General features: G+C 41.1%; 8 protein-coding genes across 20 annotated transcripts in view; 6 read left to right on the top strand and 2 right to left on the bottom strand.

Moving 5' to 3' along the window:
* The window catches only part of slc71a2a (solute carrier family 71 member 2a), a 16,107-nt gene extending 9,919 nt beyond the window's left edge, over positions 1-6,188 (top strand). For both annotated transcript variants that reach the window (XM_026174523.2, XM_026174522.2), the window contains exons 5-12: positions 120-234; positions 423-641; positions 2,481-2,594; positions 3,827-3,898; positions 4,197-4,309; positions 4,447-4,544; positions 4,695-4,858; positions 5,777-6,188. In XM_026174523.2, coding sequence (XP_026030308.1) covers positions 120-234; positions 423-641; positions 2,481-2,594; positions 3,827-3,898; positions 4,197-4,309; positions 4,447-4,544; positions 4,695-4,858; positions 5,777-6,049 — 1,168 coding nt within the window. In that variant the 3' untranslated portion in view covers positions 6,050-6,188. The remainder of the gene's footprint in view (positions 1-119; positions 235-422; positions 642-2,480; positions 2,595-3,826; positions 3,899-4,196; positions 4,310-4,446; positions 4,545-4,694; positions 4,859-5,776) is intronic.
* A 5,158-nt stretch (positions 6,189-11,346) lies between these two features.
* LOC113026088 (uncharacterized) lies at positions 11,347-17,563 on the top strand. 3 transcript variants are annotated; one of them, XM_026174518.2, is made up of 7 exons: positions 11,347-11,487; positions 12,415-12,534; positions 13,618-13,992; positions 14,132-14,245; positions 15,762-16,337; positions 16,608-16,724; positions 16,810-17,563. In XM_026174518.2, exons 1-7 carry the CDS (start codon positions 11,406-11,408, stop codon positions 17,409-17,411), a joined length of 1,986 nt encoding a protein of 661 aa, XP_026030303.1. In that variant the 5' UTR covers positions 11,347-11,405; the 3' UTR covers positions 17,412-17,563. The 3 variants fall into 3 exon arrangements, with proteins under 3 accessions (XP_026030303.1, XP_080159754.1, XP_080159753.1); XM_080303628.1 differs by having other exon boundaries at positions 11,383-11,487; positions 13,665-13,992; XM_080303627.1 differs by lacking the exon at positions 11,347-11,487 and adding an exon at positions 12,652-12,760.
* A 5,584-nt stretch (positions 17,564-23,147) lies between these two features.
* shroom3 (shroom family member 3) lies at positions 23,148-103,278 on the top strand. Of its 6 annotated transcripts, XM_026174513.2 has the most exons (26): positions 23,148-23,706; positions 30,542-30,696; positions 63,907-64,095; positions 77,208-77,333; positions 81,250-81,462; positions 82,869-83,194; positions 83,291-83,519; positions 84,715-84,764; positions 84,904-85,306; positions 85,870-86,103; positions 86,217-86,610; positions 86,712-86,851; positions 86,936-87,085; positions 87,173-87,648; positions 87,774-88,001; positions 88,131-88,329; positions 88,444-88,747; positions 91,517-91,593; positions 94,255-94,340; positions 94,472-95,189; positions 95,298-95,526; positions 96,383-96,528; positions 99,161-99,260; positions 99,447-99,612; positions 99,901-100,022; positions 102,387-103,278. In XM_026174513.2, exons 1-26 carry the CDS (start codon positions 23,548-23,550, stop codon positions 102,771-102,773), a joined length of 6,006 nt encoding a protein of 2,001 aa, XP_026030298.1. In that variant the 5' UTR covers positions 23,148-23,547; the 3' UTR covers positions 102,774-103,278. The 6 variants fall into 6 exon arrangements, with proteins under 6 accessions (XP_026030298.1, XP_080159750.1, XP_026030300.1 ...); XM_080303624.1 differs by lacking the exon at positions 63,907-64,095; XM_026174515.2 differs by lacking the exons at positions 23,148-23,706; positions 30,542-30,696 and adding an exon at positions 34,829-34,934.
* Positions 103,279-106,879: 3,601 nt separating this feature from the next.
* On the top strand, positions 106,880-113,207 carry sowahb (sosondowah ankyrin repeat domain family member B). The gene is made up of 5 exons (XM_026174517.2): positions 106,880-108,980; positions 111,093-111,329; positions 111,568-111,947; positions 112,132-112,319; positions 112,532-113,207. Exons 1-5 carry the CDS (start codon positions 106,940-106,942, stop codon positions 112,986-112,988), a joined length of 3,303 nt encoding a protein of 1,100 aa, XP_026030302.2. The 5' UTR covers positions 106,880-106,939; the 3' UTR covers positions 112,989-113,207.
* Positions 113,208-118,659: 5,452 nt separating this feature from the next.
* Positions 118,660-137,036, bottom strand: ccni (cyclin I). Its single transcript, XM_026174512.2, has 10 exons — positions 136,806-137,036; positions 134,967-135,126; positions 127,949-128,083; positions 125,387-125,461; positions 125,170-125,310; positions 124,784-124,912; positions 124,009-124,110; positions 120,946-121,078; positions 120,486-120,712; positions 118,660-120,066 (listed from the first exon to the last, which is right to left on the bottom strand). Exons 2-10 carry the CDS (start codon positions 135,078-135,080, stop codon positions 119,872-119,874), a joined length of 1,251 nt encoding a protein of 416 aa, XP_026030297.2. The 5' UTR covers positions 135,081-135,126; positions 136,806-137,036; the 3' UTR covers positions 118,660-119,871.
* A 2,037-nt stretch (positions 137,037-139,073) lies between these two features.
* Positions 139,074-147,098, top strand: ccng2 (cyclin G2). Its single transcript, XM_026174511.2, has 8 exons — positions 139,074-139,779; positions 141,967-142,127; positions 142,210-142,347; positions 142,438-142,688; positions 143,289-143,367; positions 143,469-143,567; positions 144,235-144,434; positions 145,934-147,098. Exons 2-8 carry the CDS (start codon positions 142,023-142,025, stop codon positions 146,064-146,066), a joined length of 1,005 nt encoding a protein of 334 aa, XP_026030296.1. The 5' UTR covers positions 139,074-139,779; positions 141,967-142,022; the 3' UTR covers positions 146,067-147,098.
* A 722-nt stretch (positions 147,099-147,820) lies between these two features.
* Positions 147,821-159,582, bottom strand: taf1c (TATA-box binding protein associated factor, RNA polymerase I subunit C). 2 transcript variants are annotated; one of them, XM_026174510.2, is made up of 15 exons: positions 158,797-159,579; positions 158,267-158,378; positions 156,951-157,000; positions 156,595-156,693; positions 155,463-155,530; positions 155,126-155,376; positions 154,782-154,910; positions 154,573-154,690; positions 154,402-154,473; positions 154,184-154,319; positions 153,909-154,037; positions 153,618-153,813; positions 151,765-151,902; positions 149,414-150,795; positions 147,821-148,847 (listed from the first exon to the last, which is right to left on the bottom strand). In XM_026174510.2, exons 1-15 carry the CDS (start codon positions 158,911-158,913, stop codon positions 148,602-148,604), a joined length of 3,243 nt encoding a protein of 1,080 aa, XP_026030295.2. In that variant the 5' UTR covers positions 158,914-159,579; the 3' UTR covers positions 147,821-148,601. The 2 variants fall into 2 exon arrangements, with proteins under 2 accessions (XP_026030295.2, XP_080159748.1); XM_080303622.1 differs by lacking the exon at positions 151,765-151,902 and having other exon boundaries at positions 158,797-159,582.
* A 469-nt stretch (positions 159,583-160,051) lies between these two features.
* On the top strand, positions 160,052-260,963 carry wdr7 (WD repeat domain 7). Of its 4 annotated transcripts, none has more exons than XM_080303620.1 (32): positions 160,052-160,237; positions 162,578-162,749; positions 162,838-162,944; positions 165,480-165,558; positions 166,348-166,522; positions 166,648-166,709; positions 167,268-167,387; positions 168,890-169,035; positions 169,127-169,229; positions 170,205-170,330; positions 173,679-173,826; positions 174,236-174,351; positions 174,591-174,723; positions 174,879-175,099; positions 175,888-176,083; positions 179,281-179,495; positions 185,985-186,218; positions 186,314-186,607; positions 186,757-186,953; positions 192,752-192,849; positions 198,348-198,491; positions 202,452-202,570; positions 206,500-206,623; positions 211,389-211,502; positions 230,626-230,853; positions 236,669-236,855; positions 245,564-245,681; positions 245,787-245,936; positions 246,317-246,399; positions 246,708-246,807; positions 255,434-255,538; positions 257,727-260,963. In XM_080303620.1, the coding sequence occupies exons 2-32, from the start codon at positions 162,591-162,593 to the stop codon at positions 257,928-257,930; spliced, it is 4,605 nt and encodes a 1,534-aa protein (XP_080159746.1). In that variant the 5' UTR covers positions 160,052-160,237; positions 162,578-162,590; the 3' UTR covers positions 257,931-260,963. The 4 variants fall into 4 exon arrangements, with proteins under 4 accessions (XP_080159746.1, XP_080159745.1, XP_026030292.1 ...); XM_080303619.1 differs by having other exon boundaries at positions 166,648-166,724; XM_026174507.2 differs by lacking the exon at positions 170,205-170,330 and having other exon boundaries at positions 160,053-160,237; positions 166,648-166,724.
* The last annotated feature ends 27,395 nt before the right edge of the window (positions 260,964-288,358 follow it).

Below are 288,358 nucleotides of genomic sequence, written 5' to 3'. Positions count from 1 at the left end.
TTTCAGTGTGCCTGTCAAAAATCAATTCACTGCTGGATTTCAGTCAATTAGAGAGTCAGAGAAGTTTAAATTCTCGTATCAGTCTTCTTGAAACTGAATCTATTTTTCACTTCCTCCAGGTGGTACTTCGCCATGATCTCCATGTCTGGAGCTTTCTCCGTGACTTTCTCAGTCATCTTCGCCTACGTTGCCGATGTTACGGATGAGAGAGAGAGGAGTACAGCCTATGGTCTGGTAAGGAGTCCTAATGTACACCCCTAAAATCAAACAGTGCATCAGGCAGACAGACTGTTGATGGTATTGAATTCCTGAAACTGAATCTTACACGAAAAGAAACTGACAGATCAGCTTAATCTGTGTGCAGACATGACTCAGGACAGAAAAATACCTGAGCTGTGCTCTGTTGAAATTCATCCCTTCAGGTGTCGGCCACCTTTGCAGCCAGCCTGGTGACGAGCCCGGCCATCGGAGCGTACCTTTCTGCCTGGTACGGGGACAATCTGGTGGTTCTGGTGGCCACGCTGATCGCTCTGGCTGACATCTGCTTCATCCTGCTGGCCGTGCCCGAGTCTTTGCCTGACAAGATGAGGCTCAGCAGCTGGGGGACGCCCATTTCCTGGGAGCAGGCCGACCCATTTGCTGTCAGTAACTAATCGTTTACAGAACCATATTTGATTAGCTGGTTAAATAATGAGCTCAAATCAGATTACTCTGGTTAGGGGTGGGCGATAAAAACTATATACGATAGAAATGATATAAATTTGGCCAACGATCGAGATTTTGACTATACCGCTCTACCGTGATAGCGCATGTTGATGATGTCATCAAGCTGCGCCTGTTTTGGTCGAAAGCATCGCAGCGGCTACAACCATTATCCTCTGCAAATTATGGCGAGCGACAGTCATAGCAAAGAGATGAAGCACTTTTGAAATATGGGGAAAGCCAAAAACTGCGCTTCCTCCACTTCTGTAACATTGATTCATTAATGTTGAATTCTCTCGCAGCTGCTCTATTCCCATGTTGTTGCAGTATATTAATGACAAACCTCGTATTGTGGATGAATAATCTCAGTTATTCTCCTGACTGAAGTTTGGCCCGTGTATAGCATCCTGCTATGCGATTGCATTTGTCCCTGACCACCAGAATCCCTCACGTTAACTTTTATGGAGTGGAAAAAAAAGTTGGCGTTCATCCTCCAGCTTCACTGTGCTAATGTTATGCTAACATAGCTGTGTCGCTAGCAATCACGTAGCACAACATTATATACCAGGTAGTCCAACTTCAGTAACCCTGCAAACGCCACTGCTGTTTCGTTTTCTGTCTTCACTTATGTTGGAAGTGGTAGCAGAGCTGTACGTTTTAATTCGTTTCAAAAATCTCTCAGTCAGAACATGGTCTGTTATGTTTAAGTGGTACTAATAATAATAATAATAATAATGGATACTTTATTGATCCCCATGGGGAAATTACTTGTTTTTCTCTGCATTTGACCCATTCACTCAGTGAAGCAGTGGGCAGCCCACTAAGCAGGCGCCCGGGGAGCAGTGTGTAGGGACGGTACCTTGCTCAGGGGTACCTCAGGGTAGCCGTTAAGTGGATTCGAACCGCCGACCTTCCGATACTAGCGAGCTAACTTCCTGTTAACTTAACCTGCTAACTCCATTAAATTTAATAAATCTGTTTTCATGGATGCCTGGATGTTAAACTCAATTGTTACACCTGGAAAAGCAGCAACGTTGATGATTTTATTAAAGATGAAAGAATTTAGACCGTTTTTAACTCTGTTCGTTTGACTTTGGGATCTGAACAGGACGTAGTTTTTGACCCAGATTACTCCGAAGCTCTTCACTATGGCAGCCGTAATGCTCTGACAATCCATCAAGCAGTGCAGCTTACCAAAGTTGTACTAAAACATTTTTTAACAGATTTCTGCACGCCCAAATCGGTTCGAGGTCAGTAACCACAACCAGAATTCATACATAAGGCACACTCTCGATTTTTGAGAAAATTAAAGGATTTTAAGTGTGCCTTATAGTGTGGAAAATACGTTATACAGAAGAAAAGAATATATCGCGATATATATCGTTACTGCACGTGCTTCAAATTATACCGTGATATGGATTTTAGGCCATATCGCCCAGCCCTAAGTCATAGTGTATTTTGTAGTTGCATGAAGCCTTTCCTCAGTGATTTGACTCTCTTCTCTGTTTTCGGACACAGTATGTAAATGTTCCTCAACGCAGTAACTTTATTTTAATAATTTAATGATGCTATAACATTATATAATGCATGACAGCTCATTTCTGTTAGGGGGGGGGGAATAAAGAGAAATGAGATGCAAGTCATTTGCACGTCAGAACCTGTAACATTGACCCTTTGAATCCCAGACACTAACTGAAGACTAACTGATCATCTGACAGCCTCGGTGTTGTATTTCCTGTCTCTCTCTCCCTCTCTCTTTCTTTATCTCTCTCCTTCAGTCTCTGAGGAAGGTGGGCCAGGACTCCACAGTCTTACTGATCTGTATCACCGTGTTCCTGTCTTACCTACCTGAGGCCGGACAGTACTCCAGTTTTTTCCTTTACCTGAGACAGGTGAGCCACCTGACGCACTCATTTTCCAAGAATATTAGCGTCAATGCTGGTATTGATGTTGTTAAGAATACTATTACCACGAATCTACCAACAGTCACACAGCAGACAGGGTCATTAGCTGTAGCGTGAAACACTTAAGCCACGGATCACATTGCTGCATCGACGGTCAGCCATTCTTTTGTGTCTGTCTTTACATTAAGTCTTCCTCATTCTGAAATATGTGTGTAAAAATGTTCTTACCTGCACAAAAAATAAGTATATGTGCAAAGTAACTGACAGATTCATAAACCTTTCACAGGCCATTTTTGTTTATTCTACCGTGCATATATTAGTGAATTATTTGAAATCAGTGAACTCGTGGAAACTCGATGTGCAATCTGCACACTTACATGTCTCTTCACATTGAGACATGTTTACCTTGAGGTGAAATTGAGAAAGAGGTGGCGATATAAGACAGAAGACCACACGCTGAGCTAAAAAACCAGGAGAAAATCTGACTGAATAAACTGGAACAATAGTGTCCGAGGAGGATGCCAGAATAGGCGCAACTGATCTGTTAGAAATTCACTGAAATCTGACTATAAGTGATGACATCCAGCAAGGATGGAAGTTTTTAATGAATGAAGAAGATAGGATTGGATAACGCCTGTAAGAATAGGTTTTCTTTATGTATATTTTATGTCTTATTTTATGCATTTAATTCTAATTCTGAGACTTTATGGCTTATGGTGTTTTGGAAAATTGTAAATGACCAAACTGCAAAAATAATCATAATCATTATAAGCAGTAGTTAGTTGAATGTTGTGTGAATTAATTTTCTAAGTCAGCTAGACCTTCATGTTCTGAGGGAGTCATAAATGAATTCATAGAGTACAAACAAATTTAGGTAAGACAAAATTAACGAATCATAGATTTGTGGGCCTAGATCAGGGCCTTTGCAATTTCCTCTGTACATAAATATTTACTTTTCAACTGAACATTGCAATGTTAGTTTTTATGCAGATGATATCATCTTATTTATTAAGTGGAGCTCTTGGCAGGGCATGAAGCTGCAACTCTTTTGATGTGTGAATATCTGCTTACTTTGATCTTAACTATATGTTTAGAATTAATTCACTACCCACTTGACCCATGTTGAGCTGCAATTCTCTTGTTTTATCAATTAAAAATGTGGAACAAAATTATGTTGTCTTATATAGTATCAATAAAAATTATTTCTTGTCTCTTTCCAGGTCATAAACTTCTCCTCAACGACCCTCGCTGTTTTTATAGGAGTTGTGGGCATTCTGTCCATTGTAGCTCAGGTAACCAACACGTTAGAGGCTATTTATTACTCCTTTTAAATATAAGCCTATTTTACACACACATTAGGATATAATTGAAAAAAATCGCTGTTTTATTTTAGTTTCCATAAACAAGAAGAACAACTCACCCTCATAAGCAGTGCATCAGTAAATATTTAGGCTGATAGTTAACATACACACTTGGGTGACTTGTTCTCTGTCAACTTTATACTTACACTGCTTATTACGATAAGAGATGTTAATAAATTCTAGTGAACTGTTAAATAATTGTAAATTCTCGTCTCCTCTTTGCCCACAGACTCTCTTCCTCACTCTGCTGATGAGAACTCTGGGTACTAAAAACACTGTTCTGTTAGGTTTGGGCTTCCAGATCCTTCAGCTGGCCTGGTACGGCTTTGGATCAGAGCCATGGTGAGAGTTGCTGAGTGTGTGCTTGTGTAGCAGGCAATTATTTACACTACATTTTGGTATTTGCTTTAAGTTCCAACTCACAAAAAGACCAGATATGCACATCTTTAACCAAGTATAAATATGTATATTTGCAACAGGATGATGTGGGCTGCTGGTGCTGTAGCAGCGATGTCCTCCATCACCTTCCCAGCAGTTTCTGCTTTGGTGTCACAGTCTGCTGATCCCGATAAACAAGGTGACAAATAAAATCTGTCCTCTCTCACTTCAGTAGGTCACTGTTGTGTAATAGATGTTTCAGATTGTGGTTTTTGTTACTTAACCAGGAAGTAAAATAACTCTTGCATTGCTGCGCCTTCATGACCTTTCTTCTTCCGCCCTGTTGCAGGCGTGGTGCAGGGGATGATCACAGGCATCAGAGGTCTGTGTAACGGCCTCGGCCCAGCTCTGTATGGATTCATCTTCTTTCTCTTCAACGTCGAGTTTAATTCCATGGACCCCATCCAGGGAGACTACAACATCGACCCCCTGCCACTGGACAGTCCCACTGAGGTACAGCATGCACTCCAATCCTGACAGTAATGCCTCTTTTTCGCTAGTACCTACTTACTTCTAGTGACTAGTGACTTCTGGAAAAAAAATTCAAAACCAGCATTTTTGAAAAAAACAGCATTGTGGTCCCTGAGTCTGACAAAAAGCCATAGACAGAGCAACAGGTACACCATCTCCTCGACATTCTCTATTGTTGTCACCAAAACTGGGAACAGTCAAGTCAAGTAGGTACTACTGGAGAAGCCTGTCGCTTCTATGGCTTCCAGGTCTGTGCTGTAGTGCCTTAAATCAGCATTATCTTTAGTAGCCAGCAGGGTGAGCCTTATATGGTCCCAATAAGAAGTCTGACTGCAAAGAAGCCAATGAGAAAATGACCTTACTCATCTTCTAAAGTTGGGGCTTTAAAACTGGGATGTGGTCACCTTCAACATTCACAGGAAAAGTGCGGGATGAAGGAACTTAATTCCATACAGCCATTTGAAATAAATAAAGACATTTTCTTCCTATTGAACCTTTATTTAGGTTCCGGTGATGTCGTGGAGTCATTGATTGTTTTTAGATGTGTTTTCCACAACAATTTAAAAGTAACACAAGCCAAGGAGAAGTCTTAAGGGCTGTAAACTGAATATGCCAGAAACTGCAGTTCCTCTAATGGCCACTTGAGGCGGCTTGCAAAATGCAACTTTACAGCAAAAGTAAACAAGTTTACAGTCTGCTACAGAGAAGTGGTTTTGGTCTGTAAGGATAGTGTCTCACTTCATACCAATTTTACAGTGATTTTTATTTTTTTTGTAATTCACACGATTGGCTATTTTAGGCTTAAAATTAGCAGGTGACTCCATCCTCATGTCAGTAATTAACTGCACTTAAATGTGCTTTGTTGTTGAAATTAGCTTTATTTTTCTCCCTTTCTCCTAGCGAGCGCTAATCCCAGGCCCGCCCTTCCTGTTAGGGGCATGCACCGTGGTCATCGCTTTCCTTGTCGCTCTCTTCATCCCTGAGAAAACCTCTTGCTCCTCCTCTTCCTCCCAGCTGTCCCTCAATGACAAGCCCCACCCTGACAGTAAAGAGTCCATGTCCTCGCTGGCCGGTGTCCACATCAACACGCCGCTGCCAGGCAGCGATGAGGAGAGCCCGCCCGCAGCCTGCGACGCGGACTTTGAGCCGCTGCTGCACGACAGCATCGTTTGATGGACAGGTGGAGGGCGGGGCTAAAGGCGTGGTTTGATCGAGTGACGCTTTGTAACAAAGAACACATTTTTTTGCCGTCCGGCAGAACTAAGTGTACTTTTACTGATTGGCTGGAGGGAGCTATTTGCTGGAAGGTGGGACTAACATTTTTATTCACAGATCTGTGACATCATGTGACCAGTGAGGTAATGATTCGTCAAAGAGCTGCGGACAAGATGTCATCATGCGATCGGAGAGAGGAATCAAAGACGATTAGTTGCCTGACAGGAAACAAGAGGAGGGACCAAGTTTTGTGTAGTTTTTTGGTTTTTTTGGGGTTTTTTAATGGAGAAGGAGGCGTGGCTGGTTTAGGATCTGCCCACTTTAACAGAAAGTATATTTGAAGTTTTCACTGAAGGGTTTTTGTTTATCTTTAATCTTTAAGAAAAGGTGTTTTTACCTTTTAGCTGTATCATTCTGACGCTGTGTTTTTCTCTGGTTCTCGTACAAAAGAAACACGTCTGCATCGTATTTAAGGCAGCCAAAACATCTGTGTTGATTTATACTCTCTCTTTTTATTGTTGTTGTTGTTAAGGTTTCTTTTTTAGTTACAGGTAATGCTATTTTTTAAATTTTTTTTAATTGTACAGTATCTTACTTGCTATGAACTAAGAGTGCTAACTGAGGTGTGAATGTGACAAGCTGAGAGACAAGTCAACCACCTGAAATATCAATTTAATCTTTTTGTTTCTTTCCTTCTTTAAATGTAAACCAGAGCAAAACTAAAGCTCAGGCGATCCAAAAGATGCAGATAATTTTTTAAAAACTTTTTATTCTCAACAGAGCCTCTTCACCACATAGATTTTACCTTTATTTTTCCCACTTTAGTGTACCAGTTTGTGACTCTACCTCACAATCAACCTTGTTTTTCTTATCTTCCATCACTTGTGTTTTATTTTTTTATCTTTCAAAGTCACTTTAAAAAAGTGCTGCTGGCTGCTGGCAGTGGGAACATCCTCACACGGCTGTACCTGTGGCCACCCAGTGTCTTTGCCTGTCTTCTTCTCTTCAACTGGGTGCTTTGCCTCCCTGTATTTTCATGCAAGTTTTACTTTTAACTTGCAAAAATACTGCCGACACGAGGTGTATGTGTTTCCCCTGGCAGCAGTGATAATTCCTGTGAATGAACTTATACTTGAAGCACCGGAGAGAGATTCTACAAGAGCTTTAGAGAAGATTTCCAACGTATGCTGAGGAGTTTAAAAGTGTATAAATGGCACAGAGTGTACATAGTGACTGGCTTTATGACCTTAAAATGTAAATGTACATGTGAAAGATATTATGGTTTGTATATATTGTCACTGAGCTGTGGGATTGGCTTGCTTGTTGTGGTTGTGTGGTAGCTCAGTGGGATGAGGGTGGGGTGGTTCGACTACGCAGCTTAACTGTTACACAAGACCAACAGTCATTTTTAAATTCATTCAGGTCACACGGACAACCAGTCCATTTTCTCGTTCTTACACCTGAGTATATTTACCTGCACACTAGTATCCCAATGATCAGTATTTATGTGAAACTCAAAGTTTCACCCACCAAACAGGTTTTGACTTTCTGCAAAAAAAACAACCCAAAAACACATCAGCTTTTAATTTACTCAAACTTAAAATTAACAGGAAGTACTTCCTGTTAAGAAAAGTAAAACTGACTTTTTGCCTTAACCACTGCAGACCAGTCATTCTTATGCGTAAACCCCCCCTACACACACACACACACACACACACACACGAAGGCACAAATATTCACCCAAACAGCAGAAGTTAGGAAGAGGAGTACGACCAGTACCTGGAGTGGAGTTAAAATGGCACATTTTCTGAATCTACCAGGAAGTCCTTGCTCCTATTTTTTTTTTTTGTTCTGTCTCTGCTAACAATAAGCTTGTCTTCCATTTCTGGCTAATGTCCTCACCCTACAGGAGAAAGTCAGCTTATTGGGATCAAACATATTTTTTCTTAAAGCTGAAATATTTTTACATTGCAAGGATAAGTATTTTCTTCCTCTCATGGCATCGAGTGTGAAACAGATAAAACTCGCACTTTCCCGTTAAGCATATATTTGGTCATTTTTAGACCATGAAGCATCTATTTTACCTGAGCCTGTTCTACTCATTTCCAGCTCTGTATGTATTACTCTTCAACTTCAGTTTTGCATGATTCATGGGTCAAAATAGTCCCTGTTTATCTTATACGAGGCCTTTGTGCAGCTAAGTTGATCTTTTACTTTAAATCTTAGCCAAACTTATGGCTAAATCGTATTGGGAAGTCCAATCATTTTTCTTATTTTTACCAAGGTCTTTGAGCGAGCCAGCCTTTTTCTGATTGGCTTCCCCTCACTAACAAAAACTTGACCAGCACGTGGGTGGGGCTTCTATGCTGATAACCATATAAGGACCCTCTCTTTGACATCATACAGAGCGAAGAGCAGAAAAAAACATATGTACCAAACACTTAGAGCCGTTTAAAATTGCTTGTACATACAATGTTTGTACCTCAATGTTTGAGAATTTGGCTTTATTTATTCTAAACATTTGTCACTTGGAAGAACAGAAAAGCAGAATAGGTCCACCTTAATGAAATCAAATGGTGCTGGATAAAAGCTACCTTATCTGCTATTTTTTTTAGCCTTCTTCATTAAATGAACTCTAAAATTCATTTCAGGGTGACTGAGTTTCAAGTACAAACAGAGCCCAGATCCTAGCCAGGATATTAGTGTGTATGTGAACACTGAGGTTTAATTGATCCTCCACTGCATACACTCAGTTCCTTCACCAGCAGTCCAGCTGACTCTACAGTGTAAATATTGTACATGGACAGGACACGTGTACATGGGTCGTACACTGTAAATACACATTGTCTATCGTCTTGTCTGGAAGTGTACAAGCCAGTCGTTGGTTATTGGAAATAAAAGCAGTTCAACAACACTTTGTTTCTTAGTCCTTTCTCCATACTCACACCAGCTGTCATTTGTTTTCCCAAGAGCCATATAACTGCTTCTCTTTACCCCAATCAGCTGCAGCTCATCATTTTAAAATTTCTTTTTAAATGACTGGATATTTCACCCAGACCAGTGATTTAATAGATTTATTATTGTAGTCAGCTGTTATCAGAATCAGAATCAGAATACTTTATTGATCCCTGGGGGAAATTATTTTTTGTTACAGTGCTCCATTTTAAACCAACATTAAGACAAGACAGACAATACGCTAACTAAGAATAGTACAATATATACATATATATACATACATACATACATAAGTCACTTATAAATAGATATTTGGAAAAGAAACATGTGTAGCTGTAGCAGCAAACAGTGTGTTAAGTGGATGCGTTGTACAGGGAGATGGCCACAGGCAGGAATGATTTCCTGTGTCGTTCAGTGGTGCTTTTCGGTAATCTCAGTCTCTCACTGAACGTGCTCCTGTGACTGACCAGCATGTCATGGAGTGGGTGGGAGGTGTTATCCAACATTGTCTTTATCTTGGACAGCATCCGCCTCTCCGACACCACCTTGAGGGAGTCCAGCTCCATCCCCACAACATTGCTGGCCTTACGGATCAGTTTATTAAGTCTGTTGGCATCTGCGACCCTCAGCCTGCTCCCCCAGCATGCAACAGCATAGAGGATCGCACTGGCCACCACAGACTCATAGAAAATCCTCAGCATTTTCTGGCAGATGTTGAAGGACCTCAGTCGCCTCAAAAAATAGAGACGACTCTGGCCCTTCCTGTAAAGTGCTGTGGTGTTTTTAGCCCAGTCCAGTTTATTGTCAATGTGTACTCCAAGGTATTTATAGTCCTCCACAATGTCAACACTGACCCCCTGGATTGAAACAGGGGTCAAGTGTTTCCTGGTCTTCCTGAAGTCCACGATCAGTTCCTTGGTCTTTGCCACGTTGAGCTGCAGATGATTCTGCTCACACCACGTGACAAAGGAGTCGACCACAGCCCGGTACTCTGTCTCATCATCCCTGCTGATGCATCCAACCACCGCAGAGTCATCAGAAAACTTCTGAAGATGGCAGGTCTCTGTGCAGTGGCTGAAGTCTGTGGTGTAGAGGGTGAAGAGGAAGGGGGAGAGGACAGTCCCCTGTGGTGCCCCTGTGTTGCTAATCACCTTGTCAGACACACACTGTGGGAGATGTACATATTGTGGTCTTCCTGTCAGGTAATCAACAATCCAGGACACCAGAGAAGCATCCACCTGCATCGCTGCTAACTTATCACCCAGGAGGGTTGGCCTGATGGTGTTGAAAGCACTGGAAAAGTCAAAAAACATGACCCTCACAGTGCTCGCCGGCTGGTCCAGATGGGTGTAGACACGATTGAGCAGGTAGATGATGGCGTCCTCTGTTCCGAGACGAGGCTGATAAGCGAACTGAAGGGGATCCAGATGTGGTCTTACTATGGGTCGCAGCTGGTCCAGGATGAGCCTTTCCAGGGTCTTCATGATGTGGGAGGTCAGTGCCACGGGCCTGTAATCCTGGGGGCCACTGGGACGAGGCGTCTTTGGTACAGGGACGAGGCATGATGTCTTCCACATCACCGGGACCCTCTGCAGACTCAGACTCAGCATAAACAGTTTATGAAAGACTCCACACAGCTGGGGGGCACAGGTCTTGAGGACAAGGGGACTCACTCCGTCTGGTCCAGCAGACTTGCCTGAGTGAAGTCTCCTCATTTGCATCTCAATGTTAAGAGTATAACAGCAGTTTGGAATTAATTTTACTTATTATTTTACTTACTGAGCTCATTGTTATATTTTATTTAATTTAATTCTATTTAATTGAGCATTTTTTTTATTATCATATGCAGCTTTTTTGTCCACATCCTTTTTTCCCATTTTTCTCCAATGTGATTTGAGCGTCTATGTAATAATTTTTCAGTTTGATTTCTTTTTTAGGCTATATTTTTCAGGTTTCCACCATATTGAAGCTCTATGGCTATTGGCAGTTTTTAGTGTTTGGCTGCCTTTGCTATAAGGTGAGAATTAATTAATATTTTAACTTAACTTTACCTTTTAATGTTACTTTTAAAGAGTTATAATGAATTACTATAAATGTATTTAAATTATTTTTTAAAAGTCAGTCGTCTTGATTTTAATAACTAAGCTCAGCAATTTTTAATTAAACTTGAAAAATGAATAAAATACATAAAATAGTGTTTTTGTTTGTTGAAGAAAAACAACACTAACCGACAGCGACCTCTACCGGGCAATATGGCTATTTATTCAGGAATCTCTAGAAATCGTCCAATCGGCAATCGGATTCTGTATCACGTGACCGTGCAGCCGCGTAGAAGAAGGAGCAAACGGCAACATCAAACATGGAGGTGTCCCCGTTCAGCTTCACTCCGGAGAGGTACTGGACGGAGGAGAAAGAGAGGGCGCTTATAGCGTTTTTCTCCAGTAAGTGCCACTCTCCTTGGCGGACTCTTTTCACACCGCGTGTAAAGACGTTTTTAAAAGTTGCCCTTTTCGTTGATGTGTCGGAAGCTGCAACATTTGTGGGCAACGGTTGCTGGACGAGACCAACGGCTGTTAGCAATGAGCGACAGCAGAAAGAGACGAGCAATGGCGACCAGCAACTGAAGTCAAGTTAGCTGTTTTTCAACTGAAATCGGCTGAAAAAAAATCAGTTCTCTGCATGTTTTTATGAGCTATTTTCTGCACAATTCAATAAAAAAAACTAAATAAAAACATACTTTTAGCCAATTGATTTAATTTAAATGAGAAGAGCAGACTTTTATATTTAATCTGTATCTAACATTACTCCAGTGGGGGTTTTTTTTTTGTTTGTTTTTTTTTTTTTAGATCTGTAGCGTTTATCATAGTGAATAACAGCTTTAAACATATTTTAAAAATGGCTGTTATTAATAAGTGTGTAGCTGTTAATAATTACAGGTTGTTAGAATAATTAAATTGGTGAATGAAATATCCTTCTTGAAGTAATGAATAATGTCACCAGATGTTCCCACAGTTTTCCACATAGGAATATCTTTAAAATACTGTTATCGTGTATATAACATGGCCAAAGAAAAACAACTAACTTTAATAGAGACTAGATAGCACCACAAGAGCTAAACAACAACCACAGTGATGAAATTGAACGCAACATTGATGTGTATGTTACTGGGATAGGTGCCAAATTAAAGGAAAAATTAAAATTTTTGGACCTTGCAAATGTTGTTTTACATTTTTCCTGCCTGGTTTGGTCCCTTAGACAGAGGCACACTAAGAGTACAAGTTCGTTTTGATTTTATTCTAATTTATCACACTCTAGACCCTGTGAAGCTGCAGGTATTTTAGCTATATCTTCTTTGTTTCATTTCTCAGAGCATAGCTGCCTGTGGAACCACAAGTCTGAGGGTTATAAGAACCGGCAGCTGCGATGGAAAACCCTGGAAACACTGAGGATCCTGCTGTCAACTCTCCCACCTCCAGTCCCATTCACAGGTAAATCAGCAGGAAAATAAACCAAATCTGTCAAACTCATAGACTATGTGTGTAATAAAAGTAAAACCATAAACCTGCATTCTCATTAATGGCTAGCAGGGGAATTTCTGTGCCCAGTACTAGGAACCAAGCTCTGCAATTCCCAGGATATATTTTGGTTATCTGGCTTCATTTATCCTAACAACGGCAATCAGGCAGAGCAGTAACACAGGTGGTTATCAAGTCGGTAAGTTAACACCGGCTTTATTGAGCTAAGAGGACGTTCTCATGAAAGGGTGGTGATGGCAGCATCTGAAAAGAATAAAAAAGGCTAGATGATTTTTGACAAAACTATATATAATTTTTGATATATGACAGCTTTGACAGCTGTTTGTACATTCCGGGTTTATTTCCACTTAGTCTCAGCCTAAGTTTAAATTCTGTTTTTATATTTATTGTTTACCCTGGCTGTTGAACTGCAGCTGAAAGAATGAAACCATTTAAACATGGTGTCAGATAGCTGCTCTTTTCCAGTCTTACTGATCAAAGCACTTTAAGTACAGACCATTAATACGATATTACTGTATCGTGCTTTTCCTCTCTCGCACACACTGCTGTTTCTTTCAGTCTGTATTGTGTGGTTAACCTCTTCATATCGTCTCATAGTACAAGTTTCATCTTACTTTGAAAAATCAGCTGCTCTGTTACCAGTACACTTATCAGTAATTGTGGTCAGGCACTGCCAGCACCCCTTTCATGTGTACACACAGGGGAAGCCCTGGGTAAACTTAACAAGTTGTTAACCAGCTTTGTGTAACCGCTTATGCTGCTTGTCAGTGGGTATGTTGAGTTCGCTTTGTAGCACTGGGCTGAGGATAAGCCCATTCAAGCTTCTGTGTGAGTCTCTGTGGCCTCAGTAACCACTTTCCTGATGGCTCAGTCATTAGTCGAATATTTTTAGTAAAATATTAAGTCCATTATTTCAAATTATTGCTATTCTAAAAGTGAGAAAACATGATCCGGGGTGTGCTCATTAGCTGACGAGTGTGAGGTTTGACAGTCAGATGTACCCTTTAACTAATTTATATGGGTTTTTTTCCCAAGTGGAAGACATCAAAAACAAGTTCAAGAATCTCCGTACGACTTTTCAGCGTCAGTACAAAATGGTTAAAGCAAGTAAGGCGTGCAACCCGGACGACGAGTTTGTGCCGCAGTGGAAGCACTACCATCAGCTCATGTTCCTGCAGGGCTGCTGGGACCAGGACGACCCCGCCGCCGGTGAGCCGCCGCTGTCACCACTGAACCCTCTGCAGGAAGAGGGCCAGCCTGTCCTCACCTCCCCAGGACTCATCATCTCCTTCCTCCCCACCCCGTCCACCTCGTCTGCCTCCTCCTCGTCCACCTGTGTTCCCTCCAGTGTCATGATTAAATGTTACTGGACTGAAGAGAGGGAGCGAGCTCTGATTTCTTTCTATTGTGGTAAACAAAAGATCTTTTTCATCTTCAAAATCATGTGTTTTTACTGAAGAGCAGTACATACGTAGACAAAAACCTCAGATTAAGTAACATTTTGAGTAGTTTCATAGCTGACGGGATTCCTGTGTGTTTTTTTCCACAGAGCACAACTGTCTCTGGAACAAGAAGTCTGAAAACCACAACAACCGTCAGCTCAGACTGAGGCTGTTGGAGGCGCTGAGGAGCCAGCTGTCTGACCACACAGTGTCGTTCTCAGGTAAGCATCACCGTTTTTCACTTTTTTTTCTGTTGTTTTCTTACAGAAGTAGCAAACTCAGGATTCTTCACCTAATTGCATACCTCAGACTGTTTGAGGGCTTGTTGTCCCCCAGTTGAACAGTCCCTGCTTTAAAGCTACTTTTTTATTTAGTGTATGTGAATTTAGGCTAAAACTTCCACCACTAGGGGGCGGTTTACTGGTGGCTGTATTGTTTTCTGATGTGTGGTAGTTCTTTTCAGCCTTGCCCTTTCCTCTTTAAGAAATTTGACAGGTTAAATAAAGGTTACATTGACTGGCTGCCCCATCTTGTGGTACAAACTGGTATTACATGAAAGCAGAGCCCAATCCCAGTTCAGCTTCAGCTAATGTCTCCTCAACATCACTTTTTTTGAATGGCAGTTTCTTCTTCACATTCTCTTGATAAGTTTAGTTATTTTGGAAGCTTTTAAAGGAATAATTCAATATTTTGGTAAGATTTCTTTATAAACCTTGAATGGCTCTCCTGGATTGGGCTTTCAGTCAGTCGAGGAGAGTTATTCCACATCCTGTTAAACCCATTGTACAGAAATGGCTGCAGTTCGTAAAGAGTGAATGAGGCTCTATGGAAATTTCCACCATGTTATTGATAGACATGATGACATGAACAATAGAGTTCAGTTTGGGGAATTTTAGAGGATTTGATTGTAGTAAAAATTCTTTCTGTGTGCATTAGTGACGCTACAGCACCTTATAAACCTTTATGGCAGAAAGTCAGACACCTTCAACTACCAGCAGCTTCCTATAAACCATGCAGGTCTCTGCTGTGATTTAACTATCCTTCTAACCACTAGTTAATGTTTGGAAAGTGGCACCGTCAGGACAGAACGTCCCATTGTAAATCCTTAACTGACCAGTCAGTGCTGATTATAAGAAATGTGCTGTTTACTTTTCTTATAGCTTCACCATAGGAAAAACTGAAGGATATAAATGTTGTTTTATTTCCGTTTGGACAAATGTTGGTCTTTTTGTTTAATAGTGTTATTTTTACCCTATTCTCTGCCGTTATTGAGAGAAAATGCCATTCCCCTGCTCACAGGATGTACTCTTGCTCTACTGAAATGGACCACCATTCCCAGCAGTTATAGCCCTGTGAGCTGTGCTTATCATACCTCTCCATAGTTTGTGTGTCTCAAAGTACTCTGTAATTAAAAGATTTGCACTGGAGCAATTTAACAGTATGAGTACCACTCATCCAAAGCACAGACTGTAAATCTTTGGGAAATACTAATTATCACTCTCCACAGCTCAATTGTGAAACTGTTCCTTTATATATGTTTACGTTATTTTAACATAAGCTGAAATATACACACACAGTGATTTCATACAGTTAGATGTCTGCATAGAAAATGAAAGAAAAACACATTTTTTTCAAAATAATAAAGTCATGTTTGTGTTCTTCAATCTCCAGAAGCTCTGAGCTGCTAAATGTTTCAGTTTTCCAGCATAAAGTGATGCTGTGTTGCTGTTTTTGCAGTTGAAGATATAAAGTGCAAGTTCAAGAACCTACGAACTGTTTTTAACCGCGAGTTCAAGGCGGTCCAGGCAAGCAGGGCGTCTGACAAACCCTACGTGTCCAAATGGAAACATTACCAGCAGCTGCTTTTTCTCTGCGAGTCCTGCGACGAAGACGACGGCTCTGAAGATCTGCAGATCCTGACGCCGCAAGAAGACAAGGATCGGGAGCACGGAAACCAGACCCCGTCCTCCACCCTGAGCAGTTTCTCCTCCAGCTCCAACCAAACCAGCAGCATCAAACTCAGCACCGCCTCTACCCCCTCCAGCTCCACTCAGAGCGACGCCAAAACAAGCGCAGGGTACCAAATGTTCCTCCCTGCAGCTCCGGATAACCTCAGACTAGGCAGCCAATCAGCCACTTCCACGCTGCCAACTTCTCCATCCAGTTCACTGCCAGACACCAGATCCTGTACCAACCCCTCCCCTTTAAATTTCTCTACAGCCAGTTCGGCTCAGCCAGACAACAGACTGAGTGCTGACACCCGCTGCCTCTGGAGCGAGGCCAAAGTTCAGCAGCTCATCTCATTTTACTCCAGTAGGTGGCACCACTCATCATGAATGCTTGTTACCCTTTAGACTTACCCCCTGGATATTACATCTATCACTGCAACAGAGAGATGTTAGATTTTTGTTCCTCTGTTGTGTTTGTAGTGATGTGCTGGGAGCTGCGTGTTTGGTTATGGTGGTCATCAGCTGTTAGAGGCAGCTGAGAGAGTCGCTGTACATCTCAGCCACTGCCATGCATGGTTAAAAAAGTTGCACGAGCAGGTTTGATGTGAGAATTGATGGTTTTCTTCTGTTCCAGAGCACAGCTGTTTGTGGAACCACAAATCTGAGAGTTACAGGAACCGTCTGCTGAGACAGAGCCTGCTGGAGACACTGAGCAGCATCCTGTCAAACAACGAGCCGGTCTCATTCACAGGTAACACTCCTGCCGCCTTAATGTTGTCACCACACGGAGCCTTTAATCTGAACTCACAGCATCTCTGTCATTTCTCATCCTTTAGTGGAAGACATAAAGACGAAGTTCAGGAACCTGCGAACCATCTTCCAGCGTGAACACAAGGCGGTGAGCTCCAACAAAACGTGCGGCTCGGAGGACTTCTACCTCCCAAAGTGGAAGCACTACCGTGACCTCATGTTCCTCTGCGACTCCTGCGACGAGGATGAGCAGCCCGAGGACGTCCACTTCTGCCAGCTGCAGGACACCGGTCTCCTCCATATGGTCAGCCAAGCCCCACCTCCCCCCTTACACTACCGTGCCACCAACCAAACTGTCTCCAAGCTGAACACGCGGGGTCTCAAAGCCCCCCCCTCACCTACACCCCCAGACTCCCAGCACTCCTCCCCTTCCTCGTCCCCCTCCCCTTCCACATCTTCCTCCCACACAGACAGCAGAGTATCTGGACGCAAGCGCGCGAGCCACCGGGCAACCACCACCGAGGTGCTGGACCTCATGAGGACACTATGTCAGACTCAAGCAGCGTCCCCACACGCAGGGTTCCTGAGGTATGTGGAGGAGTGTCTGAATGAGACGCCGCCTGACAAAGCGAGGAAGCTGAAGAAGAAGATAATAGAGACGATTCACAGCATGTCGGAGGATGTTTAGTGTGCTTATTCATTCATTTCATTTCAGCCCAAGTCTAGATCTCATGATCATCTCTTCTAATAGCTGTGACTCTTTAATCTCAAAACTTCGGTACAATGATCATAATAACCACGATTTCAGTTTTCAGGGGCTCTTCCAACGTGGAGCTGTTCCACTTCCTGTTCATCCACATCATGCAGAATAGAAATGAACTGAGCTAAACAGCTTAAATAGTGAGAAACCCACATTTCATGCTTATCAAAACACAGCATTGATAATGTAGATTAAATAAAACACTTGTGGCATTCGGCTTTAGATTCAATGTAGACGTAGATGCTGTGACATAAAGTGACCTAAAAGTCACAGAAAACTGTTTCACCGCAATTCAGAACTGTCTTGAACGCTGTCATCACAAACATGATGAATATGTCAGCAAGAAAACTTGTAAAGTCGTCCCCCCCCCCCCCCCCCCCCAAAGAAAACTAACAATAAACACATGACCCCACATTTCTGGGGGGAAAACTTAACTATGTAAGTAATACTGTAACATACACTGAAAGCAGCAATATAGCTGATAAGCATTAATGTGACAGGAACACTTTTAAGCATTTTATGCAAAGGACAAAGTCCTGAAAATTTCTAAACAAAAACACAGATTTGTGAACAGATACTATATAAACACTAATTAAATGTATATAATTCACTTCCTGGCTCCCTAATTCTGCACTTTATTGAAATTTTGCAAGCCCTTCTTGCAGATTATGCACGGATGTCATAGATAACAGCAAACTGAGTTTTATTTACAAATAGTTTGAGAACACTACAGCAAGCTGAGGCGTCTTTCTCGTGTACAGATTTATCCCAAAGTAATGAGGTTCATCCCAAACTGGTACATCCACCACTTAAAATCAGCATCACCAGGCCCATATTCAGTGTTTACAGAGATACAGTGAAACTACGCTCAGTGCTGTGTAATTTCAGACTTGGTTGTGACATTCACGTATAAAGACTTTATTGATCAAGAGTCCTTTTGAAAGTGCCAAAGGAAAAGATGGGTTCAGCACTTTGTCAACAAACCGACATCTTAAAGAGCTGCGCTGTTGGCAGTGACTGACCACAGATCCTGTAGAAATGTAATCAAACTTTTCATGTGTGTCCTCTTTATTTAACTTGTTCTAATCCTATTGTGTCATAATATTTAAATAATTTGCTGCTTCTTTTTTTTTACAAAGCCAGAATTGTTACTTTTGTTAAAATTGTATAAACTTATCTTAAAATGAAAAAATGTCAACATGTAAAGAGTTAAAAAAAAACACTTTTTTTTCCCTTTTGGAAAGTATAAATGGTTTTGATGCAATACTGAACAATTGCAGCACATGCTATAACTAACAGTTTAGTTATCATTATTATTATTATTTTTATTATTATTATGTAATTACTTTTCTTTTTGGCTGGCGTTTGTTTAAATTCGATTCAGTGCCTTATCAGAATCACAGTAACTGAACGTTCTTGTTCAAATAAACCTACATTTACAAACCTTTATTCATTTTGTTCTTTGACACATCAAACCTGGTTTAACTTGAGCTCTGATTTGAACAACACGATATTACAAGTTACAGTCGACCTTTCAACTTGGCAGCGATTCCCATCCAAGGGATGTGTTTAAGACCTACTTTAATTTGAAATATATTGCTGTTAAGTAGCTTTTTATAAAAGTACATTTAAGCCAAGCAGTCCATATTCATTTTAAAATGAGCTCAAGCAGTTTATAAGAAGAGGTTTTGGAGTTATAACAGTCAGGAAGCACTGGGCTCAAAGCAACACAAAAACATTTTTAAAGATGCAGCTGGAAAAAAAAATGTAATTAGTAAATATTTATTGGAACACGATTGAAGCAAAAACATCATGCCATCGTCAATACAAGGCCCAGGGGCCACAATCAGCCTGAATGAGATTTCGGACTTTTAGCTGTATTTTCATAAGTTTCACAGAATTTCCTACTGATTAAGATCTCCAAATGACATTCATACTACACCAAAGTAATTAAATAAGAGATAAATAAAAAACAGAAAAGTTCCAGTTTTCACTATCTACTATCAGCTACCAGATCTTTTTTATACAGGGAGTGCAGAATTATTAGGCAAGTTGTATTTTTGAGGGATAATTTTATTATTGAACAACAACCATGTTCTCAATGAACCCAAAAAACTCATTAATATCAAAGCTGAGTGTTTTTGGAAGTAGTTTTTAGTTTGTTTTTAGTTTTAGCTATTTTAGGGGGATATCTGTGTGCAGGTGACTATTACTGTGCATAATTATTAGGCAACTTAACAAAAAACAAATATATACCCATTTCAATTATTTATTTTTACCAGTGAAACCAATATAACATCTCCACATTCACAAATATACATTTCTGACATTCAAAAACAAAACAAAAACAAATCAGCGACCAATATAGCCACCTTTCTTTGCAAGGACACTCAAAAGCCTGCCATCCATGGATTCTGTCAGTGTTTTGATCTGTTCACCATCAACATTGCGTGCAGCAGCAACCACAGCCTCCCAGACACTGTTCAGAGAGGTGTACTGTTTTCCCTCCTTGTAAATCTCACATTTGATGATGGACCACAGGTTCTCAATGGGGTCCAGATCAGGTGAACAAGGAGGCCATGTCATTAGTTTTTCTTCTTTTATACCCTTTCTTGCCAGCCACGCTGTGGAGTACTTGGACGCGTGTGATGGAGCATTGTCCTGCATGGAAATCATGTTTTTCTTGAAGGATGCAGGCTTCTTCCTGTACCACTGCTTGAAGAAGGTGTCTTCCAGAAACTGGCAGTAGGACTGGGAGTTGAGCTTGACTCCATCCTCAACCCGAAAAGGCCCCACAAGCTCATCTTTGATGATACCAGCCCAAACCAGTACTCCACCTCCACCTTGCTGGCGTCTGAGTCGGACTGGAGCTCTCTGCCCTTTACCAATCCAGCCACGGGCCCATCCATCTGGCCCATCAAGACTCACTCTCATTTCATCAGTCCATAAAACCTTAGAAAAATCAGTCTTGAGATATTTCTTGGCCCAGTCTTGACGTTTCAGCTTGTGTGTCTTGTTCAGTGGTGGTCGTCTTTCAGCCTTTCTTACTTTGGCCATGTCTCTGAGTATTGCACACCTTGTGCTTTTGGGCACTCCAGTGATGTTGCAGCTCTGAAATATGGCCAAACTGGTGGCAAGTGGCATCTTGGCAGCTGCACGCTTGACTTTTCTCAGTTCATGGGCAGTTATTTTGCCCGATCCATACAGACTGGCGACCTGTCCAGGGTGTACCCCGTCTCTCGCCTTATGACAGCTGGGATAGGCTCTAGCACCCCCTGCGACCCTGAAAAGGATAAGCGGAAGCGAATGGATGGATGGATGCCCAATCCATACTATCAAGATTGATAAGGGAAAAAAAGGTCAAATGACGCTGGTATTTTACAGCCTTTTGGTTGTAAATCTCTTGCCATCCACTAGATGGCAATCTCTTAACATACTGCAGCCTCCTCAGCACCGGCCTCAGTTTCCATATATCTGTCATGCCTCAGAAACTACAACTGTTTGGATGATAGTCTCTTCCTGTGGAGTTTGTCCTGAATGTATTACACAGTATTTGTACAATGCAAACACTAAATAGTATCCAATACCCTCGAATTTAAAAGATTTACCTGCGAATGAAGCAGGACAGAGTCATACTGACACCTGTGTCTGACTCACCTGCCACCTGTTTGACCTGCAGGCTGAGCTTCAGGTGAAAAACGTCACTGTGTCACCTGAAGCCTTTTCATTCTCTACTCTCGATAGTAACCCTGTAACCTCTAACCCTTTGTTAGATGATACACTTGATGATATTCACTGAAACCGCATTCCTAAGTGCTAACACACCCAGCTCAAGCCAAAGCTCTCCACCCACCAACTCACAAACATATGGACATAAAGGACCATTTGGCGTCACATTTAAACACGTTGGATACATCGTTTTTCAACATGTGGTGTTAATGATGTGAGAGGTGACTGAAATTTGTAATTTTTTAGTGATTAAAATGTAATCAACAAATAAAAGTGAGAGAAAACAAAATGTGGAACACAAAAGTGTCTTTGTGAAATCCCTTTCATGGACTGACAGGATACATTTATGGCATCATAACAACTTTGCTAATGACGTTCAAACGTTTCAAATGTGTTATTTTTAGTATCACAAGCCACTGAATTAGCTCATTAGAAAAAAAATGCTCAAAAAGAGCAGTAAACCAAATAATAAGGGCTTGATTTACTTTGTGCAGATTCTTTTTAGCTAACATTCATCATACTATGATGAATGAAAGCAATTTGGAGTTAGCTACCTTGGATACGTTGGCATGCAGACTAGAACAGCCAAGCAACCTTCCGATTAGTGAACAACCTCCTCTATGTCCCAAACCCAGGCACCCTTTAGAAGAAGCGACTTCTGCGACTTCAATCCACAGCTCGTGGTCACAGATGAGGGTAGGAATATATGCTGACGAGTAAATCAACAGCTGTCTACTCACTGCAACAAAGCTGCAAAGAACGCATTTCACTGCAGACACCCCAAGAAGAAGAAGGACAGACACAAAGACGCTCCTCCACTTGGGACAGCAACTTCTGCCCCACTCAGAGTGGGAACACCACCCTTTGCTGGCTCAGAACCATGACCTCAGACTTGGAGGATACCACTCAATGAAGCCAAAAAAAACACCACATCATCCACAAAACACAAAACCGTGATCGTGATACCAATGAAGTATATATGACTTTGCAAGTTTGTGAAGTTTCTGTTAAAGTCCCCCCCTTCCTTATTGTATTTATTTTAGGGGTGTTTGTAGCTCAGGAGGTAGAGTAGGTCATCAGAGGGTTTGTGGTTTGATCCCTGGCTGTTCCAGTCTGCATGCCAAAGTATCCTTTGGCGAGATATTGAACCCAAAGCATCCATGGGAGTGTGAATGCTAGATAGAGAGCACTTAAGCAAAAGTGCTGGTGTGAATGTGTGAATGTGAGATTTGAGCATTTAAGTATAAAAGCACTATATAAGAAGTCCATTCAGTCCATGTTGGTTTTATACCTCGCTGGGACATTTGTTCTGTCTTACGCTTACACTGTTGTGTTTAATTTTTTTAACTGCTGTAACAAAGAAGTTTACAGACTTGGGGAGAAAATATAGATTATCTTAATTTTTGTTTGTATTTTAAGCCGTATGGTATGTTTTTAATGTGTTTTAAGAAAGGAATCCCCCAACTTTTGGGGGATAAATAAACTAAGCTTATATTCTGGCTTTTTGTCAGTTTACTGTTCAGCGTGTAAACGATTTGATCCACCAGGAAGTTTAATCCAGTTTAAATCCAGTAATCTGGCTCCAGTGTGAATAGAAAGGATTCAGATTCAGTTGCGAAGGATTGGCTTGTTGCTCATCAACACACACACACACACACACACACACACACACACACACACACACACACACACACACACACACACACACACACACACACACACAGGAAACACTCAGCTTTTTATCCCAGTGTCCTTTTTTAATTCACACCTTTTTTAAAACTCTCTCCTTTCTCTCAGAGTTTCTGTTTCCTCTTCTACCTCTCCTGTCCCTCCCTCTCTCCCCCCTCCCCCTGTCTCTTTCCTTTCTCCTCGCTCAGTGAGTCGCAGTAAATCCTATTGTGATGCTAAACTGATTTTTGGACGAGACACAGAAAGAGAGAGAGAGAGGGAGAGAGAGAGGGAGAGTAGGTTTGGATTTGTGTTTGAGCAGATCTGATTCGGGCTGCCTCTCGTTCATGTGGAAATTTGATGGCCTTCTCCTCTCCGTAAACTTTTAGGACTCCTTTCAGACTCCTACGGGGTGTTTTTTAGGAGTTTCTCCGGCGGAGGAACCGCCGCTCTGCGCGCTCCAGGAATGCACTTTGCAGGAAACGCGACTCTGTGCACGGACACCTCCTGCTCTCTTCGCTCTTAACGAGGAGTTATAAATGAATGACGGCAATGCACTCGTGAAGGACAGCTCGTTTTCTTCACACCGGTCCCCCCTCCACCTCCACTTTATCCTCCTCAGGCTGAGGACATAGGAGCCGGGAGTGTGCGCTCCCCCTGGCCAGGCATGGAGAGCGGTGGCCGGGCGGGGCTCCAGCAGGCGGCGGGCGGTGGAGGAGAAGGAGGCGGCTGGGTGTTGGTGGAGGCCCGGCTGCATGGAGGAGCGCCGTGGGGCTTCACCCTGCAGGGTGGCCTGGAGCACGGAGAGCCGCTCATCATCTCCAAGGTAGGAGACAGGACGTGTGAGGCCTGCTGTGTTTGTGACCTGTTCTGCGCATGACGGAAAGCCGGAAACAGGGAAAGAGTGAATAATTATTCCAATCATATCGATTGATTTTGCATGAATCAGTGAATACTATTATTTCTAAACTGTAAATCAAATCAAATCAATTTATTTATATAGCACATTTCACAGGATAAAAACCACAAAGTGCTTCACAGTAATATAAAACAGAAATACATAAAATACATTCGTTGCCCTGTACCTGTGCATGTGCAATGACAATAAAGTTGAATTCTATTCTATTCTAATAAAACACACAGCACAAATCTAATCTGTAACTACAGCATATCAGTGGCAGAAGTTTAAATGTATTTTAAATATATGCAGAAAAGTTATTAAAGTTGTTGTTGTTGCGAACACCTGATCAACACAGATTGCAGTTCAAAGGGGCAGTCAGGCCTTTTAGTAGCACTTGCCTCTAATTTAATGTGCTGCATGAAACAGAAGGACAATGTCTATGGAGGTGAGGCCGAGATCTTCTGATTTTTACATCCTAGCACGGGGCAGGCTTTAAAAGACACCACAGAGGTTTGGAAGATGAAGCCAATGTGGAAGAGCTTTAATTCTGCATTTTCTTTTTCTAATGACCAACAGGGGGCGACAACTCTGGTTTGAAGTCGGTTTGTATAGAAGTCTGTGGGTAATTGAGCCTAATTCTCGAATGATTTATGATCTGAATACACACTTTACTGATGATTTTATGGTTTCATTTGCTCGTTTTAAGTTTTATTAAATAGATTATGATGTTCATTTGATAAATTATGGTCCCATTAAAGGCAGAAAGGAGGATGAGGCAGGACAAAATAAACACATACATCTGTAACAGGCTCATAAAATGGTGTGATCCACATCTCACTCATTGTGTCTGGTTTCAAAACATCAAGAAGGCCATGTGGGCAGTTTTTCTCATGGACTGAGAATGATTATGTTTGTACAGACACGCGTATGTGCGTTTTGCTTTTATAAAATAAACAAACAGATAAAACGATATATTCAGGAGCAATAATCAGCTGCCTCTTCAGTAGCTTCCTCATCTCTTGGATGGGCTTTTAACTCTGCTGCAGAACAATAACCGCTGCCTGCTCCCAGCTGCAGTCTGTGAAGTGGAGTTAAAGTCTGTCCGACCCCCAGAACCGAGACTAGAAACTGCAAAGTGACATCATCGGCTGCTAGAGCAGAAACCTGACCAGCGAGAGTATATGAAACATGAGATGAGAAGGATTGCAAAATAAACTTGTGCAACCTGTGTTGGGGAAAACCTGAGCAAAAAACAGAAAAGGAAAGAAAACACTTGGCTTGAGGCTTCAAAATCAAGACTTTACTGGTGACTATATCCATTCACATGTAGTCTTTGCTTTCAAGCTTCACTGTCTTTGAGGCTTTTTGCCTTAAACAAATTCAAAATAAATAAATCACTCGATGCGCCAATAATCAGTAACCCCTATAACTATGTCAGTAATGAAAGTGTTACTCTTTACCAGCCGCTTCATTGCCCAGAATCATCCCAGACGGCAGAGAAATATGGGCCCAAGTTTGGCTACTTTTGGCAGTCATGGCTTAGTTATGGCACTGGTTAGTATTGTGTGAGCCAGACATCACAACATACTTGACCTCTAGCTCATATAAGATGGACCTCTGGGTAAGTTGAGTCAGCCTGAGTCAACACCATCAAATATGGCCCAATGAAAGCTGTAGGTTTGAGCCACACTTTGGCCAAAGAGTCAGTGAAATCTGTGATGGATTTTTAATTCTTCTTCTTTTTAAAGCCAAGAAAAAAGCCCAAAACCTTTGATATCATCATTAGTAGATGACCACTTCCATCCTTACAGCCACCATCCTGGCCTCATTTTATTAAAATGCAAATCGCCAGGCTGGTACGTGCGTGCGTGTGTGTGTGTGTGTGTCTTTCTGTGAAGGTTATTCTGGGATGGAGGCCAAACACTGTAAAATAGGACAAGAATGTGAATAATGTGTTTTCCTGGTTGCTTTTGAATACAATCATGCTTTTATTTTGTGCTGTACTTTGGCTGGCGTTAGCACAGTTCTCCATGTTTGACCCCAACACCAGCATGATGTCGCGCTTCAGTTTTTTTGCGTCTCTCTTTATGTCCTGTCTCCTTTTCTGTTTGTGTGTCTCACTCATTCTCTTCTTTTTGCCGCCAACCAACCGTAAAAGAGACCTGGCACACTTTGCTTGTTTTGTATCAACGCTGTGCTGAACTGGGGTCAGAGGTCACAGCGATGGCTCTAGGAAAGTTAAACCTTCAGATTAAAACTCATTAAGTTTTAATCTGAAGGTCTCATGACCTGTGTGTGTGCCAGAGTTACACCATCAGTGTAAAGGTGAACAAAGTCTTTGCTGGGACTGAAATGTTTACTCAACCTGAAAAAGATCCAGGGCTTTATTTAGTTTTGCGTTGTGCATCTTTTAAAATGCTATTTATTGAAAATTTATTATTATGATTTAATTTAAAACTTTGTTTTTTATAAAAGACTCAAACATTTTAAGTGCACTTTTAGGATCAAAGCTAGCTTTGTTTGAGCTAAAGGTAGCTAACAAGCTACCTAGCTTACACAAAATACTGTTTTGAAAGAATAAGTCGGGCAATTCAACCAAACTTGCCATTAAGGTCACAAACCTGCCTGGATAATTTGATAAACTGGCTAACTGCACTTTGGTTGCTAACCTTAAGCAAAATCTGAGGCCTGTACTCCAAAAGGATATTACATTTTTGGCAATCTGTGTCAAGGTAATAGTCAGAGTTTTCTGTGTCATGAAAGTTGCTCTTTTTTTTTTACCTGGCTAATTCACCATGGTAACAGGCTGAACACATAACTTGGTCAAATGCAGGTTATGTTCAGCGTTTTGGTTTGAGATCATTTGAAAGTGCCATGTTTTCACTGATTCTTTTATTTACAGCCTGTTTTGATGATTGCTGGTCGGATGTGTTTCATATGTCCCAGTTTTTAAGCCATATAACTTTTAAAAACCACCCAGTGAATCACAGGAATATGCATGTATTAATCTGGTGATGCAAAGATGTGTTTTTACCGTCAATTCTAATCTGCTGATAAGCCTCCTTTACACTCACAGTGTTTTCACCAGTCTCGCAGCTGTTGAACAAAACAACCTAGATGACATGATATTGAGATTTTCCAGAAAAGCAAAGACCAGTGGACTCATTTAGACCCAGCTCAGGGCTGAAGATTTATATATTATAATCTATAATCTAAAGGGTTATGCTGGTTGTGGCCAAGCAAAATACACACCAGTTAATGGTGTGTATTAAGTGTCACACTAGTCCACTGGTTCTTTTAAACAGGTTCAGTATCGGTTTTGAAGCATGAGAACATAACCTCGAATATGTCATAATGATGGCTATTCGATTTATTTCAGAACCACAGTGTTAAAAGCTGGAAATGTGAATAAAGAGGTGAGAAGTCCTTGATGAATAGATGTTGTAGTATCCCACTGTGGTAAATGTAGGATCCAGTGTTTTAGAGTTAAAGCATCAGGATATCCTCATAATTCTTTTTAAATATGTCTCTTGGGAGTACACCAGCTTCATGCAATTACAGTGAACTGGCTTACCCGTTTATATATTTTTTTTTTCTTTTTTTTTTTTTCTATTTTTTTTTCTTTGATTGCCTTGCTTCATCTTCCAGCTAAAGTCTCATTATTAATCACACTTTGGGTGTAAATCATGCTGCATGGTGGCACTGACTGAATGACACATTCTGGTCAAACAAGCTGATGTGAATTAGAAACCACTTGAACGAATCAATACAGACCAGCTTCTCAAAAGATGGTCTGTATACGAACAGTTGGGGCGAGAGTTCAGATTCTCCTCTGTTGCATTTATTTAAGCCACAAACGTTTTTTTAGTAGGTGACAAGATTACATTTCTTTTTCATTATGGATCTATCATCTTTCAATATATTCACAATGACATTTCGCCATAACGCTTAAATTACTCCATTGCAGATGACACCACCATCATAGGACTGATTGAGTACAACAATGATTCAGCGTGCAGTTTATATATTACACTCCTGTATCCTTTAATCCTGGAACTAAAAGTCAGCATATTATATCTTCAGGATGTTTTATTTGTGTTCTTTTTTTTTTTAAACACTGGCTATAATCACCTCTAAATATCCCTCAGATTAATAAATAAAGAGCACATGCCTAATCTTTAACCTCTAATGAGAGGTCAAAAGTATGGAAACTTCAGGTTTTCACAAGCTAGAGAGGCAGTGAACCTGAGTCCAGCTCTAGTTTAGAGAGAGAGTGCTTTTCCTTGGCCGAGGCCCCCCATCGCTCTCAGAGGATATTTTCCCAAATCACACAGTCTTTATTGATTAGAGGAGGTATGTTGTTTCAGTCACGGTATGAGCGGGCTGAGCCACTCTGTTTAGATATCTCGGTCTGCAGGATAATGAATTTCAGCTGGAATACCACAGTCACTGACACACACACACACTCGTGGAGTTACTGAGTGATTCTGTGGGCCTTATTTGGGTATATTTATTCCTGAAAAAGGCAAACAGTGCAGGCATGTGCATCGTTCTGCAGAGCTCGGGAATGCTTTAACACAGTTTTCCTTCACAGCTCTGAGAGGATGTTTCTTTTCCCTCACATCAGTAACGCTCATTAGATACTACTCCTTTGTGTTAATCAGCACTAGTTTAGATAAACACCTGCAACCGCGCACTAATGTTTATCTCCTCAGAGTCGGTGATTCAAGTCGCCTAGCGCAGATGGTACATGTTCATCAAAACTTTGTATTTTCCCGATGCTGCAGTTGCAGCATGTGGGTGAAGACGCATCATGTTTTTGTTGAGAAGTAACACGTGTTGTAATTCAGAAGAGCTTCAGACACTCCCTGCAAGACATTTTTGGCAGTGGTTTTAAAACTTAAAGAGTCCCAGGTGGGTGGGGTTTATTGTTTCAGAACAGAGCAAGACACTTTTGTCGATCACAGGAAAATATGTGCAAAACAAACAGAGTCATTCTCGTGTGTTTTTTACCCATCGTGGTTAATCTGACCTTTCCAAGTGCAAAGCTTAGCAGCCTCAACAGGACCAAACTGATGAGATATGTTTTCCAAAACAACTCTGCTGAGTTTAGGCTCTAAAAAATGTCTACTGCTGCTCACTTCATGCCTGATATCCAAATGTTATAGTAAATGTTGCTGTGACATCTCTAATGCTTACTTATTACGATCTAAAACAGGAATCAACAGGACAATAAGGCATCTTATCTTATCAATAATGCATCTTTCCCATCTGGGAACTCACTAGTTACACTGCTGGTTTTAGCCTCGGGAGCAAGTGGACCGGTGCCTGTTTCCTGTTCCGTGTATCACCTAAAGTTTAGAAATGCAGCTAATAAAAATCAAAATGGTCTTCAGATGACAAGCAGGGGTTTTAAGATTACATTTAGGCAAACCCAGTTCTCTTCCTGATCACCACATGCACCGTTTACCTATAGGATAACAAAGGGAAACTTTCAGAAGCTTTCAGTACCAGAACGCTCGTCCTCTGTAACTGTGCACTACTTCTAATCAATCAGTGCACTTTGACCAGATGACGCTTGTCCAGAAATATGTTGATGAGCAGCTCAGGATTTGATTGAGTTTATCTTGTGCTGAACAAGATGATGTGACTTTAAGAGGAAACACACACACACACTGATAAACAGGCAGTCGTGTGCTGTGATACTGATGCACACAGTGACAGGCTGCTAAGGGTCATCACTGTCAGCAATGATAAAGTAGCAGGGTCACACTGATATTTACAGTGTGTGTGTATGTGTGTGTGTGTTAGAGAAGGAGCGTGTGGGAGTGATCAGAGACATTCGAGTCACATTTGGGTTTGCTCTGATTTTGATTTGTGCTGTAATTAAAGTGAAGGTTTACTTCAGTGTGCTATGACATGAAAAATGTATTGTATGCAGCTGGTAAAATGCCAAGTTCTTCCCCTGCTTACTGCTACCCCTGTCAGGCTTTCCAAACACGTATGCAGTTTCCAGTATGCAGCACTCAGACTGAGAGGATTAAAACACTGATGCTTCATTCAGAGACTCAACCAAACTTCACTTACAAAAAGAACCTCAACAACAGCATTTCCTGTTAACACTCATCTAATCTGTTTTTGTGTCATTAGTGCTGATTCCCTTCTAAATATAAGTACTTTATTATTTTAGACTAGTTTAGGATCATTTTAGAATATTTCCGTCTTAAGGAAATAAAAGCAAAACAAATGAAATAGGAATAAAAACTGATTAGAAATGACAAAACTATGAGAACTCTGACGTCTAGAGGAAGGAAACCTATGAAGAATTGAGAAACATACAGGATGTAAGGATCACAAACACCCAAGACCTCCTGCTCTTCCCTGCAGTGACCCTGTCCATAACACACACACACACACACACACACACACACACACACACACACACACACGGGAGCGAGTCCTGCCAGAACAATAGACGGCCTGATAGCAGCTGCCAGAGGAAGTGTAGCCCAACATGTTTCATCATTTTGTATGTTCAGCCTAACTCAGCACAGACACCAGTCGAAGTTCAAGGTCTTGGATCTTACAAACCTCTTAAACCTTGGCCCCTTTCAGCTCTCAGACCTTTCATTTGGAGGTCAGTACCAGGAGCAGCCTTGCGTAACGAGCTGCTGCCCCACAAACTCGGGTGCTAGGAACTCACACTTTGCAGCCGCATGTTTGGACTGCATTAGCTGATGTTGTGTGTTTGTTTGTACAGGTCGAGGAGGGCGGCAAGGCGGACAGTTTGGAGCAGCCTCTGCGGGTGGGCGATGAGATTGTCATCATCAACGACATTGAGCTGACCGGGTACCGTCAGGAGGCCGTCGCTCTGATAAAAGGATCGTACAAGACTCTGCATCTCACCGTCCGCAGGTACACACGCCAGTTGTTAAAGCTCAAACCAACAAAACTGAGGCAAACGGACCACAAACGTCTGTTTCTGAGACCGACTCAGAGCTTTCTGCAAGCACGCAGGGTGGATATTTCTCTTTCTAGCAACAGCCTGAAACCTGATAATCCCAGCAGGCGGTGGGTGAGTGTGTTTGGAGTGTAGCTTTACTTGCTGTAAATGTTGGTTTTATTCCAGCACTTGGTTTCAGCTGTGAGTTTTCAGTGCAGTAGTTTATCAAATTAAAGAAAATCTGGAATGAGTGACCAACAGTGTAGTACAAGGTTGGAGTGAGTGCAATCTGTTGCCCACGTCTAGACTTTTACCCTAAATAATTAATTATTATCTATGATAATAACAGTTCAGACAAGCACAGACTGGCTGGGGATTTGACTCAGTTGACTGTGTGTTATTAAAGGCTGTCACCATGTCAGCGATTAATAGAATTCACTTTAATGATATTACTGGATGTCCGGTATAGATGTTTTGGGAGTAACAGCTGAGTCCAGCGTGCCCAGCACACAGTTTGATTTGGGGATAGGATTTTAGCCCAAAGTGCAGCCTGTGTTCTAGGAGCCGTCATTCATGTCGTGCTGATTATTTATTATGTTGTATTATGTTGTATTACACTTACAGTGAGGTTCATAAGTTATTGGCCAAGGACACATTTTGTCATTTTGCTTCCATACACCTCCAGAGTGCAAACTTCAGGAAGCTTAATTACAACATTCTTATACTCAAACCAAAATGAGGATGAAAGACTCACCTAACTACCAAACCAAGGGCCAAACAAAAGGGCAAAATAGCACGTGAGCGCACACCTTAAATAGCTCTCATAGGTGTGGTTATTTTTATGGGCAATGTATAAAAGTTGCCCCATTTTCTCAACACGAGGGTCTGCAAGCTCATTCAAATATCAAGCACAAAAATAAGACATGCTTGTTTTCTTTGACGTTAAATATTGACATATTTAGCAGTAAACTGCATGTTATAATTATGTTGACCGCTAAGGTTTATTCTGTTTATTCTATTTGTTCTTATTTGGGAAACAAATGTCATCGTTTCATGTTTTTGACATGCCAAATGAAGATAAATCGATTCAACCACATTTAAATATGGTTGGGGTATTTTGCACCTCCAGAAATATGCAACAGAGTCAGTTGCAAAAGGTTCCCTTCTCTCACAGGCAATCCTGTCACTGGGTTCTCTTTTTAAATACCTGACAGTACTTTTTTTTTATGCCTGAATCCAGTTTGGGCTGGTGCAACACATCTGGCTCCAAATCTGAGCTGAACCTGAGGCTCAGCGTACTCCCGTTGTTGTGATACCTGTATGACCGTAAAGTAGGGAAAATATATAGAAATTTGTTTTTGGATTAATTCTAGAGCTCTAGATTTTTAGATCATAAAGATATGACATAAACATTTAATGAAAAGGAGAAGCAGTGTACTGAGCAGATGTGGGAAAACAGAAGTCTTGTTGAAATTGCAGTTTGTTTTCTTAAGGAGTCTTGTTTCAAATATGTATCAGAGTGACGCATTTGAAGCTATGACAGTACTGGAGTGGTTAAACTAGCCTGTTCCTGGGTCCTGTAGGTGAAGCTTCTACAATCTCCTGAAGGCATCAAACACTTCTTCACATCCGGTTAAAGGTTCATCAGACCAGGATCACATGCTGATTAGACCCATTTATGACCTCTGACATGCCCGGGTGCCAACTTCAGCACTCATTGTGTGATTAGCGCTGATGTTCAGACTTTGTCCAGCGTTTTAAAGCTAAGTCGGTTTTGAGGTTAGGCTGTATTAAAACATAAGACTGCTAAGAAGCAAACAACAATCACCCATTTAATCGTAAAATAAGGAGCAGGAGACCTCAGCAGAGGGCGTGTCGTGCCACCCAGCATCAGTGTTGAGGTTGATGCACTGCCAGGTATGTGTTTGGGTTTGGGGTGTGACTGTGAGCGAGGCCACTGTCGCTACTGCAACTTCTGTTTACTGGAAGACGCGTGAGACGCCAAACACAATGCAGGACTTTAGACTTTAGACACACACACACACACTCTGTGGGACAGGTGTAAAGACACACACACAGGACTGTGGAAGGCGTGGTGACAAGGGAAGGCTGTGTGTGTGTTTTGGTCTGATTTTCTTCCTGTTTGGATCTGAAACTGTAAAAGTTGGACACTGCACAGGTTCAACATTTCATTTCTAGTCCTTATTCGATTCTGTTCTGCTCTACTCTATTGTGATGGGGCTGTACGGAGGCAAACTAGAAGGTTTGAACATTGGACCCTGGTTTGCATGTTGATGTGCAGTCAGCGTTTTGTTTTTTTTTAGATGCTTTTTAGTGTCATGGATCAGCCCAGCAATCCATTTGATACCACAGACACAATTTGTCACGTTTTTTTCACGAGCACAGCTCTGAAAGTGCTCTGCTTTGGCTCGAAGCATATTCATGTTTGCAGCTTGTATTTTGTCCACAGAAAGCAAGAAAGTGTAAAACAAGTTTTGACTGTTCTACTTTTACCCAGACTATGATCTGTTCCAAACCAAACCAAAGTCATTCTTACGAATCAATGGACTTCAGTGACTTTAAACAACTATAGGCAACCCTTCCCACACTGGGAATGCTAAATCAGCAGGCCCAAAAAGGTTTTTCTTAACTTTAATGCAACAGGAGCTACCGATGAGACTGGTGATTGACACATGACAGGGTACTAAATACATTAGAGGGTTATCTAGGCAGCCGCAGCAACCAAACAGAGCCAAACTTGGGTCTCTGATATGACCCCTCCACCATCACTCCCTTCAACCTTTATATGTGGACACAAATCAGTACATCTGAGCTCAAACAGAAGAAAAATGTCATCCAGAGATGCAAAAAAGTCATGCCCAGAAACACAAATCAAAAATAGATAAAAGGCTGGGACTGTGCGTTTACGTCAGATGGACCCACCTGAGTCTTGGCTGTTCTGGCTATAGGCCTGAGAAGTGTTAAAGTTCGCTGGTTCTGCAGGTGTCAGGAGTTTTAGTCTAATAATGTAATAAAGTCTGAAGGAGCTGTATCATTTTAGAACTTTTCTGTCTTATGGGAGTCTCTGTTTTGAAGCCTCAACATTATCACCACAAAATGGTGGTTATCATCTAACTACTGGGAAGTTTAGTTAGCAAGCTGGCAAAACAGACACATAGCTGCTAACGGTGTTATATGACACAAAGCTATAATATTTTTCATATAATTGCATTAAAACACAGTCCAGAAATCCAGTCCAGTTACTTGGATTACTGTGATGCCAACCAGTTTTGAAGCCTCAACACCGGCCTTCTGGCTGCTGCCAGGTTTCTGGAACCATTAGTGACCATATTTAGAGACAAGGGATTGAATGATAATCCCATAAAAAATGGTCTAGCACCTTAAACTTTACTGAAAAACCTACTAAAGTGATTTTCATCAGAGCAGGTGAAGCCTACCTTGAGTCAGCCTCAAGTGGACATTAGAGGAACTGCAGATTTTGGACACGTTTTTCGGGGGAGGGGGGGGGGTTGGTACTTTTCACCTTTACCTTTTGCCATGACTTGTGTAGGTTTCTTTCTTTGTGTTACTTCCCGTAATGTTGATCCAAGGAAAGAAAAGTCTGAATGTGTATTCTTTCTCAGCCTAACACTAGGATTAGGGTTTGTCTTGTTTTGGGAGAAGCATTCATCACCTCCTCCTGCAGCTCCTCCATCGTCTCCAGCTGCAAAGCAACAGCCTCTCGGTGGGGTAATAAAGATTTATTGAGCTGAACTGATGGTTATTACCGCAGAAGACCAAAGTCTCTGTTTGTGTGTATGCGTGTCCTTTATCCGGAAGGCATTATAAAACTATGTGTGTGACTTTAGCGGGTATTAGCTGCTTTTATTGTTGGTATTGTGTGTGTGTGTCTTCCATCCTTGGTGTCAGTCAGACAAAAGGCGCATGATGTCGACACCAAATGCACCTGTCAGACCACGCCTTCTTTGTCTCTCCTTACGACTTTCTCTCCTCCATACCTGACTGTGCTCGATCTGATTGGTGCCTTCAGGTGAGCCCTGATTGGCTTGGAGACACAAAAGCAAAGAGAGACACACACGCAAACACACACTCAGAAGCACAGACATTCAGAGGGAATCATGCCATTAGTGTACTCACAACAAGCTGAAAACAAAGCAGAAGAATTTCAGAGGAGCTGCCCGTCAGAGCTGTAAGTGTATGTAAGTGTGTTTTCTATAAGTAGTGAGAACAAATGAAGCAGACTTTAAGTTAAATTTGTATTTAAGTAAAGATGGCTGATGTCATTTCAAACTTTAGAGTTTCAATGTGACTATTGTGATATAAAGCCAGCATATGAGGGTTTAATTTAAATCCATGTAGTTTAACTCCTTAGTTATAGTGTCATGTTCTCCAAGCTTTGGGGAACATGATTAGACAACACTTAATTGTTTTTCAGTCTGACAGGCTTCAGTAGGTAACGCCCATTCCAGATTATTGTACTTGGAAACTTGAAAAGCCTTTAAATGCCTGGAGGGTGTTTGTTTTCAGTGGAATGTTTTTTGGCTCTGGGAGATTTCTCAGATTAAAGGTACTTTCTTGTACATTGTTGTGTTTAAAAATAGTTTAAAACCTGCTGATACTAACTAAAGCAATCGAAAGCTACCTATGCAAAATATGTTTGTTGTATCGAAGAGATAACCCCTGAAGTCAAAGCAGGGCTGTACTGCACATTAGTGCAATACCAATTTGAACCACAAGATGGTGCAGCGAGTCAAATGGGTGGGGCTAAAAAGAGATAATGAATGTTAAACAGCAGCAAACATCCATAGACATCTTGCTAGTAAAATGTTGCCCCTAGTGGTGAAAGTTGTAGTTAAATTATTAGAGAGTACCTGGAATCCAGATGTGGGTAATACGGGCAAGTAAAGAATCGTGAGTAGAGATCTTTGAGAAAAATCTTTTTGTCATGATGTGAAGTGTCTGTTCGGTTATTTCCTGTTTTATTTTCTATTCATTGGTTCTTCACTTGGTAGTTTTCTTGGGACAGCCTCACCTGTGTTGTATTTGTCAGTTCCTGTTTTATGTTCTTTTTTTGTTCACACGTAGGCCTTCGTGAGGCCTAGAGACTCGTTGGCAACCACTGATCAATAGGGAAAACTATTTAGCAACAGTTAGCAAGTGGTTGCCAGAGGTAATTGCTATGAAATCAGTTGCTGAGGCCTCATTTATGCAGGCTTTGAGACCAGTTGGTGACCTCTGGAAGAATTTCCTGACTGCTTGGTGACAATTGCTTTGGTTGCTAGCAAGTTGCCATGGTTGACACTAGTAGCACTTGGGACTTGTCTCCAAATATTCTTTTTGCTTTATTGTTTTGTTTTGTTTTTTGTCTTGGTTCATGCAGATAGTGACATTCGATTATGTGAACATTACCAACAACCAACTGGAGTGTTTGTCTCTCTGGTCTCTCAGTCAGTGCGATGTATTCTCTGTTTCTTCCTGAGCTGTGTGAACTGTTGCATACATGCAACAGTTTATTCAACAGCTTTTCTTCTTGTAAATTTCCACAAACAGTAGATGAGAGATAATGTTAGAAGGAATCTAGTGGTAGTTTTGCAGAAGATCCACAGTCTTTCCAAAAGCTTAACTTCTATGTCTAAAAACTTACGGATTATTGTTAAGGTCATTGGTTGCTGACTCAGAACTCTGGATTCTCTTAAATTACGCATATAGAAGTATAACCTGCAGGGATATAAGTCAAAGTCATCGATTTTTAAGCATTTTTCTGTCACATTTTACTGGTGATTACAGATTTGGGGGAGTTGACTCTCTCCTTATTCATCAAAATATTCATTTTGGTGTCAGAATCACTGTCTAGAGTGGCAGGAATTGCTTCTAAATGGGATCACTTGCATATATGCTGATGTTATTAACTGAATCTTTGACCATGCCTAATATGAACAGCCATCAATGCAACAGTATAGATATACATGAAAGAAAAAAGGGCTAATCTTAACAGGTTTGTTTGAATATACCAGTGAAATGGTGCATTGTGGTGACTGGGCTGTTTTTGTTAAGATTTGTTTTCTACAGTTTCGTTTACACGTGAGGGTCCTCCTCTATGTTGGGCCCCTGGATGCAAACTGATGTAGATCAGACTGAATGCGAGCTGGGTCCAGGCCGTACGAAACTGCCACATGTAGCGCTTCTCAGAGGGAGGTACTTCAAGTATTTCTCAGCAAACAACAGATGGGTCTAGTGACATCACAGAGTCTTGTCATCACCACTGGGTTGCTGGGAAACGAACTGCACCAATGTGCTGAGCGGGTGAATATGTTGGTGTTTGTCGAGACATAGTGCCAGCGTGTACCTCTAGTAGACTCTATTTAAAAAATGGACGTTTGGCTGAATACGTGACAATTTGTCTGTTAATTAAGTTGATTTTCTTAACGTCCCCCTAATTCCAGTCTTTATGCTGAGCTCGCTTGACTCCTATTGTGTATTTGACACATAGACACTGTAAAAATTCTTAGCCTTGTGTCATTTTTGTCATTTTCCTTTATAGTTTTGTGTAGAAAAGGAGCTAGTTTAGCTTCCCAGGAAGTTTAATGTCTCCACACATTAAACCCAGAGGAGCTTGTTCTGCTCTTGGATTGAGTTTGGATTGGACAAGCAACTTTGGGTTGTGGGTTGTGAAGGTTGTGACACTGGCCACTCAAAGGTTTTTTCTTAATGAACTTCCTTATTGTGCGTGTGCGTGCGTGTGCATCCACAGTGGAGCATGTGTGTAGCGAGTGTGTAGATCTTTTTTGTTCTTCTTTTAATTGATACCTGACACTTGCTTTCCTCATGAGTAAGGTAATATTATCGGGGCTTACCCCTGCTGTGTGTGTTTATGTGTGTGTGTTACCTGTATTACCTTTACTACTACTCCCCTTACGTCTTGCAGCTGCTGTACCTGCGTTTTGTCTTCTAATCTCCAGTAAGCAGCGGCGTGCACGTAAGCAGTGTTACATTACACATGAGGAAAAGCTTTTATTTCCCCTTAGGCAAAAAACCAAAAAAAACACAGAGTGCATATAGGAGGCGCTTGCTGGGTGAAGTGCATCGATCATGTTCAGGGCTTTTTCAGAAAGGGGGAAAAAAACTCTAGTCACTGTTTAGTTGCATTCCTGCTGGATGCTACAATGTCAAGGCCACTGCAGGTGTGTCTTTTTCTATGGCTGCTTTTCCTAAAATAATCTTTACTCTGTGGAAAATTCAGGAAAATGCCAAATCTGTGCTTCTCCAACAGGATTAATAATCTACAGCCTAGTAGCAGCTCTGTGATGATTTTTTTTTCTTGGCATAAAGTTGAGCATATTTTCCATCATTGTCTGCCAGAAAACATCAGAGAAACACAGACTTAATAGATTGGAGTACTTTTAAAGGAACTGATTACATAGCTGATATTTTAAATTACAGTTAAAGCTAAATATAACAAACTGCAATGTCCTTAAAGTCTCTTTTATAAGATAACTAACATAGATAGATAGATAGATAGATAGATAGATAGATAGATAGATAGATAGATAGATAGATAGATAGATAGATAGATATGAATGAAGTTGTTCTCTGCATTGGCCAGAGGAAGAATCATGATCACTCATGATTTTTCCTTTTGCTGCAGTGTTAATGATGAAGCCGTCCTTAGCATTAACATGCATGGTTACTCTTGTTAGACAGTTGGGTACTCTTGGACAACGACCCAGCAGTGCTGTGTCTGTCCTGAGCCGCCTTTACTGTCCGTCCTGTTGCTTTAATGTCTGCAACGTCTTTGTGACTCCAGGTACTTTGTGGTCGTCTCCTTTGTTATTTCTCCTTGTGGGTTCCAGGTCAGAGCCTGTATTGTAATGTTGGTTGTTGGCTTTCTCATGGTATAACTGAGCTGCCCCCATCTCCTTCTCAAGATCTGCTGCCACAACTTAATGCTGCTTATTATTAAGGCCAGATTTGTAAGGCCAGACCTTACAAATACTGCCTGGGCCTTGCTGATTCGGCATCTGTCCCACCTGCTTGTCTCACGCTGCCAGTCTACATGAAGGGCTTTAGTTTAGTGTATTTTAACCCAACCACAGTTTTTTGGTTCATAGCCTTAGACCGTCAGGCCTGTCTTTCTGAGGTTTAGACTTCACGGCTGATTTACCTCTGCGGTAAGTCTTTGTAGAGCCTGCGATGTGACCCTTGTAAGTGGTCAACACTGTTGCCAGCATTCATGCTAGTTGATGGTGTTAATTACCTTGTGGTTGTGTCGTAGTGTTTTGTACACATTGGCAGCCACGACAGAAACAATAAAAACCTGGAACTTTTCCCCCCGCTGGGTCCCCGCTTTTTGTTGTGGCCTTTTGCTTTATTCTTTTCTTCTTTTGTCTATTAAGCTTTTCCACTTTTTGTACATGTCTTCACATCCAATAGTTTCTGCAGTTTCCTGTGGACTCAAATTGTGGTCATAAATATTCTGTACTCGTAAATCAAATGCGTAGTTGTGAACTGAGTTTTGTAACCTTGTAAACCAGAAATCTGAAAATTTTATGTTTGTGCATCTATCGATGAAAGTTTGTGTGTTTGTAAAAAATATTTACACAAGTTACAATTTATTTATTTTTTGTTAAGTTCTGGTTACAGATACAAAGCGAAAAACTCTTTGTAAAACTATGCGCTCAAGTTCCCTCGCTTGTGTGTGAGTTTCAACTTGCAAGAACGAATTTGACCAGATTTTTCTTCCTTTCAGCTGATTGGTCAATGTCATGTCAATCACAAGTGTAACAATCCAATCTGAGAACAGATGCGTTTGGCTGTCGGAGGGGCGTTTTACTGAGCTTCAGGACCTGGAAGGGTAAATGCCCTTTCACGTGCCAGCGTTTTCCTTCATCACCACACAGGAAAACAGTCTGTGCGTGTCTGAGTTCGGTGATTTTCTTTGTCACAGGCTTACGTGCTTATACAGGGACCTCCAGAGCCTTTTCAACAGATCTGTGGACATCAGGGGGACAGCAGTGTTGTGGAAATGAAACACTCTTCACTAGTCGGGATAGTTATAAAGCTTTCTTCGTTCTGAATGAGTGATACGTGATATGTTTTTATTGAACATTTGAACAAAATTCAACACAAACTCTTGTAGAGGATATAAAGCCAGAGATGTACATCTTTTGAAACGACAAGAAGCAGGCGCATCTAGTACACACAGAGGTGCCGCAAAATAATGACAGAGCTCTGCGGCCAGCGCAACTAATTTTGCATCCTTCGCTCTGAGTTAGCGGTGAGCGCAGCGCATGCCGCGTCCGTTGTGAAAGGGCCTTTATGCTGCACAGCAGAATCCATTCGGGGGGATAACATGGTGCTCGATTCTCAGTCCTGATACTATCAGAGCTGATTCAGTGTTATCAGTGACAGCACCGGTGTGGATGAGTGTGTATTTTCTGTATGCGTTTGTTCTGGCAGTGTCTTCCTTGGTGCATACGCTGCAGTTGGTCGGTGCTTTGTTGAGCAGGTTTGGCCACAGTCTCTTCCTGTTGTTCTCTGTAATATTTGCATGTGCTTTGTTTCGTGCTGATTGAGTCTCTTAGACTGAATTCAAAACCGATGGAGAAAAACAAAATCCTGCTCTTCTGGGAGGGACATAAACCAGAACACGAGATAATAAAATCTGCAACAGCCTTTTGCTTGTTGTGTTTTTAATAGAGATGGCACAATACCACTTTTTTATGTCCGATACCGATACCGATATCATAAATTTGGATATCTGCCGATACCGATATGAATCCGATATAGTGTATTTTTTAATCAATAAAACAGTTTTTTTAATATCTTGCTGCTTTTTGTATAAGTTTATACTCAAGTAAAAAACAACAACACTAAACCTATTCTGTTATACCTACATGCAAAAAATACACTGCACCCAAAATATTTCATAGTTCAGCAATACTGATCAATCTAATAAACTTAAACCTACTTCATCCTTCCTATTCTGGTATTTTAAAGAGAACTTAGCAGAAATATTAAGCAACCTAACTAATAGGGTTCTAAAGCTCCCAGCAAAAAAATAATAATTAGGGAACCACCCTCCCTCCTCCTCATGATGCTTAATTGACGTAATCAACTATAATTTGATGCAGTGTGGGGGAAAAAATACACAGAAATCAATTATTTTTCAAGAATAATTAAATGGATTCAACATCGTTCTTCAGCAAAATTGCAGATTGAAATGGTATCTTTCCAAAGGAAAAAGTACTATAGCTTACTAGGGTATATTGGACTTAATAGTTACTATATACAGTAATAGACTTCTATACATTTTACATCAGATTAAAACTTTGGGTGTAAGATTCAGATAATTGTTTATTAAAAGCTAGACATTTAAAATGACAATAAGAAAGAAAAGTATGTCTTTGTGCCCCCTTTTCCCTGTTCATGCCCTATCGGCCCCCCTGGCTAAACTTTGCTAGATCCGCCCCTGCACAGTTACCAGCCGTCAGCTACCTAGAAAAGGATCCTGGTGTAGAAAGTAATAATAAATAAATTCTAACAACAGCTTATCAAGGTTAAACGTGCTGCTGTCGTTCAGCCGCTGGTTTCTTCTTTCTGGCGCGAAGTGGGCGATAAACAAACAAGAGAGACAGACTCGCGACAGAAAAGCCGATTAGCTGATCATTGATCAGTTTCATGATTGAAGTAACAGCAGGAGAGGGAGGGAGAGAGAAGAGGCAGTCGCTCCATATATCGGTTGTTAAGCTTAACGCTGGAATGCTTTACAAACATTCAGAGATGAACTTACACACTTGCTTTACTTCTCTCTGGGATAACTTCCTCGGAGATGAAATGCCGGGTTGCTAGCGAGGCTACAAATACACACAGCCGCTCTATCACGTGACCCGTACTGCTGCGATCTGCTATGGTTATGAGCAGAGTTACGCCATGTCGCAAGTTTTGTGAGGTGCTTTTTTGATATTTAATGGATTGGATTACATTTTTTTTTTCTCCGATATCCGATCCAGTAATTTACGTCCAGTAATTTACGTCAGTACCTCTAGTTTTTAATAGCGTTTATTTGTCCTGCATGTCTTTATTGTCACTTCACACGGAGGGATGAAAGGGCTGGTTTTATGAGAGCAGAGAAAGTGTATGTAGGGAGGAGATCGGGGTGGAGTGATGGTTCCTAACTTACTTTTTTTTTTCTTACATTGACAACAGAGCTTCCCTGAATTTAACAAACACTGATGATTGTCTAAATCAAAACTTTTGTTTGATTTTAAATAATTTTGTCCGTAGTAGTTCTAGCATATATGATATTATTTTTCACTGAAATGATAGCAGCAGAGGCGTGTTTAAAGGGGGGTTTAGGGTGTTCCTGCATCCAGGTTTTTATAACGTGAAATATTGTAATAATATTCTACATTTTTAACACATTTGTAAATTTAAGTTAAAAAAAATCTGCCTCATATGCCTCCCATTGGTTTCGTCCATTGCCTGCCTCCCCGCAACTCCTCAACACCTCATTTAAAAAGCTGCGCCCATGCTCCCGCTCATAGATCATACCATTCTTTCTGTGGTACAATGATTAATGTTTATTTCACACTTTTAAGGTTTGAGGTTCAGACCTGCTGGAGTTTGCATGTCCTCCCTTTTCTTTTCCTGCATGTGTTTTTCCGACTTCCTCCCACAGTCCAGACACATCAGTTAGCTCTTGATTCTATAATGTCCAGCTCAAAAGGTTAAACTGTATAAAATAATAGATAAATGAGACAGGGGTTAAAATCTGAGAGCAATAGATAAATTCCAGTCCATTTTCATTATTCCAATTCATTTTGAGCAAATTTTGAGTACATTTTCAGAACACTGCCCAGTTAAAACCGGGATGCCTATCCAGTCTTTAAGTCTGATGTCATTAGCTGTTTCCAGGTCCAAACACCGCTTCAGGTCCCAAAGTCAAATGAACACTGCAGCATCAGTGAGAGTTACAAACTGTCTAAATTCTTTCATCTTTAATAAAATGATCAGTGTGGCTGCTCTACCAGGTGTAACAATTAAGTTTAACATCCAGGCATGAAAACAGAATGTATTAAATTTAGCGGAGTTAGAAGTTAGCTCACTAGTTTTCGCCTAAACATGATATAGCATGACTGAGAGATTTCTGAAAGATTCAAACGTACAGCTCTGCTATCACTTCCAACATAAATTAAGACAGAAAACTAAACAGAAATGACGTTTGTAGGGTTACTGAAGTTGGGCTAGCTGATATATAATGATGTGCTACGCAATCGCTAGCTACACAGCTATGTTAGCATAACATAAACAGTGAAGCTGGAGGATGAACGCTAACTTTTTTCCACTCGATAAAAGTTAGCGTGAAGGTTCCTGATGGTTAGGGACAAATGTAATCGCATGGCAGGATGCTGTAAAAGGACCAAACTTCAGTCAGGAGAACAACTGAGATAATCCATCCGCAATGTGAGGTTAGTCATTAATTTACTGCTGCATGGGCTGGGCTGTAGTTACATCGTAAGGTTTTAAAAACTGAGCTGATCACTGCCTTTTTTAGGGACTTGTTCAAATTAAATAGAACAAAATACAAAGCATTAAACATGTTAAAAATACAACACCCTTAATAAAGGCAGAGTAGTTTGGACCCGGAAGCAGAGTTCATATGTCATCGCTTAAAGACCGGATTATTGCAATCATGTTTATTTCTGCTGTGAAGCTGGACATTTAAACGTGGGAGTCTATGGGATTGGCTCATATTTAGAGGCAGCCTCAAGTGGCTATTAGAGGAACTGCAGTCCTTTAATATAATGTGTACATTCACCCAGAAAATTGGCACATTAACCAGTAGCCCCACTGCTGAGTCATCATCCAGCTCAGTCACTCTCAGTGTAAGACCAAAGCTCTGATATTAAAGATTAAAACATGTAAATATTCAGATTTAGGTTTTTAGGTGCTCTGACCTCTGGGTAAATGATGATAAACTGTTTTTCTTTCAGGTTTCTTGATCACTGCAGTTACAAAGTAAATAAAATCAGATGGACTGAATTTGAAACTTGATGACAAAAGGAGGCCAAGAGGAATTTGAAAACATTCGATCATAGTTGCGTAGCTGTCTGTAGGTGTCCCCTCCGCCTCTTTTCTCCCAGTCCCTCTCTCTCTTTGTCTTCATCCATTCATCTCTGCTGACTCTCTGTCTTTGTGCTCTTTTGTTGTCAGTTGACGTAATCGAGCTGAATGAATGTTTGAGTTTCTCTGCTCAAAAAAAGACGAGGAGGAAGTCATTACAGGGATGAACCGCCTCAATAGAGTTTCCCAGGCAACCCGTGCGTGTGTGTGCGTGCGTGCGTGCGTGTGTGTGTGTGTGTGTGTGTGTGTGTGTGTGTGTGTGTGTGTGTGTGTGTGTGCACAGTGACTTTGTGGGGACCCATATGGACACTTTTAACAACACAAAAAAATCACTCTGAGTTCACACAAAACCCAGTTTGGTTCCGTTACAATATTTTTTTTAAAAGGTCTCCAAAGACATTTGTTAACTCTTTGAAGGAAATCCCAACTATTTTGAGTTACAGCCCTTATTATGATGTAAATGCACAATATTTTCACTTTTTTATAAAATCTGAATCTTTTCACACATATTTTGATCTAGAAAGAGTGTAATTAGCTCAATAGCATAAATTCCAGGGCTATTATTATTATTTCTATTGGCCTGGAGTTTGCAAAGAATAAATAAGATAGCACAATGAGCCTTGTTTTGTTAAACAGGAAACAAGTAACATGATTCTATTTGATTTAAAGTACTGATGTTCATTTTAACTTAGCTATAAATGTCAAAACATTAAAATGTCAAATTAAAATTTACCCAGCAAGTAAAATTTCTGTTTCAAATGCATAAAAACCCCTCCACTGAGTATTTTTACTCAATAAATCAGTAACTTTAGTTCATGTAATGGAGTGAATGTAACCTCTCACATCTCACCCTTCTCTACACGTGCATGCAACCATATCATGTGACAAAATTCCACACGCAGGTCACATGACACTAAACTGTCTCCATGGCAGCTTGGTAAAACATTTCTGCTAAGGAAGGTTTCAAAATAAAAGCTTCAGAAACAGATAAGTTGGACATAAGGCAAGTTTAACTTAGTGATGATTTACTTACTTAACATTTTCTTGTGTATCTCTGTGTGCTTTAACACCACTGTTTGTAACCCAGAAACAGAAGAGATCCTTACCTGATCTTCACCTGCTGGATGAGTCATTTTTACCTCTAATGATTGAAGTGTGACATAAAACCAGTTTGTGGACTGATTGTTTCCTCTCCTGTGAATGATTTCAAAATATATTTCCTCCACTTCAGTCATATTCAGACAGATTTGGTACTTTTTTGAGAAATGTTATCAGACCATCTCCAATTTCAAATAAAACTACTGTTTATGGTGTTTTTTATTGATTTTTTCATCTTTATTTGTGACTCACACTGCTATTGAACTTGATGAACTCAGGTGAGGTCAGGGCCAAAACGCTGTTTGTGTGTGTGTGTGTGTGTGTGTGTGTGTGTGTGTGTGTGTGTGTGTGTGTGTGTGTGTGTGTGTGTGTGTGTGTGTGTGTGTGTGATGAGATGGAAAGTGGAATGTGACAACGCAGTCCCTCCTGTTCTGGTGATTTCTGGGTGTTTGTGGCTGCCTTGCATTCCTCTGACCAGCCCAACAGGTTTTATTTTAATGGGCCTTTATCTATGCACCTGTGTGTGTGTGTGTGTGTGTGTGTGTGTGTGTGTGTGTGTGTGTGTGTGTGTGTGTGTGTGTGTGTGTGTGTGTGTGTTTCTGATAATGCAGTGGTGGAATGTCCGCAGTTCATAGTGTAACCCTGGGTGTGTTGTGTTTTGTGCTCTCTCTCTGTTTTTAAAGGGGTTGTAGATATAAATGGCTCTGCTGGGTGGAGGAACGATGGAGAACTGCCTTTGATTTGATTTTCAATCAGAATACACTGCTCAGAATAAGGTTTTTTCACTAGCTTTCCATTTAGCAAGGGTGGTGTCACTACTGGTAGCGTGACCCTGGACCCCTACAGAGGTTACACAGGTAGTCCAACTCCCACAGGATGGTACCTCAACGTGTGCTATTGCTAGAAGGTTTGCCATGTCTCCCAGCACAGTTTTAATCAAATCATTTGCCCCCATCTCAACTTTGAATTGAATTGAATCTTAATTTTGAACATGTTAAAAAATACAACCACATAGAAATAAAAGAGACAAACAAATGAAGCAAAACAAATGGAAAACAAAGCAACCACAAATACAGTGGGGCAAAAAAGTATTTAGTCAGCCACCGATTGTGCAAGTTCCCCCACTTAAAATGATGACAGAGGTCAGTAATTTGCACCAGAGGTACACTTCAACTGTGAGAGACAGAATGTGAAAAAAAAAATCCATGAATCCACATGGTAGGATTTGTAAAGAATTTATTCGTAAATCAGGGTGGAAAATAAGTATTTGGTCACCTCAAACAAGGAAAATCTCTGGCTCTCACAGACCTGTAACGTCTTCTGTAAGAAGCTTTTCTGTCCCCCACTCATTACCTGTATGAATGGCACCTGTTTGAACTCATCATCTGTATAAAAGACACCTGTCCACAGCCTCAAACAGTCAGACTCCAAACTCCGCCATGGCCAAGACCAAAGAGCTTTCGAAGGACACCAGGAAAAGTATTGTAGACCTGCACCAGACTGGGAAGAGTGAATCTACAATAGGCAAGCAGCTTGGTGTGAAAAAATCAACTGTGGGAGCAATCATCAGAAAATGGAAGACATACAAGACCACTGATAATCTCCCTCGATCTGGGGCTCCACGCAAGATCTCATCCCGTGGGGTCAAAATGATCATGAGAACGGTGAGCAAAGATCCCAGAACCACACGGGGGGACCTGGTGAATGAGCTGCAGAGAGCTGGGACCAAAGTAACAAAGGTCACCATCAGTAACACACTACAACGGCAGGGAATCAAATCCCGCAGTGCCAGACGTGTTCCGCTGCTGAAGCCAGTGCATGTCCAGGCCCGTCTGAAGTTTGCCAGAGAGCACATGGATGATACAGCAGAGGATTGGGAGAATGTCATGTGGTCAGATGAAACCAAAGTAGAACTTTTTGGTATAAACTCAACTCGTTGTGTTTGGAGGAAGAAGAATACTGAGTTGCATCCCAAGAACACCATACCTACTGTGGAGCATGGGGGTGGAAACATCATGCTATGGGGCTGTTTTTCTGCCAAGGGGACAGGACGACTGATCCGTGTTAAGGACAGAATGAATGGGGCCATGTATCGTGAGATTTTGAGCCAAAACCTCCTTCCATCAGTGAGAACTTTGAAGATGAAACGAGGCTGGGTCTTCCAACATGACAATGATCCAAAACACACCGCCCGGGCAACAAAGGAGTGGCTCCGTAAGAAGCATTTGAAAGTCCTGGAGTGGCCTAGCCAGTCTCCAGACCTCAACCCCATAGAAAATCTGTGGCGGGAGTTGAAAGTCCGTGTTGCTCGGCGACAGCCCCAAAACATCACTGCTCTCGAGAAGATCTGCATGGAGGAATGGGCCAAAATACCAGCTACTGTGTGTGCAAACCTGGTAAAGACCTATAGTAAACGTTTGACCTCTGTTATTGCCAACAAAGGTTATGTTACAAAGTATTGAGTTGTATTTTTGTTATTGACCAAATACTTATTTTCCACCCTGATTTACGAATAAATTCTTTACAAATCCTATCATGTGGATTCATGGATTTTTTTTTCACATTCTGTCTCTCACAGTTGAAGTGTACCTCTGGTGCAAATTACTGACCTCTGTCATCATTTTAGGTGGGGGAACTTGCACAATCGGTGGCTGACCAAATACTTTTTTGCCCCACTGTACAAAACAAACAAACAAAAAACTTTCATGTTCAAAGAGGAGCAGGAACTTATTTAATCCCACACCCTTTCCACTATTTAGTTATCAATACACTACAGAAATCAGAAATACCTCATTACAATTACATCATAAGTTACATGTCTTATTATTATTACTATTATTATTATTATTATTATTATAAATGTATTTATTAATATTATATATATATAAACACACATCAGCATTGTGAAAATATTGGACAAGAACACATTATCAGAGCTCTACCTCCTCCCTGTACCCAGCAAAAAACAATCCCTTGAACCTTGACTTTGACCCTAGCTTCCTCATCTGTCACACCAGCCCTCTGCATGTTCTCCTTCACTACATCCATGAATCTTCTCTCTGGTCTTTCTCTTTTCCTCCTGCCTGGCAGCTCCATATTCAACACACACTACTTACTTATTTATCCTTACTAAACGATAAATAATGTTCAGATGGGTTTTATGGTGAGGTTTCATATCTTGTGGGACAACAATAAATTAATCAAAATCTAGTTAGCATGAACTGCACACAGGCACAGATACCTCAGAGTTAATGCTGTCTAATATATACAATATTAAATGGGGATAGTTAACTAGACCTTAACAGGCTGTAAGCATCTGTATTTTTGCTGTAAATTTAGATATTTTAACATGAAAGTCTGATGATTAAAATTAAGATTTTAACCCTCTGATGCATAGTGGTCACTGGAGTGGACAGCTACTAAAACGTACATATCTCTTTAATGCATTGGTTTCTATGGTGGAACTGCATATTAGCCTCTAGAGTGTCTAGAGTGCTCTCTGCTGCCATGCTCCATTGAGGTCAGTTCAGTGTTCAGTTAGTGCAACTGCAAGTAAATTTCCTCTGAGTCAAAGATGGCAGACAAACTGTCACCCCTGCCAACCACTGCTTGCATATCCTGCTAAAAGAGCCCAGCAGGTAAAAAAAAAAAAAGATGATATGCAGTAACATCTAGGGAAGGATATTATCTGTTTGGAATAAGAAATTGTTATGTCTAATATGTAGAAAACTACGATTAACCATGTGTCCAATGAAGTGGACATCATGCATTACCCACTATATTTTTTTTAACATAAGTCATAAATTGTCTCACTGTTTTTTGGGACTGTTTTGGTTATAAGTAAGCGTATAATTGTTACATTTATAAGCTACTCATATATATATATATATATATATATATATATATATATATATATATTTAAAATATATATTTTTGTGCAGATCAGCTGTAGTTTGAGTTACTATAATAATTATTTTATCATATTTTGTAGACTTCAAATGCAGCAAAGAATAAAGCAGCGTAAAGAATAGTCCAGGAAATTCCATCCAGCTCCAGTGATGATGATTTCATTGATGAGTGCAGTGATGATGAGTGGCTGCCAGAGCAGAACAGAGACATAGGCGCTACGGATGATGAAGACACAGACAGTCAGGATGCAGAAAGTGAGAACGGGGCAGGATGAAGAGGAAGTTCAGCGTTATCAGGGAGCTGTGGGAGATGGGTACATGGCAGATCTAATTGATAATATAACATACAACACCAACTTGTATGCTCTACAAAAAGGGAAAGAACTGTCAGTAACAGGAGAAGAGATGCAGGTTTTTTTAGGGATCAAACTGATTATGGGGTACATTCGGTATCCTAGGGCACGAATGTACTGGTCTAGTGAGGACGGTCTTCGTCTTGGAATAATTGCAAATGCCATGTCTGTAAGCAGATATGAGCGAATCCTGAGATACCTGCACTTTGTGGATAACTTGACTTACCAGCCACCAAACACAGACAGGCTCTTCAAAATAAGACCAATCATACGTGCTCTTCAGGAGACATTCAAGGCAGCAGCAGACCCTGAGGAATTTCAGTCAGTTGATGAGCAGATAATTCCTTTCAAAGGCCTACTGTCCATCAAGCAATTCATACCAAAAAAGCCCAAACCCTGGAGAGTGAAGGTATGGGTGAGAGCAGGAACCTTAGGCTTTATGACAGGCTATATGGTTCGACAGTTCTGTCATCCACATGATCTCGTCCTGTGCTGGCCAATCCCCTGAAGATGTTGCCAACAGATGGGTCAAGAAGGAAAAAAAGATGACGATGATCCAAAAGCCCTTCTCCGTGGCCCTTTTTAATCAACACATGGGTGGGGTTGATCTTGTTGACCAATGTCTGGCAATGTACCCCCACAGACGTCGAAACAAGAGGTGGTATATACCTGTGTGCCATTGTGCCCTGGATGCTTTGCAAACTTTCGCACAGCCTCGGTGTGATGAACATAGAAGTGTTCGGAGATGCAGAGACTAAGATGTCAGTTTGTGTTTTCTTCCAGCATGCTACTAAGGGCTTGGTAATACTGTCCTGCATCGTTATAGAACTGTGTAGACTCAAAAAATTTTCTTGTTGGAGATAGTTTGCCATATTCAGGTGTAGGAGTCACAGCTAGGACTGTTGATTGGTTTTATTATTTACATCTAAACATTGGGGTTATATGAGTTGAAAGTTCCAAAAAATTGCTGAGGTGTTTTTCAAAGGATACAAGCAAACAAGGGTTTGTATATTTACAATAGAACACAAGATAATTCATTTTTATAGTAAATTCACAGCATTTCATGCTAAGTGCTGGGGCGCATGTAGTCCACTGGAGTGGACAAGTTTATAACTTTTATATATTTTTGGGAAAAAAAGAGTTGAACATTTTTTTTCATGTCCTGAGAAGAATAAAAGCACTTAAAAAAAAAAGCTTGACCAAGGCTTTCATAATTCATGCATCAGAGGGTTAAAATGATTCCCTGTGGAATTGAGTTGAGTTGTTTTTTTCTAAATCAGAGAGAATCATTGCTGCAGTCAGGAGTATATCAGTACAAGACAGATACTCCAGATAGCAGACACATCTAATGTGTGCTGCTTTTAACACTTACTGTATGGAGAAGTGTTGCATCACACTCACCCCGAGTCAGATGAACCTAAGAAAACTACAAAGGGTCCAGATTTAGGCCAAACATTCAGAACCATGCAAACATCATGAGCCATATGCCATTACTTTATATTTTGCTAGGAAAATGGGAAAATAGGTACATAATTTTATTGAAACATATGCAAGCGTACATGGAAATACACTATATAAGGTAAAAAGCAAGTTTTTACAGTTCTAATGAGCTTGAAAATCAATATTTGGAACAGACCATGAGGCAGACCCAGGATACACAGCAGAGATTCTGATTCTATGCTGGGGAAAGAGTTGGATGGATGGATAGATGAATGCGGCCTCATTTAAGCTAAACACTCATAGTTATTTTGGGTAAAATACAAAATAAACCCAGAGTTGAAAACGAAGTGGTTCCAAATTTTTAGTTTATCAGTCTAGTTATGTCTTTGGCTAAGAGGGAAGCTTGTCACAAAATCACAGTCTTATTTTTGCATTTTTATTTCTGCATCACACATCTACAGCAAACGTTAGAGAGGAAGAGAGGTCAGGTGAGTGATTTTCTCTTCTGATAAAGACTTTTATTCTTTGTTTTTGTCTCTTTATTGAACTCTTATTGAAATGATAGCAGACGTTAAATACTGGACTTTGTTTAAGTACAGATGTACAAATAAACAGTCGTGATGGTTCATCTGTGGCTCCCATTTGTGTGTCTGTGTGTGAGAGCAGATGGATGATTCACTGGCCCACAGAGTAAAAACAGAAACTCATTTTCTGTGTTCTCTTTGTTCAGATAACAAAAGGACTCACAGGAGTATTTCATCTTCCAAGATCATGTGACCTCCGACCTCCCCACTGTTGTTAACGCCACAGCTGACCCTTTAAACTGCAGCTCATTGAGCGCGCTCTCTTATTGTTGTCCGACCCCTTGTGGCGTTTGATGAATGTCTGAATTGTGAATGTGATCAGAACAGAGAAGAGGCATGCAAACCGTCCTGTCTGAACCTGTTGGACCTGAACACAGCGGGGTTTGGTTTATTTTAGCCGTCAAGTTTTGATTCATTGCAGATTAGCCAGATCTGCTCTGGGGGAGAAAGTCAGCACAGCATAACTCGGTTCAGGTCAAAAATAACAAGGTCAGAAAACTAAAAAAAAAAAACTTTAAATGCATTTTTGACACTTTCACTTCTCCTTTGCTAACTCAAAAAGATACAACTCTTCCCATTTCCCTTTCATGGGAGGTTTTTATTGTGAAATATAAAGGTTACTAAAGGTAACCCAACAGAGATCAATAAGTGACTGAAAAAGGCAGTGAATGGATCGTGTGTGGCAGTTGTGGCATTAAAAATAGTACCTTAGAACAGCAGAGCAGTGATTATGACATGACTCATAGTGTCTCTTCATTGTTTATTACCCAGCTTTATCAGGGATTGGTCTTTGTTTGATGGTTTAAGTAGCTGTGCCGCAACAGATCACTCAAATATTCATCTTTTGTTTTCTAACAATGCTATTGGTTCAGAGCCTGTTAGGGCACCGAATATGCCAGGTTATTTTTTTTATATGTACAACTGGCTCCTTGGTGTAAGTGCAAGCCAGATCTCTTGGATTCAACCCAGGAAGATGCAAAAATCCCTTCTTGAGAAAGAAGGGTATAAAAAAACCTGCCAAATCAGACAATCAGTTACAGTTTATGAATGAGGAAGCAGCTAAAATAGATTTATTAGTGTGAATGCTTGAAAAGCATTCACAGTATTGTCCTTCTAATCTTTATTAGTGTGAATGCTTTTTGGCATCTAACTCCATCAAAACCATTCAACTTAGAAAAACCGTTCAAACACCGTTAGATTCCTCTTCTTTTGGACATGACTGCTTCTACTTTTCTCATTTTTAACATTTATATTTTTAAAATTATTCAAGTTTTTTCAACAAATATTTCCCATGTATTTCAATGGAGAGACCCTTCAAATTCTCATTCAACTTCCTCCTCTTTAAACTGTATATACTTCCACATACATTGACATAGAGCCACCATTCAAACTTTAAAACGAAGACAAGACTTTCAACTATTCAACTTGTATTTATCTTTTCAATATCTATTATACTTTTTCTTCAGTTCTAGTTTAAGTTTCATACTTTTTTTCCACCCATTTCAGAGTTTATAATGGGTGTGTATGGGACGGAATGTTGCCGCTAGAGTGAGACAGCTCAACTGCTAGAGTGAGAGGAGGGGGGGGAATTTATCTTAAAATCTTTTTTTAAAACTGCTGCTGTGTCCGCAGCGTTTGCTCTACAGCCATCATTTTACCCTCAAAACATAGCCATCGCTGTCCTCTTTCATCCAATGTGTTTACTATTGTAATATGTGTTATGGTTCTTTCATAAATGTCACCAATGCACAGCCTCCACCCTCCAACTCTTCCATAGACTCTAATGTTAAAATGGCTCAGAAGGTTTGTTTGAAAACCAGAAGTACAGGCTGTCTTTACACTGTCACCACGTCCATATAATAAACTCCACAGGCATGAAAACTGAGAATTTGGTAGACTGGACATTGCTGGCATTCACGGTGAAAGAATTTTGTCAATACAAGTTGTCGTTTTCTTTTGGGAACGATTTGTTTTGGGCTGACTGTTCATTTTAAGGAGCAAAAGTGAGGTGCATGTCTGTGTGCGTGTGTATGGAGCCATTGGGTGCAGTCTCTATAGCAGGTGTTAATTTGGGTTGAACCCAGGACTGTATAGGCGTTGGCTGAATAGCAGTGGTGTTCACCTTGGGGTGTCGGTCAGAACACACAGGACGCACAGATAAAGGTTATACCGTCTTTACTGTGATTCCTCAGCTTAACAGCACAGTACAGCAACACAGTAATGCAACCGCAGGCTTACAGAGTGGTGAGGGGTGTGGGTGCGTGTGTGTGGTAGTTCTTTAGCGACGCACACAACTCCCACCGTGTGTAGACATCCCCTGCAGAGTCAGTCTGCCAGCCGGCTCTTGCTATGTGTTAGCTCCAACTCTGATCACTGGAACATGTGCTCAATAGTGCAACTGTGCTCTCTCGCCACAAGGGCCCCCCCCCCCCCCCCCACACACACAGCTGACAGCCTTTCCAACATAGCCGCCCCCCAATTTGCGGTGCAAATTGGCCCCATGGAAAGGCTGTTTATACAGACGAGGGCTCCCCCACCTGGTCATCCTCATCCTTGATCGCCGGAAGCACAATCAGACGTACTATAGGCCGGGTGTATGTTTTGTCACGTATCTTCACCTCTGCTGTTCGGGTGTGGCCATCAGAACCAGTAAGAATCTTCGTCACTCTCCCAATCTGCCATGATGCTCTGGGTAGCTGTGGATCCACCAGCAGAACAACTGCTCCCTCTGTTATGTCCTCCATGGGTCTCTGCCACTTCATGCGAGTTTGGAGATTAGGCAAATAGTGTCTGATGAAAGATGACCAGAATCTGTCCACCAGGATCTGCGAATGTCTCCATCTTCGCCTCCCTAGCGCTTCGTCTGCGGGATACGCTACCTGAGGTAGGGAGCTGTCAGGCCGCCCCATGAGCAAGTAGTTAGGGGTCACTGGATCGATGTCAGCCACATCCGCAGAAACATAACCTAGGGGTTTGGCATTCAGGATACCCTCGATTTCCGTAAGAACGGTCCTGAGTACTTCCTCACTCACTGTTTGAGAGCCAACAGAGGTGTATAAGGCGTTTTTGATAGAGCGGATTTCTCTTTCCCAAGTGCCTCCGAAGTGGGGTGCTGCAGGTGGGTTGAAGCGGAAACGAACCTGCTGCTTAGCCAGTTTCTGCTGGAGGTCTGGACTCATGATGGAGAACGCCTGCTGGAGCTCCTTTTCCCCTCCTTTGAAGTTTGTCCCCTGATCCGAGTAAACTTCTGCCGGTTTCCCTCTTCTCGCAATGAACCTTCGGAAGGCCATCAAAAAGGAGTCAGTGTCGATGGATGTCAGGAGGTCTATATGGACGGCCCGAGTAGTGAGGCACTTAAACAAAATGCCCCATCGCTTCTCCCTACGTCTGCCGATCTTGATCCAGAAAGGACCAAAGCAGTCCATACCAGTCGAATAGAAGGCAGGTTTGAACAGCCTGAGGCGGGCAGGCGGCAGGTCAGCCATTTGCTGGGAAGCTGGGTTTGCCCTCCACCTACGGCAATCCATGCAACTATGTTGGTGCCGCTTAACGGCCTCTCTACCTTGCAGGATCCATACAGTCCGCCGAAGCTCAGCGAATACTCTCTCTGGGCCAGGATGACCGAGACGTGCATCCACATCTTGAATAAGTAGTCTGGTATACACATGGGTGGGACCCAGGACCACAGGGTGTACAACAGACAGATCAAGGCTCTCTGCTCGCCGCAGCCTGCCACCGACCCGGATCAGTCTATGATTGGCATCATACTGCGGTGCTAGGCATAGCAGCCGACTGTTAGCCGGTATAGATTTGCCTGCCTGTAGTAGGTGGTAGTCCTCTGGGAAACAGTCCATCTGAATCTGTCTCAAGATCCGTTGCTCTGCCTCGGTGTAGGCCCCTGCAGTAGGTGAGTTGCTCCCAGCTGGGTCACCCTGCATCGCTGCATTTTGAATCTCCTTAGCTGTGGCTTCTACTAATTCTGTCCATGTGTTGAATCGCTGGGCCTCTGGGGTTTGATTACCCGGGGTCGTGTTAGCCATATGACATATGGCAGAGCGTTTTAGCTCGGTGCCATCCTCTGGGTCTGATGTACCCAACGATGGGCAGGAGGGCCACCGGTCAGGAGGTAGGAGGAGGAAATCTGGTCCTTGAGTCCACCTATTTGGGCTGGCCAGTTCAGTGAGACTTTTGCCCCTTGTGATGTCATCAGCTGGGTTTCTTGTAGAATCCACATATCGCCAGTCATTGGGGTTAGTAAGCTCTTGAATTTCTGTAATCCTGGTGCCAACAAACACCTTGAAATGGCAGGATGTCGAATGCAACCAGTTGAGGACAGTGGTTGAATCAGACCACAGCGTACATGTGGTCACCTTGAACGTTAGCTCAGTCTGAAGTAGCTTTGTGAGCTGGGCTCCAGTGAGTGCAGCGCAGAGTTCGAGTCTGGGAATAGATATCTGCTTCCTTGGAGCAACCCGTGATCTGGCCATGAGGAATGACAGCTGCGCATTACCATAATGATCTTCTGATCTCAGGTAAGCCACAGAGCCATAGGCTCGCTCTGATGAATCGCAAAAGATATGTACCTCTCTTGCAACGTCAGACAGATCCATGTGCGGCAGTGTGTAACATCGTGGCAATGTTAACTCTGATAAATGCACCAACTCCCCCTTCCATGTCTTCCACTGGTGCAGCAAATCATGAGGTAACTGGGGGTCATCCCAATCTCGATGCTTGTCCCAGAGTTGCTGTACAATAATCTTGGCCCTGGTGGTGAAGGGAATGATGAACCCACGTGGGTCGTACTGACTAGCCAGGGTTTGATATATGTTCCTCATAGTGGGCTCTTCATAGTCAATGGGTCGGTGCTTGAGGCTGAGGGTGTCCGTCTCACAGTTCCAGTTCAGTCCCAGGGTTGATTCATGCGCTTCTTGTCGGTCCTGTGACAGCCAGAGTTCCAGTTTGTCTGACCGTGCCTCGGATGGCAGATGACTAATCACTTCTGGCCTATTACTAGCCCACTGCCGAATTTCAAAGCCCCCGGAAGCCAGAAGCTGCCGTAGTTTCTTGACCAACTGCTGGGCTTCTTCAATCGATGGAACACTCTGTAAACAGTTGTCCACATAGAAGCACCGTTCGATGGAGAACCTCACCTCCTCTCCTGGTTCACTATGCAGGAGGACATGCCGCTGTAGCGCAAAGGAGGCACAGCAGGGACTACATGTTGTCCCAAAGGGAAGGACTTGCCATTCATAGCTGTGAGGGGGCTCATCCCGATTCATATTGCGCCAAAGAAACCTCAGGAGCGGTTTGTCTTCCGGGAGTAGGCACACCTGGTGAAACATCCCTTTTATGTCACCACTGATGGCAATGCTGTGTTCTCTGAAGCGCAGGAGCACTCCAACCAGAGAAGGGCTCAGGACAGGGCCAGGCAATAGGGACTCGTTCAGGTTAAGTCCCTTGTGTCAAAAAGAGCAATTAAAGACCACTCTATTCTTGCCATTGTGCTGGACCATGTGATGAGGTATGTACCAACTCTCTTGGCTCTGAGAGGCAACTTCCGGTTGCAGTTTGGCTACAAACCCAGAGGTCACCAACCTTTCAATCTCGTCCATATATGCAGCAGCCCTAACCGGGTCTTTGCTCAGACGTCTCTCCATACTCCTCAGGCTGGGCAGTGTCGCTTCTTGGGTGGCCTGAAAAAGTGGTGCATCCTTCCTCCTCAATAAGGGTGTGGCATACCGGAGCACTCCCTTAACCTCCACGTGCCTTGTTCTGGCCTCCAATATCTGAAGGGCTTCATGATCCTCCCTCGACCTTGTCACCTCCTTTTCACTCTTATATGGTAGAACATCCACTTGCCACAGCTTCTCCACATTCCTCTGGAGTTCAACAGATAGGGGGCTGCAGGAGGTATACAGACACTGTTGAGACTGTAACTGTGACTCAAGCGACTTTGCAGGCCCTTGCAGAGTCCATCCTAGTCGGGTTCGCATCGCAGCTGGCCCTCCTGGTGATCCAAAGCGCACAGGCTCTATAGGGTTTATGAGATGTGGGTGATCAGCCCCAATTAGCAACAGGGGCGAAACTCTGCTGAAGGTTTGTAGGGGCAAGTCCTTCAGATGCCTGTACCTTCTCTTGAGCATAGTAACTGGATATGAATGCTCAGCTAAGCCAAGCCGCTGAGCAGTGAAAGCATTAGCTATGTGGAAGGATTTCTGGGGCTGCATGATAGGGGACAGTGTGAATGAAACGCAGGCCCCATGTAACGTTTGGATATCCTGACGGATAGTTCTCAAGGCGAGGTCTTCAGGTGTGCCTGTTAGGCCCAGTTGCTGAGCTGCAGAGGAGAGCAGCATGGTGCGGTCAGAGCCATCATCCAGGATGGCATAAGTGTCCAGAGTTTTGTCACCATTTCTCAGGAGAACTCTAATCACTTTAAGCAGAACACGGGTAGGATCTGAAGGTTTATCTAGATGGAGTATTTCAGTTGCAGAGCTCACCAGGCAAGTACCTTCCTTCACACTCTTGACGTTGACCTCATGCAGGATCTGAAGGTGTTTGCCTTGACATAGGCTTCAAGTTTTCTTTAGATTGCACTGTGCTGCTTGATGTGATCTGCCACATCGCCAAAAACGCTGGTTTGTCTTAATCCAGTCTATGATTTGAGCCTTATCAAAAGACTGGAATACAGGGCACTGACTCAGATAATGGTCCTCCGTATCACAGTAGGGGCAGTAAGCTTTCAGCGGGCCTTTCTTCTTGCTATGGACAGCTGGTTTGCTGCTCACCGACTCGACAGGCTGCTTCGTCGGCAGATTCTCTGAGCCATGCAGGATAGTGGCCATGCGCTTTACTGACTTCGCCTCTCTCAGGCGCTCTGGTTTCTGGATGGCCCTCTCCTTCTGCCCTGTAGCCCCAAGCTGGGTACTGCTATCTTGGCACCATGTTTCCAGCTGTAACCAGTCTGAAAAGTCTGTTAGGTTGTATACTACCCCTGGATGGCGACACATGTGTCTCCGGAACTCAGACCTCATTTCAGCTGGCAGCTTACTGAGGAGCCGTGCCACGTGAGAGCCACATTTCAGTTCCACTTCGCCATCCGGACCAAGGGTCTTCAGCATACCAACGAGAGCCCGAATCTGCAGTGCGAATCTTTCAAAAGCCTCCACATCTCCGCGACGAATGTCCGGTGCATCCATAACACCGGCAATCTTCCTGAGGGCTAACTGGTGGGGCTGACCAAACTTCTCCGATAGGGCTGCCATAGTGTCAGTATAGGGGGATGGAGAATTGAGATATGCATCAGCTATGAGACGGGCTTCATCTAGTTTCAAATGATCCATCAGTATCTGAAACTTGAAAAGCTCTGTCCCATCCGGTGGCAGCAGATTGTCAAGTGCCATCTTTAACCGGGCAAACTCGCTTGGGTCCTTCTTAATGAGATCAGGAATACTCGGAGTTGGACCCCTGTATGTTTTCTCTTGTGCCATTACATGTGGTGGCTGGTAGGCTGGGGATGGATGAGGTTTATATTGCGATGATGTTGTGATAGGTCTTGGTACCTCGGTGACGGGCTGCTGGCTCCAGATGTTGGTGGGGGCTTGACTCTGGAAACTGGGATAAGCCCTAGCAGAAAACTGCTCCTGCCAAGGAGGCTTCAAATGTTGCTGAATGATAGGTGGATGTTCAAACTGAAAGGAAGGTGCACTGTTGGGGAATGGCGGAGTTGGCCGACTAGCTGTCAGTGTCTGCTCCTTTAACAGCTGTAGTTCACCCATCATCCTATCCAATGTATCAATCATTGTAGTATCCTTGGGTGGAATACTCTGAGCTGTTGGTGGGTGAAAGTATGGCCTTTGGTATTCTTGTTGAGCATGGATGTCCTGCCTATTGTCATACTGCGGCCATGGACTCGTTCGTGCATCTATTCTATGTGTATGGGAACTAATTGTGGGGACACTGATGGGCTGCATACGTTGGGAGGAAGACAGAGGGGGTACATGTGTTGGGGGTGATCTCTGGTCCTGTTGCTCCGACAGGTAACCACCTCTGTCTGGTTCACGTGTTTGGGCGTAAGGCTGAGGTCTGCCATTCATACCATACTGCGAACCCGAAACTGCAGACATTTCCCATGGTCGATGGAAAGGAGAAGGAGGCTGATGGTTCAGGCCATCCCTACCGGGCACATGCTGCCGCATATCCTGCAGATCATTCGGAGAAGCGGTCCATTCATCCACGGTGTGTTCCCATCCAGGCTGACTTGTTGGGCTAGACGAGCGGGAGGTCTGTACAGACACTGCCGATGGAGCGTACTGCTTTCGCTCTTCTAGCCCGGGTGCATACTGTGCTGTGTACGAGTGACGGTAGGGTGTCATGTCTCGTTGGTGGCCCACCAAGCTCACCTCATAGTCTGCAAGGTAGGGGGGAGGTTGTACTTGGCGCCTTGGGCGAGTTGATTCTGAGACATCTTCACTGGAGAAGAAACTAGGCTGCATCTCTAGGATCCAAGGAAAGCACCATCCGGCTCGAAGGACCAATGTTAATTTGGGTTGAACCCAGGACTGTATAGGCGTTGGCTGAATAGCAGTGGTGTTCACCTTGGGGTGTCGGTCAGAACACACAGGACGCACAGATAAAGGTTATACCGTCTTTACTGTGATTCCTCAGCTTAACAGCACAGTACAGCAACACAGTAATGCAACCGCAGGCTTACAGAGTGGTGAGGGGTGTGGGTGCGTGTGTGTGGTAGTTCTTTAGCGACGCACACAACTCCCACCGTGTGTAGACATCCCCTGCAGAGTCAGTCTGCCAGCCGGCTCTTGCTATGTGTTAGCTCCAACTCTGATCACTGGAACGTGCTCAATAGTGCAACTGTGCTCTCTCGCCATTATTATTTTTCACCATAATTATAAAGAATGCAAGTAGGAAACAAGGTAGGAAACATAAATATCAATATGCAACGCTTTATTTCTATATATCTCTGCAAGTATTTACATTTTGAAGTGATCATTTCTACAACATTTTCACTTACCACTAACAAATTTTAACAAATCATGCACTGTTACATACATTATTTTTGTATGTATGTAACATACAAAAAATCAACTTTCAAATTTTACAGAACTTTTCACCAAATTGGCAGCATTTTAAAGCAAATTGTCACATGTTACACTTAACAAACATATTTGTTTTTCAATAATTAAATTCAACTTTGACATGACACTGTAATATTGCCACTGAGAACATCTAATATGGCTTTCTTTGTCTGTTAGTGGGAAACCTGGCATTGCATGCTGTTCACCAGTGTGTTGTAATCTGGGGTATAACTTGACACTGCAACTCTGAGTGAGTCTTGCAGATGTGCATCGGAGAGGCGTGTTCTGTGTTTGTTCTTGATGAAGTTCATGTCAGAAAAGGCTGATTCACAAAGATAGGTTGAACCAAACAGGCTGGCAACCTTCATAGCTGCTGTGCACACACCACTGTACTTTTCTGTGTCAACAAGGCACCAAAAGTTTGGTGCACCCAGATAGGCTTTGAGGTGGACGTCATTTTGCAATGTTACAATTTCGATTTCCACCTGTCCAGCATCCAAGCTGAACATTGAACTTAGTTGCTCAGCAATGCATGTTGTGTCCACATTCATGAAAGGATTGGAAACAAATGAGACACATGGCTCAAGCTGATCAAGGTCACAAAACCTGTTCTCAAACTCTTGACCAAGTCGGTTTATGACTTGAGTGTACTTTTCTGCAACTTTGTCAAAAGTCTCAGATGCAGAAGCATTGTCTTTCAGCACCATCTGCACAGAGGGAAAGTGCAGCACCTTTTTTCTCTGTAAATGCACAGAGAAGATGCTCATCTGGGCTTTAAATCCATTTAAAGCACTTATCATGTCAGCAACAGTCTTACCTTTGCCTTGCAGCTCACAGTTCAAATGGTTCAGTTTCCCAGTAATGTCTGTTAAAAACGCAAGGTCAAGTGTCCACTCAGTGTCCTCCAGCAGAGATGTATCTTCCCCTTTGGATTGCATGAACTCCTTGATTTCACCCAAAAGTGACAAAAAACGAAGCAAAATCTGTCCCCTGCTGAGCCATTGGATTTCCGTATGTAGTAGCAGGTCACCATATTCAGCTGACAGCTCCTCCAATAGCACCTTGAATGTTCTGTGCTGTTTAGCTCTGGAGCGGATGCTGTTTATGATCTTCACGACGGGAGTCATGACGTGCTCGAAGCCGATCACCTTTGCGCATAACGCCTGCTGGTGAATGATGCAGTGGTAATGCATGAAGTTTGGGAACTCTGTGTCACCTTTACAGTGAGCGATGAATCCCGTATGTCGGCCGATCATAGCAGGAGCCCCGTCGGTAGTCACTGATACCAGCTTTTCCAACGGTACCTTTTTCTTCGCGAAAAACTCCTTCACCGCGTTATAGATGTCAACTCCCTTCGTAGTTGTCTTTAGCGGCAGGAGTGTCAGAAGTTCTTCTTTTGTGGAGAAACCATCAAATACCATCCGGATAAAGACCACCAGCTGTGCTGTACTGCTGCTGTCGACGGACTCGTCACACTGGATGCTAAACCAACTGCACTTTGCCAGATCCTGATCCAACTGATCGGCCAAGTTCCTGGACATAGCCGACACTCTTCTAACAATTGTAGTTGCCCCCAGCTGGACATCAGAGAGAGTGGAGATTACATCGTTTCCATATTTCTCGTCTTTAAGCACAGTTTTTGCAATTATCATCATTGCTTCTTTGAAATACTCCCCGTCTAAAAATGCCTTCTTTTTCTAAATCATGAAATGTGTAGCTCTAAATGAGGCTTCGGTTGCTTTTTGAGAGTTTTTCACCGGTCTCGTGAAAAAAGACTGCTGTTTGCTCAAACCTGCCTTTAATTCGCGGGCCTTTTCCGCTCGCAGTGTGCTGCCCTTTGGGTATTTAGCATGGTAGCTTGTGTGACACGTTCGGAAATGTCTCTCCACGTTGTGCCGCTTTGCCGTTGCCACAGTTGCCCCGCAAATGAGACACATGCATGAATCTTTCACAGTGGTAAAAAAGAACTCTTCCTCCCATTCACTGTGAAAATTATATGTTTTCTTCCTTTTTTCCGCCATGTTTTCCTCATCTCCTCACCTTTGCCTTTGCTGGTCTTCACGGCAACTGTTTCCGTGGAGACCAGCTAGCACTAAATATTAGATCATGATCTAATATTTAATAATAAACTTTTTTTTAATATATTATCTCTAACAAATTAACACCAATGCAATTGTGATTAAAAAAAATAGCAAGAAAAAATAAAAATAGATGCAGCTTACTGGTAAGTTGTTATGGTGAGCTATTTTTAGAACAGGCCCGCGGGCGACTCATGTGGTCCTTGCGGGCGACCTGGTGCCCGTGGGCACCGTGTTGGTGACCCCTGCTCTATAGCAACCAGGCTGACACCTGCCTGCCTAACGAGCTCTCTCTCACTCTGCCAATATTCATCTTAAACACTTCTCTTTCAACTGCTGCTGTGTCCACAGTGTTACAGCCATCATTTTACCCTCAAAATGTCGCCATTATTGTTCTCTTTCCAACACTGTGTCTTTCAAAGCTCAGAGATGTAAACTTTTTAAATTGTGTTGATCCAAGTGGAGGGATCACATTTTAGTCATTCAGTGATTCAAAGAATATGAACTTTTAATATTCATTCAGATGTTTTCTGACTCTAAATTTTCTTTTCTCATTACTTAGGTTTTTCTAATTTACCTTTAAAACATTTTCAGCTATTTTCCAACTTCTTCTTCTGTGTAAACGTCAGCTTTTAGCACTTCAGCACTTGTGTTTTCAGGTGCAAATTTCTGTATTTTTCATCTCATTCAACATTTTTAACTTAGAATTCAGCAATTAATTCATTTCAGTGCATACATTCAGATTCAAGCATTCACACTGCAGTTTCTTCAGAAAATGCACATTCTAGTTTTTTTTAGAGCTACAAATTCCAGAGTTCCATTTAATTCATCACATGAAGGTGGTCATAAAGGCAGCTCTTTGAAATGAGCATCTCTGAAAGGATCATAGACTGGTTTTATATATGGATGTGGATCAACCAGTGGCCTTTTTTTTTTTTTTTTTTTATTAGCCGCTGCCTTGTATGGTTTCTGGAGCCCAAAGTAACCATATTTGGATAAGAGGGTGGTGTGCTAAGTTGGATGCTGTATGACAAAACAAGCCTTATTATATGTCCGATAATTCCATTAAAAATGGCCCAAAAACCAAGACTAGGAATTTCGGTGATTTTAATTAGAGGAGGTGAGGCCTACAGCTCTCTGTGCCTCTACTCCTGTTAATCAAATCAACCCCCAAATTCTAAGCCTTTACAAAATCTAAGTAAGTGACCGATTATTTAGAAAATTCCCCTGAAAATTTTCTCTAAAGCAGGAAACTAATCATAGAGACCAACTTATTTTTCATAGCAGGTTTTAATCCTTTTTATTTCTAATGTAGAGTTGAACACTTTAGCATTGGAGTCTGTGAAGGCTGCCTCACTTTTTGAGCCAGCCTCAAGTGGCCATTAGAAGAACTGCAGTTCCGTATTGGCTTCCTTGTTCAGCTGCAGATGGATGAAACAAAAATTTTGTTTAACTTTAATTTTCTGTCTATGTTTTTCCTCAGGGAGCTTGATCCGGGATACATCGAAGAGTTTATGCCTTCAACGGTTTCTCTTTCTGCTCTTCCTGCTCCTCCTCCTCCTTCTTCCTTTCCATCGCCGCCACCACCACAAGAACAACAGGAACAAAAGACGCACCGGTCATTACATCACAGCCCACCATGTTCGGCAGTCCAACTACGCATCAGAAACCGGTAGGAGGTGGCTGAAAGCCTGTATCACCTTCCAATCAGTTGTGTGCTCAAATGGCAGTTATCCAATCATTTCTTGCCACCTGTCTGTCTTTGGAGTTCTCCACATGCGGCCGTAGTATACAAGGGTTTTAGATCGTGGTTTCTTTTTTCTGCCTTTCTAGGCAAGAAATATAACCATGGAGAAGAGTTTGTGTTCATGTGGTTATGATATAATTGGCTAAAATTAGCGTGCCATCGATTACATTTTAGGATTTTTTGCTCAAGCTCTTAGGATCAGGAGCTGTTTGAGAGACAAAAAAGGTACTTTAACACAAGCTCTCACTTTTTAAAATTACTAAGAAACTTAATTTATAAGATATATTTAAAGGTACTTTTTGTAATTACCTACTGCAGGAAAAGATCAAATTTTCACCACTAGGGGCAACGTTTTACCACTGGGTGTGTTGTGTTGCCTTAGATATGTGCTGGTGTTTGTTTGTCATTAGGGGTCCAAATCCAGAGGCTGCATCCTCCTGAGGACCCAGCCTTCGTGGTCTAGTGGGCCAGGTCCTCCGAAGGCCGGGTAGGCCAGAAGTGAGGGGCTGTGAACCTGGACGGTCTAACTTTCAGTTTTGCGTCACCAGCTGTCTCGGTGGAGTTTAATAAACTAGGCCGCCTGCTCCTTGCTATCGAAAATATAACAGGACACTGGAGTAAATTCTCGATCATCTAACGCTTCTGTTTAATCGATTTTTCAGTTGACGTTTATTCAGCTGTAATCTCAGCCAAATCGATTTACTCATGAACAAATAAAACACTAAAAAACAAAAAAACAATCCATTTTTATTTTATCTAAGTAACTTATATACCATGTTTAACCATGTTTAAAAGACTGCGGGGCGTTTGAAAACACTGTGCTGGGAGTTCACTGTTTTTGCTTCGGCTAGCTATTGAGCTGGTGGGTAACAGACCCAGAAAGAGTAATAAGAGTAATATTAAACCTAAGTAGCTGCCGCCATTGTTGGAAACTAGAACTGGCTGGGCCGTGCTATGAACTTTGGGATATAGTGGGCCATGAAGGATACACCCGACCCATCCTTCGAATCTGGGGAAAAGGAGGATGCATTTGTCGGCTGCATTTGTCGGAGTCTACGAATTTGGACAGCCTTCATCGCGCTGCTGTGATGTAATTGGTCTATAAATCCGGCCTCAGGAGGATGCAGCCTATGAATTTGGACACCTCCATTGTAAGCAAGAATGTTTTCTTTTGCCTGGTTAAATAAAGGTTAACTTGACTCAGTGCTGCATCTTGTGGCAGAAATTGGTACTATATTGTAGTACAGTCTGGACGAAGTTTAACTTCTGTTGATATCTCTTCAACATAATACAAGGACATGTTAGAGCTGATGGCTTTGGTTAACTTTGGAAACTATTTTTAAATGCAGAAATTTAGAATAAGAAGCTTTTTAATGTCAGTATGTAAATGACATCATACACATTTAAACAAAGAGGGCCATAAAAAGAGAGGATGACAGTGTGCATGTAATTATGGTTACAGCCATTGTGTTGCTCACTGGGATTTCCTGCCAACTATTCATTAACAATTCCTTCCAGAGTCAATAATTCTCCCTTTATTTTCCTAAATGTCAGTTGGGTTTATGCCATGCAGGTTAAAACAGGAAGTGATGTTGGCGGTCAGCTGAGGATGTCTTCGGCACCGGTGTTAGGATGTCCTGCATGTGTTTCCTTTGGGTGTGATATTTATTGCGATGTCCTGTTGTGTGTTTGTGACCTTAAAAATCAAGCTCAGCTCAACAGGAAATAAAACTGTGTTGTTATGGTAACCACCAACCAGTGACTTCATCAGCAGCATCATCTTTATAGCTTCCTGTAATTTGCGTAAACTCTGTGATGTCATCAGCTTTGACCGTTTTTTGTTTTTTTTCCCCAAAATTCAGACAGTGTTGAAGAGCTCATTTACAATAAACACTTGAAACGATGTTCCTGATTCTTACAGGATTTTAATTTCTTTGGAACTTGAATTCAATCTGCAGGAACAACTTCTAAGATAAGCTGAACTTAATATCATCCATCTATTTACTTCCGCGTATCCAATTCAGGATTGCGTGAAGCCTATCCCAGCTGTTATAGAGTAAAAGTCGGGGTAGACATTGGGCAGGATGCCAGTCTGTCACAGGGATAGCACACACAGATATTCCAATATTCACACCTATATGGGCAATTTAGATTCCCTAACTACATGTGTTTGGACTGTTGAAGGAAGCGGAGTACCAGGAAAGAACACAAACACAGAGAGAACATGCAGAAAGTCCTGGTCTGAGTGTTGGATTTGAACCCATGACCATCTTGCTGTGAAGCAACAGTGCTAACCTCCTGCCCATTTATATATCACTTATGAATCAAATAATAATCATTTGGTTTATTTCTATATGATAAAAAATAATTGGGGATTGATTTCACAATCCGATACAAAAATAGATTTATCTCTTAAATTTTTCATTTGCAGACCTCAAGGACCTTTGACGCTGAAACTGCCTCATTGTTTTAGTGTTATTTAGCTCTGCAGTCAAAGGTGTTTAGTTTAGTCTGAGGTAAACTAAAGAAATGATGAATTATCTGCGGTGTGGACATCCATCAGTCTCTCGCGACAAAGTCTATAAATGCTAACACCACTGCACCAGGGGTTCATCCTAATACAGAGCTCAGCTCATGTTCTGGAAGGGTTTGTGTGTCTGTAATTAACGTCACAGACTCAAGGGGGTGCTAGTGTGACTAAGCACAAGCCTGCGCACCAAACTGCTTTTTCCCTCTCTCTCTCTTTTTGCCTTGCAACGTGTGAAACTCATAACTTCACGACATATCCAAGACTTTCATTGGGAAAGGGTGGCTGGGGCTCCACAGCGAACTTCCTGCACATGCTTTTGAGCATGGTGCCTGCAACAACACGGTCATTAAAATGTACTCCAGCAGTAGTCTCAAGGAGCCAAATAAACAAGCAGAGTGACTCCATTCTTCCACAATTCCCTGGGCCCTGGGTGGTTATCAGATGCCACTGAGTGGTGCTCGTGTCTTATTGGTCATCCAGAAACAGGAAGTGGGCCATCAGAGTCCCATGAGGCTGGGTGTTAATCTGGAGAGGACAGACAGAATGATTTATAAACACACAGGCTCTTCTATGCCTTCTTCATCCCTCTTTCCCTCATCTCTCCTACAATCTTTCCCTTTCTCTTCACTCCTTTTTCCTCCTCAGAATGTTTCTTTAGTTGAATCACCACATTTTTCTGAAGCAACATCATCACATAGTTACTCACATACACTACTCTAACACAAACAACTCCCTCTCAGGCACAGCTCAAACACAAACCGAGCAGGCCAGTCAGTGCATGCGTTCACCTCGATCAATCGATTTGAGGATTAATCATACCTCCTAATCTCCATTTGGCTTCACTCTGGTTTACTTTACTTAGGTTAACTGCTGGGGATTACAATAAGGCATTATAAGGAAGAGACACAGCACTCAAAGCATCCTGAATAGAAATCTTTGGTTGGTCTACCATGATGTCATGCAGTCTTATTCTGAAGCCTCGTGATGAGTGTTTATGACGATTGGATGAACCAGGGGGCGATCTGACTGTGTAGTCTATCTTCCTTTCAATAAGCTCGATAAGCTAAAATTTACAAAATGGACTTCACATCTGACACAAAGATAGCGACTAAGCTCATTAATTCATCAGAGAAGTGTTTACTGAGGTCCCATAGAAGGTTTAAATGTGGGCTTCAGTCTTCAGGCCTGAGAACTACACCTGTCTTTGACTCTGTCTATTGCTGTGGTTGAATAAAAAAAATAAAAGCAAACCCTCATAACTCGTTTTCCTCATCACTTTACCTTAGCTTCAATGGAAAGCACCAAGGGAGTAAAGAAAAGGTGTGAAGAAGGTATAAGGCATCTTTGGGATACAGCAGACTTGTGTAAATAGCATCCACCATCACATTATTAACCTGTGAGGACTTTATTGGTGATGACCCGTATCCTCTCTAACCCTGTTTTTGCCTTTCTCTGAAATATAGGATTAGGACTGGTATCATCACTGATTGATAATGACTTACACCTCAAGGGGTTAAACTGAAAATGCAACTTAAGCAAACTGAACTTTTTTTAAACCTAGGGCAGATTTTCCTTATCCATAACTTGAACTGGCATGGCGTTAATTCAGAGGCATCAAACCAATCTCTGAGTAGGTTTCAGGTGTTCTAATAGGCTCAAACGCACCTCAGCTGAGTGGAAACCCGTATTATTGTTTTTCTTGCATAGTGTGTTCAGTTATACAGTTTAAACAGACACTGGAATAGTTTTTAGGGGTCTAATAGTCTATAGGGACATACCCAAAACAATGGAAGGAGCTCCAGTGGTCCCTGAGTGAGCACATTAACTGGTGAGATATTGTGTACTGCTATTCTTACTCTGTGGTTTGCAGTATTTTGATTAAATAACAGTGATTAAATTGTTGATTTTAAAGATGAATAAAGAAGATATATATTTAACACACACATATGTTTAAGGTGTGTGTGTGTGTGTGTGTGTGTGTGTGTGTGTGTGTGTGTGTGTGTGTGTCACAACTGTGTTTTGACACAAACACACTAGTAACACAAACCAATTTTGGATTTTGGGCAAGGGAGACAGATAATTATGGGCTGGAACAGTTTCCCACGACAACAGAAAAGCACAAGAGAAAATTAAACATTTATTTGTTCTACACCAAACAGATGCTTTTCTAGTAGTTTTAAGTGAACAGATCTAATATATACTGCAAACTGATTGAACTTTTCAGTCTTTTATAAGACTGGACTTTTAAAAATGTACCTGCCTGTAGTCTATCCTTCAAGCTATGGTTGGCGAACATATTAGTATTTACTTAATCACATAGTATTATAATTATTTCAGAGTGGGGAATGGGGGGATGGTACCAACTAACAGTTTTCCCTTCATTTCTATATTTGAGCTAAGCTAAACTTAGCTAAGTAAATAAATTGTGGAATCAGAGCACTTGCTAAATTATCTGTTTCATTTTTCCTTCCTCAAACACACAGTTTAGTTATAAACGGTCTTATAACCACGGCTTCTTTTTAACCATCACTGTGATAGGGAAGTGGACAAAAGATAAAAAAGCTCAGAGGAAGACTAGGTAAAGAAGTGCAGTAAATGGCCTCTGGGATGGATTAAATCCGGGCCTCTGCTTTAGCTTAATGACATATAGATTGCCTAAACCAGTGTTACTATGGCCTCTTGAATATGCTACATTTGAGTCTTTGGGCCCATAACCTTAGAATTAGCTTGCACATCCCATTAGCTTGGATCCTCACAGTTTTAAATTGGTTTATTTGTCATAGTAGCTTAGATTTAGCTTCTTTCTTTTTTTCTTTTTAATTACCGTATGGTTAGCTTTTAGGTCTTATTAAAGTTAGCTTAGCTTATCTTAATAGCTTAGAATTAGCTTCTTGGTTCCATTTGGTTAAAATTATAGAGTGCTTGTTAGATAAAAGTTGACATCTTTTTTTTATTAGATTTTTCTCTAAATCTTAAAGTTGCTTTTATATAAGTTAGCTTGATTCAGTTTTTATTTTTATTTAGCTTATATTTTAAACCGTTAGTTTAGCACCTAGATCCTGATGCACACAAGACATTTATATTTAGGTACGCAACCCCCACAGGTTCTAGTGAGGCAATAGCCATGTAGTGTGTGGTACAGTCAGTTTTGCTATCTTGATAAAACTATATGCTGTATTACTGATCCAAACTATATTTAAAATACAATTTTAAATATGATTTCAAGCTCATGTCCGCTTTATATTCTATCTTTGTATGAATAACTACTCGTGAGGAGCTGAATTCCACTACTTTCTGATTGACTGACTTTTTTATACGTATGGAATGGCTTATTACTGAACATATGAATCTGAAGCACTGGTGAAATATACAGATATCACTGAAGATTTCCATAATACAAGTAGCTTCTCTCATGCACACAGCTCTGCAGCATTAGGACAGAAAGGTGAGTTAATTTTTCTAGAACAGAGCTGCAGGTCAGACCATCCTCGGCACCTGATTCAGACAAAGAGAGAGGATTTCCTCGCCGCCTCATCGTCCCTTTCTCTCTGTGATCTCAGATACATTTAATGCCATTCCGATGACACATGACTCCCAGGAAACCCAGCTGTAGGCATCTGCTACTGAAGTGGGAGGAGCTACACTTTCACCTTTTGGTTAAACCTGCAGCAGCTTATACTCATCTTTTAGATATGAAAGCTAAATCAACAATATACAGAATGACATCAGGGATCCGAAACAAACACGTATTTGCAATAGTGCAGGGAAGGTCACCTTCCTAGGTCATCAATAATCCGTCAAATGTCTATAAAGAAGTCTCACTGGTCTTAAAAGAAATTACTGCTACAACTACTGTTAACACTTGTTATTTAGCATTTAAATCCCAAGGATAAAACAAAATGCCAGGTTTTTGTACGGTAATTATATTATCCTTGAAATATTATCCTCCTGAGAAAATTAACAAACTCAGCATAATTCCCCAGAAGGGAGACAGAAACTGGCAACCTCCATTTTTATCCTCGTGAAGTAACTCACCAAGCTCCATCACCATCAGGAGCAAAGAGTTAGTGGATGTGACAGTGTAACAATGCAAGAAATGCATAAATATAGCATTACAAAAACAAATATGTGCATTTTCTTTAACTGCAGTAACATTATGAATATTTCATTCCTTTTAAGAGATTATGACTGGACCGGAAACGCCAACATATGTCTGCGTACGTCAGAGTTATTACTGTTTTACCTCACCCAGTTTGGATTGGTGAAGTATTTGTTAATGTTTCAGCTTGCAAGGCTGAAACATTAACAAACCTGTTGTGTGATAACATGCTTAACGGGGGGGAAAAAAGTCTTTTATGTTTTTAACTTTCCCTAACCTCCGATTGGTGATCCTTAACCTTTTTCAGTACGTCACCAGTCCTTCTGAAAGTGGTCCCCCGAGCAGTCAACAATAATCGGTTTATTGTTCACATTAGGACCACATGCAGCATCATGAGACATCTTTCTCCCTGCGGCTTCAAAATCCGTTTCTCAGCAATTGACTGTTTTCAATAATTCTCTCTTTTTCTGTTTATGTCTCCTCGCCTTTCTTTATCCTCTTCCTCACTGTTCTGCTCCTCTTCCCTTCCTCTCTCACCTTTGGACTTGTTATTGTTTATTTCTCAGTCCCAGACTTGCTCCTAATTTTATTATCCTTTATTTCCTGCCTTTGACTCTGCCAAAACTCCCTACTTATCTGGCTCACTAGCCCTCTTTCTCCTATCAGTTCGTTTTCATACCTACTGCCTCCACCCTGATGGTCTAACCAAACTTTATCTCTCTCCATCCTCCCTCCCATTTTGCTACTCGTTCCATCTCGCCGTTTCTCAGCCTTCCTCTCCCTTTTCCTCCCTCCCTTCTCTCTCTTTCTCTGTCTCTGTCTCTTCTCAGATTCTCAGTGTCTCTCTATTCACACCACATCAACAGCTACTGTCCAGACCGAGCTTTGCCAGGGATGTTTATTTCATGCTTTTATCATACGGCAGCCTAATGACGCATAATTGCTTCATTTGCTTAACGAGCTGGGAGCCGGGGGCCGACACAGCCGGACTCGACCTGATCTGCCATCATCAAACTGAAAGTTGAGCGAAGAGGCAGATCTGAGAGTGGGACAGACAGGCAATAGAGACAGTAGACGCAAGACTTTTTGCAGGAGTTTAGATGGAAAACAGGAGCAAAAAAACCCTCCAAAACAGAGCCGTTGGATAGATTTATGTTGCAGCTTTTTTAAACACACAGATTACACTGAAAAAATTTATTTTTGTTAGTTATGAATAGAAGCAAGGTAGAATGGAGGTAAAAGGTGGAAAAAGCTAAAAAGTACTTTAGAAGTTAAAGAAAAGTATGTCAGGAGAGGACAACCAATAGTTGGAGTAATGAATTAAAGTTCAGTAAAGTAGATTTTAGTTGAGAGTAGATTTCTGTACGGAATATGGCATTTTGCCAGTCTTGCAAAGCATGTAGTTGAAGTTGAGTGGAGTTCAGTAGAAATTGGTTTTTAGAAAGACGTTTTTTAGAAGGGAACACATCAAAGAGTTCCAAGGAGCAAAGGATAAACTGTCTGGAAATGGATCTTCTCGGGACTTTCTAAAAGAAAAAGAAGAACCTCGGGAAGTTTTAAGGAGAAAGCAATAGAGAAGAAACTAGAATAACCTGGACTGTAAGTCGAAGCCATGGAGCTGCTGGAGGCATTCTATCGAAGGAAGCTCAGGAAGAAGCAGAAGAAAACGGAGCTGGGCCGGTCAGACGGGGCCCTGTGTCGGTCACCGTCGGAGGCCAGCGTCAACAGCCTGGCGACCGGCCTCATCTCCAAAGTCCTCAGATTCACCTCCAGGTAAAACAGGGACATGAGTAATTTATGTCCTCAAAGATGAAAGACAGGTTAATGAAAACAGGCCAGAATTTGGTTTGTTTGAGGTTAGGAATGGTTGCGGTTTGCTAAAAGACTTGTGTTAAAAGTTTGTATAGTTTAAACAAAATTCAAGCTTTGCACGTACACAGTACTTGCAAACCACAATCAATAGTCAAAGAGGATGAATGGATATTTTTAAAGATTGTTTTCTGGAATTTTTTGGCTTTATTGGATTGCGTGGCAGTGAAAACAGACAGGAAACTGAGGAGAAAGAACAGGAAGTGCATCTGAGAGATTGTGATAAACTTAGGTTCATATTGCTGTGCTGCTTATTCAAAAATATTGAAGTTGACAACTGTAAAATAAAACCTTAACTAATATTAGAACATCTTAATCCATCTATAAAAATTCTTAAAAACGCAGTGACTTAGAAGACAAGAGAAAAGTCATTAATCTAACTTGTGTTAAGTTGCAGGAAGCCTGAATTGTTAATTGCTGATAAATCTAAGAAAACTGTAGCCACCTTTAGCCACAGCCCAGAGAATCTCAGAAATCAAACAAACAATCAGGGCTACGCATCGATAATTTGGATAAAGGTTGCAGCCAGATTTTCAAATTTTAGACCCTCTGTCGAAATGTTTATGACTTGCAGTAACATTGACGACCTCACCAGTGACCTTTTTAGGGTCTCAGAATCTTCCTTTTGGAGATTTTCCATCTGAATTCCTGCATACAGAAATTGTTGGTGGAACCCACCCTAAAAAGAAAACCTCCCTGTTCAGTAACATAGTAATGGAGTTATTTTATCTGGTCTCTTATTGGAGTTTAATTTAATTAATGATGGTCATCATTTCTGGTTAAAAATGGTCACAAATATGAGGAAAATAGGTAACTGTATCAATGCTTTTATTTTGTGGAGCATTCATGCTTAGTGTCACAGTCACATCCCAAAGGAAGCCCCCACCAACAAGTCAAATCTATCAAGACCAACTAAAATGAGAACCATAAGTCAAAACCAGCAGGACCTTCTCTAAGCTACGACTAAACTAGAACGTCTTTCCTGAGGTTTTAAACCTAATATTGGGATTTGTTAAATAATGTTTGGTGTGTGAGCTTTGAATCTTCCAATTAACTGCAACTGACTTTGTAAATTGTATGGGACAAGGATGATACCGTCTTACTGTGAACACAGGGCCAAAATGAAGATAAAAATACACTTTGTTATACTTTAGAATCAGAGTGAACAGTAGTCAAAGGAGCTTGCAAAGAAAAGCATCTGGACTTCTTTAAGTTGCTTGAAGACGTTTCACCTCTCATCCGAGAAGCTTCTTCAGTTCTAAGGTCAAATGGTGGGGGGGATACTCCCACTAAGTTTATATCTGGGACTCCCCACCATTTGACCTTAGAACTGAAGAAGCTTCTCGGATGAGAGGTGAAACGTCTTCAAGCAACTTAAAGAAGTCCAGACGCTTTTCTTTGCAAGCTCCTTTGACTACGATGACCTGGATGACTGAGAACCTTCACAGAAAGAGTAAACAGTACATTCTCTGCAGAGCTAATAGAAAGGGTGTAAATGTGTATATGTACATCGGTGATGATAAAGTGTTGAGGTATTCCAGTCATGTCCTGTCATTATCCAGGTTCCTGTGGTTCAGAGACATACAGGCTTTCATGTCTCTGTCTCCTACTTAGTCAGATAAAATCATTTCCTGTTTATCTGTGAGCATAAATACAGAGCAGGAGGATATGTCAAATATGAGTATCGGTGGAAATTATTTTAACGTCAGTATCCCTGTAATCATAACTCATCTGCCAACACGTTCAGAGTATGATGATGGTGATGTGATAACGTTTAGCCCTGCAAACAAAAATATGATAATTATCCCTGAAACAATATCTGTGTTTTTTCTAACCAGCTTCAATATTTACCCCGATTTAGTGTGTTTGCATGTGAGATTCAAAAATAAGTTGTGGGAAATCACGACAGTAAAGACACCGGTTTATAATTTTTACATTCTGGCTTGTGATGGAGTCCATTATAGCATTTTTCAACCTTAACTACTTTATATGCTACTGAGGAGCTAAACTTTTATTTTGACTCTGTGGCTGTTTTAACTGCTCTCATTTCAAACTTAACTATTAATATTGTAACCTCCAGGTAACAGGTATGCAAAGCTTTAAAATAAATGTAGATGCAGAAAAGATTACTTTGCTAACGAAATCTACTAAAATGAAAGATTGTGCCATCATGAAACATCCACATAACTTTAGTTTTCACTTGTTCTTAATTCAGTTTGACTCTGTCTAACATAAAACAAGTCATCATAGGTACTGCCACTGATCTGAGCCCAGAGCGTTAACCTCTAAACAACCACCCAAGGTATTGTTAAGCTTGCATTTAGCCACATGTTAGAAAGGTGCTGCCTGTCAAATAAAGTCCTGTGTTATTTGATCTAACAGTTCTTCCAAGATTTTCCTTTCGGTTTGAAATATACTTAAAATATCATAGGAGGACAGAAATTATCCCAAACTTAATCCTAAAAAGGAATGCTAAATTGAATATCTTATCTAGAAGTTATAACAATGTGACTACACATATTAGAGAGCTAGTCACCTACTGGATTGTTAAACATTAAAACACTGTAATGAATGACCACTTGGAAGCTGTGTCTTAAAGCATTTCATTGTGATTATTACTTTTTATGTGTATTATTAAATTTCCTGGTGTTGTCGTCCATTCATTGAAACACTTCAGTAACTTTTTTCCTTCCTTGGAAATGGAAGAAAGAGGCAGAGATAGGCAGAAGGTGAGTCAGATCTCAGTGGAATGAGGCCGTGCAGCTGTGTGCGCATGTGGGAGGACGCAGTGGGATAATATTTAATGCTGAATTGATCGGGGGGGTTCCATCTCTGATAATAATCTCTTTTCAGGGGTTGAATCCCTGCAGTGATTTGAAGCATCTAATGGCTCTATGAATGAAGATATGTGCAGAGTGAAAGGGGACAGATATGGTTAAATTATAAACTGGGAATGTGGTTTAATGTTGTATGTGGTGCAGCTTTTTGTAAAAATCCTCACTGCTACCTAATACACAGCATGTATATGAGAATTACATAAGAACTGTCACTGTGCTACATTAAAATTAAAGTTTTAGAAAAAAAAATTGCAGTTAGTGTGAGTACACCAACATCTGTTTAGCTCAAAGTACAGATGAATTTGTCAACTTTGTCTGAGGTCAGCCTAACAGTGTCGCATGAAGTGAAACCGCTACAGAAGAACCAAAATTCAGATTCACTCAACAGAACCAAGAAATGTTTAACAGGCCCCCCAAGCAACAAAAAGAAAAAGAAATATTCTGGTTTTATCCATCAGTTTATCCATAGCTGATTCAACTTTCTCAGAGAAAATTGGGCAAAAAATGTGCTGTTTTGGATCATTGTTAACCTTCCAGTGATTCATGATCCTCAAGAATCCAGAAACCAACTGAACTGCTGAAATATTTAGTTGATTGGTTAAATATGATGCCACAAATCAAATTATGATATCATATAAACAAGAGCCCCGAGGGAGTTGCCTGTTTTGCCTATCTGTCATGACTTTTTGGAAGAATTTCTCAATCATATGATGTTTCTTTTTTTTCTTTTTTTGAAAAAGAACATTTAATCCTCCATACAGCAAGACGATTGTTGTGCAAGAACGTATGAAAAGAAAGCTTTTTGTTCTGTCCATTTTGCAGATGCTTGAAAAACGTGTGTAACACATGTGTAACAAGCAGCTGAGCAGCTGATTCATTGTTTGATTAGAGTGAAATGTAATGTGATTCCTGTATTGTGTTGCTTTTAAATGCATTACCCACAGGGAGGTTGGGCTCAGGTTATGGTTGGTTAAGATTGGTCTGAGTTAGATTTAGATTAGGGTTGGGCTGGATTTTGATAATGGTGTCTTACCTGAATTCGTACATTAGGCTTGGATTGGACTGGAGTTTGGTTAAGATTTGAGGGGTTTTGGGTAACAGCTGGGTTGGATTTTTGATGATAGTGGTTGACCTGGAACTGGGTTAAATTAGGCTTTGTGCTTAGCTTTATCTTGGACTGGGGGTTAGATTAGGATTGGGTTTATATTGAATTTGAGGGCTTTGCTCGGATTGGATCGGAATTTAGGTCACAATCGGGTCTGAGGTTGAATGTTGCGGTGGGTTGGGTTTTAAGTTAGAATAGTTTTTGGTTTGGTTGATAGCGGCTGAGCTGGAACTTTGGTTAGGTTTTATCTTTAGCTTTATCTTACATTTGGACCCTGGATTAGGATCGGCTTGGACTACAGATGGGTTTGGGTTGGGGTGAGTGTAGATGATAATGGCCAATCTGGATTTGCGGATAAGTCTTGGAGTCTGGCTTGGATTGGGATACCTGGGTTTGGGTTGGAATGGGTTTGGATGATAGTGGCTGATGATGTTAAAGTCTGGTCAGAAATAGAGGTGAGGCTGGCTTACCCTGCACTATCCTTCACAGCTAACTAAACCCTGAAAACACACTCTTAATCACAGCATTTAGAAATGGAGGTCACACTGTCCAGTACTTCACACACTCTAAATCCCTCTCTCTGTTTTCACCCTACAGACGCACTGAGCCGGCATCTCGTCCTCATTCATGGCATTCATCGAAGCTCGATGAAGGCCAGCAGGAGCTGGACCCGGGAGCAATGGACAGCATGAGCAGCACGTGGCACCACAACTACCACGCCAGGTTAGTGTTTCTTATATATATCTAATGATTATCTAAGCCCCTGATGTTCAGTATATTATCATTTTCACCATTTCCTGAGTGAGATTTTGCTCAAGTTTTGATTTTTAATTGAATATTGTCAGTTCATGCTGGGATATGTCATTAAACCAAACATCCTCCTGTTTCAAACAAATGCATCTTCATTACTGGCCTCAGATATCTGGTCATCACTACATATGAAAAAAGTAAATCTCCTTTCTTTTAACATTTCAAACATCCAGACATTAAAGAAGTTAATAACTGGAGAAGTCAGTAGAGTCAAAGATAACTTGACTTGTAGATTCAGTGGATGCTTGTTCTTGGAGGTAGGAAGGCAATAATATTGTGGTAATTAACACATATACACATTTATGCTCATTCCAGTAAATGCGATAACAGCACTTGAGCTGCTGATCATCAGCTTTAGAACTGCGTTTACAACCAGCAGCTGTGGCAAATAACCCTCCTTACAGGCGCACCCTGCAGGTAATAGCACTTATCGATCTGCTGTCAAAATAAGAGCCTGAGACCTGCCTGACCTCAAACATTTCCAGCACAGTCTGAGGACATGTTTAGAAGTCTGGATTGTAGGTTTACTCAACAACACTATCTGTAAGTCACTCAGAAGGTCAAAGTTCATGGTTGCAGACACTCACGTGATGTCTTGTGTCTCATCTCAGGCCAATATACATGCATAGTCTAGTCTAAAGACCCCGTGTGATACAGCCACGCTTCCTTCATTTTTGTGTTATTTAAAAGCTAATCTTATTTTACAAAATGTTATTTATAAATTTTGCCTTAGAATGTTGGTGTTTCTTTTTTTGTCATGACCAACTTAATGTTTAAGACCCTGTGGTGCATAACAGAACAGACAAGAGACACAGCTGCTTATTGCTGTCTCACAAAGGATGTGAACTTTGACCCCCTGAATCCTGGAGTGTCTAAAAGCCAGTTTGTCTGCACCACTAGCGGCCTCTGAAGTTCCTTTTATATCCATGCTTAATGATCTACTACACTCTGAAATGTGTAGTAGAAACCTATGCAACATTTGGACTTGAGCTCGGTCGACACTTTCCTAATGAGTTCATGGGCTCAGTCACTCATTTCGGGTCATAGTGAATAAAGCATTGCGTATTTGGTAAATTTTGGTTAACCCTGAGGTTTCTAAAGGAGAATTATATGAGGTGTGTTCAGTGATGAATGACTTGCCATTGACAAGCAGATGGAGAAAAAAGACATTTTGAAGCTTGAGGCTTCAAAACAGAACGTTGTCCTTCAGTTCTTGTTTTATTTTGAAAGTTAGAGCCTCACGTGGCTTTCTGTATTTTTACTTCTTCCTTTGTTTGTTTTATTTGGGGGTTTTTTTTCCTATCCTGAGTTCACCTGTTTCTTATTATCCTTCTTTCACTGCTGTGTATTTAATTATTATGTTTCCCCTCAGTCTTTACCAAGTGGTGGTCTCTACTAACCCTGATTCCCTTCTTTTGCATTTTTGTTGTTTTATATCATTTACTGTATTAGCAACAGCCTGCCTCATCATGCAGGGTGTTTATGAGTAATAAAGTTCCTTCTTTTTCATCCACCTTTCTCCATCTGTCTGCATACTTGGATCCACTTTAGTCCTTTCTGAAGAATGGTGATAGTAGCTGACATGGCTGAACTTGGACATTTTAACATGAGACTCACATTTGAAGCCAGCACTGCCACTTTCACATTGGCTGAATTTTTCATCCCCCAGAGGTTGCCCTTTGGCTGGAGCCTATCACAGTTGACACTGGAGGTCACAGGCACCATGGCCAGTTAACTTTACATGTTTTATGTGAAGTGGACCTGCTGGTCAAAGGAAGTTACATCACTGATTCTTTGAAGCACCAGTGAGAGGGAAAATAAAAGCCTCTGATGTGGCTGTGAGGGAGAACGGAGCATTGGCGTTCCTTAAGCCCACCTCCCCCCTCTTTTAGGTCCCATGGAAACCCCTACTCATCCACCCACACAAACACAAACCCACATACACTCACACACTTGGTTGTCCTGATGTAGCATAATATTTTTTGCATTCCTTAATCCCCTGAGTAGAGGTGGGATTAAAACACAGAGAATGAGACATCCAGCTGACGAAGAGATGGATGCTGAAAGTGAAGTTAGACTCACAGAAGTCCGTGAACACAACCAGACGCTGTCCTCTTTTTCCACAGTCGTAATCGCATTGTGTTCGGTTGAAGGACTTGGTGGGTCAAACTGTGACGTCAATGCACATTTACATTCCAGTCAGTCATTCAGAGTGAGGTAGCGGTGCATTCGGCTGCGGATCACCAGCTTTACAACTGCTGGTTGTAAAGAACGCACACCTCATCATGTCGGCGTTCTGGCCCTTTTTTTCTCTAAGAGCCTGAGTCACTTTCAAAGAGATGCTACAATGCCAGTCTGAGCAGTGTGTCAGCTCTCCACTCGAGCATAAGACCGAACATTTGTGCTGTGCAACAGGGGCTTCTTCAGGATGCTTTTTTTTATGTGGGGTGGCACGAACAAAGTAAGGGGAGCACGGGAAATCAGAATATTTGATCCTAAATAAATTCAGGGTAGAAATCTGGTGTAGAAAACACAGGCCAACGTTTTCAGGCTTGTGCAGCTGGGTGCACTCATACAGTGAATGTTTTGCAGTGCCACTTTTGGAAAGTTTGCAAGATCTGCAGAGTAGAGTTTATGTTACTGGAAAGTTTTTTCAAGTATTTTGCAAAGTGGTGAAACAAACCTTTCTGCTTCAAAATATACTTAAAGCAAAAGTGCTCATTACACAGAATCATTAACATAGATCACAGTTATTGATTTATTAATGTTTATGTCACTCTAATGTAGCATTTGGAGTTGATTTAATCACGTATGTACAACTGGGTAACTTTATCTATAATATAAGCAGTAACTAAAGCTCTAGAATGGATGATATGGGGGAGGGGAGAAAAAAAGCTTTCATCTCACCTTTAACAACAATCCAACCATCACAGAAATGTATCGTTACCAAGAGCCATTCAATGAGATTTCCAACGTTATCAACACCATCTTCTCTTTCTATATGTTTCTAAAAAAATAAATGATGATCCACGCCACTGTGAGGGGGGACAGTCTCTTATACTTGAAGAGATTCATGCATTCTGTGAGAAAACATTTGTTCTTGTTGGGATAATTTCCTTTAAACTCACTCTTTATCTCATTAGTAGTAGTTACATGCATCAGTATATTACTACAGCACTATACAGTATATCTCCCCTTACTATATGATTTCTCCCAGAAAGTCCTTTAAGAAAAAGTCTAATTCTGCAGTAGGCAGATGGTGCGAATCATACAACTGTGGCACATCAAGCCACAGCTAACCACCAGCGCAGCTGATCCAGTTAATCCACAGCTGCACTGGTGGTTAGGAAAGACAAAACTGTCAGCAGACCATGTCATGAAAGCATGAGCCCGAGTGAGTCATCTTTCCACAGTTGTTTAAGGCAAACATGACACCAAGAAAGCTAAAAAGACACTTGGAAATCAAACATCTCTTCAAAGAGAGGCTTGGCTTCACTACAAACAGTGCTGAATCAGAGGCAGCAAGCCCATTTGTTGGACTGTGTGAAAGTGTCTCATAAGGAGATGGAAGCATGTTATTGACCACTGGAGTGGTGACTCTTGTGCATAAAAAAGAAATTGAGATGTAATGCGGTGTCCAGATGTTGAGGCTGGGATGTCCAAAATGCCCTTCATGGTTCAAAGTCATCGTCATTGTCCCACTAAGGGAAATTTTGACAAAATAGCTACAAACTAGCAACATCTCCCCAGCCTCAGCTGTCCTTTGTGATTGGTTCTAATTAGATTTTACTGAAATGAAGCACTAAATGTAAGAGTTGTTGTCTCTCAGTGTCTCGACCAACGATCTCTCCGGCGGATTCGACTCTGGCTACCTGAGGAAGAGTCCGGACCAGTACAGCTCCAGGGGCAGCATGGACAGTCTGGACCATCCCCAGTCCTCCCAGCTTCACTCTGGAGCTCAGCACCAGCACTCACTGGCCCACCACAGACTCAGTGGACCCCACCCGGCCTACTCCTCCTGCCACCAGCTGTCCTCAGCCAGGTGCATAAACCAAACACTCCTCAGCAATTGTTAGGTATAAGCTGAAAAGTCAGTCTAACAGCAACTCCAATACTAATTTGTATATAAATCATTTGTCAGTTTTACCTTCAGAATGTAAAACTGACGTTACATTGAAGGCACAAAGAGAGGCATCCAGCCCTTTTTATATATTTTTACTTATTTGAAACATCCAAATGTGAGACTAATGGCAAAGTAAATTACGCTACGTTCACACTGCAGGTCTTAATGCTCAATTCCGATTTTTTGATCAAATCCGATTTTTTTTGTCTGCTTGTTCACACTACAAATAAAATGTGACAGCAAATGCGCTCTAGTGTGAACCCTCAAAGTGGCCCACATACGTAAAAGAAGACGTCACACACGTGCTCTGTTTTAGACCCAGACCAAACAGTATTGTTTGACTGATGTCCCTTACTATAAAGACTTGTTTCGGACTTTACGTTTCCCAATTTTGCTTTAAGTTGTAAAGTTATTTTGTTATTTACAAATGGCCTAATAATTATCCTTATTGCTGTTTTAGAGAGGAGCGGTGCTTCAAAGGATAGTTGCAGATTTCTGTCAGAATCTGCAGATTATACAGTACAAATAAAATGTTCACGTTTCTCCAACATTGTCTTCCAAACAGTTTCACTAACATCTACACTGGATGGCCAGGAAGTGTTCACGATGTCTTCTCGGGCGCTTCTCCGGCGCTGATAATTGGCGTCTGTCTTGTGTCAGTGACGTAAAAGACGGATTTAATGCGACCTGACCGTTCAAACAGCAGTCGCTTTCTAAAACATCAGATATGTATCGGATTCAGTACCACATACAAAAGTGACCCAGATCGGATTTGAAAATATCGGATTTGTGCTGTTCACACTGTCATACCATGATCGGATATGGGTCGCATATCGTCAAAAAAGTTGGATTGATGCGCTTTCACCTGCAGTGTGAACGTAGCCTTAGAGGTCTTTTGAAACTGAATAGCTAGGTCTTCAAAATTTACCTGCTTAGCATGTTGCCCAAATAGAACTTAACCCTAAACCTGGACCTGTCCCTGGTTCAGTCACTGATGGCCTGGTGGTTTTAAAGAGGTTGTCTTTGAACCAATTAAACTTAGGTTACATTTAAGCCACTTGGTAAACCAGCCTAGTTCCAGAAAGTAGAAGATAATGCCTTTCAAATCAAGTTACAGGGATTTGGTGTGCAGTTGGGTTAAAAGCTCTGTCTGGGTATATTAAATGGGGAAAAAAAAGTTCCAGAAATATTCCCTAACTCTAAACATGTTACTGACAACCTGATGGATATTACATTAAATCTCTGTATGCTTATCCTTTGAACTAAACCTTAATCAGTGAGATCGGGACTAGTGTCACAGTCTTGAACTACTTGTTGTGTTCCAGGTCGTCCAACAGCATTGAACACTTGCACAGCAAGAGAGACTCTGCCTATTACTCTTTCTCCACTAGCTCCAGCATCCAAGAATACCACGCCTCCACCCCCTCAATCAGCACAGAGCGCTCCAGTTCACTGGACACCGTCCCTCAGAGAGCAGGGGGAAGTGGCGAGACGCACCAGGCTGACATGCGTTATGCCCCGTCAGTTTACGACACCCAGCAGGGCATCTTTCAGGAGCGCGAGCTGAGCTCCAACTCTGCCGTGTTCTTACGTAACAGCGACTCCAGAAGCGGGGGCGGAGCCAGGTCAGGGATAGTTCGAGATCTGGAAGGTAAAGTTTCTGTTACTGGAATGTTTTTCATGTTTTCAGGTATGGTAACTTTGATTCAGTAACGTCATTGTTTGTCCATGGTACTCTTGGTTTCAGGTTCAGTTAGCGGGGTTTGTTACCGTGGCAGCAGCAGCAGCAGCGGTGGTGCACCGGCATCAAACAGACACAGTGTAGGACCAATATGGGCCCCGGCAGCCAACCGCAGCTCCTATGAGAACCTGAAGGGGGCGCCTGCTCCACCAAGGCGCAGTGATAGCTATGCCGTTATCAGGAGCCACGAGAGACCAAACTCCTGGTCCAGTCTGGAGCACGCCAGATCACTACGGTAACCAGGTTCCATGAAGTTAGAGTGAACATTGATTCTCATTCAGTGCTTCACAAATTTATTTGAGCGACACCCAATGTATGGTTTATGACACAGCAACCCTAAATTAACCGTATTGGTCATTTTAATGGTTAATCCAGCAGCATGAGAAGGCTCTTTAATGAAAATGTTGTTTTTAATGTTAAAATACAGTTATTGTTCTTAATAATGCATGTTCAAATGTATTGCTTTAGCAAATAAAAAAAATCACATTTTTTGATTAAAATGTCAAATTACAGTTACTTACTTGCATTCCTGAACAGAAAAAAATAGTTTTAGTGGCTTAGTGGTGTGCTTGATTAATTTCTGACTTCTCAGAGAAATCCAGTGTCATCATCTTTTATTTCAGTATAATAATTTACTATATTGCACAATATTTCTATTTAATACAATATTGTATCAAGCCATGTGGCTTACTGGATAGAATAAGTCCATTTCACTTTCACTTTTTTTTTCCTTTGAACTTGGGGCACCAAGTTATTGAGAAGTGTTTTTCTTTGAAGCTTTGCCAAGTAAGAATTTAATTATTTTGATTTTACAATGCTTTACAATAACTTGCAGTTTGCAGTGGGAAAAGATGAACTAAGCATGTGTCACAATATGATATGTTATGTTATGACACAACATTATAAAATCCAACTTGCCACACTACAGTACTGTGTTCATACATTGTGATTACAATGTGATATCATATGCTACGTAATGGTAACATGGTGTGCTTTGTTATGATACAATAATGTGTAATGCAATGTGATATAATTTATCTAAATCTAAAATAATCTAAAATAACTGACATGGAGTGATACAATGCAATATGATACCATGCTTTATGATATTCAGTACAACATATTAAAATATACAACTCTACAATTCAACATGCTGTACCCAAGAACCATCTGCTTTTTATATAGCACATCCTGGTACAACACAATAGATTGGTGCTGCACTATAAGCTGCAGTATGAGTCAATATAATGCAGAGTGTTATTATGTAATACTGTATAATACAGACAGTGTGCAGAATGGCGCCATGTGTTTGTAAAGCAGCCATATCCGATGCAGTAGTGTACTTTAGTTGTGAAATATTTTCTACTTGTGTAAATTGGTAAGTCACTTAAACTATTTTATCTAATCAAAAGTTTTTCAATCTCTCTTAGTTCTCTGCAGAAAGGCTCCTGGCATCACTCCAGTGGTAACGTTGCCTTAGGTAATGACTGCATTTACGTGCTCCGAGAATTAAACATGTAGAAACAGGTTCAAACAAAGACAATGATATATGACATGACTTTTTAGTAGCTTTATACTGTATAGATGAGAAAACTGACTAACTCTGACTGTTGATTCAGCTAAAGGCTCGTATGGTGCTGAGGGTCAGCTCCACACGGTGATGGAGAAGAGTCCAGAGAGCAGCCCCACCACAAGGCCCCGTCAGGGTGGAGGCTTTCCTCAACCCCCGTCCCCTACCGGGCCTTCCTCTGGATCTGCAGGCCCCACGCCACAGGCCAGCCGGTTTATCCTTCCTACCAGCATTTACCCTGTTCCCCAGCCTGAGCCACACTATGCACAGATGCCCAACTCCCCCAGCCCAGGCCCCTGTGGAGTCTACCCAGCCTTGGCCAAGGAGAGCAACCGGCAAACGCAACATGAAGGAGCAACAGAGGGGCAGAGAGATGGAAGGATGTCAGCCACAGAAAATGGATACCAAACTAACACTTCATCCTACCCCCACAGCTCTTACCCAACAGACAGGTGATGGTTTGTTTAGGCTTCTGTGTTTCTTTTTCTTTCTATTTAGCTAACATCTAAAAAATGTTAGCAAAACTGTTCTTGCTTCTCAGAGAAATAACCCCCTCTTTTAATCGTTTTGTTTTTCCCAATACATCCACAACAGTCATGTTTTGCCAAAGTCATAGACATCATGCATTTCTTTCTGGTAGTTTTGAAGCAACATTAGCATTTATTGCATTAAGTCAGAAGTAACCATATTTAGCTCGAGGCGGGGGCCTTAATGTTCAGCTTGGTTATCAAACTGCATCCATCATGATCCAGCTCAGTAGATGCAGTAGTGGAGGTGCACTCTACATCACCCACGCCCCTAACTTTAAACCTTACTGAAATCCAAACAGGTGGCCCTTCTGTACAGGAATGAAGGGGGAAATTAGCTGATCTTTGTACCAGGCTATGAACATCTAATTTGGACCTTTTTGTGAGTCTTTTGGAGCCAGATTTTGGTGCTCAGAAGAACTGCAGTTTTTGGATAGAACCAGCATTAAAATGCTTTTGGTGGTAATTCAGTCTCATGCTTTTGATAGGCATCAACAGGAAGAGTCCAGCTTTGGACCCTACAACCCACGCATCAAAACTATTGGAGGGGGAACAGAGAGCGAGACAGTGGTCCAAAGAGCCCAGAATCATCAGAGCATCCAAGAGCAGAAACAGGATTTCCATATTCCCCAAAATTACTCAGCCCCTGAAGTCAGGCGCGCATCATCACAGGAGAGGAGCGACCCCTACGCAGCTGTCCAGTCCTTGGGAGACCAAAACAGGTACAGTTAGAGTGGGTGGGGTCTGCGAAAGTTCATGATTGTTCAAGAGATCAGAGTCTGATTTTAAATCAATGGCCGCTTCACGCCTGTGATGTCTTTTGATCTCTTTTCAGATCAGTAGACCAGTCCAGCATTCATTCAGAGCCTGTAGCATCTTCCAGGCTCACCCTTGGACAGGTTCCACCCAACCACTCACCTGGTCAGGCCCAGCCTCAGGCTCCACCCTCTTCTGCCTCACACCATTCTCCCCAGCACCTCAGCGACTCATCCGCTCTGCACTACCAGAACTGGGACCACGGAGAGCAGGACAAAGACAAAGAGCACCCACTGACCCGCCTGGAGCTCGCCCTTGCCGAGGTCCAGCGGTGCGGCAGCCCTGAAAGCAATGCCCCCCAAGGGCCCGCTCGCAGCCTCTCTGTTTTGGAGAAAGTCAGTCGCTTCGAACGTCAACAACGCAACGGAAAGCAGCGCAGTCACAGCACCTCACACAACAAGGCCCATCTACGGGTAACTGCAAACAAGATTAAAATATTTCTTCTGATGATCTCAGAAGTGAAAAGGCTTCCTTATGCTTAGCTTCTTTCAATACTTTATGCTTCCTTATTCAGAATCAGATCACAGACAAAGGCCGCAGCGCTCCTTGTGGAACAGAGGACCTCAGAAACATGCTGGAGAGAAGCACCAAGGGCATCAAAGTCCAAAGGACTCCGAGCTACAGAGGAGGCAGCAGTGAGCATATGAAACACAGGTAGAGTGATTCTGAAAATACAGATGAGTATATAACTAACTACTGGTCTAAAAAGTGTTGGTTAAATTTCCGTGTGATGTTCAGAACTCCAACAGATCCAGTTTCAGCCCTGCAGAGGAGTCGCAGCAGCTTCCATCTAGATGGATCCAAGGAGGAGGACAGCAGCAAGAACTTACCCTGGAGACAGGAAATCCAAGAGATCATGGCCCCAATGCAGGACACATCCACAAACAGGTCCTTTAACAAGTCATCACAATGGCACATCCAACATCCAACAGCTCAGTGTGATGATCCTGATCCAAGAAATGTCTCTCCAAACAGATCTTACAGGGACTCCTTGAAAGACGCCCAGTCTAAGGTCCTACGATCCACCTCCTTCAGACGGAGGGACCTCACCTCATCGGGCAGTGCCCAGCCTGCTCCAGCTCCTCCTTCTGTCTCCTCCCCTGGCAGCCAGCAGCCTCCACCCGTCCCTCCCAAATACCACTCACTGGAGAAAAAAGGCCCCACGACCATGCCAAAGCCACGGGGCATTGTCATCACGCCACAGTCACAACCTCTGGTCACTTCCGCTCACACACCCAAGGAGAGGCACTTGGTTACTCCCGATGTTCGAGGCTCTAGCCCACCACCCCTCCCCAGCGTCCCACCCGTTGGACAGCCTCCTTCACGGCGGATTTGTGGCCGCAAGCGTTTGACGGCAGACCAGAAGAAGCGCTCATACTCAGAACCAGAGAACATGAATGAGGTTGGGATTTCTGACCCAGAGACCATGTCCTTATTCCGGCGTGGAGGAGGTAAGATTTCCAATTTTTAAAAGCAAACTCCTTTTGCCCTTGTGTGGTAAACAAATTATTCAAATGATTCCAGTTTAGTTACTTTGCTGGAAATGCTGAAATCCATTTTTTTCTTTCTCTTCCAGAAACCAGTGTGGCAGACCGTCGGAAGGTGTTTGAACCTGCTGCAGGTTCTGTTGGGAGTGGAGCTTCTCAGAATGCCATATCAAGGCCCGACCTGCGACAAGTGCAGCAAGAAGCTCTCGCTAAGTACATAGAGAGGAAGAGAGGCGTGAGGAAAGATGAGGGAGGACAGAGGAGCATCTCGAGGCCTCGCAGTGCTTATTTTCAGCCTGAAAATGTTAACCATGCAGGTGGGTGCAGGTGCCTGGTAAAGTATCCAGGCAGAAAGGTGGAGCAGTGAGGTTTGATACATGGATAAATGAAAGGTTTAAGTGAGAGGTATAAGGCAAATCACTTTTCCTCCTTTCCTTTGTCTTCAGCCTCCTCCTGTTACTCAGACTCCCTCAGCCTCTCCTCCGCTTCCAGCCTGCTCTCCCTCCAAGACCCATGTCCAGCTTCTCCTCAGGGGGAGAAGCACCCCAACTCAACTCTTCTTCCTGACCTGCGGAGCCACCAGTCTAACTTCTTCTACCCAGGCAGGGTCACCACACCGAGGCCACCAGCTCACCCACCATCAAGGTATGCAAGAACAGGCCCCAGCTGAATCTAATTCTCTTAGTAGCATTGTTTAGGACACTTTGGTGGCTCCCGATTTTATAAAACGTTAAATCTTCTCCTGCTTTCTTCTCTTAGCACTCCTTCTGGCTCAACTCTTGATCAGATCTACCAGGATCTTGTTCCTGAAGCAGAGCTCAGGAGACACAGCCAGTCATCCATCAGAGAGCCGAGCCTGGGCCGTGAACAGCAAGTTGCAGAGCCTCAAGTCAACCGGGGACTGTCTAAGCAGCTCAATGTTGCTCTGCAGAAGGCTGGGTCAGTTCACAAAACAGGGAAGTCAGCCTCAGCTGAGAATCTCCTGGAGCGATCCGAGGACACGCGAGCCCCCCCTCAGCACTTTCGCTCTCGTTCATCCCCCATCATGGAGAGACTAAATGAGGTAACGCTCTGCTCCGCTGCGGTGCTCACAGCGGTTATTGTCGTGAATGTAGAGGCAAGAAATCATTCTTTCAGGCAGACAAGGAAAAAGCAGCCAATCTCGTGCCAGCACACCAGCTTCTAGTTCAGATAGCCTTCTACTCATCCATTTGCCAAATCTCACATAGGAAGCTGCAGCGCATCTACAAGCCACCTCCACCCTACCTCCTCCTCTTCATGAGCTATCTGTCGTATCTGCTTCCTGCTCGGTTCTGTATGGGAGGTCTTCCTTTCCTTTCTTTATGCCTTCCCTGTTTATTTATATGGTGGTCCTTAATTAACTATAATGAACATATAATAAATAAAATTACAGTAATAAGTATATCTTAAAAAATTATCATTTTAGAGATTGATTGTCATTTCTGTAATAGGAAGGATCTTGCAGTTATATGCTAATAACATTGGGACTTTAGAAATAACAAATAACACAGCATCTCACCTTTTCCAGCTTTTTCCCATCACTCTGTCGATCATGCCGACCATCAAGCGTCAGGTTAAAAAGATCAGAAGATGCACATCAAGCGCCCTGCATGCAGCCACCAGCTGTGACATCACAAGAAAACAAAGTTTTATTTTCAAACTTCAAGATTCAAAAGGCAGCAGCTGCCAACTTAACCCATTGTGAGATAGTGATTTGAAAATGTAGTGTAAGGATAATTAAACTGTAAGTGAAGTGTTGAAGGTCCATATGTCAAACATTATATTAATCCAATATGTCAAAATAGAAATAATAATATTTCCCAAACAGGAGTGAAACTGTCTGTTATTTTGGTTACATAACTATTAGGAAACAGAGAAACAAAGCCATTTTTACTTAGAATTGTTTAAGTCAATGTTTGCAGATGATACAAATAATATAGCTATAATCAGCGTCTGTCCTAGAGAGGTTTTTGTGTTCCAGCGACTCAGAGAGCACGCTATAATCCAAATATAAAAAAGGGTTTGGGAAAACAAGCAGCTCAGCCTTTGCCAACAGAGACTTCAGCGTCATGTGACCCAGCCCGGTGCTGCAGAAGCCAATGAAACAGGAATGCATTACTTTGTAATGTAAACTGAGTATTTCTGCAGCTTACTTTTAGATTGTCACAGTGAAAGATAAGATAATTCACGCCGCGATAATAAAACACTGCAGTGTTTTGGTGTCTGATAAACCTTCATGAGTCTGTCACTTCGTTCCCTTCCTCCACTTTGGCCTAAAGAGGCATTCATGGACCTGTTTGTATTTCCACTTATTTGATCACATTTGCACCAGAGTCACACAGGAAATAGCCCAAATCCTCAGGGTTTCCTGTGAGGTGCCAGTGAGCCGGGATGGTGACTGGGCGCTGTCTGATGCAGATGATAAGAAACACAAACACACACACACGTGCTTACATGCATCTTAAAGGAATGCTGTAACGGATAAATTCATCCTTTATCTCCTTCAGTAATCAGACCTGCCCGTGTCACATAAACATCATTACAGCTCAGTCCAAGTTGAGGGTTTGAGTTAAATTTACCTCTTTTTTTCCAGAAATCTTTTAATGACAGCCAAAGGCTGGATCTGAAATGTAACATCTTCTAATTACTGAAGCTAGAGGCTAAAATGCAACCTAACCCTAAATCCTGCCTTTAAGTGGTGGATGTTAAGGGGTTAAATTTAAGAACTTTATGTTCCCGGATCGTTGCCGAAACATGCCAAAGGAGAGTTTACAGGTCAAAGTCGGCTTGCTGGAGAGACATCAGTGCATGTGGTCTTAATGTGTGATAAGGTCTGTGGTCAGACTTGTGATCGCTGATGGCGCTGTCTGGGTTTTTCAAACAGCTCAGAGACACAGGAACAGGAGTATTTAGTGTTTCTTGCTAGTCTTGATTTATAAAGCCCAAGAGCTCAAAGAATGGCGTTAAACATGAGAGAAACCCCTTGATTCAGATAAGGATAATTCTACTGTACACACACTGTGATTTATAAGAACAGAATGATTTCATTAAAGTAAATAAAGTGATTACACATTACACCTGGTTACTGCGACTGCAGTAATCAGTTTTGTAACTAAACCATGGCAGACTCGATGACATTTCCATGCTTTTCAGAATTCTTTATTACTACACACACGTTTGCTGTTCACAGCAGCTTCCAGCCACCAGCCGAACACACATCACCAACAACAACACCTGACAGGACTCTTTCTGCCAGTGATGCGTGATTGCAGATGCCGCTCGGGTGCCTCCGCCTCTCCTGCAGTGGCACCGCAGACCATGCCACAAGTTTATTATTATTATTATTATTATTATTCAGCAACCAGATCAAGGCAGAACCCTTTAATTTATCATCTCCATCTGCATCTAAACCTGGATAATCATAGAAAGAAATTGCAGAAAGCATCTTCTGGAATTTTAATGTCTTAAGTTCCACCAGGTCACCAGGGGCCTGCTTTAAGGTTAGGTTTTACCCACATAGAAACTAGAAAATTTCATTTTTGCTTTTTTGCTTTTGCATTCTCTGTTTTCAAATATTTCCATTTGGGTGACCCTAAAAGTGGAAAAATCTATAATATATAAAAGGTTATTTTGACATTAAGGTGCCAGTGACTCCTTGGATATCAAGAAGTAAAACTGACTTCTTGTACTTGACCTTAATGTGCCAAGGGTTTTTAGAGGTTATAAGCTTTGATTTGGCTAAACATACATACATTAATATGTATGAAACTACAAGAAATTGATTATTCCACTTTCTCTCTTTGTGTTTCAGGACTTCCTTCCAGACGATGTCCGGATGTTTGGCGTCTTCATCTCGGAACATGAACGCTGTGCTCTGGCTGCCGACAGGTACGCCGCGTTTCTATGACCACCATGTCTGGGTTTCACCTGGTGGGTTCTTCTGGTCCTTCATTACTATCTTCCTGTCATATGACCATCAAGGATCCATAACTTTATTTACAAGTACAGCACCGTGCAAGTGATTTCTTGGTCCTCATACAGCCCGGTGTGAGCTCAAGTGGGTCAGACAATCAGTAAAACAAAAGCATAATAACCTAACTTTGCTTGTAAATGAGTAAAAAGAATTCTGCTAAGACAAGAATTCTGCTATTTGAAGTGTCTGAAAGTTTAATCAGTCTTCATCGATGCATAATCAACAAAAGTTAAGATCCTGAACGTCTCTCTGCAGAGCCTTTTCTCTGGCGATTCGTTCAGTTTAGTAGATAAGGTTTAAAATGTGACTAAGGACTGAGGGATCGTGGGAATTCAGGTTCATTGCTGAATGCGGTATTTTAGCTCTCTTCCATAAAAGGCTGTGGACTCTCAGACTGTGCTTGCTTTAGGCTCTTTGCTATTTTAAAATCATCTTGTGCCCAGCTGTTGGCATCACGGAGAGAAGGACACATTTAGGGGGAGAAAGAAGGAAAGGAGGACTGGATATAAAGGATATAAGGGATTGGGGGTGATGGAGGCACAGGGGCAACAGCTAAAGGAGACACAGAACTAAAGGAGAAGGTGAAAGGAGATATGGGTGAAAGGAGGAACAGATGACATGCAAGAGTTGAAAAGGATGAATACGGAAGGTGGTGGTAAGAAGGAAAGAAGAGGAGCAACTGAGAACCAGTAAAAGTTTTAAAAAAAAGAGGAAGGAGGGTGTAAGAAGGTTTTACAGCTTTACTTCTTCTGTTCTTTAGAAATGAAACTCCAGGCAGCTTTCTGAAAAGCTTTTAGAGAAAAAGAAGGGAGTATCTGTTGTATGAAATGAGAACAGGCAAGGGGAGGTATAGTATTTAAAGTTGAGAGGAGGGAAGAAAGGGTATAAAGTTACAAAATGAGGCAGAAGATTGGCCTTCTCGGAGTTCAGGGTGGAGAAAGAAAGAGAAGAAGGAGTTAAATAAGGGAGGAATGAGGAGTTTTTAAGAAGCAGGAAAAACTCCCTGGCACTGAGAGGGAAAAATAAACAGAATACCAACTCTTGTCTGCAGGGATTTATTAGTTACAGACATTTAAATATGTTTGCCCTTAAAATGTGAAGGTGAAAAGTCAATCTGAGGAATTCTGAGTGTGTGTTTACACAGATCAGTCTGGTGTCTGGATATAACCAGGAACACGAGGGCAGAAATCCAGATAACTGAGCACAAACAGCTGATAAGATCAAAAGTAGTTTAGATCACAGTTAGGACACTGGATGTTAGGAACAACTAAAGGTCAATAGCACTTTATTTAAACCTGAAAACAACACTTTGCATATATTTTATATTACTTTATGGATTGACAGCCAGTAACGTCTCCTAAAGCAGCAGTACTAGTTTCCATCCATTTGTCTTGTGGTTATCTGGGGTCACAGTTCCAGCCAGCTAAGCGAGTTATTTCAGGTCAACTCGAGGCATTTTTAGGTCAGTGTGATCTATAGTCTCTCCAGCATGTTCTCAGTCTAAGCCAGGACTCTCCTACCAGTTAAAAGTGCCTGGAAAACCTCCAATTGAAGACGCCCAAGAGGCATCCTGATCACATACCCACATACATGCTTTAAGAAAACATGAAACACACACAAGTCAATACTCTGACCAGCTGCCAGAAACAATGTTGCAGCTATAAACCACTGCAGACCGAGAAGAATTTTCTCTAATGGTCTTCAGTCGACCTGGAACTTTAATTAAAGTCGATTACTTTATGTCTGCAAGAAGTTTTGTCAAATTAAAAAACCCACTAATGCAAATTCCGTGAATCCAACATCAGTGAGTTTGGCATCCAGTTTTCATAATAATCTATGGTTTACTCTCTGGGGAATAGGAATGACATAAAATGATAAAATAATAATTAAATCATGAGATCATCCATGCAATGCTTTTCTACCACTTACCTGTGTCTGGGTCGCAGAGTCTGCCTCTGCGACCCAGACTTCTGCAGTCAGAGTTACTTAGACCTCCCTCTCCTGACCCACCTCCTCCAGTTCAACACCAAGGCATTCCCCACCCAGGCAAGAAACATAGTCTCTCACGTTTGCCTCGCTCTTCTGTAGGGTCCTCCATCCCATGTAGGAGGAGTCAAGAAAGCATTGTAGTGAGATGCTGAACCACATCACCAATTCCTTTTGATGTGAAGTAGAAGCATCTTTAGTTGGAATCCCTCCCAAATGACTGCGCTTCTCTTCCTATCTAACAGTGGTCCGAAACACCCTTCAGATGAAACTCATTTCTGCCTTCTGTATCCGCGCTCAACATCCGCAGGTTCCAATATATACACGAAAAGCAAATATATTATCCTGAGGCCACTGAACCGGAAGCTCCGGGCTATACCTAGAAATTCTTTCTATAATGAACGGAATCGATGACGGTCAGTTGACCTACTAGAGCTGAACGCTAACCAGGAGCCACTTATTGTCAGATAATAAGATATCCCATTGCTGTCCAAATTTTAAACCAACAAAATGTGCTTAGTTGTAGATATATTTTCAGTACCACTGTTTTCCTCACTTTCTTTATTCTTTTCTTCATGTTTTCCTTTAAGACCTGCAAACGTCCATGTACCAGAAGGCTTCATCTCTCCATCCCAGAACAGCATGAACACCTCCCAGCCCATAGGACCCTCTACAGGTGAGTGAAATTAAAAAAAAAACAACATTAAAAAGTGTGAAATTTGCAGCCTTTTTAATTATTATTCAATTATGACACACTCCAGGATTCACTGAATTTAACTCACTAGCCTCCTTGTTTTTAAATCCCAGGCTTCTCCCAAACACCGGTCATTCGTAAGGAACGGCAGAGGAACAGCGAGCGCCAGCGTGCCCAAAGCACCTCCACCTTGGCAGCCTCTGTTGGCCTGCCCTACCCATTGTCAACACCCAGGACTCAGGAAAGAGGCAGCGATGAGTGGCAATCAAGCGAGAGGTTGAGCCAGGCCAATCTGGATGGCATCACTTTCCCTGGCATCCAGCAAGTGAGCGTAGGCAGTGGTGAAGAAAGTAACATTTCTGGTGTTGAACGTGAAAAACAGAGTAGACACAGTTTGAGTGACGCCACCCTGTTACAGGACACCGCAAAGCACACTTACAGAGGCAGAGCCTCCAGTTTAGAGATAAGAGGCGGACTTTCTGAAGAAAATGTAAAACCAGTTTCCCCAGTGACACCAACCTCACCTAAAAGGAAGGGTAGCGGAAGCAGCACATCCTCTCCTCTGCCGTTCTCCCATCCGACTGTCCACCTGTCCTCACTGCGAATCTCAGAGACCAGCCTCTTTGGCTCCGTCAGCCAACAGCAACCTCCCAAAACTTCCACAGGCACACCACTGGAGGACTATGATGAGGTCTTCCTCCAAAATCCTGCACCACCTCCTTCTCCACCTTTTTCTCCTCCAATCAGGGAGACAAACATCACTGAGGATTTCCCTCCTCCACCTCCTCCTGTGGAGCTGGAGCTGGAGGCTAAGGAGGAGACAGTGGGAAGGTTTGTTTTACAATATCTGTGTGTTTTATTTGAAATGTCATTACTGTTGTTTTGATTTTTAAAAATTATTTTCTTCTTCCGTTAATTTTCCCATTTCTCCAACTTTAGTTCCACTTCGGAGTTCTCCACCATTTCCACAAGAAAGTCTTCCCCCCAGTTTTTACCAGTCAGCTCTTCTTCTGTGCCCAGTCAACTTCCTTCAATGCAACCCTCCACCATCACTCCAACCACCACATCTGCCACCACAGAGGACAACCTAAGCCTTGAGTACCAGCCGCTGCCCAAAAGGGAGAAGACATCTGAAGAGCTGAGAGTGGAGGCTCTGGCTCAGCAGTTGGTGAGTGTCTGAAGTCAATTTGTATCTTGCTGGAGAGTCTCGGGACTTTGTGTGTGGAGGAATCATCAGATATTTGGGGCTTAGCAGACAGAGAACAGGGGAAATCTACTTCAAGAGTTCCCATTTTTTAATAGGGATGAGATTTCAAGTAAATATACAATTGGACATTTACTAGGAACTGTTTGACTTTTCTTCAAAGATACCAACCTAGCCTCCCAAATGACATGGAATAGTTTTGGCAGGCTTGTGATGTGGTAGCTTTACCTGATAAAAAGGGTTTTACAAATGTAAAAAGTTGCATAACTTAATAGCATCAGTGACAACCTCAAACCTAACCCTAGGCAAGCGGAATATGACTCTGTTTTTAAATTGTTCTACAATGGCAATCACAAGACAAAGAAAATAATCTTTCTAACCAACACACACACAAGTCCTCTTCACTTTTCTCTAAAGGGTTAGAGTGGGGATGTCCAACTCATTTCACATTATGGCCCACATAGAGTGCACTTTGATCTTAAGTGGGCCAGAGCAGTTTAACTCCCCTTTTTGTCAGTGTAAAGAAATTTAACTACACTTTTAATCTCTGAGATTTTTTATATAAGAAACACAAGTGCAAAAAATTCAACAATACATCTAAGTTTGTCTTTGTCAGAAAATGTTTCTCTTCAGTGTAAAAAGGTACAGCCAGTATTTATTCCTGGGTCTGGAGTTCACTGCACTGTTTATGGTCTTCAACTGCAACTCCTTTCCCCTCTTTTCCAGTGCAATGCTATGACTGATTTTGAACTACAAGAAATTGTTTAATTTTGACTACCTTTCTTTTTGTGCTTAGTTTTTATTCTTTTCTTTTTTCCAGGTGTTGCAGGACCCCTCTCTAGCGCCCCTCTTGGACACGTGGGGAGGTAAATCCACTATAGAGCTATTGGAGGAGATCTTTCCAAACAGCAAACTGATTGGGAAATCACAATGGACCCACAGAGGCAGCAGCCAAGAGGATGACAGGTAAGCAAACCCTTTTATTTCTGGCTGCATTTTCTAATTTGTTCTTTTGGGGAGTGAGTTTGTACAGAATCAGGGTTGAGGGCGGTCGCGCCCTAAAGCAAAGCCTGCTTTATCATCTATTTGACTCTAAATTGGACCCAAGTGTACAAAAAGAAAACCAAACTCTATTAAATTAGACTTGAAACTACCTATCAAGGCCATAAACACATCAGGAAAGTGTTTACTGAGGTCATAGATCAAAGGAGAAGGAGGCTCAATTTCTAAGAGATGTCTATATAATCTGACAGGCAGAGTAGCTGCCCCCTGCTGGTCATCTAAAAGAATGCAGGTTTAAGGCACTTTCCAGACTCCCTCCCTCTTTGATACAAAAGTCACACTTCTCAGCTAACATGACTCAAGACTCGTCCTTGAGGTCATTCAACTGAGTTTTATCATAAACCAACAATGGATTTCTTATTTCTGAATATTGAGAGGGTCCCACATATGTAAGCTTTTGTTGCATTAGCTGGTTTGACAAAACCTAAAAATCTGATTCATAATGGATCTCACAATGTTGCTTGTTCTCTTTATTTATTTTATTTACTCAGGCTTTCTACTTCAGGATCTGTGCACATCTGCATAATGACAGCACACTCTAAGTGCTTTGAGTTTTTATAATGTCTTTAATAACCATGTCTTTGATTGGTCACATGCTGTCAAATCATCTATTCACGTGAATGGGCTCCTAGCTAGATTAAGAAAGACTGGGTTGGCATATAAAGTTGATAACCAACTTCATGTGACCACTTAGCCCAATATCGGTGTATGTTAAGCCAATTATGAAAATGGGTATGTAGAACTTGCTTCATAGTACAGCGCGCTGGTGTAACCTTTCTAGTTTGTTTATTGTGTCGGCAGATTCACTCAGAATCATTCCCACTCTGATACATCCACTTACACAGAACAAACAAAGGCTTACAATCAAAGATAGTTGGTTCCAAACAGTTGGATAATTACAAGACTGGAGTGCACTAAACAGTCTGGTGATGCTGTTTAAAGTGCTTTATGTAAGGCAAAACTAAAGGCCTCCACAATGACTCTGTTTATTTAGCCTCAAGAGCAAAATTGCACAGAGTGACTTTTATGGGACTGAAGCACGACACGAACATTTTTGGGGGTAATGGACTTCCTGTAAACCAGCATTTATCACCCTTGCTGTGTATGCTGACAGCCTCCTTCCTCTTATCTGCTGCTGTCAAAGCAAAGGAGGAACATTGGGAGCCTCAGCTGTCCCTGCAAGTCACAGCCTGTGATGTCAGTGACATCTCAAGTGTGTTTTGGTTCGCTGGCGAACGCGTTGTTCACAGAAAGAATGAGAAGACAAACAGCCGTTATTGTAGAGGTTGTGCTTTTGAACCTCTTTGATTTTCTCTGCTGCCACACTCCTTGTGAAGTACTCTTAGGGGTCATGAGTGAACCCGGCATCGAATTTATTTCGATTTCTCGAGGTCTTTAACCCTGCTCGAGTGGATGAGGTAACCTGCGGGTTCAAAATCAGCTTCCTTTGCTGACTGAGTGTCAAAGTCAGACAGGTGAGACCAGACAAACCTGATTAAGAGCAGCACAGTTTGGACAGCGTTGTCAACCTACATGAGAATTTCTTAAACATCATTACCTGAATGGGATGGTATGTATAGGGGCTAAAAATATATATTTTTAAAAAGGACAGTGAGTTAAGTGGAAGGTTTAAAAGGGATTTCACAACTAAGAAAACCAAGCAGCTGTTTTTTTTTATACTTTTAGTGGACTTGAAAGGACGCCCAAAAAAACTCAAAATGAGTTGTATAGTGGTGTGCTATGACTTACAAATCGATAGTCACCCACTTACCCCCAACCACTTGGGGCAGGGCTGCCCCTCCCTAGCCTGATTTCATCAGAGGAAAAGGAACTTCTTCATTCCTGCTGTCTGGAATCTGGCATTTCCATATTGGTGCAGTTTTACCAAACTGAGGGACTGCATGTGCCTTTTAATGTTATTTAATAACCAGGATGGTCATACAGGTAGAAAAATGAACCTAATGCATGTGACTTTTTAAACTCTGTGAAACAAAGAGTGTGTTCATCGCTATTTACATTTAGAAAGTTCAGAAATCTGCAATATGAAAATACACTTTGACACAGTGCAAAAAATGTACCTAAAATGTGTCTTAATACTGGATTATTATTACTAATGAGTTCACCCAGAGGATGAACTGCTAGAGCTGATGAAGGTGGGGTTTCTTTTGCCTGTTTTATAAACTCTTGCATCTCTCTGATCCAAAAGAGCTCTTCATATTTTATCTGATTATATTGTTTTAATGGAAAGGCCACAAGTAGGAATAAAACAACTTTTTTACATTTTCCATCTAATCAGCCCTTCAGGCTTATTCCTGCAGCAACACTGACACCTAGTGGTACTGTGTTGCTGGCATAACAGACTGTATCTGGTCAGTAAAATAGCTTTTTCTTTAATGTGAGCCTCCACTTCATCAGCCTGGTTTTTAAATCGACCTTGAAAAAGTGTTTCTGTTCTTTCAAATGCTTTAAAATGGATAAAATACAGGGCTGTCACATCAAAAATATCTGTTTTTAAATAGTATTGTCATCTTTGTAGGACCCAGGCTGGCATCTGCGATCCTGCTCAGAGCACGGCGGCAGATCAAAAGAAGGAGCCCAATCTGGATGAAGAAGAGAAGGATCTCAACACCAGGAAGGTAAAATAAAAAATAAAAATAATAATTTCTCGTTAAAATGTGAATAATTAACAGTGTTAAGATATAATGTAGGTGCACAAACCAATAAATCTGTAAATGAGTCTTATTTTTAAATATTTGCCTAAAATCCCTGCAGCAGAAGGTAAAACTGCCAACTGTTTTCACATTTCTCCTGCTGTCCACCAGGTGGAGCTGTGTGAAGCTCTTAGGAGCAGCGTGGTGGCTCTGAAGCGGGAGAAAGAGGCGCTGTGTGAGGAGCAGAAGCATCACAAGGCGCTGGGGGATAGCATCGACACAATGGTGCAGGACCACCTCAAAACCAACGAGAAGGACAAGTACAGCGTGTTCATCGGTATGACATCAGAGTGATGCTGTGACAAAAAGCAGAAATATGTCATTTTCATTACACTTCCACAGCAGATAGGCTTTAAGGGACCCCAAGTTTCAGACGTAAGTATTTCTATCTTTAGTGGAAAGAGGCTTAATGACCTTGGAGAATGAATAAACAAATATAAAAAAAATATAATAGGACCTAAAATCGAGCCTTGTGGAACACCGCAGGTAATATGAGCTGCAGACAAGGAAATAGGTTCTTTCTAAAAGGTAAGAAAAATGTCTTTGACCTGTTTGTTGTTTGCAGGTGATCTGGAGAGGATCGTGAACTTGCTGCTGTCTCTGTGCAGCCGGCTGTCGAGGATTGACAGATCTCTGCTCGCTCTGCAGAGAGACGGGCTGTCGCCAGAAGAAGCGGCTGAAGAGAGGGTGAGACATGCAGAGTCCACCTGCCTGCATCACACCTGCAGTTCTGTGATTCAGGCAGTAAAACAAATGGGACAGTAACTAAATTCAATTCATTTTAGGTTTAGTTTTGCCCTTCATACGGTGACAGTTTTCCTCCATATACCTTTAATGTCTTTGGCACATTGACACTTCAGTGTCTGAAGTGTCTTTATACTAAGTGCCTGATATCCAGATCAAGGTTCTTGGGGGTCAAACCATCTCAGACTGAGTTATGTGATTTATTAGAAGTATATGTAGGCATGTGTGAAAAGAATAATAGAGAATTAGATTTGGGGAAATAAATATGGATAAATTCCAGAAGAGGTGAAATGACTAAAATAAAACAGAAAATTAAGTAAGCAAATGGGAAAAGTAACACAAAGCTAAACTGAAACAAGATGGTAAATTTCTGCCAGATTTTATGAATTAATTTCTATATTTATTTACATTTTTGACTATTTTAAATACATATAAATATTTATCAGAATCCTGATATTGTCAGTTTTGGTCCTCTATAGGACCAAAACTGACAGTGAAAGGGACTTTAACTTTTGCACCACACTATCTGCCTCCCTGCTGTTTTCCTTATTATTTGTTTCCCTTTACCTGCATGCTTTCAAATTCAATAGAGTCAAAGGAAGACAGTCCAAATTATATATAAAAAAAAGTTTCTTCATTTTTTTGGAAGGTCTGTGAATAATTGTGTTTAATAACCCTGATCTCAATAGTGTGCAGTTCTGCTGTATGACTTAAGCCGTGTCTGTATCATCTCAGATATTAAAAATAGTCCCAACAAAGATTTCAGTCCCAAATATTTTGATATATGAGAGTTTATTTCAACCCCTTTTTCTGAACAAAGGAGCACACAGGAAAAAAAATGAGCTTGAATCAGTGAAGACAATCGATGTTTGACTCTGTTAATGTTTGCTGTATCTTTATCTGCTCTCACCCGACGACATAATAGGTCTAAACTTTTGAGTCAACTCAAAGATGAAATATTAACTTTTACCTCGTGGTTATCTGCTGCCCTGGCCTCAAACTCAGACCAATTCTGGTAAATGTGTTATAAAAGCAGTCAGTTGTGTTCAGTGGTTGTTTTTTTAAGAAGATCAAACAGTTGATTTTATACATCTTATCGGTTGTTTATGAATACTTTAATGAGCTTTTTTTTTTGCAGTCACGTTTAAGAACACTTTGTAAAAGAAAGAAGTTTTCCCATCTGTAGCCACAAGGGGGAGCTGAAGTACTATCCACTTGTTTACCCAGTGCCACTGTTATAAAGTACATGGTAGTGATTTAAAGAATTAAGTCGCAATGTCTTATTGCATTAAGTTCATTTCCCCAGGTAACACAAACACAGCAGTTATTAGAGACAATTTCTTTGTATAACAACAGTCCTCTCAAAGCATTTGGTAAAGATAAGGTAAAGACTGCAACACTGGAAAGAAAACCCCAATAATCAGGAGATCCACTGTGAGCAAGCACTTGGGGACTGTAGGGAGAAAGAACTCCCTTCCTTGTGGAGAGGCAACAAATAAACAGGAAAAAATGCAAGCTACAGGAGAGCGAGGACGAGCATTATTGGCATGTGATTTTGAAATATATAAACAAGATAAGATAAGATAAGATAAGATAAGATAAGATAGAACTTTATTAATCCCTCGGGTGGGTTCCTCTGGGAAATTCGACTTCCAAAAAAAGCACAGCAACGACCGAAGTTACAGTTACAGAATTGTTATATATATATATATATACACACACACACACACACACACACACACACACACACACACACACACACACACACACACACACATATATATATATATAAATACAGAGACAAATATAAATAAAATATACAAAGGGGATAAATAGAATAAATAGGAATAAAAAATAAAAATACAAGTGAATTGCACATTTCAAGTATTGAGTCTATTGCACTGTTGACTATTTACAAAAAGTATTGCACAAAAGGTATTGTACAGTGAGGTGAAGAGGCACTACAGCTTAGTTGTTCCCCCCTCCTTTGTCCTCCTGTTTCCCCTCCCTCTCCCCTCCAGAGAGGAGTTAAACAGTTTGATGGCGTGTGGGACAAAGGAGTTTTTAAGTCTGTTAGTTCTTGTCTTGGGGAGAAGCAACCTGTCACTGAACAGACTCTTCTGATTGTTTATGGCCGTGTGCAGAGGATGCCCAGCATTGTTCATAATGTCCAGCAGTTTCTTTAATGTCCTTTTCTCTGCCACTGTCACCAGAGTGTCCAGCTTCATGCCGACCACAGAGCTAGCCTTCAAAGAAGATATATAGATGTATGTGTTTGATATATGTGTTTGTTTTCCTCTTCCTCAGGACTCCCTTAATCACAAGCGCTCTCTCCTCCTTCGCCAAACCGAAGACGCTCGAGAGCTGAAGGAGAACCTGGACCGGCGGCAGCGCGTGGTCCACGCCATCCTGTCCAGTTACCTCAGCGAACCCCAACTCCAAGACTACCGGCGCTTCGTCAGCACCAAGCCCTCCCTTCTGATCCGCCAGCGACACCTGGACGACCTCATACGACGGGGAGAGGAGCAGCTGACGCGATTGGCCGAGAGCCTACCAGCAGAGCTGGCAGAGGCCAACGGCTGGCCCGCAGCAAGCCCCGTGCCCTGCTCTTCTTTGTTTCCACCACTGCTTCCACCCGCTGCAATTATAAGCCCTAGCCACGTGGTCAGATCTACCACTGTGACATCACTGTGACATCATGAACACGAAGGACAGGTAGCACCATAAAAACTGAAGGAGCTTTACACGAAGGATGCCCCAAAACAGGCTCCGCCCATTTTGAATTGACTATGCAGACTTCACACATGAAGAAAAGCCTTTAATGTGCCTCTTTCTGTTCACGCCTGACTGCACATTAGGCCTCTGTTCACCTCAACGCCAGCAACTAGACAATATTTCTAACCACACTCTGCTGGTTGAGTGATTTTAAGGTCAGAGGATTACCAGGAAAGTTTATCATCAAATCCTTCAAAGGACATTTCCAGCATGGTGGATGATTTTCTCCATTTTTTTAAACACTTAGACCTCTTCTGCTTTTTTTTGGGGGGGGGGGGGGGGGGGGGTCTTGTTATATATATCCTGCTTCAGTGATGGATTAAACATGGCCAAAGTTTCACTTTCACATAGGTTTTTCTACTCTGGGATCTGTATGGTGTCATAAAGACGGGATACCCAGTGTTTCCCACACATATCCTTCTTACCCATTTCTCAGTTTGTACTTCCTCACCTCTTCTTCTTGCATTTTAGTTCCTTCCACCAGAGAACCAAAAAGAGAAAGTGAGGAAGAGACACAAAGAAAGGGGAAGAACAAAATGAGGCACTGCTGCTTTAAAGCGTTACACATGAAATGTGGCATATAGTTCATACTGATGTATTTTACACAGCAAGCCTTCATTTTCTTATCAAAAAAAATCCACAAAAAAAGGAGTGCTGGAAGTGCAAGTAATGCGAGGTAGATGAAGAGACAAACAGGACTATTTATACACACTCAAATGTATATAGTCCTGAGGCACAGGTGGGAACAGTCACACACAGGTGAAACTCATGAGTGCAGGGCAGGCAATCTCAAAAGTGGAAGTAAAACCACAACGAGACACACAAAGACACACAAAAGACAGACGTAGCTTCCAGGTTTAAAAAGTAATGTCAACACACAAGTGCCTTAAAACTGCTGAGACCTGTGTAAACATTTTCCTGATGAGTTTATGGGCTCAGTCAAAAAAAAATATCAAAGCTTCAAAACATGTGACACCACGGTGGCTACAGAAAACGGGTCATAGCCAATTACATAAAGAACACTGAAGCAGAAACACATAGAAAGAACAGGAAAATAACACGCTGGATTTATGAATGAATGCTTCAGTGTGGAGCTTTCAGGCATAAAACACTTGTGTATCCTCACTCTGCTCTGACCTCCAGATGTTTTTTAGAAACTGGGACATTCTTCAAGATGGTTCTGTTAGACTGATTTCCAGGTCAGGGCAGGAGGAGAATGCACAAAATAGAGCAATGAAAAACCCTGTAGACTATGTGTACTCAGGTTAGGGTTAGTATAGTTAATATACCATCCATGGTATAGTTACTAGTGGACAATCTCCTTGCTTTTCTATTCTGATTTCATTCAGCTTCTTCTCTGTAAAGGGTGTTATCCTTTGTTTAGATGGGCTTAAACTCCACCACCTGCAGTTGTTGCAAGAGAAAGAGCTAAATCCACTTGTTACAGGCAGAGTTGCCCCAGTATAAGACAAATAAAGATTATTTTAAACTGTGAATTATGCAAAGCTACTCTAGTAGAGCCCAAGAATAAATCATATGGAGGTAAATTAAATATTACTACACTGGAATTGTCCTTTAACTGACTGGTGATACTTTCAGGAGCCTCAAACATTCAGACCTTCCTCCATGAGGTCTTTCTATCTGATAGCTGGTGCACGTGAGCAGTTATCTCCCAAAGAGAAAGCACCACCATCTTTAAAAGATCATCATCTTCTCCATCTTTCCACAGAGCCTGCCTCACTCTCACATCACCTTAACCTTAATGAACACCAAAATCAGAGGGACTATGATCTCGTTTCACTGGACAGAAAGCAAAAAAATCCTGAAGACGAACTGTAATCGTCACTGTCATGTTAAACTGTAACACAACTACTGCCACTGCTGTCTGCACATCTGCAGCTTGTAGCACTTTGTAGCAGTCCCACTGCTGTTTGCAGCAGAAATCACACTGACCCATAAACACTGTCGTATGCCTCTCATCAAGTCTGACGCTTCACGATTCCAAAGACTTTCACAGGCTGAGATTTCTTCCAGATTTCATCTTGGTTCAATTTTGGACTTTGGAGGGGGTTTTTATGTCAGAAATGTTGCCAGCTACAGTAGTCACCTTAAAATCCACTGATTTCCAACAGATATCAACTTAAAAAAGAATAATCGGAAAAATAACCCAAAGATATTTAACTTTGTGGTGCTGAGAAGAAGCAAACCTTTACAGTTGAGAGGTTGTAATGTTCTAACTTTCGGATCATTTATAGAAACATTTTCAGTTCCAGGAAACCTTTAAATTAACAATATGTTTCCCACTATGTAACATGACATTTTATTTTAATTATCCTTCTTTCAGAACGACTTTCAGTTTCATAGAAAACTGAGAAACATATTTTTAAACTCCTTTCAGTCCAGCTCTCTCAGAGAAAAGAAAGACCCACACTGTAAAACCTTTAGATGCCAGATTTGCCTGTGCATCAGTTTCTTCTCTTATCCATCCATTCATTCGTTTTCTGCCACTTATCTGAGTGCAGGCTGTGGGAGTAGCAGTCTGAGCTCTCCTCTCCCTGGCCCCCTCCTCCAGCTCTTCTATTAGCCAAGACATCTAATCTCTCCAGTGCATCCCGGGTCTGAACCAGGCCTCCTCGCAGTTGGACATAACATAAAACACCTCATTTAGGTGGAGGAGGCATCGTAGTATGTCATTTAACCTCAGCTCTTTCTCCCTCTCTGCCTGATACTGAAAATACCCGTAGCCTTACTCTGTGTCGAATCCAACATCCCTGTGCTGACGTTTTGACACAAATTCAACTGGTGGCTGTTTTTTTTTAATTGTTAATCTAAAACTGTCAGGATGTAGGACCTGAACTTTTTTTGGCCTTTGAAGCCAGGCGTCCCTGGAAAAATTTGAAATATGAGTTTGGTTACTCACTGAGATTATTTCTCAAGCTGTGTTTACACACGTACCTGAACAGAGATGTTCAGATTTAAAACATTATGGTGGTAAAACTGACTTAAAATTGGTGGTGTGTCCCTTTAATTCTGTTTCAGTTGACCCCACTGACTTCTTACTTAAATAAATTTAGGTAATTTTTTTTTTTAAACACAGAAAATGTGTTGTCAGGTGAGTAAAGTACAAAAGGAAACAAGTGCAAAATGGTGACCTTTTTATTTTTAATCCTTACATTTTTTCTTTGTTTGATACATTTTTGTCATAGCTAGGCTTCCATAGGTCCTCTGTGACTCATTGGAGGATCAGGTTTATAAACTTTTCTCACCTTGCTGTATAACAGGCACCATTTGGCTTCCCGTCCCTTCATACAGACTCCGAATGGTTTCATTTCTGCAGTATATGATATTTATTTGCTTCTGATCAGTGGAGGGTTTTTGACTTTTATTCCACGCCTACGTGTTTAGTTTTGAGAGCACCTTTTAAATATTCTCCAAGCAGTACAACACACACACACTGCCGCATGCCCTCCTCTATAACCCCAGTTGTACTGTTGATTACTGTTTATTTTCAGAGGCACTAAAGAATATCTCGAAAAGATTCTGGTTTATTGTTGAATGAAATTCAATGTTTGTTTTCTGAAAGACTTAAGAACAATAAATAAAAAGTAACAACTTTTTTTTTGCTAAATAAATGTTTTTGTAAATACTATCAGACTCTTTCTTCTCATCCTGTTGACCTGCACACACGCACACACATATAGATGAATATCATCACTGCAGTGGAAATAAAGTTAGAAAGAATCGGGATATTTAAATGATGTAAAACAGCAGCAGGCGAGCTCTCGGACCTTTTACAGAAACCTGCTGAAGTTTTAGCGCTTCCCTGTCTGCAGTGCTATAAACACATGATTATTATCACGGCTTTACTGCACATTTGCTTCCTGAAATAGGAGCTCACATCTTCACTTCATTTAGATCCTCAACACACATCCGGGTTACCTGCGGGGATGCAGCAGGTGAGAATGCGGTTAAATACCTGGGGTGGGCGGAGTTTATTCTGGTCTGACAGAAACAGCTCCTGACCTTTGGGACTAACAGGGCGGGAGAGAAAGAGAGGAGCTGCATAAGGCACTAATCGGAGCGCAATGGCCTCGGAGTTCACTCAGGACGCGGTGCTGGTGTTCCTCCAGAGCCGCGGAGGCACAGTGAAAAACTCCGACCTGGTTCTGCACTTCAAAAACTTCATTCGGGATCATGCGGACCAGGACCGAAACCGAGAGCTCTTCAAGAAGTTCGTCAACTCCGTGGCCACCGTCAAACAGCTGGACGGAGTGTCTCATGTGATCCTCAGGAAGAAGTTCAGAGGATATGTCCCAGGTAAGGGGGCTGAAGTGGGCTCCTCCGACCCTCCGTGCGTCCCGGTCGGGAAGAACGCCGAAACTGCCGCTCCTAACAAGCCGCGACAGAAACCGCAGCAGAAAGAAGCGACTGCACCCGCCCCGTCGGGAGAAACTGCAACGAAAACAATCCTACCTGTGGCTGGCCTCGTCCTGACCAACAACAACAGCGTGCAGGAGAATTTAAACCTGAGGCAGCAGCAGGTACACCAGTCTATACAACCAGTGACAGCACAGGTAGTGAGTCACAGCCCACAGACACCACAGCTGAAGACACCAAGTCTGCCCACGCCTCCTGCTCTCGATCAGGCTTCTAAAGTGGGGCAGGGGCAGCGGAGAGTGGGTTTTGGTCCACCTCCTGGTGTCACACCTGCACCTCCTCACAGAGCAACCAGCCCAGGGTCAGAGGTCCTCACAGGGCAGAGGCAGCCAGAAGTGGGTGTTCATGCTCAGCGTGCCCCCCGACGGGCGGGAAACAGGCCAAGCTACAAAACTGCTGTGAGCCAAGATGATGAAGAGGAGAAAGAGGAGGAGATCACAGTGACGCAGATTTCAGCAGGAGGAACGCGGCCCCCGAGCGCTCTGCTCAATGCCCCGGGGAGGGTCACGCCTGCTCCTTCTTCAGGCCAGAAGAGTTACAGTCAGGGTACTGAGGGGCAAATGCTCACCCCTCGGAGTCCAACTAGGGTCATTCCGAATAACAGCAACTTTGACCTGAGACAGCAGCAGGCACACAGCGCACCTGACCACTCTGTGCGACCAGTGTCAGCACAGACGGTGAGTCACATCCCACAGAAACCACAGCTAAAGACACCCAGTCTGCCTACACCTCCTGCCCCAGATCAGGCATCTAAAGGGGGAGAGCTGAGAGGGGGTTTTGGTCCACTTCCTGGTGTCACACCTGCATCTCCTCATAGAGAAACCAGCCCGGGCCCTGAGGTCCTCACAGGGAGGAAGCAGCCAGAGGGGGATGTTCACCCTCAGCATGCCCACCGAAGAGCAAGAAACAGGCCAAGCTACAAAACTGCTGTGAGCCAAGATGATGAAGAGGAGGTCATAGTGACGAAGGGTTCAGCAGCAGGAGCGCGGCCCCCTAGTGTTCCACTCAGTGCCCCGGGGAGGGTTACGCCTGCTCCTTCCTCAGTCCAGAGGAGTTACATTCAGGGTACTGAGGCCCTCAGAAGGGGGCCCCAGCCTCCAGAAGGTGGTCTTCATCAGGAGCCTCCTGTGCCTCCACAGCTCACCCAAAGGCGTTTGAAGCACAGACAGAGCTATAAAACTGCTGTGAGTTATGATGAAGATGACGTAGAGGAGGTCCCCATGAGGCGAGGTTCAGGAGGAGGAGCGTGGCCACTGAATGTGCCGCTCGGTGACACAGTGAGGGCCATGTCTTCCTCATCGCCATGCATCATAGACACGCCTGCACCTTCATCTGTCCCACAGATTTACATCCAGGGCGCTGAAGGGGAAAAGCTCAGCCCTCACTATCTAGGTTTGAGGGAGGAAACTGCAGGCCCTAGGCTGGAACTGGGCGAGACCACCAGACGCAGCCTGCCTTTGGAGACGGCACTCCAGCACAACATCCAGCAGGGCCACCAATACTCACCACTCTCAAGGGAACCCAAACCAGGGACCAATCAGAGCGACGGACCGTTGATGTCGTCCAGCCACAGCAGCATCTACTCGCCCTCGTCCGCTGGCGGCTTCCACAGCACCAAGTGGCCGCCGTCTAACTCCACCAGAGAATTGGGATGGACCAGCAGCTCCTCGGATCTGCAGATCAGAGCAGGTACGCTAGCAGGTCTTTTTGTTAATGTTAGCTGGTTAGAAGCTTGTCAGTATTAATCCACCACTGAAAATGGTCCCCCATCAAAATCACTCTTTCCCCGGTCTCAATGACTCCCCCTGACTTTGTCAGCGATAAATGTTCTCAGGAGAACCTCCTCACTGTCATACACAGGCAGAAATGTGGAAACTAATGCAGAAAGTAAATGAAATTAAATGAATATGTCAAAATAAATGACTACTAAATCAGTTTAAAAATCAATATAGCTGAAAGTTCAATACAAAATAAAATAAAGAAATATCAACTTATGTCACAGTTTATAGATTATTGCCTCTATTTATTTTTAATATTAATTTTGGTGCATTTAATTACATTATGAATTTTCACTTTTCACTGGATGAAAAAGTCAAGCTCTTATTTGACACATGAAAAACTTATATGTATGTAAACAAGCATCTAGATCTGTGTATTTATTCATTTATTGATGTTTAATTTATTTCATTACCTAATACATTTGCTTTTGTTTGTTACATTTTAGAAATTATTATTGTAAAATTACTCACGGCCACTTTATTAGGTACACCTGGGCCAGACCCTTCAGAGCTGCTTGAATTTTTAATGGCTGAGATCGAAAAAGGTGCTGCAAACTTTCCTCAGAGATTTCAGTTCACACTGGCATGATGACATCACACAGTTGCTGCAGAACTGTCAGTTGCACATCCATGATGTGAATTTCCGATTTCACCGCATCCCAAAGGTTCTCTGTTGGATTGGTCTGGTGATGAGTGAGGCAATTTGAGTACAGTTATATATTAGAAAATGAGTTTTGTGACACGGTCCATTATCCTGCTGGAAGTATCCATCAGAAGATAAGAACATTGTGGTGATAAAGGGAAGGGCAAGCAATGCTCAGGTAGGGCATAGGGTTTAAATGAAAATCAGTTGGTACCAAGGAGCCCTAACTGTGCCAGGAAGATATCCCCCTCTAATTTCATCCTATTTTAGTGTGCCTGTGTGAAGTTTCTTTTTTTCTTAGCTGATGGGAATGACTCTGGTTCTGCCGCTGCTTCAAGGTTTGACGTGTCTGCATACTGCATACTTGGGTTGTAACATGCTGTTATCTGACTTACTGTTGCCCTCCTATCAGCTTGAAACACTCTGGTCATTCTCCTCTCACCTCTGGTATCAACGAGGCATTTTCACCCAGAGAACCGCCGCTCACTGGATATTTACTCCCACTAGATCAGCAGTTATTGAAATACTCAGACCGGCCTAGTTCAAAGTCGCTTAAGTCACCTTTGTTTCTCATTCTGATCCTCAGTTTCATCTTCAACAGCTCGACTTTACCGTTTCTACATGCTTAAACATGTTACATGCTGTACTTGATTGACTGATTAGATGTTTGTATTAACAAGCAGTTAAACAAGTGTGCCTGACAAAGTGGCCGAAGAGTATATTAACACAAACAAGTGAAAATGATAGATTGTCCTTCTATTTGTTACAAAATGTTACTATACAAATCATATTTGATCTATATCATTTACCATAATCACAAGGGGATGTTTTATTTTTTTTTAATTAAGTAAAGACTCCTGAGCTAGTCATTCATTTAGGCCATTTAAGATTCTGACAGTTGTGGTCCTCCATACTGTTCAATTGGTAGGAGAAGAGTAAATTTAAAAAGAAATTTAAAAAAATGATCAGCTTAATAGTCAGAAGTGATACTTAATTTTTTTTTAAAGCTTTATTTATTTAATCCAACAGTCTTTTATTTATTTAAAACTTAAAACATAAAATAAGTGATTATAGCCTGAGACACACTTATGGGGCTTTTAATAGTACATTTTCGCAAATTGATAAGAAAATGATTACATTTATTATATTTATGAATGACAGATTTTTGTCAGTTTTGGTCCTCCATACATTTTAGCTACGTCAAAGTTCATCTCAGTAATAGAGTCCAACTCATGCCTGACACATAATGAACAGTATGTACTTAAATAAGCTGGCGTCCTTAGTTTGGGTTTCCTGTGTATGCACCTCTGCCCGAGGTTCATTAAGCAAAAGTGGTAATCCAGCTGTTGACTTGTCTCTGTAACATTTCCGTGAAAACAGGTGTGCCTGTAGGCGTGCCCAGAATCCAGGGAACTGTCAAACAAACCAAAGAGGGTATGTCGGACTCCATGATGAGTCGTGCTGACACTAAAATAGTGCCTTGGCATCGCTCCACCGGTCAGCTCTATGACGAGCAGGAGCCCTCAGCTCGTTCGTCACCGCTACGTCGCTCCACTGACCAGCTCAACGAGAACCAATCCTCTCCGGGCCGAGTGGCGCCGTTTTATCTTTCCACAGGTCTGACCCGAAGTTTAAGTTCCCTATTCACTTCTAAGCATTTAAAACAGCAGTTTCTGTCCTTTATCAGCCCTGTTTTTCATGTTCAAATTGGTTAATTGGAACAAAATTTTAAGTAACATCTTTTCAAACTTGCCTTTACTTTCCCACCTGCACCATAACCATCGCCTGGTGTCCTTTATCGCTGGGTGGGAATCGATGATTTATACCACACTGAACGCTTCCCTCTGTCTAAAAGGTGATCTCTGTGATCGTGAAGACGCAGTGTCAAGCGATGACTCCGTCTCTTCACCTTACCTGCGGCAACGCCCTGGTGCCACCAACCGGATGAGCACCAAACAAAGGATGTCCCTCAGCATGGGAGCCGACCTGGACCAGATTCTTCAGGGGGAGGCAAGGGAAGGAAGAGGAACCGAGGAGGCTCGGAGGAGCCGCCTCCACCGGATTTCTTCCTCGCTCAGCCTCCGCCACAATCTGTCGTGCTCCTCATTATCATCCTGTTCCACGCCGCCTCGAAGCCACAGCCTCGCCAGTCTGGACGAGCCAAAAGGAGAAAAGATGAATCTATCTACAGAAGCCTCGCCCTCCTCCAACCACCGTGACAACCACGGTCGACATGTAAGACTTATTAAAACTAACAACTGTGATTAACATAATCACAAGTATTAATTACTGTTCACCTGTTCATAGGTTACATGCTTTCAGCATAGGTTATTAAACCTATATTCTCCTTTTGCCCCACACATATCATATAATACACGATGAGGCTTCATTAATTAAAATTATGTGCTCCTGTCATCAGTCGCTGGTTCCTTTGGAGCCGAGGGAACATACCTGGCTGGTTAAGGCGGCGGCGGGCAACTGGCCGGAAATCTACACCCTCTTCAGAGAGGAACCGTCCCTCCTCAACAAAAAAGACTTCATCTCAGGCTTCACTGTACTGCACTGGATTGCCAAACACGGCGACCACCGAGTCCTCAACACTCTAGGGTACGCAGCAAACTTGTGACCTATAATTAGGAACGTCTGAAGTACTTGTGCGGATTAGTGCTAGTTTTGTCTGCTCAGGTTTAATAGTGGAAGGTAGACCAGTGACCCACTCATGACTCTCTTGTGTTGACAGCAGCGTTATAAAATCTTTAATGTGTTTATTGTTTATAGATGATAAATGGCACTCATCCATCATCCATTTTCGGTTTCAGGTATGGAATTGAAAAGCACTCTCTTACCTTCGACGTAAACGCCAGGTCTAACAGCGGTCACACGCCTCTCCACATTGCTGTCATGCACGGTCACAAAAACATCATTCGGTTGCTAATCAAGAAGTTCCAAGCTAATGTGAAGCAGAGAGACATGGCAGGTAAGAGACCATGGCAGTACCTGAGCCTCGACGCGCCACTGGAAATGTTCCACTTGCTCGCAGCGCCGATGCAGGACGTTATGTCAGGAAAGAAAGGTGTCGAGATGGCAAACACCAGCTGGGAGCAGCAGCAGAAGCAAAGCCGCCACCTGCGTCACCATGCCTCCTCAGCTTCAAGAGAGAGCCCGCTGACAATTGCGAGTAGAACGAAGGTGAAACGGGCAACCTCACTCGCTGCGTTGCTTAAACACAAATCGTTAATACGATTTCAAGCAAATCAGGTGAACTCCTCAGCTTAAACTTCAGGGTTAAGCTTGTTTCAAGAGTCTTGCAACATGGAATAGTCAGAACAGCTAGCTGGTCCGCGGGTCTTAAAAACTACCAAGACAGAGATTAAGAAGCAGCTAACTGTTTGTCACACTTGTTCCTTTGTCATATGCTTGGGCACCAGCAGTGATTCTCATACAGTAGTGAAAAATATTTCCTTTCCTGAAACCAGCAAAAACTGCCAGAAACTATTAAAAGAACAAGCCATGCTGATTAGGCCACTGCATAATTCACTTTAATATAACTTTTTTCACTTTTTCAACAATGTTACCACCTTATTAATTATCTAGCTATTTAACACAGAAACAAGTATTAAATAGACACAATGACATGACAATGACTGCATGACATCATGTGAAAAAACCTCAAACCTGCCTGGGGAGCGGTTAAACCTCTTTTGGAGAAAAAAACTCAACACACCCTCTGGTGGTAATGCTGGTAGTTCCTAAACACGCATTTTTAAGAATGATCTTGTTTTACATAAAGAGCAGTGGCATACCAATAATCGCCCTTTCTTTCAGTGAAACTGAAAATATGCAACAGGATAAACAGGATTTCTTCACAGTGGATATATAGAACTGCACATTTTCAGGGTATGTAGGACTTGACTGCCTCCTCTCTCCTCTGTGAAGACCTTTCTGAACTATAAAACCCTATAAACAGATAAATCAGCTCTTTCAACAGCAGCTGTGAGCTTTGCTTTTAAAGCCTCATTTGTAGGTCCTTTTCTGCTGTTGATTGTTGGAAGCCTCTCCAACTGGATAAATATGCCGTATAATATTTCACCACTTATTATAACAAAAGAGAGATTAGTTTTTTGAAGGCCAAAACCTTGAGCTCAGGCCAAACAACTGCAATAAAGAGAATCATGAGTTTCCATGGCAGACTTTGAATGCCTATCAAGAGATTGTATCACAAAGAAGCTGAAATATGATCTAAAGAATGCGATTGTTTAAGCGGGGATCTGATCTGCGAGCGCTTGACTGGTTTTCAGCATGACTTTATTATCTTGCAGTTGTGACAGGAGAACATACAAGGTGTACGTTTACAAGCTGCAGGCTAACAGGAGAGACAGTTCCAGTTTCAGCCGTGATTCATTTACTGATACTTATTTAGAGTTTGGAGTACACACCGCTGCTTTGTTAATGTCTGTTTTACATTCCTCCTGCTGTTTACACATCATCCATCAGTTTGTTCAGTGATTCCTTCCCCCCCCCCCCCCTCTTTCTTTTAACCAGTGTTTAGTGTGACTTCATAAAGATATTGTAGACAAATCAAGAATTAAAGTCACTCGGAAAACAACTTGTGAATTAGATTGGCACAAATTAACTGCCTCCTAGGGAGTATGCATTTGTGTTGTTGATATGAACCCATAATAATGTTTAACAAAAATAAGCACATATACCAAAATGTCAAATTCTTCCTTTAGCTTACAACTTTGTCTGTATTTTCTGAGTGCCAATAATCTACACATTTAATTAACATTTGCATTATTTTTTCCACCTTTTTAATTTGACTGTTTTCATGTTATGTTGTTGTCAACATCTGCAGTTTGGTTTTCAGTGGTTGCCAATTTTGACTGGTGACCATTGGCTTGACATAGCTACTGGTAGTCAATTTAAATTACTAATGTCACTTGCTAATGCTAGTCTAACATGACCACTGGCTTGAGGTGGGTAAGGCTATTTAATGTCAGCTAACTTTGGCTGTTAGCTTAGTGTTATATTTGGTTGAAAAGGTTAAAATTGGCTATTATCAGGTCATTTTGATTACTAGCCTAGTAATGACCATTAGCTTGAAATTGTTATTGCTATTCAATGTCTGTTAATTTTGGATACTAGTCTAGCATGACATTAACTTGAGGTGGCTAATAGTAGCTGTTGTCAGCTAACTTCAGCTGCTAGCCTGATATAACTATTTGCTTGAGCTGACTACTACTACTAGTTGAGCTAATTTTGGCTGACCCCAGGGTTTGATGCGACCATTAGCTTCAGATGGCTAATACTTGCTCATATATTCATTAGCCTGAAGTAGTCAATAACAGTTAACATTAGCTAACTTTCTCTCCTACAGTCCCTGAAAAGCTTTGAAAAGTTGTACTTTTATCTAAATTTACACTTTTCTGCATTTGTTTATACTTTTGTCACAGTTGAACTGAAGTTGTAGCTGGTGGATAGGGGACAAAATTATTATTATTATTATTTTTTATATTAATTACTGTGACAAAGTATAATCAATGTCACCACTTTGTTTCTTTTCAGTTTATCAGTTGTCAAAGTGAGACTGATTATTATTTTACCCAATTTCTATGTAACGTTACAAAAAAACAGATTGTATGAATGAGTGAATGTTAAATGTGAAAAAAAAGTTTACAATTATCAAGTAAACATGTAAAATTTGTACTGGACATCTTTGACATTTTGCTATATGTGCACCACCACCAAGTATCACAATTTCTCTCATAAACACTTTGTGTTACACCCTTTTTAAATGCTTCTTAGCAGACCTTCCAGAGGAACTCAAGAAACTATTCAAGAAATTAAAAAAAAAAACTGATGGAGAATTTGTAAAATGCTGAGGAGGAATTTGAAGTTGAGGCGGTGTAAAACATGTAAAAGCACAAGTATTATCCTTTCACAACCACCAGGGTACATTACATTTGACTGTTTTGTTTGTAAATTTGTCTGTTGTTTACTTTGACAGATGCACATTATATTTTTAATGCCACTGAATATTAAATATGTTTCACAGTTGGATATATGTTTTTTGTATCTATATTTGAAAGGCCTGATGAAGGTCGAGTCTGAAATGTTGCAATTAAATATAAATTCTGCAAGTCAGATCGCATGCTGGAGTGTGTTTGTGAAACATTGGTGTGAGGGTTTCTGTTTCTGTGTTTCAAGACTGTTCTTCATGCTTGTGGGCATGTTCAATCCTGATTTGTTGTGTTTTTGTTGTGTTTGGGTGGGTATGACTGTAATGGGGACTTGAAACCTGCTTAACAGTCACATTATGCGGACTTAAAGGAAATTAATATTAGTCAGGGTTCAGGGTGCTGCTGTTCTTGTAGCTGTAAAGGCAATTTTTTTTAAATCCTCTTTGAGAATCAGAATCAGATCAGAATCAGAAACTTTGTCATTGTCATGAGAACAACGAAATTAAGAATGGTCCCCGATCATTGCATCATCCCTAGCAATATCAAAATATAAATAAAACAAAATTCAATAAATAAAATAGATAGAATACTTAAAATACTAATAAGATATAACAGTAAAACATTCACATACATTCCCACACACATGCTTCAGACCGTGCATAGATTAACACAAGAGTGGCGTGATGGACATTTTTTTGTAGTATTCAAATGTGTTATTGCAGTTGGATAACAGCTGTGTTTGAGTCTATTAGTCCTTGCTCTGATTGCCCTGTACCGTCTGCCTGAGGGCAACAGTTCGAACAGGGAGTGGCCAGGATGTGAGGTGTCTTTTATGATGTTTTGGGCCTTTTTAAGGTTTTGAGGATTCAAAACATGACTTTTAGATTATGTAATGTGGGTATTTCAGTAGAAAGAAGTGTGTATGTAAGTGTATGTGTGGTTTTTGTCTGAACAAGCTCAGCAGCAGAAAGTCCCTTCCTATATAACCGGTCTGACCTGTAGCATTATTCCACTCCATTTCAGTGTCTCATAATACACCCAGCTGGGATATGTTATTGCCAAAGTTATTTACTATAAATTTGTGAAATCATGCTCCATTTGTCCTTCCCTACGTCATTCCTGTTTATCCAAATTTAAACTCAGCAAGTGTGTTGGTGGGGACTTGAGTAAGTTTGGTGCTAAGATTGACGTCATTTGGATCAGTGGTACTTTTATTTTGACAAAATAAACTCACAGGCATGTTTCTTCTTTGACATTAATGCATTCCCAAGCTTTTCAGCCCAAAGTTTAACCCTCAGTGAAGTGCCAAATCCTTACAGTAAACCTAACCTGTGAAAAATGAAGCACACCCCATGATTCAACAGCTTGTAGAACCACCTTTAGCAGCAGTGACTTAAGTAATCATTTTCAGCTTTCTCCACTCCCTCATCAGCAGCCAGGTCCAGGAAGAGGAAGATGGTGGAAAAAACAGAAACAAAACAAAGGGAGAATAAGTCCACCAATGCCAGAGAGACTGAAACAGTGCGTCTACCATGACGCTGTTCTGCCCTTTGATGTGATGAAGTTACAAGAACTCAGAGACTAACTGAGAGCTCGAGACAATACAGGGAACAAAGGTTAATGGCCTGTAATGACACCAGAGGCACAGAGCACACGAGAAACAAAAGAAAACCTGGGGAGGGCCCTCGTTTTAGTTTGGACTTGTTTCAAAGCTGCAGGTTTACGTGTGGGAGATCTCTGTTTGAGCGGCTTCCCTTTTATCTGTGTGCATACATGTGTAAAAACTAATCCGTGCAGCCTTTGCTCTCACAGCATTTTACAAAGTTCTGATTCTGGGACAGAATATAAGCTGGGCGGGGGGAGTGAGGAGGGGAAATCTCTTAAATATGCTGAACCCTTTTATTCTGGGATAATCAGCTGAAATAGTCTTAAGTTTTAAGGGATCAAGAACACAGTCCTCTGGGTCTTTTTGTTCCTAATATCTTGTTGCACGTGTTCTGAATGTTGTTTTCAAACCGCCTTTGTAGTTTATGTCACAGGTTTTATCTTTGCAACCTGATGAGCTAGGTCCTGCTGATACTACACGCTTTAGTTGGTTGTGCAGAAAGCACGTTTTTTATTCTTGAGTCAGTCTGCTGCCATGTTTGCTACAGTTCCAGCTGTGGAAAATTGAATATAGAACATTATTCAGTCTATTTGTGGATATATCATCTGTTAATAGATCTTCATTCCTGGTTTCTTTGAGAACATCTCTGGCTGAAGCAGATGGCACTCACTTCATCTGTGTTGTCCAGAAGAGTCAAATGATCGATGAGATGCTCTCCTTTTATGTGAGCGTGAGAGACGGTAAGAAAGATCACAAAAAGTCAGAGTTAACAAAGAAGGTTGATAACCATGGTGGGGTTTTAGGTTGGTTCCATCAAGCCAGCTAACACAAAGAAAACCTGTCTTCATCTTTTAAAGCACCTCAGTTTTCTGCACTTTATTTTACTTTCCCGTCTCTATTCACCCCACCAGCTCATCTTAAATCCTGAAACCTCCCCTAGCTATATCAAGTGTACTAATGGACAGATAGTTGATCCAAGATCTCCTAGCAAAAGCTTCCCTGAAGCAGACTCAGAGCTTGTGATTTATTACACCAACGGTACCTTCTCTGATTATCCCATAGGTCACCATATATTTAAGAAAAATGGACCCTTTTCCCGTTTTAATGTTTACCATGTCAGTGCGACCCACCTGGGCTTTGCTTTTGAATGTGGCAAAAAAAACAAAACAACCCAAAATGTTCAGAAACAAGATGACGATGGTAGAGGTTACCTTTCAAATATATCTTATACTTTGATTTTTAGTGTTGAAACGACATCAGGAGCTCGCCTTACTGCTTCTATAGCAAAGCCAAAGATCTCCGACAGCTCTGGGTATAACACTGTCCTTTTTTGCAGTTTGTGTGAAAGTAATCTGGAACAAATGGAAGACACAGCACATGCTCAGTTTCATATTCTTTATTTACTGGTGCCGTGGTGCGTTCAGGGACCTGGCATGGCCACCGGCAACTCCTACAGCAGGAACAACAGAGCTTTTTTTCATGAAGGAAAATATACTGAACATGAAGGGATTTAAAAAAGCAAACCAAAAAAAAAAGTGTTTTAGCTTTGAACATCAAAGCAAAGATAGTCACTCAACTCCAAAGAAAAAACAGCTTAAAACACATATCTGTCTATTAATTTTAAGCAGCCGCTTAACCAAAAAACACAACTCAGGTTTGGGATCAATGTAGCTGGATAACAACATGTTAGCCAGGATAAGTTAAGCCAGAGTTGTTTTCTTTTTTTTTTTTATTAACTCTCATGCATCACACCCAGATTGTTTTCTTACTTTTTCAAAGCACACAATCCACAAATAGCTTCTTTTCGGGCCCCAAACAAACAGTAAACGAACGTTTGGTGGCCGAAACACGCGTTCATTCAGTTGAGTGTCACAACAAGCTTGAAAGGAAAATAAATGTTTATATTAGCATCTTTTTAACAATCAGATTTTACTGAAAAAAAAATAATTCCCCCCCAACAGGGTGAAAAAACTACAGATAATCTACACAAACCTTCATACAGTTGATTCAGACTCTCTATGAATATGTTATAAATAGGCAGAGTGAGAAGGGACGGGATAAAAGTATAAATATATGAAAATAAAGACAAATATAAGGTGACAAACAGATGCAGGAAGTCAAGTCTAGGGTTTTTTTTTCAGTATTTTCTACTTATAATTTTTTAGATTCTCATGTTTTGTGTTCAACAAATAGAATTAATAAGAACAGAGTAGCAGCGGCAGGTTTTTTAGTTTTTGAACGTTTAAATATTTTTTTGGGGCTCTGTTGTCCCCGCTGCAGGGGAGGATGGGAGCTGACTGCAGGCCACCCGAACAGCTTGGCATCACACCGAGTTGGGAGGGGGAGGGAGAGCGGGACGGGGGTCATTTCACCGCAACCAAAACAGTCTTAACCACTAACATCATCTTCTTTTTAGCGGCAACTCTGAATGGCAACTTTCCCTTCGGAGCTGCTACTTTTTACTCAGAATCTCTCAGGCTTACATTTTTTTTAGTCGGAAAGATTTATTTTTCTCTTCCACGACAGTTTCCTGAAAACAGGAAGATGATGTTGGCGTACAGGCGATTTTGGCAGACAGCTTCCTGTTTGGTCTCTAGGAGGCGCTGGCTGGCTGCAGAGGCGGGCAGGGGGAGGAGCTGCCTTCCTGTCGAGCTGGCAAAACTCCTCCTCCTCCGGCTATTGGCGTTTTTGCCCCTTCCTGGACGGCGGTGGTATTGGTGGTGGTGACGTCTTCGTTGTAGAGACGTTTAATGCCATCGTAAAAATCATCCACCTCCATCTCCTCCACCTGGACAGGGAGAGAGATATTTATTGCTACAGCTACTGATTCCCATATTCTGCTTATTTTCAGCTCCATATTTTTATTCTAGGGTAGCTTTGCATGATTCAGAGTTCAGAATAAGGCTCGTTTGTTCCTAGCTGAGCCGCCCAGTTCAGCCTCTGTTTGAAGCAGCCTCATTTAACTGCATTTCATCTCCTTCGAACTAACTTGTCTGAGTAATTCACCCTAGCAATTAGAATATTTGAACATCAGGTGGGTGGAGCTTCTGTGCCTATGAGGACCAGAGTGAGGCTTCTTGAGGCTTCCCTTCTGTCTGACATCATCAAGAGGAGAAAAAAAAGTGTAACAGTGCATATATGACAGGAAACAGAGGAAATAACAACAGGTCCAGCCTAATATCAAATGTGAGAAGAAAATAGAGTCACCTTGCGTTTGGTCGAGGCCTTGCAGCGCAGTGTGACCTTCTGCAGGTGATTAAGATGGCGGAGATGTTTGGGGGGAGAAAGCAGGGCTGGGATGCTGCTGTCTGCAGAGGAGGAGGAGACACTCAAGGGCTGCTGGCTCTCCTCCTCTTCCCCACCATCAGCAGTAGACTGTGGGTGGGCAGAGGTGACATGGTCCCTGGAAGACTCGGTGGTGGAGGTGATGGTCCCTACAAAGGAGGACATCACAAATACAGCTCACGCCCTCTGATGCTAACACTTGCTTTATGAATATAAAATGTGGCTTACTAAGAAAACTTTTTTTTTTCTCCTCAGTGGCAAAACACTTTCACAGGTCCGAGTTGGTGACTGGCTCAGTAGCATAATGTGCTTCAAGAAAGATTTCAGACACTGTCCTCCAGCAAAATCTGATAAGCAGCTCTGATGTAGAAGTCAAACATACCCAGTGTGCAGCAGGGTGGTGTAGGCTGCGGGGGCTGGTAGATGTACACGGTGTTCGGAGGCAGGGGAGCTCTCAGTGTGGAAAGACTACGAGCCACCAGCTCACGGCTGCGAATCAGCTCAGAGCTGTCGATCTAAGGAACAGAGAGAGAGACTTATCTTTACACAAGCTCTGCAGCCCTGACCTGATGTGATGGACAGAAGCATGTGTGCTCGCCTTTAACTAGTAAAATTCAGTTTGATCACAGCAGCTTGTAAAATAGTCTTAACTTCTAGTGGAATCGTTCATGTTTGTGTTCACAATTTTTCATCCTCCTGCTACACAAAATCAACATTTTCTCATTTTAAAAGGTGAAAAAGTCCATACGTGGACAGGCTGCCATTGTTCGAGACATACGTGTCGTCATCTTTAATCTGTTCCCCGTTTAGGTTTGGTCAAAAATGACTTCATGCTTTGGCTTAAACTGCAGTGGTTGCCAATTTCTTTGTGGCCAAAGTGACGCATCGCTGCTTTATGTGGACAAAATACTACAGACGTGAAACGAAACTAAAAGTGTCTTGTTATAAAAAAAAAAAAAAGACGTGATAATTTATCTTTATCTGTACACACAAAGATTATGAGGATGCAGCTGCTTTGTTCACCACTTCTGAATGGCTGTCATGTGATCTGTGCTTTGTCGCTGATGGTCAGTTGACAGCAGCGATCGTGGCTCAAGAGTTGGGCGTTCGTCTTGTAATCAGAAGGTTGCCGGTTTGAGCCCCGGCTCCGACAGTCTCGGTCGTTGAGTCCTTGGGCAAGACACTTCACCTGTTGCCTACTGGTGGTGGTCAGAGGGCCCGGTGGCGCCAGTGTCTGGCAGCCTCGCCTCTGTCAGTGCGCCCCAGGGTGGCTGTGGCTATAATGTAGCTTGCCATCACCAGTGTGTGAATGGGTGGATGATTGTGTATAGTGTAAAGCGCTTTGGGGTCCTTAGGACCAAGTAAAGCGCTATACAAATACATATAGCAGACATACCAGGCTCCTGTTGCCTGGGTAACCCTCTAATATATTTACTGCCACACATCAAAAAGCAAAATCCAGCGCTCTCATTGGTAGTCACTTCAATTGTTCGCCTGGACATTCAGAAAACTTAAGGCTCGCCCACTGCACACCTCCAGGAATCTTTTCAAATGACGGTGCTTGACGCCACTGGGGATCACTTCCTGTGTGGACACCACTTACGCTCTGCCACTTTTCTCATCAAAAGTAAGAAGTAAAATTTATTTACGTATTCCAGTTAAAATCCCTTCATCCTACTTCAATAAGCATGTTACACGCCAATATAGAAAACACATAAAAATATTCCACCTTTAAAGTTCCTGGTTTCAGAACAGTGAATTTAATATCCATTTTTTTTTCCATTCATTTTTCATTCATTCGCTTCCGCTTATCCTTTTCAGGGTTGCGGGGGGTGCTGGAGCCTATCCCAGCTGTCATGGGGCGAGAGGCAGGGTACACCCTGGACAGGTCGCCAGTCTGTCGCAGGGCCAACACACAGAGACAGACAACCATTCACACCTAGTGGCAATTTGGATTATCCAATTAACCTATCCCCACTAACTGCATGTCTTTGGACGGTGGGAGGAAGCCGGAATACCCGGAGGGAACCCACGCAAACACGGGGAGAACATGCAAACTCCACACAGAAAGACCCCGGCCTGATGGTGGAATTGAACTCAGGACCTTCAGGCAACAGTGCTAACCACCGTGCCGCCCTGAATTTAATATATACAGTAAAATATCCTTTTCTGTATTTACGGGACAGAGCTGTTTTTCTGTTTCTTACACCTAGTCACATTTTTTTGTATTTTTGACAAATTACTGTAAAACAAGTCATTCGATGGAGATCCTCTCCATCCATCCTCAACCTTTTTTGAGCCACGGACCGGTTTATGTCCGACAATATTTTCACTGACCCGCCTTTAAGGTGTCGCGGATAAATACAACAAAATAAAACCAGTACCACTACCAAAAAAAGAAGATTTATTCATAACACACGGGAAAAGACCCAGGAAAACCGAGTTAACGATAAAAACAATAACAATAAAAACCCTGAAAACCATAAATTTCCCATTTCCCTACAGTTCTACTCTGATGAGCCATAAAGTAAAGAATGAGGTAAAAACAAAGAGAAGGCTCTCCACAAATCTGTGTTTAATATGAGTGAGGTGACCGCGGGTGCCCTTTGTCTGACAACAGAGCTCTCCTCCCGAAAGTCATGATGCTCAGTAAAGAAACTGTTGCATTAGTTCCTCTCGTTTTTCCTCATAGTACTTCTTCCCTTTCTGCTGCAGTCATGCTGCAGGTGTAGCGCCCTCTGCTGGTATTTGTTTGCTCTTTTTTCCTCTCTGTCAGCCTGTTTGTCTTCCTGTCATCCAGAGTGAGTCATTGAAAAATAAATGACAAAACTAATTTAAGAAAAAACAAAACAAACAAGCAAAAACAGAAAAAACAAACAAACAACATAATTTGTTGGGGGGTTTTTTTGTTGGTTTTTTTTTAATGCTAACAGGAACTTGGAAAGGAACTCAATGAACTTAATAAAACTTGAGGACCACAGTTTCCTTTTTGTTCAGCAGTTTAAAGTTCTACTTTCTTAAATGAGGTAAATGGTTTTACATCTGCAGCTGGTGCTTGGCTAAAGCCTCAAATGTCTTTCTTTGCCTATAGTTATTGGTCGTTTTTACTTAGGATGACAAAAACCAATCAGATTCCAGGTTTTTTATCATGCCACACCAGAGAAATATTGCACAATGTGTGTGTGTGCTTGTTTTTTTTTTACTGAACTACTGAACAGCAAATAGAGGAACAAGCCTAACAGCTTTTACTTCCCCTCGCTGCTCTCTGACACATCTTGTATATTAAACATGGCTGCCCATCAGTGTAGACTAATAATGACATTGGAAAGCTACAGTCAAATCCCAATCCCATAAAGAAGTTGTTCTAAAGAGGTCACACGAACGCCTGAAGTCTTCAGAGATAAACTGAACTATGACAGAGCTCCAAAGACTGACAGACTGATACCTGCGCCTTCCTCAGCAGCTCGATAGTGAGAGCCAGCCAGTCAGGACAGCAGTTCTCCAGCTCCAGGGTGAAGAGGGCCAAGGCCAGCATGGATCCTCTGAGCTATGGAAACACATGAGGGACAAACGTGCTCAAAAACCAAGCTCAAGTTAAGCTTACAAAATGACACATTAAATAAAAAGAGAAGTGAATCAAAGTGGAAATGTTAAAGGTTTGGTGCCATTAAATTGGTCTGGAGTCACAGCTTGTAACAGCAAATGTGTTTTATAAACACACTTTTGATAAATGACTGTGGTATGCTCTGTTTCCTATGATAAAGATTATTTTTGATAAGTGTGGCAAGTTTGTGACCTGGTTCTTGCTCTGTAGGTTCTAGTCAGAGTGACCCTAGAGCTCACAGCAAATATTCAGAGCAGAAAAGAGCATCCATTGCAGCAGGACAAGATCAGATCTACACACCAGCAACCTGGCCAGTGAGCAAGCCAGCAGGGAAAACCTGTGACACTAGCCTGTTAGCAAAATAGTAGTAGGGGCTTTCCACTGTGGCGCGACTATAAGCGGTTATATTTATTGATTATTAACCCCTCAAAGACTCACTCTTAGCCAAGACAGGCCCTGACATTGAGGTCATAACACTGCATATATACATAAATATCATAATTTTATTATTTATTGTGTTATCTTAATATTTAAATGAAAAGTGGTATGAAAGGCTCCGTGCTGAAGGCATAATATCTTCAATCTGTAAAGTAAGAAATACTGAGTGTGTGTGTACCTGCATGAGTGTGTGGTCAGCCAGACAGTGGTAGAGTTGCTGAGTGAGCAGGGCGAGGTGCTGAGAGCGGTTAAGTCCCAACATGGAATCCAAGAACCCGGAGCGACACGACAGCACCATCGCGTGGAACTGGAGAGGAAGGAAAGGAAAAATTTATTGATCTGAATGAAGAAAAGAGAATCTGTGAAATTAACTGCAGACTGATTTGAATTGGAAGCAACAACAGCACAAAAAAGCACTTCTAAAAACTGGATTTAAGTGCATTAAAATAAAAACAAAGAAAACCGCAGGAATTTCTTTTTGCCCCCAGGTGTCACTAGCTGACTTTAATCACTTTAAAAAGTAATAATGTGTAAGCATTTGTGCTCGTGTGTGATTAGACGTACAATGTGCAGAAAGTCCAGCGCTGTGGCGGTGTGCAGGTCCCAGTTCAGTTTGTCCAAGATGATCCTCTCCATCCTCAGGATCTCTGAGGGAGAACAGCCGCACCCGCTGGAGGCGGCGAGCTCCTTCAGTGATGGCACACACTGGCAAACACACACACGGAGTCAGCTCTAACTGTCCTGATGCACTGCCTACAATCTAGTGTGTGTGTGTATTCACCTCATCCTCCTCACAGGTCTTGGCAGCCAGGAAGAAGCAGGCGATGGCAATGCAGCGCAGGTACTTTGGACGGGCCTGACAACAGTTAACATGATTTATCAGTTACGTATAATTTAAGGATTATATGTTTAATCAATCTGAAAAACCTTTCACCATCTACTCTCCGGGTTCACTTTTAGCGACTATTCTGGTTCTTCCAGGAGAATATCAGAGTGTTCCCAAACCAGCCGAGAGACTTAAGGGCCTCATTCATGAATGTGTGCTTAACCATATGTATGAGTGTTTTGCACACAAATCTGTGATTCATCAACATTTTGTTACCTGAATTTGTTTTTTACTTTACCTTGTTTGCAAGGTCAGTCCCGTCTTACAGAGTTTTCACACATCTTTAAAGTCATTCTACTGCTGCCACCACCAAAAATAACAAGAATAACTCTGGACTAGAAGAGTCAGGGAAACTACCAATCCTCTGACTGATCGATGAGCTGCCAGCCCTGTTTCGTCAGAGGGGATTTCTGTATTGCTCTTAATCTGGTCCCTCACTCAGGACTGATTTTCCTTAGGAGACCCTATCAGGGGCAAACTGCCCCTGACATCATGGTTCCTGGGATCATTCGGGCAGGAACCCGAATGATCCTGCCCCTCCACTTCCAGTTATTGCTTACCAGTTGGAAGGGACTGAAGTGAGAAAGGACAGGTGCACTGGTGCAGTGCCTGCAGTAATATGAGCAGTATACCAGTTGATTGTGGTGAAAGCAAATCTGTTAATTTGCCAGTCGAAGTACACTCCCGCCCTCACCTGTGGTCATCAGCTGTGAGTAGAGACAGAATGAGGGGGGGGGGGCTGAGCTCCCAGAGATGGGCTGAGCCAAGCACAGAGTAGAGCTAATACTCCTCTGGCTAACAGAAGCCATGTTTCTATCCTCTGCTTACTGTATCTGAGTCATTCCAGTTCCAAAGTATCCAAATGTATCTTCAACTGAGGACAGGCCAAAATGTCCACGATTCCAAGGTCTAAAGCTACTCATGAAGATAGCCACAAGCACACACAGATACAGTGTTAGGTAGTGTTTGCGACCACAAATAAACAGAAACCAGCTCCTGATAAACCTCAGTGAGAAACTTCCTGTCTGTGTGGAGGGATGCTGACGGGACAATTGGAGCTCACACTTCCTGTTCCTGTATGAACACACACCGTCAGCTATGAGGCAGGAAATTTAAAGAAAAATCAAGAACGTTCTGACATTGCCCCTCCTAACAAGCTGAGGTCTTGTCAGAAGACCTCTGTTCCCTTTACAGTCTGCTTCCTTTGTGTGGTCTTACACTTGAGCAGCAGATTTCAGCTCCCACACATAAAAATCAGACATTTTCTAGTCCATCAGAGTAGACAAACAGCCAAATAAATGCTGTGTTTACAATAAAAAGATTGCACCTTAATGCAAATTAGGGAATATAGATTTTATCTAACATGATACATTTAATCTAGTCTAATGATTTCAAGTTCAGAGAGAAAACTGCGTAACACTAGGATCATAGGATATTCATAGTATTTTCATATTCTGGAGTATCTGGAGGAAACCAGAATTACAGAGATGTTATCACTCTCATTCATGATTTTGGGCTACGTGAGGCCGCTGAGGAATAAAAAAGGACTTTAATAAATGTTATGCGTTTTATAATAGTGGCAGTCTGAACATCAAGACCTACATTCACTCTGTTGTTAATAAGATGACCTTCATTGGTGGCAGAGTCCGATGTTTATCTGCTGTATGTCATATCTGAGTTTCAGTATCCTGATAAAGGTCTAAGACTGACAAACGTTTGATTGTAGTGAAGATTTCTTTAGAACAAATGAAACCAAACAACAATGAAGAAAAAGAAATGTCTGTCATTTGATATATGCTTACAGGAAAACACCATCAACGCGAGCCTTAAAAATGACTTTACACTTTTAGTTTGTTTCCCAGAAATGTGTATTCCCCAATTGACTGATGAGTGGTTACTGGAGGCTGTTGTTAGGTGCACCAAAAACACAATGGCAATTGCAGACTACTGTGCTTGCAGAGTTCTGGCAACAGCAAGACATAACTTTTACTCTGAAGGCAAATTAATGCTAAATCAATGGTTTGGAAATGATTTTGTTTGATGGTTAAATTTTTTCCTTTTGTAGTCGTCAACTGTCTGCGAGCTCCCTAAACTGGCAGCTAGCCATCAGACCTTTGACAAGCCCAGTCTTAGACAGGCTCTAAAACCATCAAGTGTTCTTGCAGGAATGATTAGTTAGTTAGGCAAACATAGCCTGCTTTGTAGCATAAGTTGCCATGGTGATGGCACGAAGTGAAGTAAACGATGTAAGTGAAGTGAATGGCTCTGAAATCTTAAACCCTCCCTTAAACACACATTTTTCATTCACTTACTGTCTGTTTGTTATGAGTTCTATTACATTTACTTTTTAAAAGATTCCCTACACTCAGATTTTCTGATTGGAGGTTTAGGTTGCTCTCTGCAAACCCTCACATGCTAACAGCAGGATTTACAGCACACCTGTTGCTCTCTACATACCTTGATGGGAGCGAGAAAGCGATCCAGGATGCTGACAGCTAACACCAGCGTCTCTGGGTACAGCTGCAGCCTGCCATGGACCTCCGTCAGCCAGCGCACCGCCTCGTCCCGCTGGGCCGGGGAGATGTCTGTATCCTGCAGACAACAAAAAAACCAAAACATTAAGACTGACTCAAGGGTTCGATGTCATTCATTATTCCCTACAGCAAAGTATGACACTGTGCAATTTTTATTTATATATTTTCATATTATTTAGAATTTTTTAAAACTTGTTTATTTTATGTTTTGAAAGCTACTTAAATGTGTTGTATTTAATAATAACTATTAGTAGTCATCTTCCATTACCATTTCTACAACGCAGTCCTGCAGAAACACTGAGGTTTAAGCCCAGCGTTATACCCAACACTGAACTATTTGTGGAACAAAGTTGGAAAAAACAAACAAAGAAATTGGAAATCTTGCAAAATGGGGTTAGACAGCAAACTGGAATCTGATTTCAGGTATTTCAGGACAAACTTGAGGCTTCTGCGACTGACACACTTCCACTAAAGGGCCAAACAGGATCCTAAATCAGCTTGGCAGGCGGATTAGACTTGCCAGCAGATCTGCCTCAAAAACATTCCAAGAATTCCTTCTGTAAAGCATCTGAGAACTGAAAGAATTCACCAGCTGACGCACCCTTCTCACAAGTTTGTAACACTAAGATAAAATGGGTTTATATGCCATGCACAGGCTTTCTGTTTGGAAACTCCACTGGATTTTTAATTTGTTAGTTGGTTGAATGGTTCAACATTCAACCATTTAACGGCATTTATGTTATAATTACTGCAGAATGAAAATAACCCTGCAACAAAATCTGTTAAAGCATGACGACACACTGCAAAACCCATGTGCACAATAATAAACTGTACAATATATATGTCTACTGAGCCACTTATTCGACCTTTGCTGTGCTTTAACAAGCCATCTCATTGTTTTATTATTCTGCAGTACAATGAATTTACTGGACTAATTTGCTGCTTTTTCAGCCCCTTTATTGTATGATATTTGGCTACAGTGGTTTAATTTAGTCTTTCCTGCAATTCTGTGTTGTCATATTTCATTTTATGGAGCTCCTTGACTTTATTTAAGCTATTAAAGTTTCTGTTGCTGTAACAAAGAAATGTAACGACTTTTGGGAAAAACAAAGCGCATCCTTATTATAAACGAGTAGAAAATGTGCAGGTCTGACATATAAAACCAGGTGAAAAACTGCTTTAAATGAAGATAAAAGAGAAATAATGTTTCAAAAGATGGATTTTTTTTTTTAGCCAAATCCTACTATCATACGGTGACCATATTTTGATTTCCAAAAAAAGAGGACACTTGGCGCAGTCATGAAGAACTTTAATAATAGTGTTTGCTTAAAAAAAACTTTTACATATTTAAACGATGCCTTCTCTGTGTGGTTAATGAATGGGGAAATAAAAAAATGTCATATAGGCTTTTACAAGTCATCAAGTGCAAAAAAAAAAAAGAGGACGATTGGTCACCCTATACCAGAGGTGGGCAACTCCAGGCCTCGAAAGCTGGTGTCCTGCAGGTCCAACACAGCGGATTTAAATGGCTAAGTTACCTCCTCAACATGTCTTGTAGTTCTCCAGAGGCCTGGTAATGAACTAATCATTTGATTCAGGTGTGTTGGCCCAGGGTAGCATCTAAAACCTGCAGGACACTGGCCCTCAAGGCCTGGAGTTGCCCACCCCTGCCCTATACTATCATTAACAAGTAGAGATTTTTTTTTCCCACCCATCCATCTATTCTTTGCTACACTTGTCAACTGTTCATCCTCTTGTGTTGCTGAGCATCAGCTGCCTTAATGTTGTTTCATATTCAGTGTTACCAGCTTGTCCTCTTGGCTTTCTGTGTGTGGACAATTATTAATATGTATTACCAAACCTTTTAACTATCACTCTACAGGGCCGAACCCTAACACAAATTCTGACCATTTAAAAACTCTAAAACAGAGTCTTAACCCCTAAACAGGCATTTTGACACCTGAAAGTTTAATCACTCTGATGGACTAAAAGTTACATTGGTTCATAAAAGAGAATTGGACACATTTGATCTAACCTTTCCTCTTTGGTGACAAAACACAGATTACAAAGCACAATATAATTTTAGTTTATAGTTCAGAGCTTTTTACTCCTGTCGCACAAAGATTTAGTTTTACTAAAGGTTTTGAGATTGCTACAGTGCTTAAACCATCAAACGGCACTAAAAACCTCAACAGCAGCAAGTTTCTACAAAAACAATGACCCTGTTAACACCCAAACATCAGCAGGACTCATTACAGTCAGGCATCTGTGCATCAGACATGAGCCAAAAGTTCATTTGTGTGTGAAAGTGGTTTGACAAAGGTGGTAATTACATTTCAAAGCTGCCATTAACTCCAAATTACCAGACACTGTAACTACATGTAATAGTCAGTTATGTGCTAAAACTGACACTAACCTAAAGGGGACATTTTTATATATTCCTGTACTCTACTAAAGTGGAGTAGTTCAAAATAACTTTAGTCTCTCTTACCGCTAGAGTACTTTAGTTCATCTTCTATCTAAAACGAACCATTTTAACTGGCTACCCTCGTCATCAAAAACAGCAAGTGGGAGGGGCTTCTGAGCCTCTATGATATCACAGAAAATCAAGAGTAGAAAAAACTTTCAAACCAAGCGTTCACAGCAATCTGAAGCCTGAGGTTTTGTCTCACAGGGATCACTTGTAGATATACTGATGTTCACTTCTGGAACTATAATCTATATGTATATGAAAATAAAGGACAGAGCACAATAGATCCACTTTAAACCTGCTGGTGAATGTACTGGACTGGCCATTAAATGGTCAATTTTCAGAATGAACCAGAATTTAAGATATTTTATTTTTATTTTGATGTTTCCGTGTTTAAATGAAATCCTATAACAAAACTTAAACATTTCTGATTCGTCACATAGCTTCTGTAAGTAAGTGGCTTACAGTTTCCAACACTGGACTTGCAGGAGAGGCCAAAGGTCAAAGCACAGCTGAATGCACCAGCCAATTAATCTGCAACGTGACACCATCTGGCCTCTCAGCTCTTGACTGTCCAAACTAAAAACAACTGGCCTACTTCCATCTTGTTTGTACTGGCTGGACACAGAAGAGAAGCTCAGTCAGAGGCTAAGGGAAGTAACCCAGACACCAGCTTAAATTAACTTCTTTCATCTCTCTCTAACAATTCACTGGCTACATAGTCTCTGCAGTGTCTTCAGGGTAACTTTGGCCAGCCATCCCTTATCATTAATATCAGAGGGATGGTCAAGGCTTCCTGTAACTTCCTGCAGGGTGTGCCAGTCAAGTTAAGAAACTCATCAAATTTTCCAATCTAAAAATGCTTTTTACAAAAAATTACAAATGCCAAAAAGCTACACAACACAAGACTGTTAGCCCAGAAATTCACCACCAAGTCTGGATTTACTTTTATCCGAAATGACTAAAGATCTCCAAAAGGCATCTGTGAAGGTTCTCAGTCATCCAGGTCATCATAGTCTAAGGAGCTTGGAAAGAAAAGCGTCTGGACATCTTTAAGTTGCTTGAAGACGTTTCACTTCTCATCCAAGAAGCTTCTTCACTTCCAGGGTCAAACGGTGGAGAGTCCCAGATTTACCCAGATTTAGTCCCAGATGTTTCATTGACTTTTTGCTTAGTGACTTTTGCTCGCTGTGACTGTAGTGTTTGAGCACCCCTCTTGTTTTTACACCCTGATTAGACCGACTGCCTCCTTGACCTCTAACAGTGGGCTCCACACCTGCAAACTGGGCTAAAGGCACTGATAAACATCATAACTATCTGTTACATCATTTGCTGGAGTTTACTGGCCTCTGTGTTATCAGCTCAGTACTACAAATGAGCTTGGCAGATGTCAAAATGAAGGTTTTTGTCAACCGGAAGTCACGGCCGCTCTCAGTCAGAATTTTTTTCTATTCAACTTTCACTTTTCACATGATAAATGTCTGTTTGAGCCCCACTTCTTCATCTGCATTTATTTCGCCTTCTGGATGCCTGATGCAGACAGGGGAGATCTACCCCTCCTAACCCAAATTGGGAGGGGTAGCTCTAGAGGTGACTTTCTCCCTTTTACCCTTCCAAACTAAAATCCCTGCAGTATAAAATGACCTTTCAACACGTTTCTAGCTTTTCCACACAGAGACAGTGGTTGACACACTAATTCTTGACCTTCTTCCGCATTTAAAATAAGACTCAGCCAGATGTTTCTCTAAATATAGCCCCAGTTAGTTGTTGTCTAACCCTAGCTCCCAGGATTTAGCTCCCAAAACATCTTGCTATCTCCAGATAGCTTCTGATGGGTCCTGTTAGCTCCCTTGAACTCCTTGTTGATGCAGCAGTAGGTGAATCTGAACTGCAAACTTTCAGTAGAAAAGTTCTATTTTATCCTTTTCTTTGCTACAAACTAAACGATAAAAAGGATGTTTCATGTTTATTGTGTTCTGTGCTTCTCTCATATAACCTAGTCTTTGTATTCTCGTATACATGGACTGTTAAATCATCTCAACTCAGCTACTGTTTTTCAATATGCTAGGTAAATAAATAGGTACTTCAGCTCTAATCTGAATACTTCTGGCCATGACGTGTGCCTGCTCCAGCGCACGTAACCATGGGACCATAAAAACACCTGAGTCACCTAATGCAGGTGATGTTATGTATGTTATCATGACTACCGCTGCATTGCTCTCTGGGTGTATTTGGACAATGGTATCAGCACTCAGCAGACAAAAAAGACAAAACCTTCTGTATTTACCAAACAGGGTGATACCTGAGAGAACACCTCCACCTTCAACAACAACAAAAACCTCCACCAGCTGGAAAACACAACAACCGAGACACGTGACAGGACTGAACTGAACTGAAAAATATGTTAGTAAGTAAATCCACCACAGCACCACACGGGGATTATTGACCCAGGTCATGACCCGAGACAGAGGAAAAAGGTCACCTGAACCTGTCAACCCAGCACAAGGTTCATGCTGCTTGTTTGAATAACCAATCCTATTTCACTAACTAGATAACGTGTTTTTGAAGAACATACCTGAACTAGTTGCTAGAGACATATGCCTAATATTTAGCTAAATAAGACTAAGCTGACACTAATGCTAAACTTAGATTGGGCTTAAAGTAGAGAGGAAATACAAAAAAAACAGAATATATCTAAATTGAACTAAACTAGGTACAGCTCATGTTATAAAGGCATGTAGGAGGGTTATTCTTGACTAAAATAAATCTCCATTTTCTAAACATTTTCTTATTTTTGACCATCTGATAAACAGAACTGTGCAATATCCTAGGTAAGTGACATCATGTGAGAACATGCACATACACTGGGCGAGACCACCTGAGGGTGTGATGAAACAACACCTCTGTGACGTCAAATAACGACATGTTGAGACGTTCCCAGTAAACGGGGCGAGACCAGCTGGGCCGAGTGACTGTTCAGTGACTCAACGCCATGTTTCTTCTGCCCTGCTGCTTTGTGATTACACAGTGTCTGTCTATGATAATGTCTGGGAGCAGACTACTCTCTGCAACTCCATTATCAACATGCTGATATGGCACCATTCGAGAGCCATAAAAAAATGACAATCATTACATAATCAACAGAAATCAAGTCAGTTTTGTTGGACCTGTGTTGTCTCTGAAAATTTGAACTTTGAGTCGCCTAACACATTAAACCTGTCCGGTATTATTTGTCCAATATTTCAGTGCTGATATTTAAAGACCTTTCAGTGCCGACCCCTTGGCCTGCGCCTCTATAAATTGAACTAGTGCCAGCTCTTTTCAGTAGCCTCGTCTTAAATTCTTGGCTCTATATTTCAGTGTGTAGATGGAAACCCAAGCCTGTGCGAAAGATTACATAAGATGGCCAGTGAGGGCTGAGGCCTTGTGGCAGTAAAGCTCACTAAAGAACCTTTTAGGCAGCCTGTAAAACATTCACCTCTTTGTTTCCTTTAGGATGGATGGATTTACAGATACATATACTAGTTTCTCTTTGTCATTTACCTGCATCCTTAAGCTTCTCCCTCTCTATCTGCACGCCTCACTTACAGTTCTCCTGCTGCATGTGGGAAAGTTGTGTCATTTCACACTGCATTTGTGAATGAGGAGGTCCCAGAATAAGGAAAATGTGCTAATCAGGTGGGTTAGTGAGATAAAAAGGCAACAGATTACAAACACAGTTCTTGGAGGCAGTTGAATATTTACTTTGATTATTTTTGCCATATATCTCCGTTCCAGTGGTAGTTGTTCATATTAAAACTGACTGAACATTAAAACAATGTTGTCAGCGTATGTAAAAAAACACATTCCAGTGGACCAAAGCTTGCGCTTCACACTATTTCGAAGTAATCTGTCTTTTAAAGAAGAAACACATTTTTTCCTTTTAAACAGCTGAGATGTAGCTATACACGTTTGCCTTCGTGTGCACAGATTTGTGGATACTCTTCCACTCTCTATATCTGTGAGCCCCACTCACTCACGGTCTTCTCTTGATGCATGGTGCTAACAATATATTTGTTGCACAGAATGGAAGAAGCTGGGAAAGGCAAGCCAAGAACCGAGAATCCCAGCCAAGCAATGATGCAAACAACCAATTTTTCCAGTATTTCCAATGTTTATTATCTCAGCTTCACTGTCTACAAATACCTCTCATAACTATGTGAGAAAAATGTAGTTTATTGAATTTTCTGATGTATAAACTGAAAATAGTTCACGAATCCCAAGCTAAAAACCATCGGATAGACGAGCCAACAATAACCCTCATTATTCTGCTTTAACTACCAACAGCACCAGCTCTAATGGAAAACATGCTATTAAATATAAATTTGCTGTAGTGCAATTCCCGTACTGGTTTTTCCATGTCAAATCATAATAGTTAGCTATGTGAATACATCAGTTAAATAAACAAGGGTGACTTGAGGAAGCATCTCACCTGTGATGAAGGCTTCTTTGGCACGTAGACCTTCCACATCTTGGCTTCCCTAGAGGCGGCCTTTTCCAAAAGAAAAGACAGCCTCTGGCGTCCCCAGGGTTCGGTGAACTTCATTGTGTCCTCCCTGGGCTGAGCCTACCTCCCCACTGGATACAGCTACCTGTACAATTGGAGGGGCAAAATATCAGAACATTGCCACCAAGAGGGACTGCACCGGTGCTTTTATACTCACAAAACCACCTTTAAGATATAATTTTTAAGGACCACAAATGTGGTTTTCCAAAGCATACGTCTTTATTTTTCAGTGAGGGATTAAAAACAAAGAAGTGACAACATTTACTGAAGGTGGCAAACACAGTCATGAGTCCGCCGTCTAGGCTTCTGGCTTCTTCAAAATTGAATAAATTGAACCCTGAGGAGCTGATGATTATATTCCACTTCTGTCTTACGTCACCTATTTCTTACTAAATGTATCTTGTTCCCTGCAGCTGTCCTAAATGTCCCTTTTATATGTGTACATCATTTTTAATGGATTCAGAAAGAGATTATTAATTATTAATGGTCATAACAATAAATTAAAAACAAAAAAAATATTATTTGCAAATTACACCATTGCTCTTGTCATTTTGAGCTTTTCAAATATGGACCTCAAAACAGCTGATGTCACATGCCCATGGGCGACTTAATTGCTGGTTACATCCATATAATTAATTTTTTTTTCAAATGCTTTAATTTTGTATGTGTAATTTTATCACTTTAAACTCTAAAGAAATTAGACATTTCCCCCCTGTTATTTGACTAATCTCAGAAAATATACTGTAAATTTACCACGGGAATTTCTAAAATGCATTATTTTCCCTGTGCTTTTGCCACTGTAATTTCTAAAGATTTTTTTTTTTTTTTTTTTTGCAATTTATCAAGATTATTGTTTTCTGTAAATGTACCATTTTAATCTCTGAAAATATACACAATCTCTTTATTATGGCTCACTTTAATCTCTGGGTTAAAAAACAAATCTATAACTTTAGCATTCAATCTCTAAAAAGGTTCCGTTTTCCACCTGTACTATTACTAATATAATTTCAAACTACACGTATTTTTTTTGTCATTTTATTAATTTTATATCCGTTTTTTCCTGCAAATTTACTGCTTTAATCTATGAACATTTTTTACCCTCAGAAAACATACCAAGTTCCTGTAAATTTACCATTTTAATCTCTCAAAAATGGAGAACAATTTTTATCTAAATGTATTGTTTAACCGTCCGAAAATATAAACGTTCTAACCCTACATTTCCTATAAGGCTGTGGATCAAATTCAGGGCCGTGGGTGTTTTTGGGGGGTACTGAAGCTCCTGGAGATGCTTAAACTTTGACCTTATCGATCTGAAACGTTAGCTTTGAACCTAGCTAACCGTAATCACATCAGTCACCGTCTAATCTATGACAAACTGAAATCAAACAATTTCTCATTTTATCGGGAAACTACCGTGAATATCCAACTGGGAAGTCCCTTTCACTTCGAAGCACCTAGGCTTCAGGAGCAGGTGTATTACCGACCATTTCCTTATGATATAACCAAGGATCCGGCTATCTTCTGGAGCTGAGCTAATCTGACGTGGCTAGCTGTTCGCTAGCTGACGTAACATGCTATTACTTATATATTCGCTCTTGTTTAAAAACACAAACATAGTTGAAAATGTTGCTCGCTACTCTCCACTATTGTGAAACAAAAACAGCTGCGGTGCGTAAAAGAGTCTCCAGACTGCGTTAACAACACAGCAGAGACATTTAAATGGCTGAGTCAGATCCAGTAAGTAGCCGGAGCCTGGAGCCTTACCTCCCCTGCGAAGCGGAGAAGACCGCAGTTGGGTTTCATCCGGTCCACTCGGTTCAAGGACGAGAGAAAAGGGTGAAAACGGGTACCCGCACTTCACTTTAGTCGTCCATCGTGATTCGGGATAAAAGGGGTTGTTGTATATAAAATATATAAAAATAAAAGAACGGAATATAGACTGATACGTCTACTTCCGAGGAGGGGACTCGGGGGGAAGAGCGAAACACAAAGTCTCCGCCCACCTCCACGCCGAACGGGAATGCAAAACAATCAAACCTTCAGCAGAGGGTCACGGTCATACTAATAGATGTACCTTCAGGGGGAGTTTGTTTAACAGTTTACAGTGAACCTAGTGTACTCAAGACCATCTAAGATCACCTGTGAGATGGATTCAGCATAGCTTCTACATATGTAGATGCAACCCTGTTTAAAAACACAAACAGCACCACTTTATACTGCATAGGGAGCCAGTGCAAGGCTGCTGACACTGGAGAAATGTCATCTCTCTTTTTTGTCCAAGTCAGTAATCAGGCTGCAGCATTTTGCACTATTAATACACTAGCAATAGATGATTGATTAACTCTAGTGTACAGTGCATTAAAGGAACAAAAGTAAACATAACTCTTTTATATTAAATAAATAATAATAAAATTAAATTTAACAAAAAGATTTTAGTATGTGTTGTAACAAAAGTAGTTAAAGAGTCCAGTTTATCTGTTAACCCCTCAGTAAATAGTCAAGGGACAAACAATATCACCTGCAAAAAACGTTGTTTTCTTGTTTTTTAAAATATATATCGAATATGCACTTTCTTACAAAACAGTGATTTCTAAGCTTCACAGCTAAATGCAACTGTAAATGATCTGCATGGCAATGACTCGAGAGGTTATGTTGACAAATAACTGGAGGTAGAGAGAACATGTAAAAAGAAAAAAGAACAGGCCCCAAGACAGACCCTTGTATAACTCTAGATGTAAAACTGAAATTAGTTAAGAGGCAAACCTTTGACTCCTACAGTATGAAAAGCAGCTTTCAAGTCCAGCAGAAAAAAAGCAGAGCAACCACCAGAATCAGCACCAATTACAATATTGTTTGTGAAAGGACCGAAACCCGACTGAAAGGGCTAGAAAGGATGACAGTTGAGTAAAAACAGAGTTGTGTCAAATCTTAGCTCGTCACAGATTGTGTTTAAGAGAACAGAATCAACACAAAGCTTCTTTCTGGATGTTTCTGTGGGAGTTTACAAGCATTTGTCCCAGGAAAGACTCCATTATGTGGTTAAAAACAAAAGAAAAAGGCTGGGTCTTTCTCTGGTAATCTTCTGTGGGCCAGCGTAACCAAACCGTACTGATCAGTGTGCTGAATGCGAAGTTCATCGTGGACTTTTCTGTGACTCTGAGTCTGATGTATGGCAGGGATTTATGGTGTGTTTCCTACCAGCGTGTGGGAAGTGGTGGTTCCTCAAAAGCAGCTCCAAAGTAAATGCTGACGTAAGGGTTGACTTCTGCCTTTTAAGATGACCATGCACTTTATCATTGACACAGACAGCCAGACAGAAGTACTGATATCATTAGTGGTCTGACTAACAATCTTATCACAGATAAATGAAATTTTAATGCAACTTTCCAGCAGGAAACTGCAAACAAACTACTTTTTTTGGCTTCTGAGGGTTTTTAACAAATATATTTTTCTTTCTTTGCTTAAGCTGTCTTCTCTCGGGCAAGAGGAAAGAAAAGCTCCTAAAAAGTGGTCTAAAATAGACATTTAAACGTTCATTTACGCATTATCTAATGGAAATGTATGTAAGTTAGTGCATATTTAGATATCCCTTACCCACTGATATTTGCATATCAATGGATTCAGCAGTCACACCTTTCAAGCAAACCCTGGTTGGTTTCGCCACCAGGGTTGCATAAAAGTAAAATCATGAACTTTCATATTTGATATTTTTATTCTTGAAGTACTTCTGTGTTTCATTGCGAAGGTTATAATTTATAACCTTCGCAGTTGTTATTGAATTATAACTTATAATTCAATAAAACCATAGCTAAAAACATATGAGAGACTTAAAGCTTATAAAGCCTTACTTTAGTGTTATCAGATCTGACTCTATACATGATATTTTCATGTTAAATTGGACTTTTAGCTATATACCCATTAATTTAGACTGGGGTCTTAAAATAACTTACCAAATAACTCCTGACAATACATCAGAAGATATTCTCATTCTGGTTCATTGTGACGTTACATGAACCCAGGTGTAGAATCTCCCATTCCGCTTGTTTTTATAAACTTTATTGGGCTTGCCACAGTATCTTTGAATTTAATCACTTTTGTGTTGAATTCTTATTTAATATAAACATCTTCATTACATCTGAAAGATCTTAGAGTATATAAAAACACTGGTATGCTTGTTTAAGGTGGAATTGAGGTTTAACCATTTACAGACATATTGTTTCACATCTGACACAGACAATGAATAAAAAAAACTGTCCAAAAAAGGCACTACGTAATGCTATGATTGCGTCAGGTCTCTGTGTAGGCACGATCCAATCAAAACATTACATTTTGGGCGGACTATTTGAACGCAGCAAACTTCGGTTTGCTGATTGGCTCACGGTAATGTTACTCAAGGTGGGCTTGTTTCTCGCGATCCAAACGCTGTGTTTCCGTTTCTCCGAGCTGTATCTGTGGATTGAAGCTGGGTTATCTATCTCCAGTGTAAATATGGTGAAAATGCTAATACGGTGGTACAAAAACACCAGAATCGAGCTGCAATTTGTGCCTTTAACACCCTAAAAAGGGGACAGCTGTTCGTAAAGCGATGGGTCTGATTGGTTGTGGCCGGGTGACGTCGAGAAGTAGGCGTGAGCTCACTCAACATCAACAAAGGACAGAAAAAGAGAAAGACGAAAGAAGAGCAGAAGAAAAATAAGCCACCGCAGGACAAATATGTGGATCTAACTCACAGAAACAGGTAGAGTAAACCATTAAAATACATCACAGTTGCATTTATTTTACTTAGAGCGTTCACTTGAGCGAGTAAAGTGTCGTTTTTTGTTTTTGAAGGTTTTTCATTACTGTCGACAGGAACTCGTCCAGAAGCGCTTAAAAATAGCAAATAGGTGAATTTTATAGTTCTGACATTAGATTAAAAGCATTTAATGTGTGTTTTTCCTTAAAATTGATATGTTTGCTTCAGTTTGCACGTACAGCATAGAGGCTTCTCTTCGCTGTTGTAGCTGGTATCATCTGGACCCGTTTTCCTTTTTTCTAAGCTCGGTTAAACTCACTTTTACAAACCACTGCAATGACATATAATCGGTTTATTAAGTCAACTCTCTGCTCTAGTTCTCAATTATTAAATATCTGTGTGGGTAATCGTGTTTCCGTAGTAAAATAGTTAAGATATTTCATCATTTTTAAACAGAAGCCCCTCCCCCCGCTCCGACTACAGAGGATTTAAACCATTAGCTAGCGGAGGCTAACCGTCCACATCAACTACAAAAATTCAAAAAACAAAACCAAAAGACAAAAACAGTGTTTTTAGACGTGGGGCAACTTAATTTGTATTTTAGGTCGTTAATTTACAGCCATAACAGGAAAAAGGGGTACTTGTTTTTCGGTCAGGGGATCGAGAAGACGTAGACAAGCGGAAATCTGACACCGAAGCCCAGCTGAGGGAAGTGGGCCGGGCCCTGGGCTCTGACCCCCAGACTGAGAGTGCACGGCAGTCACGTAACAGTTTAGCAACAATGTACCCGAAAATGTGAAGTCGTGTGACAACACGGTAACAGTGTAGCAGTTTAGCAACGACCGAGTGATTAACTTAGATCCTCAACCTGGATACAGATTATCTGACACGATTCCAAAGACTTCACCTCAAATGTGTCCTCTTCATTCACATTATTCTCATGATATACTCAGGCGTCTACAATAAAACAGACTAGAAAGCGTTTGTTTCTGCTCTGTGTGAAATACAGTAAAACCGGATTTTATTTTTCCCAAAAAGTTGATAAAACGGAGCAAATAATACGATAAAACAAAAGATTAATAGAGGATAATAAGTAAAACAATGTGCCACATAATTCCTCAAATAGAAATTAAATAGAATTTAGTAGCTTAACATGGTTTTCTTGGTGGGGATGTGGTGTTTGGGGGGAGGGGATGTGTTCATTAGCAGCTCTCCTCCCTCTATAGTTGAGGCAGTGAGTTTGTTGCCATACTCACGACAAGTCTATTCACGCAGCAAAAAGGTTCAAAATATTTTCATATGATCACAGAGACCTTTTTTTTTGTCAGGAAAGGCCAAACCCTCAGATGTTTGAATGCAGTAAATAAACCCCCTGCTAAATGGCAAAAATCTCGAAAATATAATGAAAAGTTAAGTAAAATGTTAACTATGGAACAAAACTAAAATGCAAACGAATGTGCAAAAAAACGAATCATGAAGAAGTCGTGAGCTACAGGTACAGAAAAGAGCTAATTGTTGCATGAGTGGCGCTGCTGTAGAATGTTAAACTGCCCAGAGGCTCTGTTGATTTTGCTTGATTGAGCTGAGTCCAAACGTCCTTGTGGAAAGAAGTTTGTGCATCTGGTGACTTTGAATAACCTGCCAGATAAGGCAGCAGGTAAATCAGGCAGCTGCCAGGATGCAAACAGGATTTAAAAATATAATCTAGATTTGTATCATTCAATAGTTAGAGGCATAAGTGTGATTAACTCATTCACTGCCAGCCATTGGCAGTGAATGAGTTAAATTCACTGCCATTGACGGCTATAGACGTCAATGGCAGTGAATGAGTTAAAAGTCACTTTTTTTTTTTTTTTAAACAAACAAAATGGAGAAAAGCAGATTTAGGAAGAAATCAGAAAATTCTGGTTAGAAGTGAATTTCATAACATGTAAAATGTCATAACAAACTCACCTCAGGGGAAACTCCAAACTTCTGCTCTGCTCTTCATTGTGACGGAGAGTTTGCAGAAATCCTGTTATGTATGTGTATTACAAAAATGCTTTTAGTTTCAGTTACGATTTGCAACTATTTGAACTATGACAGTCTTGTAGCTGCCGAGGAGCACAAGCTCACAGCAAAGGCTGTAAGTCGGCCTTTTCTTAGGTTACAGCATAAAAACTAAACTTTGTGACTTTTCTTTCCTTGCAGTGTCGGTACTGTGTTTTTAAAAAAGAAAGATCACTTCCTGCAGTGCCAGCTGAGACATGGATGCCTTCAAGCTGATGAAGGAGCTGAGGGTGAATTGTGAGCAGGAAGTGCATTACCTCCCCAAAGTAATGGGACTCAGCGCCATTGAATCCACAGCGCCGGTGGGCACCTGTAGATCTAAGCATTGCTAACAGGCTTCTTAATAACTGTGAAATTAATCAACAGTGTGTCTTTATTCTCCAGGGTGACAGTCGGATCTCGGCCAAGTGCAGAGATGCCAAAGTGGAGGATCTGTGGAGTCTGACCAGCTTCTTCGGTTACAGCACGCAGACGTTCGTCCTGGCTGTTAACCTGCTGGACAGATTCCTCGCCATGATGAAGGTATGAGACGTTCACACCTGCTAGGAGCAGACACTGCACACTTTAGCTTCAGAGGTTTCTTTACTTAATTGTTGTCTCTCCTCCCATCAGATCCAGCCCAAGCACCTGTCCTGCATCAGCCTCAGCTGCCTCCATATAGCAGCCAAAGTGACAGAGGAGGAGTGCAACCTGACGCCCACCGACGAGCTCATCCGCATCGGACAATGCCGGTTCACTGTGTCCGACCTCGCACGGATGGAGAAGATCATCACCGAGAAGCTCAACTTCAAGTCCAAAGCCGTAACCGCCTTAACCTTTCTGCACCTGTACCACCAGATCGCGCTATCGCACTGCACCGATAGGTGAGGCCCTTACGAACACGAGGTTAAATATTCAGATTTGTGTCTGCAAATAGATGATCCGTTACAGTTGATGTTTGGAAGCTTGATGATTCCGGATTGGGTTCAAAAGTCTGGACGACATTCGATTGGCAAAAAGTCTTGATATGTGGGGCAGCAGGCAGTGTCTGACTGAAGTGCACTGATAACACCCGTTTTCTGCTGTTGGCAACAAAACTTTGCTCTTATGTAACCCTGCCGTGTTGTTTTTAACCAGCTCAGCTTGGGTCAAAATGCCACATCAGAGTTTACACCAGTTTGTTTTGTTTAGAGCAAATTAAGTTAATTGAAGAGTTGCACAGAATTTAACTGTCCTCATATTTGACATCAGTGTTTTAAGTTGCCCAGTCCTGCTAAGTGTGTTTACCACTGCCACCTGGTTGTGAAACTGAACACTAATCGGCTGACCACTTGTGACTGACAAAGATAATGTTGAGCCACCTTTTCGATTCTCAGTTTATTGCTATTAATAATAATAGCAATGTGGACAAAACTGATGATTGTGTGTGTTCGAGAATTGTTAAAGACCCGAACCTGATTGCATGTTTGTGTCTGTCCTAACAGGAAGACTACGCTCAGCCTGGAGAAGCTGGAGGCTCAGCTCAAAGCCTGTCTGTGCCGGATCTCCTTCTCCAAAGCAAAGGTAACAATTCCATGTCTGTCCTGGTTAAAAACTGACAAATGCATTTTATTCTTGACACAACACTGATCCTGTTTAACTGTTTTCTTTTCTTTTCCTTCCAGCCGTCCGTCCTTGCGTTGGCACTGCTGAGGCAGGAGATTGAAGCCGTTCAGTCAGAGGACATGTTGGAAATAACCTCTCACATCCAGAGACACCTCAAGGTAGGCTGTTGCCAAACAGTGCATGACTTCATTACACAACAACTCATCCGGGGAGGGGAAGGTGTACAAATCATGGGAAAAAAAACAAACTGAGAAATAGATTTTCTACACCAAAGTCAACAACACAGAGCAGGTGGATTTCAGAGGAAATGAGAAGTTTAAATTAGCAGATGTCTCATGACTCCATTAAAAGAGAATTAGTGTGGGCATTTTCCTGGATCAGCCGCACACAGGAGGCATTTTTAATACATGTTCAGACTTTTACTTGGCAAATGTGAACAACTTTATTAACTATCCTTACAGCCTGCGGACTTGCAGCTTCAAGATGAGACTCCAGTTTTTAAATAGAAGAAGTGAGCACTCGAGTTATGAATAGCAGCAGCCGTGTATCGTGAGAGTGTTTATTCTTAGCCCAGCTCTGGTCCAGAATATTTTCTTTATGTTGATGTCTGTAGTTATGTAACCTGGCATGTTGTGATGGCTCCATGTTAAAAAGGAGCTGATGTCATTGATCTTTAGCCCTTTTGTCTTTCTCACACTTGCAAATCACCAACACCACTAGGTTTCTGTTTAATTGTTAAGTAACCGGATAGTTTTAAACACACCGTCGTCTTGTCAGTGCGAAGCGCAGACAGTTAGACTGATCTGCTCCCCTATTTGTTTTCAGATTGCTGATGCTGACCTGGTGCTGTGGAGCAAATGCGTGGCCCAGTGCCTGTCAGACTACGCGTCCCCCGAATGCAGCAAACCCGACCACAGGAAGCTGCAGTGGATCGTGTCACGGCGGACCGCCCAGAGCCTGCACAGCTACCGTAGTGTCCCCGAACTGCCCACCATCCCAGAGGGCTGCTGGGATGAGAGCGAGAGGTGAGGACCCCAAACACACCCAAGCAACACTGCCGTCACACCTCCAAAAACACAACCGATCCTGAATTTCTTGGTCTTAGTGACTTGTTTCAAGCTATAGAAACCAATCAGACTGACTGTACTGGCTTCAGTTTCACTCTGATTTGATCACTTCTTTCAAACACTCCTACCACCATCAACAACTACAAAAACAGAGGCTAAATGAAAAAGGAACCAAACACACCCTTTGTGTCATCACATACGCCAAATATTTCAGCCTTTGCAGTGACGCAGCACAGAGAAACGCCCTGAAAAGTCTCTGTCAGGTAATCTAGAGCAAGTGTAACAGCAGTGAAGGAGGACACTTACTGTTTCTGGTGCTGATAAAGTCAGAAAAATCTATGAAATGAAGTTTAAATCAGTGGAGAGAGCTCTGCGTTTCTTTTATTTTATTTGCAGTAAACACTTTCCTGTGGCAACAAGCGGCAACACTGAAGTTTCTCCTGTGTTGAAACTGTCTGAGCTTGTCAGGGCCTCTCATATCTCCCAGCCAGTCACATCCCACTGACACAACTGTTTCCATGACGTCACATGAAGCCAGGGTGGCCTCGCCTTTATGTATCAAGGACAGCTCCTTTTTATTTCTACGTCAGTGTGTTGAAAGCGAAAAGAGGAACAGACATGGTTCCAGTGGGCGGGTATTTAAGCACAAGCTGAGTACACAAAGCTCCCGATCAACAAACATCTTTACACACCTTAACAGTTCAGTCAGCTGAGTCAGACAACATGAGATCAGCTGATAGTCTTAAGTGATATGCGGAAGTTTGAAACAGCTGACTGGTTTTGTTTTGCTTTCATTGCTCAGCCCATCTCCATCCCAGTGCCTCTCAGCAAGATCAGAAATGACCAAATAGATTTAGAAGAGATCAGTTTCTATCACTTAATGCTTTTTTTTTGTTTGTTTGTTTGGTTTAGTGCAGCTTCCAACTGCCTTCAGTTGGTTCTACTGCCAAGAAACTCCAATTAAATTAAGAATGAATGGTGGTTGATTAATTGATTTAAAATAATTTTGAAAAATGTTATGATTTAGCTTTTCGGTGAAAATACCCCAATGCACCAGATTAATTTTCTATTTTTAGAGGGTGATGAGAAGGATGAAACAGATTTACTCATTAAGAGCCCACAGAGACTACTGCTGATACAAAAACACACCCAAACCAGACACAGACTTCAAAACAACCCCAATTAAGATACTCTCATTCCAAACATACCTGTGCAAGGTACAACCACTCCACACGCACTACTAATTGTTCACCTTGAAATTGACGAGATACTAACAGTCCAAATTCACCTCAAAAACACGCCAAAGCAGGAGAGCTTAGCAAGATACTAACAGTGTTACATGTCAGATGCTACCACTATTAACGTGACTCAGGAAGTTACTACCATGGTCGTATCAACTTGCCAAAGCCTCTACATATGACTGTACTGACCTCATACCTCCCTCTGTGTGTCTACAGCGAGGACTCGTGTGAGGATATGATGAGCTCGGGTGAAGAGTCTCTCAGCAGTTCTCTGGGCAGCGATGCCGAAGGTTCCTTCTTCCCTCCTCACCTCCGTCGCCAAAATCAACGCCAATACCTCTATGCCTGAAGCCTCTGCCGCCCGTGCCTCGCCGTTTCCACCCCCCACCACCCCGTGTTCTCCTGCCGTTTTTTTAATTTATTGTTCAATAAGCTCTGGTGCTGGTGGAGAATAGCACAACTGGCAGCTGAGCGGTTAGACATCCTCCAGGTAGATTTGATAGACTTAGTTTGTAGATGTGTCGGTGAATGTTGAGATGTCACATTCCAGGATGCAAGTTTTTTTTTTTCTTTTTTCTTTTGTAAGGATATAAGTGATGTTTTGCAGATAAACTCTGGGCAGCCTGGTCTTCAAGGTGCTGAGCTAGCAGACACATGACGGTCGCTAAAATGTCAGATCGGGCTGGAAGAGTAATTTGCCAAAACGTGGCGTTTGTTTTTGAGTATGTCTTTTGACTGTTATTAATCCAAGACTGTTTTAAGGAGTAGGAGGCGTTTCTCTGGCGTACAGAGGCTGAAAGCAGCAGTGGTCGCAATTTTTCTTTTAGTCGAATCTCATGTGATAAATCAGGACTTTAAAGTAAATGAGAGCAACCTAAAGATGTATCAGTGGCGTGTTCTCCAGTTCAAACTGGAAACTTTCTGACCGCGGCTGCTCCGGTCTTCTGTTTCAGTTTAATTTGCACAGTTTTATTATTATTATTTTTAAATGTAATTTCAAGTGTTAAATGGAAGTGGAGGTTGGAAAAACATTTAACGATCGTGTGTTTATGGATGTGTTTGAAAGTATGGCTCAGATTTAAATTTGAAGTTGCCAATGTTAGGATGTAGCTTAAAAACAAAAGGAATGTCGTCTGTGGTGTTTGAAACTGTTCAGAGATTGTTGTATGAAACTAAATAATAGTGACCAAGTGTCAAAAAAAAGTTGAAAAACATCAAAAATGTTCATACAAAAATATGTAAAAGTGTAAATGCTGTACAAAAAAAGTTTAATTTTTTGTAGATATTAAGTTATTTATTCTTTTTTTTTTGGTCACCTGTACTTAAAAAAAGAAGAAAAAAAAGAAGAAAAGAATAATCTTATAAAAATATTATTTTTAAACATCTCGTCTGTTTCTTTTTTCCCCTTTAAATCATGTCTGCAAGCAAAAACTACTCCATCAATCAAACCTGAACCTGAGTGCAGCTCATTTCTCTACAGGCACAGCACTCATGCACATCCAAGAATTTAAAACACATTTAAGAGCCACATGTGCAACTTGGGTGCGTTGACTCCAGTAAAGCTGGACCCCCCCCCCCCCCAAAAAAAGAAAAACCCAAACAAACAAATGACACCTTTCTCCAGCTTTGAACTTGGCCACCCAGTTTACAACCAAATGTTTATCAAAACGACTCTGAGCTGGACAAACTGCTTTTTGAGACTGTACACAAGGCACAAACTCTTCAACAGTCTTTCGCCACCAAAAGACAGTTTTCTTAGAAAATTTCCCAACTGACTAACAAGACCTGGAAGTTTCTGCCCGACAGCCACAACAGAAGCTCTTTCTAAATAAAGCAAAGGTGCCTCTGTGCTTCCTTTACTGCCTCCTTTCATAGAAGATACACTGGGTCGTCCTTTATGGAAGGAGATGAATCATCTGACAAATAATCAAGAATGATAAGTAGTGCAGCGCATCTAAATATTAACAGCGTTTCCATTGAACGCCACAACCTGCTGAATTTAAACCCACAGCTGAACTTAGAAATAAAAACCCCACGAACATGGAAGGTGTGGTTGGTCTTTTAAGTTTCTGCCCTTGTTTCCCTTTAAAGGAGAAGTTGAGATTTTTGTTCATGTTAGTTGTGGTTTTATTGAGAAAATAAGTTAAATTCTGCTTAGATGTAGAAAAGTCTCAGAAACATAAATTTGGCAAAATGAGTGAAACAGAAACATAAAAGATATACGTCATAGACAAGAAGCTTTTTAAATAATGCACATTTAACCACACAGACAGTTGATGCGAGGCGGCTGTTTGTGGGCGTGTTCATTATGACCTTCAGGAATGGTTTTGGCATTAAATATGTGAAAGTTGGATGACAGCTGTTTGGTGCAGTAATATAGCCTTCACAGTATCATCTTCTGAAATGCGTTTGGGTAAACCAACTTCTGGTATCTTTCGAATCATTTTTATGGAAATTATTGATACGTTAAAGGCTCTTTAGCTTTATCTAGACTTTATAGTTAATACAGACCCTAGCATAACTCAGGGACCAGCCCTTGCTGATCTCAAGTTAATTATCACCATTACTCTCTACAGTTTTAATAATCCTGCATGTTGACCCTCAGCTTTTATCACAAAAAGTCATAAATAAAACAGGAACATGAGCTCAGTCAGTTGCGTGCATGCACATACACGCACAGACACACACATACACAACTGAGGTAATAAATTCCATTCAGTCCTACCAAACAGTCTGCAGTGACTCCTCCAGACGTCACACAGGTGATCCTCCTTGATTAGCTTAGATCCAGTGTCCAAGTTTTCTCATTTCATTCCAGTGTAGCAAATCCAGGAAGCGTAATCCCAAAATCCCAAACAATACATTCCCAGACTGAGTAAACATTTCAAAATCCCATTCGAGACTTCTTCTTTGGTTGCGATGCCTGTGACAGTCGACCCTGTGAACTCTGGGACTGAGAGTAGGATTGAGACTTTGACTGAGAGGAGCCTGGCGAGCCGAAGTTCATTCTGGTCAAATCCACACTGTAATTTCGGAGAGGGATGGACTGGGAGCTGCGGAGCTGAGATGAGGCCAAGAGTGGATTTGTGGAGCTCCCCTCATCCAAGTAATGGCTCTGCGAAGGATCATCCTGGAAACATCAGCCAGTTAATGCGAGCATAAAGGTCACAAAAGGGCATTTATTATTCATGCCTTTAGATTTAAGATATATGCCCTACGGTATATGTACTGGGGGTGGGTGGTATCAAGTTAGCATAAAAAATACATTATATAAAGAACAGCAGTGGTCCTAAAACGAAGCCCAGAAACCGTCCTCTTCAGGTGAGAAAGAATGAAGAACAGTCAGCCAAGCTAACACACTATGTTTAAGCTGCCAGGTACTTTGAAAATCAGATTAAAGGATTTTTGCATGAGACAGTATTGTACTTTGGCTGCCAGTGGTCACCTTTAGCCACCAAACGCTCATAAAATAATCTGTTAGATGAAACGAATTCTGCAAATGTTTCATCTAATTAAATCAAGTACAAATATTCTATCTAGGTCCTGTTATACAAACAATAACATTCACACCAATTTTTATTGTTCAGGTTTCTATTCTTTATGATATATGAAAAAATTAATTAATAAAAGTATAAAATAAATCCCACTTTCTGTATGTGAGCATTTTAAATCACCTGATCTAAGACATGTTACTACCTGTGGCGCGAACAGAGATTCGAGGTAGTCGTCTGCTGGTCGTTTGCTCCTCCTCTGACTGGCTGGTGTGAAGTCCAGTCCGAGTGTCTGGGTCTGAGGAAGGGTGGTGGTCCTGCTGGGGGTTTGCTGAGGGTTGCTACGTTTATCACGTTGTGGTGTGGCGGTCGGGGTGGGAGTTGGAGTTGCTGTTGGAGTGTCATTTAGAACGGTGGAAGGCGTCGCAGCCCTCGAAGTCTCACCCTCGGACATACTTAAGAACTGAGACAGCCTCCCTCTGTCCTCTGTGTCTGACCACGCCGCCTGGCTGACTCCGGAGGACCAGCCCGCAGAGTCAGAGAGGTCATCCAGCGCCGACTGGTAGCTGACAGACGAGGTAAAGCTAGCGCTCAGATTCAATCGACGTCCAGTGGCTTGCTTCGCCTCTTTTTCTTTCCTCCTCCTCCTTCGCAGAGCCTGCACCTTTGCCTCCTTGGTGAAGCCCAGCTGGTCCTTCCACCACTTCTGCCATGCCTCCTCACCCTGCCAGGAGAGGGTCAGTCGGTGACTGAGTGGATCTGTCCAGACATTTGTGTTAAACTGGTTTGGTAAGGGTACTACATGTGGAGGCCTGAGAGAGGTGGAGACCATGCTGTGAACCAGCAGTGACCGTCTGGACATGCCCAACCTCAGCTCCTTCCTCAGGCTTTGCATGCACTTATCCTGCCGTGAAGTGCCTTGATCGCCTTCAGGAATACAAAGCAGACCTTGAGTGTTGGCTTTGAAGTGCTGCAAGAGGTGTGAGCGGTGCTTATTTTCATAGGTTTTTTGCATCAGTTTCTGGAGCCAATGTTTCCATGTGACGAGAGCACCACTGCTCAGCTTTACTGGAGTCTTTCTCCGAGATGCACCACTGACAATTTCCTCCACTTCAACAGCTTTATCATTCACACCGACGTCAAATCCAATTTCTTCCTCCGCCCCTGAATCATCGTTGACAACAACCTGCAGCTGCATCCGCCTTCGGTTCCGGTTCATCTCTGACTCTGAATCCTCCGAGAAGCTGGATGCTTGCTGTCCTCTTTCCGGTGTTTCAGGTACAATCCTCGATGGACCCTGTGTGGGCCCAACGACGTCTTCGTCACTTGATGTCTCGGAGATGATCAGCTGAGAATCAGGTGGAAGGCTCTCAGCTGTTTTCCTTGCCCGTGTTGTCATTCCTGGACGAATTTGTTGCCGAGGCTTCAGATCACCCTCCTCGGCTCGAGGCTGTGACTCGTCGGTGTCCGGCTGCTTGTGCTCCAGGATCTGATAGAAAATATCTCCTGCCTCCGTCAGCTGGAGGACGCACATGCACTCCTCGCCACCACCTCCACCTTCTGCTGCCTTCTGGATGCAAGTGAGACCTGGAAACAAACAACCCAGTGAACCTCTGCAGACTCAGAAACTGTTATTACAGTGGGGCAAAAAAGTATTTAGTCAGCCACCGATTGTGCAAGTTCCCCCACCTAAAATGATGACAGAGGTCAGTAATTTGCACCAGAGGTACACTTCAACTGTGAGAGACAGAATGTGAAAAAAAAAAATCCATGAATCCACATGGTAGGATTTGTAAAGAATTTATTCGTAAATCAGGAGGAATGGGCCAAAATACCAGCTACTGTGTGTGCAAACCTGGTAAAGACCTATAGTAAACGTTTGACCTCTGTTATTGCCAACAAAGGTTATGTTACAAAGTATTGAGTTGTATTTTTGTTATTGACCAAATACTTATTTTCCACCCTGATTTACGAATAAATTCTTTACAAATCCTACCATGTGGATTCATGGATTTTTTTTTCACATTCTGTCTCTCACAGTTGAAGTGTACCTCTGGTGCAAATTACTGACCTCTGTCATCATTTTAGGTGGGGGAACTTGCACAATCGGTGGCTGACTAAATACTTTTTTGCCCCACTGTATCCATCTATCTTCTACTTTAACCACCAGAACATTAAAGCTTGAGGTGTGACACGGGTTAAAAAACTTCCACCTCCCACTTAATTGTTTTAATAGATCAAATATGGAGCCTGCATAAACTGAGCTAATGTATCTTATACATTTTCTAACATTCATGACTAAAACTTAGAAACTAAAAGTGAAGGCTTTAATAACTCATGGGAACTGTTAAGTTCAGGTAGACCTTATTTAACTACATTAGATGAACCAAAACTACACGTAGCGTATTTCAGATGATGGCTAATGCCACATTATGATTATGTGACTGGGCTACAGGTACGTCTAATCAAAACCTATAAAAATTTAAGACTTTAAAGGTTCCTGCTAAATTAATTTGCAACTGATAGTTCACGTAAACTGTAGCATCACTTTCTCACCTGCGGCATATGAGGACAGTCTGTTGGTTGCAATGTCCAAGCGGTGAGGGATCTGGACTGGGAGGTGTTTCAGACTGTCTCTGGGCCTGAGCAGAGCCTGAGGAGGACCTCGACTGAAACAGGCGTTCCCTCTGCCTCCTGAACACACACAGTTTCACTTTTATGTTCAATCCATATCTCTATCTATATCTCTATATATCTACAGTGGGGCAAAAAAGTATTTAGTCAGCCACCGATTGTGCAAGTTCCCCCACTTAAAATGATGACAGAGGTCAGTAATTTGGACCAGAGGTACACTTCAACTGTGAGAGACAGAATGTGAAAAAAAATCCATGAATTCACATGGTAGGATTTGTAAAGAATTTATTCGTAAATTAGGGTGGAAAATAAGTATTTGGTCACCTCAAACAAGGAAAATCTCTGGCTCTCACAGACCTGTAACGTCTTCTGTAAGAAGCTTTTCTGTCCCCCACTCGTTACCTGTATGAATGGCACCTGTTTGAACTCATCATCTGTATAAAAGACACCTGTCCACAGCCTCAAACAGTCAGACTCCAAACTCCGCCATGGCCAAGACCAAGGAGCTTTCGAAGGACACCAGGAAAAGTATTGTAGACCTGCACCAGACTGGGAAGAGTGACTCTACAATAGGCAAGCAGCTTGGTGTGAAAAAATCAACTGTGGGAGCAATCATCAGAAAATGGAAGACATACAAGACCACTGATAATCTCCCTCCATCTGGGGCTCCACGCAAGATCTCATCCCGTGGGGTCAAAATGATCATGAGAACGGTGAGCAAAGATCCCAGAACCACACGGGGGGACCTGGTGAATGACCTGCAGAGAGCTGGGACCAAAGTAACAAAGGTCACCATCAGTAACACACTACAACGGCAGGGAATCAAATCCCGCAGTGCCAGACGTGTTCCGCTGCTGAAGCCAGTGCATGTCCAGGCCCGTCTGAAGTTTGCCAGAGAGCACATGGATGATACAGCAGAGGATTGGGAGAATGTCATGTGGTCAGATGAAACCAAAGTAGAACTTTTTGGTCTAAACTCAACTCGTCGTGTTTGGAGGAAGAAGAATACTGAGTTGCATCCCAAGAACACCATACCTACTGTGAAGCATGGGGGTGGAAACATCATGCTATGGGGCTGTTTTTCTGCCAAGGGGACAGGACGACTGATCCGTGTTAAGGACAGAATGAATGGGGCCATGTATCGTGAGATTTTGAGCCAAAACCTCCTTCCATCAGTGAGAACTTTGAAGATGAAACGAGGCTGGGTCTTCCAACATGACAATGATCCAAAACACACCGCCCGGGCAACAAAGGAGTGGCTCCGTAAGAAGCATTTGAAAGTCCTGGAGTGGCCTAGCCAGTCTCCAGACCTCAACCCCATAGAAAATCTGTGGCGGGAGTTGAAAGTCCGTGTTGCTCGGCGACAGCCCCAAAACATCACTGCTCTCGAGAAGATCTGCATGGAGGAATGGGCCAAAATACCAGCTACTGTGTGTGCAAACCTGGTAAAGACCTATAGTAAACGTTTGACCTCTGTTATTGCCAACAAAGGTTATGTTACAAAGTATTGAGTTGTTTTTTTGTTATTGACCAAATACTTATTTTCCACCCTGATTTACGAATAAATTCTTTACAAATCCTACCATGTGGATTCATGGATTTTTTTTTCACATTCTGTCTCTCACAGTTGAAGTGTACCTCTGGTGCAAATTACTGACCTCTGTCATCATTTTAAGTGGGGGAACTTGCACAATCGGTGGCTGGCTAAATACTTTTTTACCCCACTGTATATCTATATGAAAGTAACTAAACCATGCTGCCCCCTGGTGGCTCACCTGCATACTGCAGCATCATAATTTCCTGAGAACTCTGGGAGCTGAGCAGGACCTTAGTGGTTGCTTCGCCAGCTGACAAGCTTGACGAGGCGCAGCCAGGAACAATGTGACAGAAAATAGGTGGAGACGTCATCATGTGATCCCATTTGAGCATTGGGACGCACGGGAAGCGCTCGTCCATGATGTAGGCCGAGTACTGACAAAAAGTGAGAGAGAGGAAGGTGAAGTGGAACCGTTAACGTTTTAGCTGTTTTGTTACTTCCTGTAAATCTTAAGTGATGCTGGGCGTACCTGAGTGGTGATTAGGTGGTGGAAGGAGTGGGAGTCTCCTAGATACCTGGACAGGACAAGTCTCTCTCCGCTCCGACAATCAGCGGTGCTGCTGATACGAAACAGAGTGTGGCAGGAGGCCGGACTCACCTGGAGGGACAGAAGATGAGGGCGAGGAGGAGGAGAGATGGTGAAATGAAAGAAGAAGAAGATGTAGGAGGAGTCATTTGATTTAAAATCCACTGGGGTGGAGTACAGAAGCAAAATCGCCAACGTTAACCAGCCTCCTGACTCACCCTGATATCTGTTAGGTCCACCCCCGTCCTGTCCGCATACAGCACCACTCTCGGGTGGGCAGTGAACTCGCACCATCTCCATGGAGACTTGGCGTTGAAGTACAGGTTGCTGTCCTCATGTCGCACCTTCTGCATCCTGATTGGTCAGAGGGTCAATTTTAGTTTGCGCTTCCCTTTAAACATTGTCATCTCTGAGCAGAATGCATTGACTTTCTCACCCTTTCCCCACCGTCCACAGGTTTGCGGCTCCGCTCTCGCTCGCCACCAGAACTTCACCTAAAACATGAGGACTGGCAGCACAGAGCAGAGATGATTAGCCTCACATGCGCCCCCATACACACACAAAAAAGATCCATCTCATCAACTTCACTCTTTGAACTGTCACCAACCTGGCGCTGATACAGGTCGCGACCTCCGACGTGCTGACCACCTGGAGTGCCTGCGGCTCATTTCTCTCACTGAACCTCCAAACACCACAGAGGTAATCCGACCGCACAGCCACACAACCTGCAAAACAAACAAACAAACAAACAAGCATCTTTAAAAACACCACCGTGCTCTGAAGTCATCTCCAAATATTCCCCACAGTTGCTCTCACATTCGCCAAACAGCGAGGCGGTGCTGATCTGTCTGACGGGGCCTCTAAGTGGGAAGCTGAACGGTTTGCTGCTGGTATCCACACAGAAAGGACCGCTTCTGTGGTGCTGCAGCTCCACCTTGTGAAAGTCTGCAGGTACTGTGTTAAGGGCAAGACGCATTTTATCCAATGATGGCTGCAGCCATGGTTATGTGAAATCCTGGCTTTGACCCAGTGAGTACTTTAAAAGTGAAAGAGGTTTTTTTTTTTTTTTTTTTTTTTAAATGGTTTTAAGATCATTGTGGACCCAAAATATTTCTGACAGTGCTGCTTTAGAAGCTTCCTAAATCCAAACTCAAGGATACTGAGGGTATTCAGTGCAGGGTTTCCAGGATAGAGGAGGCAGCCATGCTGAGAGCCACCATCACTCTGTGAAAAGGGAACGAAACTCAGAGCACCCCCTGTGGTTCCTTCGGAGAACAGCAGGCGGTCCCTCTGCTCCGCCAGCTCATCGTACAGCAGTGAGCCGAGCAGCTCTGGAGGGATGGAGTGCACCACGTCATACAGCTGGCAGCTGTGCCGGGCCAGCTTCCGGCAGGGATACTTCTGCTCGCACCTGCGTGGGGAGGGGTAAACGTGATTAAAATAAAACTAAAAGAAAGCTTCGACATCCAGGAATTTCAACCAATCAACTCAACTCACATTTTAACCTTCAGCAAATCCAGGAAGTAGGTCACCCTCCCCATCCTCACTGCATCCTTAAAATATTTCTGCAATCAAACAGAAATCTGATGACCAATGACTGCACGGCTTTCTTCTGTGTTTATATACAAATGTTTACGTTAAACAAAATCTGTTGTTAATGTTTGCTTGAAACTCTCAGCTCAAGATCCAACACAACAAAAAGAACAAGGCTCCACCTTTTGGCGATAGTCAGCACTGCAATCAACACCATAAAAGCTGCATTGTTACTATAGCCCAGTTGGTTTCTGGGCTAGAGTAACAATGATGCTTGCTAATGAATACATCCTGACTGAGTGGATCAATTCTGGCAATGACTTAAAGAGTTGAGAAAGGTGTGCATGGTATCTGGCTCCAAGCAATAATTTTATTCTTAGAACATTTATACAAAAGTGAACAATGTTTAGGACCAGAAAACAAACATTTTAAGTCTGTGGCTCCAGTTTGTTTACATTTCACTGGATGTTGATTTCTGAGCCTTTGTGCATTTCCTCTTTTTCACCTGTCTTCTGCTGTAAATGGCATCAGTCCCAAAAATGCTGTAAACCTCTTTCACCTCTGTCTTCTGGCACTCTGTTAAAGTGTGGCTTTTGGTTGCTTCTGTTAAATATCTTAAAGACCAGATTAATATTTGGAGCCAAACAATGCAAATAATTTGAAACTAAACTGCCCTTTACATTAAGGTTCTGTTTGTGCTGTATTAAATTTGCCAAATCATCCATCTTCTTCAGTGAATCATTCATCCTGTACTGCAGCTGGTAATCCATATTCTGCTCCACAGCCTCAGTGAGTTTGCCAACTGCATGAAATCCACCTGCTGGATGGAGTGGCCCTCCACCTCGCCCAAGATTGTGGTTTTGGAGTGTGTATAAACACAAATCGAGCTGAATGATATCCACTCAATCAGCGGCAAGGAAAACAGCAACTACCTTTTCAAAGGAAGAGTCATAATTTGTTCACTGTGTTCTTTTGGGCTGATAAAATAAATAAATAATTAAATGCTCAAATGAGACACCACATTAAATGTCCATAAAATCAGGGTGTGATTTTGATCACATCTGAAGTAATTTAACCCTATTGTGACGACACCCACCTCTTTTTGCCCTTTTAGCTTAAAGGAGAAGTGTTCGGACAGAACGTTGCTCATGCAGCCGAAGGCGTCCAGGGAGTGATCCATGAAAAAATTATTCATCTAAACACAAAGAAAAGATGAATGTTTGTTAACACGAGTCATCTGGGACTGTTCGTTCCCTTTAATGCTGATTAGAAATTAAACAGTTCTTCACTGCCCAGACAATTCAGTTTGTTAAACTGGAAAAAATATATGAAACAAAAAATAGACACAACTTAAAAATAAAACCAAACCAAAAACAAAAAAAACCCTAAAACAAACAAACAAAATAAAATTTTGTCTCTTTGTGATTTTATGATTTAAACTGGCTCACTTACATGCTCTGTGAAGTTCATTGGATCCGGAGGTGTCAAAGGCGAAAGAATAGCTAAAAAAAAGTTAAAATTAACTTACATATATGTGGAAAAACACATTCAATGGAAGTCAAGAGTATCTGAAAGAGAAAAACTGCTCTATATTCTGGGCACACCCTTTATCTTCCCTTAGATGTTAAAATCTGGTCCTGAGCTATGACAGCTGTCACCGCAGTTTATTAAGGAGTCTGAACCAGAGGAGCATCTGCTGACTGAGGACTAGAGCTGGGCGATAGAACGATAACGATATGTATTGCGAAATAACTTTTTCTCGATAGAAACTTTTAACTATTGCGATAGACCTCCCCGCTCTTGTCCTCTTAAAAAAAAGGAAAAAAAAAAGAACAGACAATCCAAATTAAGTAGCGCAGAGCCGAACCAATCACAGCTGCAGCGTCACGTCATGTAACTTGTTATGTACAGTACAAGTGCCAAGCTGCACATGTGTATTTGTCTGGGAAGCAGCCAGCCGCCGTGCCACCCCAGGTAATGGAGGAAATGAGTGTGCCGACTAGGGAAAAATCAACCGAGAGCGTGACCGAAGGTTACCGAAGAGAAAACAGATGATGGTTCCAATGCCGGAGAGATTGTCGAACGGAAGAGCCATAGAAGTTCCGTAGTGTGAAGGTATTTCGGCTATTTCAAGTCTGACAAAAACAGAGCAGTGCGCACTGTAAATTGTGCCGAAAGCAAGTCTGGAAATACAATAAACTGGTGCATGCTCAATCTCTGACTGGAAGCGCTAATTCGTCATTCGGCTTTTGTCAGACTAAAGTAACTGTTAAAACTGTTTGAAAAGCTCAGCTATACAACAAGGAGAGATTGAGAATTTCCTTTTAGTTCTCAGTTTATTTGATATTGACAAAAGTTAGTCAGTTTTGTCTGTTCTTCTGTAAAACAAACTAAGATTTATTTTTAGAATTAATATTTTGTTTCTAAGTGGAATTGACAATTTAGCCTGTTTCGTTTGTTCTATTTTGAAACTTAAACGCTTTAGCGGCTGCCTTTTGTGTAGTTTGCAATATTTGCCTTTATTTATCTGAAAAAGTCTCATGTTCCTTAAGTACATCTACCCTGTTGAACTTATTATGGGAAATAAATATTTAAATCAAAACAAGCTGCTGATTATTTCACATTTTACTTGTGAGCAACGGCACATTTAAATCTTACAAATATAGTTATTTGGCTTATATCGTGATAGATATCGTTATCGCCTCAAATGAAAAACCATATCGTGTTATGAAAAAATCTTATATCGCCCAGCTTTACTGAGGACTCACCGTGTTTAGGAGCCAGAAGGGGGACCGGCACAGGCTCGACTTGACGCCACAGCTCCCCTGCGACCTGATGCCTGGATGTGAAAGTCCAGGTGGAGAGAGGACCAGAACCAACCTGAAAGTGCAACCACATCCAACACGAATAAAGTTGGAGCCTAACATTTAACACCCCCACAGTTACAGTCAAGCCACCTGCTGGGTTACAAAAAAGAGAAAGAAATATATTAAAAAATCTCTTAAGTTGTAGTTTAAGCCAAAAAGGGGCCGTAACAGTTCTGTAACTCGGTAGGTGTAAACCACATGGTTGCCGATAAATAAAAAGATAAATAAAAATAAACAAAGACATTAACAGGAGAATTTGTCACACACATTACTATGATAACTTAACCTCAGTTTAAAGACCTTAAACATAAATATTGCTACGATCTAGTATATTTTACCCCTTGAATTATCATATAAGCAAAGTTATAATTATTTTCCCTGCAGGAATGCGGACAGATCTGGAGTCACGGAATTATCCACGTGGGACCCACCTGAGGTTTGACCTGGTCGTAGCTGGCCCAGCCTCCAGCATTGTGTTTCTGCACCAAATTCGGCGGCCCGCAGTTATAAAACGATGGAAAAAGCTCCTGTGGGAACTGGTAATCCATGTTTGTTTAATGTTAAATCATTCAAACTGCGGTCGGGTTTTCCGTTGTCCACGATGCCTGTCTGTCTCTCTGTCGGTGTTGAAGAACAAGTTCGGGCATGTTCAGCTAACGTTAGCTATCCCGCCGCAGGCAGCGAGCGCGTGTTTCTATTTATTTTCGTCTGAACATCGTGACACCCGCTCAGAGGTGCTAAACACGATCATATATAAACACACGGGAGTCCAAAACAGACCACGTAGACATCAAAATGACCCCAAATCCTCAGTTAGTCCACCAACACGTGTAGACCCCCTACGACAAAACTACCGGAAGTCAAGCTTTACAGCTGGCGCCAACAACAACAACAAATACAATGACTTCCGGTTAGCTTAAAAAGACAAAAACAAAAATTCCAAACTTAAATGAAAAATGTCATGAGACTTACACAAACGAACAACGCCCCCTCCACCCACCCCCAAAATAAAACAAACAAACAAAAAAAACAACAACATGAAAAACAGGCGTTTAATTTTGTAGGACTATTTAAAGGAAATCCCAAGTGAGAAAACACCACCACCAACACTAAAATAAATAAAGTTGATGGTCGTTTTATGGAAAAAATTACAAAACCCCGAGGATACCGGAAGTGTTCGGTTTCATTTCAAAAGCGAGCAAAATTTCAAAGTAAAGCTTATTTTAACCGATCGCATCAAGGCGATAGACAAGAGTCATACTTTTTTTTTTAAAAATCTGCTTTTATTATTTTAGTTTTATTTACGGCGTTGTAGTTAGTTCCAATTAAATTCAAGAGCTATTGTATTGTATTGTATATAATATTTACAAATTAAACTGAGATTGAAACTAAATACATTATTCTCTATAATTTAGTGGTATTTTAATTATTACTATCATTTTGCTGTGTTGTTGTATTTAAGGCTCCATATCGCTGTCAAACTTTGCATTATTTTAGTTATTTAAAAAAGTGTTTCTTTAAAATTTTGTTTTTAGGTGTGGCACGATGATATCACATCTAGCCATTTCATTGTATTTTATTTTTGCACCCGGTTATAGTTTTCCGCTGATTTTTGTGGATTTCTGCATTTTAGGAGCCACAACTTATAACGAATTCCCTGCGCAGTTTGTTTTATTTTGAAAACCGTTTACCGGATGCGGCTCCTCAGTCGTCCTATGGTCAGCTGACCGAGCATCTCTGAGCGTCTTTAGGACAAACAGACGAAACGAGTCAAGAAAAGGGTATTCCTGCGTTTTATTTTCCCACAGAGGGAACCGTTTACCACTCAGCCCCACTATTAGTGGGAAATGTTCCAGTAGGCCGCTGCTTTTGGTGAGTAAAAGACGTTTTAGCGCTGTTTTGGTTCCGTTAGCTGCGCTGCTAACCTGGAAGTCCCGACATTGCAGGTGTAGTTTAGCCTCAGCGTCTCAGACATCATTGCGCAGCTGGTGTGCAGCATCCTTTTAATCACTCATGGATAGATTTAAGATCAAATGTCCGCTGCTGGTATTTTTCCAGCTGCCAGCTTAATAGCTAGCCTTGGATTAAACATCTCCGTTTTATCCAAACGTGTTAGCTTTAAACCCGAGTGACACCAAGGTTACTGATGATGGCTTAATTACGTTTACGTTGTGTGTGTGTTATTTGTCTGGCTTTATTGCTCTTTTGTGTGTGGGTGACTGTCTTGAGACTGATGGTGTGTTTGTGTCGGACTGGAGCAGCTGGATTAACCTTTTTGACTCTCAATAGTAGAGGAGCAGAAATATGATGTAAAGTGAGCACGTGGCTGTACTGCCTGTGAAAACGTTTCTGATCGCGTTTCAGGGGCCACTGTTTGGGTTAATGCCAGAGTTTCACTTCCCACTCGGGAGTTACTCTTAGTAACTCAGTTTCCAAGTCCTTCTGGTTATCAAGCTCACTATCGGTATACCCATGGCTGACCTGGTGGAAAGCATCATGAAGAATCTGCACTTGTAGGAGGAAGTCTTCCTGAACATCTCTCGTGTCCTGGGCAACAGCAGCTTAATAGTTTCCCATGAAGCATGGTTTTTTGAGCCATGACTGCAATTTGTATCCTGATATTTGTGCCACAGTTTTATTTATTCCTTTGTACAACCTCATTACTTCAGGTTTTGGGCCACCATTTAATTTGTAGATTGGTTTATGAGTTTCTGGGTTCATGCCTCTGTTTAAGTACTTACCTCAGGATTTTGGACCACAGATTCATTCGTTCGTTAATTTTTGAGCCACAGCTTTGGTTTGCACCTCAGTTTTTCTTTAGTGGGGATGAGTAAATGATGAGTGGGGATGAATGGTCCTAGTTTTCACTACTCCAGCATGGTTTAACTTTGTGAGTGTGCTGGTCCAAAGTCCTGAACTCTTGAGCTCCCACAGTGAGAGTATCAGGAGGCTCTGTTGTTGCTTTTGAGTAATCTTGTCACCTTGGAGCTAAGGGTCACTGCAATCAATACTAATGCTGATTGGAATGATTGCCTGATTTGCCTCACGTGATTAAACATGTGGTCTCCTCCAGGATGACATTGGCTCTGTTTATGGATCAATAAATGATTTAATGGCGATCAAAAGGATGTAAATAAAATGTCACTTTACAAGGCAGAATCAAACTTCCTGCCCTGTTATTGCTTAACTGAAGTTGTGGTTTTTTTTAACAGTCATTCTTGCTGACTTCTTATATGTGTTGTTCTGCATGATTGTTGTTATTTTTATCATGATTTTGTTGGGTCTCTGTATTGTGTTTTTTGAGTTGTTGTTTAAAGGAAAACTCTCCAGCGCTCTTTGCATAAGATTTGTTCTTGAGTCACATCACTTGCAGAATATCCGGAGTATGATAATGATCTGCACTGAGGGATGAACTCTTCACCTTCTGTTGTCACATGTTTGAGTTTTGTTGTTTTTCCGTCTTTTAATGGAGTGTTGCTCTTACAGACTAATCCAGAAAACTTGAAGCTCACTGCACCACACAGCTTGTTTTGTTGGCAGAGCAAGCATTTTTTAATTATCACTTGATCGTATTCATTTCATTGTGGGAAACCAAAGTTATGATTTCAGATTAAAATTATATTTATTGTGCAGACCTGCTACAGAACAATGCTAAACTGGAAGCTGTCTGTCTGCATACGAACTGTTATCTTTAAATCTAAATTTCATATTTGTTGCAAACCTTTCTTCAGACTGACAGCAGCCATCCTCAGGCTTTCTAGCAGTGATACCTGCAGAGGGAGAGCTGCAGAGATCGCAGGGTGTGCTTGGGTAGATTTATCTCACTGCTTTAGTAACTTATTACAATTTGGACTGTAAATATAAACACACTCAAAGATTTGTTCCTGCAGAACAATTTTTTAAACTTGACAAGTTTAAAAAGGTATTCCCATGTGAAATGGGTCATAAATGATCATTTCAGTAGTATTTTAGCTGTTTGAGATTTAATCCTGGTTCTGATTGTGTCCTTAGATAATCAGCTTTATTTGCTGGAGTAAAATCAAACTTCCTCCTGATTGTTGTGCATGAGCATGAGATCCAAAATGCACCAATCAAAACTGTTCCAGGTTGCTGTTACCCACGAAGTCATTCAAACATGTAAATGTTGCTAAAACCATTAAGCTAAGGCAGACTTCTGCCACACTGAAGCCTCATTGTTTCCTCTGTTTCTAGACACCTCACCATAATGTCGGGGAACAACTTGGTTCTACCCATAGTGCTCTGGGGCCGCACAGCTCCCACACATTGCATCAGCAGTCTGCTGGTGATGGATGACTTTAGCACCATCATCACCGGCTGCCACGATGGACAGATCTGTCTCTGGGACATGACGCCTGAGCTGGAGGTGAGTGTTTGTGCTCCAGCTTTATTCAATCTGCTTCTTCTCCTCCTCTCATCAAACACTCTGCTCCTCTCTTATGTTTCCTGCTCAGATTTGTCCCAGGGCAATGCTGTTTGGTCACACAGCCTCCATCACCTGCCTGTCTAAAGCGAGTGCATGCAGCGACAAACAGTACATCGTCAGTGCATCTGAGAGCGGGTGAGCAATCGTGAAGCGTGCTTCCATGAGACTTCTTTTTGCTAACTTTTATATAACACGTTCATGTGGGTTGTATGTACAGTCGCTGTGTGTACACCTTTCTTTTCTTGTGATTTTTATTTTTTAACTTGTGTCTTAAAGTATTTTCATTTCAGTGCTGAGGCTCAGTTGCGGAAAGATTTGTCAGAATAGTTTTGGGAATAAACTCTGAAGACTGGTATTTAAATTTGAGCCTTTTCATCCTAAATATGTGTCACATCTGCCCTAATTGTTATGCCCGTACAGTGGTTACATGTTACAGACATAAACTGTATAAACGACAGGTTTTGGGACTCTAATGTGGTCCATTTATTTGTCCTATACTGAGACTTTATTACCTTTTGCTTTTTGGTTTATTGGAGCCAGAAGTCCACATATTTGGATGAAAGGGTGGAGTACGAGGCTTTTACAGATGGAACTGGCAGACACGTGCATCTGTTAATAGATCAATAACACACTGATCTGTTAATGACCTGTTAACAGATGGGTGTACTGTGATCCCTATAAAAGATAAAGCTCTCTATAGAGGCAGAAACTGTTCTCTGTAACAGTCTGTAAAGTCCTGTAAACTTGGGTCTTTTAATATGGGAGTCTATAAGCGACTGACTCACTTATGGACATAAAAGGAACTGCACTCTTTGGATTTATTTCTCAGTCTCAGAGGTTGCTGCTTGCCTTTTTTGATTAAATAAGCGTTATAGCTGTCCTAAATGAAGTTGCCGTTGTGTTTCTGCTGTGATGATTTGTTGTAGGAGGTTTAGTTTGGACAGGGTGATGCATAAAATTTAAAAACAATGAAATAAGTCATTACAACATATAAATAATTTTTTTAAAGCATAGCTTCTAAGCCAGCTCTGAGCCAAATTCCAACAAATGCATAAGTGTGAGAAATGTGAAAAAGTCTGAGAGGAAGGCACTGGTAGGGCTGCTCAATTAATCGAATTTTAATCACGATTACGATCTGGGCTTTCAACGATCATTAAAAATGAGGGAGCCGATTATTAGCCCCTCCCTCATTTATCCGCGACACCTTAAAGGCCGGTCCGTGAAAATATTGTCGGGCATAAACGGGTCCGTGGCGCAAAAAAGGTTGGAGACCGCTGATTAAGAGGACCCGAGGGAAGCTCGGAAAGCTAAGCAGAAGTTATTTGGAGAGGAGAGTGACTGCCGTTGGTTGAAAAGAGGTAAAAAAAAAACATCAGTGGTGTTGCACACTATTTTATATTATTTTTTTAAAGTCATTGTTAACCCTTTAAAGCCGGTCAGAGCAGCACGCTCCGTTTTGCGTAACTATTGTTAAATCCCTGTAGAACCTGAACCGTGTAAGCTAGCGCAATAATTTGTTTTGCATATGAAACCGGAGGAGTTGTACTTACATCTGATGCCATCAGCTTGTCCTCGGTCACGGTTTCGTTCCACATATAGCTTTGCAAAAATTGCATAAAAAGCGCTTGCAGGAACAAAAGCATAATATTCCAGAAACACGCTTTGCCGATCTGATCAGCTGTTCGTAACACTTCCCACAGTGAAGCAGACGTCAGCGCGAACTATCACATGTCCGCCATTTCCTGCCCGAAACCGGAAGTGACGTCATTTTCGCGAAAAATGTAGTTTTTTACTTGTAGGCCTTAAAAGCCTATACTGGTCATGTTTGACTTTTCTGAATAGTTGCTGGGATGCTTAGAAGTCGAATTGCACTGCTGGAAATAGTTTATTTTGATGCACCTGCTGTTTTCTTTGCAAATTTGCATCATAGGATTGTTTTTTCATTTTTTCTGCAGTATATAAAAATTGGTGTATTTCAAAAAGAAAACTATGAAGACACTCAAAATAAATTTCCTGTTGTTGTAAACAATTTTTTGCAACTTTTTTGTATTTAAAGTTTCGAGGGATAAACCTCTTAAATTTCTCCAAGTAGAAATATATGTTAAAAAAAACCAAACGATTTTCAATTTTTTTGTAGTTTATTGCACTTTTTTGCAATTAATGTAGTTGCTATGGACTTAATGCATACATATTATTAAAATATGGGCTATAACAGTTGTATAGCAACTTGAAATGCTCCCACAAGTGGCACTACAGCATGTAAAAAAATAATATAAGCTCTGGCGGACTTGGTTCTATAGTAGGTCTTAAAGGGTTAAATAAATATCGTCAAATAATCGAGATCTCAATTTCAGTGAAAATAATCATGATTATCATTTTTGCCATAATCGAGCAGCCCTAGGCACTGGTGCAGGACAGCACATCAGTGGTAAATGTGTATTAGACTGCCTGACTTCACGTCCAGTCATTTTCAGAGCTGGATGTTTTTGAGATGAGGCATTGTTGGTGTACGAAAGGGACCATCTCATGTACTGCAACCACTGTGGTTTTCTAAAAGAATGCAGTCCATTTTACTACAACCATAATTAGCTTAAAACAGATTAGGCTTCTGTGTATGAGGAAGCTCTTCAAAGTACATTAATGTGTGACAGCAGCTTTTTGACCTTACAGGGAGATGTGTCTGTGGGACGTGAACGATGGACGCTGTATTGAGTTCACAAAGCTGGCATGCGCTCACATTGGCATACAGGTAACACACACACACACACACACACACACACACACACACACACACACACACACACACACACACACACACATGCAGTGAATGATCATCAGACATCAAGATGTTAAACAGTACATTTGCATAGCACTGATTCAGCCTCGCCTTATTTATTCAACCCAAATACAGTCTGATTGGTTAATTATGTCAGGTGTTTTCTACTTGGCTTCTTTTTTTATGGTAATAATAATAATAATAGATTGCATTTATATAGCGCTTTTTTTAGGCACCCAAAGCGGTTTTACAATGCCACTATTCATTCACACACTGGTGGAGGCAGCTACAGTTGTAGCCACAGCTGCCCTGGGGCAGACTGACAGAAGCGAGGCTGCCATATCGCGCCATCGGCCCCTCTGGCCAACACCAGCAGGCGGTAGGTGAAGCGTCTTGCCCAAGGACACAACGACCAGGACAGAGAGAGCTGGGGGATCGAACCGGCAATCTTCCGGTTACAGATGAGCTTCCCAATACTATTGTAAACTAGTGTTTACTGTAGGGTTTTCATAATGAGAGCATACAAAGGGAATGGTTGTGCTCTTTCCCTAAGCTTTAAGGTGTATTTCCCTTTTCCCTGAAAAAAGGGGAAAAAAGCTCAGGTGGGGAAAAAAAAGGTGAAAAGTATTTAACCAGCACACAAAAGCCTAATGTTACCTTCAGGAAAAAGTAGAGACCAAAATTAAACCACAAGGTGATTGAAAAGACCTTTAATCCAGATCATTTCATCTTCACTCCCCTCCTTCTCTGCCTCCTCTTCAGTACTACCAGTTCACCATCGGCACTCAGAGGGAGGGGCGTCTCCTCTGTAATGGCCACTACCCAGAAATCTTGGTGGTGGATGCCACCAGCCTGGAGGTCCTGTACTCGCTGGTGTCTAAAATCTCTCCTGACTGGATTAGCTCTATGAGCATCATCCGATCCCACCGCACACAAGGTGAGAGTTTCCCTCAGGTTCACTGCTTTGAATGTTAGCTTGCAGACTGCCCTGCACAAAACATCATCGCTGTGGACTTCTTCATGTTTGTACTTGTGAATAAGCTATGTTCTGTCTCTGTGCAGAGGACACGGTTGTGGCGGTGTCAGTGACGGGCATCCTGAAGGTCTGGATCATAACACCTGAGGTCAGCAGAATGCAGGTACACCTCCATACAGGTGTTTATTAAAACGCGCATCAGGCTTCAGTTACACCATCGTAAATGAAGCTGTAAATAAAGTAAAGAAGAAAACACAGACCTCCCCAGTCCTACTTAGATTAGAATATCATAGACTGTATACAAAAGATAGATGTGGCCAGCTTGATGTCACCCACTGGTTTCTGGACAGCTTTAAAAAGGTACCAGCATTTAGTGGAGGTCAGGCCTAACAAGTTTACTAGAGTCTGTTTCAGCATACCTGTCGCACCCCTAATTTTAAAGTATTATAATCTGATGGAGGAGTGTCAATAGTCTAAACATGTTTATTTCTGATATAAAGTTGGACATTTAAACATGAGTCTGTGGAGAGTCGCTCACTTTTGGAGCCAGCCTCAAGTGGACGTTAGAGGAACTATAACTTTTGGCACTTCAGCCCAGGAGGTTGTTTAAAAATCAAGGAAAAAAATACTTCTTTTCTGTGTCTCCAGCATCGATGCATGGCTCTGCTCAGGATCTAACTTGTAATTTCTTTTTCTGTTTTTTCAGGACTTGGACCCTGTGTTTGAAGAGGAGTCCAAACCGATCTACTGTCAGGGCTGCCAGAGCATCTCCTTCTGCACCTTCACTCAGAGCAGCCTGCTGGTCGTGTGCTCCAAATACTGGAGGGTAAGAACCTGCACGAACCACTCGGGGGTTGTTTTTGCTGGCATGATGGTCACAGTGGTGATTGATCTTGATGAAATGCTCCTGTGTCTGGTTAACTATTTTAAACTGATCAAAATAGATTGAACAAAGTTGGTAGAGTGAAAGAAAGGTTATCATGTAATACCATTTAAGCCAGTCACATGAAGCCTGTACTATGTAGGAGGTAACTCGAGGGTTACCCTTGGGTTTTCTATACTATGAAGATGGTTTACTTCTTACTGGGTAAATCATTATGGTATGCTCCACCTGCTGTTGGAGCAGTGCAGTGTACCTGTTGTACAGAGAAATGAGTTTTATATGTGCAGCTTTTTAAGTCATACCCTACTAAAGCCAATGATTTAACCAAACTTTGTGTCAACTGCGCATGTATTAAGGTGGTGATTTAGGAAATGTATAAAATGTTGTCATACTTGATTATAATCTGCTGGTAAACCTCTTTTATTCCGCTGGAAGTGCATCCAAAAGAAACCAGGAAAAACTCTGTACTGTGGTCCCTCATTTATCTCAGGTGTTACATTCTAAAAGTAACCCGCGATAGGTGAAATCCGAGAAGTATCCAGCTTTATTACAATTATTATAGACGTTTTAAGGCTGTAGAACCCCTCACTACACACTTTATACACTTTTCTCAGACAGACATGAACATTTTCACACTTTTCTCTCCTGTTTAAACACTCTCAAAGTTCAAACCTTCGTAGAAAAATAAGTCATGTACGGTATTATAGAGGAAACAAGAAGAATGAGTTGATTAAAGCTTGACTCACTTTGCTGTTTTGTTTCGCTTAATGCGCCTTATAATCCAAAAAACACGGTAACCTCTACCTTCCTTTAGCATGTCCAGAATTCCAACTTTTTGTGCGATGGTTAGCAACATTTTGTCGACATTGTTGTGTTTGTTGGGGAGAAAACATGCATACAACATACAAACATGCAGTACAGCACTTCACTCACACTGCTAGCGATCGCAGATTTATGTAAATTTGACAAGCTGAACACATTCTGTACTGGACAGGAGACACGGCATGGAGGAGATTGACTATGGTCTACAGCCGATCTGGACGCAGCACACAATGCGCTGTTACCCCCCCCCAAGAAAGAAAACAAAAACAAAGAAACAGCCATAAGATTTGCACACAAAAAATCCGCGAAACAGTGAGGCCGCGAAAGGTGAACCGCATTATAACGAGGGACCACTGTATTTGAGTCACACGTTACACTTATGAGACTTTGACTGGTGTTTCTCTGTTTGAAATGTGTGAAATTAACACCCTGATTAAGGCTTGTGTGTTCAGAGTATTAAAAACTGCTCATCCACTGAGCTAAACATACACTGAGGATTTTGATGATTTTCTAGCCCTGCTACCACAGAGGAGTGCTGATGGTTCTCTACAATATCATCACACAGCAGTCTGAAGTCTTGGCCTGGACAGATGGTTATGTTAATGAATTTTTGTCTGTTTCAGGTGTTTGATGCGGGCGATTACTCCCTGCTCTGCTCGGTGTCCAACGACAACGACCAGTCCTGGACGGGAGGTGAGTTCATCGCCGCGGACAAAGTCATCATCTGGACCGAGGATGGTTGCAGCTACATCTACAAGCTGCCAGCCAGGTAAGCCTGCCGCTCATCTGTCATCACTGCAGGAAAAAGACAGGTTCATCGTCATGACAATTTAACCTAAACATGTCTTTGTGTTTCTTAGCTGCCTGCCTGCTAGTGAGCATTTCCGCAGTGATGTTGGGAAAACCAAAGAAGGTTCGATCCCTCCGCTGGTGTACAGCATCGCTGACCGCTCAGACAAACAGGTGAGTCCTCCATCCGCCTCAGATTGCATGTGCAGGGAGGAAGACGGGAGATTCAATGATTTCATACCAAGTAAATACAGGGCTAGTGTTGCAGATATAGCTACTGATACCGATGCTTTGAACTTATAAGGCAGCCTCTGTTCTTTAAATGGTTTATAGGCTATAAATAGAATAGACTTGACGGGGGCGTCATTTGATTAGTTTAAAAAACTTTGAGAAGTGATTGAATGAGATCCTAAACACAGTTTGAGAATAACACAGGTAAAACAACATTATTATTATTATTATTATTATTATTATTATTATTAAGACATGTTTAAGCTAAAAACTTTATACTGCATTTCAGCATTGAGCCTCCATCAGGAAATGTATTTTCACAACTAAAAGTTATGAACTCCAGTTATTCACATTAACTTTCAGTAGTCGGTAAGTCAGCAAACCTGTAACCTTATTGTGCAGCAAACCAGCAGGCCTGTCCTGCTTTTAGCTATGTAAAGCCAACCTAACGTGGTACTAGCTGTCTACTCTGCAATAATATTGATAAATGTGGTTCTTGAAGTCTTCAGGCTGCTTTGTCTTGTCTATATGATTTATTCTATGTGAGGTTCACTTCATGCACCTGGATTAGTACACCTGGTCGTGTATTCAAGATTACAAAAAAGCCAGCAGAGATCAGGTCCAACAACAGTTGCAGATATGACCTGTTGTTCCAGGCGGTAGCTCATGCCTGTTTACACTTTATTCCTTTAAAGCTTTTAATTTGAAACCGCTGCGGGAAATGTAAATGAAAGGTCTCATCTTGATCCGTGTGCATGAACCTGACTCTGTGTTCTGTTCCTTTCTGGTTTAATTTCCTCAGTTTTTTTTCATGTGTGTATTTATAATTTGTCGTCTTGTTGGTATTAATGTGTTGTCTGTGCCTTTTTTGTTACTTTTGCTGTTTCTACCTTATGCTCCCTCCCTCGCTCCTCTCAGAGGGAAGGAGAGGGAGGTGAGGAGGAAGAGATGGTTTTGGAGGTGAAGTGCTTCCCTCCCAGCGGGTACGACTTGGAGCTCTACATCCCAGAGCCGTTATTCCACCACCGGCCTCTAGAGGCACCTGTAAGCCCAAGAAAAATACATGGTGAAAGCGAAGGCAGGAAGAAGAAGGTTTCACTGTCATGGCTAAGCTGCAAAAGCTACAAGAGGCAGAATAAGAGTTTTTAGAATTGTATTCCTTACTTTGGAGAAGCCAGAGCTGAAAAATGCTCGATTAATCTTTCTTTCGAGCTAATTTGTGATATAAATTATTCTTAGGGTCCAGGTGGGGTCAAAAAGATATTATTTTGAAATGCTTGGAGCATTTACAAACTGACTTTGGGACTTTGCAGCTCATCCAGAAAGTGACAACCAGGTGAGAAGAGCGAACTGTGAGAACAGCAGTGAAAGTGTTGATGTCAGCTCAGTGGCTCACATTCTTCAGCTCACACTTTTCAGCCGTAAAAACACACCATCCCATGTCATCAGGGGGTGCAAAAGTCCTTTAAACACTAGGTAAAGACCCAACACTATTAGAGGGAAAACCTTAACAATCAGAACATCTGCTATGACCAAACACTTGGCAACAGTGGAGAGGAAGAACTGCTTTTTCTTCCAGGATCATGGAGGTGCAGGTCTCCGATTGCTGTAGCCATTTCCGGGTTCAAATGTGCCTTCAGTTCTTAAAAGAAAGCAAACACTTAGGCACCACTAAGACAAATGCTTTTGATTGGTTAGTGAAGTTTGGCTTGTTGACATAGTGATGTGGTGCGTGGCGGGCAGATGTTTCCAAAAAAACCCAGATGATCCTGATGTGCCATTTTACTTGGGGAAAATCTAGGAAACACTTTTAAATCTGCAGTCTGAGAGTGACTGAGAGTGTTGGGATACTGTGGGTCTATACGAGGCCTGTAAGATGTAATGGGACCTGATCATTCAGGACTTTGTTTATCAGAAGAATATACTGAATTTTATATTTTATATATTTGAAAGCGTAGACTAATTCCTGATGTCAGTGAAGCTGTGGCTTAGGTTGTACATAAAATGGCAGTGGTCCAAGAATGAGTCCTTGAGGAACGCCATCATAATAGAAAATGCTAGAAATATGGTAATATCTGTAAGTTTGCTAGGAAAACAAACCACTGACGGCTGCTGTTTTGCTTGTAAGAGGTAATTAGTTGTTTTGAGAGTGAGCTGCTGAGTTGATGACTATTTGAGTGAACTGCCTGTTTTTGTTTGCTCCGCTCTTTGTTTTCCTTCCTGCCTAACCAACTGATGGACTGAACTCACTCTGGTTCACCTGGTTTCACGCTCTCCTCCCACTAAAGCAAAACTTGTCCTCCAAAAGCACCATCACCCTCCTCATCTGTCTTCATGCTGATGAAGATGCATGCAAAGTCCCCCAAGCTGCTTTCTAAGCAAATAATGACCCGCTGAGTCCCGGAGGTCATAACAAACCAAAGGCGCACAATGGGTCAGCCACAGTCAAATAGCCAAAAACTCTACGTTATTTGTGAGGTGTTGATAAATAATAAAAAAAAGATATTTAGCTTTCATGGGAACAGCTTTTTTCCCCTGTTAGGGAAGCTACAGAGTGGTTGCTATAATTACCAATGTCCTTTATTTGACAAATGTCTTTGTTTTCTTTTATATGTCTACATTTTCGATAACACAGCAAAAAGGTGGTTATTATCTTGGCATAATGGAAAAGATGGCCATGGTCCACATCAAATGCGAAACATTTCATTGAAGTGAATACCAATTTTTGGTACTTTTACAATAATGCTTTTTAAAAAATGTGACACATAATTGTAATATGGTGCACAGAACTCGCAAACATAACCAAAGCCAGCGTGAGCTCCAGCGCTAGGGCCGACTTCCTATGATCACCACCAGCTAAATAAATAATCCAAATATAAAATGTAATTTTATATTCATCTGGTGTGACATAATATTTAATGTGATGTAATAATAAGTTATTTACTGTAAATAATATTGTGTTGCTCAGGTGACATTTGTCAGGTCAGCCACAATGAAAAGTGTCATTCTGAAAGAATGAAGTTGATCTAGAACGAGAGATTTTCTAAACTAAAATCAGATTTTTGATTTTCATGGCCAAATTTCCAAAGCTTTTTTTTTTTTTTTTTTCCATCATCCTTGGTCTAAAATTCTCTTTCCTGGTTGGCCTTTAATTTAGAATTTACAAATAAATTTTTTTAGTAGTGGCATTAATTCTGTACAGTTTTGCTCACTTTTTCTTTTTGCATTAAATATTAAAATAGGTTAAAAGAAATTCAGGTTACACGTCACAGAACTCTGAATATTGTGTTTCTAGTTATCCAGATGAATGAGGTGCAGTGGGTGGGTGTCCCGTCTCTGTTTTTCTTGCTTCCTCTCTGGTGGTTTTTGCTGAAAACTTAAACTCTCCTTGCTGTTTAATTGTTTGCATCTTTAGTGAAAGATGTGGTTTGGTTTGTGTGTGTTTGTGTGATATTTGGTGGCACTTTGCATACCCTCACTGCTCGTCCACAGCGCTCAGATGAGCTGAACTAACTGATCGTTCTTCACCCCCTCAGCCATTACGCAGTGACGCTACGCCCGCAGGTTCACCGGCTTTCATCATCGCAACCCCCCCCACACGCCTGCCAGCACCCCAAACTGCACTCTGAGAATTGTTCTCGCACTGCTCGTCACATTAATTAGTTTTCACTCTTTATTACTTCATGTATTCATAATAGATGTAAGTCAGCCCAGTTTTGGTTAGCGGTGGATTGCTTGTGTTTTTTAGGCAGTAAAAGCTCTGCTGCCCTCCTCCCATCTCCACCATTTTCAGTAACCTTTGGATTTTTTTTTTTTTTTTTAAATAGTATGAAATGCTAAAGTGTGATTCTAGTTGCGTTTATTCTCTCCCGGAGAGGTCAGTTTTATCCTGATGTCCAGAATTATTGAGCCAAGGAACAGAATCTGCTCAGATTTTTGGTGATACTCAACCAAACTGATGTCATCTTTTACTCTGCTCTACAAATTTTTACTTCAGAGCCTTGTATCAGGCTCTCATATAACCAAGAGATGGCGCTGAGACAGCCATCCATGAGTTCGGCTTATTTCATCCCAGAGTTAGAAAATAAAAAACAAAACAAAAAAACAGTGGTTGGAGCGCTTGTAGATCAGAGATGTGTGGTTCTGCTTTTCTGCAGTTTGCTGTGTGTTGTTGTTGTTGTTTGAAGACAACCTGAGAGCAAAACCAACCATTTCAGCTTCACTTGGCTCTTAAATTTAAGCTCAGCTTACAAATTCAGCATATTCCAGTATTGGTGGAAGTGTTCTGGCCAATTGGAGAGCCTTTAAAGATGTTTTCCAGCTGTCACCGGGGAGCTTTGAGGCATCACATCTTGTTGGTGTTGACATGTATTTTTTCCTGCCTTCCTCCAGCTCCTCATCTGCCCTCCTGTGACCCGCTTCTTCTTCAGCCGGAGGGAGCCCTTCCATAAGCTGCTGATCCAGGGTGACTCGGCGGGCAGAATGACCCTGTGGAGCATCCCGGACACCTCGCCTCTGCAGCCACAGTCCACCTCCACAGGTAAGGAAGGGGGGAAGATGGTGAGGTTTCTCTGGTAAAAGTCTTTTCATAAAACTTTGCTGTTTTTCTTGAACTTCAAACCTCAGCATGACGTTACGATGATCTCTCTCTTTTTTTTTTTTTTTTTTTTTTTTTTTTAGCTTTAAAGCAGCCCATTGTTAACGAGTTGGTACTAACGGAGGTTGTTTTTAGTCTGTTGGTCCAAAAATACAAACAAACAGAAAAACTTGATTCATAGAGTTTCTTTTCTTAAGAAAAATGTGGAAGAGAAAAAAGAAAAGCAGCATAGGTCCCCTTTACAAGATGCCTGATTGCATTGTTCAACTTTCTGGAGAGCTTATTCTTCATCCTCAAGTCCTTCAGAAGGCTGATCTCTAAACGAGTCCTTTGTCTGTTTGTATCACTGCAGAGCTGCAGGTGTCATTCACCATCAGCCTGCAGGAGGCATTTGATAAGCTGACCCCAGTGTCCTCGGGGATCATTGACCAGCTCAGCGTCCTGCCAGGCAAAGACGAACCCATTAAGGTCTGAACACAGAAAAGTTCTCATTAAATTATAAAAGAAGTTGTTTTAAAGATTCAAAATATTCTCACAGAGTTGAAAACTTTCAAAAATGAAAACAAACGTGTGTGTGTGGGTGTGTGGGGAACGTCCTTTTATTGTGTCCATCAACACGACCCCAAAATAACCTCTTTTGTGAGCACGTGTGCGATAGGGTTTACACAGTGGGGAAACTCTAAGAGAGTGTGTGTGCTTCACCTCAGGTGACGGCCAGCGTCTACATCCCCTCTCAGGGGCGCCTGGTGTGCGGGAGAGAAGACGGCAGCATCATCCTCGTTCCCGCCACTCAGACGGCCATCGTCCAGCTGCTGCAGGGCGAGCACATGCTCAGGAGAGGTGAGACAAACAAACTATACAGACACACTAACAAATCCAGGGAAGTTTTGTTTCAATTTGACTCCTTTTACATCAGTTAAGATTCATTTTCATGCCTATTTCTAGTTTTAGTTGACTTTAAAAACCTTTGACCTTTGTGTCGGTCTGTTCTGCAGGCTGGCCGCCTCACCGCACCCTACGAGGCCACCGCAACAAGGTGACCTGCGTCCTGTACCCATACCAGGTCTCGCCACGCTACGACCAGCGCTCGCTGGTGTCTGGGGGAGTGGACTTCTCCGTCATTGTCTGGGACATTTTCACCGGGGAGATGAAGCACATCTTCTGTGTCCACGGAGGGGAGATCACGCAGCTCATCGTTCCGCCAGAAAACTGCAGCGTAAGACCGCCACCGCACGGGTCTATGTCTGCTTTCAGGCTTTGTTCTGCCGTCTCTGCAACACTGTTTGACATTAGATTTAAATGTTACGAGGTTACAGTCGTCATCGTTACTGTGGAAATAAGTTGAGACCTTTGTGCTGTTGTGGTTTCAGAAGCCCACCTGAAACTACACAGAGAGGACTTCGTATTGTTTACATGACATTAAAATAAATGGTTAGAGATGTTTTGCTTCCATGGAAATCACAGTAATGCTGTTGAGTACAATGGCTGAGCTGTTACACACACAAGCTTTAATGAAGACATCAGATGGGCTTCTTCTCATTCTTTTAATAGTAAAGGGTACCTATTGTAACTGTTGCTCATTTCTTGTCACATATGTCCTGTTCCAATTTGGTTCTTCATATTAAAGTAAACTGTGAGGCGGACGCTCAGGCTTCAGGATGCTCTAATCAGTTTCACATAGTTTGTTTCTACTCTTGGCTCTACTTGATGTCATAGAGAGCAGATATCTTTTTTTAACCAGTGATATCTGACTCCAGAGATCAGAAGACCTTTGCAGCAGTGCAGTCACTAATGACTAAAAAGGGTCATTCCATTTAAATTGAATCAAATCTGACATCTTGAGTGGTTTTAAATGCTTCGAAATCCTTGAAAATAAAATAATGTTAAACGATTCAGAGGCCGTATTGAGTTTCTACTCTGACTTATTGTCTGCTGACCTCTCGGTGACCTGCAAGCACTTCTTCAGATTCTATGCCTCACCTTGCTGCTGTGTTTCCTCTGCAGACTCGGGTGCAGCACTGCGTCTGCTCGGTGGCCAGTGACCACTCTGTCGGCCTGCTCAGTCTCCGGGAGAGGAAGTGCATCATGCTCGCGTCGCGGCACCTTTTCCCCATCCAAGTCATCAAGTGGCGCCCGGCAGACGACTACCTGGTGGTGGGCTGCTCTGACGGCTCTGTGTACGTCTGGCAGATGGACACAGGTAAGAACCAGAGGACCAGGAAGGAGGTGTTTTCACTGTACTAGAACATGGAAACCTTATGACTGTTAAGATACCGATCATAATATTCTATATTAGCCTGTTTGTTAGCTCAAAGGAAAACCTTTGCGAGCTGCTACCAAGGCTGAAAGGTTCAGGCTTGCAGTTTCCTCCTACTTCTAATCTTAATGCTAAGCATGCATTAAGGGGGGTGGGGGTGGGCGTGCTCTCTGCACACTGGCTTCAAAACAGTTAGTCCTCATACACTGATCAAATAATTAATACAAGCACTTTTCCTAAGATTCACATCCATATTCCAATAAACATGTCAGATAGCAGCTTGGAGCTCAGTATATTGGATAGGGATACTTTACCATGCAGACTAAAGAGTCAAACACAACCAACATTATAATAATAATGGATTGCATTTATATAGCGCTTTACAATTCCACTATTCATTCATTCACTCACTGGTGGAGGCAGCTACAGTGGTAGCCACAGCTGCCCTGGGGCAGACTGACAGAAGCGAGGCTGCCATATCGCGCCATCGGCCCCTCTGGCCAACACCAGTAGGCGGTAGGTGAAGCGTCTTGCCCAAGGACACAACGACTGAGACTGTCCGAGCCGGGGCTCGAACCGGCAACCTTCCAGTTACAAGACGAACTGCCAACTCTTTGAGCCACGATCGCCCCTAACCTTCTGATTAGTAGATAGCTGGTCAGCCTCCTGAACTACAGCCACCTAATAATCCCCCAAAACTCGTATTTGTGCCTGATGAACAGGTTTGCTTGTGTTGGCTGAACAATAACTTGGCTCTCGTCCAACAATAGCTCCAAAAAGTCAACATGGCAGCTACATCCTTTGTTTTTTTGTTTTCCCAGTTAACCTAATTTGAGCTCTGTGCTTAACAATATCCATCTTATCATCCTGACATGAAGAAACGAAGTGAACATCTTCCTCTGTACCTGCTAGCTCATGTGCAGTCTGCACCATGTGGCACAGCATAGAGGTAGCATTAACTTGAATGATGACTGGGTACTGGAACAGAGTGTGTGTGTGTGTGTGTGTGTGTGTGTGTGTGTGTGTGTGTGTGTGTGTGTGTGTGTGTGTGTGTGTGTGTGTGTGTGTGTGTGTGTGTGTGTGTGTGACCTGAATGAGCTGTAGTGCTGGGAAATTGCAGGGTATCTAAGTGTGAAATTAAGGAAGGTGTGTGTGTACTCAGGCGTTAGACATGTAATGGGGCCATGGCTCATGGGCCTTCATCACTCACACACACCTATACACACTCAGGTATAATGGTGCCACTTCTCCTCTCACTCAATACCAGAGCCAATACTGATGTCAGCTCTGTCTGCAGCTAATGATGTCTCTCTAAAGCCCGTCTCTTTCTATAAAGGTGGAGAATTGTTACACTGGAGAAGATCGTCTGTGACCTGAATCATATTCAAGAGACTATAGATAATGATTGTGAGTCTGAGATGGTGTGAGAGAGATTGGAAGATTGATATAAATAAAAGGAGAGTGCAAGGGCAAGAGGAGGGAGACTGATGGAAACAGAAGGCGAGTCTGTGTGATGAGAATGAAGAGAGAGAGTGAGAGAGAGAGAGGCTGAGATAAAACCATCGATGTGTCAGTTCATCCTGACGATGTCGTACAGGGTCGAGGTCAGAGCTCAGTGCAGTTCTGAGGCCCTGAGAACACAACGCACAACCCCACCTACTGTTCTGTCAAAGTTGAATCAAAACCATTGAGCTTCCCACAAACAAAGTGTGTTGGAAACCCTTAAAGTTTAGGGTTGAGTTGAAGATTTCAGAGATCACTATTGGAGCTCTTCATGGTCAAATTTCTACTTGGTATTAATGAACTGCTTCATCCATCATATGTAGCTCCTGGGTCTCTGAGCTCAGGGAAATGTTGGCTGTAGCTGGGTCCAATTTGCAGAAGTCTCTTTTTAAAAAGAAGCTTAAGACCCACCTGTGCAGGATTGCTTTAGTTTTATCCAGTGTGAAGCGTATTTTCTGTTTATTCAGATGAAATCACCTTTTAGAGTGCAAGTAGTTCAATTAATTGATTGGGTGGTCAACAGATGACAGGCTTTTTTTTTTTAAACATACTTTTAATACAATCTTGTATTGAAGGAAATTACACTGGACATTTTTCACTGTTTCCAATTTACTGATAAAAAGGTCAGTGCAGGATGAAAATTGTTTTACAAAACTCTGGCTCTTTCTATTGAATGTTTTTCTCTTGAAATGTCTCTTGAGATATTTTAGGTTTACTTACTGTTTTACATGTAAAAGTTTTATTTTATTTCTGTCTGCTTAAAACACAACTCCTTTGTTTACTTATGGATCTACTATGACTGTTTGTCATTTTAAAATTCGAAATTTAGTTAAAGGGCTTGTAATACACTGCAAGAATTTTCTTTTTCAAACTGCATACGATTGCAGTGTTTGATTTTTATTGCTTTGTATTATCCTTGTGTTGTTTAAACTGAGTGTTACTACCAAATTAACCTAATAACCTTTGAGGACTGTACTGCAATTGAGAGCTTGAGGTTTAGAGCTATCTATATCTACCCTATGGATTTAATAGAGGGGCAGCACGGTGGTTAGCACTGTTGCTTCACAGCAAGAAGGTCCACTGTCAGGTCGGGGTCCTTCTGTGTGGAGTTTGCATGTTCTCCTCGTGTTTGTGGGGGTTCTCTCCAGGTACTCCAGCTTCCTCCCACAGTTCAAAGACATGCAGTTAGTGGGGATAGGTTAATTGGTAACTCCAAATTGCCCATAGGCGTACCCTGCCTCTCGCCCTAGACAGCTGGGATGGGTTCCAGCCCCCCTGTGACCCTGACAAGGATAAGCGGCAGAGAATGGATGGATGGATTTAATAGAGTACCATCAGTCAACTAAAACAGTGAGTGCTAAACACCTGCAGCTACAAGGAATTTAAACCATCCAATTAGCAGTTTCTTTCCATGCAAAATCTTTAGCTGGTCTAATTGAGAAATGAATGGGCACAATGAGAAAAAACAAGGCACTTATGTATTAGAAGTTAGCAGTGAATCTATATATTTCAGGTTTACTGTGCACAGGTGTACACCTGCAGGTGGACCAGGGGGTGAAAAAATATCAGACTGTTGGTTTGTGTGTAGCTTGTGTCTTCTGAGGCTGAGGCAGATTTGTTTACTGGTTTGGTTCCAGGAGCGTTGGACCGCTGTGTGATGGGAATAACTGCAGTAGAGATCCTGAATGCCTGTGATGAGCTGGCTCCAGCTACTGTGGATGCTCTGAGCCACTCGGCGGTGAACCTGAAACAGGCGATGACCCGCCGCAGCCTGGCCGCACTGAAGAACATGGCTCAACACAAACTGCAGACGCTTGCCACCAACCTGCTGGCTGCAGACAACGCTGACAAGGTGAGGACGACCACTAAAAGTCACAAACACACTGGAAGAAATAAGTTAAACAGAAAAAGGCACAAAACAAAGAAATGTGCATATAACGGTTGACCTGTAGCGTGTATACAGGAATATTTGTTTACCATCAGATCCTGAGCAATCCAAATGTAGGCAACGCTTGTTTTTTCTGCACACTGTGAGGCTGTTGGTATTTATTAAATTCAAAGGAAAGACCCTGACTCTCAGCCACCTGTGGGGAATAATGGTCTAGATTGTATTTGTTAGCTGAATTAACATGCTAGACATTTCAATATGTTAGATCAGTAAAGGGGTAAGCAAGCAAAATTGTATTTTGACAATACAGCAAAAATGTCAAAACAAATATTGTTAAAATGACAAGTTTTAAGCTGCTTTTTAAGACGGATCACTGAGCAACAGATCACACGTTTGCAGGTACACGTCTTTGGTCCTCATTATAGTTTTCGTTATACATTTATTGTTAAATCTGTTTACTTTAAGTCATTGAGATTAGCATCTCTTTTTAAAGAGAGTCCTCAAAAACCCATATACAACAGTATAAAGAGTAGTGAGTATATTTTGAAAGCACCTGCAAGTACAACTGCAGATATAAATATAAACTGTTGCAGCGCCTTAGAAACAGGTGACAGCAGACAAGCCTGATATCCACCAAAATGACTTGATGTTCTGTTTATGACCTGAAACTACTGACTGAGCCCATTAAGTTCATAGAGGTCACAGAAGACCATAGAAGTCGAAGGAGTCGCCCCCTGGTGGTCATTAAAATAATAGAGGTTCCGCATTGACGTCACTTTCAGCAATCTGATTCAGATTGGGAATCTTTTCAACACTTTGTGGTAAATCCTGATTCTACTTTTATTTATTTATTTAGTTTTTGCTCAAAACAAAGATTTGTTTTCTAAACCTTCTTAGACTGAAGCTGAGGTTTGTCAAATGTTAATTTTTTCATTTCTACGAAGTTCAGATGTCTCTTTATGTTCCTCATATAATGATTTTCTCTTTGCATCATTCACCACACACACACACACACACACACACACACACACACACACACACACACACACACACACACACACACACACACGTCATCTCAGTCACAAAGCTGCTGGCTCAAGTCAGACCAATTAAAACTCTGCTGGAGACGACCCACAGGTCAACCGTACAGTGACTTCTCCAGGGAACGATGGCATTAAATGTCATAATGGTGAAAAAGAGTGAGTCCAGCGTTTCTTTTGAGACTTTCTGGAGACTAGCTTTTCAATATTTAAACCTGTACCAGCACAAGTCAAACTACTTGAGTAGCCCTTTTTTTTGTTTTTCTCTCTCAAGTCTTAAACTGGGTCCTAATTATTTTTTTTTCTACTTTAAAATTACCTTCCAGAGCTTGTTTTTACATTTTTACCTCCTGTAGTGCCTTTGTGCTTTTTTCCCAACTTCCTGTGCATCAATACATCCTTTATATCCCCAGTTTTGAAAATGCGTGTGTAGTAAGTTTATAGTAACTAAATAAAAACATAAAAAAATGCAATAAACTACCCAGAACATAGATACAAAAATTATAAAAGGAAAAAAGTTGCATAAAATCCTTTCAAATCACAAAACATTATTTTGAGTGTGCACATAACTTTGTTTTTGAGATACACCCATTTTTATAAATTATAATAAAAATGAAAATAAAATGCACACTGTGCACAATTTGCAAAAAGACAGTATGTACATCAAAATTCCATTTCCAAAAGTGCATAGTTCTCAGTGTCTGAGGAATTGAATTGAAATGAATATCTTTATTGTCATTGGTGCTTGAACAACAAAATTAACAAGTTGTCTTTGATCAGTGCTAAAAACCTTAAAATACCAATAAAACGACAGAACTTTACATTCATGACGTAGAAATGACGTATAGAAAGTCACAAATTCCTGCCTTTCCTGGGAAAACCAGTTTTTACAGTTGGTGCTGTGCATGAAACCATGTAATGGCTCATGCTGATTACATGATGATGTATGGGAGCAGAGGCGTGCTTGTTGGCTCAAGTACCAAAAACCGTAGTTTCTCTAATATCCACTAGAGGCTCACTCCAAAAGTGAGTCAGTCCCACAGTCAGGACTAAAGGAGAACCTGGGACTGTTGTGGAGATGAAACTAACATAGAGGAAAACTGAGTTAAATGTTTTATTGTGTCACTCTACCATAAAATGTCTTAAATTTTGTGTTTAAGGTATTTTAATTATGAATATCTACCTTTTCAATATGACTGGAAATAATGAAACGAAGCTTTAAACACCGATCATACGTAATGAAGAATTATATTTTAGCTCACGGCACACCTGAGTTACCCTTTCTCTGCTGTATTCGGTAGCTTTCAGCTTCTTTGAGCTTCACCTGTGAGGGGACCACTTGTCAGACGTGATGATCTGATCTGTCCCGACAGCGGTAACCCCTCCCAAATGTGCAGCCCGGCACCGAAAACAAGCGCTGTGAATTATTTAGTGCTTGAACAGCGTTTAGTTTAGTTGCCGGTGCAGTTTGACTTCTGCAGGTTCACCTGGAACTCATTTACCTCAGGTCTCCTCTGCTCTAAGGGGTCGTTCTTTCTTTCTAATTTTCCTCCCTCCCTCCTGTTTCCTTCCACATGATAACCTTTGTGTTGTTTTCTCTCTCCTCTGGGTCGTCTGTGGAGGAACCCCCCCTCCCCTCCGGTCATAACTGCCCATAATCACAGCTCTTCTGTGAAAAGGCCAACAAACAACAGCTGTAATCTTTCTTCTCCTTTTATGTTAGAAATGCATCACTGTGCTTCACTTTCCTGCCTCCCACCCCCGCCGTCATTTCCCCCTCATGCCTGCTGAAATTATGGCTCAACACCACCAACTCCCCCCACCGTGTGTGTGTCCTCCCCTGCTGGGTGTAATGGTGGATAATGACCATGAAATGTCAGACCATCAACCCAAACATTTCACCCAGCTGACGTGTGTGTGTGTGTGTGTGTGTGTGTGTGTGTGTGTGTGTGTGTGTGCACAGTTGATGTTGGTTTGTTCAGAAGCTATTCTGCTGAATGTGCTGATCTGTGAATGTTTGTGTTCATGAGGAAAAACGACTGTATCCAGACTTTGGAGCTTGCAAGAATGATGTTTTAGGTCTTCAAACCTGAGGCTGAAGCTTTGCCAGGATCCAGGAAGTCAGTTTACTGGAACTCTGAGTTTGTTAATCCTGAGCTCAGGGAAACCGGAACTCTGAGTCAGGTGCCTCAGATCCTCTGTGACTCCTCCCCTTCCTCCTGCACCTGAATTTAATGACAGCGTTGATCTGCTCCTCTTCTCCCCCATCTAATCTTCTTCTTCTTCTTCTCTCCCACCTTTTTCTGCACCTCATTCATTGCCTCGTCTTCCTCCTTCCTCTTCTTTTCCTTCTCAACTTTCTTCCCTCTGCGTGTCTCCCTTGACCACCCTCTTCTTATTCACGTCCTCCTCCTTTTTCCTTCCTCTCCTCTGCTGCCTTCATATCCTCCTCCTTCCATTTTCTTCCACTTTCTACTTCTCTGCCTCTGCCCTCTACTGTCCTGTTCTCCTTTTCCTCCTCAACTTCTTGTCCTTTTCCACCTGATTCTCTGCCACCTTCCCCTCCTCTACCAACTTCTTCTCCACCTTATTCTTCACCTCCTCTTCATCCTCGTTTTCTTCTCTGTCCTTGTGCTTCCCACGCATTATCCTCCTGCCCATTCTTCTGTCTCCTCTTTTAGTTTTCTGCACAAATTCAAGCTAACTGTATCTCTCCTCATTTACTTAAATGATCTCATGCCTGATTTGCCTTTCTCTCTCGCTCCTGTCACTGTGTTTTTAACTCCATGTCCTCCTGCTGGATCTGTTTTGTAGTTGAGTCGTGTTTGACTCTAAGAAAGCTGCTCTTTGATCAGGAGAACAATTTCAATTCTGACTCTCTCACCTAGTTCTGAAGCCATGTTTCCTCACATCACACCGGGCTGCTTCATGTCTGAATTTTTATGTGTTCATAAATGTTTCTTCATTCTCAAACTTAAATATTACAGACCGCACTCCACTGTAGAGATAAATAGTGCTGCAGACTGCCTTTAGATGGCAGTGTTACTCCACCAAAATGGAGCCTCCCTCACACAGACGCAGGGATGAGGCTCCAGTATCAGGAAAAATCAAAGGCATCTATGAAAATAAGAACTAACTTCTTAGTCTGAAGCCAGAAACCAGAATTAAAATGATCCGAGCAGGAGTCTAGCCATTCTTTGAATAAAATACTTCATAAACATCCTCAAATGTATGTTTTTCTGTGCATGCACCAGCGTACCAGGAAACTGTCTAATAGACCGATAATAGTGCTGAGATTTATCTACTTCACATCTTTTTTTTTCTCTTTTTTTTTCTTTCATGTAAATGTAAATGATAAGAAAAAAAATAAACGGACAAGTAAAAAGATCAAAATGAGCCCAGATTTGATCAGTTATACATGTTTGAAGAATACACTGAATTTATGAGCACATCACTGTTGTCAGCACCACTTTTCAAACGCACACAAAGACATACAACACGTCAGCCCTCAGGGAGGACCAGCCTGTCAAAGGTGCGTGTGTGCGTGTGTGCGTGCGTGCGTGCGTGCGTGTCCCAGCTGCAGGTGTATTGTGTCTCTCGGTCAGTCAGGACGTGTCTTTACCGCTAATTATTGTTCTCGCCCACACAGTCACATCCAGCTCGATACAAAGAGCTTCAGGCAAAAGAAAAAAAAAAAAAAAGTGCAACAAAATGACCAGTGATCAGTGAAGGTACAAATATGAAAATAATACCAGAATTTCACGCAAAGTCAATCAGTATTCAGTGATCCAGATACAAAACAAGTTATCACATAAAAGAATCAGTTCATCGTCACTTCTGTGCGCTGATTCATAGCTTGTGCTACGAAATGTTAAACTTGGTAAGCTCACAGAGATTTAACTGTTTAGAAGAAATGAGTCTGTAAATATGTTTATATTGAAGATTTTTAACATAATTTTAAAAATATTGGCCCCTGCAGCACCAAATGCTTAACTTCATGCTCAACTTCAACTTCAATGTATTTAAATTTCACATTTTTAAGTAAAAACTCATAATTTTCAATAGTTAAGTTTTAAATTCACAAAGGAAAAAAACGACAACTGATAAGTTTTTACGGAAAAAGAAGGCAAAGAATATCAGACCCCTTGGGGAACAAATGTCAAATTGACAAAACCAAGGCAAATTTTTGTAAAACACATGAGCAAATTTACACGATAGTGGTACATTGTCGAGGGGAAAGGGAAAACGGAGACAAAATTGGCAAATTATGAAAGAAATAAGTGCCATACTTACGAAAGTGACACTGCCAAATTTCTATGGAAAAATTTCATATTCACAAGAAAAATGGCAAATCTCGAAAGAAAAACGAGGCTTATTGCCGAGAGGAAAAAGCAAAGTTTGAAGTCTGTGTCTGTTTAAAGTCACTTTCCTGTAGTTTATTTTAAAATGTGGAGAGAAAATTAAACACAACATGATTATAACAGTGTGTTAACTCTAAATGCAAGTAAACAGGAGGAAGATTCGGTGAGGAATCAGATGTTTTCTCTTTCTTTATGTATCTTTAAAGAAAGATTTGATGCAATGCTATGGTTACAAAGGTAAATGATAGACATGATGTGACGTGAGCTTAGACGTGAAAAGAAATGGGCTTAACTCTGGGTCTGAAAAGTGAAGTCGGTGCTTTCGTCCCTGAAACCTGCAGCCTGGGGAATGAGAACCGGGTTGCTTCACTTGATCTATGGGAAAATGAGCCTTCTGTGAGTTTCCTGAGAAGTTTATGGAGTCTATTGTTTGTCTTATTTAATGAAAAATCTTTGTTTTTGTAGATTTTGGCCCCTTTAGAGTCAAACAGAATGATAGGGCAGGATGTGATGACCTGTCATGTTTCTTTTTCAAACACCATTGTGGTGATGGCGAAAAAGCTCTGTGATCTTAAGGCAAAAGGTTAAAAAAAACCCCAAAAACATGCAGATAAAAATCCAGCTTTGGCCTTTTCTTTCCTCTTTATTTCCTCTCTTCATTCCTGTCTTAATCACCACCTCCTCCCTCACTTTCTCCTCCTCCTGTCTCCTCCCTTGGAATCGAAGTCTAACAGGATCAGTTTAATTGCAGTCATCAGCTCGTTAACATGGAAACGAGAAGCAAACAGCTCCATGCACATGCTGTCTCTTCTAATACAATTAAAATTGAGCTGAGTGTTAATATTAGTGGCAATTACAGGTGTGTGTGTGTGCGTGTGTGTGTGTGTGCGTGTGTGTGATTTAAATAATGAGCTTTTGATGAGGAGCTCTTGAACTTCTTAATTAAATTTATATCGACAATGGATCATTTAAATATATTTATATATTTAATGTGAAAAGTGTCACACTGTGATTGATTTTGTTCTTGAAACTGAACTCTGTCTTTCCACCAGGGCAACTTACCAAAATATTCCCACAATGCCTTGGTGGTCCAGGCGATGAAGACCAACCTGACAGACCCTGACATGCATGTGCTGTTCTTCGACGTGGAGGCGGTGATCATCCAGCTGCTGACGGAGGAAGCTCAGAGACCAAACCCCATGCTGGTGTCCCCGGAGACGCTACAGAAGAGCCAAGCTGGGGCTGATAAGGGCGGGTCCTTGTTGGCTCATAAAATCTTCAAACAGGTCCATAAACACCAAAAAAAAAAATTCCACTAATGAAGGTCTTTTATTATTGTATTATTTTTGTTTTTCATGTAAATAATTTCTCCTAAAACCAGGTGAAGGAGACCATGAAAGAGACCATTAAGGAGCACCTATTAGATGAAGATGAGGATGAAGAGGAGGAGATGAGGAGGCGCGAGGAGAAGTCCAAGTCTCTGAGTCTGCTGGAGTATAACCTGACGATGGACACAGCCAAGCTCTTCATGTCCTGCCTGCACGCCTGGGGTCTCAACGAACAGCTGGACACCATCTGTCTGGAGCGACTGGGCATGCTCAGACCACACTGCCCCATCTCCTTCGGCTTGATCTCCAGAGGAGGCCACATGTCTCTTATGTTGCCCACCTTCAAGGTAACTGTCTGTTATCACCTGGGTTCCAGGTGTCTTTCCATGAAAGACATATCGTTGAGCATGGAGCATTTAAAAAGCTAAATCAATAGTTTGATAACAGGGCACCTGAAAATAAGAACCTCTTCTCTTTGTATAACTCCATTTTCCAGGAATCTTTGCTTCGTCAGCTTTCCCTGGCGACAGGTCGGAAGCTATCTCTGTCAGACATAGTCGGGAAGGGGACATATGGTGTGTCGAGGGCTGTCACCACACATCACCTCCTCTCCGTCATCTCACTGGCCAACACTCTGATGGGCATGACCAACGCCACCTTTGTTGGAGAGCACATGAAGAAAGCACCGGCCAGGTAACAAACACACATGGACTAACTCTTAAAAGTGATTTATTTTTATATTTGTTCTTTAAGAACTCTTATATTCAGAAGAGTTGGTTGAGCCCAAACTAAAGTTAAAAAAGTAAGAATGTTGGATGTATGATCTTGCAGTGCTGTGATTGCAGCCATTCCCCAACTCTCTGTGAATGGTACTCATGGTCTTTGATCAGTGGGTTTTGGTCAGTGGTTGTTGATCAATGGTCATGAGAATTTTCTTAATTAAGATTAAGGAACTCTCCTCCCAGCCCATTGTTCCTTCAGTGGGCTGGTTTCAGTCATTATGCAAATGTACTGTTTATAAGATTGGGGAAACCTGCAGTCAGCTGAGACTGAAGAAGTCACTTGGATGAGTGACGAAACGTTTCTTCTACAAAATGCTACGTCCAGATGAACATAATCAACTTTTGGAGATTTACTTACCTGGACGATTGAGCATATGAATCAAGACGAAATGTTGGATGTAGATTTACCTGGTCAGTACAAACTAATCTACAATGGCAGGATTTACTTCCTGTGGCTTTGCAACTTATGTTTTCATGTTAGCCATTTCTTGATACATGAATTGATAAAAGGTTTGAAATATTGATGTTCAATGATTGGATGAATGATAAATGGTTAAATGCACAGATGCATGGATAGAAAGTTAAAGGGCTAATTATATAGTTGGATGACTAAATGGTTGGATAAAAGATGTTTTGGGCATGGATGGATGGGAAGATTCGATGTCTATTAGATGGATAATGACATGGATATATGTTGGATGGATAAAGAAATGTTGGATGTGTGCATGAACGGATAGATGGTTTAGTCTGTGGATGGTATAATTGATAGCTAAATACCTGAATAAATTATGCATGGATGGTTTGGTGGATAAATGTTGGATGAGTGGATAGATGGCTAAATGGTTTGTTGGACTAACAGCTGGATGGAGGCAAAGTGGTTGGATGAATAGACGGTTGGATAGGTGGCATGTTGGTAGTTAATTACATAACTTTAAAAAAATATATATATAATGTGCCATTAAATGAACCAAAAACAATATTAAAACTAAATGGAATGTGATTAATTCATATATTTATATTGTTAAGCTATCTTAACAATATAACAATATTACAATACATATGTAACAATACAAAAACTTATGTAATGTTTTTGTTTTTACTCCCTTCGAACTTTCGCATTTTATACATTACTGTCTACTTCTATATTTACTTTTGATCTTTGTTCTTCTGTAGCTGCTCTGGCCCACGCTGAGTAAACAAAGCTGCAGCAAACTTGTTTCGTCTTCATGTGGCTTTTATAGGATTTAAATTTCAAACTTTGTTCATCAGCTAAAAACAAACAGCAATTTGTGGAAATCAGTCTGTTTCAACACCCTGAATTGTGCACAAAAATGTATCCACATTTGTTTTAAATTGATATCAGTTTATGAACCCAAGTTCATTTTATCTAGAATTATCAGGCTGATAACACACAATTCTGATTCCAGCTTAAAAAAACGATAGAACAACTGAAACTGCAGCAGAAACTGAACTCAAAGTGCAGGACATATACTATCCTACCACCAGCGGCTGAGCTCTGGCTACGTGTGTGTGTGTGTGTGTGTGTGTGGCTGATTGTTTAGTCTGTCTGAGCTCTCATTGTGCTGTGAAAGATTTAACACAGAGGTCGAGGTCCTGCTGCTGTAATACCAACACAACATTTCATCGTCCCGTCAACCCTGCTTCAAGGATAACTCTGCAGGGAGGGCGAGCAGCGAAGAGTCAGAGATGATAAAAACACAGGTCGAGGGGTAGTGAGGTGTTTGATCAGCCTTCATAAGTTTTCAGTCTATAATTGACTTATTTTTGTGGTTAAAATATATTTTTCCTGCCATATGTCCAGCTTTACAATGATAAATATTCAAATTAAACAAGGACAAAGTTCTTTTTTTCTTTTAAACTGTGAATTCAGAAATGAGCTGTCATGAGCTGGGATACATAACTGGAAATAAATACAAAAATACCAAAACAAGACAAAAGAAGAACCAGGCTGTTGTAATGGAATAAACACAAGTGATGCTGGGTTTGGGTGGGTGTGGTGGTAGTGATTCAAGAGTTGCAAGAGCTGTAAGTATTGTCAGAACACAGGGAAAAAAATACAAATCATAGATTTGGTTCACAACACAAACATTGCCTAAAGTAAAGTTTGCGTAAAGGTATGGGCAGTAAAACAAGTCATTTCAGGCAAAATATTAGCTGACGGGCCCAATATAAGATAAATAAGGATATTTTTATTTTTTTTATTTTTTTATAACTGTGGATCAGGCAAACCTCTATTAGAACCCAAAACCAAAAATTACAGAGCTTTACTTTAGTACTTTAGTCCCTGTAAAGTTTCGTCCTCTCAGTACTTTCGATGTCATTTTTGAACTCTTTCCCCCATAAAGACGACATTCGAGGACATCCGCTGTTCCCATAATGACATGTTTTGACACCTCAGGATCTGTCAATAAAAACGTGGTTTGATGAAAAAATTTTTCCAAGGGTAATTGCCACCCTGATGCAAACTTAGTCATTTTGTTCAGTGAGCATACCTGTAATATGACAGAAACCAGTTCAGAAAAGAGCTTTAATGGTTACTCCTAAATAGGTTTTCAAGGGCTAAAGGGTTAAACCCCCTTATGTCTCCTAGGTTAGGGTGGAAAGTACAGCTTGGATTCTCATCATCATTAGTCTTGTCTAATATAAGTGACATAAAAGTCAGCTGTAAGGTGTCCTCAGTGTCAGTCCTGGGTCAGTTCTGAAATCCTTGAAATAGAGTAAACTCAACAATACTGTAAAGTCATGATGACTTTTTCCTTCACAATCAAATCTGAAGTCCTTACAGCCAGAGCTAAAGCCCCATCAACTTATACAATGATAAGTTTGAATCTCCTTAACATTCAAAGGAGCAGGTCAAATCATCTAATTTTGCCTCCTGGGTGCATCCGTCTCGAGGTTTAAAAGAACATGCTAGATATTCTATATCTCATCTGGGCTGGAAACACGTAGGGATCACAAAGAAGGGACTGGGGAATGTTACTGGGGTGAAGGACGTCTTGAATTAGCCTGCTGCCAAATTCCAGAAAGCAGAAGAAAACTGGTGGCTGGATGTCAAAGTTAAAATCAAATCAAGTGTTTTTCTATTTGACTCCTTCTACCATTGCATCCTGTCATTGGTGGCATTGCTGATGTCACGCTATTATCAGATTACCTTTCTGAGTAAGAAATTAAAGGAAGTCAAACTTTGTGGAGTAGATACAGTCACAGCATGAAAAGTAAAAAGCAGAAGAACAAAAGACGTCACTCATAGGCTGACTTTCCAGAGAAGTTTATTACTTTCACATAAACCCGTAACTGTGTTTCTGTGGAGTGTCCAGATCAGAGGAGGTGATTGTGCAGCTACAAACAGAAGCTGAAGACTTCTTTATGAAGCTCAAACAAGGATCTTCTCTCTGGCCGTCTTCGCCTCGAAACTGCAGAACAGCAGTTGTGAATATTTGAAGTTGTTTTGGTTTTTGGCTTTTTCATGTTCCTCATCTTACATTTATGATAGTGGAAAAGCTTCCTCTCTGTATGCTGGAGTTTGAAAAGAAGTATTCCTGAACTCTTTAAGAGTTTCAACAGCAGTTCCTTCACCTGCCTTTGCTTAGGCCTTCAGCTTGGCTGCCTGAGACGGGACTGAATTAGCCTCAACCACACCTCATTTAAGTGATTTTTCTAAGTCAACGTCTATGATCATATTGCCTTTTTGTAGGAGTCTTTAGCTCTTTCTTCCTCAAAACTATTTCTCTTGTCCAAACCTTTCATGTCTTTGTCTTCACTTTGGGTGGATTCTGACAAGCTCCTTTTGGAAAACATGAGCTTTACCTTTTGGACATAAACTGTATAAAAGGTGGATCCTAGCCATGGTGCCATTTTGAAGCATCAGCATTGTGAATTCAGAATTAATGACCTCTATAGTTTCACACTTTGCAGAGTGATCCAGTGGACCTGAATGGACCCTTTGGATTTTGTTTGTCAACTGCACAGGGATGAATTGGTACATTTGGACGTTTTACAGATATGGTTGTAGGAAGCTGGCAGGTTAAAGACTTTGTACATTTCTCACTTCAGAATTATTGTACATAGTTTGTTTTGTAACCAGCTGTAAAAGACCAATAGGGTATTGTCATCATCCTCCTGTGTGGACGGGCGATGTGGACATCCAAGTTTGTGAATAGGTGTATCTACTAAAAATCTTGGACAAGTTTGAATCTCATTGGCCTCGACCTCAAGGAAAGAGTTCAGAGGTCAAGTTTTCTTAAAATCTTGTGAATGCAATAACTTGAGAACAAGGCGATGTGGGATTTTGAAACTGATACCATAGGTGTATCTAGTAGGAGGCTGATGGGTACCACTGACTGCTGCCAGTATTGTTTTTATTTGGTTTTGTTTCAGTTTTAGATTATTCTCATATGTATCATGTCTAGTTTTTAATTTTTCTTTTCTGTTTACTAAAATATTGTGGTCCTGCTGCAATTTTAAATAACCAAGAGTTGGGGATGGCCACATTTTTACTAGGCGTGACCAGAATGGGCAAAGTTAGAAAGGAGTATGTTAGAGGGACAGCTCAGGTTGAACGGTCGGGAGAAAGAGAGGCAAGGCTGAGATTATTTGGACATGTGCACAGGAGTGGATATTTTGGGCAAACAATGATGAAGATGAAGAACCAGGCAGGAGGAAAACAGGAAGACGTATGTATGTAGTGAAAGAAGACATGCAGAGGGTTTGTGTGACAGAGTAGGACACTGGGAAGGCTAAGATGTAGGCAGATGAGCCACTGTGGCGACCTCCAAAGGCCGAAAAAAGGGGCTGTTTGGCATTTCTATCAGTCATTTTCCCAGGTAAAGCAGCTTGGTTGAAGTTAAAACACCAGTAAACCACCTGTTTGCTTTTCTGCACATTAAACTGATCCAATCTTTTTAGCTGCTTCTGGTGACATTACGGTAAATTGTTCTTTTATATTGTTCATTTAATTATGAATTTTATTTAAAAATAGATTTTATATGGATTTCTATTTTTGTGGATAAAGGTAACTTTTCTGTATGCCAGTGGGGGAAAATGCTACATTAATCACTGATTTTGTTTTAGTCTTCTATAATATTTTGTCACAAGCACATCTGGCTTTAGTGCATGTGTGAAGAGCTTTCTAACATAGGAACTCTGAGTGCAGTCCAGGATATTTGCAGAAGGACAAAAAGTAATTATTTGATCTCGTCTTTATGAGCTGTGACCACTGTCCTGCCTCTTTAAAGAATTTTGTCTTTTTTGTCGTTTTTTTTTTCTTTCTTTTTTAAAATGGAGCTTTCTGGATGTGTTTTTGTTCCCCGACAACTGCAATTGATCACCCAGTGGATTGTTGTATTGGAAGTGTTTGTGTGCCTCTGAAAGTTAGACGCCTCCAGTCTGTTCACAGAGGACTGTGTCCTCCAACCAAAATTCAATAGGCTGGAGCCTGAAAAACACACACACACACACACACACACACACACACACACACACTCAGCTGGTTTCAGGAAAAAGAAATAAGAATCTTGCGTATGTGAACTCCTGGTTTTTATGAATGCATGTGTTTCTGTGTGTTTCTTTGAATTTTAGTGGTGTGTGTGTGAGTGTGTCTCTGTGTGTCTCTCTGTCTGTGCATTGGCCCATCTCTCTGCTCCCTGCTGCTTTAATATTTCATGCCCTCTCTTTGTGATCCTCCTCCAGGCCTCCCAGACCAGGAGGAACCCCGGAGACTCCTCGCCGGACGCCTGCCGCCCCCCCTCAGCCCTCCAACCCGGCGCTACAGGCCCAGATCAAACAAGGTAACTACAAAAGGAGGTGGCGCTCGCTTCGAACACCCCTGGGGCCCTGTGGGGAGGGAAGGAGGGAGGTGGGGTTTGATAATGCAGCCCACTGGCAATAAAACCCACCGAGGGTTGAAGAAAAGAAACAAAAATATCACAGGAGGAAGCTGCTGTTGTTTCCAAAGTCAGCAGGTCTTTAAAGGGCTCTCTTGCAGTTGTTGAACTTCAAAGTACAAACATATGACTGCAGCTTTGCATCTGGGTTCTCTGGACTGTGCTCTGATAAGGGTAGCATGGGTGGCAGTGCTCTGCTTTAATGGCTTTGAAGGGTTTTTCTTTGACTCAGTTGTCATCACAAGTTCAGAGATTCACTGTGAACACAAAACAGATTAGCGCAAAAACCTAAAATGACCGGTGTTTGTTCATAGTTGTGTGAATTGACTTTACTTTGGTCCGAATAAGTCTGAGTTTGTGCACTACAAACCCTGTGAGAAGAGTGAAGAAACAAAACTAAATACAGGACGAATTACGCTGGGCTATGGGCAGCATTTGTTGTTTGTCTTAGTGAGTGTTCTGTTACAGTTTGTGTGCTGTGATGCATCCCAGCATGCAAAGCGTACAAAGCATTCCTGTTTACAGGAAGAAGTTTATATGAAACTGGGTCAGATTGAGGTCGGATCATGTTCTCGCTACAAATGAGCCATTCTGGAGTTTTCAGTGTTAGGCCAGGGGGTTTCTTCTGAATTAGGTTAAAAGCAAATGAAGTCATGTTCAAAATCAGTGTTAAAAAACAAAACAAAACCCCACAGGCACATTTTCGGAATAATGCTTGCACCTCAGTGTTGGGTTTTTTTCTTTTTTCTTTGCCTTAATGATTTTGTGAATAAAATGTACTTTGTTTATCCCAAATTTGGGGAAATGGCTGTTTTTTTTGGGTTTTTTTTATCGGCATGAAAAAATACAAAAAAAAAAAAAAAAGAAATAACCCTCCAAAAACAGTAACAAAGAACAAACACAAAAAAGCAGCTCATAAAAAAACAATATTTTGTATCTGTGTTTGATGTTAGAAGCACAGCTGTTAGAAAAAGTATTGAGTAAGTGGTGCAGAGGTAGGTGTCCATTAATTATCCATAGTCCTTCACCACAGCCGGAGTCATTTGGATGACCTCTACGTTAGTTAGTGGTGAAATCCAAACAAACTTTTACTCTCTTTGAGTTGATCTAGTCTCCTCCAGGAGGGTTGGAAAAATGGCAGCACAAGAAGTAAAGTGGTAAATGGACTGTGCTTAGGAAGTGCTTTTCTACTCACACTGAGCTTTCTTACTACAAGACTCATTCACCCAGTCACACACACATTCTAGCAAGCGCTTTTGTTTCTTTGCCTAACATTGAGTCACACACACACTTCAGTGGATGCAGCTCATGGTTCAGTGTCTTGCCCAACAATACTTTGACATACAGACTAAAGGAGCCAGGGATAGAACTACTGTCGTTCCAGTTAGTAGATGAGAGGGATGTCGCCAGAACCAATACTTACGGTACGGTTTGATACCAAAATTCTGTGAATGCAATGTTACTTGTTTTTCTTTGGTACCACCAAGGCTGTATATCCAGAACTGACGGGGGCACCATACAACCCCAAGTGTTCTAGACTGTCTGTAGATGCTGAAAATGAAAACGGCCCAAAAGCAAAAGATTTGCTCAGTTTCCATGATAGCTCTGCTCTAACTCAGTGATAGCAAAGGCAGTGTTCGAGGGGTGGTTACCAAGGGATGATAATGGATTCACAAGAAGTGAAGAGAAAATTATGTTATTGTCTTTTTCAGACCAAGGGAGGAAATACTTCCAGTTCAGAGAAGCACTTAAAAAAAAATCCAGACATGTTCAAAGAATTCAAGCTGAGTAAGCTTCAGGTCATAGTAACAACATCCAAAATATTGTCCTCCTTACGTTATCCTGAAATGCAGTTCATCATTTTGTCCAAAACAGCTGGCACTGAAATGAAGTCAGCTTCTTTTCATAGGCTAAAATATTTGCAATGGCTCACATTAAATGCTGAAGCTAACATAATGTAGCTGTGATATTCGTAGGCTACTCTGCAAACATCCTACCACATCACACATTACTGTGTGTAATCAACAAATTAAAATGTTACCATTTTAAATAAATGATCTGCCACCATGTTAGCATTTTACAACCAGTTGGCATTTCTTTTCCACCACACAAACTAGTTCAAGTTTAATAATGTGGAATAATTATTTTGTTTTGGTGTTGAATTGTATAAGTCTGCTGTTATTGGACCCGACTGCTAGTAGATGACCCACTCTACCACCTGACCCCACAGCCTCTGAGTAAGTGGAAATCAGCCTCTATCTTAAGCAAAGGTTAATCACGTCTGTGGCAGATCAGTAAACAGTCGAATGAACAACTTCTGTGATTGGAAATGCTTATATTTGAAGTCAGTGAATGATTCCTCTGTGCATCCCAGAAAAACTTTACTAAAATATATTCTGTTGCTTCCCCATGTGGTATCTCTGTAACTTTGTGGGCTGTTTTCTTGACCATAACTGTAAGAGCTGGATGATCAAACGCCTAAACAAGGCAAAAAGAGGGAGAGATTTACAGGTTTGCACAGAGAAACCTGCTCTGCTTCACTGTAGGGGATGTTTTAACCAGCTGTCACCATCTGCCTGCTCCCCACCCACACACACATCTGCCTACCACACAGCAACAGCCTCAATACCTACAAATACACACCGCTAAAAATCAGGTCCACATGCATACACACACAAGCGTGTGCTATAAGTGGCACCCTCGGGTGTTGGGTGGAGGCAGGGTTTCTGTGCCATTGTCACGGCTTAATGGAGGCCAAGCGTGACAAGCGCGTGGACTTATTCACGCCACACGCCTATTCACCGCCATTCAGAGGGAACGCTCGGCCGTGACCTCTGCTTAGCCAGCTACTCCTGCGTGGTGTGTGTGTGTGGCTTTGTGAAGAAGAGCAGTGCTGTTAACCCTGCTCACCGTCTCTTTTCACATGGAAATAAATGAGGAGGCCCCTCTAATATACTCCAGTTAAGCAGAGAGATGAACAGAGAGAGCAGGGAGTCCACGCATGATTTTTTTTTTAAGGACCCCCCCCCCAAAAAAAAAAAAATGGCACACACTTAGTATTTTATTATCATGTTCACGACAAGGTGCAAAAGAGCTTTCAAATTCTGTCTCTATATTACATTTTTTCTCTCTTTGTCAAAAGTTTCCATATTTAACACTCTAATAGTGAATGTTTGCCTTCAAGGGTCAATCTGTGAAAATCCAATCAGTGTCTCCCACCTGACCCCCTCAGAATCGTCTGATTTATTAATTTACTTTCCCAAAAAAAGTAAAGTAAACTTCATTTAATAAAGTCATGAAGAATATTACCTTCATATTATGCTGAACTTGTCACACAAGTTCAGACTGGAAATAACAGAATGGAAATGCTGGTTGCTTTTCTTAAAAGAACTTTATAGCAATCATCTTCTTTCTTCTGGTTCCTCTTTTCTTCTACTTATTGAATTTTCCTTCTTTTCCTTCCTCTCTTCTCCTCCTCCTCCTCTCCTGTGCTCTTTTCCACCTTCTTCTCATTCTCTTTTCTTCTTTTCCTTTGGGGAGGAGGTGAAGGAGAAGACATTCTTCTCCTTTGGGTTCTCCTCCTTGTTTTTATCCCCATCCTTCTTGTTTTTCTTCTTTCTCTGCTTCTTCTACTAGTTCATTATCATCTTTTCCTGTTCCTCCCTTTTCCCTTTTTGTTGTTCACTTCTTCCCCTCGCCATCTCTTCTTTTTTCCCTTCCTCTTGTTGCTTTTTAATGTCTTTTCTTTCGCCTTCTCATCTTCCTTCTCCTCCACCTTACTCTTCATCGTATGCTCTCCTTCTTCTTTCTTCTTCTCGTAAAGTAAATCATTTCAATATATGCTTTAGAAATATTCAGCTTAGACATAAATAGCTCTATATCATCTATATAAGTATTAGTATTTTATTAAACCAACATTTAAATCATGCTACAATGCTCAGGAGATAACCTGCCAGCTAAAACTGGTTTAAGATGGACAAATAAACATTTACTGCTCCTTGTGTACTGGCAAACTGCTGTCTAATTACCTCAAACTGATCATTTACTGTTTCAGTCTTTTTTTTTCTCCCTATTCTCCTCTTCTGTCTCTTCCTCTCTTTTCATTGCTCACTGCATGGCTTCAGCCTGCTGCCTGTTCTCTGCACAAACACCACTCCCTTCAGGATTTCTTTCACTTACTTCCATTCAATCTCTCTTTTGTATTACAGGGTTTCTTTCTTCAACCATTTTTTTTCTTTCTACTTTTCTACTGAAGTAATGTTTCTCCGTTTCCTTTGTTGTCTTTGTGCTTCATGTTTCCTCTGTACTAGATTAACTTTGTTATCAAGAACTTGATCAAGAACAATTTTCTGTGTATCTAAGGACTAAAGAAATGTTTTTTAAAATGGTGTATATCAATGAGGTTTAACTTTTACTAAAGTGCCTTAAAGGTTTCAGGTTTGTAGTTCTGGTTCATGAAATTATTAAAATTACACTGGGTGCATAACATTTTTACCTGTAGACTTAAAGTAACTGGGGTTTGTTTGGGGTTTTTTGATTGTTCCAGGTTGAAAAGGGTTAAAAAAAATGGTACTATAGTCTGAAAACTTTCTTTTAGCTGTTGGTTGCTTGGGTGGTGTTTTATTGCTTTCACTGAATTCTTGCTGGGAAATACAGTGTCCATCTTCGTTTCTCTTGTTTTTATTTTGACAGTTATGTGAGTTTTCAGTCTTGTTTAACAATTTATATTTATAATTTATTTTATAATCTGCTTTGACTTTTATTTTTTCATTTATTTTTGTTGGTTTGAATTAACTTTTTTTTAATCTTGCAATTACTTATGTCACTTTGTTGTATGTGTTTGTTTATTGTTTTAAACAGCTTGAGCACATCCAGTAAATAGTTGAAGGCTTTTATTTTGAAAAGAATGAGAACTCAGAGCATTTAGTTACACTGCTGTTAGTATCTAGGTGAGTTTATTTGGAAAAATTAGGCACCCCATTTCAAAACAAGGCTCAATATTATGACTTGGCTCGCTACGTCCACGTTTTATCCTATCTGTGGGGAAATTTGACATAGCTAAACACTAATGTTCGCCTTTGATCCATTATTTCCAATCCTTTGGTTATCAAGGCCATTTTCACATTTTTCTTTTGTTTACCAAATAAGATGAACTACTTTTGATTTTACTTTTATTTGCATATTTTCAAGCAGAAGAACTTAATTCAATTTGAAAAGGAAACATTATTTTCTAACCTCTGGCTGTTCTCTTTTTTTCTGCTGTTCTTTTGTTGTAACTTCATTTCTTCTTCCCTCCTGTCAAACTGCTTGTCTCTTCTCTCTGTTGGGTACTTAATATATTCACATCTTTCTCAACTGTTCTTTCCTTCTTGACTATTTCTTTCCTTCTCTTCCTTTACAAGCTGCTGTAGCTCCTGCAGCCAACACCGTTGCTGCTGCTGCCGCCTCTGCTGGGGCTCTGGGAGCCCCTGGGGGACTCCCTCAGGGGGCTCCTGGCTACCCCAGCCCCGGGCCTGCTTCTCATAACATCCTCTCAGTCAACGAAGGTACTGACTGAACTGACGGCTGCCACTTAGGAAAAGTCTCAGAGCCTTCTTCTGCTTCCCAGATCTTTTTCACTGCCTCCTGTCCTTTTTTATTATTTGAATCTGTCCCCCTAATTTCTTTTCTTTTATGAGTTATTCTCTGACCTTCCCTCTTTTAGTGTTTTCTTCTTATCTCTCTTGACTTTTCTCTTTATGTGATTATAATCCCTCACCTCGCCTTGGATCACCTCATTTCTCTTCTCTTGCACCAGTCCTGTTTTCCACTGCAGCCAGTTTTGGTATCTAGCTCCATTTTTGTTGTGTTTAGTTTTTTCCCTGAGTGTCCTATGTCCTTTTTGTCTACAGCGCTGCTATCTTTTTACCTGTTTAGTCCACTTTCAGCCCAGTCAGTTGAAGGAATTAGGTTAATCTGCATGTCACAAAAAACTTTGCATAGGAAGAGGTAGAGTAAATTTGTAAAATCTGGCTTACCAAGCAAGTGATTATTTCTCCAAGCCTTGCACTTTGCAATTTTGTTGAAATTGCAATTCTGGGCCAATCTGTTACAAATTTAATGATTTGTAAATGTGAAATACTCCACAAGAAGCTGCTAACATGTCAGCAGCTCTAAAATGATTTAATGCTTTTCCTAAATTTGGTGCAATAAAGAGTGGTGTCGTCTGCAAACAGGCTGACTTTACTGTTATTTGGAACTGACAGAGTTGAGTGTGCACTGAAAACAATCCTTATGCCCTAGTGTTGTCTCTATTATTCCCAGCTGTTGGCAGTAACATACAGTCCTGCTCCGTTTCTACTGTCTCTACCGCCTGTCTGAATGTCCACATGTCTTGATGTTCCAGTGTCTCTGTGCTGTTTGCATGCTTGCTATTTCCACGTGAGTGTTTCACTGAGGAGATTTAAAAAAAAAAACAAAAAAAAAAAAACCCAAACAAACAAAAAAATCAAAAAGGAAAGCAAAATGCACACCAGCACACCCACCTCACTGTTTTTTGTTTTTGTTTTTTTTATTAAATTTTTTTTAAAAATTTATTTATTTTTAAACAGATGCAATATGGAAAATTGCGTTTAAAAACAAACAAAAAAACACAGAGAACTGAAAGCTAACTAAAATTTTGCATTATTGATTTTAAGGCTTCTTTTTTACATGGACTTGTGGTTGGAGTTTCTCTGGTGTCAGAGCCTACTGCTCTCCTTCCTTTCCTTCTTGTATGAACCTTTTTTGTTGTTTTTTCTAAAAAACAGGATTTTGGATTTCACCATGGAGGCTTGCTCTCACTCCCACACATATGATGAATGTGTTCTTTTGTTTGTTTTTCAAAGATTATTTGTGATGTCTAAGGGAATTCAAGGGAATACAAGTTCCTTTTCAAAGCTAATTAACTTTTTTGTACACTAAAACAAATGGGAGACAGCAAGCATGCTCACAGTGTCACATTCTTTCTCAGTACATGTAGGAATATATATATTTTTTTATTTCAATAGCTGTTTAGTCAGAAACGCTGCCCTGCAAAAACTAATTTCTTCCTTTGTTGCTTTTATGCTGTTTATAAGTACTATAATATGTATTACCACTAGCAGTTGCAGTAATAGCAAAACAAATTAACACTACACTAGTAGTTGTTGTAGTAGATAGTAGATACAGTTAACAGAGAACAAAGTGACACCACACACACACACACACACACACACACACACACACACACACACACACACACACACACACACACACACACACTAACTTTCATTGGACTTCCACAGCTTTGTTCCTGATTTGTCCTGAAGCTTGTCCTGTCGGCAGCAGTTCACCTAGAAGGTGGTTGTGGTAACACGAAGCCCATGAACCCAACTAATGCAACCTAAATAAAACTAAAAGCAGCATATCCAATACGTTATTGAAATAAAAACCCTTTAGGAAAAAAACAAAACAATTTTTACTCCGGTCTCTTCTTGTAAACATTAACAGGTTCCTCTTCATTCCCTCCAGGTAACAATTCAAATTTTTTGGCACTTCTCTCGTTGTTCTTCAAATATAAGTTAGTTCTGCACCATTTGATTTTCTGACTGGTCCATGACAAGGAGGGGACCTTGATGAGCATAGCTTTGTTCCAAAAGTTCATTGGTTGTCAACAAACCAACAAACTCGTTAATGGAGATTGTTTTTGGAGGTTGTTTGTTGTTGCTGTTGACCTTTTTAATAGGACTCATATATGAAATGGATGCTGCCAGCTGCCTGTGAGTACAGTCCTGGAGCAGCTTATGCTTCTTTGTTAACCAAATGAATCCTCAAGCCAAAGTTCAGTCTGATTTTAAAAAACAAACTAACAAAAAAAAAAAAAACAGGAGTAAAATTTTATTTTGGGAACTAGAATTGATTCAAATTTCTGCAGTTTTTGCAAGGCAGTGATTCATATTTGTATGTGGAGGTTGACTGATTCTGATTGCTTTGATTTCCTATGTTATAAACAAAATAGTTATTATAATATATCTGTCACATATGATGAAATCTTTAGTCTGTCAACCTCTACATAGTATTTCTGTAATAACGTTTTATTTTTTCTGTAATATCTGGATATTTCATTGGTGGAGGTAAGTTTATACGGTTCCCCCAGCAAAGAAATTTGTATGAAATTTCTTTCCTGCCTAACAGCCATTCAGTCTCCATCACACAAGTGCATTTCATAGACATGCATCATGTCCAGAAACCATATATTAATCCAATATATGTGATTAAGGTGCTTGATTTATGTTGAGTATCTGCAAATAAAAAGTTAAAGTCACAGATGAGTAAGAGGTGATGTGTATATCTTTGGTGTATGGTCAGAAATATGAATATATGCCATTGTTTTGAGCCCTTATAAAGCGATACCAAGACATTTTGAATGTTTTTGTCACACAACTGAGAAACGGAGCGTTTTAGTGTCTGCCATTTATTGTGAAAGCCTTCAGTGTTTCTTTTTGTTATCAAGTAAAAACCCACATGTAGCTGAGAACACACACTTAAATTCATCATGCCAAGGTATCGTGACAAGGCTTTTGTATACCTGTTGTTTACTCCATCAGACAGACTCTGGTTAGCAGAAAAAATTTTTGTTTGCTCTAACCAAGACTGCAGATAATGTTGTCGATAATATTCTCATCCCGTGTTTGACTGTTGTTACTGTGATTTTTTTTTTTTTTTTTTTTTTTTTTTTTTGGTCTTTCTTTCTTTCCTTTGGAAGTCAGTGCTGTCACATGGAAACAAGTTTTTAAAAATACTTTTTAATGTACTTTTAAAGACTAAAATGGTGAGTTAAGTATGTTCTTTCTCTGCAAGGATGACTCAAGAAGACACTGAAGTTTGTTTTTTGGCCACGATTTAAAATGACGACAACAACAACAAGAAAAAAAAATTACTTTCAAGGCTTTCAAAAACCTAGTAACCCCTTGAACTTTTCCATTTTGTTATGTTACAACAACAAACTTAAAAGTACTTAACTGGGATTTTGTGTGATACACAAACACAACACTGGATCGGGGGCATCTGTTCATATTGTGCATTTGTATTCAGCCCCCTGAGTCGATACTTTCTCAAACTATCTGTCACTACAATTACAGCTGCAAGTCTTTTGAGGTATGTCGCCACCAGCTTTGAACATCTAGAGTGCAATTTGCCCATTCTTCTTTGCAAAATAGCTCCAGTACAGTCCGATTGGATGGAGAGCGACTGTGAACACATACACTCCATTCCATGCCTTGCGTTTGTCTGTTACACAAAATCACAATAAAATACATTCAAGTTCATGGTTGACAAAATGTGGAAAAGTTCGAAGGGGTATGGATACCTTTTCAAGGCACTGCATTAAAAACCGTGTTTCTATTTGACAGCAATAGCATTAGAGAGACTTTAACTTGTTCTTGTAGTTTTTCTGACTGTTTGTGTAAAATGTGTTGGTGTGTGTGTGGTTGTGATTGTTTGTGCAGGATGGAGCCAGCTGGCGGCCATGCACTGCGTGATGCTCCCTGACCTACTTGGCTTGGACAAGTTCAGACCGCCACTGCTGGAGATGCTGGCGAGGAGATGGCAGGACCGCTGTCTGGAGGTATGTATGATGCCATCAAGGAAAAATTGAGTCAAAATTGAAAAAACAAACAAACAAAAAAAAACTGCAATTCCTCTAACGGCCACTTGAGGCAAGCTAAAAAAAAAGTGAGTCAGTCGCCATCAGTTTTGGTCAAGTTACTTCAAAATAGTAATGAGTTACTAATTATTACTTCTCCAAGAAAGTAATCCAATTACTTTGCTGAGTACTTATTTTCAAAAGTAATTAGTTACTTTATTACATAGTTACTTTTAAAAAAAACATGATACACAACCTGAATAAGTAATAAAGCAATTGGCTTTTCAGCCCAATTCTATTGTTTCTGCATAATCTATCGTATAAAAGTGAACCAAATGAAAAAGTCTATTTTAAAGGCTTTTTAAATTAGTTTTAACCTTTTAACTTTATGCACATTGCATAATCAAAAATTAAATTATATGCAGCAGTCTTTGATTTGAAGAAATTTGTTTAACATTTAAACATATTCCAACATATAAAATAAAAACATTTTAAATGCTTACACTCACCCTTTCAAATAGATGCAAATAAAACACAGCAAAAATTAAATAAAATCAAAGATTCAGTAGTACTAAGTGCTATCGCTCTTAAATCTATTTTTCTCCTGTTTAGCAGGAGTGGGACCGGTGCAGGTTTTCCCGGTACCACAGCAGTGTTTCTGTGAATTTCACATTCCCGTGGCAGCGTGCTAGGTGCTTGCTTAGATTTGAAGTTAAATTTTTTGCTGTAGAAATAAGTTTTCTTACCACGCAGAGTGTAGAGCGGACGCTAGTGGTTTTGTCACTTTTTACGGGTCAAGCTCAAAGTAATGTCAGTACTTCCAAGCTTAAACTCTGCACGGTCGTACTCTCTCCCGCACTCCATATTATCCATTGTTGATCTACACATGTCTGTTGCTGCCACGGACGCCGCACGCTCGTACATCATTGTCATGAGACACTCACAAACAAAATCACAGTTTAGTAATGCAGCGTGCTTACGGGAAAGCAACAGTAATCTAATTACTGTTTACTTTTTCATTACTTGAAAAAAGTAATTGGATTACAGTAACACATTACTGCTCATCTCTGGTTGCATAGACTCCCATGTTTAAAAATCCAGCTTTACAGCATAAATAAAGCTGTTTATAGCCTGATACAGACATAAATTTTGTTCAGTTTTCCCTTCATAAAAAAACATTACAGGGTGTGAATTTTTCTTAATAACTCATCCAACTGGATTTTTATTAAGACTTAAATTTAGGGGTGTGGCCATTTTTATTGACAGGCATCCCTACACATCCTGGGGTTGGTGCCATTTGGACCACTTTAAACTTTGAATAGAGTGGAGTTGGTCATCTATGAATCTTTACTTTTAATGGCTCTATTTGTGTTTGTCATATCTATATTTTAAAATGTTCTTATGTCATTAATTATATTAATTTATGCAACAGTTCATCCACACAGAAATCAGGATCTAGTAAAAAGTATTGTGTAACTCAAAGCAGCAGGTTTGATGTGGTGGTTAAAATGCCCATCTCGTCCACATTGAGGTCACTGGTTACATTTTGACTCTGTTTCTGCTTTCTCACTAAGAGTGTATTAGATATAATGACAGAAGGAATCTTTTTTTTTTTTTTTTTTCGTAAGAGATTTTACTGTGAAGCACTTTGTGGTTTTTATCCTGTGAAAAGTGCTATATAAATAAATAGATTTGATTTGATCAATATTAATGTGCATGGGCGCATTAAGCGAAACAAAACAGTCAGATAAGTCAAACTTTACTCAACTCATTCTTCCTGCTTCCTCCACTTCCGTACCTTTGATTCATTAAGATAAGATAAGATAAGATAACCTTTATTAGTCCCACACGTGGGAAATTTGTTTTGTCACAGCAGGAAGTGGACAGTGCAAAAGTTATGACGCAAAAATTAGAATACAATAAGAATAAATACAGTACACAGCTGTACAGAATAGAATAAAATAATATACTATATACAGTAGAATAAAATAGAATAAAAATATACAATAAGATAAAAATAGAATACGAATGCTATATACAACTGAGTAAAAATACGATGCCAGAAAAGATTATTGCACTTAGTGTTATTGCACATGTGTGGATGTGTGTGTTTGTTCAGTTAAAGTCTTTGTTGTGGAGTCTGACAGCAGTGGGGAGGAAAGACCTGCGAAATCTCTCCGTCCCACACCGTGGGTGCCGCAGTCTCCCACTGAAGGAGCTGCTCAGTGCTGTCACAGTCTGCTGCATGGGGTGGGAGACGTTGTCCAACAGGGATGACAGCTTAGCCGCCATTCTCCTGTCACTCACCACCTCCACTGGGTCCAGAGGGCATCCTAGAACAGAGCTGGCCCTTCGGATCACCCTGTTCAGTCTCTTCCTGTCCCCAGCAGACCACACCATAAAAGATAGCAGAAGCCACCACAGAGTCATAGAAGGTCTTCAGGAGTGGGCCCTCCACCCCAAACGACCTGAGTCTCCGCAGCAGGTACAGCCTGCTCTGCCCTTTCCTGTAGAGGGCGTCTGAGTTATGAGTCCAGTCCAGTCTGTTGTTCAGATGAACACCAAGGTACCTGTAGCTGTCCACAGCCTCAATGTCCATACCCTGGATGTTCAGTGGTTGCAGTGGAGAATGCTTGTGCCTGCGGAAGTCTACCACCAGCTCCTTGGTTTTACTGGCGTTGATCTGGAGGTAGTTCAGCTGGCACCAGTCCACAAAGTCTTGAGTCAGTCCTCTGTACTCCTTGTCGTCCCCATCAGTGATGAGGCCGACTATTGCAGAGTCATCAGAGAACTTCTGCAGGAAGCACTGGGTGGAATTGTGGGAGAAGTCTGCAGTGTAGATGGTGAAGAGGAACGGAGCCAGAACCGTTCCCTGTGGGGCCCCCGTACTGCAGACGACCCTGTCCGACACACAGCCCTGAGTCCTCACATACTGTGGTCGGTCGGTGAGGTAGTCCAAAATGTTAATGTTAATGTTGAATTCTCACGCAGCTGCTCTATTCCCATGTTGTTGCAGTAAATTAATGACTAACCTCGTATTGTGGATGAATAATCTCAGTTGTTCTCCTGACTGAAGTTTGGTCCGTTTACAGCATCCTGCCATGCGATTACATTTGTCCCTAACCATAAGAAACCCTCATGTTAACTTTTATCAAGTGGAAAAAAGTTAGCATTCATCCTCCAGCTTCACTGTTTATGCTATGCTAACATAGCTGTGTCACTAGCGATCACATAGCACATCATTATATACCAGCTAGCCCAACTTCAGTAACCCTACAAACGTCACTGCTGTTTAGTTTCCTCTCTTCATTTATGTTGGAAGTGATAGCAGAGCTGTACGTTTGAATTTTTTCAGAAATCTCTCAGTCAGAACATGCTATATCATGTTTAGGTGGAAACTACTTCCTGCTAACTCCGTTTAATTTAATAAATTATGTTTTCATGCCTGAATGTTAAGCTTAATTGCTACACTTGGTAAAGCAGCAACGCTGATCATTTTAGTAAAGATGAAAAATTTAGACAGTTTTTAACTCTCAGTGATGCCGCAGGGTTCATTTGACTTTGGGACCTGAAGCAGACGGAGTTTTGGACCCAGATTACTCTGCAAGGCTCCTGACTATGGTAGTTGTAATGCTCCGACAATCCATCAAGCGGTGCGGCTTCATAGCTTACCAAAGTCGTACTAAAACATTTTTTTGACAGATGTTTGAGCGCCGTGTGCTACATAAAATCTGTTCGAGGTCAAGTCAACCAGAATTCATACACAAGGCGCACAGGATTATAAGGCGCACTGTCGATTTTTGAGAAAATTAAAGGATTTTAAGTGTGCTTTATAGTGCGGAAAATACGGTAAATAATAACATGTGATATTGTTTTTAATTCACAGTGATTTAGTGTGTTTGTGGTTTCAGGTACGAGAAGCAGCCCAAGCTCTTCTCTTAGCTGAACTGAGGAGGATCGGCCAGTCAGGACGCAAAGAAACCATTGACATGTGGGCTCCATATCTGCCCCAGTATGTCGACACAGTCAGCTCCCGTAAGTATCACTTTGTGTGCTAATCAAATCAATCGTGATATGATGCGGTCCCTTTTATAAGGTGCCTTTATAAGTTCAAGGTATTTGTATCAGTATTGGTTACTACTACTAAAAAATTAGTACTACTACCAATTTTACTACTAAACTACTACTAAAAAAATATCCACAGCAGTTTCCTAGCAGAATTTCTAAAAACAAAAAAGGGAAATAAAGGTATTCCGTCTCCTTCACTCTTGGCTCTCTGTAATGTCGTAGAGAACTATAAGGAAGCTAAAGTAGCCTGTTTCAGACAAAATGAACTTGGAGGCTGAACCAAGGACCAACCTCAGTTTCTTTTTTCTTTTTTTTTTTAGTCTTGTTAATATGTTAAGATGACTTTTAAAGCCGTGTATAGCATTGTCCAGCTCATCTAAATTTTTAACGAATATCTCACAATAGCGGCGCACAAACCACTCTGATTGGTGATTTCTTTCTGCAGCTGTCAGTGCCGTCTCTCTTTACCGCCGTCTCTCTTGCTTTGCCACTCTGTCTCCGGCTCTGTCTATTCCCTGGTCTCCCTCTCTGTCTATAGTTAGACCTGCTGATGGGAAGAAAGGTGAATCTCTACGTTCTTTTACTAGAAACGGCGCTCTAAAATGCAGTGTGTGTGTGTGTGTGTTCAGGAGTCGCCCTGTGGTTGCTGAGGATGCTAAGGGTTTCTCGGGGGAACAGTTGCCGTGGAAACGGGCACCGGTCAGTGTTGTGTTACCACAGCAGTACCGCAGGCAGGGGTGGTGCCTATGTGTAGGGGAGTGATGGACTGGTGACCTCCAGGGATGAGGGAGAATGGAGGCGGGTGGAAAAGGAGGTTAAAGGGTCATTGAATTTGAGCTGTGTGCTGCATAGCAGGACTGGAAAAGGCAGAAAGATGACTCCTGCTGGTCCTGGAAATCCTGGATCTCCAGGGGACAGTTGGAGATGTGTTTGAATCCTCTGGAGACGTCCTCTGAACCCTGAGGCTCTTCTTGGATCAGTCTTTGGTTTACAGTAATTACCGCAACTTAAAACCCAAACTTTTTTCTCTGCACAAAACCCATTGATTAACTGATTAAATGATTTTCTACTGTTAGTAAAGATGTAAAGATGCTGACCAGCACCTTCAGCAAAACACATCTCAGAAATTTGGGTCTGAGTGTTTTTCATCAATTACCATAAGTCGTTTACCGTTTGTCCTAGAGACAAAAATCTAACTATTTTGGAAACGAGAGGACACGATAGTAGCTGACAATATCAGCTACTATCCATGTTATTGTTATTTGGATGGCTATGACCACCCCTACCATGAAAATTATCTCAGTAGGTTACTCGTGTGTATGTTTCTGACCAAACTGTCAGAGTGCACGAGGGTGGGATGAGACCTTTAGTGAGACCTGTGCTATCTGACCAGTGTGGTAGAGAGTCGCCTGTATTTATCTGTTAGGCTTAAGTGCAGAGGAAATGTCACTGAGCCGAGTCCCTCCGTCGCAGCAGGGAGCCAACTTGACAACACACACACAAACAGCAGCAGCCGTGCCTGACCTTTCAGCTCTCCTGGAAGTGTTTAAAAGGCTTTAACACGGAGAAAACAGGGGCTGTTAACCTCCACTCAGAGGAAGAAATGAACTGTCCACAGAGTCTCCATCATCACTGCTGTGATGGTGTGGAGCAGCACATTGTTTTGGGAAAGTAGTTTTATCATCAGAAAGTGGCTGCGTGGAGCTGTTTACCTGCAGACGGGAGGTCTGGTTATATCTGGAAAGCCATGAGTGGCAAAGCTGCTGTTAACAATTAAAACAAACAAACAAAACAAAAACTGAAAACAGGTCTTTCATAGCTACAGGAGCTGTGAGGCAGGGTACTGAGGGACCACACACACACACACACACACACACACACAGCTCTCATATTCACACACACTTCATTAACCAAAGTCCCTGAGCTTTGTTCCTTGTTCCAATTTTCAGGGTCAAATGGTGGATATGTGAAGCAGCTGTTTCTTTGATCACTGAAGAGCACTCTGTTTCCCCCTTTTCTCTCTTGCTTTTCTCCGTTGTTGCTTCTCAGTCTACCTCGAACATCCAGATTGTTACTTTTTTTTTTTTAACTCCAATCAACCTGCTGTTCAAAGTCTCCCTCTCCCCCCTCTTTATGCGTCTTCCCTTTTTTCCTTCATCCTTTCCTACACATTTTTCCCAGCTTTTCTGTAAATAGTCACACTGAAAACCCTGTTTCTTCATGTTCAAGAGCATGAAAGTGTCTAAAAATCATCAAAAATCATGATCGTTTCCTACATGTAATTCACAAATTTTTAGTCCCTAAAGATGGTCAGTAATATTGCCTAAATCTAACCAAGTAGCAGCTTGGTTAGATTTAGTGAGTAGTGAGTGGTTTTTAGTCCCATAATCTAACGGAGTAGTCTTTACTTCCTAAATCTAACAGATTACTCAATTAGACTTAGGAAGTAAAGAGTAGTTTTTACTTCCTAAATCTAAGAGTAGTTTTCAGTCCCTTAATCTAATGGAGTAGTCTTTATCGACTAAATCTGACATAGTAGTTCCTAAATTTACTGGAGTAGGTTTTAGTGCCTCAATCATCCATTCCATTTCTCTTCATCTCTCATCTCTTCAAACCTTTTTTCCTCTCTTCCTTTTCTTCTTATGTCTAAAACACAGAATCAAGCAAGCAGAAACATTGTAGTGCAAAGTTAAAATATCAGGACTACAGTACAACAATAGAGGCTGAAGATGAAACTCCCTTGCATCATCTTATATAAGACAGATCTGAACTAAAAATATTCCAGTCATCCTTATGTGAGTCCTCCTTTAGATGAATCTCTCTTGATGATTTAAAACTATAGTGAAAGAGCAGTAGAGGTTGGGAAACAGGAGAAGAACAGGAAGTGTGGGTCTCAAACATGAATACAGGGAGCAACAGTCAGAAGAAACGAAGAGAAGGAGGACAAGGAGGAGGAGGTCCTGGAGGTTAACAAGGCATGCTGGGAGCAATGTGTCATGGCTGACATGACAAGCTTGACCTTGGAGCAGGGCAGAACGCCTCCTTCTCCTCCCCTCCTTCTTCTCCCCTCCTTTTCCTCCCCTCCTTCGCCACCCCTCCTCCACTTCCCTCTCCTCCTCTTTCTTCTTCTCCCTCAGCTCTTGTATCTCTCATTTTCATTCTTCCAACCAGGACAGTTAAGTTGGAGGTTATAGCCCAGCTGGTGTGCACGATGTGTGTGCTGGAGATGCAGAACACGAGAACTGGGCCACCTTCAGGCCAAGCAGCAGCCTCGAGGGTCACAGACTGTATATAAAAGATGGATGTAACCACCATTATCTGTGGCGTGAAACCGCCTGCTCAGAGAGGGAAACATGCAAATAGAAACTGAAGCGAGGGTTGTTTTTGTTTTTTTTCGCTCTCCGCAGGCCTTTTGTTCATTCACAGTAAAACATCAGTTATGTTTTAATTAAATCCAATTAAGTTTTTATCACTTTAATGTCAGAGACAGGTAATCAACTGCCGGGCTGTGTATTGGCCTTCTGTCACCGTGTGTGTGTGTGTGTGTGGGTGTGTGATACGAAGTCATTATGTTGAGCTGTCAGCTGTGTGTGTGAGCAGGTTAATTGGAACATGAAGCACATGTTAACCTGGATTAATCAATGTAATTACACACAGTGTAATTACAGTTAATTTTATTGGTGTACTGAAGAAGCCTTATGAAACTGTGCCATTTAACTTTTTCTTTTTTTGTTGATTACATTTTTTTTTCTTTAAAAAAAGGAAGAGGAATATATTTCTTTGTTTTTGCTTTCTTCGTTTTTGATAAGCGTTTTGTGGTTCTTAATTCATTAAGCAGGCTGTTTTCCCAGAGATTAGCCCTGTGCCGTCTCTGTTACCTTAAGCTGCTTCATTCATTAGCACAGTGTCATTCATTAGTGCCGGCCGCTAATGAAAAGCCACTCTTAATTGCCAACAGAGAGATAAGAGCTAAATGAAAACGCTAAATAAAAGCGTGTCCCTGTCCTTGTGTGTGTCCATGTGTTTCTATTCATTCTGCTTATACGAGGACGTCCAATAAGCCTTTATTTGCTGCTTAACCAGAGCAGTTAACTTGATCATAACAACAATGAGGACCAGAACAGAAACTCGCAGTGGAGAGCATCCTGACATACAGACATTCAAACCATTACGCTGATGGTCGGTGACATCAGTGAGCCTGATCTCATGGCACAATGTGAAATGGTCACGAATAACCTGTTCGGTCACGTTCACAGACATGAAACTAACTTAATTCAACTGGTTTCTGTCAAAGTAGTTTTTATTGATTAAATCTAGTGGTGTAGTTATTATTGACTACATCTAATAGGGTTTGGTTTACTGCTTAAATCTATCTGCGTAGTTTTTACTGAGTAATTGCATAGTTTTTCTGTGTAAATCTATCAGAGTAGTTTTTATTACTTAAATCTGTCACAGTAAATTTTATTGACAAATTTATCTTATTGGCTTAATCTAAAAGATTTGAGCAGTAAACTACATTCTACTGGGGTACTTTTTACTGCCTAAATTTAATATAAACATTTTTTTTCTGAATCCAGTGGGGTAGTTTTTAATGGTTAAATTATCGAACTGCATGCACTTTATAATTGCTATGATGCACTGAGGGGAGATGTGTAAATTATATCTATAATAGTAACCTGGGTTGTGCTCGTTGGACGGACTGCACTGAACCGTTTTGTCTCTTTCTCCTCAGCTGGAACAACCACCGACACTCCCCCTCCAGCCCTGCCGCCACCAGAGGCTCAGCCAGTAGAAACCAAGGCTCCTGAGGAGGAAATGGATGTCACTGATGATGACATCACAGCAGGTAAGAGCACAAATTTCTTTCTAAGCAGGGAAAATAGGATTAAAGTACGCACACTTCTTTGGTATTCTTTGTTTTTTTGTTTTTTTACCCATCTCAGGAGTAAATAATAGAAACTGTAGAGCTGCAACTTGGTTGGTCGTGGTTTGAATTGGTTGTTCCCACACTCATCAAGTTGCCTTAGACTGACTGTAAACATCTAAAAATAAATGCTTTGAATGCTTTCACTGCTAGCTGGAACCAGAAATTTTAGTTGGTAAAGCTCATTTTTCTTATGGTATACTGGGAGTGGGCCAGGTTTCCAATTTTTGATGTGATGGGCTTTGTAACTGTAGAAGTTAATGATTTTAATAATAGCCTACTGCGTCTATTTAAGTGGGTACACACAGGGTACAGTGTTCCCTCACTATATCGCAGTTCACCTTTCGTGGCCTCGCTTGTTGGGTTTTTTTGTGAATTGTGAAGACCAGGCCATTCATTTATTTAAACGCAGAGATCCAAAGTGTAATTCTTAGCCAAATGATATAGATGAGAGAAAAAGAAAGTAGGAAAGTTACTACTGCTCAGCTACTTATTGAGGTTTTGCAGTCATGTGTAGTGACAATGTTGAATAAAGTGGATCAGGATCCAGTTGCACAGGTACGACTGGTCTGCAATCATCTGGCAACCACTGGTCATGAGACTGCATTGGGCTCAGGAAGGAAGAGGAGGGTCATCTAGTAACTGGAGGGTTGGTGGTTCAATCTCTGCATGCCACAGTATCCTTGGGCATGATACTGAACACCACTATGCTCTGCAATTCGTTCATTGGCATGAGGGCTCAATTAGAGTAGAACAGGACTGTATAAGACCAAGTGCATCTACCGTTTATTCCAGTTGTTAAAAGTTGCAGATTGCTTTGGTCACTAGCATATTGCTGCAGTCGTAGTTTAGAAGGCAGTGACAGTTTTGTCTAGAACGTCCAGCTGCTTTCTGAGCAAAACTCTGAACACTGTCCTAAAAAACCAGCAGCCTAGCTATCTCTCTGTGATGTGAAGTCAGCCATAATCAGCCAACGAGTTGCCGTGTGGATGCTGACCTCCAAGGAAAGAAAGAACAGTGACCACACTCTGCAATCTAATGTGAATCTTGTGTGTGCAGATTAAAATTTCAGCAAATACCCACGCAATATTTGACAAGGAAATTCAAGTCTCTTGAAGCATCCCTGCTTTGTCCCATGATCACAAGCTGAAACCCATTTCATACGATGCTGTAGCTTTAACCTCTTCAGACTTTCTTCTGTTCTTCGTGAACCTCTCCGGTGTTTGAGGATTACAATTAAGGGCTCATTTTTCCCCTCCGTGACCTGAGAAGTCTCATCTGGTTTGATTCCAAAAAAACATGAAGAAGTCATTTATTATTTATCTCCAGCTGAATTCAGGTGTTTTGCTCTGCTGACTCTGAGTGGAGGATAAGCATTAGTGTTTGTGTGCACGCATGTCCTAATCAATGCCTGCATGTAATACCCGTGTACTGTGACCTGCATGGTGTTAAAAGCAGTTTAGTGTAGCGCGCGCACACACACACACACACACACACACACACACACACACACACACACACACACACACAGTAAGGTGAGAAGCACTTCTCCCCAGGAAACAACTCACACCTGCAGTACAGGTAGAAAAACACACATGCACACACTTTCCAGTCCATTTATCCTTGCCACATATACCCTGAATGTTTAACTGTGACAGACACACACATAGAACGATTCTCCACTCTAAGATAAACACATTTAAGCACTGCATTTCTATTTTTCTTCCTACACATCAGCAGTTTTTGCATCCAGAATCACAGAACAATAAAGCAGGATTGACTCATTTGTCTAAATATTTTAAAGACATTCATTTCTGTAATAAAGAAAAAAAACCCAGTGCCTAACGCTGTCTCACTGTCTGCACCACCTTTTTTCCTCTTCCCTCCATCCTCCATCCTTCTCTCAGACCAGTCAATATCACAGATGTGTCTGACAATTTATCATTTCTCTCAGCTCGTTTTTCTCTTATTGACAGCTGTGGGTTGTTTTTTTTTTTCTCTTTTCATTCGGTCTCTGCAGGATTAAATCTGTTAGCAGAAACCTCAAACACAGAGCAACCTGAACCTTATTCTTCTGTGGAGGAAGAACTTTTGCCTCTTTGTTTCTTTTGTGGTTTTTATAATTGAACTTTTTAACATTGTTATGAATGAACGCACTCTCCATTTGGAAACCTGTCATATAAATATTTTCAGTGTATATAAACTCACTACTTGGATTTCTACACGGTATTTAACATTACCATGTACTGAAATTGCAGTTATAATTTGAATGGGTTCATATGAAAAACGATGTGTGTAGGGCTGTGCGATGAGACCAAAATCTCATATCCCGATATAATCATATACATCCATTGTCCGATAACGATATAAATCACAAAAATGTAACATTTTCTGTAAATTCTGTGAATCTCGGGCAGCTCGACTTGCGTGAAGTGTTTCCAGCTGAGCGTCGTGTACCTGGAGTTGAGCGTCTTAACCGATGCATGAAACTGAATATTTTTAGACATAAGTTGTAACAGCCGCAGTTTTCTTTGAGTATTTATTACACAGCATGCTGCGGGGAAAAGCCTGTTCTAACTATTGAGTCTGAGGTTTATTTTTTAACACCTGATGGCTCTTTTTTGCTTCTCATTCGTAACTACTCTGCATACTCTTTCACGTGATTCAGTTTCTTTTGAAACGTCTCAAAAGGATCTTGAGCTTTATTGTGAAAGGTGGAAAATAAACAAGCGGACACGCGATGGTTTTACTGTCGTTGTTGCTAAAGACTTCACATAAAAACAGGCGCTTGTCTGTCAGTAGTGTGGTCATATTAAATATAAGAGAAAGAGAGAACTTAAATTCAAATTCAAAATTCAAATTCAAATTTTATTTGTCACACACACACAACCATACACAGTATGACATGGGGGTGAAATGCTTGTAGCTGTACAATGCCCGACCATTAAATGACAGAAGAAAAGTTCTACAATATTTACAATTTACTACAAAAATTTACAAATTAACTTAGGAATTTACAGTAAAGAACATGCAAATAGCAGAAGAGATTATAAAGATAAGGATAATAAGAGAAATTAATATAGCCACTACAGTGACCATCAAAACGATGAAAAAATATTGCCGTAAACAGTTTATTTTGCGACACCACGAAACAAACGATAGCGTAAAACAAAATGATAGATGTTTTTATATCGTCATCCGATATATTTCATTATATCGAACAGCCCTACATGTGTGTATGATTTCCGTTGCTTCATGTTAAAAGTTGGCAAACGGGTTTTACCTCAAGAATTCACAAATTGTGAGTCTGCACAGAGTGGAACATTTTGTCTGCATGCGGTCTGTCATTTCTGTCCATGACTTCCTGTTTTCCTCGTGTGCTCTGTGCAGCTTCACGAAACTTTTACAAAAACAAAACAAAACATGACACTAACTCGATGGAGCTGCACTGCTGATTTCACTCTGTGACGCTTATTTCCATCTCTATGTTTTTATACTTTGACTCTACCAGAGTAGTTTGAATTATTCCTTTATCCATCTTATAGTAGAACTCAGTGCAGCCCTCTAATTCATCTTCTGTTTGTGTTATCGGTTTTAGCTCCAGCATATTTTACATATTTGCAATTGAGCTGTGTCCCCAAGGTGACCATTCAGTGAATATCTGCTCTGTGTGACATCATACAGAGCCCAGAGAGGGGAACAAACGGTTTAAGGCAGACTGAAGATGTAATTAGGATTAATTTAGGCTCATCCCATCAACCATCAGAGCTGTTCATGCACATACAGACTACACTTACACTAACACATACTCTCTTAATGTGCAGTGTTTTTATGTTCAGTCTTACAGCTTTATATGGAGCTTTATGGTGAGCAGTGGTACTGTAATTGTTTAGCTCATGTCAGGAAAAAATGTAATATTGCACATGGGCATGTGCAATATTACATTTTACTTCAGATTTTGTGGGTTTTATTGTTTTATTATAGAGTTTTTGTGTTTTGTATAGACAGAAATAGCCATTTGAGGTTGTGGGAACTCGAGGTTTTCGTCATGTTTTGGATTTGCTAGGAGAAAATGTGAAGCAAATGAAACGAGTGAAGGGGAAAAAAGAGAAGTGGACGAGACAAAGGGGAGAAGACAGAGATGTCTACAGCAGCAAAATCACTTGGCTGCAGGCTGTTTCCACGGCGATAGACTCATCACATCAGTCTGCTGTCACACACTTGCACACACAAACACCAACATGTACACACACCAGGATGTGCAGGTGAGAACATTTGTTGCTCAGTGCCGCAGCCACACACACACACACACACACACACACACACACACACACACACACACACACACACACACACACACACACACACCTGTAATTATGTCCGTTGCAGTGTCAGGGGATGTCATTAGGATCCACAGCCTCCTCTTCCTCCCCTCTCTCTCAACACACTCACTTGAATTTAGTTCATTAAATCTCTGATGGCATGGCATTTTGGTGGGAAAACATGCCCAAGAATCTAAACAATTAGAGTAAGGTCATTTGTTGTTATTGTAATACAAGAATTCCTACATTTCACTGTGTTATGCTGTGTAAGGCAACCCTATGGGCCCTGGCTATTTCCTGAATGACTGCAGTCTAGTTTCACAGACTCAAACAACTTCAGTCCCACTGCCAAATCTTTGACGCAGAGGTCGTCCTTCAAAACGTGTCTTTTTGACTTTTTCTTATGAATTTAGTTTAGCTTGTGAGTTTCCAGACCCTGAAGCAAGATTTAGGAAAATCAGTACAGAGAACCCCACAAAACTTGCTAAAAGCAGCTGACTCAAAGTTTTGTAGTCTCAAAAAACACATACTTTAGTGCCTCATCAGGAATGCTGTCATTATTATTATTTTTTTATTTTTTGCAGCTCTAATTTTTTCAAGTCTATTTTTTTTTAAATTTTATTTTAGTTAAGTAAAGCTTTTTTTCACATCTAGTTTTTAGTTTTAGTTAACTATAACCTCGATACATACTGTCATTATAGTAAGCTAATTAGTTTGTCATAAAGCACAAATATAGAATGTCCCACCTGCAGTTATCTTGGGTTAATTCTGAAATACCATTTTTATAATTATATAAAAACATGGATTTGATAGTTTTACATCAACAGCTAAGTGTGTTGAGATCCTGTGGGTGTCTCTCTTGGTTTTGCACTGTCGTTCAGTGGTGGGTAACCTGGAACAGTCATGTTTCTACACTAGAGGGAAGTCTGCCTCTACTGAGAAATAAGCGCACCCATGGATTTTGATGAAGGGGATGACCCCAGGGAGGTCAAAGGTTGTTGGTGGACGCAGCCCCAACACCCTCCATTCCTCACACACTGAACCACTTTCACTGCTGGGCAGTTTTGCCCTGCTGATTGCTCCCAGTCAAAGTCATTCAGTAAAATTAAATAAGTGGTTTTATACATCATGCAGCTGATCTTGCATTATTATCATAAAATATTTCTATGAGTTTGTTTATGAGGAGGGAAGGTCAGGACAACACAGAGTATGAAGGGATTTCTGTCCTCTCTTACCATTTTGACGGGTCCACAGCAGCGGTGATCGAGGTCAGAGGTCAAAGGTCAGGCTGACCCTCACCTCTCGGCATCATTAGCCCAGTTTTGATTTGGTTATCTGAAACGTCAGCCTCCCTGGCTAATCTAATACCCGAGCCTGGAGGTCGTTTGGGTCAGATCACATTTCTCCTCAGAACAGATTGAACTTATGGGGAGATAAATGCTCCGAGCCGCCACTCCGAACACGGTGATTGTCTCAGACAGTTGTGTCCCTACTGTGTTACACAGTGAGGGACCCAGCTGGTGTATGAGGATATTATTGTATTAAAGGTAGTCCAAATATTAATAATGTACAGGAATGTATTTCTGCTGGCTGTGGAGTGGAAACAGTACTGCAGGAAAGATGTGTTGCAAATACCACAGCCTCTCTGGGCATCTGAAGGCTGCTGTTAAAATTTACTTAAGCCGAGCAGTGAAAAGTTATCACCAGAGAGGCGTGGATACTTCATTCACTTGTTTTTAATGTTACAGCAGATTTATTTCAGAGTAGTAAAGCTGTAATATTATACAGTATGGTACCATAAAAGTTTGGTTACAGTGTGAAACACACCCTCCCCCACCTTCACACACCCCACCCTGCCGAGTGTGTGTGACTGTCTCTGTGTGCGTGTCATGGTTTATGAATGTGTCACAAAGATAAAGCGCTGGCCTTGGTGTGTGTGTGTGTGTGTGTGTGTGTGTGTGTGTGTGTGTGTGTTGTGAATGGATAGACGGCATGGTCATGTTTCTTGGTCACTCAGACTGGTATTCTCCAGAGAAAGTTGTGAACCCACTGAGGTGAGACTGATCTTGATATAAGAAAATCTGGTAATGGACCTGAAACGAGCTGAGCTGGGTGAGATGTACAATATCAGTGATAAAAATCTGCTGCAACTTGAAAAAATTTAAATTTGTAGGACTAAAGAAACATGGAGAGATGGAGAGACAGTCAGCCTTTGTGGCGTTTTCAGCCCCGTGGGCAGGTTCAGATGGTATTACTGATCAGATTGATCAGTTTAAAGCTTCACCTCAGAGGATGAGGTCTTACACTCATCACAGAAATACACAACACAGAAAGTATAATCGGATTATATGGAAATGGCCCCATATGTAGATAAAGGGAGGGATGGAGAAAGAGAGGATGAGTGATTTTGACAGTGCATGTCATGCCAATATTTACAAGTATCATTTTGTAAAGTGATTTCAGCTGCTTGTGTCGAGCAGTGACTGCCCATTTAGAGAAGTAGTAGGAAAAAAACTAGTAAACTGTATGTCTCACAAGACTGTTTTTTTTCCCTCATGCAGAAAAGGTACAAGAATGAAGGATGCATAAATCAGGCAAATGTTACAAAAAGTGGCAACTTTAAAATGTAAATTCTCAATAAAAGTCTACCAATTTCCATATTAAATATGACCATTTCTCATAGACTGCATACTAAATAAACAATGCTTTGGTGAAAGATGGAAAAATAATAACTATCAGTATTTATGGATACTCGTTTCCAGAGCCAACTAGAGGCACGTTGAAATGTTGAGGCATTATTTTGAGGTTGTTGTTTTTTTTTTTGTTTTTTTTTTTTTTTAATTTAATTTAAATTTTCACATTTCTACAAGTGTTTTTTTTTTGTTTTGTTTTTTAAACGCGTGAATACAGCCAAGGAAGCATAACAGATGATTTTTCTTTAGTGACGTGAGAGTAAAGGCCATTACTTTACCCATGCCTATACAGCTAGTACAAGAAATTATGTAAATAAGAACAACTTTACTGTGACTTTGAATGAATTTAAGTACAGTTGATGTGAGCACATTGAGCAGGTGGGAAGCAAACAGAAGTAACGTTAGCTGCTAATGCTAATCGGTTCCCGTTGTTGCTGCTGAATCAGTACTCATGTCAATGGTTACTTTATGAAATCATAATATCTAAATCATATTTTCATTAAAAAGTGTTTTGAAAGCATAAACATTTACAGCTAGGGATTTAAATCCATTTGTTCCACTTTTACTTTGAAGAAAAACTCTTCTAATCTATGGAAACTCCATATTAAAGACGTGTATATAATCATAATATTTGAGGCTACATAACTGGTAGTAATTTTTCTATCAGTGCTTTTGTCTCCCCTTCACGGCCTTGTCTGTATTTCTGTCCATATTGTTCCCATTCGCTCGCTCCACCTTCATCTTCCTGCTTCCACCACCGTTGGCAGTGATTGAGTTCAGGAAAACGTTGTGTTCAGATGTTCCCAGATAATTCGTCTCCTGGCTGCTCACATCTGCTCGTTGTGTGTAATCAGATCGGATTAACTGTCAGACGTCTTGAATTGATCCGACACTTCAGACTCGACACAACAAACTGTAAATCTGTCATCAAGCTCCTCTGTTATTTCTGCTCCATTTCTCTGCAATTCAGCAGCCATCGAGCTCTTTGACAACAAACCAGTGATGGGATTTGTTTTTGTTGTTTTTATGTATTATTAAAGTAGGAGTCACAAACTAAACAATTCTCAAACTCCGAAGTACCAAAACTGATTTAATTTAACCTTTAAGTGACTGAGCAGTCATACATTTATATGTTGTGGTATTTTTATAAACACAAAAGTATGTTTGACTCTTTGCCTTGGATTGTGGCTGCAAACTAGTGAAGTGCCAGTGCAGCCTTTATAATATAATGGAAATATGAACGTTGCGTTTAATTACTGAATCAAAGCAAGAACGTCATCATGAAAATGAAAATTGTGCCGGGCTGATGGTGTCTGCTGCAAAGAGCTTTATAGGTATAAGAAACACAAATAGAGCAATTAGAAAAATATAAAATAAAATATGACATCATAAATGTTCAAATTTTTGTGACGTTAAATAAACGTAGATTTTCTGCTCAGTCCAAGTTCAAATATGTAAAACGAAATGTGACTAGACGTTAAGAAATGAGAACATGTGCAAGAAGGAGCAAGTAAAAGTATCCATGCTAGACATTAATCTCATGTATTGTAAATGCAATACAAATTAGTCAACACTCAAAATGATCAATGAAATATTGATCTAGGATCTCTTTGCAATAGGGGACTCGACTCAGCTGGCTGCCAACACTTTGTATTCTGGTTATATTCCTGTATATAACCAGATGGGCGGTGAGTGCCTGTTTGTTTTTTGTTTTGCAGTGAAATGTTAGTCCTGCAGCAGCTACATCACTAATTTCAGTTTCCAGTCTGAGGTTCTGGCTGGACACTGACAGCAGTCATTAGCTCATGTAAGTTGGCATCAGATTTGTGATTTTCATGGATTTATCATAGTTGATCACCACATTATTATGCATGTAGCTGCCAACTTCACTCCATTCAGTTGCAGACTGGTAGCAGACTGACTCTGTCTTATTGCTGTTTTATCACCATCTTGACACGTCAAAGTCAATTTTAAGTTGTCGTCTTAAACAACTTTAAAGGCAACAGCATTACAAGTTCATTGTACACAACAGCAATTATTCTGGTGGTGCTGCGATCATGCCGCGGTTTTCCTTCGTGTGACTGAGGTTCAGATGGATCGTACATCAAATCAACATTTTTTAATAGAAGATTTTGGTTCTTGAAACAGTATCCAAGTTTGTTCAAAATCTAATCCAACTAAGGTGTTATGCTCCCAACATTAATTGATTTTTTTTTTTTTATGGATTTTTTTTTTTCACTGTTTGTCTATGCATCTATTGTGTGGCCCTTCTTTAAGTCAGCCCAGACCTGAGATGTAGCCCACCTGCATCCTAAAAGTTTGACCATTGCTTTCTTTTCAATCAGTGATTGTTCCAAATCTCTGGGGATTAAGTCAGTTTTTTTCCTCCATTTAAAAAAAAAGAAAAAAAAAAAAGACCCCAAACCTCCATTTGTGGAGAAAATCGTTTTCCTCTACCTTCTCCAAGTTGTGATGCTTTTCATTTGGCAGAGCTGAAATCTAATTCTGTCACATGGCTTTGATTCATCTGTGATCGAGAGGAGAGTGTGACCAAGGCGCGGTGGCTTTAATAAAAAATAATTTCTCCTTTATGAAGACGCTGTGCAGTGGAGGCCGTCCACTGTCTCTGCATTAGTGAAATTAACATCCAGACTCATTTTTCAGACTGCTCCATTAACAGCATGAAAGTGACAGCTGCAAAGGACCGAAAGTATTAGCTGTATTAAAAACCTGTCGGAGGGGAAATTAAACTGCAAAACAAACACAACTGATAATGGAGGATTAAAAAATAAGACCTCAGGCTCTCAATATTGCCAAACTGTACTTTCATACAGTGTGACTGAAATATGAAGTGCGGAGAAGTTAATGTGATTGGGAGGAGGAACGGGAGACTCCTCCTTCATGTGTTTACTCTGCATCTATTTCTGCTGAGAAAGCAGAGTTTCTGAAATGCTGGGAATAATAATAATAGTAATGATAATAATAATAAAGTTATACAGGCCACGCCTGGGTCAGCCCTAGCCATCAGATCAATGTGATGTGGTTAAGTGTTAAATGACCCAGCATAGAGACCAAAAAGAAATGAAACCCGAAGAACTGATCAAAGAGACTGAGATCCTTAGTTAAAATTGGAACAATATTTCCCAGTATCATTGCTTTTTGTTTATTTTTGCCAAGTTCTTTGTGAGGTATAACTAAGCAATGAAGCCAGCGCTCTCTGAGTCTCTCATCCTGTGGACGAACTCCAATTCCACCGACTTGGACTGCACCTTCTACTCCATGTTCTGCTCGGTGTAGCGACACAGGAACCAGCTCTGGACCTGCTGCGGTTCTGGTTAGAGTGCTCCTCCGTCTCAGAGCAGACCCAGGATAATTTAAACCTCATGCTGTCGTTAGTGATGACTCCAGCTCTAACCTTATGTTTTGAATATTTTTTTTAAAAAAAGGGGGATGTTTGGAGGTAAAAAATTACAAATTTTAATACATGTCAGTTAAAATAATTATTTTTCCCTCTAAATGCCAAGACTTGAGAGAACAATAGCTAAAATGGCAAGGCTTGTCTCCATTTAAAGTTAAAGGTTTAAAAAAACAAACAAAAAAACAACAACAGATGTGGCCAGTTAAATTTATATGTGGGGAAATACTGCTTTTAATGTTTGAGTGGTGACACTGTGAAGTGCTTTGCTTTGATCACACGTCTGTTCTGGAAGGAATTTGAACCATTTAGGAAATAAAAGTCTGAAATCTGATGAATGATCAGCACAGTCTGGTTCAGGGCTGCTTGCTTCCTCTTATGAACCTGAATCCAGTTTGTTTGGGGTGTGTCTTGTGGACTCCCCGCTGACCCTCCCTCCGTACCCTCGTCTAATTGAAGCTGGTGAGCGCAGATAGCTCTCCTGTCTCTGTCTTAAGATGGCAAATAAAATACACTTAACCTTCAGATGGACTCGGGCCGGTTGGAAGGGCAGCCACTGTTTCAGGACTCGAATCTTTTTTCTCTATCAACTTAATTGTGTTTTCAATTATTTCGCCCAGATTTTCTGTCTCCTGACATTTGCTGTAAGGACAGTTTCCCCCTTTCCCTCCTCCCCACGAGCCTGGGATTTCTTTGTTTTATGGAAGTTTTTCCTTAACGGACAGAAATGTAACCCTCGAGGCCGTGCTCGGGAGTTTGTTTTGAGCTCTTCATTTCTTTTTCCTTCAGTCTGTCGTTCTCTTCCACCTCCTCCCTCTCCTTCGTTCTCACATCAGTTTCCTGCTGGTATTGATCCCCTCCCTCAGTCCCTGGTGATCAGGTTTTACCAGTCTCCCATTGATTACCAATGGAGGCAGAGCTGAGGTGCATGATGGGAAGATTGCAGGGCTGTAGCTGCAGCAGTAGGAGGCAGGGATGGGAGGGTTGTAGCTTTGATTACCAAAAATATAAGATATTTAAAAAATACAGCTTAATTATTGATCTGGGTGTCTCACACATAAACATAGTGCAGTATTATACTAACTATTACTTGTAATTGATTATTGCTTATTATTATTATTATCATTATTATTATTAAATTATTGCTTATCTGAATGAAAGTGTTTGACTCAGTGGCGTAAATGTGTTAAGGTTAAATTAAATTTAGACAGCGTTTAATTTTACAGTCGCCACAGCAGATGTCTGTCTGGTCGATCAGTGAAGTTGTTTTTTAAATTAAATATGATCAATCAGTTAATCTGTTTAAATTTCTAAATGAAACACTGATAATCAAAAACATTTATTTTCTGTCAGCAGCCCCTTTACAACTTCATGTCAATCAGACAACACCTCTCCTTTCCTTCCTTCATTCGTTCTTTCTTTTTTTTTCCTTCCTTATTCCTTTCAGTCTTCCATATTACTTCCTTCCATCAGTCTTTTGGTTTTTCTCTGTCCTTCTTCCTTCCTTTTGGTCCTTTATTTACTTAGCTTTCCTTCTTTTCCTTTATTTCTGTCAGTCTTCCCTCCTTTCAGCATTGGTTTCGTCCTTCCTTCCATCATTCTTTTTTCCTTTCTTTTCTTCATTTCCTCCTCCTTCCTTTTGGTTTCTCTTTCTCTCTCTCCGTTTTCTTCCTTCCTTCTATCCTTCCTTCTTTTAGTGTTCCTTTCCTTCCTTCCTTCCTTCCTTCCTTCCTTCCTTCCTTCCTTCCTTCTTCCACTCAGAATTCATTCATTCCGTCCTCCTTTATTCCCTTGTGTCCTTTGAGCTGACCCTCTTTCTTTCAGGCTTTCTTTTTCTCTCTCTCCCTTCTATCATTCTTTTCTCCATACAGTGTTCCTTCTGTCTTTCAATGTTTCCTTTCTTCCTTCTTTCTTTCTTTGGATCTTTCCTTCTTTCCTTCTTTTAGGTCTTGCCTCCTTCCTTCCTTCCTTCCTTCCAGTTCTTTTCAGTTTCTTTCTTCTGATATGAATTTCCTTTCAAGCACTATTCTTACATTTTATTTAAAATGAGGTCCTGACGTTATTCCTGTGGACACAGCTTTGTGGTTTTTCTCTGTTCCGTCATCAGTCATCATTAATCATTATTTAAAAAAAAAACAAACCCTTTCAGTTCTGTCAAATTACAAGCAAGCTGACCTCAGTCCTCACAGTACATTCAATAACATTACTTAAATATAATTAAATACAATTAAAAGCAAAGGCATTCTGGTGATATTTCTTGTTATTATCATTGAAATAAAGCTACCTCTTAAAGGTTACAGCCTTTTTTTAATGCTCGGTGACATTTCAGTTGTTCTCCTTTTTATGACACGTCCATAATTTAACTGCATGGACTCCACAGGTTGTTGCATTACACCGTCCTGCCCTTTTTTTAATGGATTCCTTCCTTTATGGATAATGTCATTTCAGCCAGAAAGCCTTTTTATCCCAATCCATTTCTGGTTTTTATGAAGATTTAGCCAAGCGGAGGCGCGCACGGAGGGGAGCTCGTCCGTCCCCCTCTTTAGTTTATTGGGTTATGTTTGGGAGCAGCTTGCCCAACAAATAGGATTTAAATACAATGTCATTATAATAGATCTGCTGGTCGCAAAGGAAGCGGATCGATAGGCTTCAAAAATCAATCACACTGTGCACGCGGGCAGAAACCGAGGCAGCAGGTACACACTGGACAGGAAGTGATACTGCCTCACATCTCACCAGCCAGCAAGTCGTTTTAATGGTTTTAACATGTCAAATCAAAGCTCGTCATTATCGGCTCGTCACTTTCATGATTGTACAAACAATTAGGATTAGTTCAAAATCCTGTTTACCTGTTAGTTCAACCTGTTGGGCCTCTGTGATCTCATCCACAGTACGGTGTTTAATAATATTTTTTTGAGTCCAGGTAGATGTGAGGAAATAACAATAAAGTGACTATATAAGAGTCAGTTTCACTAGTTAACATGTGACTGGTAAACTAAATCTGAATATAATATAGTCATCTGGCTCTTCAGAGTGAAAATGCGCGATAAGTGACATTAGAGCTGGGCGATATGAGATTTTTTCATATCACGATATGTTTTTTTCATTTCAGGCGATAACGATATCTATCACAATATAAGCCAAATAACTATATTTGTAAGATTTAAATGTGCCGTTGCTCACAAGTAAAATGTGAAATAATCAGCAGCTTGTTTTTATTTAAATATTTATTTCCCATAATAAGTTCAACAGGGTAGATGTACTTAAGGAACATGAGACTTTTTCAGATAAATAAAGGCAAATATTGCAAACTACACAAAAGGCAGCCGCTAAAGCGTTTAAGTTTCAAAATAGAACAAACGAAACAGACTAAATTGTCAATTCCACTTAGAAACAAAATATTAATTCTAAAAATAAATCTTAGTTTGTTTTACAGAAGAACAGACAAAACTGACTAACTTTTGTCAATATCAAATAAACTGAGAACTAAAAGGAAATTCTCAATCTCTCCTTGTTGTATAGCTGAGCTTTTCAAACAGTTTTAACAGTTACTTTAGTCTGACAAAAGCCGAATGACGAATTAGCGCTTCCAGTCAGAGACTGAGGCTACGTCCACACGTACACGGGTATTTTTGAAAACGGAGATTTTCCGTTTTCGTTTTAAAAAAATAATCCCGTCCACACATAAAGGCAGAAATGAAGGAAAACGCTGCTAGGAACATGCCAAAGCAGCAGGTGGCGCTAGATTCCTAACCGTACCGAAATGTTGGCCAATCAGAAGTCTAGAAGCCTCGGTGGGAAAAAGTAAACAAAGCTGGGGCATAGAAGCAGAACCGAGTGGTAAGTGTGGAGGGACAGTAACTGTGTGTATATGTAAGCATTTAAACACTGCAGAGAGTAGAATTAACAGTAACAGTATTGTAGAAATTCATTTCACCGAAACAATAACGTGGCGCACAGTGTGACGCATGCACCAGTTTATTGTATTTCCAGACTTGCTTTCGGCACAATTTACAGTGCACGCTACTCTGTTTTTTGTCAGACTTGAAATAGCCGAAATACCTTCACACTACGGAACTTCTATGGCTCTTCCGTTCGACAATCTCTCCGGCATTGGAACCATCATCTGTTTTCTCTTTGGTCACGCTCGGTTGATTTTTCTAGTCGGCACACTCATTTCCTCCATTACCCGCTGGCTGCTTCCCAAACAAACACATGTGCGGCTTGGCACTTGTGCTGTACACAAGTCACGCGACGTGACGCTGCGGCTGTGATTGGTTCGGCTCTGCGCTACTTAATTTGGATTGGCTGACCTTTAAAAAAAAAAAAAAAAGGGCAAGAGCGGCGAGGTCTATCGCGATAGCTTAATTTCTCTATCGAGTAAAAGTTATATCGCGATACATATCGTTATCGTTCTATCGCCCAGCTCTAAGTGACATAAAATAAATGCTGTTAAAAAGAAAAGAAAAGATGAGAGAAACTTTATTTGTCTCAAAAATGGTGAAGCTACTGCTCTGTTAGCTTGTCGTCCATTTCTGATTGTTGATGGCTTCAGAAGCGTTCCACCTGATGGGTTTTCATGATGCAGAGTGAAGAAAAATTTTCCAGGAAGTGTAAGTTTATTAACACACATGAACGTGGATTTGCTGCATCAGTCACTCATGGTATTTACTTTACAGAAGACACGATGATATTCATGTTGTGTGTTCTTTATAATTTCTTGTCTGCTCTGTTTGACTAGAAAGCACATGATTTTGGTGGCTAGAAACTTGCTGCTTGTTGTCTATTGTTGTAGTATTTCCAACTTCATAGATGGTCCCTTTAAGGTCTTCTATCCTTTTGCTGTTTGTTTAACCCGATTGTTTTTGTTGAAGAGGTTTTAACTTGTTGGAAAGAGGATTGACTGAATTTTTGAAGCTTGGGTCTAAGACTTGAGTTGTATATGAGTATTTATCAAATACATCTCTGATTCAAAAATGAGGAGGACTCTACGGCAGCGGTCCCCAACCCCCGGGCCTTGGACTAGTACCCCTCCGTGAGTCGTTTGGTACCAGGCCGCAAGAGTTGAGGCTCAGGTGTGAAATGTATGGTTTTCAGGGTTTTCAGCGTTATTTTGTTATCGCCCTCCTCCTGAATATGAATAAATCTTCTTTTTTTTTTCGGTACCGGTACTAGTTTTAATTTGTTGTATTAATCCGCGACACCATAAAGGCCGGTCCATGAATATATTGTCGGGCATAAACCGGTCCGTGGCGCAAAAAGGGTTGGGGACCACTGCTCTACGGCACTTAAAGTTGGTAATAGCCAGCAAAATGCAGCTGAGAAAAGATGAAAGTTATTGCAGAGCTAAAAAGTCTTTCTTTGGAGTTCCAAAGAGTATTTTGGTTAGACTTTGCTTAGACAAATGAAATTACCAAGAATGTACTTGTGCTTGGTTGTTCTGACCAACCTTGTCTACTAAAAACTTAAATGCCTTTATTTCGTCCCCCATCTGTCTCTGTCTTTACTTTCACTTTCCTCTCTGTTAACCTGAACTTTTTAGTGATTCTGGTTGGGAGTCTATCTCTAATTCTGTTATCTACTGGCCCAGTCTGGCCCGAAGGATGGATGCCATCTGTAATCCATTTATCAGAGGCGGCCGCTGGGCCTTCTTCCAAATGACAGCTGGTCTAAAGCAATCTCATTATAAAGAGCATCAAGATATAGTATGGAAATATTGGAGGCAGGAGGGGGGAAAGGGGGTCCTGAGCTCAAAACAAGGGACAGAGAAGAAACACCGTGGGGATAAAACAAAACCACATTTTTACTTAGTCCAAAATACAGTAATGGTGACTCTTATAGTCATTTTTAATCCAGGTGGATCTAACTACACTCTGATGTCCAGATAACACCTCTGAAGGTTGTGGTTTACCTGGCCGATTTGATTTGATTATCAGATCACTAAAGCCACTGATTATACTGTCTGATTATCTGTGTCATTACAATCAATATATTACTGCTAATGAATTATTAAAAGTAATTGGGAATGAAGAAGCAGAGCGTTAAATAACTACTTGCCTGCAATGTTTGTTTTTTTTCATGTATACATTTTTATTATTGAAGAAAAACTGTTTTATTCTTAATTTTATTTTTGTTTTCTTGTACAGCAAATGTCTTATTATTTTTCTGATATTAGTTATCGGTCTTCTGTAATATCGATTATCATTATTGGCTCTGAAAAGGCCATATCAATCTATCCCCGTTCATAATATGTGTGTTACAGTCTATTTAAATTAAACATGTTGAGTATTTCAGGACCAAAATAAAATTGTTTAATTAGGAGCTTAGCAGTTTATATCTGGAAGGCACAGATCATTCCCTTCTCATGTTTCCTGCAGTTAGCAGGAAACCATAAGAACCATCAGGTCACTGTTGTGGCTTTTCCCTGAGACCAACTCCAGCTCTACCATTTTGGACTACAGCAGGGGATGGTAGTCCTGGTTCAGTTCTGCTGCATGTTACACCCCGGCCTAGGCAACCGGCGTGCAACTTCCACAAAAATAATCCCAAAACGAGATTTAAAGCAAGATACGACATTTATTTACATCACCAAACACAAGGCGCCAAATTATTTACAACGGGGGGGGAAGATCGCGACCATGACATACAGAAACACAGGGCTTAAATACATAGAAGGAGCAATTAGGGAATGGACCACAGGAGGGATACACAGCTGGGGCAAATAAGACCTGACGAGACAAGGAAACGTAAACTGAACACTAAGATAACACAGACTTTCAAAGTAAAACAGGAAACACATAACAGTCACGCCAAAACAAAACGCCTAAAACAATACACTGCCAACGCCGAATCGTAACATGCAAGCGGAAGGATCGCTCCAACCAGAACCTGTAATGTAATCATAATGCTGGATTTTCTCCATGTTTGGTCTATAACAAGCTTTTTTTTTTTTTTTTTTTTTCAGTGTTTTCAGAAATAGCCAGTGGCATATAAAATCATCTGTTTAAAACAAAAAAAGTACGTACATTAGTTGTGGGTGGTAATTTTTTTTAAATTAATTAATTTTTTTAAGAGGCCCAAGTATAGATCCCTGTGGGACACTTGTAGTAATGGCAAGGGCCATGAACATGGACAGGATGCAGACCCAGCAGTGGCTAGCCCTCTCACTCGGTTTCTATTCAACACACCAAGTGTGCTCGCTCATGCCACCTCTTCTTGTGGGTGTGTGTATCTGTGTGTGTGTGTTCATTGTGAGTGAGTGCTTGTTCACCCTGCAATACAAATTCATAACAATGCTGTGCTTGCTCATCCAGAGAGAGAGAAAAATAAGAATTAGATATCAGAGGGTGGAGAGGTGTGTGTGTGTGTGTGTGTGGGGGGGGCTCAACACACTTTTTATGTAGTCCTTATTGGGGCCTTGATCCAAAGTGTGTAAGGAGCTCTCATCTCCTACTGTGATATACACACACACACTCTCAGAGTTTCCCCACTGTGCAGACCCCATCGCACACGTGCTCACAAAAGAGGTTATTTTGGGGTCGTGTTGATGGACACAAAAGGACTCCCCCCCCCCCCCCCCCCCCAAACTCTCGCTCTCTCTCTCACACACACACACACACACACACACACACACACACACACACACACACACACACACCCAAAATCTTTCCAGAGGTCTGTGAACACGACCGTCTGTGTGTAAATGTGTTTGCACTGTGACTAAAGGCTTTCAGCGTGACAATGACGTGTGTGTGTGTGTGTGTGTGTGATGATTAATACCAGGACAATAGACGTGTGCCTGTTCAGTTGTTATCAGCTCACTGGAGACCCCCACCCCCCTTTTTTTTTTTTTTTTTTTCAAACCACTTTTCACTTCAGTGTAAAAGGAAGGACAGAAATTAAAAAGTAAAAAACAAAAAAAAAATTACTCAATAATAATATGGTCCTCACACTGATCTGAATGATATATATCGATCTACAGATCTTTTAAAATAAATGCAGTGTCTAAAAACCAATAGAATGCATGAAAAGAGAAATAAAATCCATGTTTTCTGGTTCTCCTGATTACGTTTAACTATATGGTTCAGGGCCTTGAAAGAAGCCTGGAGGTTCTTGGCAAAAGATGTTTGAGTTGGTCAAACTAAGCTTCAGACTTGTTAATTCCAATTTCAAACACAGAAAGTTTAACAATACCTCAACCAGATGATCGTAATTTTCTGGAGTTTTCTGGAAGGGCCTTAACCCTGTTGTGTTTTTAAATAGTCACCAGGGGGCGATACCTGTAGTTGCGGTAAACCCGGGGTTTATAGGAACCAGTCCTCAGTCCTGACCTCCTGTTGACTTGTTGGATTCAGTCACTTATTTCGGTCATACTGAATAAATTATTTCCGAGTTGAAAACACCTGTGGTGGCAAGCTTTACAGCGGAACCTCTATATTTTGTAACTGTTTACCATCACAAGGGGGCAGTGTTAAAAAATTCTCATGCTAGTTTTTAGATTTTTGACTATATGTTTGTACTTCTTTCTCTAAACATGGAGTTTGTATGTTGATCTCTTTTCTGTTTAGGCAATATTTCAAACAATCCAACAATATTCTCTCCGTCTCTCTCTTAAGGTTGTCTGTCTAACCTCCCGCCAAATGCGAAGAAGATCTCCAACTCTTACGAGGAGCGCCGTAAACAGGCCACTGCCATCGTCCTTCTGGGAGTCATTGGGGCTGAATTTGGCGCAGAGATCGAACCCCCGAAGGGCTCGGCCCGGGCTCGAGCTGGTGGACAGGCACCCGAAGGTTTTGGACTGACCAGCGGAGGATCGTCCAACTACTCCCTGGCCAGACACACCTGTAAGTCCAGAAACTGCAAACACACTCATGATAACACATTTACCGAATTTCCCAGAGGAACCCACCCGAGGGATTAATAAAGTTTTATCTAATCTAATCTAATTTATTTGGTTAAATTTGCAGCCCAAAATTCTTCAAATGGACCACCAAGATGTGCACATTTTGTTTAGTTTGATAGGTTAAGAGAAATCTTAAAAACCTTTGGATGGATATGGCTGTGGTGCTTATAGGTTTTACATTTTTATGTTTGTGTAAATTCTGCAGAAAATCTCTAGTCCTGGCAGGTTTCACCATAGCAGGTTTCACCATAGCAGGTGTGTTGTGTCCTACTGCTTTATGATAATAACCTGTAGAGACTCTCAGGACTGTGTGTTTTCAGCTTTCAGAAGCCTGTAACGGTTTCTTTCTTTCTTTTTTTTTTTTTCTTTTTTCTTTTCTTTTTGCCCATTTCTGCGCTACTGAATTTACTTGCTCAGCGATAGAGTTTTGGTTGCTGCTGTGTTGGGTTTTTGGAGCCAGAAGTGACTGTATAGTACAGTACCTACTAATTAATAAGTGACAAACAAATAAAAATAAACTTTCTTGATTGTGCCACATACAAGCCCATAGTTATTGTCAGGTAATTCCACTAAAATGCTCCAAAAGCCACCAATAGCACAGTTTTATTATTATTTTATGAGGTTTAATTGGTTCCCAACTTAAACCCAATCAAATTTTAAAAGCATCTAGCCAACTAAACTGAAGTAAAAAACATCCTAAAGACACCCCGTAAACATCCACAACTCCACAACTGACATAGTAGAAACTTCAGTGCAGGATTAGAGGTGAGTAGAGATGGGATTGATTTTCACCTGCCAAGCTTGACACCTTAAGGAGCTTGGTGCTGACTTCCACACACACTCGGCGAGCCCGGCCCTGTGCCACGCTGTGCCTGCAGCGCTGGACCTTGGTGGGCATCAAACCTGCACTAAGTAGAGGTGCTCTTCCGTCCCACTGCTCCCGTGCTCTGATTGGCTGCCTCTGGGGGAGGGGAGGGGGACATCCGCCGGGTGACACAGCCTGCGCTCTCACCGATAGGCTGTGGAGCGTGATGCTTCTTAGCTGGACCTGCACACAGCAGTCGGCTCACCTGTGTGGACACACACACGCACCAGAAACCTTAAATCCATGTCATGAGATGAAAACAACTCCAGATTTAATTGATTTCCTGGAGCCATACTTCACGACTGGAGACGCCGAAAAGCTATTAATTATAACTGCTTTTTAAAACAATCATCAGCATTGCATGTAAATATGAATATGAACACATTGAAACTACTCCTTAAGATTTATTCTAGTTTCAGCCATGCTTATATGGAAAATGAGTTAAATAACAACCCTGTGTGGCTAACGTTTGGTTTCTATTTTTCAGTCTTTTACAAAAATGCCCAAAACGGCGCTGATCAATTTTAAAGCCAATATGCTTTTTTTTTTTTTTTCATTTAGCAGAAACCTCCAGAGTTGAAAAATCAAGTATTATGTTCTCTATTAGCAAAATTTCCCATGAAGTTAGATGTTGCGGACACAGGAAGTGGTCTGCTAGGCCTTAAAGGTCTTAAAGTTTCTATTTTGACTTGAAAGTGGTGAATTCAAGATCAGATATAGTTGATACTAGTAGATTGTAATTAAATGGTGGAAGGGTGCGTGTGCACATATTCTCTTATATTGGGTCATCTTATGGTCATAATAATCTGGTTATGTATACACTGCAGCACAGTTTAGGATGTTTTTATGCTTTCTCTTTCCATAGCTTTTTGTTACTCCTACCTCCTCCTCCTCCTCCTTTTTACTACTCTTGTTCAGTTTGTTGTCTCCCCCCCCCCTTCCTCCCTCACTCTGTTATGAAATTGAAAGATGGATCGGTGTTGTTGGCGTACAGCGCAGTGTGTGATGAATGAGAGCTGTCCGCCTAGAGAGTGGGAGGGTACAGTAGCCTGTAGTATAGATTGATGTTTTCATATGGCGGGGGTGGGGGGGGAGAATCGAGCTTAAGGATGGACGGATGGACCGATGATGGCGGGGGTGGGGGGAGGAATTATCCTGCTGTTGGGCAGGATAGGAGAAACAAACTGAACATCAGTGTGTTCAGTCTCTGGACAATAAAAAGCTCACAGTAAATGTCAAAATGCTCCGAGTCCCCTCTGAGGCCCACTCAAGTCTGATCCGTGGCATTTTCAAACATTCATGAGAGCTGATTGGAAATTGAGTTTTACTTTGTGTTGTAGGACATTTAACAGGGAGAAGCAGGTAACGGAAGGTAGAAATGTCTCTGCTGCTGTGAGTGGGATACAAGAAATAGAACAGTTTCTTCATCAACACTTGAGAAACAAACAGAAGGGGAGAAAATGTTGGAAACTTTCAAGCTCAAAGTTGTACATTTATGGGGGGAAAAACCCTCAAACACTGGAAAATTTACAAGGAAGAAATTACATTAACAGCAGATAACTTGTGAAAAGTGATGTAGCCACATAGAGAATCAGGAAAGATCTCATCATTTGGTCGTTCGTTTGTTAAAATCCTTTCAGACATTGGCAATAATACACAGAAAAAATGGCATAATGCATGCCTGTCATATCCTGATGATCTGGATCTGCAGGCCAGTTATTACCAGATGTAGACGGGGTGAGACTGACTACAGGGTTATACAATGTAATGATGGACATTACATTACACTTCTCATGTAGCTGCACAGCGTCTCTACATGAGCTAAAACCTTCATTCTTTCTCTTTTTGTCTTGTTTTTCCTCTCCGTCTATGTCAAGCACTCTGCAGCCAGTCTGATCCAGCTCTCATCCACTAACCAACCCAGCATTGATTTACCTTCACCTCGCATTTAAGCTCAAACAGAGGAAGAGAGGGAGAAGGGGCAGTTAGCAGATGGAGAAAAGAAAGCACAAAGCCTGTTAGCGCTCGTTTCGGCCTGGTAAATTTTAGACGTCACCAATCTGTCACTATATCACACACTGTACTTCTCCCCCTCAGTCTTCCTTCCTTCCTTCTTCCCTCCTTCCTCCTCTTCCTCTAATCATCCTCTGTGTGTTAATGTGACATGTTTACTGCCCTAACTAACAGCTCATTATGGCCGACTGATGCTTTGTCAATAGCAATCAGTTCATTTGGGAGCCCGGTGCTGCCTTTAAACAAAGATGTCCGCTGTGAGAAATGAACCCTGAGTCAAAGCCTTCCTCTCGCTGGGAATGGGGGGAGGGGCTGTAAATTTGAATCTCGATCCGGCCAATTACAGCGCTGACTGTTAACGGCCGTCTTTAATTGTCTTGCGAGGAAATAAAAGTAAAATAATGAGGCTTCGAAGAGCAAATGTGGCTCTGTGGTCAGAGTGGGCTCCCTTAGGGTTTGTCATGCTCACACCCCACCCACATTTGCTGCTCACACTAATGAACTTTGACCTCATGACCTCTAAAGCCTATTTTGCATTAGGTGGAGAGAATCGGTCCCCTGGCTCACTGCTCTGATGGATTCACACTAAGAAAACCACTAAAGTTATAACATTTAGCCTGTTTGAGGACGATTAATGCTCATCTTTGTTTGGAAGCATCCCGAAATCTCCCAGAAACATTTTTAACATTTTACACTATTGTCTTTCTAACTGTCATTAAAGATTATTTTCTATTTTCACTGATTTTGATTGAAATAAAACTGTCAATATGAGTAGAAAGTTGATACTGAACATTTACACATGAATGTGTTTTTTAAAAAAAAAGCCAGAAACTCATTTGTAATTGATTTCTGTGCAGCTGTTATTTGTAACGATCACTAAGTGGAGGTCAGAGGTCATGGAGCCCCATATTTCTGCTGATATTTATAGTCCGCAGTTTTTAAGCTTATTGATGCTTTTTATAAAACATTGATAGATTTGAGTTCACATCAGTATTTGCTTACCTGCTGGGGGTCAAAAGTGCACAAACGTACCTGATTTGCATGCTTCATTGTTTTCACCAAGCGGCAATAAAGGAGATGCTGCAGTTCCTTTGGTGACCACTTGAGGCTCCAAAAGTTAGGCGATCCCCATAGGCTCCAATGTTAAATTGACCACCTTTACAGCAGAAATAAACATATTTACAGCCTCATACAACAAATTGTTTTGTTTCCCCCATCATAAAAATTACACAGAGGGGTGAATCTTTTTTAAAAGGCAACTTTTCTTATTTTCTTGAAGTGCTAAGTTTGTATTATTGCTGGCATGTGCTGCCCAGTTAAATTGACTTCATTTCAATTAGTTAAAGTTACTTAACTAGACCTTTCATATTGTGTTTAGGGTGTTGATGAATTGTATTGAAAGATTGAAATAGTTACCATGTCACCTATTGGTCTTTAAACTTGAAGGTTCAAAGCTAGCAGGTTCTCTCTTGTTTGTTTTTTTGGTTTTTCCCCCCGTAATTTTAATCCAATGTGACAACATTTGGACTTAAAAAGCAAGTCCTAAATTAACAGCTACCACCAACAACATTATCAAAGTGGAGTGTTCCAGTTCAAAGTATAAAATTGAACTTTCCTTTCCAGTAAACAGTAAAGCTGACATTTGCGAGTCTGCGCATGAGTTATTCCAGGTATCATTTAGGTTTTTTATGATTTATTTGATATTCTGGTGTGTTATTACTTTCATCTCACTCCCTCGTTCAAAGACTGTCACTTCTGGCTCCAAAAAACCAATGTGGTTGTGAAGCGAAAATTGGAGCCTTGAAAGTGCAGAGCTCACAAGACAATATAAACCCTATTGTCTTAACAATACCAGCTAACAACATTAGCCAATGCTGTCACTGTCTGTAGATAGCTGCTATTCTTACACGGTTAACCTCTTGCCATATCGTTCATAGACCCATCCATAGGTTTTTGTGTGTGTAGATGTAAACCAATAAGGAAAGGGGTTTGCCATTTAAGGCAGGCTGATGATGAAATGCCAGGAGATCCTGGTGATGCGATTAGCCGAGTGCGTCTGGAGACCGGTGGACCTTTAGAGCCACCACAGGATTATAACTAAAGTAAATCATCTGTTTTATATCGTATGTTTCTTCATTTTATGCCTATTTAGCTTTTGCATTTCAAGTGAAAACACACAAAGGGTCGTATTGATTTCTGTGACTGCAGCAGCGGCAGAAGAGAACAGACAAAAGACAGATTTTCAGCTTCACAGTAGATAAAATGAGAACTTAAATGCATGATACTCAAAAAAGAGGATGAAACAAATGAAACTCTTTTTGGTTGGTGTTATCTTTGGACCTCTGCCTGCAAAGATAGGTGGGTGAGACGAGCTGGGAAAGACAGACAGATGTGAGGTGGGGAGCACAGAGGGTGGTGGAAGGAGAGCGTTATTGAGGGGAGGGGGGGATTTTTTTCAGGAGTCTTAATGGTCAGTCTGTCCCCACAGAGACTGGCTCAAATGTCAGGTCAGCTATGAAGTGACCTCCATCCCGCTTGCTGTCTTTATCCTCCGAGTGTGTGTCTGTCAGTGTGTGTGTGTGTTGGACTATTTTCACCCAAAACCTCACCAAAAATATCAGAACATATTTTGTCTTTATGAGAATGCTTTCCTTTCTTTTCTTTGTTTAAGATTGCGCCTGTGATGCAGCTTGAGGCTGCTTTTCAGAGCTGATGAGACCATGAAAGATAATATTAATGTCCTTAAGATGACAAAAATTCCAGCATAAGAGGGTCACTGTGTGTATTCTTTAGTATTGTCTGATGCTGAACCCTCACAGGCTGATTTCAAACTCCTGCTGTTTTCTGATAAAACCCTCTGATTCGTTTCTCTCTGCAGGTAAGGCCCTGACCTTCCTGCTGCTGCAGCCCCCCAGCCCCAAGCTGCCTGCCCACAGCACCATCCGACGCACCGCCATCGATCTGATTGGTCGAGGCTTCACCGTGTGGGAACCGTACATGGATGTGTCGGCGGTGCTCATGGGACTACTGGAGCTGTGCGCCGACGCCGAGAAGCAGCTCGCCAAGTGAGTCACGACGAGCCGCTTAAACAAATGAAGTTGCTGCCTTTTTAAAAAATGTTTCATATCAGACCGAAGATGCTGACAAGATAAATGTAAAACAGTTTTAAGAGTTTCCTGCTCACTTTGCCTTCATCTTCATGAAAATCATCATGAGAGTCTAACTGCATGTATACTAGAGTCCTTAAAAGTGTCATAGTGTTGGTCTGTTGTGTTGGCATGAAGGCATCTTAAAGACACACTACTAAAAGATCAGGAGTCGTTGTTTCATGCAGGCTGCAGTGGTCGTTGGTGTTTTCACCGACGGATTCTCCTGTAAGGGCAGACTGGTTGAAATGGACCCTCACTAACAAATAGTTTCTTTTTTTTACACGCAGTATTTTCACATTCACACCGATTTGACGGTGTTTCACATAATTTGGTAATTTTTTTTTATTAAAAAAAAAGATTTTGCATCTGGAAATTGAACGCTCTGCATTTGTTTACTTTCTCTCCAGCGACTGAAAACAGACAATTTGTCTGTACTCACTTCCTGTTTGTTAATTTGTTAAATTGTATCCGTCCCTCTCAGATTCCAGAGTATATCCTATAGATACAAACATATGCATCCGCACAAATACAGACACACACACACACACACACACACACACACACCCACACACACACACACAAACGAACATTATATAGCCGACACAGTGAGTTATGGAAGCCCGACTCTAATCTGATTTCAAGACATTATGATGATGTAACGATGTCTGCGTTGGCCTGACACGAAAGTCCTCTGTCTCTGTGCACACATTTGTCTTTTTCTTCATTTTATTTAGCATTTTGTGCCCCACTTAAAGTGGCTCTTAAAAATTTCCATCTAGAAAAGCAAGAAGATTGCCCTGCAGTCTCTAGCTCCAGACAAGATTAACCCATTAGACTTTAATCAGGTGAGAGACAAGATCAGATGTTAACAAAGTACACAATATTAGCGCCAGTGTGTGGATTTCCCAGCTTAGATAACGCCTTTAAATATTTTTGGAGAACTAAGATGAGCAAACGGTAAAGACACTGACACTCCGACTTGCTGAGTTACAAGACTTTGTAAAACCACAGATGTCAGCAGAGCTGGTTTCACGTACTCAACCATCAACATTACTGGCAGCAGAGTCGAGGTCAGAGGTCGTGGCTGCCTTCATGCAGTCAAAGTGAGGTTGTGGTTTGAAGCAGCTTCTTACACAAGCGAAGGTCAGGGGTCATGCGGAGAGGCTAATTCAGTGGCTTCTTCTTCATGTATGATACAAAGAGCAGCACGTGTGCGTCTTCCTCCCTGCTGAAATCTAACTGGCCAATATGAGTTGATCCTATTAAGTCTGAAACTCGAGCTGGCCCAGTCTGGTTAAATGAGTATAGATATGTCTGCCTGTGTGTGTGTGTGTGTGTGTGTGTCCGTGTGTGTGTGTGTGTGTGTGTGTGTCCGTGTGTTCGTTCATTTTTGTTACCTCCCTGGGACCTCTCTCAGTATAAACACTGACCTTAGTCCTCATGGGGACCCAAACCAGGTCCTAATGAGGCGAAACATCGTTTCTGGGGTCCCGGTTAGGGTTTGTGTTGGGCTGTTCACAATAAATTGAAGTCAGTGAAGTATTCTAGCAAGGAAAGCTGCAGAGTGGTGTGTCAGGAAGGGAAATGACACAATTCCATTTTAATGGAATACATTTTCGGTCAAATAGAAAGAGAAGATGCCTATAAGATCCACACAAGAATTAATGCAAAAAAATTATTGTTATAAGTTACAGTACAGTGAAAAAACATTGATACAGTAGATAAAGTTGAATATGCCAGTAGTGTAAAAAATAGCAGTCAAAAATTTGATTGACTCCAAGCAACTTAATCCTCATAGTGCTTCCAATCACACCAGGAGCGTCTCAGAAGCGTCATTTTTATTTTACCCCCTTCCCCCTTGCACAGTCTTTTATTTTGAAAATTTCCTGTGTTTGACGTGCATCTCTTTTCACCTCTTCTGTCATTTTATATTTTTAGTAATTTTATATTTCAAGTAATTGCTGACAAGCTTATGCCCTGGTGAAGTGCTTGTCTATCCCTTCACAATTTAAATATTTACTACTTCTTTTGGAGCATTGGTCAGATTTTAACTGACACACACTGGTCACTTTAGGAGCTCTTTGCGCAAAGTGCGGTCAAGATCAAGATCAAGATCAAGGCTGAGTGAGCTACGACCTCACTGATGTTGTTTTATCTTTTGTTCTTTTAATAACAATCTTCATGAACCTTTAAAACATATGATGCAACACAAGACAACAATAAAAAATTTTTTTAAAAAAACAGGCAGACATAATTGTTATAATCTTGTCTTTAAAAAAATATATATATATTTTTTTTTTACAGAACCCCAAGTTTTACACATTTATTCCACCTTAAATCACCTGTTTCTGCGAATATAATTACATCACATGGAGATGATGTCCAGTCAAAATGCATAATTTAATAACACAGTTGATGGGTAAGTAATCCCTCTAACGTGTATATGGATGTGTATAATATGCCAGTAAATAAATTCAGATTAATAAAAGGGAAATGTTAAATAAATTAATAAGAAATGAAAAATAAAGTTAACGGTAACAGTCAGAGAAAATACTAAACTGGAAACTGAAAATAAATTTAAAGGATTTTTGAATATTCAGTTTGAGAAAGATTATCTCAAGTCTCCTTATAGTAACAGCTGTCCCAATAATCCTTTGATAACCTTTTCAACATAGGCAAAAATTTGTCTATATTATCTATCAACCTCTGGAATCACATTTGAGACTAAACTAAGGTATAGCAAAAATAAGCAGTAGCACTAATGAGAGCTTCAATTAAGCTATTATCATGTGGTGTGTGTTCAGGAGTCACATTATAGGAGAAGTGTTGCAGTATCAAATGTTCTTTTTTAGATACTTTAGTTTAGGGTCCCCAGCGACTTAGTGGTGAGCTTAAGTAAATACTAAAACTTAAAATACGCACGCGCACACACACACGGAGTTCATGACCATGCATAATTAATAATGTGAAGTCTGCAGGTGTGTGGTGTTGCCTCCTGGTGTTGTTGAAGTAAACAGCATGAGGGCTGATCAATGAGACGCACAGTAATCACATCAGTACATTATAATACATACGGAGAGGATGCACGAACACACACACACACACACAGTCAGTATTCAGTATTCCTTCACTTGGGCAATTTTCTTTTCTGTGGACAGAGAAACAAGGAGTTGAATGCATTACTGGCTAAAAGAGAGCACACACGCTCACTCTTTCTTTCTCCGCTCTCTCTCTGAGGATGTATTTCCATGCAGCTGACTTGCAGTGAGGCTTTTTGTCCCTGATCCACCCAACCAGTTGTCAATACACTTCTCGCAGAGCTGTGTGTGTATGTGGGATAATCCCTTTTCAATAGGTAGAGATTTGAAAAAGCTCCCGGTGTGGAAGACTTGCACTTTATATTTTCAGACACACAAGCCAAAAAAAAGAAAAGAAAGGGAAAGAAACTGCTTCAGCAGTCTCCACACAGTTTTCAAGGAATCCATTCTAAGAGGTAAAAGCTGCTTTCAGCAGACGCACACCTTTATATGCTCTGCCTGTCTGCTTACTGTCTGAATAAACACCTGAGTTACTTTTATGTGAAGGTCATCGGTGCGTCCTGACCCTACCAGAGTTATTATAGTTACTACTAACTAAAGCTAAGTGTGAAGACATATTTTACTTAACTTAAATAAAAAGTGTAGTAATAATAATAATGATAACTAGACTATAAAAATTACTGATAAAAATACACAGAAAATATTCAGGGTCATTTCATGAAAAATCAATCTGCGCCTTCCACCTGACCCATATAGAATTGGCATTTTTTTCTCTCTCGTTTATTTATGTATTTATTCTGTGTGTTTACCTCTGTGCATCTAACCAGAAAGTTCCACTGTGGTCGAATCTATTTCACAAGGGAGACCTGGCCAAGGTAGCAGCCACACAAACTCTTAATATATTAAAAATACGACACAAAGTACAAGACATACAACATGGTATAAAACACTAGTGCCATCTCCAGGAAACGCTAACACATTCCTTATTCCGTATAATTTCATATCCAACGAATGTGGTGAAGCTACTAGAGTAGCTTTGCATGATTAATGGGTCGTAATAATCCATATTCCCTTTAGACTCACTGGCCACCACTTCATTAGGCACACCTTCCCAGTACCAGGTTGGACCCTGCTGCTTTAATTCTTTGTGACAATGATTTAGCAAGGTGCTGGAAACATTCCTCACAGACTTTGCTAAATGTTGACATGACAGTATCACATTGAACTCATTGTCATGTTCAATAAACCCGAATATTTCAGCTTTGTGTCACTGCGCTGAAAGCAGAAGATGGATACAGTGTGGTTATAAAGGGGTGGACAGGATGAGTGACAATGCACAGGCAGAATAAAGCAGGATGGATCAATGCTTTCTTGTAGTTTACACAAAGCCTGACCATCCAAATGTTGCGGCAGAAACTGAAACTTGTCAGGCCAGTCAACGTTTTTCTAATTTTCTGTTGTCCTGTGTTGGCGAGCCTATGCAAACTGTAGCCTCAGTTTCCTGTTCTTAGCTGGCATGAGGGGCACTCCGTGTGGTCTTCTGCTGTTGTCTTCTTCTTTAAGGTTCAGTGTTTTCTGCATATCTTTTTTTCTAATGAGTGCTTATTTGGTAACTACTCTCTGAGAGACAGAGAGAGAGTGTGTTTTACCCAGGTGGTCAGTCATAGCTAGCCTACAAAATCATAAAGAATTCAGTGGTAACCAATTAATGTAATGAAACAAAGAGAAGCATGGCTGACTGGAAATGGAGTAGGTTGTGTGCATATAATCACAGGCTGAGTAGTTTTTATTCCTTAAGTCAAAGCCACTTTTACTTTGAGATTTCTACCATGATCAGCAATATGTACATTAAAGAGGAAAGCTTGGCATCTTTCCATACCCCCAAATAGTTTTATGCTAAAATTGTGTGGGATTGTTACAAACAAGATTTGACTGCAAGCTTTTTCTGCAGTATCTATTCTTGTGGCCCATGCACTATTGTATGGGTATCCTGATTAAGGCTTTTTCCACAGTGATTGTTGGATCTTTAAATTCTGTTCTCATTTGCACTATCTATAAGATCACTCTGAATTTAAGCCCGCTTTCGTACTACATATCTACAGAGATATCACATTTATATAGAAAGTTTTCTAAAACGTTGAGGGTGTTTGAATCTCCTCCCGGTCTCCATCCAATCAGAGACCACCACAGGGATAAATGCATGTTTTCAATGTGTTTGTCTTGCAGGGATAAATACATCTTTTTACACTGTATTTGTCTGTCTACAAGTTTTGAACGATTGCGTTTCTCATGCAGGGGTAAATGAATGCTTTGGCGATCTGTGTGTCATGCAGAGATAAGTACATGTTGTTGTCACCATGGATGTCCACTCATGAACCCTAAAGGGAAAAACAAAAATCTGGAAACTGCAGGTCACCATTACTGATCAGTTTTGATCTGTGGGTGTGTTTGTGCAAATTCCACCCAGACCTGAGATAAGGCTGTCAGAAACTCAGGAATATCATAAATATTGTTCCAAAATGTCAAAAAAGAAATGAAAAAATTATAATTAACCACTGAAAAAGCCAGTGTCTGCTGTAAAGATTGCATCAAAAGGTTGCCCTACTCTCCACCTCTCCACCATGCTCTCTGTAGTCTGTGGGTACATTTACGGTCAGTAAACCACGCCTTTAAGCAGCTGAGAAAACCAGTTAGTCAGTCCATTTAGACCAACACAGTGATGCGTGACCAGCCCATGTCAGAGTTTATGTGAACGGGTCAGCACACGCCAGCTAACCCTCCACAGATAGGACACCGCCAAGCTTTTAAGCATCCATCTCTTATTTATTTATTTTTTTTGGTCTAAAAATCTTTAAATCTATAAAAACTGTTACCTTTAGATTAAGGTGTTTTTAAAAAAAAAAAAAAAAAAAAAAAAGGTTTAATAAATTGAACTTTAGTTCTTTCCATTTAATTGAATTGTTTGCTGCCATTTATTCATTTTATCAATATTTTTTATTTCTTGATGTTTATGAAAAGCTATGAATGATGACCAAAACATAACTTAAAACACTCCTTGTAGAACAGAAGAGACAGAGTGTGGACATGGCAAATGGACTGGTTCTTATATAGGGCTTTTTTGCTCTGCCTTCTCCACCTTTACACAACGTGCCTGATTCAACCGTTCACATACCCATTCTTACAAGCACTTTTTTTCTATGTTTTGTCTACGTAAATGCTTTCTAGCATTCTGTCTAACAGCTTGGAGTTAGTATGTTGCCCAAGGATATTTGGCATGCAGACTGGAGCTGCCAGCAGATTAGTAGATGACCTGCTCTACATCCTGAGCTGATCAACATATTCACACAAATTCCCTGCAGCATACTTACTCAGTTATTACGGTAAACAAAGTAAACAAATCACCACCCCGGGATCTTATAGTGTCTTGAATCTGCATTCGTTTTAACTGTTGCCAAGGGGTGACACAAAAAGACTTCTGGTCTGGTACAAATCTGTTAAAATTACTCTCTGCCCAAACCTCTGTAAAATGTTTCCTACCTAATTTATGGGCTCAGTCGGTCAATTTTAGGTGATATTAAATAAAAAATATGAAATTCATTTTGTAACTGTCACTATACAGGATATGCTTAGCCAATCAGCTTGAAGCCCACGCATCACTCCTCGAACCTGGTTTAAAAACAGCAAGATGGCAAGAATGAAAACACTGGTGGCTACATCCATCTGTACTGTCTATAGCGAGTCCTGTGGTCAGACCAAATGACTCTGAGAACTTCCACATGTTCAGCCCTACTTGTTAAGAACTGCAGAACGTTTAGAATCAATGCAAGGAGGGTTGCTCCTGAAAATTTAAAGGAATCATTTTGAATATGGCTGGGTGGTTGTTAATAAATCTGGACAGTTGAAAGTTAAACTCCAGTCACCCAACCCCAGTAAAAAGTAGGGTCATCAGTCTACATAGAAAAGGTCAAATGTGCATTAACTAGAGGCACATCTTACAATTCAGAAATGATCCAGTAAATCAGTCTGTAAACAGTCCAGTTACCCCATCTGCAACTCAGTGAGAAAGCCAATCAGTAAGCCAGTGAGTCCCTGGAAGTCACTCAGCCATATACACACAGCGCTGGCTTCTTGCAGCGTGGATTCTGGTCATGTGACTGGAGTTATTCACTCCTCCCTCGCACACAAAAATCAATACTTCCAGTCCTCGCTCTGTGTGTGTGACTTGGTATCGACTGGATAATGTCAGCGTGATATTGGCTGTGAATACAGCCATGTTGCCAGCTTCTCTCTCTCTCACACACACAGTAAGCCCTGAGTGTGTGTTTCATGTCAGCACTGAAAGTTCATCACAGTGGAATCCTTTCCATCTGGACTCATTAATCCATTTCAGTACAACCACTTTAATGCTGAATTTTTGTTTTTATTTCTGCTAGTTTGGATGATGAAACACTCTTAAAATAGACCCATTTTAATATTTAATTTTATTTATTAATATTTTCTTGGGTTTAGTTTTGTTTCATGACTCTGTGTGTCTCTCTCTGTCTCCTGTGACTCTAATGGTAACCCAGATTATTTCATTACATGTGCTAAACGCTGGTTATTAACCTCAGCCGGTCTCGGCACAATTGCCCCTTTGCTGCCTTATATCAACACTGTGACTGTTTCCAATTACAGCCACCTCTCTGAATGAAATTAAACATTTCAATATTGCTGATATATTGCCGATATATTACCGGTATTAATTACGAGATCTGTGGCTGTGATGTGTAATCAGAGGAGATGAATCGTGCAACTCGCCCAGCCGTCCACCCATGTCTCTCGCTCTCTCGCTCTCCCTCTCCCTCCCTCCCTCCCTCCCTCCATTTGTTAACAAGGTGGCCTCACTCGCCCTCGTAGTCTTTTTTTTCTCTTACAATCATACACATACACTCTCTGAGGGTGTGTGTGTGTGTGTGTGTGTCTAATTCCTGTTGCATTGTGGGAGTCCATTATGCTGTCGCCTGGTGAATGGCTCCCATTGACTTGGCCTTGACATTATAAGCTGCTGGCTAATCTCTTCACTCCATATATTTGTAAAACTCAATCTCGCCGTTGCTTTTCTCAGATTTGTCTTGTTTTCTTCCACTCGCCTAAAGTGGCTGATTGAAATGTCTAAGTCCCCCTTTAGATTTGTAAAATCTCTAAGAGATAAGCCTCGCATGGTTTTCTTATTGTCAACAAATCCCAGCAAAACCACATAAAACAATAATGAGTATGTCCTGGGTTTAAATTTGGTGCTATGGCTTTTTTTTAAGGCCTCATAACTTCATAATCACCAAAGATGGAAGATTCAATTTTCAGTGCTGGGAAACACACTTTGGCTCTGTTTAAAAACTGAAACCAAATCAATTTTACATTCATTCAAAGTGTCACAATTTACAAGCAAAAAAATTGCCTTCCATAGCGATCTTTTCAGCATCAATGTACTGCGATATGTTGTAGTATCAACAGCAAAAATCCCCTAATCTATTGTCTATGAAGAATAAGAGGAACATAAACAGTAATTTCAAACATCTGAATGATACATTTTACTCCCTCGTTCTACAGTGTCACCATGGGTTTGCCCCTCAACCCTCCAGCAGATTCGGCCCGTTCAGCCCGGCACGCCCTCTCTCTTATTGCCACCGCCCGGCCGCCTGCCTTCATCACCACCATTGCAAAAGAGGTGTGTTTTCTTTACCAGCTGCTGAAACCAAAGCCATCTTATTAGGTACTCACCAACTGTTTTCCCTCTCCAGCTCTTATAAATATGAGTGTTATATCTTTTCAGGTTCATCGGCACAACGCTGCTCAGGCGAACTCTCAGTCACAGCAGAACATTCACACGACCACTCTGGCCAGAGCCAAAACAGAGATCCTGCGAGTGATCGACATCCTGATTGAGAAGATGCCTGGAGACGTCGTGGATCTTCTGGTTGAAGTAATTCGAACTATATTTGAGATCGATGAAAGATAACATTCTCAAAAATCCCAGCCAAGGACACAAGCATAATATAATTCAATTAAGTATTTGACTTTACCAAAATAAAAAAGGAGCTCTTTTTACCCTTAGACAACTATTGTTATTAATGACGCCAGTGAAAGCTAGCATCATTCAAAACAGAAAAGACCTGAAAGTGCTGAATCAGAAGCTGCTGGCTAGTCAACCCCATGACTCAGGGTTGGATTTATAAACCAAACTAAAGGAGAGTCAGAGAAGATGATCTGTTCAGACCCTGGCAATAAAAAGTGTTTAATACATGGAAACAAGCTACATAGGTTAACTTCAACTACAATAAAAACTGTTCTCCTGATCCTTAGGTGATGGATATCATCATGTACTGTATTGAAGGTTCTCTGGTGAAGAAGAAAGGACTGCAGGAATGTTTCCCTGCTATTTGCAAGTAAGTTTGTCATCAGGTTCAACCCCAAGTAATATCTTCAAACTGGGAGGGGCTGGGAAAGGCGAGCTGGGCCCTGACTGCTGTGTCTGTGACCGTTTACATTACATTAAGGTGTGTCAGTCTCAGTGTGCTATTAGTGTTTCCGTTTGTTTGTTTACATAAAAATTAACCTTGAGGCGGGGGTGGGGGTGAGCCCCCAGAATTGGACAAGAGGAAGAAAATGGATGAATGAAATCTTCCTTCATCGCTAAACATCTTCCCTTATACAGTGTTAAATGTTCATGTGTGTTTGCTGTCCACCTTTTTAGGTTCTATATGGTTGGTTACTGCGACCGCAGTCACCGCATCGCTGTCGGAGCTCGCCAAGGTTCAGTGGCCCTCTACGATGTCCGTACAGGGAAATGTCAGGTACATCGAAAAACTTAAACTGATCAGCTCAACAGCTGTTTGATTACACCAGATGAAGTTGGTTTTTACTCTGGACCCCAGCTTTACACATCCTTTCTTCCACCGCCTCCTTCACACAGATCATCTTCTTTTTCATTCATTTTCCCACTCTCATCCATCCATCCATCCATCCCACTTTGTATTAATCCACCCCTGCATGTAGCCTTCACGGCCCAAGGCGTTCAACAGATTTCCAACCATAATTATGACTGCACGTGGAAAACCAGCTGTCTCCACAGATAGGTCTTTAGTACAGAGTGCAGGAGGCAAAGAGAGATTTCATCAATGATTAGAAAACCAAAAGGTTAATGTCTGGTATACAAAGTCTTTGAAGCAGGGGAAGGCGAGAAGGTAACCAAAACTCAGATATATTAACTAAACTCTAAGACATCTCAAAACTTAAGCACCATCATGTTTTCATCCTTTTATAATTAGAAAACACATGTGAGCAGGTAAACTGAGTGTTCAGTTTTTGTCTTTGGCTTTTGCACGCACTGATGTCATTATTTGGCCATATTTAATCCATCTGAAACAGCAGATATGACAGAAAATTAAGCATAATAGATGCCTTTAATCTCTGTTTGCTCATTATGTTGGAAAGTTTCCATCTGTTTGCAAACAGGATGCTTTAGCTCAAACTGGAGGAAATGAGGAGGAGCAGAAACAGTAGGTTTAAATGAGAGAGGAGGAGATAAGGAGGAGAGGAGTTTCATTTTTTCACCCCTCAGTAATTGATTAATGATGAAGCAATGACTCTCTTAATCATGTTTGTGTCTCGCGCGTGTGTGTGAGCTGCTGGTCTCCATGTTTGTGTGTATTTCTTGTATGAGCGGGTGTGTGTTGATAATTTGCTGTGTATTGATTTGCAGTAACCTGAGCAGTCTACTCTGGTGGAGGGGGTCATTTATATCTGATAACAGCACGGGCCTTTTCACCCAACATCTCGTTTGATTGTGTGTGTGATTGTGTGTGTGTGTGTGTGTGTGTGTGTGTGTGTGTGTGAGAGAGAGAGTGAGACAGGAGACACTTTGTGTGTTATTTGCAGTAATTAACTTTTAATAGATAATGGCTTTGTAGGAAGTGTGTCTCTCTCTGCTGGAACCATTACAGGTGTTTTATTTCAGGTGCAACATAAAGCTATTATCTTTATTAACACACTTACAGAAATGGGTAATTAATTCAGCCAGAAAAGAAGAATGTTTAAAGCTCACTATTTCTTAAATGGTCTTCCCACAGCTGTAATTAAAACCTGTACAGCAAGGCTTCTAGCTGCAGCAATGTTCCAGGCACCTAATATTAGTCGATTAAACAGTAGAGGAGTCTAAAAGTGAGCAAACACTAAGAAAACGGTTAAAATTAAGTGCAGGCTAATGGATGAGGTTAAAAATTGGCCAGACAAATACTTTTGCTGTATTTAGGAGTCTTTTAAAAACCAGAATTAGCGTTTATAAATAACCAGCTCTTGAGTGTAACCAGTGGTTTGCACTTTGTTGTAAACCCTCTTTATTTACATACTTGAGAACTTCCCATGATTCAGTAGCTTGGGAAGCCACCTTCTCTCTTCAGTCTCTCACATCATGGGGGAAGGATTTTGACCAACTTATCTTTACAACATTGCTTCAGTGCATTTAGGTTTGCAGGCATTGGTTTATGCACAATCCTAAGTAGAATATTTTGGTCTGTGGGGGAGTTCATGGATGACTCAATGACCGTAAGGTTACCCTTGTCCTGTAGCTGCAAAGCAAGCCCAAATCAGCACCCCTCCACCACCACCACGGATGGCTATAGCTCAGGCAGTAGAGCAGGTCATCTACTGATCGGAAGGTTGGTGGTTTGATTCCTTGCTTCCCCTAGCCTGCATGCTAAATATCCTTGGGCAAGATATTAACCCCAAATTGCTCTCTGATGTATCCATCGGAGTATGAATGTGCGTGTTAGTTAGAAAGCACTAAGAAAATGTTCTTGTGCGAATGGGTGTGAATGTGTGAATGCACATTGCTTTGAGTGCTCAGAAGAGTAGAAAAGCGCTATATAAGAACCAGTCCATTTACCACCACCACCGCTGATACGTTGTTTGGTTTTCTCCAAACGTGGTGGTGCTGCGCATTATGCTTGAACATGGTAAATGGCCTGTATTTGTATAGCGCTTTTACTTAGTCCCTAAGGACCTCAAAGCGCTTTACACATTCAGTCATCCACCCATTCACACACACATTCACACACTGGCGATGCCAAGCTACCAGTCAGGCGCACTGACAGAGGCGAGGCTGCCGGACACTGGCGCCACCGGGCCCTCTGACCACCACCAGTAGGCAACGGCTGAAGTGTCTTGCCCAAGGACACAACGACCGAGACTGTTGGAGCCGGGGCTCGAACTGGCAACCTTCCGATTACAAGACGAACTGCCACGATCGCCCCTCTTCTTCAACATCACCACTTTGGTTTCGTCTGTCTAAGGGACATTGTTCCAGAAGTCATGTGGTTTGTTCAGATGCAAGTACAACAATGATTTTTTTGAGGAAAAAAATCATTTAATTTGCAGTGCAGCGTGTCACTTACATCACCGAGCAGAGAAAACCTCTTTCACTTCTGAGGAAAAATATTTTTTGTTGCAACTCTTTGACTGCAGAATAATACAAAACCGAAGTTTTCTGAACTACACTTTAGATTGTTGCACCAGACTCAGTTTAGAAAATCATGCACTCATAATAGTCAGCTTGCCAATGTCCATCCATCCATTCTCTTCCTCTTATCCTTATCAGGGTTGCAGGGGGGCTGTTCCAAGTTACACAAGTAAATTGCTGTGTACTCAAAAGGGGAATTCGGAAACGGTGTGTTGCATCACCTCTAAGAATGTCAGCTGTCAGTTTGTGTTCATGACAACTTAAAATAATCATCACAATAGGGGCCAGCTTTGTCCTCCATGGGGCTAAATTTTTATTTTTTTTTTAATTTTAAAAATTAAACGCAGCAGCAGAAAGATCTCTTTAGAGACTTCTGAATAAACGGCATCTCCTTGGAAAAATGGGAACATCTCGATTTCCAAGAATTTCAGAGGAGCTAAATTGTTTGACTTGTTTTAGTGTATTTAAAACAAAGTGAGAAGGAGGAGAGAAAGGAGAGACGACCTCTTTGAAATAGTGGAGGAGGCGAAAAATGGGGACCAGAAGAAAAGCAAAGACGGAGAGTAGAAGGAGATGAGAGGCAGTTTTTGTTCATAATCAATCTTTGCATGTGTGTGTGTGTGTGTGTGCAAGCGGGTGTGTGTGTGTGTGTGTCCAACCGTAGCTAGCTAGTCCCCGCATGACCATCTGCCACGGCTTTGATCAGCCTCCGTGAACAGCCCTTTGTCAGCAGCGTGTGTGTGTGTGTGTCTCCAGCTGCTTGCTTCTTTAACAGACTCTACTCAGTCTACTAATTGAACACAAAGAAACAATCTGAGTGATTTCGTACCTCTTTTTGCATCTGTTTCTCTCTAACAGCTGAAACCTGCAGCTGAAGGTGGCAGCGTAGCCAAAATTAACCTGAAGAATCGTCTCCCGCAATGCATGACATGATGAATTAATGTAAACTGTGTCCCTATTCTGGTGGTAATTGGGCTACTGTGATACCTACACCACGTTCAGCTGCTATTTGCTGTGTAAAACACTCTATGAGGAATATGTTTTTAACTGCAGATGTTCCTGGAAACTAAATGCTAAAGTTATAAATGAGGGGAAAAATGAGTCTAAAAGTAAGAAGACGTACTCTGGTCATATAAATAGTGTCTGTGTATTTAAGTGCTATTTGAAAGTATTAATCTAGTTCTTTGATAACCATATTGCATTTTAAATGGACGATGATTTGGGTAGAAGCCTCAGTTAGATGTCAGTTTAATCCCACAGCCAATAAACAGCCACTCCTCTTATAATTCAAAGTACTGTTTCTACCTTTAAATTGTTACGATGTTCAAGTTTAGTTAAAAATTTGAAAGATTCTAATTTCTGGTGTCAACTAGTGAGAGCAGTAACAGCTTCTAGTCCACCAGTCACACTCACCCTTGTTTTTCTAGCTGTACTTATTGTTGACAGGAGGAAGTTGGTTTTATTCCTGTAGCTGTCTTGGTCCTGGGTTGTTTTTTTGTGTTGAGTTTTTTGTCCACACATAACAACTTCTCACTATTATAATTCCCATCTGATGATAGCATACGGGGTACTGCCCGTCCAAAACCCCCCAAAGAACCCTCTCCTATTGGTTAACGTAATAGTTGTTCAGCAAGGGGGCGGGATTTACAAGCTGTCAGTCTTCGTCAGAGAAGATGGAATAATAAAATGGGGTGAAGCACCCATGTGATGCACACGCGCACATACACACACAGACACACAGAGCGGAGCCCCAGGCGTCAGGTGTATTGGAGTACAGAGTGCTGTAAATGGTTTCAGTGTGCTTCACTGCGCTCTGATAGGTTGATTGATTTGGTAGGCAGTCCACTGTGACACACACACACACACACACACACACACACACACACACACACACACACACACACACACACACACACACAGATCATAATATATATGGAAGCATCAATGTTTAATCCATGTTATACAATTTGTTTTCTACATTATTTTTTATTTCACCTTCTCTGCATGAGGATCTGAGGAAGACAAAATAATATTTAAATGAAGTGATTAAAACTAACAGTGACTGTGAACCAAAGCGTGATGATCGCTGCTATGAGCAAGAAGGAAGGATGTCAGGCAGAGGAGCTAGTTCATGCATCCACAGTGAGGAAAAACAAAGATACCTCCTCAATTTCTGACTTTTAGAGGGCATCTGAACAAAATGGCAGCTGCACATCAAATGAAACTGTCCCCACATAGCAATGTCAGAATCCTCTGTTTATTGTCAGGAACTCAAAAATTGTCTAAAAAAAACAAAACAAGAAAAACACCTGAATATAAGTAACTAGCTCTCATGTGTGTCTAAACCTAAATTTGTTCTGTTTTCTAAGCACAAGAGCTGGGAGACTGTGTAGTTGACTGATGAAGCCGATGGAGAAGAGCCCAAAACTCCAGTTCCTCTAATGCCCACCTGAAGCTCCAGACTTTAATTTTGAAATGTCCAACTTTACAGCAGAAATTAACAAAAAACTGCACGAGGGGTAGAATTTGTCTGCTAGACTTTACATCTGCAAATTTGAATCACTGAATTAGATATTTTGGAGCATTTTACCATTCTACTACATTCCCAGGTTGTCTTCTCTTGTTTTCATTGTGTGTTCTCCCATTACCTCACATTATCAGCTAGGGCTGTGCGATATGATCAAAATCTCATATCCCGATATAAGACATTTATCGTCCCGACAACAATATATATCACGAAACTTTTACATTTTCTGTACATTCTGTAAATCTCAGGCAATCATCTCGACTCATCTTCACTGGCCATGCTGGTATTCTCTGTGCCTGCATCCACGTGGTGACTGTAAGCACCATTTATAGTTCATGTTTTTATTTGAGGTAATTTGTTTGATGCATATTCTGAAATTTGATATTTGAGAATAATGTATTTTGTTATCATTTCAGTTTATTTTGAAAAACCTTAACAGGATCTTTAGCTTTATAGTAAAAGGTTTATGTGGAAAATAAACAAGCGGACGTGGAGCCGCACGCTGGATTTATCGTCGTTGTTGCTAACGACAACGCATAAAAACAGTCGGTAGTCCGTCTGTAGTGTGGTTATTTAAACATAAGAGAAAGAGAGAACTTTAAGAAATTAATATAATCACTACAGTGACCATCAAAATGATGAAAATATTGCCATTAACAGTTTATTTTGCAACACCACGAAACAAATGTGCGTAATATGAAACGATAGATGCTTTCACATCATCTGATATATATATATATATATATATATATATATATATATATATATATATATATATATATATATATATATATATATATATATATATATATATATATATATATATATATATATATCGAACAGCTCTATTACCAGCAGTTTTAAAATCATGTATCACTTCTATGCTGATGACACTACGTCTCTTTTAAATCTCACGAATTGGATAAGTTGTTTTAAAATTTCAAATCAATGTCATTTTTATTTATATAGCACCAAATCACAACAGCAGTCACCTCAAGTCACTTTACATTGTAATGCCATTTTAAAATCTTGGTTCGGTCTTTTATGCCCTCACCGGGTGAGGCCCCCAACCTGCACTATGGAAATAATCCATTCATGTGGTCAGGTTCTCAGACAGGGGCTTTTTTGTGATTCCGCTGAAAACTAAAGATGATTGGGTCTTCCAGACCCCAAAACTTCCAAAACTATGGACATCTTACCACTATCTTTTCACAACCTTGACTCCATGGTTGTCCTGTTCTTTGACCTCATCCTTGTCTGAACAGATTCATTTTAAACCCCCAGTTTAAAATAAATCTGCTGAGACAAGCAATTGCGGTAGTGTCTGTGTTTTGTGTTTTCCTGGGCATTTGGCTGTTTTGGTTTATTTACCTTTGTAAAAGCAGGTTGTGACTCTTCTTGGTCTCGAAAAGCACTTTGAAGACAGTTTACTTATTGGTTTTGGATTAACATGACTGTGGGCATTTTGACTTAGAGCAACTGGATGTAGTTGTCATATTTCCCTCTCAGTGGCTTCAGTATCCTTTATTTAGGGCTGATGATTGTTTGCAGACAAACCGCATTTACTCTGTTTTTGATCATTTTCCCTTTAAGGTGAGTAGTGACAGGAAATGAGATTTGGGATCTCTCCTAAGAGATAGAAAAATGGAGGGGAAAAGTAGAGATGAAGACAGACACTGAATGGGGGGAAGAGAGGGATGAAGGAAATAAAAATAATTCTGCTTTTTTCCCAGACAACACTGCTGGAATCTAATAGGGTTTGCCCTTTAAAGGGGGGAAAAAAAGGAGGGAGAGAACGAATTAGAAAGATGAGATTTTCATTTCATTGTGTTATTATTTTTTTTTAAGCTTTAATCGCCACACACTGGTTATTATTTCAGAGTCTGGGTGCCTGAGGCGACGCGTCTTAATCTCATCTGGAGGTGAGAGTTTGTAATCCCAGTCGCAAGAAAAGGCAAGCGGGTGGGGGGGGGGGGTGATTTCTTTTATTGCGTTACACACCCTGCATCTGGTGGGACAGTTTATTGTGTTACACGCAGCGGTATATTTTGTCCCCAGAGTTCTGGAGGCGAATGGCAGCATCTGTCGGACCAGAAGCTGCCACCCATCTGATGGAATTATCTCTGCCAAAGCGAACACGTGCTGTCGATGCAGAGTTTTTCTAAAATGCCTCAATGAAATTTCAACAAGGGCCAAAATTTGTTTTTCATTCAGGCTTCATCACAGAGCAGAGTTTATTGAACTGAACCTCCAGCCATCAGAAAGAGGAACTGTCTGGGAAATCGGGGCATGCTCTCATTTTAGCGGCTTTAAGTGATGATAGTGAGTGATGTGCTGTTGGCTGATAAAACTGTAAAGTGATACTGTAAAGTGGTATTTTGTTCTGGTCTGTTGTCAGTGTTATAAAACCCTCAATAAAAATGGCTTCCCATCATCACAGCAACAAACAGAGCAACAAGCTCTCGTCAGAAGAGGGTTGGACATGTCAGAACTGTGCTTTTTATAGATGGCTATTTAAAGTGTAAAGCAGACAAATGTGGGGAATCAAAACCACAAACGTATTAATAAATAAGTAATAAAAGAGGTCTTTCTTTACCTGTTTGGTTGATAGGTTGCCTGCCTAATTGATTGGCTGTTTAGCTACATGCCTGCCTTCTTGTTTGGGTGGTTGCTTACGCACCTGGCTAGCTGGTTGACTGGTTATCCACCTTGTTGTTTGGTTGCATGGCTGCCTGGTTGACTGGTTGTTTCGTTGCTTCCCTGTTTGATTGCCTGGTTCCTGGTTTGGTTGCCTTCCTATTTGTTTTATTGAATTCAAGAATTATTGGCTTAGTTTAGTTATCCACCTGGTTGGCTGGTTGTATGCCTGGCTGGTTGCCCTCCTGGGTGGTTAGTTGATTGCCTACCTGTTTCTGTTTTGGTTGGTTACCAGATGTATTGGTTGATTCGGATGTCTAATTGATTTGAGTGGTTTGTTTTTCTTAGATATTAATTCATAAAACATCACAAAGATTGAATAATTTTATTTTCTTCTGAATTTACATTTACGTTTTCTTGTGTTTATTTACTTTACACTTTCCCCTAATTTATTTTTGTTTTAAATGTTTAACCAGTTGGTGGAAAATTAATTCCATAGCACAGTTTGAATTAGACCACCTCATTTGTCTTCTGAGTAAAGTACTTGTGGTAAATGTTAAAGAGTAAATATTTTAACAGGCTGATTTCTGCATGTTGACACCATCAACACACAGTTTATGACTCCTGGAGTTTTAAATGAAGTTTGCATAAGTTTTTCATTTAACAGTTACTAGTAAAAAGAGAAACGAGCATTGATGCTCTGTTTTGTTTTCCATCTACGGCATGTTTTTTATTCACTTTATTTTATTCTTCATTTGTTTTTAATGAGTTTGTTTTATCCCATATTGTTCCTCTGTAGAACATTCACGGTCACAAAGGTCCAATCACAGCGGTATCATTCGCCCCTGATGGCCGTTATCTGGCAACCTACTCCAGCGCTGACAGCCATATCTCCTTCTGGCAGGTAAGACTCACCCATACAGACACATACAAACTATCTTAATGCAATCCTTCTGAAGTCGTTAACTATTTTGTGGTAAGACTGTATAGAGTCAGATTTACAAAGGTGAGTTTGTTTCTGATGTAATAAACATGGACTTGGGTTTGTGGTTTGATATGAACTTCCAGTATATTTAAAGCAGATTTAAAGCTTTATGTGAAGGGCAACCTTTTTTGCACATTTCCACCCTTGTCTTTTTATTCAAGCAAAAAAACGTTACACAAAACTAAAGAAATAGATTAGATAAAATAGATAAAAGAAAGGATGTGGTTTATGCAGTGCAAGAAATTAGACTGACCCTTTGTGCAGCTTTTTGCTTTTAAAAAAGTTTATTCTATGAGACAAGAGAATAACTTATTTCTAAATTAATATTTATATTATAAATCGGGGGGGAAAACAATAGCTAAGGATTTCTTTAGTATATATACAGTGGAATAAATGCTGAGCCCTCCTTTAGACTCCTCCCTGCAGGTATCTTAAAGTTTACATGAAATCTGCCAAGTGTAAAGAGCTATCAGTTTATCAGCATGCAAACAGCTTCAGATTTCACTTCTTTTCAGACAAACCAGTGGTGGATTTGAACAAATTAAAAAATACTGTCCAGTTGGCTGCTTTCAGTCATGACTGTTCTGTACAGTGGGTTAAAAACATAAAAAACTGAATTTAGATATTTTCATTTACATGTTTACTTTTAATTCCACTGTATCTACACAAACTAAAAAATTAACTTGAAAATAAAAGTCTTAACACATAAAGCATCTAAATAAACTATAACAAACTCAGATAACCGATCAGGCTCCTCTTATCTTCTTCCAGGAACCGTTATTTTGAGTGAAAGGTCTTTACGACCTCTGACACAGATGTCTCCACACACACACACACACACACACACACACACACACACACACACACACGTTAATGGCATTACTGTAAGCATAAACCACTGTAAGCGCGCCGGCAAGACGGCTGCTGTGGTAATGAGCTGGCAGACGCTCTGTCGGGGCGTGTGTGTGTGTGTGTGTGTGTGTGTGTGTGTGTGTGTGTGTATGTGTGTGAGGCAGTGTAGTCTTGGTTTCCACTCGCTGTGTATTTCCTACATAGACACACTCTGGGGTTAAACTCCAGGTTTTCCCTCTGAGACGTCTTCACAGGGTTCAGCAGAAACTGATGATCATCGGATGTTCAATAACTAATTTTTGTCAAAATGAGGGAGGAGATATCAGCTCTCAGTAGAAAGAGAAGGCAGTGTTTCCTACACAGACTTCACATGAGCGCATGAGTGGGACGTTCAGGTTTATTAATGGCTGTCTGAGAATGACACCATTCCCTTGCTTTTATTTTGAAAATTCAGGCAATACTGACCAGCTAGCCCAGCTCTTCCTGCCTTATGTTTTATCAGTTACCTGCTGCTCCATAAAATCGTTCTTTAAATTGTATTTAACCAGAAAGTGATACTTGAATAATACGCAGAAAACCAAGACTATGACAAAAAAGGCTCACAGAAATAGTTATAAAGTGGGTTTTCATTTTCCAGAAATGAAACTGTGAGATCAAAAATCTCTTTTAAAAGAGTACCCATGGATGAAGGTGGACCAATCCAGTCTACTGTGGATGGCTTTGCAAACTGCAAAAGTTGTTATTCAGAAAAGTCATTAATGATTCCATCTCACCAATAGCTGCATTTGCACTTACGTTAAAAACAAAGATAGCTTACTACCCATTGGTTTTACTGATTTGGCCCATCTGAGATCAACTTGTGGTGGTATGTATGTTCCCCAGGAACTAAAATTAATTTAACATACCTGACCTGCTCCAATACTGAAAAAACATCCATACAGCCAAACTTCAAACCTCCCAGGCTGGCTGAGCAATAAACTGGTTAAAATCCTCCAGGTTGCTAGTGACCTGTTTAGTGTTTGGGAAGTGCAAGTATCATAGTGATTCTCCCTGTTTTAGTCCACCAACTTTACTTTATCCAAGAAACTTGAATTGAAAGCATCTTCTAGCTTATAAAACTCTGCTTGTTTAGCACATTGCTAAAAATGAAACTTAACCCTAAATTGGTCACCTATGAACACCTGGCAAATGTTAAAAGGCTTTGATTGATAGATAAGGTGAATGTGTGGCTTCGTGTGTTGTTGGTCCTCCTCAGATGAACACCAGTCTGCTGGGCAGCATCGGAATGCTGAACTCTGCTCCTCAGCTTCGCTGCATCAAGACGTACCAGGTTCCTCCGGTCCAGCCGGCCTCCCCAGGCTCCCAGAACCACCTGAAGCTTGCCCGTCTCATCTGGACGTCCAACCGCAATGTCATCCTGATGGCCCATGATGGCAAGGAGCATCGCTTCATGGTCTAAATCCAAGCTGTATTTACTTCTGACAGACCTGGGCCTGGTAGGAGGTTTTTCCTTTGAAGCAGACTCTAGAAAGCTACACTCTGGATTTATTTGGTGGTAATTTTGGTATTTGCAGTTCAGATGATATTTTAGTGGCCAAGTCTTAGAGTTAAGAGATTCGAAGTATGATCAAAACTAATAGTTGAGGTCAAAATCTGAAGGAATGATAAAAGCCCAGCTCAGGCCCAGGTTTGGACCAGATTCATGTTCTCATTTTATCTCCTGCAGTAATCATTGTAAGGAAAGTGACTGTGTGATATCTTTATAGGCCGTGATAGAAGCCTTGTTTACATGATTTGCATTGATGTATTTTTAATCATTTACTTTGCCATTCCTATTTATTTGCCGTTGATGCTGGATGTCACAGACCCTCCAAACCTTTGCTGTTAATTTAAGTCTCCTTTTTCATTTTTTTTTTTTTTTCATTTTATTTCAGTTCCAGTAATTGGATCACTTGATTAATAAATGTTTTCTATGTATGGGAGGTATTTACTTTGGTGATTAAACTTTGATTAAAATGTGTATTTTGGGGGGTAGAAAATGGTGAAAGGAATTAGTTTGACCTCTGGCCTTAGGTACGCTCCGACCTCTGTAAGACCAGTACATGCATTTCACCTTTCAAGCTGCACAAATGTGCGTGTGCACATGTGAGTATTTTTGTGACACCTTGGAAGCTTTTGAAACCTCTCTGGCTTCACACAGAAGTGTTTGTGTGTGTGTCTGCACCCAAGTGTATTTTCACTGTTAAACACACATTCTCACTTCAGACTGCTCGTCCTGAAAGTCCCATTAAAGTTTTGGAGGTTGGAGGTGTAGCTGCTCTTACGGCAGATATGTAAAAGGAGACAAATTAATGCTATTTTGGTCACCTTTAAATTTAAATTAAGTTAGATACATCATCAGTGGTTACCAGTAATGGGGGGTTTTTTTTAATGGGAAAGCTCAGTTTAGCTCCCAATGTTTGGTCATTTTTAAGAAAAAAAATCATATTTCTTGTGTTTGTTAATTTCACTTGTCGCATGAACGTTTACCCCTCGTTTTGTATGTCAACTGGTTCGTAGCTGGCTGATCCTCAGCCTTCAGCACCTTCATAAAGCAAAATATTCACTTTTTGGTCTAAAATATCTAATGAAATACTTCTATTTCCACCTCTTCATATTATTTTTTATTCTTCCAGTGAAATCATTCCTGTCACTTCCACAAAGTTTCTCTGGACTTTGTTTCTCTTTTCAAAGGCTAAAAATTCTGGAGGTTAATACATTTAAAACAAAAGTAAAAAAAAAAACTCCTTTTTTCCCACTGGATTGTTTCTTTGCAGAGGACAACACTGTATATTTGGCAGTTGCACGTGAAATCGTCATCGTCCTCTTCTTGCAATTCACATCTGACTTTTGAAATATATCTATGACTATAAATGTGTCCATATTCAGCCAACATATCCTCAGAGCCATTGTGCAATGTATGTAGGCTGTTCATGTTGTATAGTGATCTGAGCATCTGTCCTGTTTTGTATGTATTGTGGCTAATGTGGCGAATTTCCACTTTTCCAGTTCACAATTTCCAGTCCATTTTCAAGCCTCTGCCAGCAGTTTTTTTTTGTTTTGTTTTTTTAAACCACAAATCACTTATTTTGGAAAATGTGCTTTTCCTATTGGTTAACAAGAAGGACCAAATTTATTTAGCATAAGTTAAAAGAGCCAAAATGGAAAAGTCGTCTTATGACACTAAAAATACATGATGCAGAGATACATTTATATTTAAAATGCTGCTATCATTCTAGATTTACCTTGTTTGCCCCAAGCCAAGTACAACCATCACCTCTTAGGAGGAAGATGATGAAATTTAACAATAGCAAACTAGCAGAAGTTGCACATTCTGCAGAGGGATAAACAAACTCTACAGTGTTGGTACATGATTACATCGATGTTAGGGGTGCTTAGAGATGCAACAAAGGACATTTCCAACGGCAAAATTTTACCATCAGGTTTTTGAGCTCTGTTCTTTGTGGTTGATGACACATTTTTGCACATTATTACTTTAAAAAAAAATTTAACTGTTTTAGTACTCAGAGTTTTATTCAGAAAGTGAATTCTATCTATATATAAATATATGCAAATATATTTATAGTGTTTTCTGTCAGTTGTACTGGGCTTAGATTTTTGTGACTCTTGCAAAATGCTCAAACTTGCTTTGCTTCTAATTTCTCCCCTCGTCATTCTCCTCTCTCCAGCTCCTGTCAGTTTCATTAGTGCAGTCAGAAAGCTTCTAACACCGATACACACCTGTAAACCCGGGCGTGTCAAAGCTTTTCACAAGTTCCTCCAGCATTTCGTCAGACGGCTTCTTTTTGAAAACACGCACACACAAACAGTCCACCAGGTCCTGACAGCTTTGAGATCTTAATCTTTCGTTTTCTCCAGCACACTTAACAGTTTGAAAAAATATGTTTTTGGCAGCCTCTCGAGGGAGGAAGGGTGAGGAAAAATGAAGGAGGCAGAGAGGAAGAGCTGAGGAGTAAATAACAAGTGAGGAAGATCTGGTCATCCAGCCAGAAAAAGAGGTTCTGCTGTGAAGGTAGTGAACCAAAATGGTTAGAACCTACTGGGGATTTTTCTTTTTTAAACACACGAGGTACATTTGCTGGAAATATCCAAACTGGAGATGGTAAAACTCATCTTTAACCAGCTGTTTACAACAAAGTGAAGCAGTCTTGTTACTTTAATATAGAAACTCTCCCATTTTCTGCTTATATTTTCTTCTTCTTGTACAGCCGAACACCTGCTTTCTTACTTGCAGTCTACACTAAACGAAATCTGTGTTTCTTACTCATTTTAGTTTGATTGTATTTATTGTTTACAGAGTGTTTAAGAGTGTGTGATGTATTGCATGTATGAGCTTAACGTGACGTAACAGAACAGGTTGATTCTACTGTGCATCCTATAAATCTGCTGTGTAAAACTGTTGTCATCATGTCCAATAAAGATGAAAATGTGACTGTGGTGGTCAAATGATGCATCTGTTTTATTCTCTACACTCTGATCTTTCTTTCCAAATGATCATGGCAACTTTTATTAACCAAAAGCTCCTGACATGTTATTAGGGAAAGACTTAATGATGGAGTCATCCATCTTTCACGTATACTTATCAGGGTCGGGGACTGGAGCCTACAGGTTTGCTTGCATTTCTGTTCATATTACCACACACCTCTGATTAAAACACCTTTAAAAATTACTATGTTTTATATTTTATATTTCTCTCTATCTGCTCCTTTGAAAAACTTGATTATTAACAAAAATTTCCACCAGAACCCGTCAGAATCACCAGATATACAGGACTGTACAAGTCTTGAAGTAGGCCTCATTTCTTTATATTTTGCTTTCAAGAAGCAATTTTTAAAGTGGTCTTCAGCAATAATTCTTTCTGAATGTCTGGAGGCTTTTCTTTTGGACATTGCTATCATCTTCACTCATTTTCAGTTGAGTCCTTGTATTTGACCATTTTCAGAGAAATGTCTGTTTTTAGTTGTTTGTCCAGCCACTTATCACTGACCTATGAATCATATTCAAGTATAAAAAGTTGTTCAACCGGAGGGATAAACCAATGTTGTGTCTAACAGACAACTTGGCAAATAATCAATTTCCAATTGTACCTTTAGACACTTTGTTACTAGCAGCCTGTCAGTAAAACACATAATTTGTGCAAATGGTAACAGCTTGAGAAGCATAAAATTGTATTTTTGCACCATTAAGGTGATTCTCAAAAAGCTATTACCCAAAAACTTAATCTGGACAAGTGAAGGATGAGAGGAATGGCAAAAAACCCCTAAAAAATCTACCTGCAGCAAGTCATTGTTTGGAGCAACACTTCAGCCAGTGTTGTTGGGGATTTTATCAAAACCTGATGGAATTACAAATGTGGAAAAGTACTCTCAGACTTGTATGAACCGTGATAGCTAAGCATCTGGGCCCGTATCCCTAAAGAATCTTTGTGCAAAAAGTGGCTCCTAGCGGCCAAATTCTAAGAAAATTCTCAGAGTCATGACGTTTTCTTAGAATTTCCCCTAAAAGTGACATGACAATCCCAGTTAATATAAAAGCTATTCCTCAAGATTCCTAGTGCTTAAAAGGGCTCCTAAGGCGAGATCTGCTAAGAGCAGGGAAGAGGACTTTTAGTGGCTTAGGAGTTCCCCTAAGCAGCTGCACAAAATGGCCAACAGAAGAGGCAGGAGAGATGTCCTGCAAACACTGGATGACAGGGAATTATTGAGACGCTACAGATTGGATCGTGCAGGAATCATGTTTGTGGTGGATCTCCTTAGAGATGCAATTACTTCACCAACTCGACGCCACAACGCTATTACACCAGAGACGAAAGTAATCACAACCCTGAGGTATTTGGCAACCGGGAAAATGCAACAATGCAGCAGTGATGACTTGGGTCTGCAATCACAGACATTGCTAAAAGCTGAGCCGTGTTACCCTCGTTAAGACCACACTGGACTTGTAACGTTGTGATTTCTACTTCATTAAGGACAGCCTCTTGAGATAGGCCATCTTGTTTTCAACGGGGTCCATATGGGAGTGAAAGTACAAAATATGCCAGCTAGGATATTAATATGAGCAAATAAGACACAAATCATTATTTGAACAGGGTGTAATGAGTTTAAGTTTTCACATATTTTAGATTCTAATGGCTATAACCCCTACAGCTTACTATTCATTTTCCAGATATTTTCTTGAATGTGAAATATTATTTACAATTACAGTCAGCATAAGATTAGAGTATATAATATGTTTATTGATTTGAGGGTACATCCTTTGCTCATTATCACCAAAAGCTCATTTCCATCAAACTTGTAGGATCAACCAATCACGGCTTTTGAAATGATGACTCATACCTAGCAACGGGGTCAACCACACCTCCTCACTAAGATAGGATTTCCCATCCATTCCTTGCTCAGAGTTCACTGAAAATGTTCTGGAATCACTTCTAAGCTAAAACTCCTGGCAAGGAATTTTTAGGTTAAGTTAGGAGCTCTCTGAGAGGATTCTCAGAATCTTTAGGGATACGGGCCCAGAGGTTTATCCACAATATACAACCAGAGGAAGCTGCTTCCCTCTCAGCTTATGCAGCTCCACCATTAGTTTATGGGACACACAAGCAGAGTTAAGCCTGCTTCAAGAGACAATAACCAGTTGTAGCCACAAGATGGCAGCATTTTACAGGATGGATGCAAAAAACACTGATTTTAAAGTGAAAATGTATAGCTGTAAGATGCAGAATATTTGCTTTACAGTAATCGACACATATGGTCAGCTAGCTTTAACTTACTTAGGCTACATATCTGCCACTTGTGGGGTTTTCTAAGGTTAAGCAGAGTCCCTTTAACTTAATGTAATATATATAAATTAACATTCATCTTTGCATTAAAGATACTGAAATATTTATGCATCTTGTCTCTTTCTGTCATTAAGCAAATTTAATTTAATGAGGAGGTGAACACACATACACACACCATGATGAGCTCAGGGAAGACCTGCCTAACAAGTTTCTGATCACAGAGAAGCAGATCGATCTCCCTCTGATCTCTGACAGTTTCTGTTTCCATCTTTTGGACTTCCAAACTCTTTTTTTTTTCATCTCATCTACACTAAAAACATGAAGTCTGTTCATAATTTAAACGTGAAAAATGATTAAAGTTGAAGTTCTGCTTGTAAAAGTTAAGCGTGTGCTCAATAATTCACTTTTAACTATTAAAAATGAACAGAGAGACAGTAAAAACTGAAATCAAATGAGCTTTCTCTCTTTTACCTTTGTTGTTGCTTAAAACACTTATAAGTGTTTTTGCAGAAAATGCGAATTAAATCTTAAAACTTTCTTTAAGGGATTTAGGCAAAATGTCCAATAACCACTTGCAAGGTAAATGGTTATATGCTTTTGAGGAATTGGCTGTTTTGTTTTGTTTATTTGTCTGAAATAATTCAACCTGGAAAATAATTATAAAGGAGGATCACTGATTTGATGTTTTTATTTTATAAAGTTAGGAACTTGTAGTTCTTCACATGGGTCAATAACACCACATAGAGAGCTAGAACCACTATGAAACATTTAGAAATGCTACACAGAGATATACAACCACCACAAAGGCACCCAGAAGTACCACAGAGACTTGAGACCCCAAAAAGAGATTTGGAAACCACCACTTAGAATGATTATTTAGACATTTAGAACCACCACAAAGACTCAAGGTTAGGTTATATGCAATAGTGCATAACTAGAGCCTCACGGACTAAGATATCACAATATTCTGTATAAAATATGGACATCCTGTCTGTGTGTTTCTCCCTCTGGTCATTTCTCAGGCTATAGATCAAACCTCCAGGTGGCTTTGACCTTTGACCTTGAGTCCTTCATCAGAAACCCGACCATTTATCACATAGCGTCTTTCTTTGCTCCTCCTTCCCTGGTTTCTCACTCCAACTGTCTGATCAGTTTCTTACTGAACACAATGTATTGATGGTATTGATCAGGAGCGTGTCTATTTAGGGGATGAAAAACAGCTCAGGAAGAAGAGATTCCTCATCAACCATACAGACTTAAAACCTAAAATAAATAAATGAAGCAGACCACCTGTTAGCCAGTGTTTGGATAAAATTTCGCATTTGTTTCCACAGCAGGATCAGAAAGATTCCTGATTGGACGTCAAAGTTAGTCCACTTCTCTTAAAAGCTCACGATTATTGTCAGCCCCAAGCTACTAGCTACTTGTTTCTCAAGTTGGTTTATGTCTGGGCTTTGACTTAGCCACTCCAAAAACTTCATTTTGTTTTAATTTTTTGAGGTGGACCTGCTGGTGTGTTTTGGATCATCGTCCTGCTTCATAACCCAAGTGAGATCCAGCTTCAGGGCAGAATTCATGTTTCCAGGACTCGAAGCAGCAAAGTAGCCCCAGAACATCACACTACCGGGACCATGTTTGACTGTTGATAGTGTTCTTTTATTTACATTTTAAGTTTAAATTCAATTAGTTTTATTTTATTAGACCAATACTTGGGAAAAAGTCCTACTGTCCACTTACTTACCAAGAGCAGCAGGAGGTTCAGTTTCTTTGGTCTCCTTGATTTTTTTCATTGATCTGCTTGGGCGAGGCAGCCGACCAAAACTCTTCATCTTCATACCCTCTAATACTCCCTCTCCTCTGCCTCTTTTCCTCCTTTTCCTTTGTTCCACCCCTCTGAAGAAAACTTATCCTCTTATTAAATATAATCACGGAGTCAAAAACAAATCTGAATATTCTCCCCATCTGTCGTCTTATCTCCTTAGTTTTTTTTTAAGTTGTTGTGGATATGAAAGTTTTGTCAAGATCAGAAAAAAATCATGTATTTATCCATTATTGATGTTCCCAAAAGTTTCTGTGATTTTACTGTGAGTGAGTATCTTTTTTTTTCTTTCTCAAGATAAAAAGATTATCAAAAGATCTGCGGTGGGGTTGAATCGATACGATCTCACAGCTGGATGGGAGAGCGTTTGAGGGGAGAAATACAGAAAAAAACTCTTCATCTGCAAGTGGTTTGCAGGGACCCGACTGCTTGATTTAGCCCAGATACAAATACACTATCACTGCAGTTTTTTTTAAAGAGAAAAGTTTTCAAAGTTGTTTTTTAATTTGAGGAACTTCATAGTTTTGTAAGATGGAGCCCAGCAGCAGCTTCTACTGCCTCACAGCTTTTAGTTTCATTAAAAATGTGGAAGTAAAACACAGTTCAAACATGCTGTTGGATTTGAAACTCATCAGTGTAGCAGCTGTGCAGATTTCAGGGAGTCTGTAGTCTTTAATAAGATTAGAAACAAGTATCAAAGTTCAAGTATCTCAAGTAAAAGTACTTCTTATACAGAATCCTAAACCTTATTACAATTGCTGATTCATTAGTATTGCAGCCAGATATTACTTTATTGACTTATATACTACTGGGTAGCTTTAACCATAATAATAAAGTAATATTTACTAGATTTATGTTTTTAAATCTCCAAAAATAATAAAATATATGCAATGCAGAGTGCAATAACATGAGGAAGAAGAAAGAGAGGGACAGCTCAGGTTTGGAGATAAAGTTAGAGAAACAAGGCTGAGATGATCTGAATGCAGAGGAGGGACAGTGGATATACTGGACAAAGGATGCTGATGATGGAGCTTCGAGAAAGAAGGAAGAGAGGAGCACTGCAGAGAAGATGAGAAGATGAAGGAGGACGTGAAGAGGTGACGGTTATTGTGACAGAGTAGGATAATCCGCTGTGGCGACCCCTGAAAGGAGCGGCCGAAAGAAAAAGTGAGTAAAATTATATTTATATAGCACCTTTAAAGACAAGGGTCACAAAGTGCTTCACAACAAATGTAATGTCTGTGGGGGGGCACTGTGTCCCCTTTAGTTTTGAGCTCTGATTACAAGACCTGAGGGACCTGCTGGGGAGATATGACTATAAAAGTTCACTGATGTAAGCTTGTGCTTGTTCAAGAAGAGCTCTAAAAGTCAGAACCAGATCTTTTACACGGACTCTGAATTCAGTGTGGAGCCAGTGCTGCTGGATCAGCATCAGTGTGACATGAGAGGGTTTAGAGGACTCAGTCAGAAGCCTCGCAGCAGCGTTCTGAACACGCTGCACATATTCAAGGGAGCTTTGCTCAGATGAACAATGAATTACAAACATGATGACTCTAAGCACCTATTCATGATCTGCAGCTTAGAAACAAGAATAAAGCAGCTTAAAAAACGTACAAGTACAATTTAACTGTACTTTTGGAGTACTTGTTTACGAGGCACCATTGCTCATATCTATGCTGTCTCCCAGGGGTGTTGGGCATTATACGATTAGTTCAGTATGAAGGCTGTTTGCTGTCTCACTATCTCGTGCTTCGAGGATCTCGTGTTTTTATCTCTTTATTTTTAAATACACACAATTGCTCAAAAACTATTCATGTATATTTGAATAAGCATGTGCAGTAACCTGGAATGCTTGTTTTTGAGTTAAATTGGAAATGCAAACACTATCCTGTGTTAACTGTACTCGAGTTTCCTGAGTAGGGAGTATTTTCACAATAGCAATTGCAAAGGCTCTTTAGAGCTTTATCATGCACTGATGATTATTTCATTTATGCTGTGGTTAAACTTTGATTTCTGTGGACATGGGCCAAGGTTTCCAGTGTTTGTGCAGCCAAGTGCAGCACAAAAATGTAACAGGTCACCATAACCAGGACTCCTGCATCGATTCACGTCTATGCAGTGCAGTGGTTTGGGTTGCAGTTAAAACGCTGTGTACAGGTACTCATGGGGGTATTTATAGCAAGGCTTTGAGTTTATTGTTTTAAATATGTTTCTTACATTTTTAAAAAAATATATATTTGAAGTTGATATTTGAACATTAGCGACATTATTTTATAATAGATCAAAATATTAAATTTCTTGATGTGGGCCTTTAGAAACAACGGCTCGGTGTGATCAGGTTAACCCATTTCACAAATTTCTTTCTGAATTTCTTGTTGATTAAAAGGTTGATCTTCGAGGAAACCCAAACACTGTGGGGAGTTTCTGCTCTGGTTGGCTGGTTTTCATGATCGTGGCCATGCTGCAACCAGGTGAAGCTGACCGGGTCTTTCAGCCTTGCATCTGTGAGAGCACCATCTCTGAGCGATTGTTCCTGGTGGAAATCTGACTGGATAGAGATTCTCCAATCCAAATTTGGGGAAACCTCCTGCAGCTGTCCTGATAGGTCTCCTATCGAACATGGACGTGCTCGTTCGATGTGTTAATCAGAGGCATCTAGGGAGAGGAACTCCTCAACAACAGATCTGGACACAGGCGGGTGATTATTTCCATCATGTTCAGAGGAGGCCATGCCTCGTATTAAACATAGCGTTGGTCTATAAAATCTATTTAACCCTCGTGTGTAACCTTTACCTTATACAAAATGCCAGTGCCTTTCAAATTTCTCCTCTAATTTAATCTGTGCACCGTTACCCTTCAGCTTCTTTGTCCTTACCAAAAATCTAACTTGGCTTTCTTGATACTGAGAGATGATTTAAGTTAATCCTTAAATGACACCCTGCAGAATACTCCAACCCTAAATCCATACCATTTTAAATAAAATGCACATAAAATTTGATGCAGGTCAAGTTAAAATGATAACGTTTTTTATTTCTGATTGTCAAGACTTGGAAATTCTGAGTGCACAGGGTTTGGATTTGGGTTGGGGTAATAATTTAGACCTCTCAGAGTTCATTTTACGCCTCTTCTCATGCTGGATTTCAGTTCAGCGTTTTGATTTCAGGTTTCAGTTCAAAAATACTTTCTGATCTTTATCCCTACAAACTGTCTTAAGAACTCCTCTTATCCTCCCGTATCTCAGCGTCCTGACAGTAGCTGCAGCACATTTCAACGTCAGCCTGCTAAGTTCACTTTAATCCTGAAAGTATCCGCACATACTTAAACATGGGACAAAGTCCTCCATTGTCGGCGTTTAAGGAAAATACGAAGGAAAGTCGATGATAAGTGCCGAGTGAAGAGCAGATCAAAAACAGCACAATGTGTGTGTTTAGCTCCGACAAGCTCGGAGTTTGTTGGGTAAAGTTGGCGAGGATGAGGAGGGAGGGCAAGGGGAGAAAGAGGAGGGAGTTCAGTGGGGGGAGTAGAGGTTCAGGTTTCGATTAGTTAAGAGCAGAGAGGCTGTGATTCTGCTCAGCTGGAGAGAGAAAGTATCGACGTGGAGTCAGAGAACCTCGGCTTCCCTCCCCTTCAGTCCCTCAGGTAGGCATTAAAACCCGGCCAAGCGAGGGAAGGATGGAGGGATGGAGATACAGAGGGAGAGAAACCCTCAAGAGCCCAGTCGGAGCTTTGATTCACCAGGATTTCTCACATCAACAGCAGGAGCCGGCGGGCCCCCGCGCTCGAGGAGGGGCCGCCAACTCTTAAAAAACCCACAACGCTGTCAAAAATTAATCGCCGCCTCTTTACTTTTCAATTATCAATGCAGCGTCGAGCTGCGCGCAGCTTAGAGCTGGCTTAAGGTTACTAACGGCAGTTAAGATGCAAGGGTTTGTGGGATTGTGGAGGGATGTGTGGATGGTGTTTTAACGAGGTGAGGAGATCAGAGATAAGCAAACACACTTAGAGAAGTTACGCGGCCCTGAGAGGTTTTTAAATTTTGATTAGACTTTTAAATGAAGAACAAGTATTCTGGTGTTAAAAAAACCCTACGCTTTCTACATTTTACTCCAACATATGTCCTGTTTCAGATTTTGTTTGGTAAATCAGTTCCCATTCCTATTTTTTTTTTATTTGAGAATCATTACAGAATGTTTGCATGGTTATTTGAGTTGTAAAGGGTTAAAAATCAAATAGATACATGGTTTGTAGTATACATGGAAAACCATCCTCCGCTTCCTTGATTTCCCCCCAATATATGTGTATATATATATGTATATATATATATATATGTATATATATATATATATATATATATTTTTTTTTTTTTTTTTTTTTTTTTTTGCCTGTCCCGTTTGGATCTTTAGTCATCAGAATTGTTGCCTGAAGGCCAAGAAAGATGCCAGGCGGATTTACTTTACCAATTGGATCATCATGGCCTTGCCATATTGGTCCATTTGATTGACCTTTATTATAATTATGTATTTATTTTATTTTATTTCCGGTTGTTACAGATGGGACAGACATAACTGGGGGATAGGACAGGGAGAAAGAATGAAAGAATAAGAGGGGGAGAAACAAAAATAGAGGGGAGAAGAGATGGTGAGAAAGGGGGGAAGAAAAATAAAAGGAAAAACAAACACAACACCTGGATCACCTGTATGGAGATAAGAAAAAACAGAAGAGAAAACAAACAAGAAAGAGCAACATAATAAATACAACACCATCACAATAAACTAGCTAACAGTAGATACTAAATATTATATGTTATTGTGCAGTACGCAAGATCGAGAGCGCACAATGTGCTTTGAGGTAGCAGCCAAGAAAAGTGTAGTTTGTGTCTGTGAACACCCGTGTGTACACCTGTGTGCACACCTGTGTGGATCAGCACGCTTGTATTCAAAAGGTTTCTCCATGTAACGATCTGCTAGGGAGTGTGGGGCGCCATACCCCGTCCACCAGGGCATGAAGCAGGCATGGAGGAGATCCAGGCCCCAGACATCCAGAGACCCCAGAATACGAAGACCCAAGGAGGACCACCAGGGGGGCAACCGTGCCACCCTCCTGGGAAGAGCTGAGGAGAGCCCCAAACGAGAGGTCACCCAGCAGCCACAGAGCAGAGGCCAGAGGGGGTTGCAGTGACGTGCCCGCGGGCTCTGCCGGCAGCCAGCTGTGCCAGAGAGGACCGGGCCTCAGGCCCAGAGGCCAGAGGCTGAGGGCACCCCACTCCCTGGAAGGGGCCCAGCCGGGCCAATCGACCTACAGGAGTGAGGCGGTACATACATGAGCGCCCAGACCCAGACACCAAGAACCACCAACACACCAACGTCTGAGGGCATCAGCCACTGGCAGGGAGTGTGGTGAGGGGAGTTAGGTCTCCATACCTCAGAGAGCCTGAGATGTTCCCAGAGAGGTGGAGTCTAAGACCCAAGCTGACATATAGACACAGACGAACGCAGACACAAACGTGCATTCCTACCCCCATATACACTAACAAATACTCAGCACTCACCCGACGTGGGGACAGACACAAATAGACACTGTACACACATTCACACTCCCCAAACATACTCTATATCCCAGGCCCAGGTGCCCCTGCCCCCAGAGGGGCAAACTGGAAATGGCACCCCAGGAAATGTAACCCTTTTCTCTGGGGTGGAGGAAAGCAGCCCGCCTCCTTATCTGCAGTAGCAGGGAGGCCCCGCATCCCAGACCCCAATCCGACGGCCAGCACCTCCTCCCAGCCCCCCAGCCCTGACGGTTAACAGAATGGGGGTGAGTGAAGACCCCAAACCGCCCTAATTTTCTAATGAGATCTCAATTGGTAGTTTAACCTCTTATTGAATACAAAGTGATGTTTATTTTAGAAGTTATGGTCACTCTTAGTGTCCAGAAGTGCGGCAATTTGTTGTAATTTCTGCCATTTTACTTTTCTCTTCGATAGGTTTAGTGTAGTCTACCTAACTTGCTCTGGGTACTGTAATATGTGAATTTAATCTTAAATCTAAAATTCAAGTTGTTTGCTTACAGGAGAACAAGAAGTGCAGCAATTCAGTGTTGTTGTCGTGCTATCTGCCATATTTTGCAGACATTTGCTGTTGTGTTTATTCAAATCTTCTACAATAAAGACAACAGTTTTGCATAAGAACCATACAACACTGATTTCACTTTTTCAAAGCCCGAAAAAGATCTGCCGTGACTAGTTATCTGCTGTGACTAGTTATCTGCTGTGACTAGATAGCTAGTTGGCTATTAGCTAAAACATATTGGTCCCTGCCCTTTCTTTTACGTTGGCAAGATGGTTACCACTGAGCGTGGGATGTGTAAACTTTAGCTAGCAGCTAGCAGCTATACAGAAGTGGCTTTCAGACAGGAGTGGATGGGATGTTTACCTACATGTCTTCTAAATAAACTGTTACAGTGTTGTTGAATTAGCTTGCAAGCTCATCTGACAAGCGACCTTTAGCAGTTTTTTCTACTTAATAACTTTTTACTTGAGGAAATTGCATACAATATTAAAACATTTTAAGGAAAAAGAAAAAAAAGAAAAAAGTTGTTATTTTCACTGTCAGTTGTTTGTTCTTTGCTAAATTAACTGCAAACAATCAAAGCCATCAATGTTAGAAGGACCAAAGTTTTGGTCAGAAACCATATCGGTGCTTGTTTTTTGGGCACTGTATACAGAGACAGGTAAAGTATCCAGATGTTCTGACCACCTGTTTTGGTTCAAATAAATTTGCCTCACTTCTTGCAGTGTTCTGACCATGTACAGTGATGAACTATTGATGAAAAGATGAAAGAAAGAACTTTCTAATGTTATATATTGATCAAAAATTACTTATGCAGCAAATTTAGGCCTCCTTCCTCCTCCCTGCTTCTCTTAATTCCTTTCACCCGCCAGCGTGGAGGCTTTTCTCCATCGAGCGCAGCGTAAACCTCCTGCCTTCTGTGGAATGACCTCGTTATTCATCATACAGAAACCAAAGAAAAGTTCATCAACTCCACTTAAATCTGATTCAGGGCAAAGTTTTTACTTTTCTCTTAGTTTGGGAACATGAGAAAGCATGAGAAAGAGGCAGTTGTACAACCATCCCGAAATGGTAAAGAACCACAAGCTTTATTTCATCAGATTTAATAAGGAACAAATTGGCTTTATTATAAATTGACTCCAAGATTAATAGATTGTCTGCATGGTTTTTATAACACTTAAGAAATGTAGGAGCAGATTGCTCACTATATAACATTCAATTTATATTTTATTATAATTTAATACAACTTTTAGTGGCCTCAGTACTTATTGCTTAATATACAGATGCTTTTATACTGTGCGGATAATAAAACATTTTAATATATTATAAAGAGTTAATTAACCCTTCAATCTGAGATTTGTCTTAGTTTTTTTTAACTGACATGTAAACCCATAGAGTATACAACATCTAAAGTACACATCAAATATGATTCTAACAAACAAACACATGGAAAAAACAAGCTTACCCCAATAATCTGGTGTTTTAGATTAGACCCCCTTTTACCTTAATTCTTTATGGCATAAATTCAGCAAGGTGCTGGAAACATTCCTCTGAGATTTTGGTCTGAGATTTGTCGGCTGCACATCCATGATGTGAATCATTTCAAAGGTACTCTACTCAAGAAACCAGTTTGATGGTTTGAGCTTTGCGACTTGGAGTGTTTTTGTGATTTTTACTTCAAATTCTGACTCAACCTTCTATTGTCCAGTTTTGTTGAGCCTGTGTAAATTGTAACTGCGGTCTTCTGCTGCTAAAGCCCATCTGCTTTAAGGTGGGACCCACAGGTCACAGCTGTTGTGTTCACATAAACGTAAATGATGCTTCAGATGATTTGTGATACATCCAGTGCATCTGGATGTACTTTAGGAAAGTATATGTGGAACAAATCAGCTTATTTTCATCTTGTTGGAGTGACTTTAATCTGCTTATAAACCTGCTTATTACAACGATTACAGGGAAAATTTGCCATATGACATATTTTGTAGGGATCATGAACTGTGAACTGGCTTCCTCCCTCAAAAGGGCGATGTAACAGATCTCAGAGCTCAGAGAAGATTCCAACTGCAGGGTTTGGGTTATTCTGGTGGTCCTAAGCCTTTTAAATTCTGGCCATAAAAACATAACTTTTGTAATTCCAACTCCAAATAAAAAAACAAAACACACCACACCACACAGTAACTTTTATTTCTATGCACATCTGCCTCTGGGGAAAACACACACAGTCTATTTAGACCATTTCGCCTCCACACGTGTCTTCTGACCCTCCAGGGTTTTGACCTTTAATCTCTCCTCTGTGCATCAAAGTGTCACTGCATCAGTCTGAGTGTGTGTGAGCGTGTGTGTGTGTGTGGGTCGGGGGAGTTACTGGAAACGACCCATCTGTCCTCTTTTAGGACACACACGATCCCTGTGAGGATCCGTGCTGATATAATCCGTTATCTGAACCTCTAATCTTAAACCTAAACCAGGTCTTAATCTTCATTTAAAAATAAGACGTACTAAAAGGTCTAAAATAATGTTTTATCCTTCATTAAGTGATGTAAAAATTAAAACAACAACAAAACTGGTTTAGGCATTTAATCCTACCCCTAAGTTATCCCCGTGGAGGTTTTTCCCCCCAATCTGTGTTTTGAATTCAGATTTAACCTTAAACATCTCACTGCAGCCTACTTACAGATCTTTATCCCTACAAACAGTTTTAAGTAGTCCACTTATACCCTCCCGTATCTTTCCTCAGAGCCTCCTGACAGCAGCAGCAGGAGCACATTTGAACATCAGAGCCGTCAACCTGCTAAATTCACTTTAATCCTGAGAAAGTATCTATGCATACTTAAACGTGGGACAAAGGCCTCTGGTGTCGACGTTTAAAGAAAGATACGAAGGAAAGTCAATCTTAAGTTCCGAGCGAGGAGATCAAAAATGAGTGTTTAGCTCCAACAAGCTTGGAGTTTGCTGTTAAAGTCGGTGAGGATGGGGAGGGAGAACAGAGAGGAGGTGAAAAATCCGAGGTTATATTTAAATTCATCCCCAGATAGATAAGATAGACCGCTATACTGGAACTCCCGTTTGATCCACCTTGGTCTAAGGAATCCGCAAAGACCAGGAGAATGAGTCTTGGGGAAAATGGTCACATGAAGGACTTGAAGCTTAACCTTGCTCTTGCCTTAGTGCTCCTTTTCCACTGCCATCGTCAACAGTACAAACAGTAAAACAGTAAATAGTAGTATAAACTATAATTTAGGCCTCAGGCACACAGGCCTAATGAGTGACTGGCACCACCCTGGCAACCATTAGTCACTAGGACTGGTTGCTGGCTGTCCCTGGGTGAAATTGGTTGCAAAGAGGCTGCTGCAATCATTAATTTCTGTGTAAGCCAAACTGCAGAAAATGCCCAACAGTGATCTTGGCCTCTAGCTGCAATTGCTCAGGGCTCAATCAGTTTCTTGTCTTTTCTTTAAGAAAAAGAAGAAGACGCAGAAAGCAGAACACAATAACGGCCCTTCAGCTCTGCCTTTAGCTTCAAACGAGTGCTGATAGAACTGAATGAACCGTGTTTTCCCCTCAGGGCTCACACTGCACCTGTTTGTGCTCAGTGCTGACACTTTCAGGAGGTCAGCTCACCAGCTGCAGGTTGTAGCAGACTGTCGAGGTTCCCCTCATTTCTGATGAGTTCTTCTGGATAAATATATAATTTGAATGACTTTAGCTTGAAAGACAATATTTAGTACAGAGCTCTTCTTTAGATATTGGCTGCCTTTTGTTCCCACGCTGCTTCAATAACGTTAAAGTTCAGGGAGGCCAGTCTTTGACTTATAGTGTTTCAATTGTGTGTTTTGTTTTGGTTGTTTACTGCATTGGAAGTGTGTTCAAGATCACTGTCATACTGAAAAGTGAAGCTGCTGCCAAATAGATGCTTTCCAAATGGTATATGATGGTGGATCACTGATGGTGCTTTTCTGCATGCACAATTTTAACAGCTTCCATACTGACAACAATTGAATAAAAAATGTCAAATTTGGATTCATTGCTCCATAAGACATACTGCCACTAATTCTTGGTCAAGTTCTGGTGTAATTTGGCACACTCAGCCTTCACTTCCTGTTTACCTTTCTTAAGAATTGCTTACTGACAGCCACCCTTCCACTGAGACCGTTTCTGATGAGGCTTCAGTAAACAGTAGATGCATCAACTGAAGGGCCAGATGCATCTCTCAGGTCCTGTGCCAGATACTGTTCAACTGCTGGAGAGGTTTTTTTTTTAGGTCACTTCTTCTTTTATCCTCCACGTGTCCAGTTTCCTCACTGTTTTAAGGACAGACTGCACACCATGCTGAGATATGCTGAGTTTTCAGCTGATAGCCCTTTGTGAATCGCCTTGTTGGTGCAGAAATACTATTTTAGACCTGTCGAATTGCTATCTTTGGCACTTCTCATAGATTCAGTGAAAGAAATGAGAACAAATGATCTGTTTTTGTGACAAGCTGGTAGTAACAAAGAGCCTAAAAATGCAAGTGAAAATTGGTTCTTTGCTGATTTGTCTGTTATGTTTAGATACAACACTGGTTCCTCCCAAATGAGGTCAGTGTGAAGAGGCTTAACAAACAGACAAACAGAAATGGTCAGGTGTAAGGACTGGACTGAAAATGAGTCTAAAAGACCAACATCATTATCTGAAACATTGGCCACGTTTAATAGGCACATCCACTGTTTATTTTATTTCAACATAAAATAACCGTCCATTAAACGTTGTTTCTCAAATCCTAGTCTTTTGTTTTTTGCCAACAACGTTGGAGACATGTTGGTGTGTTTGGACTTTCTGACAGGGAGAAGTTTGTGTACAAGAACTGTGTTAGAAATATTTTGTAATTTGTTAAGAAAATAAGAAACAAACTAATCGGCCACAATGGAGACGGAAATTGGCTTTTTCTTGTCCTGTAATTGTACCGTACGAGGAAACAACAACATCTGTCCAGCTGTCGTCAACTGCTACGACTACTATTGACTCAGTGTTTTGGTGATGTTTGCCTATCACAGAAATAAGGAAAAATATAACAGGACCATTTTAGGAGATAAAGGTAGTTTCATACAGGAACTGGGCAGAAACAAAAATGTTATATTTCAGTGTGAAATGTTTCCCGGCTGTCTTTAGGATACAATTCAAACTTTCTGGCTAAATTCAAACTATCAAACTGAATCTGTATGACTTACGGTCCAGAAGGGTTCTGGAAACTTTTTCAAAGCTTTCTTTGCAGTCATGTATCCAAAGCTGTGTTCTTGGTTAACATCTCTGTGTGGACATGCTACACTAAGGTCCAGTGAAGCTCAGTTTACTGAAGGCTGAAACCTGTGTATGCATTTGTGTGCACATGTGCCACTGAGCAAAGCACCCCATCTCTACACTTACCTCCTGAATCATGGACCCCTTAGTAAAAGGCAGAGAGAGACAAACTGTTTCTCCCATTAAAAGAAGCATAATATATTTTTAAATTCTCCTTACTCTGAGAAAACCTCCCATGTCACTGTTCACATCAGTTTCATGCTCCATTTCAAAAATGAGATCAATACATTCCCGTGTTTGATGTCTCAAAGGTGTCGGTACGATTCCGCTCTTAACCGCCGTGATTTGTACACCGGAGGGTATAACGATTGATCAAGTTTCCAAACTAAGAGCTGCTTGATGATAAATATTTTATATCCGTGCACGTCAATAAATGACTCCCCGACAACGCGTGAGTTGTTGCGGACTCGTTCTGGACGCAGACGATCTCAGCGAGGCTATCGATGGACTGTTTATGAGCAGCTGATGAGAGATGAATTGGTTTTGTGGTGTAGCATCCGCTCCGTGTGTCTGAGCTGCTGCTTATAATCACATCTCAGGTGATTGACAGGCGACTGGCTTCGCCCAGTGAGACACATATCAGGAAACAAACAAGGAAGAAAGGACCAAACTTTGAGGATGTAGAGTTGTTAAAGAGTCACTAATGTGGTGTCTTCTGGTAACAACTTTAAATTATAACATTGCTTTGCACATTTATTCAGATTAACAGATTAACTGTTGGGATTGTTGCAAATGGAACATGCATAAAGCACTATATAGAAATTCACATGAACTATTTGTATTCAGATTCCAGCCAGAACCTCGTAGATCTGAAACAGAAATTCAGAAACTCCTCCACAAATAGTAACACAGTTGCTGCAAGATGGAAATATGACACCTGCAGATACCAACATTTCTTTTTTATGTACAGAAATATAAGCAGAATACAACCTGTGGAGCTGAGTCCCATGCGAGTCACAGATGAGTTGTGCTCATTGGCACTGGAAATCTGTCTGTGTTGATGAATTAAATGGCAAACCCTTACCCAGCTCTCTGGGAGTGATTGCAGTGAGTCTGAGTGAGATTGGGATTGTGTGGATTGTGTGGGTTTGCTCCCACCAGGCGGACCTGTGCACCTTACAATCGAAAGTCATTGCCCTGATGTTGAGCGTGCAAAACTACCAATGTCTCAGTTGGTTACCAGAACTACTAGTAATTTCTAAAGCAAAAGAATTAAATGTTATCACCGGCCAACGGTCACAAGGATCTGGGTGTCCTGTTTTTACTCTAGTGTGCCTGAACACACCTTACTCAGCCTCCTCCTGCAACTCTCCCGGGAGAATATTGAGGATACATAATTCTTTCAGAGTGTCCTTGATCTTCTTTGGGCTCTCATCCCAGTATGAAACTCCTCACGTAGAAGCCGTCCAAATTTGGCACTTGGAGATTAAACTGCAGTGATTCTTCCTCTGACCACAACCTGACCCACAAAGCCCTACTGACTACACCCCGGCCACCTCTACCTCTACTCTGTTGCCTCGGGAGGCAACAGAGTAGAGGTAATTCTTCTTCACTGAAGACTTTTGAGTCACACTTACTGTAGTCTAGCTCCCCACCCAGGAACAATTTAGTTTGGAGACTCTGCCAGAGGCCCTGTCATTCATTTGTTTCAAATCCAGGGTTTTCAAAAACCTAGCAAGGATGCATGCGCATTTCCCCCCAAAATTAATTGTAAGCTACAAACCTAGTTCCTGGAAGCTTTCAGTTCCTTCCAAACATACTGTAAGATATTTTTCTGACTGATATTTAAAAAAACTGTTATTATATATTGGAAATAAATTAAGGCCTTTAAAGTGGTGGTGTGGTGTTCCAATAACTTTTGGTGAGAAACACCACAGCACTTATTTTACAGAGGGCCTCTCAAATTGAAAATCCTTGAGACAAAGTCCAGAGGGCGCGAGGAAGCAAAGATTTATTTTCCCTCTGCTAAATGGCAAATGTCAATTCTATGATGCCACCGCATCTGAAACACCCTCAACGCCAGTCTGTAATTTCACCTCAGCGCGAGCAGCAAACAACAAAACTAACAACAAACAATAACAAATAACAAACCGCAGTCAGCAGCAGACACATCGAGGAGAAGCGAGGTTGTCATCTGACGGCTGTAAATCGCCTCCAGAACAGATTCCTCAGGTCTATTAAAGCCGGAAGCCAAGCAGGAGAGACGGCGGCGTGCAGGATGTGACCGGCAGCAGCATCGACTGGTTAGGGCTGGAGATTGTTGAAAGAGGACGGATCGATACACCCGGAGCCTGGACAGACAGCTGGACGCTTGGAGAGGGAGAGACGTGATTACTGCAGGGAGAGGCAAAGAGAAGAGTGGAGGGAAAGAAAGAGGAATGAAAGAAATTCTGTTGTTTTTATTGTGTTTCTTCTCTCTCTCGCCCTTGCTCTGCTCTGGCATTCCTTGATGATCACAGGAATAATGTTGGGTTCTTAAAATTGATGGTAAAATGGAAACTGAACAGATTTTAAATTCAACATGTAATGCTGAATTTAAGAAACACGTGCAAGCATGAAGGTATCATGTCAATTTGCCTTTTGCCAGTACACACCTGTGAGGACACAATCAAAGTGAAAAGCATGCACCTTTGTTCAAATGTATTTGTATATTCTTTGAATTTAGACCCTCGTCTCTGCCGAAGTGGTGTCAGGTGTATCCTGCCTTACCAGCCTACACACTGGGCGGCTTTCTGGGAAGTTGTTGGGCTGCTTGTGAGCACCTCTCTGCCCTGAGGACAAAAAAACGCTGACACTATAAACAGCAACTGAGACACAAATATGCAAGTATTTTTCTGTTTTATTTTGTTTAGTGTTGAAGAGGATTTTACTTGTGTCAGTTTGAATTGGGCGGTTAGCTCATGTTATAGAATTGTTAGATGATCACTTCCTATATATGGAAAGAAATTATGAGTCAAGTAAAGTTAATTGGATTTTATATGAAGCTACACTGGTGGAAGTTTACATACACACCATGGGCAGAAATACCATGGTAATTTGGGACGTTTATTTGTGTCTTTGAGCTGTTGTTTTTCAACTGATTGTACTGATTGTTTAATGACTTTAAAAGACAAGAATTGTGTGGAAGGGTTTGAATTTATTTTGGATTTTCTATAATCCACACAGGCTCTAATGCATACACGTGGTCAAACAAGACAAAGATTGACCTTTTAGGCCACAATGACAAAAGGTATGTTTAGACGAGTAAAGGTGAGAATAGAATAAGAATAGAATAGAATAGAATAGCCTTTATTGTCATTGTACAGAGTACAACGAAATTGGAGTGCCACTCCCTTGGTGCAAGTTTCAATAATAAATATAAATGTAAAATATAAAAAGTACAAAAAAAACAATCGTAAGTACTCAAACAATAGTATGTACAATATATACAGGATAGCAGCATTAATATAATGACAGTATGAATAGCAGCATAATATAATGACAGTGACGGTATGGAATAGGTTCAATTGTTTTTGTGCTTATTTACTACGGTGATAGCTCTAGGAAAGAAGCTATCCCTGAATCTGTTTGTCCTGGTTTTATGTGACCTGTACCGTCGGCCTGACGGTAATAGTTCAAACAGTTGGTTGCTGGGGTGAGAGTGGTCCTTGATGATATTGCCAGCTCTGCTGAGGTACCGAGAGTTTGCAGTGACCTCCAGGCTGGGCAGAGAGCAGCCAGTGATCTTCTGGGCTGTGTTGATGACCCTCTGCAGTACTTTCCTGTCTGCAGCTGAGCACCCTGCATACCATGTTGTTATGCCGTACGTTAGGATGCTCTCTATGGTGGCTCTGTAAAATGTCACCAGCAGCCTCTCCTCCAGGTTGTTCCTCCTGAGCACTCTCAGAAAGTGGAGACGCTGCTGGGCCTTTTTAACCACCGCTGTAGTATTTGCAGTCCAGGAGAGGTCATCAGATATCTGCATGCCCAGAAACCTCATGGAGTGTACCCTCTCCACACAGCTCCCGTGAATGAGGCGTTAAAACCTAAGAACACTGTGCCAGCTGTCTAGCCCAGTGGTGCTAGCATCATGCTATGGGGTTGTTTAGCTGTCAGTGGTCCTGGTCAGTAAGTCAGAACTTACTGTTCTAATAACACTGGGTTAGGTTTACATATCATCAACATTAAGAGAGACCTTGCTTAATGACCTAAGCTTGAAGTGTGTCTGCAGTTCGGATTGCATATCAGGACAAAAAAGAAAAACAACGCCATGTTGTCCAATTCTAGGACTGTATAAATCGTTTTGGTGACACAGGACAGTTTGGTATAAAAGCACTGGCTAATCTTGTTGTTCTTCCATTGATATTTTTTACTGTTTCTGGAGTTTTTACAGCAGAGGTGGAAAATCCAGTGTTGGCATTATTCATGGAGTCACAACAGCCACATTAATGGGAAACACAACAGGTTGAAATAAACCAGAATGATCCTTTAAGTCCTGAGAGCACTGGATCATCAGATTATTAAGGATTATCCAGACACTAATCCAATTAGCAAACACATTATCCCCTCAGATTTGGAGCTGAGGGCCACTTCAGTGGGATCTGGACACAATATCTTAAAAAGGCATCCGAGCTTTGAAAACTTAAACTCCCTTTTCAAGTTGCACTTGCCTGGATATATCTTAGTAGCTTATAGGCTAGCTCTGGGTAAACTTAAACTCCATATCTGATGATTTCTGAGAAGAAAACTGCTTTAAAAGACAGTTTACAGCTAGAGTTATGTTTTTGTGATTTTGCCTTGTTGGTGATTGCTCTGTAAGACTTCATGTCTTCAATTACAAAAGTAGGGTTCACAACAGATGAGGAAAACAGTGCCACGTGACAAATTCAATTCAATTCAATTTTATTTATATAGCGCCAAATCACAACAAAAGTCGCCTCAAGGCGCTTCATAGATACAGAGAAAAACCCAACAATCATATGACCCCCTATGAGCAAGCACTTTGGCAACAGTGGGAAGGAAAAACTCCCTTTTAACAGGAAGAAACCTCCGGCAGAACCAGGCTCAGGGAGGGGCGGGGCCATCTGCTGCGACCGGTTGGGGTGAGAGAAGGAAGACAGGATAAAAGACATGCTGTGGAAGAGAGACAGAGGTTAATAACAGATATGATTCAATGCAGAGAGGTCTGTTAATACATAGTGAGCGAGAAAGGTGACTGGAAAGGAAAAACTCAATGCATCATGGGAATCCCCGGCAGCCTATGTCTATTGCAGCATAACTAATGGAGGATTCAGGGTCACCTGGTCCAGCCCTAACTATATGCTTCAGCAAAAAGGAAAGTTTTAAGCCTAATCTTGAAAGTAGAGATAGTGTCTGTCTCCTGAATCCAAACTCCAAACAATGACTCAAGGCATTTAAAGTTTGGCACATGAAAAAAAAAAGGTTTTCACATCCCCTAGAAACCTTGCTACAATAGGACTATAAGGCCAGAATGTATCTGGGAAACTTGATTTGAAGCACGTATGCAGCCCTCGACGGGGCACCGATGACCTGGTAGATGTTAGATCCCAGACTGAGTGAAGTCACCTTGCTGCTAGTTTGATTTATTCAGGTGCCATACTTTATAGATACTTTAGAGGTTTGGACTTACTGAGGCTGGTTGTGTGTCATACATTTTTGTATTTTTGCATTCTGTGGTGGGATGTGCTGTGGGGAGGGTGGCTGGAGGTTTGTTTACAGCTATTTATCGCTTGTGATTGCACCTCGCCAGGCTGTCACTTTCTGTTCAAAAATCAATAAACAGAAAAAAAAGACCTGAAGAATTAATATCTAGAATTATCTGAGACTGAATAAGCAGCAGGTTTTTTTTTAATAGTTTGAGCACAAGGAGGTTAAAGGGTCAGGGACAGGATGAATGGAAAAATAATGTTGGTAAGTGTGTGTTTGTGTGTTCCCTTAAGCTAAAGGACAGGCCTAAGGCTAGAACTCAGTCAGTGTCATGGACACACACACACACACACACACACACACACTTGGACCAACACATCCTCACATGCACACACACACACACCTTCTGTACCCTGCATGGCTGTGCCTCATTCATATTGCATTGATTGGACGGAGAGGAGCAGTGAACTGGAAGAGCTGTGTGTGTGTGTGTGTGTGTGTGTGTGTGTGTGTGTGTGTGTGTGTGTGTGTGTGTGTGTGTGTGTGTGTGTGTGTGTGTGTGTGTGTGTGTGAGAGAGAGACACTGAGTTTCAGACATTGGGATTGAGGACATTTTTTAAAAATTAAGGCATTTTGACCTGCCCTCGCTTTTGGAGATGTCCTGCGATTTTCCGTGTGGCACATGAGACTTGGATATAGAAGAATTAAAATATAATAGTGTTTTTCCACAATCCTATATTTCAGAACTGGCAACAAAAAAATTGCAAAAAAACAGTGACTTTGGCATGAGGACAGACTTATCTTACTGTAAACTCAACCAAACATGCCACAAAGAAGGAAAAAATGATGACACAGAAACAAAAACAACCACAGAGGCGCACAAAATGACCATAAAGAAGCTGAAAGCGACTCTAAAGAGCAACCAAACAACCAAAAAGAGGAGAAGTAATGCCCAAAGCAGAGACAGGATAACCACAAAGAGAAAGCACAAATACCCCAGTGGAAAAATGACCACAAACCAAAGTCATTTTTTTGTGGTCTCTGTCTAGCTGTCTAGCTCCTCAGCAGGAGGAGTCCACAGCATGATGCACGCAGCATCACGTGTCTTTGTGTCCTTTGTCATCTTCAAAGTCTTGAGAGGGAGATCTGTGCCTTAATGGAAGTGTGTACAGCAGGGCTGTGCAGAGATGTTTGAAGATGTTTGATTCTATTATTTAATTATCCACACTTAAAAACTCTTGCACCTAATGTATGATAAAGAAAACTGTTATAGAACCAAAACATTGCTATTTATTGCTGTTTTTATACTTGAGTAATAATTTAAAAAACAAATCAGATGGAACAGATGGAAGGAGAAGATGATGCTGCAGGAAAAGAATGATTTAATGAAGGCAGTGGTGAAAGAGAAGAAGGAAACAGGAAGGAGAAGATTGTGGGGATGCTGGAGAAATTTGGGAATAGTCTAGAAAGTTAGAAACAAAGAGAATCTGGTCGATTTTCAAAATAAAAGACTCTTTGCTGCCTCCCTTTCAGGAAGCGTTGAAAGGAAGACAAAGATAGGAGAGATGAGTGCAAGGAAGGAAAGATAAGGAGGAGGGATGGATGGATGATGGATGGATAACAGAGTGGAAAGAGGTGAGAAGCCAATTAAAACAGTCAACGGGCACTTTGGATTCCCTTGGCAGCATCTCATCATTACATCACACGAACAGTTTACAGGCGAAGTGAGGCGGGCAGGCCGGGGGGCCAGACACCGAGCTCTTTGGTTGCAGCGGGAAACACTTCCTTGTTTGCCATAACGCCCTCACTTCCTGTCCGCTGAGACGTTTAGAGAGCTCTGTGTGTGTATATGTGTAGTTTTTATGTTGCATGTCTAATTTTGACAGCATGGGAATGAGAGTAAGTAATGGTCCCAGCAGACTGTGTATATATGTGTGACCGTGTGTGTGTGTGTGTCCAGAGAGTTCCATCCATTAGTGATAATGGGGAAACAGAGCTGCTATTAGCTGTTAATGGACAAACAACCACATTGCAGACTCTCTTTCTCCACTAGACGCATAGAAAGCCGAAGGATAGTGGTCGAAGCTGGTGGTTGTGAACTTGTATTTGCTTCTGGACCCTCTGTGATGAGCTGACCCACTTTAAGGACTTCCTCCATGAGTGCTGGAATGCCCCACTGCACATTAGTTACTCCATCTGTGCACCAAAACCAGTCCTCCAACCTAAACAGCCTTCTGATTCAACCTTCTGATCCATCCAGTCCCATTACCGTCCAGAAGGAAGATAAAGTAAGGGAATGCTTTAGCATCAAGATGGCTCAGCTTGAGGCTTCAGAACTTAACCAACGGATGATGTCATGATCGGTCACAATGGTTATTTACAGATTTAAAAACGTCCTCGTCGTGACCCACTTAAAGGTTTTCAGATCCCAGGGCTTCATGGCTGATTTGTTGTCCTCACAAAATCCAATAATTAGAACTTCAATCACATTCTAGAAACAATTTGTCACGGCTGCCGAGGCGAGCCGTGTGGATTTAGAAGGAGGACCCAAGATGCAGGCAGTGGATAAGATGCCGGTGAGTTTATTTATACAGGAGTGAGAAGGCAAACAGGCAAGAGGGAAGACAAAACTAAAGACCTGAACTGGGAAATCCAAATGACAAACCTGAGATGATACAAAAAGGGACGAGAGGCAGCGAGACGAGCAGGACACCGAGTAACACAGACAAACCGGCAACAGGCAGGAAAACACACAGGGCTTATATACACAGGGTAGTAACGGGGGAATCGGCAACAGGAGGGAGACACAGCTGGGAGAGATCAGGGCTAACGAGACAGGGGGAACAAAGCTGCACATACTAACATCAGACAGGAACAAGAACCTTCAAAGTGAAACAGGAAACAAAACACACTTTACTAAGACACAGACTAGACAGAGACAGACTTGACACTGACCAAAGGCTACTAAATGATAATCATAATCACAACAGTATCAGATCATAAATCATAATATAGAAAAACACCAAGATAACTGAAACACCAAGTACCAGAGAAACATAAAGGAAAATCCATGATGCAAAAGTACCAAAACATAATGAACTCAAAATACTGGGTCCAACGGACCCAGAACCGTGACACAATTCAAGCTCAATAAGGCAAACAGAACACACCCGTCAGACCAAACACAACACCGATGTTTATAAATATATATGCAAAAATGTTCATGTTTTCACATTTCAATACTATTTCATAAGTGTACACTGTAAAACTGCTACATCAAACCTTCATTTTCAGGTGGCAATTTTAAAAATCCTGGATCTCCCCCACGATAAGTGAGATTCAGATGACTCTGAAAGTCGTGTGATGAATTGGCTACAACGTTTATACCAAATATTCAATTTTATTTATACAAATCCCAACAGCCATGGTCTCAAAGTCCTTAATATTGTAAGGTAAACACCTAAAAATATTATAAGGGAACCCCAACAATCAGATGACCCCCCCAATGAGCAAACTCATGCGACGGTGTGAAGGAAAAACTTCCTTTTAACTGGAAGAAACCCCAGCAGAACCAGGCTCAGTGAGAGGCGGCCATGAGCCGCCACCAGTTTGGGGTGAGGGAAGGACGACAGCACAAAGACACGCTGTGGAAGAGAGCCAGAGATTAATAACAAAAAAATTAAATACAGATAGGTGTATAAACACATACTGAGTGAAAAAGGTGACTGAAGAAGAAATATTCAATGCATCATGGGAATCCCCCCAGCAGCCTACACCTATTGCAGCATAACTAAGGGAGGATTCAGGGTCACCTGATCCAGCTCTAACTATATGCTTCAGTAGAAGGGAAGCTTTAAGCCTAATCTAAAAAGTAGAGATATTGTCTCTGTCCTGAATACAAACTGGAAGCCCGTTCCATAGAAGAGGGGCCTGAAAGCTGAAGGCTCTGCCTCCCATTCTACTTTTAAATACTCTAGGAACAACAATAGGAACAGCAATAACTGGAAGGAATCGTTTCCTGTATGTCGTTGCTGTGGAGGAATTTTATTCCATTTGTCTTTTCACTGATTAATCAATGAATTACATTTAATTAGCGGCACCTAGGAGCTACTTACCCTCTCAGTTCTTGTGGAAATGGTAAAAAGTGCAAGATTTTAATGAGACTTTATTTTCTTTCTTTCTTTTTTAATTGTTTTTACTTCCAACAAACATTCTTCAGGAAAAATCAGTTTTAGACACGTTTTAACAAGCGAACATACTTTTAAAAACAAAGGCAAGTTTGACTTTATTTAATTTCACTCAAGCTTAAAATCAACATTTGGTTTGCCTTTCACTTTATTACTCTCCTGCTGCTCCTGCTCCCCTCACCTCTTCTTCCTCCTGCTTTCCTCTCTGCCTCCCCATCTCTCCCTCTTTTCCACCTTCTCCCCCCTTCCTTCCCTCGCCCTCCTATTAAGGTCAGGATGGTGCTAAGTGTCTATCAGTGCTGATGAGGCTCAGGAGACTCCTTTGTTCTCAACGAGGGTGAAAATTTGAAACAGCCACAAGAGCGAATAGCATCAACCTCCCCCTCCTCCCCCATCTCCATCTCCTCATCCCTCCATCCTTCATCCCATGGCCCGATCAATCGCTCCCTCTCTCTAACAACTCTATTGATCAGATGCACTAACAACATCTTTCATTTATTAATTATGAGAGAAAGTCTTCCTGGGATTTCGCTACCTCAGTTTGTTCTCCTGACGACTCTCCCTCCTCCCCCTCCTCCTCGTCCCTGCTCCCTCCATCCACCCATCCCTTCAGTTGAAATCTGATTTCTCTCTGTTTTAATGCTTGTAATGTTTTATTTTATAGTGTATAAAATTGTGAAAGGTGCCACACTCATCTCATGTCCTTCGGTTGTGTCTGTAGGAGCAGAAAGAGAAATGTGTGGGAACCTTCGCATTTTAGAATTTAGGTTTATGAGCCACTAAATCACAACTTTTGATGCCACAAAGTAAACAGGAAATAAATCAAAACACGTCTAAACTCTACTAAAAACACTTCAGGCCCTTTAACCATTATGAAAACCTTGTTCAAGACCTGAAATGTTTAAATGACGAAATCAGTCCAATCTGTCATGTAAAACATGAACATCAGTGTTTTATCCTCAGTTTTATAAACAGTCTAAAAATAGATTTTGACCCAGAAGGACCCAGAGCCTGGTATCAACATTAAAGTGAATAGGAAACCTTGCCTATGCTCTAATTTGTTTTGAGCAGCTACCTATCAGACAGGGTGATACGGCCCCCAAAAGTTTAACCAAAATGCACTTTCGAAGTTTTCTTCAGCAAATGAACAGAAAACAGATCAAACATCCAGGGTAGCGACGTTACCTTTCCTCCGCATCACAGACATTAAACTTATTGAAAGGTACAGGATTAGACATGAGTACATCAGAAGGACAGCTCAGGCTGAGCAGTTTGGAGCCAAACCAAGAGAGTCGAGGCTCAGGTGGTGTGGGGATGTTCAGAAGAGGAAGAGTACATACATTGGACAAAGGATGATGAAGCTGGAGCTGCTAGGGAGGGGGAAGAAAGGAAGACTGAAGGAGGAGATGCAGAGGGTTAGTGTGATGGAAGAGGATGCTGGGTGGATGCTACGTGGAATGACCCATAAAGTGTTATTAAAAATAAAATGAGGGTTTTTAACTATAAGGAAATATTTTATATCAGAAAATTTCCTGGAAAATTATTTTTCTTTTAATTAACAGAAAGTGTTTGGCTAATGATCTGCTGTGTGTTTTCTCCTCTTCTTCTTCCTCCTCTGCCACACCAACCCTCTGCATCTCCTCCTTCATTACATCCATGAAGCTCCTCTGTGATCTTCCTGTTTTCGTTCTGCCTGGAAGTTCCACATTCAGCATCCTTTGTCCAATATATCCACCATGCCTTCTCTGCACATGTCTAAGAAAAAGAAGACAGAAAGTGTAGAGTGGGAGAAAATGGGGAAATAAGATGGAAATTTTTACTTTAAAGGGTCTGATTGGTACCTGGTAAGCCTGCTGGTTGAGAAACAGCTGATGGGAAGCTAGCTGGTAACAGTGCACTTCCAAAGTATGAGTGAGGGACTTGTTCACAAATAAATCTACCAGGTCAGTTCACTGTTCTCAGAACAGTGACAACAAAAATAAGTAAACGGGAAAC

Source organism: Astatotilapia calliptera, chromosome 7, assembly GCF_964374335.1.
Source record: "Astatotilapia calliptera chromosome 7, fAstCal68.1, whole genome shotgun sequence".
Lineage (NCBI taxonomy): Eukaryota > Metazoa > Chordata > Actinopteri > Cichliformes > Cichlidae > Astatotilapia > Astatotilapia calliptera.
Note: the sequence above shows the minus strand (reverse complement) of the source record. Positions and strands in the feature narration are given on the sequence as shown.

Coding starts and splice junctions, on each gene's coding strand:
- sowahb (XM_026174517.2), top strand. CDS start 106,940: ATGGCCTCGGAGTTCACTCAGGACGCGGTGCTGGTGTTCCTCCAGAGC. Junction 108,981..111,092: donor GGATCTGCAGATCAGAGCAG/GTACGCTAGCAG, acceptor CCGTGAAAACAG/GTGTGCCTGTAGGCGTGCCC. Junction 112,320..112,531: donor CGAGTCCTCAACACTCTAGG/GTACGCAGCAAA, acceptor TTTCGGTTTCAG/GTATGGAATTGAAAAGCACT.
- ccng2 (XM_026174511.2), top strand. CDS start 142,023: ATGGATGCCTTCAAGCTGATGAAGGAGCTGAGGGTGAATTGTGAGCAG. Junction 142,128..142,209: donor CCATTGAATCCACAGCGCCG/GTGGGCACCTGT, acceptor TTTATTCTCCAG/GGTGACAGTCGGATCTCGGC. Junction 142,348..142,437: donor GATTCCTCGCCATGATGAAG/GTATGAGACGTT, acceptor TCCTCCCATCAG/ATCCAGCCCAAGCACCTGTC.
- ccni (XM_026174512.2), bottom strand. CDS start 135,080: ATGAAGTTCACCGAACCCTGGGGACGCCAGAGGCTGTCTTTTCTTTTG. Junction 125,462..127,948: donor GCTTTCTCGCTCCCATCAAG/GTATGTAGAGAG, acceptor AACTGTTGTCAG/GCCCGTCCAAAGTACCTGCG. Junction 124,913..125,169: donor CGCTGGACTTTCTGCACATT/GTACGTCTAATC, acceptor CTTCCTCTCCAG/TTCCACGCGATGGTGCTGTC.
- wdr7 (XM_080303619.1), top strand. CDS start 162,591: ATGTCGGGGAACAACTTGGTTCTACCCATAGTGCTCTGGGGCCGCACA. Junction 173,827..174,235: donor GCCACAGTCCACCTCCACAG/GTAAGGAAGGGG, acceptor GTATCACTGCAG/AGCTGCAGGTGTCATTCACC. Junction 245,682..245,786: donor TCACCACCATTGCAAAAGAG/GTGTGTTTTCTT, acceptor ATATCTTTTCAG/GTTCATCGGCACAACGCTGC.
- LOC113026088 (XM_026174518.2), top strand. CDS start 11,406: ATGGAGGTGTCCCCGTTCAGCTTCACTCCGGAGAGGTACTGGACGGAG. Junction 12,535..13,617: donor ACCTCCAGTCCCATTCACAG/GTAAATCAGCAG, acceptor TTTTTTCCCAAG/TGGAAGACATCAAAAACAAG. Junction 14,246..15,761: donor CCACACAGTGTCGTTCTCAG/GTAAGCATCACC, acceptor CTGTTTTTGCAG/TTGAAGATATAAAGTGCAAG.
- taf1c (XM_026174510.2), bottom strand. CDS start 158,913: ATGGATTACCAGTTCCCACAGGAGCTTTTTCCATCGTTTTATAACTGC. Junction 154,911..155,125: donor CCCTGCACTGAATACCCTCA/GTATCCTTGAGT, acceptor CAGTACCTGCAG/ACTTTCACAAGGTGGAGCTG. Junction 150,796..151,764: donor ACTGTCCTCATATGCCGCAG/GTGAGAAAGTGA, acceptor GTTTGTTTCCAG/GTCTCACTTGCATCCAGAAG.
- shroom3 (XM_026174513.2), top strand. CDS start 23,548: ATGGAGAGCGGTGGCCGGGCGGGGCTCCAGCAGGCGGCGGGCGGTGGA. Junction 85,307..85,869: donor AGCTCTTACCCAACAGACAG/GTGATGGTTTGT, acceptor TGCTTTTGATAG/GCATCAACAGGAAGAGTCCA. Junction 87,649..87,773: donor CTTATTCCGGCGTGGAGGAG/GTAAGATTTCCA, acceptor TTTCTCTTCCAG/AAACCAGTGTGGCAGACCGT.